The sequence below is a fragment of the Phoenix dactylifera genome, chromosome 1 (assembly GCF_009389715.1).
Source record: "Phoenix dactylifera cultivar Barhee BC4 chromosome 1, palm_55x_up_171113_PBpolish2nd_filt_p, whole genome shotgun sequence".
NCBI classification, from domain to species: domain Eukaryota; kingdom Viridiplantae; phylum Streptophyta; class Magnoliopsida; order Arecales; family Arecaceae; genus Phoenix; species Phoenix dactylifera.
The window spans coordinates 37,980,059-38,239,768 of record NC_052392.1 but is presented as its reverse complement, the minus strand read 5'-3'; the positions used below and the strand labels follow the sequence as shown (position 1 = coordinate 38,239,768).

The following is a 259,710-nucleotide window of genomic DNA, read 5'->3' as shown; positions in this document are numbered from 1 at the left end:
TTTACTTTTCCGTTGACCACACTTTTTTCCGTTCTTTTCCTGCAAACCAAACAAGCCCTATAGTTTTGTAATAATATTTTTTTTCAACATTTATTTATGTTTAATTTTAGAAATTGAAAGAGGAGATGATGGAAGGGATTCAACTGGGGCTTAGGAATCATGGAGCTGCACAAGAGATAATGATCATGTTTCTATGGGGCCGCTTAGTTTGGTCCTTCAAATGGATTGCTTAATGGAGTAAAATCCATGTTCTTTAGGTGGAACATCAAGTTTGAGTAGGTTTTCTAAGCGTCCTTCTCCTTGTAGCCTTGGTTAATAAGTAGGGGTGCTTATGAGGTCCTTTGTGATGTTTCTTTAGCCATATATGACAAATTTACATCCCTTAAAGTTTAAAAGTCTTAGATTACCTCAAAGATCTCTGGATCAGTCGCTGTCACCATGTCATTCTTAGTAGAGTAGAAGTATTCATCTTATGCATTAAATTTGGTAAGTACTCCTGGAATAACTTTAATTTGCTACAACTCATGCTTTCTTATTGAGTAATTCTGTAAATTGGCAACCACATTGCATATGCTCTATGTTGCTTGATGAAAATATGTTTGTTGGTTTTGTTGCTTGTAACGCAAGGCTGTTTTCATTTATGCTGAATGAGTAGGCATTTCCACTAGCTAAAGAATTATTTTTCTTTACTATTGGATCAACAAATATTTCATTGGATATATACATTCATTGAAAAGAAAGAAGTCAGACCCTAGTTTATAATTACAATTATCAATGAAGACTGAATTAAGAACCATCTGATATCCGAACTTTAGCAATTGTTACAAAACCAAATAAACATGTAAGCATGCAGATATTTCTCCTGCATCTGCAATCACTGGAAAATTTCTTTGGAAACAATGTTCCATAGTTCTGCTGTAGCCAATGCCCAAGGGAACATCTATCATCACAAATATTATATGTCTGTAAACTATGTTTGATCTTTTTCCTTCACTTTACCTAGACATAATTTATCTCAGCAAAATTATGACCATCATCATACAACCTAATATATGGATCTTGCATGCCCTATATATTCACAGTCATCGTTGGCATGTGCTCATTTTGAATATTTTACGCCATTCACAATTCACAGCTTTTCTATACTTCAAAACAGATATCATCCTCTCTCTCTCTCTCTCTCTCTCTCTCTCTCTCTCTCTCTATCTCTATCTATTTTAGATTTTATGTGTTTTTATTTTTGAACAAAGAAAAAAAGAGTGTAGGATATGTTTTTTGATCTCCATTTGGAGCTTTCAAGTAATGGACTACTTATTTCAGATGCATTTTCTCAAGAGTCTATTTAGAAGGATCCAAACTCACTTTAAAGGTACTGCATGATTGTAATGCAGCTTCTAGTTGAAAGCACTCTCTGTGTCTTTGAAAGCCTTTCCTCAAATATGATCTCTTGGTGTACTTGATTATGATTTTTCTGTATCGTAAAGCTGCACTGTGACTGCTAATACTTTCACACTGGAGAAAACGGAAAAGAAATGAAATTTTTTTCATCTCTTTCTTTTAATACCTTTTAGTTGTTGGAACCCCTGCATGTACCTGCAGACCTCTCTATGAATGTTTTAGTTTTGCAGTGAATATGGCCTTTCATACAATTGCTAAGTAGCATCTAATGTATCGTCTAAGATACAGTGCAATATAAACCTTATAAAACCATAGGGATCTTTCTGGTTGGCACAGCTGCAAAAGTTTAAACTAAGAAAACGTATTGCCAAATATTCGATATCATAAGAGATTGTTAGCCTTGTTGTAGTGTGCCATGAACATCCCTTTATGCCGTCTGTTTGGTCGTGGACACCAGCACATCCATCACCTCCATTGCCAGTTCCATTGCTTCCACCACCACCACCACTCACTCAATCAGTCCCACATCAAGAAATAACAAACATTTGCTGCCATTTGGTCGGTACTAGTCTTAGAATTAGTGTAGCCAACTTTTCCTTTTTAATCTCCTTTGAGATCACTAGCATGCTATACTGTGTTCTTTGGTTTAAAAAAATATAGAAAGATCAGAAAAACAGGGTTCTGCACATGCTTTAACATGCTATTAAAAATTAAGAGCTTCAGATCAAATAGGCATTCTAGTTTGAAGAAATTGTGGCATCATATCTAAAAGTGAATTAATCAACAAAGATGAATAATATGAACTTTAAATAAGGGCAACTTCATAGGAACTTATCGAATGTTTGAACCATAAACAGCAGTAAAGCAACAGCTTAGCTTTAGCAATGACCAACTAAATGACACGACTTTAACTCCACTTCACAACCATGTGATAGATTGTCGTGGGTAAGCAGTCTATTGAATTATAGTTCAATTTTGAAGAGTTCGACATGATTGAGATGCTGAATGATGTCTGCGATTGATCCAATGATGGCAACTACGGTAACAAGCAGACTGAGTATGCTTATGATCTGCAACATTACCCACTTTAGCTGTCCCCTCTTGATTTTCGCTTGGCTTATATACATTGACACAGGATAATATACCGTCAATGGCCAGAATCCCAGAGAACCAAGCAAGCTTACAACTGCATTAAAGAATGGCACCAGCATTGCTACCACTGTTGTAAAAACTACCATGAGTGTTCGCAGGAGAAGTTTGCAGAGTGTGAATTTTAGAGTTACTGATTTGGTAAAAGGCACTCCTATTGTGTAATCCCTGTGAAAGAAGCCTACATTGGGCCATCTTGTAGCTAGCCACTGCTCATAGAAGGCGAAGAATGGTTGTGCAAATATCTGAAACAAGATAAGATAATCATATGTCAAGTTTAGGGCCTAAGTTCTCAACTAGGGATGGTGAATTTGAGGAACTTGAAGAAAATATCAGCATTATTTGAATATACATGGTATACCTAAACCTTCTGAGCTCTTTTAATTTGGCAAGGTCAGCACATTGCTGCATTCTTTACAAAATAATTTATATGTATATCTTGCACTAATGAGTCTCTTTTGCAATAATGTGGGTTATTTTATTATTTCTGTTGTCATTTGTTCCTAGGGGGATCTAAAGTTTCTAATGCGACCAAATATTCCCAGTCCTTTCTCATGACTTTCATATTATGCCCCTCCATCATTTTATTTTATTTTTTTAATACGCATCTGTCTACATGCACAAATATATCAAAAAACATACATACATATATATGCATTATGTGTATAAGATACCTGATATGCTCCAACAAGATGGATGAGGACAGCAACATTTGCAATGTCGATAAGCCAGAATGGTTCATAAAATCCGGTAAGAATGTTCCCAGGTGCATCATTTCCAAAGGCTGCATATCCCACACAACCGAGGGAGATGTAGAACAATGTAGTTGCTCCAATGCCATATGCACTTGCTTTATTGATCGTTTTGTTTTCAGGTGGTGGTGCTCTCAGAGTATCCTTGGAACCATACAGTCATTAGTGATTTGGTTGAGTAGATAAATAGTCATATATGCATGCAATTCTTAGTATGAGAGTAGTCTAAAACAAGTACATTTATAATATATTTAGAATGATAAGTTATTCTAGGGGACAATTTGAAAATAATATTAAGATTGAATTAGAGAAGGGATTTGTTTTATCTAAGCAGACCATAGAACAACATAAAATGATTCAGATATAAGCATACTGTGCAACATAGATAAAGATTACATTTGTTACCTCGATCTCTATTAGAAGCATGGCAAAAGTGTATGCAAAAGCAATGTTGCCAAGTGCTTGAAAAGAACGCCAAATCTTTGTAGATAATGTGATATGTCCACTCCCTATCTCAACTCCAAATAAAGTTCCTCTGATCTCAGGGTGGGAAGAAAACTCCAACGAGCACAAGCATAACCCAGTAAAGGAGTATGCAACCGACATTGCTGCTGCAATGTATGAAACAAACGAAATCTTCTCTAAATTTGGGAGTTGAGATAATACAATTTCCATTATACCAAAGATTACAGCATATAAGGTTCCAGAAACTTCGCATTTAGCATCGTGACCCTTCTCATGGAAGCAACCTGATCGCTTAATGGCCCTTACACAAAGTTAGACCAAATAGTTAGAGGGTAAACTTCTACTAAGACTAAGATATAAATATGAAATGAATTGAAATGAAGCACTGGCAAATGAAAACTACATGAAGAAAATCGCTCACATCATACTCATAGCACCAGTGATTGTATATCCCACCATAGTTCCCCATAGTATAGCATACTGGGTGATTCCGCATATTAATACATCTTTCTCACCTGAAAAAGAAACCGGATACAACAATACAACTATAATTTGGTACTGTGTTTTTGTTTCAATAGTTATTTAGAATTTATTATTAGTTGATGAAATTAAATCTACACATGGTCATTATTGATTATGATGTACCTGTATGTATGGACTGAGTGAAATGTTTGCTTATTTACACCCATGATAACAAGTTCATTTTCACTCTGGACATTCAGTAATGTGTTGCTACTCGGATCATTCAGTAAATTGCCCCTAATTATTTGAGTTACTCTGGTTATTAATGAATACCAAATATCTTCTATGGACATGCATGAGATGCTTGTTGTTTTTTTTTAATGTTTGTAGTAATATTTATTGTTTGAATTGTTTGACCTTAATGACTTATCATTGCTTATCGTTTTTCTGCATGATATTAAATGCTTTTCATCTTTCTCAATTTAATTTTTTTTGGAAAATTTTCTGTGACTCCTTACAGTCTTTGTTCTAGCCAAATTTTCCTGAAACTGAGCATGCATTTTCTATCACTCAGAAAGATTCATTAAACAGTTGTTAGGAAATAGATGCTCAAGTATTATAGATGAGTTTTAGGTCAAAATCAAGAAATTTTTTTTTCCATATGGGCTATAAATTCCAAGTCAGAATGCTAACCTCGAAATGCTTTTATCACATTCATATATGTGTAGTTTCGTCTTCCACTGATTGGGTCAGGAGATCGGTAACAGTCTGCTAGGAGAATGGCAGTGTAATAGGTAACGAATGCAAAGAAAACTAGAACAAAGGGACCCAATACCCAGCCTAGTTGAGCAAGACTCCATGGCAGTGTCAGTACACCAGATCCCACAAGTGCTGTAATTACATGTGCTGTAGCTGTCCACACATCCCCTACATGGTCAAGTCAAAACAAGTAAAAATGATTAGTGTGCTATTAATAAAAGAGACATGATTGCGAAAAAGAAAAAAAACACATTGCAAAATCTCATAAATTTGTACTTATTTTGATAAGTGGTTCTTTACTTGTTTGTATTTTTTCCATAAAATGAAAACCTTGCAATATTTCTTTAAGTCCAGCCAAGTGAAGCCTTAAAACTTGCTTAATCTGATGTTTATCTAAAAGTTATTTTGCAAGTAGTAATTCCAGGTTCTGAATGTAAGCAGTCACCTTCTGTGAAGCTTCTCCCTAGAAAGTGGGTTAAACTGGATAAGTAGAGATTTTTGGATCAAACACATGCACATGAACATGCATGTGCATGCAGACACACACAGAGACACACATGCACATGCATACCCATGCACATGCACACATGCATGCATGCACACAATTTTCAAACTTAGGGAAGGGCTAGTATTTTATGCCACTGCGTACAGACGACAAGATCTTAATTGGAGACAATCCTAGGAGGAGAAAAGTAATGGTGGCAGGTGTTATGCGTCTCAGGGATGGTGAAACATCAGCATTTTCACTCCTAATACATCTGGCATCTAGGACATTCTAGTAAGGCATCAAAAGCCTTCTTGGCCTGAAGGAAACTTGAATTGCCTTGATCAGACTGGAGGTCAGAGATGTGGTTGGAGTCTTTTCATTATTGTTTCTACTCTGACATTTTTCTTTTACTGTTTTTCTTTTTTTCGTACCTCATCGAACTGAATGATGCTTGCATGCAAATTTTTAAGAATTAATTTTCGGAGTTTTTAAGTAGAGAAATGCCTTATGCATATTGTATTGTTAACTAGATCTATTAAGTTGTAAAGTGATGAATTACACAATTTAGAGAATGCTAAGAAAAATTTGGGCATGCAATTTGTGATGTGATTGAATTGGATGACTCAAAACAAGTTTTTCAAGGGAAAAAGGTTTGAAATGAAAGACTCTAGCTACATCCTGCTAAAATTGCATGAACTGAATGGATTGTTCGAACAATTTGAAGTAAAACTAAGTGTCAGTACTTGGTAAAATTCATATTGTTATTAGTTATTATTTTCATCCCTTTGAAGGAAAACTCTGCTCTGTAAGTGTTAAGCTATTCCATCTTCTTCAGTGGACAATGGACAATTGAAATCCCAGGGTAGTATAAGAAACTGATTGCTCTGTAACACAAATGTTGGTGCAGGATGAAGGCTCTGATTGTTGGCTGAATAGGAACTATCGAGGGAATGTTGGGATAACAGGAGCACATAATATTGAGACCTCTGAAGGAGGAATGGTAGTTTCAGTCTTTTACTTTGTGATGCTTCTGTGCTCTTGCTTGTTGTGTCCCTATCTATGCAGTGTTTTATCCTTCCAGACAAAGCTTGTTACGTTTCTGTTAGGCTTTTCTATCCATCCTTGACTGTATTTATATAATCAGTTGCAGGGTTGTTGCTTTTGTTCATGTCATCTTTAATAATGCCATGTTATAATTAATTAAACGTCTTGTGGGGGCTTCCATCTTTGCCAAAGAAAGACTAACATTGTGTTGAATGATCAAAAATCTCTTTTAACTTTCCATGTGTTGTCAGTTTGTTAATATGAAAATGTTGTGAAGCCACCTATAATAAGTTGATCTCGAACTGATCTCCAAAGATTTCACAACACTGCTTGAGTGTCAGCTTGGTTACAATTATCGGAAATCAGGAATGCCTAATGGATGGCCAGGGGTGTGAAAGCCCATGATAAAAATAGTATGATCATCTTATGCATGCATAAATACACAACCAATCATTATTCCATGGTGTGTTTCTCACATTCGATTTGTTAGTGAGTTTAGCTGCAGACAGGTGCATTTTGAAGGGGAAAAAGATACCTAAGAAAAATTCTACAATGAAGGAAGATGGCGCTAAATGAAGGTCTAAAATTAAAATGTAGACATCATCATCTTTTAATCTATATCGAAATAATGCCCATTTTCTCATAAATATTATCTATACTCTCCTAGCTAGCATCAGTAGAAATGAAGTGCTTGATTTAGCAAAGACAGCATACGAAATCTTTTAAATAAAGGTGCACTTCAAAATGGTAACACTTGTTATCTCATGATTAGATTATGGTTATAACCATCAAGCCTTGTGCAGACTATTTTAGTTGTTACATAATTCCCAAGTAGGAATACTTGGCCAAAAGGAACAAAACTTATAGGCTTTCATGCTTTCATGTAATAATCAGTTACCTTTGGTGCTTCAGCTAGATGCATTGAGCCATTCATACATGCAGAGGCTAAAGTAACCTTTCCTCTTCATTACAAAACCAAAAAAAAAAATAAAAATAAAAAACAGAGAAAGGAGAAGAACAAGATTTCCATTCTTTTTGTGTGTGTGTGTGTGTGGAATTTTCCATGCTTTTCAATTGCTTTTTCTTTATGCATAGTAAAGAAATGATGGCGGGTCCTCTAAACATTTGCATTATGCACCAATGATTTGAAAAATAAAGAGGAAAGTGAACTAGCATCAGCACTTCAAAAGGTGGACACCCACCAAAAAAATTATATTTTTAGCACCTCTATTATGAAAATTTTAAAGGTGTTTAAGGCCAAGTAGACTACCTGTTCTAATGCGGTCATCATCTCCACCCTGCTGCATCTCCATCTTTGTGTGCACTTGAGAATGAGAGAGTTGAGGGGAAGATGACATCTAATAAAAAGCCATCTCCACCCTCTCTTATCCTGCAAGGCAGCGGCAGGCGCGGCCGTCATTTGTTGACTATTCACAGGCAGGGAGTGACACTTGTCAGCTTAGAGATTTCGATCCTCGAGAGAATAAATGCGAAGGAGATGAACAACCTTTTGTGGTTAGCGACGTGGTTTCGTTAGAAGAGAAGGTGGCAGATTTTTAGCATCATCCGTCCGTCTTCATTGGGATTTTATTCAGACTGCATGCAACACCTTTTTCTTATCCCTATTTATAAATTGATCCATCGGAAATCATTTTTCTTTGCAAGAAAGTCCTTCTGTTAGTCTCGCATCGCCTTGAATAACTATCTATGGTCCCTGATTTAAGTTAACCAAGGATAGGGAACGACTATCTTATCCCTGTTATCCTAATTCAGGTGTTCATCATGGATTCGCCTGTTTTATTCCTGTTCTACATCTAGTTGTGGCCATCACAATATCCACCAGTCGAAGGTTTGACTGGGTAGATGCAGTGGTCAGTATTTCTGTTGCACCAATAAATGGAGGCTGTGGAAAAGGTCTGACAGTAGGGACATCAAGCTTGTTAACAACTAGAATTCAGGAAACACATCATTCTTTCTAAATTTGCATGCACATCCATTAAGAGTGCATTTTAGACAATTCCAAGTTGTATATCTAATTCGACCTTGAGTGGGTATGCGACCGATCGTGAGAGTCAAAAAAAGAAAAATAAAATCTAGAATAAATTCATAGGTCTGTTATTTCCTTTACAAATTAGGTGGTTAACACATCACTTCTGCTCAAAAGAAAAAATAAAAAAGAAGAAAAATCATCTAGATATATTTATCTTTTTTCATTTAAAATTACCATCTTCTGCGGTCTAGATACTGATCGAAATTGCCGAGCCTACACCAGCACTTTCTTACAACCAGAGTCCTCATACAAACTCCAGTGAAATTGAGATCCATGACTTAGTATATTCAGCATAATGCCACCTACAACTCGGCCTTAAACAATGTTACATGCTTGAGACGTTGAGCAATGTCTGCGACCGACCCGACGGCGGCGAGGAGCGAGACAAGGAGTGCAACCATGCTCATGCACTGGAGCACCACCCACTTCAGTTCTCCTCGCTTGATCTTGGCTTGAGCCATGTAACAAGTCGCCGGGTAGTACACTGTCAGTGGCCAGAAGGAAATTGCACCAAGCAGTCCAACAATTGCATTGAAGAAGGGCAGCATCAGTGCTATCAACGTTGTTAACACGACAAAGCCCGATCGAAGGACGAGCTTGCACGGTGTGAACCGAAAGGTCCAGCCTTTGGAGAAGGATAGAGGTATTGTGTACACATTGTGGAAGAAGGCTGATTCTGGCCATTTCTTCGCAAGCCATTCCTCATACTTGGCAAAGATCGGTTGCCCATACACCTGAAACGATCAACCAGAACTCATCACTATTTGTTTTATCTAGATAGCATTCACTTATATAGAGAAGATTACAAAAGGAGGCTTAAGATGTGAATGACCTGATAGGCTCCAACTAGATGAATGACGACTGCAATGTTGCCAATGTCCACCAGCCAAAAGGGCTCATAGAATCCAGTGAGGATGTTTCCAGGAGTGCCATTGCCTAAGGCTGCATACCCTATGCAACCAAGTGAAATATATAAGGCTGCCGTCACTCCAATTGCGTACAAGCTTGCTCTCCTCATTGTCTGGTTCTCAGGTGGGGGAGATTTCACAGTGTCCTTCACAAAGAGCAACAAGTCTGGACTGAATGCATCTATTAAATCAACTTAGAAAAAACAAAATACAAGGAGAGAAAATAATACACATGCATATAACCAGTGCTATAAAATTTAGTTGTACTGACAATTCAATTCCACATTGTGATTGTTTTCTTAATGGTCAATTATAAACAATGAAAAAGAATTCTCGTGTTCGAGTATGCGTTAAGAGAGAAGTTTGATACAGGAAACACACTTCAATTTTGCATGTTAGTGTTGGACTTCTATCATTTTAATAAATTTCTACCTAATGAAAATTGGTGAAGGATTATTCACAAGCTGACAAAGTAGATATGTGATAACAGTTGCTAGTGTAACCCAGAATTGAGGTACCTGGATTTCTACAAGAAGCATGGCGTAAGTGTATGCGAAAGCTATATTTCCAAGAGCTTGTAATGAGTCCCATGTCTTGGTTGTTGCAGAGACACCATCAATCCCAACCTTAACTCCCAAAATCGTACCTCCAACTGAACCGTGAGAAGCAAGCTTTGATATGCATAAGAACAACCCGATAAACAAGTATGCAAACGACATTATGGCGGCGACCACCGAAATTAAGGTAATCTTCTCCAAGTTTGGGAATTGGGATAGCACAATTTCAACCGAGCCAAATACGATCATATATGAGGTTCCTGATGCATGGCAACTTGCATCATGCCCCTTGCGATGGAAGCAGTTTGAACGCGCAACAGCTCTGTCTTGTTCAGATCATAGTCAGTGCAGATGAATTAGTTAAGGGAAAAAGCTTGGAATAACGTAAGAGAAATCTAGTGTAACATCTCATTGCAGATATAAATAGCTCAGCCTCAGATATAACAAAGATTGTAAAGTTCTCAGAATGATCTACAAGATACTCTCCATTGTTGAATTATTCATAAGAATAGTTGAAAGTTGAAGGGAACAAACTTTCAACGAAAGAATGAAGATAAGTTTTGCTAGGATTCAGAGTGTGCAAGTATAATATCCAGGAAAGTAGAAGAAAACTACTAGAGACAGCACATAGTAAGTTAGCTAAAACTTAAGTCCTCTGAAAGAAACATACATTGCTAGTGAATGAAATGACTCACACTATGCTCATTGCAGAAATTATTGTGTACCCAATCATAGTTCCCCAAAGCATCGCATACTGCGCAAGACCACATATAAATACATCTCTGGGCCCTAAACAGCAGAGTTCAGTAAAATTAGATAGTACGAAACAAACCAGTGGAACAGTAACTAAATGTTTGGTGATACCATATAAAGGAGGCTCTATACAAATCAATTACCGAGGCATGATCGCACGACATCCATGTATGTGTAGTTTCTCCTTCCATGGACTGGATCAGGAGCTCGATAGCAGTCACAAAGTAGAATGGCAGTGTAGTAAGTCACATAGGCACAAGCAATGAGAGCAAGAGGGCCAATGATCCAGCCCAGTTGTGCTACACTCCATGGCAACGCCAGTACACCTGATCCTATGACAGCAGTAATTGCATGCGTTGTTGCTGTCCACACAGTTCCTGCATGATTTCTTGAGAGATTAGTGAGGGGAAAAGGCTATGACGTGAGAGTGTCATGTGAGACCCCATATTTTCAGAAACATGCCAAAGTTTTCAATTGTTTTCGCTCAAAGATGGATCACTTCTTGTCAGATAAGAAACTGAAATATTAACATTTTGTATTTCTTATGTTGCTTTCAAATATACTTCAGAAAAGCCTCGACAGAATTAGGAAGCGTGGAGATATTTGATCTTTTCAACCGAAAATAAAATCTCTAATCTATGCATTTGATTGATTCATTCTGCATCATTAATAAGTTAGGTTCAAATGTGTATCAAGTTTCCTACTCAAAAGAGAACGAGAAAGTATATCAAGCTGAACAACTGAAGTATTAATCCTCGGCATATTGATCTCTACGTACCCATAGCATGGTGATCCAAATAGACTTTTACCAAGTATTAACAATTTCAATATTTCTCCTCTTATCAACAACTCCTGCCCAAATAAGACCAAATCAGACTCCAAAAACTTGGCTAATGCACAACGTAGCTTTAATTTGTTAGGTGGCATTGTTGGATTGCATCATGTGGCCTGTGCCTGGTCCACTTCAGGAGACCAATCCAAGTTCAACACCAATTCCATGGCCTGTGAGGAAATGCTAAAGGTATACAAGATTAAAAGCATGATGTGAGCCTAATAGTGTCACACCTGCCCGGTAACTACTAATGCCTTTAGAATTAATGTGTCACCAGACTTTGATAGAGAAATCATATATTGATTTTAGAGTTACAGAAGCCGAGTGAAAAGTTAAAGGTATGCATAATAAAGCACACTTTAATAGCCTATTGGACTATAAATCTATAAAGTACCCATAGCATGGTGATCCCCAAAGTGACACTTGACCACAGTCAATTCATATAACCAATCATCAAGCCAAGATAAGGTAGCAATATAAAATCCACTCAGAACACATCAGTTCTTCAGAACTGTTTCTTATTAAATGGTAGACCGACTGATGGATAACCATAAGATCAAAAAAGGCAGCTGATGTATCCACTAGGCTGCCATATACATCATGTTGGATGGTAGTCCAAAAAAAGGACTCCATTTTAAAACCAAAAAGGTTCCTCAAACGAGGTGGAGAGTCCACCTTATACTATGGAGAACATACTATCCCGCCTACTTTAATATATGAGACACTTGTGCCTGGTGGTAATCAATGAACAGCTCCCCATTTTTTCGAATGCTTGGTATCCTCTCACCATTAAGGTAGATTAAACACAGGCTACAATGGCTTCATGAACTAAAGCAGTGTAAAGTTTGATCTTGACAACCCAATGAGAGCAATAATGGTTCTACAATATATGAGGATATATACATTGAGTGTTTGCCAACTCACATAGTATGGGATTGGTGATGATGGAATAGGATGTGCAGTTCGTTCCACTAAATGGTGCTTGGACGGCCCCTCAACTTTAATTGTACACTCCCAGTGGCATGTAATGGCATATATATATATATATATATATATATATATATATATATATATATATATATATATATATATATACATGGAATGGTGTGTCTCATAGATAAAGGTTGCACACAGCATATTTAAGCACACAGCCATAAACATATGTGAAAAAGGAAAACTTAAAAAACAAACTTGGAAAAAAGGCCTTTATGTTATCCTATGCAACTTAAATTAAAATTGTTATGAGAAACTAAGAATATGGTCGCGACACATTGGCAATTTGGCATGCATGGATGAAGCATGCAAGCACCACATATACAGATACATATCTATACACATGAGTTCGGATAACCAAGGAGAAGAGAGATAAAGAGAGAGATGATGATGATGATGACAACAACGATGATCCATTGCACATCTAGATGGTGCAGAAGGTTATAGCAACTAATTATGTATTTATGGACTCATGTATATATATGATAACATATCAACTCCACTGAGATTTACTTTTATTCTAAGGAAAACAGATCATGATATATATTTTCTTATGATGAAGAAAATAAATAATGGGAAACAAATCATGACATATATCTTCTTATAATGAAGGAAGCAAATAATGGCATATAAGAAAATAAATCATGGTGTATATCTTCTTATGATGTTGTATAGCTGACCAATTTTTGTAATTATAGTATATTTTCACTATATCACTATAAGTGTACCTATAATTGCGTAACCGGTATCTTGGTCTCTGGTAAAACTTTTATATAATGTATAATATATCTCACTTCACAACGGGTGGTGGGTGCCTTTAGCATATCACAATCTCTTCATTCTGATACCTTAAGCTCTTCTTTTTCTCAACCCAATGTTATTGCTTTTCATGGTATCCGAGCCAATGGCAGTCTCTTTTATTAAGCTCTAAATTTTCTTAGACCACAGTTATTTATTCTCATGGTATCCAAGCCGGCCAATGGCATCCTCGGGCTCCACCACCGCTATTGTTTTGTCAACCTAGTGTAAATGGGCGATACGTTATCATTACATATAACAAATGATACCCAAAGAACACTTTTGATATGAAATAATTTAGAATTAGAACGTGAGTCAACCTAGAATGGAGCTAGCATTTCCAACATCTAAGGTTCGACACATCTCAATCATCTGGCTGACAACTCAAATGAATCAAAATATCAGTTGAAGATGGATAAGCCATCAATATGTATATATATATATGTATGAGAGTTAAGATAACAAGCAAGATAGCAAAAATCAGCTAATATAATTAAACTAGTATTAGCTACCTTTCTATGAACTTTATGTTCTGTTCTTGACAAGCCCAAAAAAAAAAAACATCTAGAGCGATGTATTACATCATATGGGCTGATAGCTTGAAATATCTTATACCAGTTCTGTATATCCGCCGAGATAACGAGAGCAAGCTGGTAGACACCAATATTATCGGGAGGCTCGATTTTGGATTAGATGGAAACCATGACCGGCATCTAATATCTGGCTAGATTTTGTTAGAGGTTTGGAGAAAATACCTGTTCTTATGCGGCCATCATCATTCACCGACTCCATATTCGCTCTTCTTCTAGCTCCGGATCAACCCCCCTCCTCTCTCTTCTGTGCTTGTGTGTGTCTCGTCGCTATGGGCAGGAAAGGAACTCTGGAAGTTGAGCTCTTTATATCTTTCAGCCACCTCAAGAGAAGTTTGTACCTATCCAGTTAAGCACACCATATTCGTCCATAGGAAAGGTGTAACAGGATCCCATCGAAAATTGAGAGTTTAAATTCACTTAAATCTAACCATATGCACTATGATAAATTCATGATCAGCCTTTATTAATTTGTGGTTCAGTATCTTCTAGTTCACATAGTCTATAAGTCAAGTTCGTTCTGATATTATTTGTAATAATTTAGGATCTCATCTAAAATAACTAGCGAGAAATTACTAATGGAAGAAGGGGCCACGGGGCGAAGCTGTGGGCACGTAATAAAGGTGGCTGGTTTAGAGCGGACAAGGAATTGGCTAGTTTTCTCTCCTTTCTATTTTTGCTTTTGCGGAAAACGAGGCTATGGGAATTGCTAGTGGAACCCAAGAAAGAGAGGGACAGCTTGCGTGGCATCGCAATTGCTCGCTGCCATATTTGTTCGATTAATTTGACGGCGCAAAGCAAAAATCTTTCTTCTCCCCCCTCCTCATCTCCGTTTTGGGTTCGATTCGTGAAAAACCAAAATGAAATCTATAATTCCATTAAAATTCTTCATTCAAAACTCCTGGGGGCAAAAAAAAAAATCATGTTCCATTGTAGCTCACCACCAGCTAAAAGCTGTCTGTTTCCCTAGGCCATCATTGGGAGCCAACCGACCGCTCATAGGCTTTCATAAAAAGGAGGGATCTGAAATATTTCCGTGTAAGCTTTCACTTCTTCCCTTCTTTTCCCTTATTTTCCTCTCACCTTTCTCTTTTTTCCGTCTCATTTCCAGGCTTCTTTCTCATATTTACCAAATTAAAAAAAAAATCCTCTTATTTTTAGTCCCCCTTTTTTCCTTCTCATTGTGTTCTCCTGTTTATTCCTTTTTCTATCTATATCTTCTCCCTCTCTTCTTAATTTACATCGTCAGCTATAATGTTTTATTTGACCTTAGATAGATAATAAAATATATTATTTAAATATTATGTTTTATTCTTGGATTTTTATGATTCTTATTTATTTTTTTTAGAGGTGGGTTGTTACGTGCCGATCAAACCGCCCATCTCGGTGCAAGGGACACGTTTCTAGGGCTCTTTCTACATGGTAAGTACAAATAAGGAAGCCTTGTTTCTCTATCAAAGTCCAAGATAATCCCCAGTGGCTCCCAACAGAGGATTCCCACTCATAGGGCCCCTTTTGCCACTTTGATATATTGCTCATGGCATTAGCTTACGTTGCTCTCCAGAACATATTCTGAAATGACCTTTCCGAATCGTGATACTTTGTCAAAAAGGGTATGCTTAGGTCTTATTAGTAACAATGTTTAGTTGCCCATAGCTATCAGTTCCACCGGTTGGATGGCAATTGCTCAAAAAACCAAAAACTAGTTAAAATAGGAGGCAGGGAGAGGCAAGATCCATAGTATCCACCAGGATGACAAAAGTCTAAAAATTTTATACATAAAACAAATGTCTTTTAAAACTCGTTACCCATGATCTAGAGCAGCAAGAAGCATACATATTTCTTTGCTTTTTCTAGATCAAAATCCTTTTTTTCTGGATCCCTGTGAAAGTAAGTCAAAGTTACACTATTTCCAAAACAATTAATTCAACTTCAAATTTTTATAACAGTGAATGCATATTTTTATCAAATGTTAAGTGAAAATATTTTTATATACCAGAAGCCGCAGATGAAAGGATCTAAACATTTGAAAAATGAACCATTTATGCCAAAAAAACAAAAGTAACCTGAATCTGCAAAGACAGAGGAATGGAGGCTTCTTTTGCAAAATTACCAATAAAACATAAAAAGTAAAAATCATTTGTAGTTAACCTAGTCCTTGCGTCGAGAATGGAACATGCTCATAATGGAGGCCAGAAAACCCCACTACAGTAAATTACAGATATGCAATCTGATTGGAAAAGAAAAATATGTTAAAAATGTGAAAAAGAATCTATGTCAGACACTGTTACGACATCATTCTCTTGCGGTAGATTGATGCATCATTCTCCATATCCAAGATACAATACAAATAACATGTAAAAATTTTTGCCTCAATGACCGAGCACATACTGTCTTATATGAATGAGTACACAAGCCCCAGGGGTCAAAACTTTATGGTTTCATGAATGTTGCCAATGCAGCGTGGATGGGGCTATCTCGTACCGAAACATGTCGCCGGGTTAAAGAATGGGGTCCATTCCATGCAGACCTAACGTTGCTCGGAAAAAGGCTCCTGCATAACCACAAGATTGAATGGTTTTCTTCTTGCACAATATTCTCTTGCATCTTGATCAGCTGATTCCTCACTGAAGGTTCCTGCAGCCAATCAGTGCTAATATCAAAACACATGCAATATCCACCGACTCGTATACATTCAGAGGCACATCCCCCCCCCTACCAAAAAAAAAAAAAAAAAGTTCATGCATGATGGCATTCAGAAGTACATGCCCCCTGTGTTCATTTGTGATGCATGGGTATACCGGCAAGCTTGTTAATGTGATCCACGCAATTGTTTTTAAATCTTAAAAAAAGAGAGAGAGGAGGTGGGAGGGGGAGCAAAAGCATTCAAAACTTACCCCTGGTTTCTTTTGCGCCTCCTCTGGATGATGATGGGCAACTGCTGCTTCCTTCTGCCGCACAACTGTGTCAACCGTCTGGTCTCCAGGTTGCGTTGCCTCCATTTCTTCTTGAGACAGTGGATTAGAATCCTCTGTTCCATTTTCAATTGGCAATGAATGGTGAGGTCCGGTTCTGCCACTTGGGTCGTGATCTAGTTCCATTTCACTTTCTACTGTCTCCTTTTCTTGAATGTCCATCAGCTCAGGGGTCTCAATCGTCAGTTCATTTTCAACGTCTTCCATATCCACATTGGCATCAGTCTCTGGAGAGCGGTCCAAGCTCGAGGTAGCATCCTCACTGCAAGGGTTATCTACAGGAGAGGCTTCCTGCAACGTATGATAAATCAAATTGGCATGCAGATATCAAGCAAAACAAGAAACATAATAAGGCCTTGAAGATTAAACTAAGACATTTCTATTACACTCCATGGATAAATGGTAATGTTATTGATTTCAGCATTTTGAAACATGAGAATTCTGATTATTTTTCGTAATGTGGTTACTTATAACCACATTAAGCATTTAGGAAGTAAAATAGATCGAGCAACATCAGGAGAAAATCACACTATTAATAGAAACTAAAAGCAGCATATGAAACAAGAATTCTCACCATTAACAGAAAACTTTAAGGGCCTGTTTGGTTAAAACCCAGCAGGATAGGCCAGGATCAGAGAGCCCTGTGAAGGGAGGGAGCGAGTGTGAGAGGAAGTGACAACGTCGATGCCAGTGCCTCCCTCACAACAGTATTTGAAAAAAAAAAAAAAGACCTCCCTAGGTTTTTATTATTCCCACTGGAAGTGGGCCATAAGACCCCCAGGCTCTTTTCCTCTCCCACTCTCTGGTTTTCTCCCTCCCTGCCCACACATTCCATTCCTGGGCTATCCTGCCAGATCATGCGAAGAGCTCCCAAACAGGCCCTAAAAGTGCTTTTTGATTGGCCTGCATCAAGATTCACATTATAACCCAACTACAAAGTCGTGTCAAACAAATTGAGAAATTAAAAATTTAGACTGTGCTGTTTCCGAGCTTGTCACAGGTTTGGTGAGATAAGACTCCTTTCCCTATATTTTCAGCATGAGGACCAAAATTTCCTTCCACCTTTACCTTCAAAAAAAAAAAAAGAGAGGGCCAAAATTTCCTTAAAAATCCATATGGTCCACAATTACAGAATATATCCTGACAAACATCATTTAATCCCACAATTACAAATTTGACATCCTGACCATACACTGGCAGCCATGATATAAGGCTGTTTGTGGGTCAGTTTAGGGTGGTAACTGGCTTGGTCAGCTAATAATAATGTAGTTGCTAAAATTCAATGGTTCACATTCTAGATCTTACGATCAGGAATGTGAGGCCCAATAGTCCCACATCGGAAAGACTCGTTCCAGAGCCTGGGCATATGAGGCGGGTGTCTCGTAATCCTGCAGACGCGTTTTGGGTGGAAAACAAAACCGGGGAGGGGTGAAGGACGCTTGCGTGAAGCCCCAGAACCGGACAATATCTGGCAGGAGAGCCCCGTGTTCCCCTCGGGTGAAGAACGCTTGCGTGAAGCCCCGGAACCGGACAATATCTGGCAGGGGAGCCCCGCGGTCCCCCCTCATGTGGCCCCCACGTGGGCACTGGGTGCCTCACGTGCTCCGCAGAAGCGGGGGCATGACATTTGGTATCAGAGCCGAGGACGGCTCTTGTCCGATGGTGGGAAGGGTGTGAGGCCCAATAGTCCCACATCGGAAAGACTCGTTCCAGAGCCTGGGCATATAAGGCGGGTGTCTCCTAATCCTGCAGACGCGTTTTGGGTGGAAAATAAAACCGGAGAGGGGTGAAGGACGCTTGCGTGAAGCCCCGGAACCGGACAATATCTGGCAGGGGAGCCCCGCGGTCCCCCCTCATGTGGCCCCCACGTGGGCACTGGGTGCCTCACGTGCTCCGCAGAAGCGGGGGCGTGACAAGGAAAGAGGCCCAAAAAATAAGGATCTCATCCTTAAATCAGGATTAGTTAGGAACATACGATTTAGATCCATCTTATAAAACTATACAAGCCCTTAGACTATAGGACTTAATTTTTTTGACAAAATATTATAATATGTGATATATGGCTTCCAACTAATAAGCATTGCTTATGTAAAGTTAGCAAGCCTATTATTTCAGGTTCATGGAGTTAAATGCAAGAGGCTGTTTTTATTTGGAACAACCATATAATAAAATTGTTATTTTTCAAAATATTCTATGTAAAATGATAATTGAATGATAGGCTGCAAATAGATACCTTGACTAATTCGGTACGACCTTAGCCTCATTGGACATGCTACATATGGATTTATCATGCGGAAACTGAACTCATATTATCCATTCATCTACCCTATAGTTGACTTATTTTTTTCAAATTTCAAATTCTTTTACATTTCTTAAATTTTAAAAGAATCAAAATAACTTTCAATCCACAATTTGGTCCACAATGCGATCCAAGATAACCCCTCTACATTTTATGACAATCCCAATCACGACAACATTGAGTGTTCCAGTGCAGTTTGTGAATATTTTTCTTTCATTTGACCAAAATGCATGGCAGAAAGATTCATAAAGCCAGACTGGTATAATTACAAGAAAGCTTGTCTATTATAACCAAGGTTATAATTTATGACTCATGTCTTTTCGCTATGCAATGTCATGGGATTGTGGCCAACTCTTCTGACTTATATGGCAACTTTTCTTCGTTTTCTGGTACCAGATGGTTGCTTTCAAACATATGTGCTAAGTCATACTTTGTCATAAACAAGAACATGCATCTGAACCTCCAAAAGTACGTTTCTGACACTTCATATTAAAGAATAGAAACTCACATAAGTTTTGAAAATGATAAACTAGCATCTCCTTCCAAGATAATGGATCCTTCTTTAAAATTCAGAGCCTACAACAAAAGGGCTTCAACTCTTCTATTTTCCAATGAGATAATCCATTAATCTTCCACAAAATAAGGTCAGCATACTATTCAAAAGATGAAAGGGTAAAGCCTATCTGCCAGCGCCATCAAAATAACTGGATACTGCTCTTCTCCCTACACTAATACTAGAACAAACTGCAACCATTTATAGATCTTTGAAAAAAAAATCAAGTTCATGCTAACAAATGAGAAAAATGCACATTAAAATCTGGTCTCTGGCCAAGACCAGAAAAATTTCCTTGAAAACTTGATTACTTTAGTAGCCTTAAAAGCAAACCAAACAAATTGTAGTATACCTTAAGGTATGTTTAACCAGACAAAATTTCAAAAGTTATTTTCTGATAGACGTTAGAAGAGAGCTTAACTTTTAGCATCTCTCACCATGTATCTGATACTAAAAGGACTTGACTGGATATTAATGTAAAGTCCATGATATATATAAGGAGAAAAAAATTTGGAAGTTAACCCATTTATCAAGATAAGCTTAACAACACCTCCATGAAGATGACTTCCTATTGATACCTATTTGTTATTTAAAACAATATCCAAACAACATAAGACATATTAAAATTTCTTTCTCTGTATTTAATACTTCACAAAAGCTCTATAAATTTGTCATAATATGAGATTTATAACTAAGTTAATTCTTGACAGAAACTATACTGTTATATCTTTCTAGGTTCTTTCATCTATTAATGAGTTCTAAAGGGCATCTAAAGCTCTGAATATAATTTCATATTAACACAAATAATTATTATGAAATCCATCAAATGCTAGATTATGAACAAATGTCAGGAAGCAGTATGTACCAACCTCAATCCTGAACTCTTGGGGAAGATTAGGATTGCTTATTGCCATTTGGCTCTCCAGAACTGCTGAACTTTCTTCACGTTCCTTCCTACGACGCCTAACAACACAGACAGCACATAGGCAGTCGCTTTTGTGGCGATCAATCCTGCATTAGAAAAACTTATTCAGTTTTAAAATTGAAATTTCTGCGATTCTATATACAATTACATAAAGAACCACAAAGAGAAGAACCTTGAAACCTCTGATCCTTGGACCTTTTAATTTGAAAAAACAATAAATTTCCACAATCTTAATCATATCATATGTTTGACCAAGAGAGTAAAAAATCCTCTGGAAATAACTACTGATGAGAGAGAGAGAGAGAGAGAGAGAATTGCTCTCATGAAGCAGTCAGTAGAAGATTTACATGTTGCGAATAGCGAATCAAGATTTGCCAATTTGAAATTCATCCTCCAGCAGAAGGCAAGGTAAAAACTTTCTTGATTATTTTAAAACAACATAATGATGGTATTACTGTTGTTACTAGTCTCCATCCTCTTGGTGTCAATTTCTCTATGTAATACTAATCTATTTGTTATGAAGGTTGGGATGCTTTGCAGAGGAACTTTCGTTAACACCCTGTAGTATAATCTGGGAGAAGCTCCTACAAAGGTGTCTCAGGCCCTCCATTAAAATCAAGGCCTCTAAAAGGGTCACCGAGAGATAAATCAAAGATGTTACAGCCTTTTGAACTTGCAATTATTTGTCAATTAGGCTGCTTGTTGAAAAATTGATATACTCAGGAAATGTAAATATGGATGGTGGAGGGCTAAGACTAGGTTTCTTTGTACATAAAGCTCTATGGAAATTACAATTTTGTAATATAAAAATTCATCATTGAATACAAAATGTTTTCCTTTGCAGTTGGTTACATTCTTTTTTATCTCATCATTGCCATCAGTCATTTCTTCTTCTTTCACATTTCACCCTCAATTTCAACTTGCCCACTTTACTTTCTTCCTCTTCTTCATTTCTTACTGGAAAAAAGTAAGAAGAAGAAGAAGATAAATAAGACTAAAACAATGATAACCTTACTTGCTCTAGGGTTCATTGACAATCTTGATTATGCCCAATAGTGTTAGAGATCGCTTGATCATTCTATTCTTAAAAGATCGGACTAATCAAGGGGTAGCCATAATCCTCCTAGCAGAATTAATGAATGACCGAATTAAAATGTCTCCTCTCATTAAAGCTGGACAAGCAACTTACCCATAACGTCGACGCTTATGCTTTGTCTTGCTTTTTGGATGCAACTTTTCCTGACCTGAACATGTAACATCCTCAATCTGAGTACTTTCAGTGGCACCTAAAAGAAAAAAGAAATCATATCATTGTTTGATTTTTTAGAAGAAAGACTTTTTACTCTACTACATTATTACAAAAGACTATATTAATGCATTATTATAGAAGTAGATAAGATGTTCACAAGCTTCATAATTAAAATTTAAGAGCCAACTGCAAATATTTATACACAACAATTCTGAAAACAAAAAGGTCGACCAACCAGCTGCCTCTGCAGTCAAGCTAATATGGGTGACAATGCCCAAAAAAGGCATCAAAACGTAAACAATCAGATTACACAGCACAAACCCCAACATTTAACCGAATAACAAGATTTTGATCAGAGTATATTATTGCAGATATCTTTAGATTTTTCTCTACCATGATTGTTCAGCAATTTACACCACACCGTTTCTCAAATTCCAAAATAATAAAGACAAAATGCAGTACAATGTTAATTCAACAGTTCATTACCAGCTAACATGCGCATCAAATGGTCCTAATCAGTCAGCATCTTCCAAGGACCCAGTTTTAACCCAAGATTCATTTGCTTGCATAAAAGAAGCACATAATATACCTAGAGAGAAACCTATTTTACTCGGCTTGGTAGTAAAGAAGAAACTAAAGCCCCTCCACAAGGAAAAGGCATGGAGAAAACAGCGAGTATCACATCTCTAGACTTTCAGAAGGTAAAATTAGGAGCATGGATATAAATCGAAATAAAGTTATGCAAAGGAGAAAAACATTAGCCTTCAGTATTTCTATTTCAAAAGACTCTCCAACTTTAAGAAGCCACCATCAAGTCCATCATTGTTGTCACCACCGTCATCACTACCACTTCTACTGCCATTTTAGCCATCATCCCACAACATCCATCACCACCATTACTGTTGCAGACTTCACTTTGTCTCATATCCTCTTCTAGCTTAATGTGACCAAACAACATAAAATTCAGAATTACCTTCTCTTTGCTCTTTGCTATTTCCAAGTATTTCTTTCTACTCTTCTCACGCAAACAAACAAAGCCCCTAGCTCCCTGAGATCTGATTTACAAATTCATTTTGGCCCTATCAGAAATACATCAATTTTGGTCACAAAGTATGGAGAAACTGAAAAGGAAAATGTTCAACATTAAAGAAAAATTGGAAAGTATGAAAGAACGGGGAGATAATTTTAGGCAAAACCTCTTAATTTGAGGTTCTAGAGCACGCTAGCAATTTCTTTTCCGCATGTGGTAAATATCTCTCTATGTCATGTTTCAGTCATTATTTTGATTGAACATGTAACTATCATGTATGAGATCCACTGTACTATATATGGGTTATCACTTGAGAATATGATAAATATTATGAAAAAGATTTGCAAGCATTTATTCTGCCTTTATCATAGGAACTCAAAACATGGGAAAAAATTGGGTGATGACTGAGCTTTCTAGAAACAGCTTTCTAGCTTATGAACGATTTTCATACCATTTTTGTTGCTTGAGAATGAGAAATGCTGAAACTTCAAAGATCTTTTATTTATCTTGCCTTCATACACATGAGGTCCTGTTAGTCAAAAATAATTTCCTCCATATGCATGGACAGCCACCACTTCCTTTCTCATTTAACTTCTAATCTTTGATTAGAGGTTAATCTACTAATGTTTGCTCTTGGTTCCTATTCATTGAACATTGAGAGGACCATTTGTCATTCAAAACCTTAAAAGATATGACCATGTTTAACACACAACGTACTCAATCCTTTAACTGAATTTGCATCTGTTGAGAAGACTATCTATATTTAAGCAACTCCATTGTTCCATTCAATGTTAAATAGCTTCAATTGAGAGAGAGGTGGGGGGACAAAAACTCACACATAAAATTAAGCCAAAGTCATAGAAGCCCAACTGCTATCATGAATGATTGAATACAAAAATAGAACTATTAAACTACAATTAAAATTGTTATAAGTAATAAAGGAGGAAAGCCATTTTCATATACAATAACAACAGATAGTGAGTATTATTATTAGCCAAAATTCATGTCTCATACTCACCACTACTTGGCATATCAGAATACAACCCAGCTGCCAACCAGTACTTCATGAAATTCTTTTTCACCCGTTTCATAAGGTCCAAAATATAATCACCCTTGTTGTTGTACTTATAGCAGTTTTCCCATATATATTGCACATCTTTATAAACATCCTCTGAGTTCAAGTATTTATGGCCACGTTCTAGCTCATGACAAATAGTGCCAAAATCCATTGGAGTGTCTATAATATCAAAATAATCCTGAAACAGATAAGTTAGCATTGGTTAATTCAATTAAAGAGTATAAAAAGATATCTATTATATATGTATACATGCATGCAAGAATGCATCTGGCGAGGCAAATGGTCTGGTAGGGTTCAAGTCTAGCATGCACATTTCAAATCCGCTAATTAAACAGAAACATCAATTAGAGGTAATTGAGAGAACTATTGTTACTCAATAGCTAATCAGACTGAAATTTCCAAGGTCCAGAGCCCGAAACTATTAGTTAAGAGATTCGGCCAGGGCAACTTCAAACATCGAGCTGATAGACTTGAGAAATAAAATTTTGAAATGAATATGGCAAAATGTGATGTTGCAGACTTGCAGAGATCTGCAACCATGGCGTGAATGGAACCATGAAATTTAGGGCAATATATTCTTGAATGAGAAAGACTGATTGTCATTAGACAAATTGCACTAGCAACAGTAGCTGCAAGATAAAGTGAAGGAGAACACAAAGAAATGGTTCGAAGTGCCCCTAATAGCCTCCCAAAAACCCCGTCCCCAATTCTTTCTTCTTTATGCATCTCGAAAGAGGATACATCCTCCATATCTGAAGTATCTGATAATACTTACAGGTATCCCCAGAGCATCAGGATTGACAGGGGCATTGAAGGGCACAGCTGCTTCCATTTTCATGACTTTTTTAATCACCTGAAACATAACAAAAAAAGAACCAAAATAAATCGCATAGGTCTTTGATAATTTCAGAAATTCAAACAAACATTCTACATACCACCAGTGCAGCATTCAACTCTTTCGCCTTGTAACGAGGGTCCCTAGAAGGCAGTGTTATTTCCCCTTGTTTCAAATTCCTGGGCATTGATGGACCCACATGTTTTTCATCATCTGCAAGAACCAAATTTCTCTGACCCAGTATCTGTGGACCATTTAGCTTATTGACATTTTTGTCTGGCATGATTTCATTCGACAGACCTAAGCCCCTTGAAGATTTAATCTTGATGCTGCCACTTTTTCTTGGTAATTGTTCTGAAACAGCATTCTGCTTTTCTGATGTCTGTCCATCAGAATAAGTACTATCCTCCTTTTCCAAGGCCACTCGTGGATTACTCTTATCTGTATTACTTGGTGTTTGTGCATCCGAATAACTTCGATGAGGTTCCAATACTCTCGAGGATCTGAGTTTTACCTTAACCCGACTGGGCCCTGTTTTACCCGTTGATTTGTCATTTGGCATATCAGCACCAATACTTGACATGGTGCTAAGCTTATCCGATCCAAGGGAAGGTGATTCATTATCCATTTCAGAATTAAGCTGACCATCATCAGCCTGATTCAAAATATCATCTTCTGTGTTTACACGTACTGGAGACAAGGTTGGATTATTCACCAAACTCTTCTTTTTCCCTTTCTTATGACCTGCTCTAGGTCTGCGCTTGCGTTTCATGTCTTTCCTATAATTTGTAGGAATATTCTCTTCAGATGATGATGCTAAGCCAGTAAATGCAGCATCTTGGAGCAGTAGACCAGAAGTTCCTCTGTCTGGAGCACTATCAGTAGCTATTCTTGTACCCAAAGCCTTTAGCTTGATTTTCAGCACACGCTTCTCCATAACCCAGCAAAAATCACAATGAATGATGTTCCCATGATAATCACACCTTTTAGAGAGCAACATGCAACTAGTCAACAGAGCAGTACAGCAACCAGGTAATTAAATAGCATTAGAAGACAGAAATCTGCTTAATGACATTATTCCTCAACAAGAAAGGCTAAAGCAATTACAACATAGTAACTTGAATCCTGGATATGCCTCAGATCTCTCATGTGATCATGCATTTTTCTCACTTGAGGCCTTTTTTAACATAAAGACATGTTCTTTTGGTGATAGGTTTCCTAAATCTAAAACATGGAAGAATCTCATGATATTTCAAGCAACCTTCTCTGAAACATTTATCAAATTATGACAACTTTTCTATTGTTCCACATTTATCTAACTGATGGAAAAAGTTGTCGAAGAACCATCTCAACCAATCGATATGCATCAGCCAAAATTTGCAAAATATACTTTAAGTCTCCATTTGGTTGTGGAATAAAGGAGGGTTAAGTGGAACAAACAAAGGCCCCATTACTCTATTTATTCCACTTTATCGCACCAAATGCTAGAAAACTACAAAAACAACTAATTCATTCTGAGGGTAAAGTGGGTATATTGCCAAACTGGTAGAGCTACTTTTCTACCTAATGATAAGTGAACTATTCTACCATGCAGGTTGAAGACTTGAAGTAGTTTATTCCAGAGAAAAGTGGGTTAGGAGTAAACCAACCCATTTACACCAAGTTAACATATTCTACAACCAAACGCAGCCTAAGAGCTGTGTATTACAGACTTTATCAAATACAATAAACTTGACTTTGAACACTGATCAATGTCTGATCACACTGCTGCAACCTAAAGTATCATGTTAACAAAAACAACTCCCTATACTCAGATGATTAGTTTGGATAAAAATCTAAAACAGTAAATGAATTTGAAACAATCTCATAGAGGAACCCACCAAACAGTGCACCTGCAATGCATGCCCCAAGTTTCAGGGAGCTAATAAACACATTCCCCTAATTTCATTCCTACACTCCTCTCGAGCTTTTAAAAAAAAATCAGGAAATACAGACTTATGATGAATGCAACTGCTAAGAAAGGGTGAACTGATCATTCCACAAATATGATGATAAACAACTCCCAAATTACCGAAGGATGTGGCAAGCTACAGCTGCAGAGCGACAGATAGATGTTTGTAGTATATACTAACGAAATAATGAAATGAATACATCAGAAAGTCTAAAGAGACAAGCAAATTAGACAAAATATGAGGTCTTAAAATAGTAGACGACTTCTGCCGACATATAAATTGATAACTTGTTTTTGTTGCAGCACATCCCTGCACAGATTAATGGTAAATCATGCTGTAGAAAACGCAACACTTCGCTGTGAAAGTGGATTGATATACAAGGTGATCAGCAAAAATACTATGTTAGCCAACCCAACAAATACAAAAATTTTCAATTTAAAAAAAAAAAAAAAGAATCTAGCTTTGATATTCTAGATAATTTTCTGATAGATAATCATATAATTTCTATCAAAAATCCGAGCAAGTTAAAAACACACAAGATCACTTCCAGGATTCAACCAACATATGATCAAAGACCAACCAACCATTCTGTATCATGTAACAAGCCCATAACAGTTATATGCCACTCTAAAAGAAGAAAATTACATAATTGAACGACCTAATTGGTACTTGAAGAACCAAAACACCAATTAAAACAAAAATCAGATCTCTAAAACAGCGACCAGATGGTTCATATCAACAGCTTAACCTCCAAAACCAAAACTTTCACCGCATGCATCGACAGTCGGAATGACCTCGAGACAATTGAGAACTAATCCCACGAATTTCTTATCAGACGCACCTGACTTCTTGAAAATAGTCATGTTAAAACTACCATTACATGACACCCAGTCTAAGAAAAGGAAACAATAACTATTCTAAAGTTCAAGAATCGATCAAACTCCACCCCGCAGTTGGCAGGGCTATCGATCGGAACAAGAAAACCTAACCATGGATCCATGGTTCTACGCGAAAAAAAAAGAGTAGGGTTTCAATCTGTTTTAGAAAGAAGAAGAGAAGAGGAGAAGAGATGTCACCCAAGTTCCCCTGGATTGCGGGAGACTACCGCGGTGAAAGGAAGAGATCGAGGCGGCGGCGCGAGGTGGGAGAGGGGGTGAAGGGGATTCGGTCCGGTCGGGCCCGGGACGAGCCGAGCCGATTGGAGATTACGATTTGGGAATTTGGGAGTCGGTTCCCTGGAATATAGTTTATTAAATATATACAAGAGGTGTCACGTGCACTGCACGTGATAGTAAAATTGTGGGCCAAGTCAGACTCGAATCAAAATTCAAGGATTTTGCATGTTGATATGAAAATTAGGCCCTAGGGGCTAAGTTTTAGGTTCGGTGGCATTATCCCTCTCAAAACCTCATTCTTCCGAGGAAGACTAGTCCGAGTTTAGATACTTTATTCCTCTTGACCTAGTCTTCTTTGTATATAGTACAACGGCTGCTCATCCTATTCTAGCATAAGTGTAGCCAGCAGAGTCAAGAGCTACAATCTGGCACAACTACAAGGAAGGGCCTCCTGGTGTGGCTAAAGGACCTCTTCGAAGTGTTGCGCAGCATGAAAAGCGACCCAGTCTGCAGCCTTTTGAAAGCCTATTTTGATTTTTGATCAAATTATGCTGTGTCATACTAATACCACTTTTCCATGAGGTACATTAATCAGATTTGCTTTCTCTTATTAGTCTTCCAATGAAGTTGTTTTGGGACAAAGTACACCAAACATATTTTGCCAGATTTTTTTCTTTTTTGATGGTTTTCTTTCAAGCTATGCTTGGAACCAAGAAGCTTGTAAATGGTTACTTGCCTTTGTCATTCTCAGGCTACACCGAGCTGCTCTTTGTGTTCAATGGAGTAGAAGTAGTATATATGAATTTTTCTGATCGTCTTGTTATAAACATAAACTGTTGACTCTTGTTGTGTATTCGCTGATCTGACCAATAGCTTTCCGGAATCTTGAGATAGATATTATACCTGTTGTCTTTCGAAAGGCCTGGTGCCTTGCACTTCCTCAATCAATTTCAACAACCTAGTATTTGTTGATTGTTTCTTTATGTTTTGTCATCGAACTATACAATAATTGATCATGGGATCAATGTCGAGCCTTGGCTTGCATTTTTAATGGACAAATTATTTGCTGAGGTTGTGATTAACTATGTTAATCATGTTAACCAAGTTAAATATAAACAAGTTAAGCATATGACTTAAAATAGTTTAAGCAAGTCAAGTGGGATTAACCGCTTATTAAACAAATTGGTCCATATTTCAAAATCCTAATCTATCTAATAGATAGGTCAGATTCAAAGTTACGATTTTTATAACGCTATCCATATCTAACCTGACTCATATTCGATGCAGTCCGGCTCGATTGCCGCCTGTATATAGAAGAAATATTTTGAAGATAAGGCGCATGGAAGAATTTTATTTTTACTTCAAAAAAATTATTGTTATGTTCTTTTAAGGGATGATGGGAAAAAGTTAAAATTAAAGTATGCAAAGCCTTTGGGTTTATAATAATGTCTGGTGTTTGTATTAGAAAAAAAATTATATATATATATATAATAGCTTTTTTTAATTTATTTACTGAACTCGGCTGATAATGGGTTTGAACTTTTTTGTTAAAAAAAAAGGCTTTGCTTTTCTCTCAGCTTACAGCAAGAACGGCACTTAAACCTATTGGTACATTGAAGGAAAAGACAATAATTCATAATTTTTTAGTTTTTTCCCGATGCCACCTCATTTATATGTTTTGGTCTTAATTCGACCCTTGGCATGACCTTTTAGTCAAGAAAAGGCCCAAATTAAACCAATATATATATATAACAACCTAAAACCTGATGATCACCCAATTATTTTTGGATCCATTAAAATTGTGAGATTGGATTCTAAGTGTAACACATAATTTGGATCCAGAGATGCATAACCTGAAGACAACTTGTTGCCACCCCAATTGATGCATGTGTCCTGATTTTAAATCAATTCAAAATCAGATAACATAAAAATGATGTACATGTTATTTCTCAAAAATATATTGTATTCTGAGTAGTGGCCAGTTTTATCCAACTTAGTAACGTTATTTTCTTGTAATATTAAGACAAACAAACTATCTTAGCTAAGTAATAACTAACACCAATCTAAGCTAAACTTATACTACCCAACATGACTCAAGTAAATTTCAAATAGACAACATTGAAATAGGAGCTTGCTTCAAGTAAATATTATTCCAACCTAAAGCTTTTTGACAAACTATAACTCGAGTATTTAGAACTTTGGAAAATCAACTAGCAACTGATCTTAAATATAAATGTTCATTATTTCTTTTTTTAAAAAAAAGAACTTTTTTTATTAAAAAAAAAAAAGAAGATCTAGAAACCATATTAACTTCCAAAACATTAGCTCATGGTTCTTTTAGTTACTCTACATTGAAGAAGCCATATAAATTACACTGCCATGACATAAGAAAATATCTTACATCAACATCACATTCAATTGTAAACTCTATTTATCACTGTTCTCTTGTAATCAACCACCCTAGAGGTAGGAAGGATGCAACATCTCCTTATCAACTAATTCCATAAGCAACTTCTCTCCCTGGTCTCTTTGATCAGACAAGTCATCCCCTCTTTAGTTGTTTTCTCCAGAAGGTTCAAATGTACTCGACCTGCACAACAATCACCCCTATATCAATTAATGATAAAAAGGAAGCTTAATTAGAGATGTGCATGATTGTGAAGTTACAATTTTAAAATTCTATCTTGCTTGAAGTTTGTAGGGAAAGAATAGTATTAACATACCACATTTTTGTGTCCTAGGATCTTGTGCAATATATAGCCTTTTCACTGTATTGATGAACATCCTGCAAAATTTTTAACATTAGATTTTATATGGATAACAAACATATCCCTATGAAACAAAAATGTATGATGTTTTTTTTTTTCGAAAATTGCACGAAAACTTGAAAAATGGATGCAAAAGACATACTCCCAAGGTACATCGCCCACAAGCATTCGATCTCCTTCATTGTCCTCATAAAGAAGAATATAACTAGGAGTAACAATCTCTTCTTCTCCATCTTCCTTTGATTTCTTCGAGTAATCAGCTGGATAGAAAATAAAACCAGCTTTATTAGCCTATTGCCTATTCACAATGGAGATTTAATAGGCTTTAAAGCTAGAGCACCACAAGAGATATCATTTGCATAGGATCAATGCTTATGCATTAACAAAATCATCAGAACAAGACTAGAGATTGGAACAATTAATGTGATGAAACAACATGCCTAAATGTTTTTAACAGAACAAATGTAGAAAGATCAAAGATGAATCTATCAAACAAAAGAAACACCAAAAAAAAAAAATGCATTTGCATTATTGCAATTTAGTATTAATCAACAAGCAGTGAGAGGATGCAACATTGGCAAAAATTTAAAAATTTGACTTGGATTAGAACTCACTAACCCATCAAAAAGTTATGAAACATTTTCTGAAGGGCTTGAGAGAGCGATTCATAGCTATCATGAACCTTTAAGTCAATTTTTCTTCCAACTGCATAGCCTTCCATATTCACCTTCACAAACATTGTTTGCCTTGCTACAGGCTCGTTGCTCGTGTTCTCTCCCTCCACTGGTTTCATTTTCTTGGTATCCTTTTCTGAATCCATAGCAGACTTTGATGCTTGTGGAAGCCCCAAATTCCTCCTAAATGCGCGAATTGGAGGCCAGCCTACAACTGATGGTGAAGGATTTGTAGCCCTAATTACATTTAACAAGTATAATCATCAGAATCATGATAGAACTCAGTAGAAAAACCCCAACTAACATTGTTTAGCATAAAAGACTAAAAGATGGAGAAGATGCAGCTGCTACAAAATGTTATGGTTCATAATTTGTATATGGCGAGGGGCTACATGGTCCAAGTAGTAAATTGGCTGGGCTCAATTTGAACCCTTAAAACGGCTAAGCCCAAGATATACTAAAAAAGGCATCCCAATATATGGGGCTTCTACTAGTTTGGGGTCTAGAGAGAGCCAGATATAAGCAGCCTTATCTCTATGTACGGAGAGGTTGTTTCCATATTTCAAACTCGTGACATATTAGTTGCAGTAGAACAACCTTATTGTTATACCAAGATATGGTCTCGACCCAAGATAGATAGGAAACACAAAAATTTTGGGCTATCTCTGAGCTCATTTTAGACCTAAATCGGGATCAACTTGGAACAATGATAACCCTCTTCTAGTTTGGGCTCTAGTATTGTGGCCTTATATTTTTGTAGTACAATCCAGGCAAGCTTATCACACTTAAAATATAATATATATATATATAGAAGTTTTGGGCTATTGTTGTCTTATATAGGATCTGTTTGGATGATTAAGCTGAAAATTCTATGAAATTCGTGAGTTAGGCCAGTACAACAAGCAAAATCATAAAATTATAGGCTGTATTAGACCTATATTCATAAATACTAGTAGATCTTTTTATTCGAGTCGGCTCATTCAAAAGCTATTTTTGGGTATTTATGAATGCAGCCTTGCTCCATCTATAATTCTATATTTTGCTGGTTGTATTGGCCGAACCGACGAATTTCATATGATATTCAGTCCGATTATCCAAACAAATTTTTAGAAAAGAGGTCAAAAATAAAAAGACGAGGAGAAGAAAGACGGCAACGCGTGGCTCATATACTGTCTGCTGGACCCACCACATGACAAGGACTATTCGTCACATTTCAAAAACGTACCCCACCATTCCCTGCAGCCGATACTTTTTCATTATCATGCACATATTGTCACAATCCTCTCATGAAAATCCCATGGATGCCATCGAAATCTCTCCTAGGTAGCAAATGGATTTGCTCACATGCCCAAGTATATTCTTGTTGTTATAGCCATCGAAAGGAACAAATATAAAAGAAACTTATGGTATGGCTGCTGTGCCTGAGGCAACAATGATTCTCCCAACAAGACTCTAATGTATTAGAAATATCCTGTTTTCTTTAAAGAAAAAACAAAAAATAAAACCTCTTCTTCCATATTTAGGAGAAAACTATAGTTTAGAGCTAGAGCATGTAGTTACAAAAAAAAAAAAAAGCTCGAATCTCGAGATAAAACAAAGAGTTGGAGGTGTATCTAGCGGAAAAAAAAAAAGATTAATATTTTTTTTGCCCAAATCTATCGGTGGATCACTTAATAATTATTTTAAAATTTATACAGACAGATAAATAAAAAAATTTGGAGTGTTTCGAGATCTACACATGGTACAATCTAACCGTTTATACTGAAAAAAAAAAAATGATCATTTTTTCGTGCGAAAGATACAAGCCGGACCCTAAAACAAAAAGGCACTTGAGATTCGAGGGATTTTTTTTTTTTAGATTGTTGAATCAGGATGCTAAGCTAAGATTGGTTGGTGAGATATGAAGGAAAAGTATATGAAAAAACAAAAACTTTCAGAAAGTATATATATGTCCAAGGACATCTATGATCACAGGTCGCCAAGGACAGAAGAGAGAGGGAGGGAGGGAGAGAGAGAGAGAGAGAGAGAGAGAGAGAGGTCAAACCTTAGGACACTAGTCTTTTTATGGGCTTGCTCGAGAGCTGCCTTCTCTTGCCGGGCTGCCAGACTCCAAGGGTGGACAAAACCACTAGTAGTCTCGGAGAAACATCTCTTGGAACCTCCAATCCCCATACCACTCCTCTGGTGTGTGCCATGTCCATCTTGAGGGGCTCGGAACGTTGTGCTTCGGCCTCCACCACCACCACCACCTTCCCCTTCACCAGGCTCAAACCCATTGTTCAAGGAGAAACCAAGCCTTAGCTCCAAGTGGCTTTGGAATCCATTAGCTGTTTCCTTAGCTCTATCTTCATGAACCCTTTCTCCCCCTCCCCCTTCACCACCTTCCTCCTCTTTGGGTGGTGATTTCTCAAGCAGTGTAGCCTTCATGGGCTTTGCTTCTTGTTGAGATGGAAAAGAGAGAGCTTTGGTTAGAGTGTGAGGAGGGAAGGAGAGGGTGCAGGACTTCTCTTTTATGGAGGGTCGCGGCCTTTTTAGGGGTGAGGAAAATGTGGGGGAATAAAGGGTGGGCGTAGATGAAAAGGAGGGAGGCTTTGTGGGGACTGTAGACTGTGGAGGCCACTGAAGTGGAGTGGTGGGACCAAGAGTGTGGGAACTGTGAAGGGCAGGGCTTGCTTTGTGGGGACTTGGAGAGAAGCCACACCTTCTTATCTTTTTTTTTACTTCTAATCCACACCCTTATCCTTTTGAGTTATCAAAAAAAAAAAAAAAAAAAATCTAAGTGGAGGTTGCCAAAGTTGTTTCCTTCCAACTTTATACAACCAATCTTATTGGTGTAATGGTGTACTTAACTACCCTGCACCTACCTAGGCATGATTCAAATCATCTCCCAACATAAAGGTAGTCATTTTGCACAGCGTTTTGGAGAAAATCTAAATGGACAGTTAAATAACCAATTGGTGATTGATATAATATAATAGTATATGGAACTTATCGCTGGAGGAAGTTGGGAAAAGATGTGCACTCAACTCATTTGCAATGGGACCAGAGTTACTGAGGTTGCCCAGTCAGAGTCATCAAACTCTGTCTCTCTCACTCTCTCTCTCTCTGTCATAGGAGGGAGTCCCAGCGCTACCTAATTACTGGCGCAGTCTTCTATGAGTATTGCTTGGGATGAAATTTTGAGAGATAAATGCCCTCCTATTTGTAAATGGAAGGGGGTTATGACTACTGAAGTAACACTTAGGTCATAATTGCCAAATCTATTGGAAAGAATCCATTCGTCGTTACGATCATATATACATAACATCTACGTAAATATGTACGTATATTCTTATAGAGTTGGGAAGAAAGCCAATAATTTCAGCAAGGCTCTTTCTTTTTAACCCTAACAGTCAGGTACTAAATAAGTTAGTTGTTTGCCTGTCATTGGTCGACTTGAATGTTTATCCCCCTCTAGTCCTAGAATCATTGCCTCTTTAAACCTCTAGCCTCATGTCATGATTTGTCCGACAAAAATACACTATAGTATATGAGTAAGAACAACACATTGGTCCTATCACACTATAATCACAAGAATGGGAGTTATGACAATTACCAAGAGCTAGCTAAGAAGTAATATTTTTTTATTTAATCTCCGGCTGACTTTCTTGCTGATGGTGAAGATGTTTATACACAAACATGACATTTTACTCACTACAAAAGCTAGCTCCAAAGTTGGTTCAAAAGTTCATCTGCCTTCTTCTAGATTAATAAAGCCTGTTTACTTTATAAGCAAAGCTACCCCAATGTATAACAACCCAGCCAACTGAGGCAATCCATGCTTACTCTGTAATTGTACTAAAAAGTATCACCAGACCACATGATTAAATGATGTCAGTGTATTACTACCAAGTTATGGTATCATACTCTATATAAGCGATTCGTGGCTACTGGTCTTCATCCAATTTCCTATTTTATAAGCCTTGATCTCTTTAGATATTATGGATTGCTTTACTTAGATTTGCGGCTCCTGGTAGGAATGCTATCATCATTCCTTCATGGTGTCCTCTGATACAAAGAATCTCTGCTTTACATGAAGGCCTTTTTTTAAAAGAAAAGCAGACATGTCATTCCATGAAAAAGAACATCTTTTGATCAATCAGGCGTTATAATTCAGTTGCTTATGGTCAACTTTATCCTGAACATCAATTATGGATGGATTAAGGATTTGTTAATGCCATGGAATGTATACCTATAATCCTAACCTAAGTTCGATGTTCTACCATTACGACAAGTGTGCTCATTAGAGTGTGAAAGAAATCACAATTCAGAGTATACAACCAAAGCAAATCTTTAGCACTCTATTAAGTAATGCATCTCATGAATTTTAAATGGCTAGTTTAGCCCAAAGTTTGTTCCTTTTAGTTGTGATTTTTATTAATTGTCTCATTGTAACAATCCACGACTTCACCCAAAATGGCTAGCCGGAAAGTATTATTAGGGTTCCTTAATCCTTTATAAGTATCCAATATCTACCCAGCGAATAACCGATGTGGAACTAGATACACGTCCGCACGAATCCTTACACTCATAGTTAATGGCAGATCATATTTAGCGTAATTACTATGGAGTGCTTGTTGAGAATCTGACACCCCTTGCCTGCCCCAGCAAGGAGGTGGGGGTTTAGTTAGAGTCAGCCCTTGAGAGGGTGGGATGGGAGAGTTTTATTTTCAAACTAACATCTTCTCTTCTTATCCGTTGGAAATAGTTTTATTTTGAAACATAAATCATTTGATTTCTTAACCAAGAGGAAGTTAGAAACTTTAACCGGCCACATTTTTTTATGAAGAGTCACTTCTTTCCAGTTTTATAAATACAATGTACTTTGGGAGATCTAAATAACTTTTCCTTCTCTTCATTATTACAATTATACTCTTTCTCTCCCTTACAACCATACTCTCTCTTATAGATTAACAAGTGTGGATATCAGTATGCTATACTTTGGGGCGAAGCCTGAAGTGTAGAAAGTGTGCGGACCTAGGGATAATAATTTCCACAAAGTCTACCTGTACAGTGGAAAAATAATTATCCTTAAGAAAGTAAGCCTACCCAAATTTACTTACATATATCATTTTTTGCAAGTTTTCTTGATTTGTGTGCATGAAATCCACAACAGTAGCCCCTCCTAATCTCGTAAAATATGTGAGGTAATCACAACATATTTATCGTTTAATTAAGGAGGGCGAGCTCATGGTGATGTATGACCAGGTCTCATCAAGCATGGTATGAATTAATCAGATGGTATGACACAAGCAATTATGGATTCCCAGTTAAGAAATTCATGAAGGAGTACTTAATCATCAAATAGAGCATCAAACCTAGCTTCCATTCATGGCCAGAGATTACAAAATCAGAAGCATTTACCCTAAGCAAACGTTTCAACAAGAAGTCATCTCGCTAATTACTTTGACGGAATAGGCAATTCCAATTTAAATCATTTGATCCTTAATTTAAAGTCTCAAGTCATCTCACTAATCGCCGAGCTGATGTGTTGCAATCCTTTTACTTCCTTTGAAATGGCATTGTTATTTGTGCTATAGAATGGAGCAAAGTGGAAGGTGCAAGACACTTGAGTGGCTATCTTTGAGAGATTTTTCTGTCAATCTAGCATTGCTCTAGTATATAAAATGCTAGATTAGATGTGGAACAATAAGGCCCCATTAAATTGCAGTAGCATACTCATTTGATTTATCTTGGAATTTATACAACAGAGCAGAGAGATATAAAGACATCGAATAGTGTTAGAGATGCAATTCAATGTGATTGATGCAGGACTTGGGACGGAAAAAATGATTGGAATTACAGAGTGATGGTGTTAGAGATGCAATCAACTCAGTAGAATATCTGCCTCCTGTGAATCACATCCAATCCTGCATCATTTCCAGTTACTGTCAGGTGTCTGAGAAAGCTTAAGAAACTAGTTGCTTGTCTCCCTTCTGGATCATTGGAGACACATGCCAGCTTCAGGGTTGATAAATAGACAACAAACTGTGGTTCATGAAAGGTAGCATCATAATGTCGATGCATACTATTGAAGCAAATATTGATTCGACGACGATTGAATAGTCCTGAAAGATGAATTACAATCTTGGTCCTCTAGTTGACTTGGTTGACTAAGTTGGCCAGCCAGTATTTCTGAAGTATGAAGGAGAACATTTAGACTTTGGATACAGATTCCAATTCAGTTACTGCTGCTGCAGAGCTATATGGTTAATGTAACAAATGAGAACTCATCTTGCTATGGGGATCTTCTCATTGTCTATCTCTGGTCTGACTTTAGAGACCCAACCTCACAAGTCTCCGCAGGGATTGATTAAATGGCAGACCTAATGGCAGGGATAGAATTGCATGTGAAAGCAAAGCTCTTCAAAGATTTTGTCTTCCTTCCACTTACATAGATCACCCAATTCTACTTTGTGCTCTCTTTCTCTCTCTCTCTACAACTCACACACAAATAGCCATATCTGGTAGTGAAAGAGGAGAAAAAAACAAAGAAATGCAAATTATTTGTTTCTTGGAAGCCCATTTGGTTGACAAAAGAGATACCATGAGTTCCACTCTGGATGGCTACTATAGATTAAAAGACATTCCAAAAGGCTAAGTGGCAGCCATCAAGTAGTAGCCTTGTCATATGGCCCAGAGCAAAGTGGTAAGGTTCAGACAAGGAATAAATAGACTTTGCTCCATACGCCCCTCACAGGTGTAAGAGTGCCAAACTTTTCCTTCGGCTTTCTTACCTAGATTGAAAGGCCCTCTGAAAAAACAAGAATCACTTTTAAGTTGAAAGAAGCCTTCTTGGTGGATAATAAAGGTGAGATGATATGATGGAAATGCTAAAGTGCAAAGGTGAGTCATGATGGCATATAGGTAGGATGCATCTGAACCACCCTACAACAATCATCACGGATCAAGTGTGGATCCTCATCCAGTTTTCAAAGATGATGCCCACCTTTGTTTCCTCACAAGCCAACTTCTAAGACAACAATGCAACTTCTAAGAAAAATACTCTTTTTGCAGTATGGAAAGGTCTGCTGCTCAACACTCTTGAGGGCATGCAACATCCTGATATTCTCTTTCTTTGTTTTTTTTTTTTTTTTTTTGTTTTTTTTTTCTGGTGGGCAGAGAAAAAAGTTGAATCAAATTGATTTGCCTTAAAAGGGACCAATAAGAGAGGCAGGTTACATATAGAAGACTTGAAGAAAATTAATCTGGAATCAACCATATAGATTTCATATACTTATTGGTTTCTCATTTTGTGCTGCATTCACTTTTACTAGATCCAAATAAACATCATTGGCCTCTCAGTTTGATATTGTCGAGAGTCGGAAAAATATGAAGCATATGAGATTCACCAAATCTAAGTTCAGTCTCAAATGAAAGAGAATCTTTTCGGGAAGCTGGAAGACCAGAGACTGGCAGACCAAGCAATGGAAGGTCGTCCTTCCTGAACTGCCACTGGATTGAGCCCAAACCGTGCTCATCTGCACCTGAACACTCTTGAGCAAGTAACAGGTCCTGAACCATAGAATTGCAAATGAGTCAAGTCTGGATCGCGCTTTATAGTGCCAGTTATGCTTGCCAATTAAGATGGCATGCTCTTCAAGAACATTAAGCCATAATCAACTTACATATATCTAAGACCCTCATACAAATTATTTATAGAACTACATACTACTATGGAACCACCCACTCCATCTTCATTTCACTTGGGTGCTTCCTTCTGTTTCATGCAACATATGTGGTTCTTAGTAACTAGGAACCACTGAGAAACCAAGCCCCCAACCTCAGGGCAATATGCAGTGAACTATCACCTGTGGGGGATCTCAGTAAAAAATGATTGAAGTACTTTGTCATGGACCCACATTCACCAAAGGAGAGACCAAGCTTGGGGCGTGAAGCTAGATCCTGCTTGATGGGAAATCTTAGTGTCACCCCAATGGGAAGAGCACAAGAGTGGGCAAGAGCCTGTTGCCAAGAAAGAGCCATCATTTCAGCCAACATAAAAGGAGAAAAGATATGCACTTTTGGCTCGTGCAAGGTCTTCATCAAAGGCACTATGGCACCCCTCTTGGCACAAATGATGGGCTTTTCTTGTCTATCCTTGACTTGTGGGGGAGGCTTATCTTCTGCTTTATTGTGTTCTTCTCCCTTGGTCTCTTCACAGTGCAGCCTTCTCTTTCAACTCATACCGCATTTCAGCTTATGACAATATAAAGTCGAAGAATTAGAAGTCATTCAAAAAAAAAAAAAGTAAGAAGAAAAATGAAGAACAGAACCATATGTAGATGTAGAATGCAGACACTCTTTGGCTCTATGGGGAAGGAATGATAAATTGAGCTTGTAATTGGAAAGAGATGGAAGAACAAGCTAAATTTCCTCATCATACATTACCACTGATCTAGTTGTACTGCTTCTGCTACAAAATTTTCTATGAGACTGTATTTCCTTCCCCTTTTTCTTTTTTCGAGAAAAGATTGTAACAACATTCATTCTTTCTTTTTTTTTTTATTTTTTTTAGAACTGAAGCGACATTCTTTTGAGGTAGTTAAAATATACATAAAACGAAAGCAATGCACTCCAGTGTTGAGATCATGAACATTGACTTGATAGGTACAGTGCTCCAAAATCTTCTGCAAACTCAAAAGTCTTCTTTGGGAGACAGTGGGTTGACTTCCATAATGGAAGCCCTCCAAGTTGCTGTCATCATTTCCATCTAGTACAGAATTTCTACAACTTCTCAATTGTTGATAGAAAAGCCTAGTCGACAACTGACATGCATGAATTGATTGGCATGTGATAAGCCAGGGGTAACAAAAGAGTAGCTGGTCAACTAACTTGCCAATCATCTTGAGTCACCAAAGATCATCACAAAAAACTGGCAATTACATTGCAGTACATGGAAATCTCTGCTATGTACCTATGAGTCTATAACACACATGAGAACTGAGCATGTTAAAGATTAAAGTCTAAACTTGAGATAAGTCTAGCACAAGATCAAATTTATCTAGGCTCCATAACAAAAAATTAAAAGGATGCTCTGGTATCATTAGCATCCCACAACAGAAAAATTAAAAATACTGTGAGAAAAGAACGGGGCCAAAAATTTTCCTCAAGAAAAAAAAAAGGGAGAGGAAGATGAAGAGAAAGGAAAGAAAATAAGGCCAGTAATAAATGGATGCATAATTTTGACTATGAAGGTCTCTGCAATCAGGGATGATAACTCAAATGTTGAACTAGGAGCATTAATGTTTTTCTTGATTATTTTAATGAAGTTGGGTATCTAATAATAATAATAATAATAAACTGAAGTTGGGTAGGTTCCCTTTCCTTTTTCTCAAAAATAAAAAGAATAAGGAGCATATTTTCTATTCAATTGTAGGAATGCTTGGACGGCTTGAAGAATAAAGCCACACATTTTTAACACGCAAATCTCGACAATTTTTCACGCTCTGATTTTGAATGTCTTCCAAATTTCACCATGGAGCTGCATAAAATAATTTAAAAAAAACTGCGCTTCTACAGATTATAAAGCTAAAATACCATTTTATTGAGGGCTTTTCTTCTTTTTTCTCTGATATGTGTGTGAGTGTGAGTTGTTTCTATCATTTGCAAAGTAGTAAGGCATGCTTCATGAAGAAAGGAGCAGTGACATAAAAAAAAAGAAGCTGCGCAGCGGTTCGAGACACGGATCAAAAATAAAGAAGCTTAGCCAAAAAGAAAGGTGAAGGGATTCAATCCACATGTTAAAAGGCTCCAAATATAAAAGAAGCTTGTCTCTCAATCATGGCAATCCACATATTGTGTGATGGCCATAATTGAGAGGGCCTCGCAAAATGTAATTGCTGGACATAACTTTCTTTTTTGTTATTAAGTGATGAAGAAGATCACATTTTGATGATGACAACAAAAAAACACGTGAGGCATGGATCAAGGCTCTCTTTGTCACAACCCAGAATCTTACCCAAAAAAACTAGCCGGAAGATATTTTTTAGGTTTCTTAGTCCTGTATAAATATCCAAAATCTTCTCGACGAATAACCTATGTGGGAGTAAACACACGCCTGCATGGGTCTTCATACTCTTAGCTATGTATCTTATGAATATGATCTAATACTAGTGTCCCCCTGGAGTGTAAGTCTAAGCCTTTCTAGACTTGTGTTAAGCTGTTAGGTTCATTTTCCACTATGTTCTATCTTGATCTTCTGTTATTTAAGAAGTTGGGATTTTCTGTTGTCTTGAAATGGATGAATCCCTTTATGCATCCCTAATTATTATGCCACGAGCATCACTCTATGGATAATTATCACTGCGAACCTTTTCTTCGTGCATTAGATAATGAAAGAGAGATTCTAAAGCGTCATACTCTACTTAAAACATGGAATGATTTCAGAAGTCAGTTGGAGGCAAAGAAACACCAACATATTCGTGTCAGCTCAGGATGATCAACATAAACACATCATGCAAATGCAAAGCAACATCTAGATTCCATCACAAATGTTAAATTCTCTTCATTGAGGCATGCAAAAATCCCACACTGCCACACTTGATAACACTTTCAAAAAAGTTTTAGCAGCAAACAGAATCAACCCCATAGGCTAACTAGTTAGTCCAGGTTTATCCCTTTCGATCGAAAGAATAATACGTTGTTAAATTGCATTACTAGGAGCGCTAATCTTAAAAAGCTGATCGAAAAAGGAAAAAAGAACCACCAGTCAAATTCCTCTGAATTGCTTAGCATATCAATGCATCTACTTGTCTTGAGAATTCTAACAGCTGCAACAGAATCATGCTAATTTACATCATCTCAAACCCATAATTATCTCAGCATGCAGTAATTTTCTTCAGTCTTTCCAAGATTTCCTGATATCATATAGTATCCTGCCTGTCATAAATATTCATGATCAAGCAGTAAGAAACTAGTTTAAAATTAATCCGAGCTCGGCCGTTCCTGCAGAACTAAAAGTTAGTCATTTCAGCAGCCTCATTAATCTGATGTAATTTAGCACGGCATCAATAACAAATTTATTGCCTTCTCTAAAAATCTTCTAATTTAACTAAATGTCTTTTCTTTTGCCCTCAAGAGTTTCAGACATCAGGATCTCAATAATGACTGCCCAGATCGAAGTGGGTGGCCTCAAACCTCCCTTATTATCATAAAAAGAAGAAGAAGAAGAAAATAATGACACTGTTGCACTGTGCTCCAGTGATCTAAAAATCTTTCATGAACAAAAATAAATGTTCCAACCGATGAAACATTATGGAAGTTCATAAATAATATTTCCAAGGTAGAGACCAAAATCAAAAAGCTCAGGACCATTGAGTACTCAGAGTCTGTGCCTTGAGTTTCAACTGCATCACTATTAAAGTACTGATGAGATGAAGTTGGATGAAATATATGCGAAAGTGAATCCAATTTTTATAAGAAGTATGCGCAAGGTATGGAGATGGAAGTTAAAGACATGACCAACATTGCTTAGCTCTCTGGTCCTAGCAGATTGAAGAACACTAACAAGCTGTGTTAGCCTACAGATCATCGACATCCGCAGTTTGATGGGCTCTAAAAAAAATAAAAATAAAGAAGCAGAAGGCCACGACGATAGCAACAGCAACAAAAAAAAAAAAATCATCTGCACTAGTCTATGACCTAAAAACACTACGTGTACCATACGGCAGTGCACAATACTAATTATTTTCTATGATTTGATGAATGAAGGCTATAGAAATGAGCGTTTGTGATTGGTATGGTGCACCATGATATAGTGCATGCGGTGTTGGATATAATTTTTGCGAGCGAACCCAGCCCGGGTCCTATTGAACTAAAAGGTATAAGAGATCCAGCTACCTTCTCGCATGGCCCCATCTCGACGCCTGTAGGCCGAGGTAGGCCCTGAACGGACATCCACCTAGCGCTGATCATGGGGAGCATTAAAAAATGTTAAATTTAAGTAAGCCTGGCCCAAAGCCCGACATAAAATGGGTATTGAATAGAATTCCACCCCTATGTTGGGCCCAAATCAGTCTGGGTGCCGTGTTCTCCTCATGGGCCGGTGACGGGATCCCGGCTCCCGCCTGCCCTTGATTCCTCACCGTCGGATCCGAGGCCCCATGAAGGGCCCGAGAGCGAGCGAGAGAGAGAGAGAGAGAGAGGGGCGATGGGTTCGTTGGGTCTCGCCTTGTCGTCTATGGCGGCGGCGAGGCCAACGCCATCGCTGGCCTCTTTTCCTTCCGTTCCTCTCTCCAACAACAAGTATTCTGCCTCTCTCCACTCTTCTGACTCTTTGGAGACTTCAAGGGCTTCTTTCTGTCTTGAAATCAGCTGTCATCGCCGTTTACCCGCCGAATTGCGGTGGAAGATGTCGGCCGCCACCCGTTCAGGCCCGGTTAGTGTTCCGGATTTCGATGTTTTTGTCTCCATTCCTTAGATTTGGTTGGAGTTTATTCTTTTTGATGGCTATATCAGTTTTAATTTCATAAATTTTGCTTTTTCTAATTGAAAGATAGTGTGGGTTTTTTGAAATTGGAATTTTGTCTGCGGGTGCTTGGTTTGCTCATGAGCTTGATTCCAACTAAAAATTAGATTTGTTCTCTCTATCTGGACGAGTACTTTGGAGCAGAAAGAAGAAAGGCAGTCTTGGAATTGATAAGGGGGGCCAATACTTTGGAAAAAGAAGAAAAACAGTCTTTTTAACATCAGTTTCTCTCTAGCTGTTGTTAGTTCTTGACTCTGTTTGTGTGTGTGTGTGTGTTTGCAAATTTTAGGTTGTAGCAGTTGCGAAACCAGAGCCCCTGAAGATTATCATTTCAGGGGCTCCTGCATCTGGCAAGGGAACACAATGTGAGCTCATCAAAAAGAAAGTAAGTTAAATATTTAATATTGCGCTATTAAGTTTGTGCTCCTGCTTGAATCTGTTCTTCTGCACACAATAACTCATCGACGAGTAAAACACTTACTCATTGTAATCATACTTGTGCTTGTGCATTATGAACTGAAATCTTTTAACAAGTGTGATCGAGTAAATTAATTTTGGTCACTCCAATTCTGTAATTCTTTTTCTTGGGCATGTTTCAGTTTAATATGTATTAAAAAGCATTTACTGCCGCAATTCATCTGCTTTAGGTAGTCAATACTATCTGAAAAGTTTTTTTTTCTTTTATCAGAATTTCTATTTCAAGTTTGATTATTTCATTGCTGATCAAAAAATCATCTTCATAAGTTTATGAAGTTCCTGTTTGTTCTAGATACCCATTGTCCAAGTAATATTTGGTGATAATAATGGTATTTGTTTTGAATTGTTGTGTTATCACCATATTTTGTGGTAGATGTAATTTATAACTCATTTGCACATGATTAATTCCACATGCTCGAATTTCCCCTTGGGAAAGACAGATTGAATCAAATGGTGCTGATATATGCAGTATGGGCTGGTTCATATTGCTGCTGGAGATTTGCTAAGAGCAGAAATTGCAGCTGCAACTGAGAACGGGAAGCGTGCCAAAGAATATATGGAGAAGGGAATGTTGGTTCCTGATGAAATTGTTGTCACGGTATATTGATCTCCTGATCTGATGCTTTCTCCTCCTTTCCCTATTATCATGGCTCTTACTGGAGTGTTGTGACTTGTGAATATCAGATGGTAAAGGAACGTCTTCTGCAACCAGACGCTCAAGAAAATGGCTGGCTTTTAGATGGATACCCAAGAAGCTTATCTCAGGCAACTGCTTTAGAAGATCTGGGAATCCGACCTGACCTTTTCATTCTCCTGGATGTGAGCTCTTCATTTTACTAAAATTATTACTTTGTCAAACTGATGTCACATTTGATGCATGCTCTTAGTGATAGCATAATACTACTGATTTATTCTTATTTTCTATAGGTTGTTTGTTTCTCTTTACATCCTAAATTCTTACTCCAATCAGTTCAGTCTCACTCTATGGATTAAGATTTATCACTGTCTAAGAACATTTATATATCAACCTACTAATGAATTGAATTCTTAGCCAACATAAATATGTGAAATAAATATTAAGAAACGTACCTCATTGTTACCCAATTCAGGCTTGTGCACCCAAAGAAAACTATGCGACAAGGTTGGCAGAACCATCCTGAACCTGGCGGTTCTCGTTGATCTGTGCAAACTTCACTTAAAAATCGCAAAATTTTTTAAGCCTCGACCGGACCTTTGTTTCGTTCGAAATAAGAGAACCGGCCGCGGCCTCCGCCACCCTCCCTCTCTCCCCATTCTCTCTCTCTTTTCCTCTCTCCCACGGTACCGTGCCCTCGCCTGTCAGTATGGGCCCGGCACGTCCCATACCGGCTTATGCCGCCGGAGAACTGGTACGGTGCCCGGTACCGGTTCCTCCGACCTTGCTATGTAATGTTCCATTGGACTAATCAAGATTCTAGACAAAGAGGAAAGAAAGCAAAAATTGATGCAAGAAACAAAATATACCCACATATGCACCACCAAGATTCAAATTATAAGCTAAAAAGACAATTTGCAACACAAATCACATTGCTTTCCCATACCCAAATGACTTAATTCTAGTATCTCTACTAAAATTAGTCAACATAGTTACAAGCATGCTGTTCGTTCCTCCTTCCTTGCCTGGTCTTGAACATATCTGCTGTTTTGATCTAACAAAGAACAGGGGATAAAATTTGTAACTTATGTAAAGCATGCCTCTTAAAGGAAAGATTAACTTTTCTACCTTTATTTCCTCGTTAAGCTTTTAGCATCAACTTCTGTTGAAAGCATCATATAATTGCAATGTAATGCCAATTTCTATAGATCAAGAGACTAGATGAGAAGTTTTATTGTCCTTATAACTAATTTCTTTTGCAGGTTTCTGAAGGGATACTTATTGAGAGAGTGGTTGGTAGAAGGCTTGATCCTCTTACTGGAAAAATATACCATTTGAAGTACTCTCCTCCTGAGAATGACGAAATTGCTGCAAGACTTATCCAACGGTTTGATGACACGGAAGAAAAGGTACCCCTTATGCCAGGTCATTGACTTAATTTCCCTCTTTGATTGTTCAAACTCTGATTGAGCCACCTGAACCATTTGCTTCCATGCATCATTATATACAGATAGATAACCAGAAGAACAAAAGAAATGTTCACTTCAGAGGCATCTCTAACATGCGACATTTTGCCATTTTTCTCTTTTCCTTTCTGAAGGTAAAGTTGCGATTGAAGACTCACCATCAGAATGTTGAAGCTGTCCTTTCAATATATAAAGATGTCATGCTCAAGGTATGTGACATCTCTCTCTCTCTCTCTCTCTCTCTCTCTCTCTCAGATACACACATATACACAGACACACGAACTCACTCACCCTGAAGATCAAATGAAAATTTATATGCGGAAATACTGATAAATACTACAGGCAATGCAATTCATATATCTGTCGAACATCACATGGCCCTTTTGATGGAACAGAAAAGGCAGGCCTTGTGTGCAGATCTATTTTTTTCCTCTTTACTGATGGTCACTTGAATATTTGTGGGTATATATAATATATCATAGATAATGCAATTTATAGTGGTAAGGTTATTATTGCAGTTCGTATAGTGCTGCCTATCCTCTCTGCAGGTGGGTGTAAGGCTGCTTAAGTCTATCCCTCCCTAGACCCTGCAGTAGCGGGAGCCTCGTGTACTAAGCCACCCTTTTTATGGTGCTGCCTATGAAATTTAGAAGGACAACTCTATTTGTGAACCCTGCTTCGCTTATATCTGCTTGATCACAACAAGCAAAATAGATCATGTGGTGTGTGGTAAAGAAGAGAGGAGATTTCATGGGCCGCCAAAAATTAAGAACCGAAAGTGGAGAGTAATGCAATGGTTTGAAGACCTATGACCTTGCATGTGCATCCAATTAGAAAATGTCAAAAAAGGGTAAATTTCTTTAACTTTGATATTTTTAATCAAGTGAAGAAGGATTCAAACGGAAGCCAAGTAGTGGGTGCAAGGCTTGTTGCTTGTGGTTAGGGAACATTTGCAACTTCCTTTGTTATCAATTTATTCTATTGGTATATGAATACAAGAAAGATTTCCTCCTCTATTTAGTATCACTAACAAGGAATAAAGAAAGAGCAGGAAGAGCACTAGTTCTTGGTGACTACAATCAAAAGCAAAAGCATTAAAAGATGCTCTAAGAAAGTTAAAAACAAAGTAGAATTTGGCTAAACTAAGTTTCTGACTTGTCCAGAACAAATCTCTGGAGGGATGTAGTTAAACACAGGAGCATGCTTCTTTATAATCCAACTACAGATCGTAGGCTGGTCTGGTGTTAAGAAAAGCCATCCCTATGCCACAAATGCTTGGCTTATATTTGGGAGAGAAGTTAAAAAAGAAGGTGGTAAGGAGACCCATATTTGGTGTGTAGGGGATTGGAGTTTGGCATAATGGAAATGCTGTCTGAACTGTAAAGCTTGGGTTGCAAGGGAATTCTCGATTTTTACCACACCTTATACATGCTATCTCGTAACGGAAACCTATATACAAATTCAGACACATGACCCTAAGCAAGCATGCCAAAAACCCAGTAGTTTTAGATGCACACTCTAAGGTGCTTCACCCTCTCAGACAACCCCTTCTCAACAATCCTGCTTAGAATGGAAATTTTAACGTTCCTCTAATATCTACTGGAGTATTGGAGTAGGTTCAATTTGGGTCTTACTGGAAAGGTTTTGATTCGTCTGTTCTTGACCGACTTTAGGTTGCTAGAAAATTGCTCCTAATGAAGCAGTGCAATGTCAAAATCCTGACCTCAGTAATTTGCAGTGCCAACATCTATAGGTAATATGAGACTTAGCATTTCATATTTTTTTAGTAAACAGGGACTCTAACACTTGCCCTTATTTATTTATTTATTTATATATCTTGTATTTCTGTATGTTACGGTACAAGAGAATTGTTTATCTATTCCAGGTGTCCAGAAAAGTTGAACTTTTGCCCTACTATTCAAATAGTCAAAATGACTTGGTGCTTTTTAACTATACTTTGCAAGGTTTGCTTTACAGTGCATACCACCATCTACTGAGCATACCGTACCATACAGCTGCTGAATTGAGAGTTGGTACGCTGAACTGATCCCCATATTGGGCGTACCGATACTCTGTCAGCATGATACCATTATGGGATCAAGTATCAAGATTGTGAATATATGTTCCTTGTCTTATAACCATCTCGATGGATGACAATTTGACCTTTGGAATAAATTGTCGTTCTCTGACTCCTCATGCAAATGTAAGGAAATATGTACTGAGTCAAACTGCAGAACTTCTTACACAACGATCACCATGAGGTCAAATTTGTTATCTTATTTTGAGCAGCTTGAGTTTTTTCACGTTCAATGTACTCTTTTAACTATTCATTTCAGGTCAATGGGGATGCCCCTATTGAAGATGTATTTGCTGAAATAGACAAAGCATTATCTTCAATTCTTGAGAAGAAATCAAAAACAGATTCATCATCCATGGCTGCTGGTATGACTCATTAGATTTTTTTCTAGCACCCAGTCATTATGGATAGGACAGAATGATTGGCATGACATCACAGTGCGTTTTGATTTATTTGGTGCATGCATGAAGGTCCCATTCTACATTGCTGTTGATTACAATCAAAGAAAATCTTTAACAGCTCTATGCATGTAAAGCTCATGTTGTTTTGTTTAAAGAAGACTTCAATTTTTCCATAGTTGTACATTTTGAGTTTTAGAATCTTTTCTTATATGACGCTTAATGTAAATGTAACAATTTTATTCAATCACATACAGGAGCACCTCTTAAAATGAATGTATTCAAAGGTGGTACAATTCTTTATCTAGCAGTCTCAAGATCAGTCTATTAGTCATGCTTGCTTTGGTTTTGGAACTGTTAGTCTGCTTGTGATGAATCTGTTGGTCTCTTTTTGGCCAGAAAGTGTTTTTTCCTGGTGTAATTGGCCCTGGAGCTGGCCCTAGAGTACCTTGAACGTTCCCTGCAAATGGTGGTCTTTTATGCATGGCTTTCGTTGCAGCCGAGATAATGGCTGGAAATCAGTTTCTATAATGTCAGGACTTAAGAACTAGCCTCCCCTTGGAATCTCCTTGCACCAGAATCTTCCCTACCCCAAGTTCCTTAGCCAGTTGCAGCTCCTTCTAGCTAATGCTAAGGCCTGGCATATAAACTCCTCTGGTAGCCCAGTGGAGATGAGAAGTGGGAGAATTTTTGGCCAAGACTAGGAGTGCCTTGAATGAGAATGAGATGTGGGAACTCTGTGCTCCAGATCTAAAGAGATCAACATGTAAATGGGTTTACAAGGTGTTGAAAGGGCCAGACAGGACAATTTATCCTTGGTGCCTTTGGTGAGCAAACCATCTACATTTAACTAAAGAGCTGCATAAAAAAGAAAGCTGACCACAAGACAGAGCGATAATAGCAGCAGGTTCATCATCAAATTGAAAACTTGCCTTTGTTTTCTCTCTTCATTGTCACAGCACCCTGCCCCGGGACAGTGGAGGAATATGCGGAAGAATAGATAAGAGAGACTCTTTCTAAGCAGTTACGAGATTATATTTAAAATAGTGACTTCGATGGGATCGTTTCATGAAGCCAAACTATTATGTCTACTAGTCAATGAAGCTATGTCTGTAAGCAGTGGAACAAAATCTTTGGCTGAACGGATATGGGAAGCCTTTTTGTCCACTGACTGAATGCAAGGCATTCCAACCAATGGACAGGAGTCAACTTGTATTCCATTCCCATAAGAGGCAGTAGCAACCAGCTAGAGTTTTTGAGTCGGTAATAAATTTAGTATATCGTTCGCAGCCCTGTATTCTGCATGGTTGCCTTTTCCATCTTCCCTTCTATCAAATATATTCTGGTGCTTTATTTACCACTAGATGTGCAAATCTTAGCATCAGAGGAAGTGATAAAAAATCTTTTAAATAAGTTACATGAGATGGTCAATGAGATGATAAAATCTCCATTGCTTTAAAGAAAGGAATTTACTGACATTCAGATGCATCGGATCAGAGAATTTGGAAATCACTCGCCTTGTCTCAATATAATTATCTTGTCAACATTCTGAACAGATCACATTACATGATGAATACCTTAGCTCTACCCCTTGCCTTCAAGTTCATTTTATTTTGTAAATTTGATTGCAGGATCATAATGTAAGGTTTACAAAAGCTTCCTGTAACTAGCAGTCGGAGTCCAGCTTCCATCAGGTGTGCTACATGTTCAAGTCCATCTCTGTGACTGATGTGCTCCCTGGAATGCCTGTTTTCTTCTTGTGGAGAGGAACGGATAATAAAAATATTGCACAGGTGCAGAAAACTATATTGGTCTTAACATTAGAAGGTAGTTGATCCAAAACAACAATTAGTGACTCGCATATTTCGTGATGTAACCTTCATCTTAATGACTTTCCCATCAACTTGTAATTCTTAAGATGTCACCTTGAAGATGCTAGCTTATTTCTGGTCACCCATATTTGGTAAGAAGTTACAAATCTCTTTGCCTATGGGATTAAAAAAATTGTTCGGCATTGTTCGATTCCATAATCTGATAATACATTTTTGTAGCAGATCTGAAACGCATTGCAATTTATCTCCATGTTTTTTCTGACTTCATATATTTCTGAAGTCCCATGGTGTTCATGTCAGCCAACAAGAACTTGTTATCCATGAGTCATCTTTTCGTCCATCATCTTGTATAAACAAGCAATGAAACAAGGTCACCTTGTAGCTCCTTAAACTGACATGGCCCTGGTGAGACACCTTGTAGTTTCTTGGTGCCTGTTAGATAAGTTGTTTTCCTGGTTGTGTCAACTATTTACATGGTTTTTGGTTTGTTCAATGCGATGCTTGACATGCATACAGCTACATGCCTGGCCAAAAAAACAAGTTAATGGAATTTCGCAACGTTGTCAATTTTTACCGACTATACAAATCTATTTTTGGTATGATGATTAGTTTTGGGACAGTGAACTAAGACAGGGTCACACTGAATCTCACCATATGGTTGTGAACAAATTGGAGGATCTAAATCCTTATATTCTAGCCACGGTTTTACTACAATGGAGATAAAGTCCCATTGCAATTGAACCCTAATGCAATTATACATACATCAACCAAAATCCATATATTTTAAGTATGCTTTTGGTATTAAAATATATTTCATTGCACCATCATGCAATTATAATAAGAAAAATGCTCTGCAAAGAAACAGAATCAGTGTTGTAAACTTCACATGCTAAATTCAAATGCCAAAGACTATGGGTCTTGTTCTGCTGAAACTCTTATATCCTTTTGCTTGTTTCACCTTAGTTTTACTGTTTTTCCTTTTTTTCCTTTTTCTTCTTTCCTTCTGTTTGTAAATTCTTTCTTTAATAAATCGGGTGGGCTAGTGCTCCCCTTTCATCCCCCCACCCCCACCCCCCCCCCCCCCCCCCCCCCCAAAAAAAAAAAGAAAAAAAAAAAAGCTTGCATGCTAAATTCCTTCCAATTTTACCAATCTAAATGCTTCCTAGCAGAGATCCATTAATAGCCTCTTAAAATTAAAATCAGCATTGTTTATCATGATCCGCAATACATAAAATAGCTATAAACCAACAAATCGAGAATTTTTGAGTTCTCTTACTCATGCATCAAATGAAAACAAAATTGACAGTTTCAAACTTTGAGTAGATTTCAAGCTTTCATGCAGTAATCCTGAATTGAATATCACCGCTATGCCCGGGGAAACTATGACACTGCATGCTACTTGAATGCATTTGTTTTGTATCCTAAAGCCAAGACTAGATATGAGCTCTCTTGGTATCTTTGGCAGCATGAGGATCGATTTTGCACAGTAGTAGTCACAATAACTTGAAAAACTGTCTCACACCTCCTCTTACAGATTAATCATCCAAAACAGCAACAATAATGAGATGAATCTATTCTATCCAGTACAAGCTAACTCCATCACAAGTGTACCACAAACTCATACATGAAGCGAAACAAACATCAAAAGGGAATATATAGAGCTTCAATTGAACCGATGAAACATAGAATTACTAGTAACCATAATCCAACTTGAACATAAGAAGAGAGGTATACCCAGCCCTGGCTTCTCTTACTAGTCTTGTGCAGCTTCTAAACATTATACTGAAGTTGTAAATCGATAAGACGCATACGAGATTGTGCAGTTGGTCCAGCTATGATGGATTAACTCAGCCCTGGCCGTCTCACCTGCAGCACCCAGAGCTACATGTAAAGGGTAGAAGTGGTCTGGCCAAGGGTGTGCCATCTTTCCACAAGGTGACTTCTCCTCGTAGTGGTTCACGTCATCGTATCTATCGCAACAAGGAATTATACAACAAGATGAACCATCGACCAATGCAACTCATGGTTGTTCGACAATGTTAAGATAAATACTTAAACAACTACAAGCAACCCTTGAAGTAACAAAGTGATGGATAATGGTAAGGTACCTTCCATCTAGGAGTGAGTCCTTAAGCCATGTGTCGAAGTCCAGGGCCCACTTGACTATAGGTCCACCATCACGGCCAATTGTCCTCAAGTTATGTGTAGCATTCCCTGAACCAAGTATAAGGATCCCTTCATCTCTGAGAGGGGCCAATGCTTTCCCAATGTTATAGTGGTAAGTTCCATCCCTCTCTGTCTGAACAGAGAGTTGACAGACAGGGATGCTAGCCTCTGGGTACATCAGCATGAGTGGAACCCAAGCACCATGGTCGAGGCCGCGGGTTTTGTCCTCTTTTACACGGCCGAAACCAGCTTGTTCCAGCAGCTCTTTCACTCTCTTCGCTAAATTTGGTGCACCTGGTGCAGGATACTTGAGCTGGCACAACAACAATGATTTAGTTAGTTAGATGCAGCCATAGATTTGTTTTGAGGAGGACATCCTTAAGAGCAGTTTGACCACTCAGCAACATTAGTAGTAATATAGAGCTGTAACTACTTTACCTTTATACCAGAAGAAGAGTATTTGAGCAGCCATATTTATAAAGACTGAAAGAATTAAACACTTCTGACTGCTGTTCGATCTCCATGTTAAAAAAAAGGCAGGGGGGATAAGTTTTTATCATTTGACATCACACGTGCTGAATGCCGAAAGATTTGGGTGCCTCTAGTGTGGAAACATTTGTGAAAAAACACCAGCTAAAGAAGCCCAACACATACACAACTATCCATCAAAGTATAGCCTCATGCATGCGTAATGATATAAAGACCAATCCGATGAATAAACAGGCACCTTGATGAGTGAGGTTTTCACTTTTCGGTTACCTAGCAACTAAAAGATGACCATTTGCTGCAAATAATTAAAACTACTAGAAAATTCCACCTTTAAGATATACTTAGCTTGTTCTAAGTTTAACGGCAAGTTGCAGTGCAGATATGACCACAATAAAAAGGAAGATATCAGCAATAACCATCCATTTGCTTATGCATGGTTCAATGCTTTAATTTGCTTTGAGATGGAGTCTCTTAATTCCTTATAATTTATTGATTTATCTTAGTCAAGTACTAAAAATGAATACCACCACAAAAAGAAGAGTAATTCTCTTCTTCTGACATGCTCCATCAATAAATACTAAATCACCATTCATCATGACTCTGACAAGTAACTTCCTTGAACAATCAAAGATCCTTGTGGATTGTGTGCCTAAGTTTCCATCAAATGCAAATGCATAGTTATTCCTTATCATAGATCTCAGGGATTGCCAAATTACTCCCAAATTACTCCTTCGATAGCATAGATCCAAGAGACATCTTATACATGCTTAACTCCATAAATGAAAGTTCCAAAGTGATTTGAAAACATAATTCAAGTTTGTTATGTCATTTAACTTGATAGTTCAAGACAGAATAATGGGGGATTCTGAGGAAAAACTCAATAAGCATCTACCAGTGTTTCGGATAACTCACCCAATCAAACCCATGAATCTCTCTTTGACAGCAGCTGGTGCATCAATTCATAGACTCCCCACCTATCTCTTCCAACTAATTCCTTCATATGAAGTCGGCGGAACCATCCCGAACCGCCTGGTTCGGAGCATCCCGAGCCATACCGGCGGCTTACCGGGACAGTTCCAGCAACCAAATCGAGATATCGTCGCCGGAGGGAAAAAAGGAGAAGAAAAAAGAGGAGAGAGAGAGAGAGAGAGAGAGAGAGAGAGAGAGAGAGAGAGAGAGAGAGAGAGAGAGAGAGAGAGCAGGGGAGGGAGGGAGAGGGAGAGGGAGAGGAAGAGAGGCTAGCCTGAGGCCAGCCAATGGAGGCCGGGGAGCCTCCGCGCGGAGGAGGAGGAGGGTAGGAAAGTGGAGGCAGGGCTTTGTCTCCAGTCCCCTATTTCTTTCAAAACAGGTGCCCGGAGGGGGGCCCTTTTATTTTTGCACATTTTAAGTTGAAGTTTGCCGACTTCACTTAATTTTTTTAAAAATATTTTTTTTTGAATTTTGTAATATTTAAGTGAAATCGACAAATCGTTTGCCTCGCAAAAAAATTTAGCGATTGGACCCTATTTCGAACGAAATAAGAACCCGGCCGCGGCCCTCCGCCTCCTGCCCGGGTGCCAGCCCTCCGCCTCCCGCCACTGGCGGGCACCAAGATTCTCTTATTTGGAATGAGGCCCATAGCTTTAATCAATTATCAAGGGTTTTTTTTTAATATCCAGATCAGGAAATGGAAATTTCAGCAAGTACCCTAATTTTATATATTGTCTCTTGTACAAAGCAGTCGAAAGTGTGAGTTATTTTTCCAAAAGATACAATCTAAGTTCCTAAAAATCATTTTACTTGACCTTCAACACTATCAAACTGAGCAATGATCTTCCAACTCAAAACCAACCAACCAGGCAAGATCAAATTTTTATAACCAAAACAAAACATCCGGACCAACCCTTTCCTCTCTAGCCCCAAAAGATTCAATCTTGATGAGTTCTTTTTCTTTTTCCGCAACGATCACGATGCAACAACAATAAGAGAAAGGAATGTGGGTGGGTGGGGGTGGGTTTCACCTGGTACATAGGCTTGGGGAAGCCATAGAAGTCATAGATGGTGTCGTTGGTGCCCTTGATGACGTTCACCGTCGGAACCGCCGTCTCCCAGTGGCCGGAGACGACGAGGATGGCTCTGGGGACGGCCTGCAGCACCTTGGACTGCCACGACCTCAGGAACGGCCTCGCCGGCAAGCTCTCGTCAATGGACAGCGTCGGAGATCCATGTGACAAGAAGAAGGTATCCATAACCACAACTCGATCCCCCAGATCGAAGCCCCAAAAGCGAAGGAAATCAAAGCCCGGATTAGAGAAAGGGGAAGACGAGAAGATAAAAGTCCTCTTTTTTTATTTCTCTCTCGCGCGCGCGGTTGGTAAGACGTCGAAGGCCTCGGTGCGTGCCGGAGGAGGGGTTGGTTTGAGAATTTTATGGGAAGCAAACATTTGGTCACTGCTGACGTCGAACATACGTGGACTGGTAATGCCGTATTTACGCGCCTAAGAATGAGTCTTTTTTGATGGCCGGCATGAAGAGCCGACAAGAATCTAATCAAAACCCCCCAAAAAAACCATGACACCTGTGATGCTCTGTCATTTTTTTAATTAGAAATAAAATTTAGATAAATAAATAATAAACAAATGCTAAAAAAAGAGAGTCGAATCTTTGGTGTTTATTTTATTTTGTAATAAATATTTATATAAATAATAAAAAATATATGTAGAAAGAGAACTTGAATCTTTGATGCATGGGTAAAATGAGAAAAAAGGGATGGGACAAAATTGGCATTTTGCTCATAAATTAAAATCTTATTTTCTTTCCTATGGCACTAGAAATATTGGACTTTGATTGTCACCATGATTTTTTTATTGAAAATGTCCTCTTTCCAATCCTCTAATCCTATGGTTATATTGTCCTTTGGAGGATGTTGGACATCAAACTTCCTTAATTCTTTTCTTCCCATTTATCCTTAGAAATAATAATCATGAAAATTTTTATATCAGTCAAAATCTGCTGGCGTAACCTTCCATATTTGTCCCAAAAAACCTTCTACAATATGGCACATATAATATGCCAAAATTCAATACGGTACACCCTGCAAAATTTTCTATTATCTAATTTCCCTCCATGCTTGAACATCTCATTCCACTAAATATCTTCTTAAAAATCTAGATCTCCAAAGTACATAAATTTTATGAAAAAGGATGAGATCACTATCTTGTAACTAAGAGCCTAGAGATAAAGCATCATTTTTTGTTTTATACAACAACAAATGAGTTTTTGCATCTTTTTGTGTGTCTCTCTCTCTCTATATACATATATAGATTCATGTACTTTTGTTTGGAATGCATTGCACGTACCTCTTTGTTAGTTTTTAGACTAATACTACTCTCTTAACTGTTCCATTCAAGAGCACCTAGGTCCAACGTAATCATGATCTCATTCAAGCTCGACATGCTTTAATAAATGAGTCAATTTCAAACTCCAATTTTAGGCATGGTTAATAGATGCCAAATTGTGGAAATGAAATTCCAATGCGGGCTCAGCATGCAACTTTAGCTTTGAGTGGCTCACAAGCCAAAGTTTGAGCCAGGCGAGCTTGGATTGAGCTTAAATTTGCTGCTCGCATGACCAAGTGGAGCTCAACTACAATATTACCTTGGTTTTGGCAGGCGCATGGCCTTAACAATAGCAGTTCCATAACTCGTTTCTTGCTCTGTTAATGTGACTTGGCCTCAACAATAAGCAACAAAAACTACTGATGTTCTCAGGAAAGGAAATCAAAGCAGCTTGTATTGAAGTTCACCAGAACTTCTCCATTGGCTGCTCCTGCTTCAATTTCCAGCACCGTGCATGATTTGGCATCCCAAAATTTTTGATATTCTCAGGAAATGAAATTAGAGCAGCTGATATTCTCTTGATAAGGAATTTTAGAAATAAAGTTCTTCAAAGCTTCTCCCATGAGCTGTGCAATATATCCTTTTAAGATGCTATATGACTTTCACCATTAACTAGCCATAATTAGTTTCAACTTCCTATGTCCAGGACAGCAACATGTCCTTTTCCTTGAGAGCATACCATGTAATCATCCACTGAAAAAATTATAATAATATCAAGGCAAGTAGCTCCAATAAAATTTTTTTTTGAGTTGCAGATTTGCTACCTCTTCCACATAAAAAGAATAAAAACTGAAGAGCACACCTGCTTGCCAAAGCATGAAGTCGACAAACAGCTATGTGCATGTCTTCTTCAGCCTTGCAGGAGGCCAAATAAACATCATCGTCCAAAAGAATGATCAAGACATCAGAGAACGGCTTGAGCTTTTTTTCCTATATTACCTAGCTTTTTGGCTCTTTCAATTTTCTTTTCTTCCTTTTAGAATATCTGGAAGCATATGCTCTTAACCTTACAAGTATTGTCCTCTCGCTCACCCGCAACACCAGCGAGTGATACAACTTCCTCTCCTTTGTATGACAGCAACTCCTCAACCTGTTTTTATCATCCTCCAAGGAATTTGAACCGTAGAGGCTCTCTCTCAAATCAGCTAGCGAGACAAGTGCAGAGCAAACATTCTCTGTCAGCATTAACTCCTTAACATCCTCTGGTGCTTCATGACACAGATTGTTCCCAGGTGTTTTACTGCATTTGCTTTTCGTGATCTTAATCAAATTAGTGATGTTTGAAGATTCATCAGCACCCTCAAAAGAATCTATTAAATATCTCAGTTTCTCATAAGCATCCTCTGCTAAGAAAATGATGTAGAGAAGAACTAGAAGCTCTAGCTGCGGTTCCCCATTAAATGAAATTTCAAAGTATTCAGAGTTCTGGCTGGTGCAACCTGAATACTTTAGTTGCCTCCACAAAGATAGCCTTGATCTAGCATAGCGATTGGAGAAGCAGGCGGCACACCATTTAATGACCAAGCCTAGATCAATGTTAACGATGTCGTATGGATTGTCAGGTTCTGTAAAACCATATCTGTGAAGAAGTGCAGCATTACCCATAGAGCCATAAGTATTGAAAACCTGGAAGAAAATGATTACATTTTAGGTAAAATGAACAGTGGCTCCAAAGAAAGCAAAATAGAAAATGAGAAAATATGAAATGCAAATCTGATGTTTAACCTATCAACCAGACACTTGAAGGATGAGGCAGAGAGACGGAAAAAAAAAGTTGCATGATTTTTTTCTGAGGCTACAACAATTTTTGATTCAAGATGATAGGAGGGATTTTGCTGTAAAGACATGGAACATATAACAAGGATACGTGCAATAGCAACATATTAGACTATGCAAGTAACTTGAACTGATACTAGTCAGGCTTGAAAGCTAGCATGAACTGACTATACCAACCAAACTAAAATACCAAGGCATTGAAAGCAACCAGCAAATTTGGAAAGCTTAATGGCAACAACTCCCAATTCTTGTACATATATAAGTACAAACTTAATCACAAAAATTGTTCCATATATGCATTTAACACAGCTTTCTCAGACATTGGACAGTGACATTCATGCCCAGTTGATGGTAAAAGTCTCGGTATCATATTGTATGATAATTTCCTTCTACGCCTGATAGAAGACTTTCATTGCTAAATGTCTGCAAGGATTTTGAAAACACATGGCTGGTGAACTTCATCATGAACCTATATATTGTTGCTTAAACTCGATCTAAGGTGTAAATCATTATGCAATGGAACCACAAAAAGTGAAATTTCGCTTTTCTTGGTATAGATATGGAGATAACTTATCTCAAAGAATAAGAATGGAGATAATATGTGCATAATAACCTGTCCTAATATTGTAGATTATCCAATTATTTGAATGCAAAGATTGTTCAAGTAGTAAGTCATATGCACCATTCCATGCCCAATGCAGCCGGGACACCCCATCAGTTCCCTCACATCAGCTGTTCACAATTTTATTTTCATGTGAAAGATAAATGTTCATTCACAAATCAGCAATACCAAGGTAAGTATGGATGATTTGAGTTTGTCTTAGCTAAGTGCTAAGGGCGTTATATAATTACAACCTTATTTCACATACTTTCCTCTTTTTTCTCTTGTGTTTTTTTTTTAAGAACAATTAAGCAGAGCATAATCGTTTTCATTGAGCAAATGAGCAAACTTATTTCACATACTAAGTTACAAACAAATATGATCCCCACTTTCGAAGTCCTCCAAAACAAATGCTCCAACCAACTTGGTCAATGTAGTTGAAGCTAGGGAAAACCAGGCAATCCTAAGTCACCCTAACCAGCCTAATTATCTTATCAAGCTTCAAGGAAGAACAGGTCCTCATATTATGCAAGTACTGAGTAAAGCATATAATCATTTTATAATTTATGTATGAAAGAAAAATCAGTTGGAACTGAATACTAGCCTCTGACCCTGCCTCAACATCTCTCACAATAATAATTTCTAGGACTGTAGGATCCTCCCCTGATCAAGAGAAAGCAAGAAAGTTAAGTTTTTTTCCAAGTTAAAAGCTCAATTCCTTGGGATGGGATAGAGTTCATATGGTAACCTGAAGATCTAGTACTTAAATCCACATCCGATGACTTATCATCAGCAGATGCATCACAAGTTCCCCCATTGCTTTCATCATCTGAGCCAGAGGGAGCCGATATGCATGTAAAGTGAACATTCTCAGCTCCAGTCTTGTGATTGAAGCTGAAACATATAATAAATTAATTATACACCTACAATACGAAAGAAAAATAAAATTCTCATGAAGAATATATTACATGTACAAGCTTACAAGAAAAATAAAGTTCACATATCATAAAAAAAAATCCAACAACGACGATTACTTACAGATCAGCTAAAGGCACCATTCCAAAGCCATGATAACCATCTATCTCAAAGGATCTTGATGAGACAAGACTCTTTGCAGAAAAATATTGCTCAACACCAAAACTATCCAGGTCAAGCTTTAAAGGTCCCGATAGAATAAGGGGCTCAATAGATTCTTTCCAGTCCTCATATAAAAAACACTTGTCTTGCTTTACTATCTGTCTAGATATTCACCAGGACAAAGAGAAAATAAAAGATGAGAATTCAAGGCCTTCATATAGGCTCTTAAATATCAGGACATATGAAAAATTGGACACAATGAAATAATGTGATCTGAAATTGATTAAGAAAATGCCTCAAATAATTAAATAGTTACATTCTGAAATAAACGATAAAAGAAACATTACAAAATTATCTGAGAAGAATCCAAATGCAATTTGAGATTTTTTAACAGTCCAAATCATTGGACTGAAATTACGGTAGATAAAAAAAAATGCATTATAACTTTGTTATGCTACATTGGTCTAACTCTTATAAAAAGAAACCAATAGTGCAAAAGGTATAACAGATAAAATCAAAGTCAGACCCTTCAGGTGAATACCACATAGCTATTCAATTCTTTTTTCTTAAATATAAAATTATGTTTGTTCTTTGAGACAAACTGCTGAGCTAAACTTAAATGTGCGCGAACGATTTCTCCACTTCCAGAGCAAGGTCTGCAATTAAAACTTCAAACTTAGATACATGTAATGCAGCTACGAAACATGTTTAAAATCAGGGACTGTTGGGTTCTGATAGAAAATTATACTAATTCATCTTATAGCAAAATTTTGCTCATATATATGTAAAATATATTCTGCAATAATAGAACCAATCCTCCAGTACTGTATAATTAACCATTAGAAACATAAAGAAACTTCCAATGAGAAAATAGTGCAATCAAATATTTAAGAAATCTGCACCACTGGCTCCTTTGAGGTTAAGTCTACATTAAACCCTACCACCTGACTGATGTGAACCAAAAGGCAACCATTTTCTCTAAACCCAGATGATCCAATTACATGTCAGCATGAAAAATGCCCCATGGTGCTAAAAAATAACTTAACTTGTTCAATTAAGCACAACTGCAACCTTGTGGCGCTCCATACATCATCCCAGAGAGAAGGCCTATCTAGCTTAGATAAGAAGTTAGCAATACAGAACTTTACCTTTTAACTGGCAAAATAATTGAAAAAATGTCCCATCTTTCCCTGATAACTCGGACGATCTTATTTCCATGGCAACATCAAAACTCCCTCGTTCTACTTAAAAAAGAACTTAACTTGTTCAAACAAGCACCATTTAAACCTTGTCAAGCTTAGACTAAAAGTCTACTTTCTGACCGGCAATACTCTTGAAAATCCCATCTTTATATCAATCCAGATGAACTTTCTGCCATTACAGCACCAGAATTCGGACCGGGGTCTCAAAGGCACCATTTTTACCTTGTGGAGCTCCGTCCCGACGAGAAGGGAATCGACCTCCTCCAAGCTCCATACGAGAGGCACGCACTCCCTCTCCGGCAGCAGCTGGAGGTATCCGTCCCACGGAGACTCGGGCCCCAGGCTCCTCTCGTACATGAGTGCCACGGTGAGTCCGAGGAAGCCCACGAGGCCGGCGCCCTCGATCATGTCGCGCGACCTGGAGGTACGGATGGTGAGGCAAGCAAGCTTGGGTATGGTGGACACGAGGTCCCCCTCCCTCAGGTCGCAGAGGGCCCGAACCGAGACGCCCTCGACGGCGGAGTCGGCGAGCTCCAAGGCGTCGCTCCAGTCGATCCCCTGGGACCTCATCCATCGCTTGAATGCTCTCAATCGCCTACCAATGCCAAGGATTACGCCATGGATGCAGCTCGATAGAAAGGGAGTGTGTGTGAGAGAGAGAGAGAGAGAGAGAGAGAGAGAGAGAGAGAGAGAGAGAGATTACCGGGTCATTGGGGTGGCAGAGAGGGAGGAGCGGCGGCGGCGGCGGCGGCGGCGGCGGCGGCGGCGGCGGCGGCGGCGGCGGCGGCGGCGGCGGTGGCGCGAGCGAAGAACCTGTTTCTTTACGATAGGGCAAGAAAGAATAAGATTGATATAATGGATTGGACCGGGAATGGTGGTTTTATGGTTTAGGATTTTCAGAGTTTCGTGGAGTCTAAAATAGTCGGTTTGGCTCAATCACTTTTTTTATTATCTTCCTTATTTATTCACTATAATTATCATAAAATTGAGAACTAATTAGCAGAGCAAATGGCATATACTTCTCTCACCTTAGCAAGAAATCAAAACTATTATCCATGTAAATCCTTATTTTCTTACCCACTTTAAACGTGATGCCAATTAGATTTGTCACTTTATACACTTCCTCTTAGTTTGTAACCTTTGTTTGCTTAGAGAACCAATTATGAGATATTGGAGAAGTTGAAATGGGAAAAGACACAGAGTATGAGCATGCCTTCTGCATGTGGGTTCGACCAAGAGTTTGCAATTTGGCATTGTGACTTTTAATTGACGGCGGCAATAGATTAGTGTTGGTCGAATATCAACCTGCTCGATTGAAGACATAGTTTTAGAGCAAACATATCAACCTGAATATGATCCGTTTATCAATTGGTCAGAAATTCAGAATAGATTACAGCCTCTTTATTGATCGAGTAATCTTACCCAATTATGTAACCTATTTAATAAACAAACAAGATCGTATTAGGTCTATGATAACAAGTTAAGTAGATTTTAAATAGGTTGAATAATTTTTAAAATTCTAAAAGGGTTTAGTTACAGTGTATTAGCCTAATCTAATCGTTACGTGGCTTGGACGAGGTTATATGAGTCAAAAACTTTATTTTTGAATCCAGTCCACTCAGTAAATAGATCAACGCTATAGCTAAAAGGGAAGAGAGGCAGCAATTGAGAAAAAATGGATGGTAGTAACAGCAAGCAATGAAGTATCAAGCTCTCCATCCCTACACATCTCTTCTCTCAACCAAACTAAACTAAGCAAATGATGAGAAGGTAGAATATCGTGGCTACGATGAACAATAGCTTAATGCCCTAACACCATCTCCATACCACTTTACTCCCTTGCCTTTTTTCCAATGAACTAAGATGCAGAACAACCATTGAAAAAGTTTGTAGTCCATGAAATGTTAGTTTTCTTCTAATACTAATAATTCATGTTTCTTTTTCTTAATTGTATGTATCCATGGATGAGATCTGGAGGTATCAGCATTATTTTCTTTTTTTTATAGGAAAAAAAGTATAAGCATTCTTAATAAACCATCTACTCAACCAAAAGATGTTTAAGAAGGGTGTAAATTTGCTTTTCTAGATGGAATGCTAATTGCCAAGGGCAAAATTAACAATTCATCCTTTCAAATGAGCTGAACCCTTTTTAACAGCTTGCAACAAGCATCATATTTACACCAAGGGATATTGATGGATCAACTATAAATCAACTATTATATATCCTAGATGGTGTTTTTAAATCAAGCCTATTCAAAGTTCTATTAGTGTCTTTTGCTAGATCAAGCTAACCGGCATCTCCTGCTTACCCTTTTTTTTTTTTTTTTCAATTTTAGCTTATTTAGAGTACCAAGCTACCAGGAATGATCTTAATATCTATTCCAACTAGAGTTCCACATTTTTCTAAGATCAAGAACATCATTATTATATTTAGATAACAATATTAAATCTTCAATTACCATCACACCCAAAGGACCACTTCTCACGTGCTTCTCACGTGCCAAGCCGTGGTGGCAGAGAAAACGGGAAAGAAACTACCAGCTGTCATGCGCTTATTTGTTGCCTTCGTTGCCGCATGCGTGCGTAATCCCCTAAACTACTGTCGCTTTCTCGTGCATGCCTCTCTTTTCTGCTCTCAAACCCTCTCCTGTAGCGAATCCACGGCCCTTCCTCCCTCTTCGCCGCCCTCCACTTGAACGCCATTTTTTCTTCTCTAAGGTAATCATCTCTCTCGCTTATTAATTTCACCATAATAGAGTTCTCGACGCTACGAGAGTAGCTAGTGACTCCGTTTCTTGGTTTTCTTGCATAAATGACGCAGATTGTACTTGTAGTAAATTCTTACCAGATTGAATTTTTGCATGGTTTTCGGCCAAAACACTCAGCTTCTCAGGATTGTTTTTTTAATTTCTATTTGTTTCTTTTCTCTGGTAATTTATATGCAGTACTCCTTGTGTTCTTGACGATGATTTCATCGTGTGATTGTCGCAACGCCATTTTTTCTAAAAGAGATTAAATTTACGCAAGATGAGTGTGAGGGTAAGGGCCGGTAGGGGTATCGGCGTAGAAGAATCAAGACTAGGACTTAGATGTGGCATTGCATAGGTGATGATGGGGGTGAACAAAGTGGTGACTGAGATGCTAATATAATATTAATTACCTTATGCTGATATAACATCACCTTTCTTTATTTAAAGCTCGAGTTTGAGGCTATCAGACTTGTTGAAAGTTTTTTTTTTTTTTTTTTTTGAGCATAAATCCAGTATCAGACTATCAGATTAGAGGATTGATGTCCAGTTCGGAACTGGCCATGGAACATTCTTGTTTGACTGGATTGTAAATTGATGTAGATGGGTTGAGGCTTTTGGTTAAAGGTTAAGGTCGAGGAATCTGTTGCAATCACTATTGGAATGATACTGCTAAGTATTGGGCTATGTTAGCGGAGGAGGAACAAGGAGAAGAATAAGGGAATTGGACACAAATAGGACACAAATAGATATAAGATCATCATCTTGCACAAGCTATGACATGCTGCTCTGTCCATGGAACCAATGTCTCCTGCAGCTCGGTGAGACAGAAGTGACATCGGGCCTCACATCTTGAACTCGGTTCAACTGAATACTCGAATCCTGTTAAGATAAATAAAATAAATCATAGACACATCCCATGTCACACGTCGATATGTCCGAGTGGTTAAGGAGACAGACTCGAAATCTGTTGGGCTCTGCCTGCGCAGGTTCGAATCCTGCTGTCGACGGCTTTGGTTTTTTTTTTTTTTTTTGCGATCGAACGGTCTGCTTCCATGGTTGGGCATCAAAAATCGTACAATATGACCACATAAAACTAAGCCTGTGCTAAAACTCGCACTAATTTTTTTCCGAAGGCCTGTTTCTTGGATGCCCTCCCCGCAAAGGTAAAAGGAAACCAAAGCGAGACGGAAGAGGAGCGGCCGAAAAGGAATAATAAAGAGGCTGAACGCCGAAGCCCGAAGGAAGGTCTAATCGATCGGCAATGGCGGCAGAAAAGAAGCAGGCCGCGATCCCCCCTCGCTACGACCTCGATGCCAAGTGGGACGCCTGCCTCGATCTCACCATCCGCCGCTTCTTCTACTCCTCCCTCGCCGGCGCCTTCAGCGGTCTCCTCCTCTTCCGTGAGAGCCCTCCCCTTTTTTCTCCTTTTTTTTTTCCTTTAATCCGATTCGATCGTGAGACCTAGTTCGATGCTTGTTGATGGGTTTTGAGGGAATTTTGGAATTTTTTTGTGATTTTGTTGATACTTATTGACCCTTATTGTTGCGTTTTCGTTTTTCTTTTTCCTTTTTTTTAGAGGGGGGTGGATATCTTCAGATGGTTATGTATTCTTCTTGTTCTTTAAGAATGTTTTTTAGTAATTTTTTAAATCTTTTTTGTATGGACGTGTTGAGATTGATTAATGATTTATGCTTGTAGCTTTGCTGTTGGATTCTTTGATTATTTAGGGTTTCTAATGTTGGTTAGGCCAATGGTGATTTAGGTACCAAGTTATAATTTTGGTAGCTTTATCGATGTTCCCTTCTTCTTGTTGGCTAGGTTTTTGGGGGGATTAGGTTCTGAAAGTGAGAGGGTAATGGGGTAAGATATCATTGAAATTGATGCTGTTATCATTGGTGGACCTGTTCATGAAGAATGTGAGTGAAATGATGGAATTAAGGATCAAAATAGACAGAAGCTATCTTCAATATGTGAGTTTTTTGAAAGATGAGGTGGGCATCAAGGCCCACCCTTGATTTCATTAAGTATTTGAAATCAAAGGTACAGACAAGGGAAAGGGAAGTGGAAGAGGGAGGAGTGAATAAAATACAAGAGCAGTAATAAAGTTATAGATCAGCTCCCTGATGAAGCAAAATGATGATTAGCTAGTTGCTGCCGAAGTGGATCTATTTTCTTCTCCTTCTTCTCTTTAATAGAAGAGGTCCAGCTTAAGAAGAGGCCAATGATTTTGAGTATGGCGCACATTGCAATATCTTGTTTTGTCTTTATATTGTCTGTCTGCTTTTCGAGTGGATGTCGCTCTATACCTTTTCTTTCTTCAGTCACATACTTGTATATGTTCCTCATCAAATGAAGCTTTTTCCATAAACTGCAAGAAAATAAGAAGTATGCAGATTACCATGGAATTAACAGGAAATCACACCCTCAAGTTTGTTATTAATGGATTCATCACATAAGATCATAACTTGCTATATGTATGGAGGTCCAAAAACTCTCTCTTTGGTTACCATTGGTACTCCAGAGGTACTTTAAAAAAACAAACTTAGGCATTCATTTTGCCTTACAGTGACTGCTGGTAGCTAAAGGAAATGCAACTCATGTCTGCCCCCGTCCTTTATTCAGTTTATTTCTACCCAAGGATAAGCTATGAGGTTGATTTTGTCTTATGCTTTGCTTGTTGAAATGGGACCAATCAGATTCCAAATTCATTTGTTGGAGGTACCATTTAGGATAAAACAGAATTTGGTTTTACCCACTTTATTACACTTTGCACAATTATCTTCAAATCGACCATGTTGAAAAAGGTTATCCATGTACAAATAAGGATTCTCTTTAAGACAAGTACCTGAGTGAAGTATGACTTTCTAAGGGATTTTCGGTTTCCAATAAAATGACTTGTACATTCAATAACTAAGGTCACTTTAGATGTGAAGGACATGATTTTACCAAAAAGAACCATTGGCCTCCACCTGCATCATATCTCTGAAAGGAAGAGTTCGATCAAAGTTGGATTGGTCAAGAAGGATCCTTCAATATAATGTAATTATTTCAGAACAAACATAGATACGGTAATATGTGACTCAGGCTAGTTTTTATCAATATACCAACTAATGTTATTACAGAGATATAAATGGTTTGTACTTTGTAGCCAAAGTTCAAGTTCAATTGTTCCCTTTGGTGGGTGAAGCAAAAAGGTTTTGTAACGCTTCTTACTTTGTTGATTAGCTTGAATTTTCTTTTTCCTTCTTTCTTCTTTTTATAAGATTAGAACCTTGCAGATGCCTGGGGCATTATTGAAAATGAAAAAGAAAGAGAGTCAAATACTCAGGGTTTATTTGCATTTATAGTAGATGTTTATCTTTGCCTTGGTCCACCCCTTCTCATATTCTTGAGGAGATTTTCCAATGATTGAGTCATCTGTATATGATATTAATGAGTGGTTAGTAATGCTAACAAAAAAAGAAAGAAGAAAAAGAAAAAAAAAGAAAAGAAAAAGTTTCAGAGTACAAATGTTTACCACTTTGCCAATTTTCTAATGTGCATATTTGCTCTCAGCTATGATCAGTGCATTGGAGAAGTCAATACTGTAAACTTGGTTTTTGTCTAATCTTTAAATTTCTCATTGAACTGGTCATATCATGCATATGAGGTTATCAATATGGCATGCAATGGATTTAATACAAATTTTAAAGGGATGATCAAATCGAGCATATGTAAATGTAATCTGAAAATGTAAATGTGGAAGAAACAAATACCTTATTCACTTCAGATTTGATTTTGTCTAGGACTCTAGATTGATTTGGAAACCTAACCCTGCTGTTCCACCAAAAAGAAAAGGGAAAAAAGGAACCCCCACCCTTCCTCTAGTTGTAAAGTCTTGAAATTTAACAAGTTGCCATGTTTTTGTTGGTGCAATGCTTATCTTCAGATACAGCAATTTGTCTTGGTTACTTGTTTTCCATTAAAATATATTTTTTTTCTTGTAGCTTTCTTTCCATTCCAACACTCTCTTCTTCATTCTTAGTGCATGTTGCATGTGCCTGGAGGCTATTATCTGTGTGCCCATATTATTGTAATGCAAAGAAGATAATGTTTACTGAAAGAGAGAAATATATACAAATATTACAAGAAGTTAACCTACATGCCGAGGGAAGTGTAAATGGAGATCAACTAAGGAAAAAGCTATAAAGTTTTAACTCTCAACTTCCAAATTGATATAATGAAAGTAAAGCTGGCAATAGGTTGGGCCAGGTCTGGTTTGGAACAAGTTAAAACAAATTTTCCTGCAAGCAATACTCAACCCGACCCAACAGTGAGTCAGGACTACTTGACCTGGTTGACCAAGTGAACATCATCTAGGACGGTGCTAGATAAGCTGTATTTGCCTACCTCACTGAACTAATCCTAGCTGGATCCAACCCAGTATGATCCAACCTGACCCATTAGTGCTAAAATTCCTTAACCAAAGAAAGGAAAATCATTCTTTTAAAATGTATTGCACATTGCCGCACATGGGCCTGCATGTTCATATACGATCACTTGACTGCACAACATTGCCTATGTACAGTTATTATATGTGGTCATACTGCAAATGGACTGAAAAGGCGGTCCATGTAGCATCTTGCGGCTGCATATATATGGCTAATATGTGAGCTTGCTTAGCATTCTGAAGTCACATATACAACCCATTCTTACGTGGGCCCGAGTAGGGGAAGCGGGTTTTAGCTGATGGTGAGGTTTCATGTGGGTTCCAAGTGGGCCTAATATGATTATTGGTAATATTAGAATGTTTTTATAATTATTGGTATTAGATATTAGGTAGTAAGCAATAGGCAAAATTGTTAGTTATTATTGTTGCTAACATTGTTATTATCCATCCAAAAATAATTGCTATTATTGTTATTATACTTAATGTAATGTGTTTTTATACAGTTAAAAAATAATAACCGCATATGCGCTATCTGGTCCTTTTCATTTCACTGCTCGCATGCTAGAATTTCCTTTTAAAACACTGGGAAAAACTAATGAATTGACTCAATTTTATTAGGTCTAAAGACACAGGTGTTGGGCCCTTGTAATTGATGCATGGAAGGTTATGATCACATGATAGGAAGTCCCCTCCCTCAAATTTGATAAATGTACTCCTGCTTTTAGTTGGTGCAATTTTCTTGTTCCCCTTGAGCAAGAGTTGAACTAATGGGGTGCATTTTTATTGTACAGAGTGCCTCAAGGATGAAGGCTTAAGACCTTGGATGAATTATTGGAGTAATTCGTCTTATAATATCAAAGACATTATAAACTCTGTTCTTGATAAGAATAAAATTACAAACAGAAATGCATGTTCTGCTTAGAAATGTGAATAAAACATGTCACTGGAAAACTCCTTTTTGTTCTTTTCGGAAATCTTAGTTGTGTTTTATTATCATGGAAATGCTATGATCACCTAGCATCGACTTTTGTTGGTTATTGATTTTCAGGCTACTTTTGTAACATTTGAAGTAGGTGTCGCTTGTATCTTTTGAATAATTACTTGTTTTCCATATATTATACTCTTTGCGGGCATTTTGCTTTAGTTAAAATGTCTATATCTTGCTTGTTTTGTTTGCTTAGGGAGTCCAACAACTCGATGGGCATCTGTAGCTTTTGGTGCTGGAGTGGGGATTGGAACAGCATATACTGAATGCTCTTACATATTTGATGGTTCACCTCCAAAGTTGTCTCCAAAGGTTTCAGCTGTTCCTTCTGGTTCTACACAAGTAAATTATTTTTCATTTCTCTATAAATGCTTAATTTAGTGCTATAACTATGCACTATTTCTACATTTTGTTTAAGCTTTTTTGGTAGGAAGAAGACAACAATCTGTTCATAATTGTGGCAAAGTGACATTATTCTCAAACTTATTAAGTTCTTGAAATCTTGAATTTAATATTGGGAAAATGAGTTTCCTAATTATTATGAGGTAATCAATTTAACTAAAAATGATACAATACTAGATGAATTCAACAATTTATTCACAAATTATAGACAAAGCAGTTGTTTTGAGAAATTCACGAATTATGAGCTAATGGTGCTATATGTTGCTGGTGATAGGTGTGTTTACGTTATTGCTTCTCTTTCCCCTCTCTCCCATATTTGTCTCAACATGAATAAGCATTTAATGTCATATACATTCTTTATTTTTATTTTTGTTTTTCTACAGTTATAGTTATCTGTATTCTTTTTGGGATCTTGGTGGATATTGTTGTATTATTTTTCAAATCAGGATCTTTGCCTCTAAATATGTTTTTTTCTGAATGCCATGGTTTTGAATATCATATGGTAAGATAACATAGTTGTTGATATAATGGGTCATAGATTAAGACTGTACCAGAGCTGTATTATTAGAACATGAATTTCATTTTTTACAATCCCTTCTGCTATCACTTACAACTTCTCATCACGAAGCTAATGTTTGGAAATGTTCAAGAAAATGCTTTCAGAAAGGAGCTGGAGTTTCTACCAACAACGTAATAATTCTTTTCAGAGTATTGGTAGTGTGGTGCTTGCTTTTCTTTCACTCTCTCAGTTGTGTTACCCTGAACTAACAATTAGGAGCCTTAACCTCAAGCATGGCCTCAGTGCTTGAGGGTAAGGCTCATTCTTGTTCATAAAGGGATATATGACATCCCAAGTTATCATTTTATTTCTTTTATTGGCAATTTAGTTTCCTGTTGCCTCTCCTCTGGCTTGACTCAGTTTATCCATTTCTAGAGAAGCAAAGTTGAATCTGTTGCTTAAAACTTCTTCCAACAAAGTCTGCTTGGGCGAGGATGTGTTTTCCCTGTAACTTTGATTGTTATACCCATAATATGGTAGGAAAATTTGTCCTTTTTGTTTCTCCTGCTCTAATTTTTTCTTTCTGCTGGGTGCTTTACCCTTTTATTTGCATTTGATAATGGTTTTGAGGGCTTTCTGTACGTAATGGAAGATGTTTGTTCCTGTGACATATGCAAGGATTTACACTTTGACTGTGAACTGATTCAAGAATAAATAAACATAAGGACTCTAGATCATTCAAAAAAATAGAAGAATGAATTTTTTTTCATAGGCAAAGGAAAATTACAAGATAAATATATAGATAGATACGAAGCACGAAACTGCTGACTTTTTTATCAAATTGATATGAGAGAGTATATCAAGTAAAAAGGAACATAGAATGAAAAAGAACAAATCTACTAAAAATTAGAATTTTGAAGAAGTGTTCAAATGATGAATTATGTATTCATACAAACTTCTAAAAGATAGATTATTGTTTAGATTTTATTTAAGGATAGACTTGGGTGTCTTGCTGTTTTGAAAGGAAAGGTAGAAGCCTGTGGCCTTTAAAGATTTGAGCATACATCATCAAATCTAAGTGAGAAGTTGTGGAATCTAGGAACTAAGGTTTAGGCTGTGAGAAATGATGAAAAGTAGTGAGTTGTTAAGAAAACTTCCAGCCTGCTGGCCAAAACAGGAATATTAAGGTTCTGATATTTGGGTTCGTTGTGAAATCATGGAAAGCTATCTTCTTTTTGTGGTGTTGCCTTTCTTTATCAGTGGATAATCATCCATGTAAAATATGCAGCAGAAGCCCAAACAAGAAAATCAGGCCAACCATTATTATGACCCAGTCCAACAGTTCCAATATAGATATGATATAAAGCAGCTAATCTCTATTCTGATTATGTTAGAAGGCACATGCTAAAACTCTAGGGCATCTAAATTTCCAAATAACTCACCACATGATCTGCAGTGGGTACCTCAACAACACTGACAGTCAATAGGTGATGCTTCCAAGAAAAATTAATCAACTTAAAAGTTGCAGAGATGGCGAAAGAAATGGATGGTCAGATGGTTGATATCATTTATGCAGTTGGTATTACTCGAGCAAAAACGGGTAGTCTTTACTGAAAGGTGTGATTAGAATTTGTAGATTATCTGGGGACTAAGTAATGCTTATCTGAGTTGTGGATAGAGATGCAAGGTTAAATTGGCTACTATCATGATCAAAACTTGAATTGTATTTGAGTGGGTTCAAAATGTGAACCTACGCCTGATCCACTTCAACTTGGATCATGTTGATCTTCACAGTTTTATTAATGACCCATTGATTTTTCCTAGTTCAATCAGGTCAAAGAAATCCAAACACAAGCCATGAGGAACATGTATAAATTTTAGCATATTAAATTATATTCTACAAATATTGTGCATGAAAAGAACAGATATAACAAATGTACACACTAAAAAAAGATTAATTCAGAAAAAACATTTGTTTTCTTTCTTTTTTTCAAGAAATGTGGTGGAGGTGCCGGAATCCTAGTTCTTTGCTGATGAGAGGGGCGCCAGCTAGCTGAGGCAAGTCAGATTGGCAACAAAGCTGAGTTATTATTAACAACGTAAACTGATGATTAACTACAGAAAGTTATGGATAGTAGCATTCTAGGTTTTTAGAATCCCATAAGGTTCAGGGTGGGCAAGAAAAGATATTGTATTAGTTTTCGGTCTGTTCAGGTTTAGATCAGCTTTCTTATGATAATATCCCATCCAAATTTGAAATGGGTCCTTTTGGATCCAAGCTTGATGTAGATGTCATTGGTTTGGAATGGAACAAGTGATTTTCAGGTTGATCCCAGAGTGGAAATGGGTCAATCTGATCCATTTACAACACCGGTTGTGGAGCTGTGAAAAGAATGCAATTTGACTACGAACTGGTTGGTTAGGATGTCAAGGAGTTAAGATGTAGCTGATGGATGGATAGAAGAAAGTAACAATGTAGCAAGGCTTGGGAAAATGGATGTCAATAAATTGGGACATCAGAACAAGGTGGCCTAGAAGATTTAATTCCTTGCACCTTGAAGATGATAGCTCTGTTATTGTGCCTTTCCACATAAATGGGAAAGTTTGATAGGCCTTTGGAGGTTAAATAAGTGGACCAAACATCATGGAGTACTCCAATACATGATTACTTGCTTGTAATGTTGCTTTGTTATCAAATGAGCATTGTTTAGCTTCTTCTTGAATACCGGGCACATTATGCATTTTGTGCTTGCCCATAGATGTAGCAGCTTGCTTCGATGTAGCATGACTCTTATGTACTATGATCACTGATAACCTCAACAAAATTATAAAATGCACATATTAACTTCAATCTGCTAATTTTCATTGCTGTTCATTTGGTCACAAAATAGATTATCTATTTTTGTGAATGCATAAGCTTATAAACCATGTGAATCCGATAAACTTCAGCAATTGATTTGCCTGACTGCCTTCTTTGTTGTCCTAGGAGGAAAAGAAGTGAAAGCATGCCAATGGAATGCGAGAACCATAGGATGGAGAAATTGGTTGGCATTAAAGAGCTTGCTGTTGCTTTCTTTTTGTTTCTCGTGTATCTGCAGCATTTTTCTATGGTTCCAATACATGTGATACTCTTTTTGCTGATTCTACAAGAATACTGTAACAGTTGTGACTTTGGTTGATTATGGAGAGCAGATAATAAATGCCTCCCATGTAACCTGGTTACTGGTGGTACCTATCTCTGCAGAGAATATTTTTGAATATTTATGCCACATAATCACAACTCTACAATCTTTTTTCTTTCTTTTTTTAAATAGAGAAAAAAGTCATTTCCTCAATTTCTGATGGGAATATCAGATGGAAATTTCTTTAGTGGTGGATAAAATACCCATTGAAGGCAATTAAAATCTGGAACCTGGTGATCAATTTTTTTGATCAGCGCCAGTAGAGGATCTCATACCTTGAATTCCTTGTAAACTTGCAAATTTGGGTGCATCAACCTTCAGCAACAATTATCCTCTCAAGGAGATAAACTCCTTTCTCCATTTTTAGTGATGATCATGTGCAGAAAAAAGCCACATTGGAAATCTATCCAGTGATTTAACCTATGAAAAAATCAGCCCGTTTTCTGGTGCGGGGGAGCTTATGTTATGGTAATACAGACGCTCAACTTGGCATTACCTGAGACTTGTGACTGATGAGCACTAGTAGGCCTCACTGACCTGACACTTGCGAGAGCTTATCTCAAGGAGATTTTTCTTTAGCTCAAATAAATCTGACCCCCTGTGGACCCAACCTGGTTGGATTTTGGTTCGGTGTCTTGTTGGTCGGGCTAGATTGATCATGTCGGATCAATTGATTCAGATCCACACCAAAAGCAGGAGTAGATGTATCAAATAATATAAATGATAACAAATCTTCAATTAAACTGGAGATCGCATTCATTCTTTTCTTTTTCATGCACTACACATGCCAAAATTTGGTATCGCATTAGTTCTGTCCCTGCTATTTTTTAAGTTTCAACACCTCTGATTCTCTTGGGCCAAGTTCATTATGTTTTCCTCGGAGTAATCCTTCTTGAGATTCTAATAAATGAATTTTCTATGGAAATTTCCTAATGGTATATTCTTCTGAGATTGGATGAATAGAAGAAAAAGGCAAAACTCGAGCAAACGAGAATATAAGAGCACAATAGGCTTGCCCATTATCACTACAACAATGGCTTAATTGGAAGAGCAGACAGATTGCTGGCTGAAGAAAACCCATAAGTTCGCAACATGAGATGTCCAAAGCAACAGTAAAAATAATTTATAGGCGACCACTTTCAAGGAACTAAGAAGGGCTGTTTGTGTTCAATATTCTGACAAATGAAGGAGGGAATATTTAATCCAATTGCCAGGTATGTGAAGGGTTATCTGAATCTAACCTTGCTCTTTGATGAAAATTCTAAGACAGAGAAGCCACTTATCTTAAGGAAAACATGTGATAATGTGAGGCTTCATGACATGGCTTTTTAGGATTTGGCCCAAGTTTAAAACCAGTTCAGCAATTTCACAATTTACAAATTGCAAAATGAGAAATGCAAAAAACCCAGGCAGGCTAACATCTCTTTGTATTCTAAAGACAGGAGTATAGCATTATGTACTTTGTCATTGCAATCAGTTCTCTCTCCAATGTCACTCCTAAAGCATTTTCTGCACTTCAAATTTGCTTATGTGCAACCAATCCAAAAAAGAAGATAACAACATCCCATTCAAATAACAAAAACTTAAAATGATCTAAATCAGTTTATCTGGTTAGATAATTAAGTTCCTTCACCACCAGCTACCATTCACTTCCAATTTTAATTCATCAATGCTATGGATCGTGTCCGGGTAAAGATAGAAATGCCAATTTTTGTCAATGAACCAGAGAAAGGGCTAGTCCAGTCTTTACATGTGCCATTTTGTTCTGGTTGTTATTTGCAGAAAAAGACTGTGTGCAGAATATAAGAGAACCTACAACAATTTATGAATATAGAAACCATTACTATCCATCATTTTAAACAGTTCAAGTATTCATGAAAGTTAAGGCTTTCAAAAGTTAAGTAGATTAGTGATCATGAAAAAAAAAATAAAGGTTTAAAGAAACTCAAATTATGATAATAAAGATTGAACCAACTTCTGTGTTTTTACCTCTTAGCTGATGCCCTTCAACTGAAAGCTACCAACAAACCTGTCTCATGGACCAAAAATTCCGTGGTTCCTAATGGAATAGGTAACAAAGCGATTTGCTGCCTACTGCTCCTAACACACCCCCCTCCCCCCAAGTTAAGCTGGTACTTGTTGTTGCACCAGGAGCTGTTACCCCAGGTGCCGAGAGCAATGAACTCAAACACCTCTTGCAACATGAAAGGCTTCTTTCTGTGCCCAAAACACATGCATATCAAGAATGATACATGTCTGGAAAGGTCTGCATGTACAGAGTTATAGCTTTGACATGAATTTATGCATATAATATCAAACTTTGACACCAAAAAGAATTTTATCTCATCAATTGTGAATTTGGCATCTTAATAAATAGGCATTTACTCCATTACAGCAACACCGCCAGCTGCCTTTATCTTCTCTATGATGTCATTGGCCTCCTCCTTGGTGACACCTTGCTTCAACAAAACTGGTACCTTTTCTACTAAATCCTTGGCCTCCTTCAACCCGAGACTGGTGAATGTCCTAACCTCTTTGATCACCTTGATCTTTGCAGAAGCATCAAACTTCTCCAATTTGACATCAAATGCTGTCTTCTCTGCTTTCTTCTCCTCCGCCTTGTCTGAAGAAGCCCCCACCTGCGGGCCAAAATTAAAACCTGCAGAAGATATTGGTTGTGGCTTGGGTTGCTTCAGCCTGTCCAAGAGAGTAGGCCCAATCTGTTTCAGCTCTTCCATTGGGAGGGCAACAATGCGATCAGCAAGCTGCAGAATTTTGTCAGATGGAGGGGGTCTAGGTCCATATGGATCATAGACTGCTGGGTATTTGTAGCTTTTGGACTTTAAGTCCCCTGATGCAACATTGGCACTGAAGAGGCGATGTTGTAATACTATAATTCTCTTGGACGAGGCAGCAGAAACATGGAGACCTTTTAAGGTATTAATGAGCTTCATCCTATCACTATTCCCTAAATATGAAAACCAATCAAGAAGAAACAGGAAGAGTGATATAATCTGCCTGAACAGGCTATTTACAATGTCAATAACCTTTGAAGATTTAGATTCTCTGCCACTACAGATCACCACTTGAATAGTGAATTATCTGTGAGAAAACGCAAATTATTAACTGCTTGAATTAAGTAGAAGGCATATACCTTTCGTATCAAAAAAAAACAAAGGAGAGATCTATGCAATTTGTACTTTGTACAGAGAGGGATTCAATGAAGAGAAACCATACAATTATAGATAAACCATATAAATTAAAACAAATTCAATTTGTATTTGTCCAGTGATGGATACATGCAGGGGATATTAGGACATTCGATTCAAAGAGAATCAGCTTAGATCAATTATACGAATCTCTTATATCAAAAGCAATTTGAATCTTAGTAAATAAAATGTAATTTAACAGAAAAACTTCACAGCAACTATATTAGGTATCCCTTTTGTGGCTTAGGATCAAGTCCATACATGTAAAACCATCCCTCATAGCAGAAGTCTATAGACTTGTGTCCAGTGAAATCAGATCTCATCGATTACCTACCTACCTACAAAAATGCAATTCACTGAAAATGATCCATAAATGATTTCAAAAACAAACAAATTAAGGCTTCAACGTTTCGTGAATTCGGTAGCGCGACAGTGAACTACTTCTAGAAACTGAATGCACTGAGTGGATTTTTGAACAAGGAAATTGTTTCTTTCAATTGTAGCCCTGCCATGTCTGCTTTGCATCAGAGTTAACATTAAACATGCACCAATATTTTTATTAGAAAAATGCTTCGCCGCACCACTCTTGTCCCCAAGCAAAGTGATTGGAGAGATGGTACATGGGGCCTGCCGATCACCCACACGAGCCCCATGTACCGTGCCAATACCCAACTTCCATGGGGAACTGGAAGCTACCGGTGCTCCAAGAAGGAAACGGATTGGTGCGAAGCGGCGCTCTTCTAATTAGAATCATAAAGCAGAAACATTGATTCCTAACATTACAGAGAGAATCATTCAATTTAACTTTTGCTACCAGAGATCGAAGCAGGCCAAGCAGAGTTAGGCACAAATAGGGGTTAAAGCTGTAAGGTGTTGAGTGCTTATACCCAATTAGAACCTACCCACAACTTAGGGATTGGTACTTGGAGCTCCAAGAATTAAACCATCAATGTCTTAAATTCCCAACAAATCCAGAACATGAAAACATAAAACTCTAATTTCAGGCCAATGGTTTCAGAAATATTTATTCCACTAAATACACCAAGTATTCATTCTGATATAAATTATTGCTGAATCCAGGTACCAGAAAGCGTCCACAGCAGCACTAGTCAACGACCACTAAAATCTAAAACTTTCATACGAATAGAAACTAGTAACAACAAGAATAGTTAGTTAGGCATTTCCCCGAACGGTGAGAATGCATGGTACGCTCCTTAAAGAAAAGATTGCCGATATCTTGTGGTTAGAGAGACGGTAATGCGATGTTTGATTAAGATTGAGCAAAAACGAAACAGAGATGATTTGGACGTAGAAACGGGGGGGAATCATTGCGAGGAACGGCCGGACAAATTGGAGTAAAAAAAGTGAGAAAAAGGCCGCTGCGGTCTTACCAGGATCAGGAGGAGGCTTTTGACGACGTTCAGGGAGGCCCAAGACGGCTATGTCCTGCTCTGCGCCACGGAAAGGAGATGAGAAGATTCGGTTAGGGATCGGCCGGGTTTAAGTCTCTTTGTTTGAGCAAGGCTTATGCTGAATTGGAAGGATAAAATTGGAATAAGAAAAATGTTGGGAGATAGAACTATCACGGTGGTAGTACATACATCATATATTATTTCAAACTTGTGATTGGGCATGTGCAACCTACATGGACGGCTGTGATTTCGTGAGATGGAGCAGTCGTTTGCTATGATCTAATATGGAATGAAAACCTAGAATAACTCATGATATAACTATTCCAAATAGGTTAGGATGGATCTAGGGATGGAGATGGATCGATTTTGGACAAGCTCGAGTTGAGATATAGGTACTTGAGAATCAAAACTGAATTGTTTACTTAGAAAATGTTTAGATATTTGTATAAGATTGAGCTGAAAATTTTGTAGAAATCGGACCTACAGTTGTTGGCTTAAAGAATAAATGAATGCATTTTTTAGCTGTTACTCTTGTTTCTGAGAGACAGAAATAAGTTAAGTACCTGGCAAAACAAAAAAAAGCAACCGCACATTTTTTACTCTCCACTTATTTTTTTTATCAAAATCCAATTTCCGTTTATATTGAGCCCCACCACCCACCCTCCCGAAAACCCTTCCAAAAAGTAAAGCGTCTGCCAACCACTATTTTGAATACGCCTGCTGGGGTAATTTCATTCAATCCTCTTTTACCAAACAATACGTATCATTTGTATCATTATTTTTTTTATTTTGTTATTTTCTCTATATTTTTCTACATACATACATACACACACACACACATATATATATATATATTATCTTCTGCCTTTTTTTGTTGTTTGGTTTCTTTTTGTTTTTATGTTTATTTCAAAACATAAATCTTCTTGTGTATTCTGTCTTTTTTATACATTTTGCTTTGTGTTTTCTTTGTGATATTATTTTTTTAATAGTTTATAATATTCTCTTTTGTATGCTTACTGTTTTGTACTCTTGTTGTTAGGTTAGTTAGTTTTTCAATATTCAGTTTTTCTTTTCTATTCATTTTTTTACTATTTATTTTATAATCTAGCTAACATTTTTGGTTTTTATATTTATATTCCATTTTTTTTATTTTTGGAAAACCTAGTTTGATATTTTCTTTCTTGTATGATTTATTTTCCATCATATTAATGTTCACTTTCATAAATTTAGTTTTGTATTTATTTTGTTTTATTTATATTATATTTTATATATTTGGCCTTTAATTTAATTTTAGTTTATTTATACTATACATTTTACATATTTGTTTGTGAAACGAGTCATCCAATGGCCCACCCTGCAAACCTTTATGACTAGAAAGTTTCTAAAGGAGCTTCCACAAGGGCTACAGTCCCATCTCCTTAGTGTCTGAGTTGAAGACTTGTTAAGAGCATCACTTTTAGGTCCACAAGTTGTCCGAAAATCAGGAGATTTTAACAAGCTGCAAGGCTGGATCTCCATTCATTGTTGGATCAACTACTTGGTTTTGTGCAGTCTTTTGACGAAATTTGATGTCACCAAAAGAGGACATAGAACACAATGTTAAATCTAGAATGAAGGCTGAGTAGGCCACAACATTGACACTGATGCAGGGAATAAATTTTGTTTTTACCAACTAATGGCCAATGTTGTGAAATCAAACAATACATATAGTTCTGCAGTGTTCATCTATTAGACACCAGGTTAAAGAACAGAACATAAAACACTCATGCGAACAATGACAACAACTTAGGAGAGAACTTGAGGAAGGCAATTGGGTTTCTATGGTTCTGTTAGGACCGTAGGCGCTGCCATCTCACTAAAACCCGCGGGTTATAGTGAAGGCTTAACCATGGTTTTTAAACCGACCATCCCAAGCGCCCCTCCGGCATTCGATTGCGACTTGGCCTACACCGACCTCCGCCACGGGCGAGCCTTGCTGACTTGACCCACACCGGCCTCCGCCAACAATCTCCCCCCAGCAAGCGAGCCGTGCTGACTTGGCCCACACCGGCCTCCGCCAACAATCCTCTCCCCCCGGCAAGGGAGTTTTTTTTTTTATTATTGCTTATCCTGAGAATCGAACCCGTGCCGCTGGCTCTGATACCACTGTTAGGATCGTAAGCGCTGCCATCTCACTAAAACCCGCAGGTGATAGTGAAGACTTAACCATGGTCTTCAAACCGACCATCCCAAGTGCCCCTCGGCGTTCGATTGCGATTTGCCCCACACCGACCTCCGCCGCAGGCGAGCCTTGCTGGCTTAGCCCACATGGGCCTCCGCCAGCAGGTTCTACCTATTTCAAGCTAGGCACCTGAGATATACCATCCAGCCTGAGGCTTGATTATGGTATTATAAGCTATAGGTATTAACTTTTCACCCACGTCGACACCCACATTCAAACACGAACACAAGGGGACAGCCGGTAGGAATAGGATGAAGCGCAAGTCTTCTTGTGCTTTTCGTTGCGGAGAATCTTGATAGAGAAAAAATTAAAGTCTCTCTCTTTCTTCACTCAGACTCCCTGGGAGCAGTTCGGCTTTGACCTCCAACGAGACATCGATGGAGGAGACCAAGACAAAGAAGAGAAAAGAGGAGTGCTAGGAGGGGGCAAAGAAGTAGGGAAGAAAGGGGAAGAAGATGGCAATGATGGCTTTTTCTTCACCCAGACAGCCGAGAAATTTCTCGAACAGGATCTCCTTCGTGTTATAAATGGAGAAACCTAGGCCAAAAAAGCCAAGAAGAAAGAAGCGAAAGAAGCGGAGGATGAAGACAATCTGGAGGAGCGTTGCAACTGGATGTTGGGACGGGAGCCTATGAAACAGGTCAGGCTGCATTCTTCTTGAATGATGGAGTTCCTAGTTTGCTTCTTTTTTATGTTCTTGTGATCCTTATATATGTTAGATAAAACACCGTATGAGGGGCTAATGAGTTTGGTTTTTATTGATTTATTCTTGCACCCCTCGCTTTCCTTTTTTTTTTTGGATGCAGCATTAATTCTCTTGAGATACCAGTGCTCCTATATTGGATAGTTTCTTAACCCCCTACCCCCACCCGCACCCCAACATTTCTGTTCCTGCGCTGACATCATTCTAGTGTGATTGGTGCTGTGGCTAATCAATGAGCTAAAACGGATGCTGATGGGTGGACCCATAATAATATTGGTGCAGGGATTACAATAATAAAAATCACGTAGGATGTTGCCGCATGCATGTATATAGTTAGATATATAACAAGGGATCGAATACTCCTTATACTATATATGATTTTGTATTAGAAACATAAACAATCGAAATACTTCCAACTAGTTTTCAACTAATTATATAACAAATTAATGCATAACTAAAATCTGCACAATCTAAAATCTAAATATGCAGACAAATTACATGCATATATCTATCGATCAGATAAATGCACTTGAAATCATCAGCCACACTGATCAAGGTCAAAATAGAGCCGATAATTGAGACCACGAAGATCATATCCAATAGTCCTATTCATCTGAAAGTAGGTCCCAATCATGTTGACGCCATCAGTCGGTGCGATGAGTAGGCAGGTCCTTCCATGACCCACCTCGGCATATATTTGAGACTTTACCAAGCCTAGCGCCAATTCACCATCAAAAGAGACTGCCAGCGTCGGCACCAACTCCACCACATCTGGAAAGGTCCCGTTGAAGCACAAATCTCAAGGGTCATTTGGCCGGCGCGGCGCCTCCGGCAGGCGAGCATGTTCCCTGACCTTGGACACGACCAGATCGAACAGCGGCTTCCTCAAGAAGGTGAGAGGCGTCGACGAGACGAAGACCGTCGAACATTCGCCTCCCACTAACTCTTCTGTGAGGTTCAGATTCTCCGGGCCAACGCCCATCCCTCTCAAGGTGGGCGAGAAGAACTGCGACGCCTTGCCCACAGGGCACCTGGCCAGGGGGCTCGACGTCCTGCCGTTCAACCTCGCATCCTTCCCGAGGTGCAGATCGCTGGAGCTGTTCGCGAAGGGGTTATCCCAATCCTTCATAAAGCAGTGGGAGAAGGTAAACTCTTGGGAACTAAATCTGAACACGAGCAAGAACATTTCGCTCCCGGTGAGGCCCACCATTGCCGGAACTAGTCTCGTATAAAAGGAGTCGTCGCTGCTGCAGCCAAAAGGCATGTGAGTGTAGGTCACGTCGTTGATCGTGAACACGTCGGGGGTGAGCACGCCGCTGGTCGGGACGTCGTTCGCGTAGGACTGGATGTACTCGCAATTATCGTCGCCACTGCATTTATTCCTCTCGAGACTACGGCATTCGTTCGACGAGCAAGAAAAGGTGCTGTGTGTGGAGGACTTGGAGGGGTCGTAGAGCGGGCCCGGAGACGGGCTGCAGCCGGGACACGGCACGCACTGTGTTCCGATGAAGTCCCCCGCTACATCTACCATCCCTGTCACCCGCACCGGAGGGGTGCCAATGGTGAATTCCATCAGGTATTCTCCACCGACCTGATCGAAGCCGGCCTCCTCATCTTCTACAGCCAACAGAGTCAGCGACTTGCGGCGGCCCTCCAGGGCTGCTTGGAAGTGGTCACGGTAGGCAACCGAGCGCCGGTGGTTCCTCCGCCAGTACTTCTCGGCCGTGGTGGTACTGCTCGAGTCGAAAAGAGGCGACTCAGGGGAATCACGGTGAATGAGGCGGATGCGCTGCTGGTGGGAGAGACATGGGAGTACAACGAGGAAGAGGAGCAAGAGGAACGACTTCGTTGAAGGCGGAAGCGGAGCAAAGGCCATTGGGGGACTTCGAACGTTTACTTCGCTGCACAAGATATGCAATGGTTGCTCTGCTTAGTTTCGATGTGGGGGAGTACAATTGTATTGCTTCTTTTTTATAGCATCCGATGTTACCATAATCGGATCGCCATCTGGATAAGGATTATGCTGATGCGTCAAAGTGAGTTGGATTTTAATTTCTATATGCATCATCGTAGGGGTTATTCAGGTGAGTTGGCCTTTGCTCTTAATTCATACATGTGTAAAACTGAGTCATCATTGTTAGCCCATTAAGTTGGTTTTTAATTTCATTATATGACATCATAACTATTTCTAGTAGATTGGATTTTAATTTTAATTTTAATCCATTAATTTTAAGGCCCTGTGACTTTTTCCAGCCCTAAGGACCGATTAATAAATACTATACTAAGCAGGAGCTTCGTGGTCAAGAGATTTTAAAGGTGGCAACCAGCGGCTTTATGCACCACTATATAAGTAGCATATAGAGCACAACATTTTGCTCGGGTTTGGATCGTTCTTTCGTAAGAAAGAATGAATGATCCTTTTCTGCAATGCCATCCATTAGATTATACCCCACACAGATCTTAAAGCATTTAAAACTCCATTCATCCACCTACACAGATCCCCAGCGGTGATTCGTGTAAGCGAAGGTAAATCCTTCTTTTATACAAAATATACAATACAACTCCTATCCTTCTGTTAGAGGTCACCAATTTAGAAAACTCCTCGGTTTAGCATTTTGTTTTTTTTGTTTTTAAAACAACATTTTGTACTCTCTATCTCATCACTAGATTTTCTTTTTCTTTGTTTTTTTTTTCATTTCATAACTACCACTAATATTATGATCCTCAGTAGTGTAAACACGAACCCATCATGGTTAATCACAATTCTAATTCTTCAGCCTAATCCATTTCATGGTTAAATCCTACCTTTTCTGCCTCTTCCTTAATCCAGCAAGCGTCGCACGACTCACATCTACTCTATTTCCATCAGAACATGTTTCATATGGTGTTTGCTCTTGATCGTCAGCTAGACTTTTGAGAGACAGTATAAACACAAGTATGTTGTGTAATAACAAATAAAATGAGTGTATCAATTTGAGCAATATAAGTATTGCCCAAAAACAAGGTCATAGGAATTTGTATGAATCTTTTGATAGGCAGAGGGTGGGTGAATATGAGAAAGACACCCCAGAAAGGCATGTGGGTTCGCTATACATTGTGTATTTCATATATTAAAATGAGTTGGCTCCATTTGATACCTCCCACAATTATCTTAGAGAAAACAAATGTCATGCAAGAAAATGCAGCTTAGGCATGGCTGACTTTTAGTAACAGACTATTCCTGTACACCCTCGTTCCATGTCCCTCGTCTTCTGTAACAAGCAAGTTCATGGACATACGTACCAGAAACATTTATCAAAGCATATTTTTTCTCCAAGTACCATCAACTCATGTCATCAATAGCTTTCTCGAACTCGCAGGAAATGTTAGAGGAATGCTGCACAGACAAGACAAGTTTCGCATGCGCAAAGAACCAACTCAGCATGCACCGTATTGAAGCCAAAGTCATTAACAAATGAAGTCATCTACAAGAAGTCCCCTTTTACAGAAAGAACCATCGTGGAAGAGAGATTTCTCTAAAGAGAAAAGAATGAAGAGGTCAAATACTTCAGAATTTTTCTTTAGTACTTGCCTCTTGCGAAAACCACAAGAATTACATATAATTTATAGGACTCCTAGGTACATATAGAAAACCCAAATACATGAACCGCCTAAATGCACATTGAAAACCCAAATGAATATACGTTGAATATCCAAATACAAGAATCTCTTAAATGCACATTGAAAACCAAAATACACGAACCACTACTCTCAAGATGATCTTTCATATATTCATGAACCTCGGCAAGTTATTGTCTTCACGGGCTCACCTATATATTAAGAAAAAGGAAACAAAATAAAACCTGAACCACAGGTTAGGAATCCAGGCTAGTTTGCTATCCAGTTTGAATTTAAAGCTTTTTAACATATGGAAAGCTTATTCCAAGTCTTATCCTTGCTTTATCCGAGGGCCAAATTACTACTCAAGGATCAAAGGGGACAAATCAGTACCATGGTAGGAAAGAGATGGAGGGCAGAAAGCATGGTTTCATCAATTCGATATCTAGCCCTTCATTTGGTAAAGTTTACACAATTACTAGTAATATTGACCGGTGCTACTCTCCTCCATGTCACTGATTGAGGACAGTGAAGCTAGCAAATTTCTGCCCTCCATCTCTTTCCTCCATGTCACTGATCATCATCATCATCATCATCATCATCAATTTGTCATACACTGTATAAAGTTAGTTGATATATTAAACGCAATAATTCATTTATTGGGAGGTGAGCAAAAAATGCATGATTGCTTTAAACAACCAAAGTCATGTAATATTTCCTAGACTATGTAATGGAATAGCTATCCCAACAAAAAGATTGCAAAGCATTCCATGGGATGCCCTTTGCATCAACTTGAGTTTATCTGAGTCCTGGGTGTGAAATGGCTTGTCAACTATATTCCAAAGCTTGGAGAATTTCTGTGCATGCATATGCAACTTTTGCCAAAGGCAACCAGCCCCTTTATTCTACCATCATTTAAAAACAGGATCTTACATAGTTAAACATTTTATGTTTAATCATTGAAACTCAGATGGACATATTTTTATGCACAATATACTATGCTTAATTGTATTATACTGCTCAGTTTGTGCACAAACTAGGACAATTGAAACTAATGATTGGGAATAAAATGGTGAATCAACAGAGACTAGTGGATGTAAAATGGCAATTAGTCCAAGGATGAGAGAATAATGCCTCACTTTAAAGAGAATGGAATGTATTGATCGAAGTGTGGAGCCAATGGGAGTCCCTCGTGGAAATGGAGATAGTATAATAAGTAAATACATTTACTAGTATAATCCATAAAATCCATTTACTCCAAATTCCTATTCTGATGCATCTCTTCTTACATTGTTATCCCAATCAGGTTGCACCAGTTGCCCCACTTCTTAACAAAAGAAAACAACCTGCATACTCAAACTTAAGAGCAACATGGAATAGTAAAGTTTCCTACGTAGCATGGATTAAGAACACCTGAACTATTAGCTTATTTTTTTTCTAAAAAAAATAGATTAATTCATACCTTACAAATATTGTCGGAGAGATGCAATCTAGAATTAGTTTATAATGATAAAATATTGATACACAAAAATCTCAAGCTTTTTAATTGATGTAGAGCAAAAAAACTCGGGCTTGTGGTATTAAGGAGCCTTATTTAGTACTTCATCCCATGCTTTTTCATAGGTTGGGCAGGCTTGGTTTCTCTGGGCACCTTACAGTCTCAGACAACAAGTTAATTATAACTAAATTGAGTCACACTGTTCGAACTATTTCATAAAAACCTTAGGAATTTTCATCAACAATGTGGTGTCTAAATATGACTCATGATATTGGTAACTCACAGCTAGTTTTGCAAGCCATTGGAGGATCATCAAGTTGAAAATTTTGTTTGTATGCATGTGCTGGCATGAATGTGCCACTTCTCCTTCTTGACAATAATAAGTATTTACTGAGCAAAATTGACATCAAATGATGTTGTTGCCACATACTGATTTTCTTGGAAGCAAAGAATCAGAATTTTTGCAAAAATAGCTATGATTGAGGTCATTCCAAAACTTCGCATTCATATAGTCCTAAATGCTCGGAAGCACATACTTTTTGTAAGCATTAGATTACCATAATCACTCTTGTGCATAGATACGCAGACCAAAATTACATATCTTTGTAAAAAGATTTGACAAAAGACTGAAACTTTGAACAGAGAGGGGAGAAGAATAGATGGAGGAAGACTAACTTTATTTCTTACCGGAAGTTCATTTATTACATCATGAATATATCTATTTATGAGTAAGTCTGAAACTAACTTAACTAGTACAACTGGATTCAACTGAATTCAGTTATCAGTTGAACTGATTAAATGAATTTGGTTAGTAGTTAAGCTTCCTCCTCAGCTCCAGCTCAGCTCCATCTCTTCACACCAATCCTCATCAGCATGTGAGTCAGCGTATCGGTGGCGTATCAGTCAGCATATCAGTGAAATCAATGAAGCTTTGGTGGAGTTTTATCTCAGCCCAGGTTGAGTTCAGCAGCCGTATCAGAGGCGTATCAGCAGCTGTGTTTCAAGAAGATTTAAGGAGTTTGCAATAAGAATCAACAAAAAACTAATTAGAATACAGAGATATAAAACATAATACTAAAAACAAAACCTAACACCTCGTAAGCTGAGGATGAATAGATTCTTAAAGTTATTCAGGTCATATAGGATACAAAGGTCCATCTTGGTTGGCAATATCTGAAAGGCGGCATCAGGAAATTAAACTTCAAATATGGAGGAGGCCTGTAATTGGCTCTCTCCCAGAATTTGACTCCTTGTGTTTTAAAAAGAGATTGGCAAATTGTATTTCAAGGTCTCTACTATTGCTCTGACTGTGGGTAGGTGGAGCTGGTGGTTGCTGCTGGTGCTGCTGCTGATGATGATGCAATGCTCGAAGACGAGCAATCTCTCGCTCCAACATCTCCTGTTGGACTGCATCAACCAAAGGCATATCTACACCATTTCAGACTTGCAAGAAGATCAAGACCAGCAGTTTGACAAGCTTAACTAATGGTGATTTTGAGGCATATTGCTAGATTAATCTCTTTTCATAAAGAAAATGAAGAAGAATGAGAAAGATTAGGAATCATAATCCTATCCTAGTTAGATAGAGCTACTCCAACAACAAAATTTCAAATTCTGAAATTTTAAAAAAAAAATGTAGGATATTAATAACAGGAGAAAGCTTGAGGTAAGAAAATAACATGTAGCTAGCATTTAGTACTATTTCTAAGCACTAAATGACTTCGAAACACAAAAGGATTTGAATATGAACATGCAGAATACTTCTGGTTCTCTAAACCCCTCTATTCTTTCTCACACTCCCCTGATGTTCGAGTCTAATGAACAGTGAAGTTGACCAGTGGAGATGTTCATGTCATACTCTATCACTGAATGATATCACAGGATCTTGTTCCTGAAGTTAGATTTCATGTGCCTTGGTTAGGGCCCAAGCTTTTTTCCCCTCAAAATTAGTGACTTCAGGCATGCGCCATGAACAGGTCAATACTTCATCCATATCAAGAACTTCAAAAGTAATGGATGAAGGGTGAGTTGTGAGCTTGGATGAAGGATAGGGATTTAAAAAGTAAGGCATGCCCATGTTGAGCTAGTGAAAGAGGTTGGCCAGATTGCATTTATGTACCTGAATATTAAATATTTGTCACTGAACTGTAAGATTCACAATGGCATGCAGAAAACAAGGCATGCAATGCCTTTTAAAAACGGATATGTGTGTGGATTATATCTTATATACTTTATTGCGGAAGCATTATTCCTTTTGTATTCTAACTCTCTACATTCCTTTAGCAGCCTCCCCCTCCAACCACATGCACGGTTCTAGAAATGATTATAGTGATAATTTAGAGAAGATATTATATAGAAGAAACTATAGTCACTGTTTGATCTTATGACTTATAACAGAACAAAGTTCTATGTTTTGTTATGTCAACATCTTGATAAGAACAGAAGTTATCAAAATAAAAAAATAATACTATGGTTTATAGACTATAATATTATTAAGTGATGCATTTTTAAAACTATTATATTATATTTAGTATACATACATACATGCATGCATAATTCAAAATTCAAATACAATTAAACAAACTATATGTAGTATATATAGATATAGGAATATAAAGAGAGTTTGTTACATGACTTGTGTTAGCTCCTTTTCTTCATGTTTGCATTTATTTTTTTTCTCGTGCATATTTTTCTTAACTCTTTCTCACTGTCATTTCAATTCCAAAATCCCCAGCGACTTTGATTTTGATTAAGTTTCGATAAACTAAATATAAATAGAAATTTAATTCTATTTCGAAAGTGATTATATTTTTTAAAGAAAACCAAGCATCCACTTCCCATGTCATGTTACTTTCCTAACACAATTTACCATAACTTCACTATATAGAGAGGATTATTTTGATAAAAGTTAGCATATACCAATGACATATATGGAATGCTCATGGAGGTATAGTTGAGATCCAAGAATCGATTACTTACGACATTTCACAAGATGTTCCTGTGACAGACCATCTAGATGTTGCTTCAAGGCCTTGTTCTCCAAGCTCAATATAAATTTTTGCTGATCCAAGAATTCTAGTTCAGCTGAAACTCCCATTCCTTCTATCTGCAAAGTAATATACATAAAATAGGATAATTTTATTGTATTAGAAATGTTTCTATATAAAATCTTTTCTTATCTCATAGGATATATGATCATTGGGGCCAATGTTATCTTGCCTGTAATGCTTGGATATGTCTCTCTAACTCGGTATTGTATTGGAGTTTTCGAACTCGAGATCGTTGGGCAAATGAAGGGATCATATATATCAAATATGAATTAGTTGGTATTTTCTAAAAAAAATTATTTTTCCAAACACAAATTCTCTTTGGGCCATTCACTAAATTGATTATTGGTATTATTTGAAGTGTTAGAATTGCACTAAATATAGTGAGAATTGAGGTAAATAGAGCTTAAAAAATACAACTCTACCAATATCAATGGTGATATTAGCACAATTAGAAATTTACAATATGACACGCTACAAAACATAATATGGTGTTTATGCTTTCTGCATCTCAAAGTTTTGATTCATTATGTGAGAGAAAAAAGCAAGTATCTACATCCACAATAAATTATATATACGTGTATGTGTATGTATACATGATATATAAGCTTGTTTATTCAAATACTTGGTTATTTTTTATTTAATTGGGCTTGGTCCAACCTAATTTCTTAGTCTCATGGATACTTCGAAATATAGCTAGTAAAAATGACAAAGCATAGAGCATGGATTTACATTTAAGTAAATTAAATAAATCCTCATTTCCCAAGTCCTAATATAAGCAAATTTAGGATGAGCTAAATAATCCATGTACAAAAACAATTATCATAGTCAAATAAGCATCACAACAACGAAAGTTACTAAAATTGTCTAAAGAGCTAGGGAATAAATCACAAAAAAACTTACTATTTAGCTCGTTTTGCTTCCATCTCAGATTGAGTAAGCTTTATCCAAGAACCTTCCCTTTGCTTAGTGGAGCCTTTTAGAGAAGAATCCTCCTTTGATAGCTTTTCAATATCACTAGAAGCCAAAATATCAGGTTCCCTTGTAGCAGATGATGATCCTAATTATTCAGTCTCATTTCTTGTTAAAGTCAGATTATTATTTGAATTAAACACATTATTCATTGTAGAATCCCATCCATTTTTTTGAGGTTTTTCAATTGAATTTGCCTCTGTATAATAAGATGGGCGCTGCACATTTGTAAAAAAATCTAATTCTTTTTGTTCCCACGAAGCTGATGGATAAGTAATATTTGTAGCAATCGAGAACTAAATTATCAATGTTCAAAGAGATATTAGATGCATTTAAGTAGGCAAAAGAGTCACTTGATAAGCGTCGATAAGCTCTTTTTCTTAATGGTATCTCTGGCTCATTAAGGAGGTCATCAAGCCAAGAAGGCTGGTCCTCAATGAAAAGACACTCAGTAGAAATAGAATTTTTGATAGAGAGAGATGATTGTTTTCCGGTATACAATGGACTTGAAAAAATGGAAGTTCCTTTGGAGTTCGGCATGAGTCTAATAAAACCCAAATCTGTTAAGATAATAGATGTTTTATAAGTTATAGAAAAGAAAGAATTAGAGGACATGAATAATTGCTACATGTGACAAAGAAAAATAAAATAAGGGAAACAACCAAAGCCTCAAAATAAAATTTGATGGATAACTAAATGCATATTAAGATTATATATATATATATATATATATATATATATATATATATATATATATATAATTTTATCTTTCTTGAATTATTATGAAAAGTTATTTTATAGTTGGATTGTTATTATTTGTGTGCAAGATCTTGATCATATTATCATAGAATTCATGCATTATTCAGATTGAAGCATGATAAAAGAGAGAAATTAAAATAAAATATTAAAAAGAAATTGAATCAAGATCTCTAAGATGATTAGATGATTGCAACGTTCAAATATAAAGCATGCATCGATCTCATATGGATTTCTTAAGTATGCAGTAAAAAAACAATATAATGAAATAAAACATCTCAACTTTGAAATTGGAATGAATGCAAATCAATTAAGGGTTAAAAAAAGTGCATACCAAAGAACAAGCAAGGTCTCTAATGCTCTTCTTTCATCCCTTAGAATGCAACTTTAGACTTTTTCTTCTTGTTTTTGCTTTATAGGATTTGAAGGAAGAAAAGGAGATCGGAGAGAGGAAACAAGGAAAAGAGAGGTGTGGAGAGGAACGTTGGGGAATGGAGGGGAGAAAAGTAAACAAATGCAAAATCCTTTATAAATTGGGGAAGTACATGAATATAGCTATTAATCGGATGGACATGGATTTAATGGACCACATGCTTGCAGTCTACCAAATCTAGCAAATAAAAAGTTGTCATGTCAACTTCTTTTCATGTTAGCAAATTGATAGGGGAGACAAATATTCTGAGCCTTCCAATTTTGATGGAAAAAATTGATAAAACTCTTATGTTCCCTAAAATAAAGAAAGTAGATGAGCAAACCCGAATTTTGATGTTATTCTTATGGGTCCATCTATAAATGATCTAGAGGATCCCGCTAATAATGCTTTTCATCAAAAGACTATCTTTTTTTAAATTCTTTTTGTCAATGAACCCATTGCTATTTCCAATGAATTAGAGGAATCAATAAAGAACTTTGATACTGAACAAATCCTATGTTAAAGGGCAATAGCACAAATTGTTTCTTTAAATATAATATTTATTAATTCTTAGGTTTGTTACATTTATTTATTCCATTACCTACAACTTTGTGCATACTTATCCTCAAGCTCCTAGCAGATTGGAATAATAATGTCCGCTAAAGTTGATCATGACTGTAATATAGATGCCACTCTATAGTAATTCTTACCATTATCAATTGTACTTTCATTGAAAGAGCAATATAAGATGACACTCTTTTGTTTATAAATATATCCAACGCTAAGTTTCATAAATGGCTATATTTGTCCCCACCTTAAAGGCAAAAAAAAAAAAAATGCATTACATATCAACCTTAACGTAAAATATATTTCATCCCATAGCTAATATTGCAATGGTCCAATCTAACAACTAATTGAAACTAGTGCCAAGTATTTACTTTTCTCTCTACTATGAATGTTGGTGTCCATGATGGTAACATCAACCTTGAGATACTTTATTTCATCAATAACGAGCTTTCTTCATCTCTACACATGAGTAATAATACGGGGCCTAAACTTGATATCGTGAAAAGCTCTCCATAACCGAGGCACCAAGGGACAAAAATGGATCTTCCTCTCTGCTCCTTCTTATCTAATCATCAAAATCTCTTTATTTTAATTCACTTTAAACCAATCTTTAGTTTCAATTCAAAATCAATTCTGCTTCAAGCTAAATCATGAATGTTATTAAGCCAATTTGTCACCACATTTTAGTTGTTTATCAATAATTTGTTTTCCTAATGACATTGGAACTCCTTTGAAACATCGGCAATAATATTTTTGTTCGTTCCATGCACTGAAATTGATACTAAATACAATAAATTTTACTTTTATATAATTAATCAAAATTACACAGACATATTTACTCATATAGTAAAGCTTTAACAAATATTATTTAAACAAATTATTGGGTTCGATCGTCTTATTTTGATCTCACCTTTATCTTGATTGGTCTCGATTTGCGATCTACGCTCCACATCAGAAGGGGGAGATGGGTGATACTCAAAACTTTTGAAATCTAATGGTTAGTTAACAAAACCCTTTTGAAACTATGACAATTTTTCTAGCTTCAATTTTTTTTCCCCATCACAGATTTTTGTGCAGAGCTTCTAGCCTGATGAACTTTAATCAATAGGAGATCCAATGGCATGTAACATGTTCGAATCTTGAAGTCCTGTGTGTCACAATCATCCCTGCAGTAGAGATGGAGTCGGCTATTTATATATTAACCGCTGGGAAACGTAGTCGCGTTTCACTTATCGGGAAAGCCCGCTCCACGAAAACATTCCGGTTCCCATCCGGGATCCGGACGCCGGGGATGAATGAGCCTATGCAGGCTACCAGCATGAACGTAATGACTAAATTACACCTATACAATACGATTAATACCAACAATCAGTTAATTTCTTTACTCCATGCGGCTTTCTTGAACGGGGGCAATTTAGTCATAGAATAATAGCACAATTGAAGCCTTTCTTTGTCGGTACCCTCTCTCGGATTCCACGTCCGTCTGTTTAAATCCTCGTCTCTCACGTCTTCGCTCCATTCCATCGCTTCGCCCCCATTGCGATTCTTGGCGGAGCTAGGGTTTCTTCCGATCGAATTCCTAGCCCCTCCGGCTTTGGGATTCTTCGAAGAGCAAGCAAGAACTCGATCGAGTCAAGAAGGTAAGATCCCCAATCCAACCTTCGTTCTCGTTTCTTGCTAGATTCTTTTTCTCTTCGATTCAAATGCGGAAAATCCTATGTTTCTTGGTCGATTTTCTCGAATCTTTGCAGGAGTATTAGGTGGAAACAATGGCGGACAACCAACCGGCGCCGGCGGCCGATGCCGTCAACCTCTTCGGCCTCTCATCGCGATGGTGGAGCGGTCCGGAGTGGAAGAGGGCGAAGGAGCCAGCCGAGGAGCAGGAACCGTCGCACCTCAACACGTTCAACAGCTCCGGCATGTTCCTTTACATGTCGCCGGACAAGCTGTCGGTCCGCTACTTGGGCATTGCCCAGCACGGGCACGACGTCGGCGCCGTGCAGGCTAACTGCCCCGCCCCGACCAGGAGGACCGTGTACTACTTCGAGATGAAGGTCGAGAACGCTGGTCAGCATGGCAGGATCGCCATCGGATTCACCCCTAAAGAATACGACTTGCGGCGCCAGCCAGGGTGAGATAACTCCATTCCCGTCGAGTTTTGATTTCAATGTTGTTTAATTTGTTTGTGCAATGAGTATGCTAAATTTTGTGTCAGCATTATTGTTTCTGCCATAATCCATGGTGTTTTCTTGACTGCGTCATTTGTTTCAAAGAAAGAAAACAAAAAAGAAAATAAAGATTAGAACGGGAAATTTTAATTTGATGGATTTAGAAACTCGAAATCTCATCCTGATATCTGCACTTGAAGATGGAAACAAAATGAATAGGGTTTTATTTTTAAAACATTTGCATAAAAGTATCAGGAGTTTCGCTTGTTAGAAACCTGTAGAGATACTGAGAAGTTGTCTTTTGAGGAACTATACTGCAATCAAAACAATGCTTTATTACCTGTCATCGGATTCGCCCTTAGGTATTTGAATTTGCAATAATCTTTTATTTAATTTATTTACATAATCTTTAGGCCAATGTTGAAGTTATCATTGATGTTGTTGCAGTGCTTTCTGTCATGTTTTCTTGATTCTTGCTCCATTAAAAGAAATAAATGGACAAGAATTAGAATTTTTTCTGCCGATCAATGTAAGAGTATTAATATTTTTTGGAATATCAGAACATATAGCTCGGGATCTGATCTTTATACTTGTGCTCTGACTAAAAGATGGAGAAGTTTCAGCAGAGTCCCTGCAGTTGAAAGACCTATGTAAAAAATTTGAAGAGTGCCATTTAATCATGAGAATTATCTTTGAAGGCACTATTACTTTATTTTTTTTTTGAATTAGACATGATTCTTTCCTTGCTTTTATCGACTTCACCAAATAAATATATTGATGTTGGCTTTGACATCTCATAAGGGACTGAAGAAGATGGATCTTTATTTGTTGTATAACAGGATTACTTCTGTGATTCGTACATGTTCTTGGATGCACCATTCGATTTTTTCCACCAACAAGGATCCTACTTGCTAGTACTTATAGTACTTATGTTCTTGGATGTAGTTATAGTCCTGATGGATATTCACTGTTCATTGTTTGATGCCATATTCGATTCTTGTCATATTACTTGGTCTATGCACTCATAAAATAGGAGTGGGATACATGTATGGACATTCAATAAATAATTTGTTTATGTTATTTAGGCATGCTAACAGTTTTTAATGAAATCCAATAAATCTTAGCGCACAAATTGGTTCTGTTGTGTGGGTTATATGCATATTTTGTGGAAATGATTAGTTTATGTACATATAAGCATGTCCCCTAATGCTCTTTTCTGAGATTAAACTTAAAAAGACCAAATTGATGCCCGACAACTATAGTGCCTTCCATATAAAGTGTTATCTATCTTCTGGTACCTGAGCAGTATGTTCCCAATACTTAAGTTCAGCAAGACTGCGGAAAAACATAAAAGAAGAAATCGTGCAAGAGCATACTCCATGTTGATTTCGATGCTTTAATTTATTTTTGTTTGTTCAAAAAGGTGATTACCACCTCATGTTTTCCTGTTAGAAGCTTTGATTTCATAGATAGGATCACTGCTCCAAAAGGGACTTGTGGTAAGTATGCTGTTTGGGGAATACATAGCACACAGGTGGAAATTTGGTGCATAAGGAGACTTGTACAAAAAGTTTGAAAAGTAGAACTAGAACTTATGAAAAAATAAAAAGAACATTCTTAAATTATAAGACACTGATGGGGGAAGAGTACATAAATGAAATGCTTCTATAAATAATCAAAAACAAATTTTGAGTAGCGAAAGTACAAATCATTCCCACAGATTTTAATATAGCAATCAACCAACCAGAGAGAAAATAATTTTTAAGTGAGTTGTGCAATAAGCAACTCTGCCAAATTATGAATATTTAATGCAAAGTTAGAAACAGGCAAGTAATCAAGAGTCAGGCAACTAGGGAGCTCTGACTAAGTTCTGGACATCAACGAGAAGGGCAAGGGGTTAATCTGCTCTCTCTACATGCCTAATTTCCTGATTCATGTAAAGCTGCACAAAAAGGTCTTAGGTGACTGGCTTGCACATAGGGGTCTCTTTTGTCATCATGCACTAAGCATGGATGTGAGTTTGCCTAATCCTACAAGGTCCATGTGTCTGCTTTCTGAAACAGGGCTAGAAGGTAAAAATATGATTAGCGTTTCCTAAACAATTTTTTTTGATAGAGAACATTGTTTGCAACATGGCTTCTTGGCTCATTTTGTATACTATACATCTATGGTATTTTTAGGTACTTCATGTGGTGGTTTGTTGGTCCATGCTCTTATTTCCTCAACCATCTGGGACAAATTATCTTTTTTTTTGATCTATATAATTTTGTTGCATATGAATTCACATGATTAGAATATCTAAAACTTGTTTCCTCCTTATTGAAAACTACTGTCTCCTTCTCTGTCTCTCTCTCTGAGTTTTGTTCACAGAATGATGCCATGATAAATATGAGGCGATTATTTTTATATTTTCCTTTAGATGACTCTATTTGATAGATTCGGTGTGTTTTTTTTTTTGCAGTTGGGAACCAAATAGCTGTGGGTATCATGGGGACGATGGGTATCTTTACCATGGGTGGGGGAAAAGATATCCCTTTGGTCCCACATTTACATCTGGTGATACTGTAGGTGCTGGGATTAATTATGCCTCTCAACAGTTCTTTTTCACGTAAGTTGGTTGGTATTTTGAATGAAAACTTTTATGGAGAATCATTAGCTACTTGGGTTTCATTGTAATGTCTCTAATAACTTGTTGTTCTGGTTGACACATCCTGCCTTCTGTTGTGGGCAGAACAACATTACACCAGCACGCAGTTTTCAGAAGCTTTTCTCAAGATGGAGATCGTTTTTTCAAATATCTCGTCTTTATTCCTTCGAGTCATTGAACAATAGTCTGTGCAGTGAAACCAGTAGCTAATAATTAATATGGTCGATGTGTTATTTTCAAAGTTCAATATCCAAGGTTTCAACTTGTTCAGGTAGGTTTTAAGGCTTATTTGGCATTGTTTAAAAAAGCACTTCTATGGCTTTGAAGTAAAATAGGAAAATAATGTTTTTGGTGATGTTCCATATAAAAAGCTTCTTATATAATCATAATTATTAAGTCCCTTATCCCAACTATTTGGTGGGGTGAGCTTTATGTATCCTCATTCACCAGGTATTCCTATTTAGGGTTATCTTTGCGGTTATTTCATGTTTCTCCATATCCTAAAGTGTTTCTTATATAACCATAATAAAAAAATGTGTTTGTGGGGAAAAAACTATAAAATCCAACCTTTAGCTTATATGAAACAACTATTTTATTTTCATAAAATAACCAATTCATGTTGCTTAAGAGTAGAATTTTGGTGATGCACATGAATTAGGTAAATTTACTTTTAATCGACTCACTATTGGTTCAACCCATAGCCAACTTACGATAGGTCATTTTAATAACCTTAAACTAGATAAAAGTCCCTAAAATATTAGATTGAGTCTAGCAGAATCATGGTATCAGGTGCTGGCCCATTTTGGATGGTATGTACTATATGATGGGCCACTACTGGCACCTAGCATGGGTCAGTGTGACACTACTAACAATTTTTTGAAATGTTTTTAATAAAGTAGGCTGAAATTTAAATTTTATTTTGTTTTTTATTTCAGTACAGCATGGTGCACGTCCCAGCACAAACCATGCCACCGGTGTTAAATCCTTGATCAGAATAATTGAAACCAAATACATTTTAAAAAGACTTCCACTTTTTGTTACCAAAGGCCAAACAATCAAAGAAATGCTTATCTGTAAAGTACTTATACTGAAATGATTGAAAAGAAAAAAAGCCCTGTGGAAAAAGCAGAAGCAATATCAAACATGCCCTTAGTCTAGATTTCTCTCTTGCAACATGTCATTTAATTTGTCAAGTTGAATGCTTGTGTCTGTATAAAATGATCATGAATATTTCAGTGTGATTTTTTGTTAATGTCTAAGGTCAAGCTTCAATTTTAAACTTATTCAAGGCTAGGATTGAGTCTGGTAATATGGAGTTTAATTTGTCAAGTTGGTGGATGCTTTCTTTGTACTAAAATAACCACTCAAACTTTTCTATATATTACATTAGTTTCTATATTCAAATTTGAATTTTAACTATGTTATGTCATTCTAATGGTTTGGGAAGTTTACTATTTATGCATTTTGATGTGCAGGAAAAATGGAGAACTTGTAGGAAATGTTGTCAAGGATATAAAAGGTCCCCTGTATCCTACTACTGCTCTTCACAGTCAGAACGAAGAGTATGCTATACCCCCATTCATATTCAATTCTTGCGATGTTCTGCAACTAGAGTCTTAAATTTTGTCTTCATTATGCTATTAAATTGTTACATGACTTTATTCTGGCAATCATTGACAACAAATCACCTGACATGTAATTCTTGCCTTCTAATGTCCGGCAAGGATGATAAATTGGTGTTTTTCACATGGTCGAATAACTCAAAATTGGAAATTTGGGTTTGAAATATATCGTAGCTGTTTTATTATAACAAATATACTTTCTAGTGGAGAAAGTCTACCTTTTTACCAACCTTTGATTTTAACAAGTTGGTGTAAATTTGTTGAAACTGGCTTGTAAGTATAATGACTAAAAGGTTATGGTCAAGGGAGGAGGGTGAGCTTTGGCGCAATAGTAAGGTTGCTTCATGGTGACTTAAGGTCATAAGTTCGAAACAAAGAAACAACCTTTCTACATGTGGGGATATGGATACTTATATTTGACCCTCTCAGACCTCTCAGGAAAGTCATGCATTGAGCCACCTTTTTTTTTTATTGGTCAAGGTGCCAAAGAGAAAATTCGGCGTCTTATGGAATATATACATACACATAGAGAGAAATTATATATAGAAGCAATCCCATTTGTTTTGAGAAATGCTTCTGAGAAGAGGAGATGGTTATTGGAAATCATGTTGTGTCTAGATGGTTTAAATTTTTCACTTTATATCAGGATTATTTGGAGTCCATGGTGATGCACCTATGGCATTTTGAGTTTTGATGTTATTATAATCTAGAGGGCCTTAAGTTGGTGGATTAGGTCTTTCGCTATTTGTGTATTTAGTGGCGGATACGAGATCTCTTGCATGGCTGCCTCTAGTGGTAGATACCAATTCTCCTAAATGGCTGCCTCTATATGCGGAAGTACTTAGGTGGATGAGGTTACTATGATACCAAATCTCCTGAAAGGCTGCCTCTAGTATGTGGAAGTACTTAGGTGGATGATGTTACTATGATATGGTGCTTTGTTGCATACTTAAAATTTAAAATTTACAAATGGCAACTAATGACTGCATTTACCAAATGCTAGGTTAGAGGAAGCATGATTTTCAGTGATGGACTTTGAGAAGCTCTATATGATGACCGCTACCACCACCTCCACATCTTATCTCATCAAGATTAGGTTGGTTATAGGGTACAAATCTAAAACAAGAAGGGTTCCCAAATTATCAAAACATAGCTGGTATAAATTGAAAGCTAGATCCAAATATGAGACTTTATTTTAAATTTTTTGGTGTCATTTGGTTGGTTACCCATGCTTCTTTTTAAAGGGCGCAAGCTAGCTCTAGATGGCACAGGAAGGAACCTTTCATCTACTTTTTGATATTATTGTGAATGGAAGTTGTGACTGCGAAACCAGATAAAGAGCAAACAAGAAATTGAAGGGAGCAGATAAAGGATGAGTAGTCCATTTTCATGGATGTAGCATGGAAGTAGAGTTTTACGGTCGATGTTGGCAAGTCCATCCTTACAATAATTTGTTTCCCAGTATGTACCATGGAGTAATTTCAAGTTAATCATCCAATCTTCCTTTGGGAATATGATACTCTTTGTTATCTGATTTGGATATATTGGTTGAGAGATTTAGTAGAAGTTTTGCTGGGTGAAAAGAGAATCATCTTTCTTTGATTGTAGGACTACTTTGACTACTTTGTAAAATATTCCTATTTAGTTTCATATTTTTACATGTCTTTAGCAAAAGCTGTCATCGAATTGCAACAAGGAGAGACTTTAGTTTTGGAATGAAATTCAGTTTCTCTGTCCTGTTGAACTGTTATGGGTTGTGAAAAGGTAATTGTTTTGCTTTGTGCTGCATGAAACCAGTTATATATCTCCCAAAAATGCATCTATTAGTTCTATTCATGATTACAGTTGTTCATCAATTAGTTTTCTTTTCATTTCACTAACTTTTGCTTACATTTCAATGTACGAATGCATGTGTGTGTATGTGTGCATGTGTGCCTGTGTGCCTGTGTATAAACATAAACACATTTGTTCCTTGAAAACCCACATTTTGGACAGCTTATGCTGAAAAGTTCCTTCCATATTTTGCTTTCTACTTTTATAAGTTATCATATTTACAACTTGCATGCAGTTTAGATTATTATTTTGTTTGTCTTCTTTTGATTGAAATGATCTGACCAAAAATAAGAAAGCTAAAAATTTTTAACCTATGATTAGATGATCATGTGTTTCTAAAAAATTGCATAGAAGATTGTAGAAAAGGTGAAAGGATGAGTATCACTCTGTGAGATTAGAGATTGTATGTAGAGTTAGGAGGGAAGGTATGCCTTGCATGACTGGGCTTAATTTTTTGAGTCTTGTATGCAAGGTAGCAGAATTTGGAATTTCTGTTTCTTGTCCATAAGGAGGTGTGGGGGTTGGATTATATCTTTTATCATCAAGGATTTAGACATTGAAGTATAGACCCGTATTAGTTGACCTTTATAGGATGTACCAAAATATGCTGGTGGCACAAATCTAGTACCGCCACTCGCAAATAAATGAAAAAAATAAAGTTGCACTAAGTGATGTGGGGTCAATATACCTTGATATGGTCTATCATGGGTGGTACACCTTGATATGGGGCTTCGACCTTGGCTTGCTAAAATTGGGGCATACCAAGGTTCCTTTACTAGCCCCTCGTCAATACAGTATATAGTGGCCAATATAACTCTAGTATGTGCAGAGTACAATTTCTTAAAAAAATTTAAAATCCAGTCCTTTAGGGCGTTAGGTATGGGTGATGACCTTAAGATTAAGGGTGATGTGGGTGGGGGTGACGAGATCACCATGTTTGGTTCATCTACGTGATCTTATGTGGCAGTGATCCCAAATTAGCGTTACTTCTAAAATCACCACTCAACCTAGTGATCTTAAAAGTTTCCAAGATTACCCCATGGCAGTGATCTTAGGCTGAAATTTTGGGACAAAAATACCCCTCAATCCAGTAAAAAAATTGATATATCAATATATTATTAATATATTATATCAATATTATTATTATATTGATATTACATATATAGTATTCATGACATATATTATATTATGATATACCATTAGCTATATTATAATCATATTATTATTCAATTATATTTTTACAATTATAATAGCAACATAATATTGTATTTTATATTTATATTATGAAATTTTTTATACATTAATTCTATTTGCCTTATCTTCCTTATCAAAATAAATATTTTAAAATAATAATATAATATAAGTATAAATAAAAATATTAGAACTATAATAATAATTAATATATTTTTATAGGATCAGTAATTTTACTGTCAAAATAACAATTGGTCTATCGAAACAATTCTACATATGAATTGCATACAACTACTGCGGGCTATTCATGCATGTTTTCCTATGATTTATTTAAGAATTTCGTTTTGTAGTTGCAAAATATATGGAATATACCAGGTGTAGTTTTTATGTTATATGGTCAGTGATTTTGGATTTTCATGACATACCAAACAGGTTATTTATGGATAAGTGTGGTTCTTTAATCACTGGAATATAGCATACCAAACACAATGATTTTAGATCATCGAAAATCAGATTACCTCGGGATGGGGATCACTAGTGGTCTAAGATCACCATAGTGATTCCATTTGGATCGCCAAATGCCACCATAGCATAAGGCTTAGTCTACACTTATGCCTGTTTTGCACACACCTGATTCTACACACCTATATTCGTTTTGCATGCATTTATGTGTTAAGTGTATACGTGGTCAGGGACAACTTTAATTAGCCTTTGGAATCAAGGGTGGAATAAAGCTTTCAATCAACATGCTCTAAATATCAAATGCGAATATTATCCCTTTTTCAATCATTGCAATTGATAGATAGTGTTTCTCTCATTTGGACAGTGGAAATGTCTATACCATGTTATTCACATGGAAGATGAGTATGGTGAAGAAAAATTGTTGACTATAGTGTAAGCCAAACTGCAAACATGGAGGTTGCTTTTTCTACATCAACCTTGAGAGAGGTGCCTTTATGTAGACTTTTGCTTTGAGTTGTTAGATTGAGGCGATTTGTCATCCCTATAAAGGAATATAAAGAAGGATGATATTAGGAACTCATTTTTGGCTTGCAATCATGTGAGGATAAATTTTCTTCTGAAGGTTCAGCAAATGAGGATTCAAGGGTTACTTCTCTAAGTATTTCAGTTCTTCTCTTTTGACAAAAATTTTCTTTAATATTTGGAAGTCAATTTGAAAGTCCAATTTTGGAAAGTTAAGCATGGGCATGCTAAGTTCTCAGGTGATATTACTTGCACATCGTGATAATTTTCTTAAAAGAGGGGAGTTGGATGAAGTTTTTAAGATTTCTGCTGAAAAATATCAGAAGCTCCCCTTAGTTTTTCCCTTTCACCTTCTTCAAGGGGTTTCATTGCCAACTCCCATGGCCATACTTTGACAATGCATTAACTATTAATGGCTATCATGAGTTTTCCATCTTATCTAAGAGGTCAAAATGGGCAAATTTCTGATAAAAGTACGGTGATTTAGGGAGGGTGAGAACAATTTTGTTTTGGTTCCATTTTTTTTGCAGGTTATGGGAGTTTTTAAGTGACAAAGATTTTTCTCTTATTGTACTTTTGTTCAATTTTTGTTTTGTTAAGCACTTTTTGTTCTTCCTTTTTTTCTTGTGCATAACATAAATAAACTTTTATATATATATATATATATATATGTGTATGTATGTATGTATGTACATATACACATGTATCTTTATTATGATTGGATAAGATAAAAATACTTAGGACTTAGGAGATACCTTCATAAAATGGGTCTTATTTCATCAGTATAGGGTTTGCTTTATTGATAAAGGATCCACATTAATTAAAGAATGCCATATTACATGGTCTTCAACTAGATATTAACTTTCTATGAATTGATTCCAACCTTTTGGGCAAGAGAAATTTGGGAAGAAGATATGTCTATCATGGAACCTAAAAGGCTAGTTCATGGGTTGGGAGGCTTCTGTCAAACATGCAGTACCAAATCTCATGAGTTGGAAGACTCGCATCAAAATATTTAATTAAATATATATAAGAAGATGTTGCAGGCCTTGTTTTATTCATAGGGTTTTTGCATACATACCCTCATAAATATTGGAATTTGCATGAATATCATTTTAAAATTGATATTTGCATGTATAACCTCATCAAACACTTGTTTTGTATGTATACCCTTCTTTTTCTTTTTTTTTTTGTATGTACCCATACCCATGGTATGCTGAACCGGCCCGTACCGGCCGGTTCAGCATGTACCATCCGGTATCGGGTTAACCGGTACAGTTTAGCCGTGAAAAACGGTTTCCGCTGTGTACCGGTGCAAATTGGACCGGTTTGCACTGGTACATTCGGGGTAGCGCGCCCCCGCACGCGAGGAAGAAAGAAGAGGAAGAAAGAAGAGGAAGAAGAAGAGGAAGAAGAAGAGGACTTAGGCCCTGTTTGGGGGAGCTTTTGGAGGGCCAAAAAGCACTTTTTGACCCTCCAAAAATACTTTTAGATAAAAAATGGTGTTTGGTAAAATTTTCGAAAAGCTGTTTCAGCTTTTGCGGGAAGCTGAAAAACAGCTTTTGGGGGGAGCTCCAATTTGGAGCTTTCCGAAAATTTTATTTTCAGCTTTGTCAGAAAGCTGTATTTTTGACAAAAATGCTCATATTAAAATATAATAATTACATAGTTTGTTTCTTTATAAACCTAAAAATCTGCTGGAGCCAAGAATCCTAGCCGTCAGACTTCCTTCCGTAAGAAAAATTGTTAGAGAGATAAATGGTCATTCGGAGGATGACAAATTAATTTACACTATAATTAAAATATTTTATACCTTTATTATTGTATTATACTATAAATATTATATTATATTACATTACATCATAATACAATAATATGTTATTTTAAATAATTTAATATTATGTTATATTATGAAAAATTAATTTATACTAATAATTATAATATTTTATATCTTTATTATTGTATTATACTATAAATATAATATTATGATACGTTATATCATAATACATTAATATGTTATGTTAAATAATTTAATATTATGTTATATTATGAAAAATTAATTTATACTAATAATTATAATATTTTATACCTTTATTATTGTATTATACTATAAATATTATATTATATTACATTACATCATAATACGTTAATATGTTATTTTAAATAATTTAATATTATGTTATATTATGAAAAATTAATTTATACTAATAATTATATTATTTTATACATTTATTATTGTATTATACTATAAATATAATATTATAATACGTTACATCATAATACATTAATATGTTATGTTAAATAATTTAATATTATGTTATATTATGAGAAATTAATTTATACTAATAATTATAATATTTTATACCTTTATTATTGTATTATACTATAAATATTATAGTATATTACATTACATCATAATACATTAATATGTTATTTTAAATAATTTAATATTATGTTATATTATGAAAAATTAATTTATACTAATAATTATAATATTTTATACCTTTATTATTGTATTATATATAAATATAATATCATAATACGTTATATAATAATACATTAATATGTTATGTTATGGATAATTAATTTATACTAATAATTATAATATTATACCTTTATTATTGTATTATACTATAAATATTATATTATATTACATTACATCATAATATATTAATATGTTATTTTAAATAATTTAATATTATGTTATATTATGAAAAATTAATTTATACTAATAATTATAGTATTTTATACTTTTATTATTGTATTATACTATAAATATAATATATATTACATTATATCATAATACATTAATATGTTATGTTAAATAATTTAATATTATATTATATTATCAAAAATTAATTTACTCTAATAATTATATTACTATTATGCTATATTATAATAATATTATTTTATATTACAATAATATTATACTATATCATATATTTATGTATTAATATATGTTATGTTTTATTATTTTCTGTGGTATAATACTATGCAATGTCCTTTATGGTAATTTTGTTATACAAAAGTACTTTCTCAGTTTGTTTATCAAACATATGTTAAAATGTCACAACACTTTACAAATGTAGTTACTAAACAGCAAATAGCTTTTTATAACAGCTCTACTTCAGACAGCTCTACTTCTAACAACTCTACTTCAAACAGCTCTACTGTTCATAACTCTCCCAAACAGGGCCTTACTGGTACCGGGCCTCATCGGGGTGATTCTCGTTGGCGTGCTCGCCCTTCCTTGCTCGCGGGAGAAGGGAAAAGAGAAGAGAAGGGAAGAGAGGAGGAGAGGAGAAGAAAGGAGAAGGAGAAGGAAGGAGAAAAAGGAAGAAGTGAAGGAAAAGAAAAAGAAAAAGACGCGGCCGCGCGCGTCTTGCGTGGGGGAACACATCTCATGCGTGAGGCCTTGCCCGTGGAAATGCGGGGGAAACGCACCCCGCGCACGCGGGGTAGCGCGCCCGGGCGCGCTCCTGCGCGGCAAACTGGGTCGTTACCGATTCGGTATGGCCCGAATCGGTATCGACTCGGTCCAGGTCGACATCGGTATGCCGATCGGTACCAGTTTGGCGTACCTTGCCCATTCCATCTAATGCCATTTTGAAGTTAGCGGTTTAAAATTAAAATGACGAAAATACCATTAACAAGTAATCATAGCAAAAAAAATCTTTATAAGGGTATACATACAACTAGCAATTTTGGAGGGTATTCATGCAATTTCATATCTTTAGGATGGTCTATGCGCAAAAAATTCTTAGATTTTTACATGAATGCCCTCCAAATTAATATTTACGTACATTTTCTCACAAAACACTTTTTGTATGAATACTTTTGATATAGCAATTCAGCTAACGTGTTTAGCCAAAATCATATTCATTTAAATTAAAAATTAATTAAATTTATGAAAGTATCTTTTTATTTCTGAAGTAGGTAACAGGTTAATAGGTCTCACTGGAACTAATATCTCTACCTTCTTTGAGAAATTTTTCGATCTCTCTTGACCCTCTCTTTCACTTCTTCGTCTGGAATCAAAACCATTTTCTCGACTTCCTTCTCCACTATAGACAATCCTTCGTTAGATCCTTTTTTTATAGGAAGATGGTTAGAACCTGCTTTTAGCTTTATGAATTATTTAAAGAAATGTGTTGCGAGAGATTTGCAACATTTATCTTTTACCGTATGAGATTTGCAATGCATCTTTTAGAGTTGAAAAATTTCTCATGTGTAGGCTGGTGGCTGATTTAAAATTACTGTGACAAGATGGGTCCCATACACTAGATATTTTCTTCTCTATAAAATTGAAGCTCCAAAAAAAGTAGCTTAAGGTACACAACGTAAGGGGTGGCTTTCTACCATATGGCTGTGGATGTTAATAAGTCTAAAGAAGTCTTTCAATGATTATGCTTGGGGATGATTGATGTTCTTCCACCCATGAGTATAGTAGTAGCAAGAAAGCTTGATCATTGCATTCTATCGTATGCCTTTAAGAGATTCTATTTTTTTTATATTCTAATACATGTCCTCGTATATGCATCTATAGCAATAAATATTATAAGCTATGTTTCGATGAAATAAGATATAGCGGTTGTTATAAATGAAGAAAAATAAAGTAGAATAATTCCATGATTAGTGAAAGAACTTCCATAACTCTTTTTGTTATCTAATTGTCAAATCAGTATTTTTCTTAACTAATATTTTTACGGAAAACATTGAGAAGTAGGTACCAGACAAATCCGAGTGTTAAAACATGTTGAAATAGGAAAAAAATAAAATTAGATTTTTTTGCATGTAAACCCTCATAAATATGTGAAATTGTATGAATACCCTCGCAAAGTGTTATTTGCATATATACCCTTATAAATGTTTCTTTTTGCATATCTATCCATTAAGGGCATTTCAGTCATTTTTAATTTTTAACCATTAATTTCTTAGCGACGTTAGATGGTGGGGGCATATATGCAAGTAAAAAGGCAAATAAAGGGTATACACAGAAAACAAGTACTTTATAAGGGTATACATGAAAATATCAATTTTGGAATGGTACTCTTGCAAATTTTAATATTAAGGAGGATATGTACGCAAAAAAACCCTTTAATCATCACTAAAGTGTATGTTTTGAATTATGAAATTTTCCTCCATTTTGTTTGGTTACACTTGCCTTTTGTCATGAAAACATCATTATGAATGCAAAGTTGCAAACCATAAGATTGATGTCCTATAGTCAAATGATATCAAGCTACTTCAAATGAATGAATTTCTAATATAGAGTTTTTCTTCTCTAGATTATTGATAGCTTGCTAATGAATCCATAAAAGAACTATGTTTAATTCATTCGATTGTGAAAGCAGATGCAGAATATTGTTCTTCACAGAAATGTGAGGCTATTGATATGTAAATACACTTCTGTTGATCTAAACACTATGCATATTCGCATTCTTCACCTTCAAGGATTCTGGAATTTTGAATGTTTTGTTTTTAATGCATCAGGGTGACAGTAAACTTTGGGAAGCAACCATTCCTTTTTGACATTAAGGTATACAGCATCTCTTCCAGTGTTCTGTTAATGTTTTGGTGATGCTTGGCTTTGTAACCACATTTCCTTTTCAGCTGTATGAAATTTGGCATTTATGGATTAACATGCAAGGCAATATGCTATTAGTTTGCTAGTCACTGTTGCTGCTTTTTTTTTTTCCTTAATAAAATGTGTCCATTCTTTGTAATTAATGTTTTTCAAATAAAAATATGCACCATAGTCATTATTATCAATCCAATCATATACTAATGTTATACATACTTGGTAGTCATAATCATTGAATTACAGAATTGTGTCAGTCAATTATTCTTTTATCATATTTTTGGAATTAGTAATTACACTTCTACTTTGGTGATCTAGCTGGATGGTTTACTATTTGTGAAGCTAACGTGATGTGTTTCTTGATAGGCTGTATCAGATTCAGCTAATTTGGCTAGATCTTGTCAAGAAACTAAACTTGTTGAATGTGCATGACTATAATATCTATTAAATCTCTTGTTAACAATTTATAGACTATAGTAGTTTTCTCCTTGGATGAATACATCTGTTTCCTTTTCTCCTCTTTTTGATACACATGCTTGTGATCCTCAAAAAGTTTTTTCATCAATTATTATATATTGGCCAGGCTCTTGAGTTGGAAGAAAGGTGGAAAGAGCATGTGTTGATCGAAAAAGAATATTTGACACCTACTGTTAGTTTTCGGTATGAGCCTGGAACTATGTCAAATTTCAAATTATCTCTTATCAGATTTAGTAAAAGTGTACTGGCATGCCTGAATGTGATTTTGTAATGGTATTTTATGTGATGATTGATGTTAGGCAGTAACAGCTGGTTATGCCCTCTTCTGTGAATATGGTTGTTCCATTTGCCTTGAGCCCTTAATTATTTTAACCTAATTCCTGACTACATGCATGATCCTGCCATTAAGAATCTTTATTTTTCTGTTATTTTATTTGTCCATTGTTGTCATTTTTCTATGCTAATTCTTTTACTTTAATGAGTAATTCCACCTTGCTTAATATATATTTTGATTATTCATTGTTTTTGCTACTATATGACCATGACAAAGAAGTTTGAGATGGTTATTTCATTCTAAATGTGTGATATCTGATTATGAAACATGATTTTTGATTAGATAAACTACTATTTTGTCTATATAATATTATAATGCCTGCTCCCTTTTTGGCGGGAATAGACTGATAAATCAGCTGTCTGTTGAAAGTCATAGTTACAAAATTGTATATCATTGTTTCAAACATTCTATTTCATAAGCTTAACATTTTAGCGAGGCAAGTATCTATTTGTCTGAAAGTGGAGTTGTTCGAAGATGTATGCACAGCTTCAACAATTCCATGGAACTGAAAAAATAAGCTAGACCAAGTAGGATGTGAACTACTAGGTTTCTTCTCTTCCATGTGAAAGTTAGAGACTACAAATATAAACGAAGATCTTCTAGAGGAAGTTAGGCTTGTGGTTGTGGGTCGTTATGGTGATTTTGTGTGTATTTGTAGGTGTAGCTAGTTTGAGGCTACATAAAGTTTGCATTAACTGTTGAAAGCTCGAGTTGGTTTTATTAATAGTGGTGGAATTCCAAGTGGATTATAATCAGGGATGACATTGTCGGTCTATCTTAGACCTAAAATTAGAAATATCTAAATTGTCCGGTCAATTTGGAAACATCTCGGACCGAATTCTTTATGATTTTTTTTGACCATTAGTTCACCTAGCTCCAAATCATGCATTTGATTTACCGTAAGCAACTATATCTTCCTGCTAGACTTGAAAATCTCACTCATGATTGAACTATTGAGATTTTGGAGTATTGATGGTATAATTTAACATGAGAAACTTTTTTTTTTGAAAAAACTAAGGAAGTGCTTTACTTGCTTAACAAACCAATAATAGCAAGGTATGCTATGCTGGTACCAGGATCCGTATTGGTTGCGCGATAGTATGGTTCGGTATGGTACCATGCCGTTCCGTGTCAGGCCTGGATTGACACAGCAGCGGTAGCGAGGGATGGGGAGAAGGATAAGGAAAGACATTAAAAAAGAGAGAGGGAGGGAGAGGGAGTCAGGGAGGGGGAGAGAGAGAGACGGAGGGGGAGAGAAAGAGGCCGAGGGAGGTGGTTATGGAAACAGGAAAACAGGAGCCGGGGGCCCCTTTTTTCGGAAGCATTAAGTGAAGTTGGCAATGCTTCGAAAAATAACAAGGGATCCCTGTCCCTTGTTTTGTTCGAAATAGGAAAGTTGAAGGGCACCCTCAGCCTCCATCTGCTTATCTCTCTCTTCGCCTCCCTCTTTATCTCTCTCCCTCCCTTCCACCCTCTCATTCTCATTCCCCTTGCTCTCTATCTCTCTCTTTTCCTCTCTTTTCTTCTTCCCACCTCCCTCGCTAGTTTTTTGAATCGAGGGGCGGAATCGTCCCGGTCTGCTTCTGGTACGACTCAAATACACCCTGAACTTAGAGGGTTGAGGTAGTGCAACAAACCATGAATGATAGGCCTATTAAATGGACAAGAGAGAAACACCCCATCCCAAAATTCAGAGAGAGGTGAAGGGAGTAGGAGAAAATAGGAGAAAAAACTGTCATTCATTTGACTCGAGCCCAACTCCCTTTATTTCTTTGCTTTATACTAGCGAAGAAAAATTCAAACAAAAGCAAAATAAGGTAGAAGAAAAAGTTATGGTTCCTTTTAGTCAAATCCAAGCCTTCTCTTAATAGGGAATTGATGATTTTGTGTGGGTAAGATCTAACGAAGCCCAACTTGACCAATAGAATACACAATTGTCCAATACCTGTCCTAGCGATAAAGTTAATTTAATGAACTTTAAATTGAAGTCAAATCCAAAATCTTTATGTATATTAGCCTATTGAGCCCAAACCAACACTTTCGAAATCTGCTAACCTCATGATCGCAACCCAATCTAATTTAACTTAACAATTAATCTTATCAATGGAACTATAAGTTAACGCCTTTTGTTCTCTTATTTAAACTTTACCTTGCTTTAATTTTCTATATGTCAATAATTGATATCTCTCTTTTTCAATAGTCTATATTTTTCTATGTTTTATTACTCAATTATTTAACATCCCTCCCGTGTCAAGTGGGTATCTTGCTTTTGATCTAACCTAACCTCACAATAAACTCTACTGACTAGATTTTGTACAATACATATCCCTAATCTAATTTGACGTAATAATTAATTTGACTAATGAAACCATAACATAATACTTTTGCTGTTATTTGTATGAACTTTCTTTTACTCTAATTTAGCAATAATTTCTTTTATATACGTCAATAGTTCAAATCTTTCTTTTTGTCCAAATTTTATTTCTATATTAATGCTTATTTTTTTATTTCCTTCCCATGTCGCAGGGATATTTTGTTTGTATTTATTCAAGGGGTGCAGTTTAGGTCCTCTACTATGTGGAAACATAAATCTCCTCTTCACATATCGATATGACATGTGGGATTTAGGATTCCCAACTTTGATAGAATGTAGTGGGATTTTGATCGTATTACATCATGAAAGTCTTGATTCCTATTCCTCATCGCGTAGTCTTTGCTGTTAACCATGCCACCCCACGATCCCCAATTACCTCCTTCAACTCTCCCCATCCCTTAGAGAGTCAGTCCCCTGGCTTAGGCAGCGATGGAGTATTGCTAGTGGTGACTAGTTCTCAAGTGGAGGCACAGTAGTGGCGAGATCCCACTGCACAGCAAAGTATGTTATAGTTGGAGCTCATGTTGTTGGCGAGGTAGATGGCCCTGGCGGAAATACCAGTGATGAGAGCAGGGGAGCAAGGGCCCAAGGTGCTAGTGAGTGGAACTGGATGGAAAAAAAGGGGGTGGGCTAGTTTTTTTTTTTTTTTTTGTGGTGGGGGGGGGGGGAAGGCAATGAGAGGGACAAGGTGGCTAGAAGGGGAGACTGCAAGCCATAAATGAAGAGAGGCAGAGGTGGCTGAGATCAGTGGACAAGTGGGATTGGGAGCAGGGATGCGACGAGGACAAGGAATTGAGAGTTTCATGAAGTAATGGGGTTAAAAACCCTTATTCTCTTGTTAGATTCCATCAAAGTTGGGAATCCTAAAGCCCACATGTCATATCGATATGTGAAGTGGAAACTTGTGTTTCCATTTTGTTGAGGATCTAAACCGCATCCTTATTTAAGCTGATATCAGAAGTTATCTATCATTCTTAAAATCTCACCCTAAGGCTATAAGTCATTGGCATCCAGTAAGAAGATCATAGATCATACTAAAAAAATTCATGGGAAACTGACTGAAATCAATTCAAAACCTTTATAAAAATTTATCTGAAGTAGAAGCACTGGATTGGACATTTTGAAGCCCATATCTTTAAGTCAATGTTCAGTCAAGTAGTATTTGTAAGGTATTTAATAACTGGTGGTCAGGCATTAAATGTGTGTTCATGATTGTGGGACATGACTTGTAGAATTTTTATGCCTCATTACTTAATGGTTCATGCATGTGTCCTAGAGTTCAGGAATGTAGTTATTTTTGGTCTTTTAGAAGGTTCTGATTTATTAATGTAAAAAATATGAAGAGTCATATATTGCCTGCATAAAACATATTGCAGAGAAAGAAAGCAATGAAGTATTGATATGAAATTTGTGTTAGTTTTTATCTGGAACTAGTGGTTGATTCCACTCAAGATCATCCTTCTACTTTCTTCTTTTCTTTTTGATTCTCTTCTTCCTTTTGATTGAATGCCCCCACAGCTTCGTTACCAATTGACACAAGTTTAGGTGCTTAACAATAACAGGCATAAGAAATTGAGATAGAGAAGAAGAAAGCTGGAGAAGGATTTTATCTAAGTTCTGTGATTGCAGGAGGTTGTTTCTTACTACTGATATCTAGATCTAAGGTTGGCCAAAACAAAATCAAGATTATTCTTGGATCAAAGAGACTCTGCAGAACAAGAAAAGGTTGAACTTGGGTCTCTAATATTCTATAACATGGGTTGTTTGTTGCAGTATCAAGGTCAATCTTGGACTTGTATTTTCTAGGTACTCTATGATTAACTTCAAAGTTAGCTTGAAATCAGGATTGAATTTATAATATTTAAGCTTTAAGATTATGTTCCTAGAAAGCATCTTAACCTGTCTTTAGAATTGAGGTCTTAAAACCTGATTATTGATTGAATTGGAAAAATGACGGTGCTAGGGGTTACTAATTTGGCTGTCATGCAAGAAATGAATCACGATGCAATCATTATGTGATAGGTTAACTAACGACATATTAATTGTAAACAAATTATAGATGTTTTATATATAATGAGGAAAGTTTTATGACAACTCTCAGCACTTTTTATGATAATTAATCACAAACAGCATCACAATGATCATGCGTAATAAGACGTGGTTGCTAATATAAAGACTAGTATTAACCGTGTGTAATGCTCAATAGCCCATTTGTAAATATTGCTTGATTTTGCTTGATTTCTACAGAGTTCAAATTAGATAGAGCATTTGTCCTCGAGGGAGAAAAAGGAGCTTAGTGAAATTGATTGAATGGGTTCTACATGGTCCTTTTGATTAGCCAAGAGTACCCATACCTAACACTTAAACATGGTTATTGATATGCCACTCAAACAGGCTCTGTAGGAGGAAATTCTTAGATATTAAACTGATCCGACAATTAGACACATTACTGTACCTTACACACTAACCTAAGTCCATGTAACAAAAATGGGGAGTAAGAAGCTGAGAGGAAAGGAGGAAGAAGAGAGCATCTAAAGATTCTAAAATCCATACCAATTGTTCTTAATTCTTTCATGGAACATTTAACTAAATACAAAGCCTAAGTGCCCGAGGCATGCAGAATATATTTCTTTAACAAGTGCAAAATCAAATGCAGACAAGGTAAGCCATAAAAAGTTGTATACTACCTAGTTTCCTTCGGCATACTACCTTGTTTCCTTCTTTTCTCCCTTGTGTTTTCTTCTAAAAGAATATGGAAATAGGAAACTACAAGAAATGAGACCGAAAGTGAACGAGGGAATATGAGGTCTTGGGAAGAACTTAAAGGAGGAGAGAGAGGTCTGCAATCGATTGACCATTGCTAGAGGTTGTACGAGAGAGGAGTTAACCTGTCGTTTCTGGAGGCCACATGTCCACTACCTGAGCCATCAATGGCTGTTGTGGAGCATCCATGCTGTGGAGAATGAGAGAGGAATCACCATGGAGCGACTAAGATCATGCCTAACCCCAATTCATTATGCTATTTTAAATAAATTAAAATCAGTCTGTTAACTGAAATTGTCAACAGTTTGAAGAAATTGCTAGTTTATCACTGATTGAGATGGGTTTACTAAAATATGTTAGAATTTATGTGAAGCAGCAGGGTTTATCCTGATCATTGACTCACCTTTGTTGATGATTCAACCAGTTCAACTTGCTGGCCTGGTCCAGTTTGGTAAAATCATATTTAATATCAGCATTAAATGTCAGCTAAGCTACCATGTCCTTAGAATGGGCTGACTCAGTGTGTTACTTTAGTAGGCATGACCTTGATGCTATGTTTGGTTTGGGAACGAGATAGAAGCCTTTTAGCCCATTTATTCCATCTTATTCTGCCAAACGCCCACTTCAACACCTGGTTAAATCATCTTGTCGGGAGGGTAGAATAGTTATCTTTTGAAAAATTAGTATACAATAAATGCTCTACTTCCTCTCCTGACCCATTTAATCTAGTTAACCTGAGAACAATTTACTCCCATAAAATGTTGGAATAGTTTAACCCTCCTTCCCTCCCTCCAGCTTCTTGTATTTAACCAAGTTAGTCCGGATCTTTTCTTCTCAAACCAAACCCAGTTTAAGTCCTTAAATTTGACTTCAAGCCTGTCACTTCCTGTCCTCTTACATTTATGGGTGTTCTGCAAATAAATGTATTAAGTTCTCCAATCAAAGGAGCATAAATCCTTGTAGAACTAAATTACATATCGTGCCTGTGCTGTTTATCAGACAGCAAGACATGTGTTATCTGAATTCCCTCTTGTCTCACTCTTCTTCAGGCAATCTCGTCTTTATCTCGATGCCTGAAATTATATAGGCTTGTTGGCCATGTTTCTAAGTTTTGGAGTGGTCGATTTTGCCTGTAGAATATCATACTTATGGCAGAATATTACAAATTCATCGACATGTGAACATGCTAGACTACTGGAAGGCTTTTGATATCCATTGACTGCCAGCAGTAGTCCTGCATATTCAAAGATTGACAGGTTTTAATTCTGACATCATAAAGTCTGATCTAGTATATGCTTGACAATTCTTAAGCCTTAGTATATTTGAGACTCAAGCATATAATGCTTCCTGTTTCATTTTTCCATCAAGGTCAAACTTTTATATATTTTCTGGTAACCAGTCAGTGGATTTTAGAATTTCCAAATTTTTATCTGTTGTTGGTTTGTTATCATCTTCTTCTGCAGTTTCCATCTTCAGCTAACATAATTCTGAAGGTTAATCAGTATACAAGTTTGTATCTCTTCAGGATTATTCGTTCCTATTTGCTTCATTATGGGTATCAGGATACTCTGGAGTCGTTTGACGCTGAAAGTGAAAGTATATATCCAGGAGTAACTCAAGAAAATGGCATTGAAGAACAGGAACGTGCTTATGCACTTAAGCATAGAAAGATATTGCGTCAGGTCAGAGGGTGCTGAATATTTGATGCATTTCATCATTACTTATACGAAACTTTTATCTCCTTTCGCTCTCCTTGTTTGCATATATACTAGGGCTTGTCACAGTTCGTTTCGCCTTGTTGCACCGTCCTACAGGTGGGTTAAACAGTAATAGGAAGAATTAGGTGACGAGATTGCCCGCTAAAGTTCAAATCGACCATATGGCCATCAGGAAAGATATTGGAGTGGTATAAATGAAAAAACTACATAAATGAACCACAATGTTATTTCTCATATTCATATTACATAATATAATAAACATAAATAATACTATGTTATATAATATTCTATAAAATATTAGAGTTATATATTATTAATATATTATATTTTAAATACTTTTATTAATAATATCTATGGCATATGGTAGGTAGTTTAATATTATGTAATGTTGTGTAATATAACATGTCATGATATAATAGAATAGAAAAAATGCTTTTATAAAATCTAGAACTAAAAAAATGTATTATAAATAAAATAAATACATGTGGTTATTTAGGATGGTTTGTAAGAACATGGTAAGTTTTTGATGTCATTGGTCCTAAATTTATCTTCAGGGATAGCTCTTCAAGAAACATTGGTATTAAGGCTATGTATGCAGACATCACTTTTTGAAGGGTAAATCTGCAAAAGCCGAATGTGCGGGCAGACACACACATGAACAAAAAACCCTAAAATATGTATCAAGTCTGACTTACGTTGTTATATAGTGTTTGACGTTCAAAGAAAAGTATATTCTTTCCATAAGAAAAAGTCAAATGGAGAAAATAAAAGAAAATGAAATATTTACACTAGAATATTAAAAATAATAATAGTTTCTCTTTCAGCTGTTGGACTTCAGTAGCCAGAAACTGTTACTTAGTGTGATCTACCTGCATTAGGAACTTGTTGCTAGGGATGTTAACTGGGCAGATTCGGTGCGGTTAGTGGAAAAACCGGAACCGAACTCCACTATTGCCCCTGAAACTGAAACCGAAACAATTGGTTTTAGAAATAAAAGCTATAACTGCCGCTGAAAAAACTGCAAATTTGAAATCGAAGCTGAAAAGTGAAAATTGTTTAACTTTTTTATTCATTTCTAAATTTTCACATATAAATAACCAAATTAAGGATATCATCCATAACTTTTATAATATAATCCATAATCTATTTGATTTCATAATATAATATTTTGGATTTACATAAAACAGACAGGGTATTAAGGGTATCAAATATCGGGCATGTTTGGTTTTGGTTTCGGTTTCGGGTTAGGGAATCATCAAAACTGTAGCTGAAGTCGAAATCGGATGGTTTTTAATTTTAAAACCCATCACCAAAACCATTCCCATTTAATTTTGGTTAAAACTGCTCTATTTAGCTTGGGGACGGGTAAAATATTTAGGTATCTATCCCTATTTCCCTATTCGCTGCCACCCACTTATTAAGCATTTTCTCCTCCTTATCCCTTTATTTTTTTGTTTTGAGAGACCTGCTTTCCTGTACCTACTCTTGAATCCACTCTCCCACCCGCTCCTGCTGAGGGCAACCATGTTTAAGACAATCTTGTGTATGACCGTAACATATCAAGGTGATTGAGATAGTATATACTATATGGTTTCTATTATCAAAAGGTGATTCCATAGGCTGGCAACTGCATAAACAAGTTGGAGGCCAACAACGAACAAATTGAAGTGTTATTGGAGTTACGAGGTACCAAATGGCCTATTTGACTTGGATGAGGTGTTTCAGAAGGATCCTATAGTAATTTATAAGCAATATTATGCAAGGGCAGGACCCATTGTTGGAAGAAATCTCATATAAATTGCACACTAGTCTGAAGTTTAATGTGATATGTTCTTGGTATTTAGGACTTTCATTTGGAATGTGGGTGCTTGGTTTGGATAATTTTTCTGCAGTGTTTTTAGCTCTTCGCTCTTTGGATACTTATCAATAAGGTGTCAGACCTGGCCTATCTAACTGTGCTATCCCTCTTGAAGACTATATAGAGAGGACAGCAACTAGCTTAGGAGGTACAGCATCCACGAGGCCAAATGATTCTCTGTGAGAGATCTACTTGGTTTTTTTGGGACTTTGGTAAGGATTTGTTCAGAAGCATGTTTGATTTCTTCTGGTCTGGATATCTTCTCCAGGCCAATACCATATATGTATTTCTTGCATTTAATAAAAAAGTAGGCATTCTTTTCTTCTGCTTTGTCATTGTATGCTTGTTCTATCTGAAAACATTTGTTGAACTCTGTGTTATTTCTGTGAATTTCAACTTGTCATGTCACCATGTGAGTTCCAGAAAGTGTTACATTATTTTTTAAGGATGGGATTATGAGAGGTTTTTCATGGAGATTAATGAAAGCGCCTCTGTGTTGCCTAGCGGGCAAGGGATGATCATGTCTTTTTGCATTTGCTTGGGTTATACTGCTCATTTTAAGGATCCAGCCTCTCTGAGTGAGGCAGTGCAAGCCTTCAGTTGGCCTTGTAAAGAACAGATGATTCTGTATTGGGGCTTAAGTGTGAATTCTGATTTTAAATCCACTGATATACAAGTATAGTGTGAAAAAGGAGAAAAAAAGATTTTTTTTTCATTGCTATTTTTTATATAATATGTTCAGGCTTTTATGTTTATCAGAAATATGTTTGAGTTAAACTGCGATCCTAAAGTTCTAGTTTTCACTTGTGTAACTTGCTATAGCAAAAGCTAGTCAAACAGTACCATTAATAAACTATTTTTGTCTCTTTGAAATGCCGTGTCATGTATCCTGATCAATTTTTTTTATCAATGCAGCTTGTCCAGAATGGAGATATTGATTCTGTATTTCAGAAAATTAAAGAATGGTATCCTCAAATTCTGCAGGTAGACTTAATGGCATATCCCATGTACAGAAAGGAACTATTATGATCAGTGTATTGTCTTATTCACTATATACTTTCTTCTTCTAGCAGTTGTCTGCGTGTGTATGGATTCATATAAAGGAGAATGCATTGTAAAAGATATATGCATAAAATTGAAGGAATTAGTGATTATATATCATCAATTATTATGCAGTTAAAATTTTAAACTAGGAATGACTAAGTGAAGTTCTGAGAATCCTAGTCTGCAAAGTGTAATTTAGCTGTGATCAAGAAATCAATAATGCACCATCCACTTAATATACATAAAAGAGCCCCCTAATATGCAGTGAACAATTATCTTGTGTGAAATGCCTGGATGATTAATGGAATTTGTAAAGAAATTTAATGATACAACATCTAAGACCATATGAGTAAATCCTATCATTGTTGTTAAAACCTTATGATCCGTGATCGTAATCAAAATCGCTGTAAACAATCCAGATCTTATCCTTGGTCAGGATCAGTTAGTATTGTGAGTTAGGTCTATATTAAGCATCAAACAATCCCTTGAATCACAATTATGAACTCGATCATGTTATCTACATATTACATCTTTGCCCTGAGTTGAACTTTTTTGTCACACCCTAGATCGTGCTTAGCTTGAGAGTTCTGTACTGACTGATTAATTGTAATGACATTTAGATCGAATGTAGACTCTTATATGTGTAGCCTTTTCTTCTTCACTAATCTACTTAGACTGACTCATTTTTTAATTTTAGCATTTTTATATTTTAAAAAATTTTGAAAAAAAAATCTTATGATTCACCATCCAATCCATGATTCTATCCAATCTAACCTCTTTACAATTTATGAGTCGATCCCAATCTTAAAAACATTGTGTCCTAGAGTCTGCAAAATATTCAGTCTTTTAGATGCTTGGGTTTCTAATAGATGTCAGAATTATAGTACCAAACAGTGGAAACAAAAGAAAAAAAATCTATGCTATTTTAGGAAGGATACTGGAGGAAGATATAGATAAGTTGGTTATGCCTGTATTTCGAAGGAATTGCACCAGTCGACTGGTTGGCAGAACAGAAATAATTACAGGAAGCAGCTGCCATTGAGATTTAGAATCGATCAATTTTGGTCTTGTAGCATAGTTAGGTATCTTTACAACCTCTCTTCCCTTCAGCTACACACATAAAAAGAAACTAATAATAGTAAAAGTAAAGATCCAGCGGAAATAGCATTTCCACCACAAAGAAGTTTGCTTAGTAAGCTAAATGTGTACATGCATGCATACACACAATCTCAAATTACACATGTTTTTGACATTAACATATAATTCCTACCCTGCTGTATGCTATTATCTATTATTCGGTGAAGAGAAGTCTCTCTTTAAGTGCTTGCTTTAAGGATTTCATTCTGTTTCCTGCATCTAGATTTAATAAGTGCTATTTACTGCAGTCCTAGAATTCTGTCATGTTGTTTATTGCTCTTTCAATTATCTTATTGCAAGGCTTTAATAGTTTGCGACTTTGCGTGCTTTTGAAAAATTGTTATTAGATGTAATTGTGGGCTAATAATTTTCAGTTGTATCACCTGCTGTTTTTTTCCTAGGATTGTTATTAATTTTTTTACAAATTGCATATTATGCATATATGGCTGTATTTAGTTTCTTGGTCAAGAACTCATCAATTCTCTTGCTATCTGCAGAAAGACATATCAGCCATTTCTTTCTTACTTCATGTCCAAAGGTTTATTGAATATCTTCGGGTAATTTTCTACTTATGCAATAATTATTTAATGTGAGATAATGTTTTGCTGTGCTGGTGTATCATTAGCTCTTCTCATTTTCTAGCTTTAAAGTTTATAAATGGATAAGTTACTCTATTAGCTTGTCAACACTGTTCTTACCTATACTTGTTGTGCTATGTATTTTCACAAGGTGCCTGCAATATAATTTTGTTGCATCTGTCATTCACTGAGTATTTAGTGCCATATTGAATATGCAATACAAGCCCATAACACTTGCATTTCTTGATTCATTTATGTGCAATAAGATGGGGAAATAAGAAGCCTGATTCTTAGAATGGAGGATTTGTTTTTGGATATGAAACAAGATTGGGGGAATGAGCTTCTACAAACATTTGCTAGATGGATCACTTGTTACTTGATCAAAGCAGTAGTTGCTTCTTCAAGTTATGTGTGCTCAACCTGGATGTTAGCTGTCTCATTTGCTATCATTATGTATGAAAATCATTAACTAATTGAAAGATTGGATGTTATCCATTTTCTAACATGTTAAAACCTGTAGACTGGTAAAAAGGATTGCATCAGTTGTGGCGTTCGTTGATATGGAGAATATATACTTTGCATTTTAATTAGAAAATGAAGAAAAAATTTTCCTCGCCTATCTCTGGCTGCTTGTGAGGATGCTTCTGTTGGACCTATTTAACCCCATGCCCGTTTGCCTTTCTCCCAGTGCTGATTTCTGCTTCTTGTTCAAGTGAGGAATTTTAGGGTTGGAAGATTTGATTGATGATGAAGGTAGAAGATGGAGAGAAAGGCTCTTAGTTTTTCAATAAGCTGAATGTCACTTTCGTAGGTTTGTGGGGAGGCATCCCCTTCCAAAATATGTAGATTGTCCATTATAATCTGGGTTCTGGGGTAATTTTTGTGGATGTTAGTTGGGTTAATTGTTTATTAGAATAAGGAATATCCTAGAACTAGTCAATTGAGTGCTGAAGTCAGTTGGGTTAATTAGATTATTTATCTAATTTCTGCGCCACTCTTATTTAATATTCAAAGTACGGTAGTTTGTAGTCTATCAATAGGTACACTAAGATAAAAAGTGACATGCTAATGTAAAGTTAATAGTCATGGTTCAGTTTACCAGCCTGTACAGGCTTCTATCTGGCATATACATTATCATACCAGTGGTGGACTGATACTTGGCACGGGAGGCATACAGAGTATCAGTACCACAAACTGACCAGTATCAACAATGTGCCGGAATGGTACAGGTATGGGTACCAAAACTGGTACTGCGAACTTTGCTAATAGTTATTGGCTGCAAGCTTTGAGCATTGTATGTTTGTTGTAGGATTTACATTTTCATGTAAATGTAAATGTTGCTGACCCAGCTAGTTTGGGATAAAGGCTTAGTTGAGTTGAGTTATATGTTTGTTGTAAGATTTACAATTTTCTTGCTTTTTATGATATTCTCTACTTTAAGAGTGTAAATATCATTTTACAAGTGTTTTTAAAATGCTCAAAGAAACAACACATATATGAGAAGAATAATCATGTGTCTAAAATGATTAAGAATGAAACATGTATCGTAAAGGTTCAGATCATGTCTGTTCATCATTGCAGTGTTACTAAAAATAGTTTATGCTAGAAAAATGTGTATATGTATCTTTAAATACTGATGGATCTACCGTCAAATTTTCTGTGAGGATGCAACTTGTCTCAATACAGTATGACAGTATATGTACAATCCCAACGACTGATAAATTGAGCATAATAATATGTGAAACTTTACAATCTTGCTCTGATTAGCTGAAGGAACACTATTTCGAGTAAGTGCAGTAGCATGCCAGTGAGATCTTTTACTTTTTGTGTTTATCTAGGAATATAGAGGTTGAGTTTATGAAGTAATATCACATTGCCATTCAAGGAAATGTGTATCTTACAGTATTTTGAATGCTATAGCGTTAACTAATTTGGAAATAGAGAAGGGTAGGGTGAAAAAGTGCTACATTACCATTACCCAAATGGGAGCAAATAAAACAGAGGGAAATAATGAGGGTGGAGTAGACATTTTATGAAATCTATCAACTTTGAGGGTAAAGATGAAATCTTAAATCACCTTTTCTTCTTTTACCCAGTTATGGTAAATAATATAATTTAGCAAGTTGTGGTTGAGGGTCTTTGAAGAATTAATTTATTGGGCTTAGCTGGGTGTACTTTTGTGCTTTATCTCCTCCTTGACTAAGGAAATTGTATATTTGTGCTTTGGTTGTGGCATACTAACCTCAGGAGGTTTATGTTAAAAAAAAAACAGAAAACCCTTGCCTGGAGTGATAGAATCCTTTATTTCAGCCATTATTTACTGGCCTAGTCTTCGTATTGTCATGTGCATAACAAAGAACTTATCAAACCATAACAGGAAATTTAAATCTTGGGTACACCTATTAACTACCTACTTAAAATGAACTTATTGGAGAAATGCTGCATCACAAAGAAAAACAGAACTAGAGTGGAATTTTCTTGTTCAGGATCTAGGACGAATAGTCTGCTTCAGATTTAATTTTTAATTTCTGATATTTCTGATGCACAGAATCAGGAGCTGGTGGAAGCTGTGGATTATGCTCGTGCTGAACTGAACAGATTCTTCCCAATTAAGTCTTATGTAGATCTTCTTGAGGTACTGTTTAGCAGTTGGTTTCTGTTCTGTTCTAGAGCTGAACATTTTATCCTCTCATATGCTCTTTTGGATTGCTATTATTATTTAAATCTTATTAAGTTTTGGTGGCAACACTTTTTTTTAACTATTTTGCTGATATTTAAACTTTAAAGCACATAAGATAGTCATAGAAGCAAGGTCCGCCGTACCGGTACCGGTCGGCGTACCGGTGGCGGTCCGGATCGGTACATACCGATTTCATACTGGTTCTGTACCGGTCCGTACCGGTTTCATACCGGTTCTCTAATGATAAACTACCGGTACCGGATTCCACGTTGATCCGGTACCGATCCCAGGTACGTACCGGCCGGTGCGGACTGGTACGACAGACCAAGCATAGAAGGCTTTATAAATTTAGCAGTTAAAGCTCATAGTGTGATAGTCAAAATTTCAATAATCTTGGAGGTCCATAACATGAAGTTCCATATAAACTGAATCTTTAAAATTCGGCCAGAAAGTTTCATGGCATTGGTTTCCTAGCTGTCCAAAGCAGGGAATTTCAGCATTCTTTATTTTAGCCCACTGATCGGATTTTATGCATTTGGACTTGCTTTGCTTTTATGTGCATGCATTTATACACAACAAATTGGATATTATCCGTAAGGAATTCAGCAAGATTACCCCTTTCATACTGCTGATAGATGCTATAATTTGACATTCTTATTATAATCTGGGGCATATATCCATTTTAAATGTCTCTAGGAATGCGATTTATGATGATGATTTAAAAACAATATATTGGAGGTTGTTTCTGGCGGCATAGCTTTGCTTTTGAAATTATATGGAAGTATTTCCATGAATGTGAAATAATGTCTCTAGGCCCTCTTATTGTTGTAATTTGAGATGGATCTTCTTTTTATAGTTCTTTTAACCTTTTTGCAGGAGACCATGTCATTGCTGGCGTATGATGATCCTCAGAAATCATGTGTTGGATATCTTCTTGAGGATTCCCATCGGGAATTTGTTGCAGATGCTGTAAATGCAGTTGTTCTATCAACAAACCCAAAGATGTCAGATCCCAGGAACCATATGTACTCTTGCCTTGAGAAGTTACTAAGGCAGCTGATTGCTTGCTGCTCAGAAAGAAGGGCATTGAATAACAACCAAGGGCAGGAATTTAGACTCCCAGTGGAACTAGAAATCAGTCATGGAGGTAGCTAAGTGTATACAATTTTGAAATTTCTCTGCAACCAGTTCAATCCTGACTGCCTTCAGGCTGTTCTTCTGATGACTTTACTGCACAGTTTCCTTCTAAATTCTTTTCTGTAAAGCTTTATTTACTGCTGCTGTCAGCCCTCTCAACATGTAAAGGTGCACTTTTTGCTCCATGACTGAAGTACTGAATTTGGAAATGAGGCTTAGGGAGAGCAGACTGCTACTGAATTATCCCAGTTCATTTCATTTAGCTTCATGGTGCTCATTTGTGATGTGGGGCTAAAAACCTTGTTTCAAGAAATTATGTATACTTGGTGTTTAAGATATAGTTGCTGCTACTGATATTAGTGCAAGATTAGATGGGTGCTATCTGTGGACATTCTTGTCAATTTCGCGCTTGTGAAACTTATGGGGAGGGAGGGCATTTCACGGGGAACTATTGCTTGGATTACTGTTCTTATGATGTTTTAAAGCTACGCTGGGAAACCGCAATCATATTATGGTGATCAGAGACAAGAGAATGACCCACCCCGATGATGTACAAAATCCGCTAGATTACCCGCGCACGTTTCATCTCCGACCTCGTCTTAAAAAATGCTGTCTGATAATGTGCTTATTGCTCAGGAGTTTATGTTTGATCTTCGTAGGGCATCGAGTAGGAGGAGTTTGATGGGGATCAAACTTGATATGGAGAGGGCCTATGATAGGATGAGATGGGACTTTGTACAGCAGTCTTTGCAGGATTTTGGCTTTCATGAGACATGGATTAGATGGGTGATGGGGTGTGTCAGAGCTCCTTCCTTTGCCATCTTGGTGAATGGAACACCTTCCCGATTTTTCGAGTCTTCCGGGGGATTACGTCAGGGTTGTCCTCTATCTCCTTTACTCTTTATCATATGTGCAGATGCTCTCTCTAGAGCTCTCAGGCAGGCAGTGAGCACCCAGGAGCTGGATGTTTATAGGCCCGTGCCGGACGCTTCACCGACCTCCCATCTGCTTTTTGTCGATGATTGTCTACTTCTAGCTCAGGCTACGAGGCAGGATGCATGGGTCATTCAGAGGATTCTCCGGGACTATTGTTCTGTATCTGGTCAACGGGTCAACTTATCCAAATCAGCAATATGCTTTAGCCCGAAGATCAGAGTGGCGGTGAAGACTTCTATATTGGAGATTTTGGGAGTGGGGGAGCAGGAGGGCATGCTGAGGTACTTGGGTGTGCCGCTCTCTGGTCAGCGGTTACGCAGCAGGGATTGTTCCTCTCTCGAGCTCGGTATTAGGCACAGATTGGAGGGGTGGCAGATACATTCACTATTCATGATGGGCAGGGTTACCTTGGTGCGGTCAGTTCTCTCTTCGATCCCTATTTACTTACTATCCAATTCTCTCATCCCAGTAGCGACTGTGCGGAATCTTGAGCGGATCTTCAGGAATTTTATCTGGGGAAGGAATGGAGGTAGAGGGGGTATTCATTTGATGGCGTGGGAGGTTGTATGTCAGCCGACCAGGTGTGGAGGGTTAGGGGTTCAGTCCCTAGTGATGAGACGGAAGGTTTTGTTGGCTCGACAGGCTGCTAGAGTAGTGCTAGAGCCGGATGGTATGTGGTCTGCTTTGATGAGGGCCAAGTACGGTGCTCTAGCGCCTGGGATTCGTGGCGGCCGCCGCCACTCACCGATATGGAGGGAGATTTGTGCCAGAGCAGGGATGGTGCTACCGGCGATCAGGTGGGCCATTGGGGATGGGCGGTCCATAGATGTGCTGGAGGACAGCTGGGTGACAGAGCAGCCGATTAGTAGGTTGCCGGTGATGGTGGACACGGCGAGGATAGCTGGTCTCAGGGTCAGAGACCTGATGGAGCTGGAGGGTGGTCGATGGAGAGAGGAGTTGATTCAGGAGGTGTTTGGGGTGCAGCTGGCAGAGATGGTCCTGGCCCTACCAGTTCCTGTCAGGGAGAGGCCAGACAGACTAGTCTGGGTGCCGACAGGGAGGTCTCAGGTGCGTGCCAGGGATATTCATCAGCTGATGTGCAGTGAGCCAGGCCGGCAGATAGAGGGGGGATGGATTTGGAGGATGCGGACTCATCCGCGGGTGGCGCTTTTTATCTGGAAGGTGGCATGGGGCTGCTTACTGACCAGGAGTTTATTAGCACGGCGTGGGATGAGGATCACTCAGGGGTGCGAGGTGTGCATAGATACGGAGGAGACTATTGATCACGTTTTACTGCAATGTCCCAGAGCCAGGGAGATTTGGAGGAGGTTACCGGACCTATTGCCCCACTCAGTTAAGTCGGTACAGGATTTGATTCATTGGTTGAGGGTTTCCATGCGGAGGCCTAGTACTGTTGATGCGGGGATTCGCTGGGCATACCTGGCTTATCATATTTGGTTGGACAGGAATTCTGGCTTGTTTGAAGGCAGAAGATTACCGCCGAGGATGGTGGTGGACAGAGCGATTCGTCATGCGAGGGAGATCACCACAGCTACCGCGAGGTTCTCTTCTGGGATGGCCGTGGACATCTGGGGTACTTCTTCCGCTGTCACAGCGCCCAGGTTCGTCCTTGTTTCTTGGGTACCCCCACCCCCTGGTTATCTCAAAATGAATTTCGATGGTAGTATGTCGGTGGACGGAGTGGCTGGAGGCATCGGTTTTGTGATCAGGGATCATCTCGGGAGGATGATAGCAGCTGGTGGTCGTCGTACGCCCGGACTTACTGCTGTTGGCACGGAGTTGCGGGCAGCTTGGGAAGGGATATCCTTTGCCAGGCAGATACTAGGTGCTGATCGGCTATGCCTTGAGGGGGACTCCTCTGTGGTGATTGACTGGGCTCGAGGATTGGATAGATATGGTGATGGCCATCCTCTTATCCGTGATATTCGTAGGTTGGCTCAGGAGTTGAGCGATTTTCAGGCTCTACACGTTTTTCGGGAGGCAAACAGTGCAGCTGATTGGGTGGCCTCCTATGTAGCCCGACACTCCGGAGAGATCCTTTGGACATCGGTAGGAGGGATACCCCCTACTCTGTACTCTTTTTTCGCTTCCGATATGGCTGGATGTACTCAAGTTAGAGCTATATGAAATGCCGTTTTTATCAAAAAAAAAAAAAAAAAAAGGTAAGTGGGCTCCAAAGAGTACTTTGTTATTGCTGCATAGAATGCTCTCTCCTCCTGCAATACGAGGAAGATAATTTTTCATTTACCGAAAGATCCAGAGGAGAATTTCTGAAGAAAATTCGAGGTAAATGGGATGTTAACTTTGGTGATAGATAGTCCACAAATAATGAAAAGCAGGATGAAACCCAGCTCAAGGGATGCTGGTGCCTGTTTTGGGAGCAAAATCCGAAGGCATGGAAAGGGACGCTGTTATGTCAGCAATAGAAGCTCAAGCTTCTAGCAGTCAAAAATGATGGAGATTTCATGTCCATTTCCAACCATAATTCAAACTTTCTGCAATTCGATATTGAATGTAAAAAAATTCATGATCATTGATCATCAGGTTAAGATCGATGTTAGCCAACTTCTTCCATTCTAGATTTCTATATATACATATGACATGCAAACTATTGAACAATTTAACAGGAGCACGAGAGCCAATAAGAAATGCCATGAAATCTCCTGTTCTTAGAGACTGTCTTCCCAATTTTTCCTCCTATAAAACCATATTTGATGCCAGCTTTTGATCATCTGGAAACATGATGAGTTGGAGAACCAGCATTTCTGAGATACGAAAGGACATACTTGATTTGCTAATAATTGGATTAATTAATTAAGTTGCTAAACAATGAAGTCGTGATCAGTGTATATTAAATAAATATAAAACTATAGAACAAGTGCCCGTTCTGTGACCTCTCCAACATAGTGGTTGGCAAATCAAGTATTTTGATTTGGAATTAAGAAGGTCGCGGTTCAACTCCCACCATGGTCAGTCTTTTGATTGTTTTTTTTATTTTCTTGGCTTTTGTTTTAGCTGTAGATTTTATCTTGCTTTTGTTTTAACTGAAAATTATTAAAGCTAACGTATGATTTCATGCCTTTGACTTTTCTTTAAGCTGCAAACCATCATATGATTATTTTTGCTTGGCAAAACATGCACCAACGTTGCTTTGTGCTTTTGATTTTTTGTTTTAACTGGAAGTCATTGGTTTTTTGGATTGAAATCATTATAGGAAATTATTGTTTTTCAGCTTGAAACTGTTATATGATAATTTTTTGGCTTTGCTTTAGCTGGAAATTATTGAGCTTTTTTCTTGGCTTTTGTTTTAAATGAAAATTATTAAATTAATGCATGGTTATTTTTGCTTTCTAACTTTTTTAAGCTGCACTTGACAAAACGAGCACCTATGTCGCTTTGTGCTTTTGATTTTTTTTTTTCAACTGAAAATTATTTATTTTTTGGCTTGAAATTGCCAACTTTTTGTCTTGGTCTATTATATGTTTTTTTTTTTTTTGCTTTTATTTCAGCCGAAACTAATGTAGGACCTTTATTTTTGGCTCTTCTTTTAAGTGAAAATTAGTGAAATTATGATATAATTACTTTTTCTTTCTTCCAACTTTTTTTTTTAAACTAAAAGTTCTTACATTATTATTTTTTGGGGTTTTTGTTTAGTTGAAAATTGTTGAAAGACTTTTTTGGGCTATTGTTTTAGCTGAAAATTATTGAAGTTAATGTATGTTTTTTTTTTTTTTTTGCATTTTTTGGCTTTTGACTAAGAATACATTTATTTAAAATTTTCTAGCGAAAACAGACATCAACGTTGTTTTAGCCAAGTGGTTAAGGTGTGTGCCTGCTAAGTATATTTCTGGTGCTTTTACTATAATAAGACGCATGCTACATGTTCGAGGCACTCGTGTATAGAAAGAGATGATCCTCACAAAAATAATTTTGAAAAAAATCCTAATTTACTTAGAATTTTATAATTTAAAATTTTCTTAAAAATCTCCTTCTAACTTTCTATAGCCCAAGGTTTTGGTAATTCTAACTTTTCCTCAATAATAGTGCATCATGCATAAATCCAATGAATGATGGAATTCAGAGTGCTTTGAGATCTATGCGGTGGGTGATCTAATGGTGGATTCGTGTGATTGAAGATGAATCTTTTTTCTTACAAATGATACAACTGCAAGGAGGTATGCCTTCCTCTCTCTCTCTCTCTCTCTCTCTCTCTCACGCTCTCCCTTTCTATCATTGAGAGTCTAATCTTGCTTATTTTTTCATGCTCACCCCATCTTACCTAGGCTAGCTCGCAGGCCTCGCCCTTGCTAATCTAGGATTGAAGTAATGACCAACATTATTCGGAATCAAATTCCCAACCTTTGCTCAAATGCAGAGAGGCAATATCAAGTGAGCAAGGGGTGGGTGATAGGAGGGAAGGAGTATGCCTGGTAAGCAAAACTTGCCAAATTAGAATGAATGCCGTGTTGAATATTTTTAAAACAAAAGAAATAAAGTTTTATCTTAAATCAAAAGCATCCAACTATTGTCGTGTTTGGTAGCGTAGCGTATCTTTGTGAAAAGATGTGTTCTTCTGCTGTATTTTTGAAGGAAAATACCCATTTGTATTCGACAGGAAGACACATGTTTTTGGAGAAATTTTTATTTCCGCATCTCTTCATAAAAGAAAGTGTCTATTTGAAAAAGGTACGTATTAGTATGATAAACAAAGAATTCTAAAGGGAGAGAGAAAAAAATAGAGGAGCCTCTTGGAAACAAAGAATTCCTAAAGGCACGAGCACTTGGGATGATGCTATATATAAGAAAATATAAAATATATAAATAAATCTATCTCATCCTAATAGATTAAGTTTTTAAGATAAGTAGTGATTTTAATATGATATCAGAGCAGAGATCCTGAGTTCGAACCTATTCTTGTATTCTTTAACTTTATTATTAAAAATTTTATATATTGGGCTCATGGATTAAAAAAATCTGACCATATATGGGAGTATAAAAAAATATAAAATATATAGCTTTTCATAACTGATGAAAAGAGTTGCGTGCACACAACACCAGATACCGTGCGCAAACGACTCACACGGTTTTGGCCGATAAAAGTTCCCGCCATTTAAATCGGCGAAGCAACCGCTTTGACCCTCTCTTCCTCCTTGGCGATGCAACGGTCTTCTGGCCTCTCCAGCCTCATGGGTAGGTCTGAGCCTCCCATACCTTTTTTTTTTCTTTTTTTGTTGTTTTCGTTGGGAACTCTAATCCGCCATTCTGTCTTTCCTCTTCCATTTCAGTCCTCTCTCCTTTGCTCGGCCAGCTCCTCCATCGATTCCTAAGGTACCCCGTCTCAACCCCTTTTTCCCTTCAAAAAAAAACAAAGAAGTTCGTGCAATCCTAGTTCATAATGACAAAGTAACGATTTTTGGTCCATTTATAACTGGATGAATTATGATTTGGAGCAATACAAAAATCGAGCCTCAGACTGTTTCGATTCATCCGCATTTCATATTGCCGTTGCCGCTGCATGGATTTATTTTTGTGTGGGTATAAAAAGACAGTCTTTGCAATAAAAAGCACTTTCCCCCTTTTTTTGTTTGTGTAATCTCTGCCTCTCTCTCTTTTTTTGTTTTGATGATAAGGGAGGCTGAAATTCAAGATAATCTTTGTAATGTTCATTTAACAATTTCTATGGTTTAAGGACATAATTTGGCATTATTCTAAGATCTTTCACCTCCTTGAGTTATAAATGGTTCGCAAATCAGTCATGTTCTTATGCGTCTTGTATCTAACTGTGTTTCTGTTTCCGTCTATTAATTTTGCCTCAAGTGATTTGTCTGTTTACGGATGAGATATATGATGGTGTAGGACGGCTGCTTTTGGTTAATAATCATGCATTCTTAGCTTCTTAGACACCGTTTTATTTTTTACCCTTTTCTTGTTAATTGGTAGCAAATATTATCCTTTTAAATTTCGTATTTCTTTTCATGCACAAAAACCTTGAGGACATCTAGTTTACATCTCTTGCACTTTGCGGTTTATCTTGTTTCAGGCTTTCAGCTGCCGGCGTCGGGAGTGCTGGTTGTGCGAAGTTGGAGATTGTTGCTTAGATGTCCCATTCCGGTTTAACACAGTATTTGCTAAAGTTAGAGATATTTAGTTCTAAAAAGTTTGTTTCTTCAGAGAGTAGCTCGACTCAGTGAACTGTCTATTGAGGTATTTGGTATCTTGAAACTGATTAATTGCAATATCTTAGACTTCTATGGAGGTTGCTTGGTGGTAAATTTTGGGCTGATCTAAGGAGAAGGAGGCCATCTCTGTTATGTTTTAACATACAGAAGTTGAAAAGGAAAAGAAAAGAAGAAGAAATTTGTGAAGAGCATCTGCGCTCACATTCCTAATTTTCACATTCTGATTGCATGGGCATTGATATCTCTCTGCTAAATTACAGAAAGTAAATAAAGTTGTCAGTCTTTAAGCTTGAGGATTAAAAGGTATGAGAGATGGGGTAACTTTACTTCTGCCCTTTGCCAAGTGACTTTTTTGAAGGAAGGAATATATGGTGTTACCCCTTATCAATGTACAGCGGATCAGTTCAACACTCAGAGAGTATGGGAAAAGGGTCGACTGAGGTTGAGAATGTCAAGTTCTTGCACGGTGACTTGGACATATGGATCTTGGAAGCTAGATCACTTCCAAATATGGATATATTTACAGACAGGATGATAAAATGTTTCACTATCTATGGAACCTGCACAACGCCCTGCGGGAAAACAGATAAGCTCAAAGATAAGCAAAAAGATAGGCATAAAAGTATGCGCAAGATTATAACCAGCGATCCCTATGTTTCTGTTTGTGTTGCTGGAGCAACAATAGCTCAAACTCGAGTAATTCCAAACTGTGAGAATCCCAAATGGGAAGAACACTTCTGTGTTCCTGTAGCTCACCCAGTTTCAAAAATTGAGTTTCAAGTTAAGGATAATGATGTCTTTGGAGCACAACTTATAGGGGTAGCTGCAATAGCTGTAGACAAAATTCTGCCTGGTGTTACAGTAAGTGGTTGGTTCCCGGTAGTCGGTCCATATGGAAATCCTATGAAACCTTATCCTGAACTGCACTTATCTTTGAAGTTTAGGCCTATGGAAGACAACCCTTTATATAAAGATGGAGTAGGAGCTGGTTCAGAATACTTGGGTGTCCCTAATGCATACTTTCCCCTTCGTACAGGAGGGAATGTCACCCTTTATCAGGATGCTCATGTTCCTGACAACATGCTGCCTGCTATCCAATTAGATGGGGGAAAGACTTATGGGCACAACAAATGTTGGGAAGACATTTGTCATGCAATTCTGGAAGCCCATCACCTCATCTATGTCATCGGCTGGTCAATCTATCACCCAGTGAAGCTTGTGAGGGAGCCAACAAGGACATTGCCTAATGGAGGGGAGCTATCTCTTGGGGAGCTGTTGAAGTACAAGACGCAAGAAGGAGTACGTGTTGTCATGTTGATTTGGGATGATAAAACCTCACATGACAAATTCTACTTGAAAACGGTAGTTGTTATCTCATCGATCATTGCATGAGATTTTTGTTTGATAATTGATTATCGTTGCCAGTGAGTGATCTCATAAATATGAGTCACATATAGAAAGAGAAGAAATTGAGACAGAAATTTCATGTCAAGTCTTATACTTTGTTGTTCCACATGTCCTTCCTTTTCAAGTTCTTTCTCAGAAAAAAAAGCTTATTTATATGTCAGATTGGAAGAACCATAATAATCAATCCATGCATATGGACTAGTCAACATTGTTCACAAATTTTACAAAAGAAAGACCCTCATTTTCCTATTTTCTATTGCTTAACTTTATTGTCAACCGTCTCCTTGGAAGAGAACAAGGATTATTACCTGTTGATTCACTTTGGATAGCAATGACAGAAATTTTTAATCATTCAATTCTCTGTTTTCATGTTAATTTTCAAAATTTTTAACTTGTATCAGTAATAATGAGATTGCTATCATGATATAAGAATTTTAATGCATTTTTTGCCTGTGTTTTTTTTTCTTCCAATGATTCTTATCGTTTCTCATTTTCTAGATATTGTTAGACATGAAATTTGTTCCATTTGAGCTTACAGCTGTCTAATTTGAGACAAGTTGCTGCTTTTTATGTGCTTTACCTTTTTTGCTTCATCCAAATGAAAAATGGTGTGATTGAATAAAGCTTAGGCTGAATGCAGGATGGTGTCATGCACACACATGATGAAGAAACCCGAAAATTTTTTAAGCACTCAAGTGTTCATTGTGTGCTGGCTCCTCGTTACGCCAGCAACAAACTAAGCATTTTCAAGCAACAGGTGAGTCTGATGTCTTTCTATATGTAACTGAATAAGATATGAACTTACGAGTAGTTTTCAATGGTATACTTGTCATATACTATACTAGCCTGATCAAGTGTTATTATTGTCAAATATACATGCTTTGTTCTATCTTAATTGTCATTTCTACATGAATCTTCTAACATTTAGCATTTTGCTAAAAATTTTATATAGTACATTGAAAGAAATATCCAACATAGAAAATATGGAACAGAATGTTACTAAAAATTTTAAAATATAATTGTATAGATACATACATATACATATATATTTAGATAGCATTTGGTTCTTATGCTTCCCCATGAAAATTAATAATGGACCTCCCAAATTGAAAATCCATTAAATTGATCATTATCTACAATGTAAAGAATATTGTAAGAAACTAAAAATCATTTAGTTTGGAGGTCACTTGATCATGTATTAAGCAAGCATATCTCTATATGTGTGTATGCACATATCTACAGAATATATATGTGTGTGTGGACACAGACACATATAAACAAACCAGCATTCGTACATATATCTATATCTATATCTATCTATATATATATATACATGTATATATGTACAAGTATGTATGTATATATGTTTGTTATGTGTTCATGTCATTTATCTTGTGCTAAAATGCATCTTTACATTATGAAGGTTAGTAAATATCAAGTTGATAATGAATAAAACAAAGCTTTCCTTTATTAATTATAGACTTGAGAAATGATATGTTGCTGCCACTAATACAATTTTTTTTGTTTCAGGTTGTAGGAACTTTATTTACCCATCATCAAAAGTGTGTTCTTGTTGACACTCAAGCTGGTGGAAATAATCGGAAAATCACTGCTTTCATTGGTGGTCTGGATTTATGCGATGGTAGATATGACACACCTGAACACCAGCTCTTCCAAAATCTTGATAGTGTTTTTGTGAAAGATTTTCATAATCCTACATTCCCAGTAAGTATGTATTTCAATTTTTACCAACCCTTGAAAATTCTACGAATTTGTGTGCAATGTAATGCTGATTTATAATTTTTATAAAACCTGATGTTGATAAAGAGACCAAATTTTTGTTTTTCTTTTAGGTGATTTGATGAGATTGCTATCTATTATCAGAGCAATACATGCATGTAAACTGACATGGACTCGGATTAATTTCTCTAATTTCCATATGGAACTTTTTTTTTGGTTGATAGAACACTTGTAACTTCTTTGAATCTGAATTGCAATAGTTTGGATGATTGATCCTCCAATAATCATCAATTCTACATGATTTTTGGTAAATTCTAATTCTGAGTCTCTAGTCCTAAGATCATTTGATTTTTTCTAAGGGCAGTTTGAGAACTGATCTAATGCAGTTTCTTGATCCTCGTCTTTATAATGACTAGTAAAAATGATCCATGCAGGAGGGAATTTTTGTTAAGTATGAAATGCAGCAAAAGAACAACAAAATTCTCAAGTTTTGGGCTGAGTTATTGTTCTTATAGCTTTGCTTTGTGAACCCTGATTCCTATCCTATGAACTAGCTTCCAACCTTTGTCTGTCTTAACTATTTAACTATAAGTGTATATTTTTCATTGTATCCATTATTTCATGGAGCAATATCATTAGAAACTGAAATTTCTGACTTAGTGAAAGCAAATATATGATAGCACCAAAATAAAATGACAGCTAACCTTTCCTATCCTCTGCTATTATTATCCTCTTGTTTTTATTCTTATAAGGTCTATTACTGCATGCATCTTAAATTATAGTTAGTTCATGTTGATAAATAATGCACAATGTAGCTTTAAACATGGTGTGTTTGCTTCGCACATGCACAAGAGAAACTATGTTTATGTTGAAAAATAAATACAAGTATAATTCTTGAACTTCGCTAAATCTCCATGCAGATGTCTGAAACTTCCTCCATGCAACTTGTATCTCATAGTTCCCTGGGTTCTGTGTGGTCCCACACAAAGTGTCAGATGGAACCCAGTCAGCAAGGGCACTTTTGTGATGCATGGTGCATGCAGGTTCCTTGTACCTACAACAGTGTGTACTTTCTATATCCCTTGCAAATCCTGCAACCTAAAATATCATAGCTTCTCATTTCCCAAGACTTCACCCTTGATATCTTTTCTGCTCATTTGAAACTAATTTTTATGTCCAACATTCATGCGTTCCCACCATTGAGCTATCCCTGCTACATTTGAACTTAAATGTAAATTTACGTTCCACAAATGTGAAGATATGCAGAGTGTTATAATGCACATGTTGCAGCTTCAATAATGAGCATGTGGGTTCTATTATGGTGCTACACCAGCTGTTTTTCATGCAAGATTTATGCTACTTGAACCTTATAAAGTTTTCAAGTGTGCCTATAGCCTATAAGCCAGCTAACATGAAGTATATTATTGTTTTTTCAGAAGAGAACACTTAAGGGAATGAGTGATACTTGCATACTTGATGCACCTTACGGAAATGCCATTTGCTAGGTTCTTTCTAGCAACTACATTTGACTATATTCTTCGTCATTGTTACCTTGAAAATACTATCTTTATCTCCCCTATCCCACAACCTTCTGCATGCTCACTAACTGGCATGCATATGCATGCTCACATAATAATGCATTTGAATTCTTAATCCATTCTCCGTTACGAGTAGCCTTAAATTTTATTTCAGACACCATATGATTTTCTAATACTTGAAGTCAAGTCATGAAGGCCTAAGATAACAATTTGACACAATCATTGTATGCTTAAGATCACCTATGTCCTAATAAACAATCACCAAGTTCACTGCCATGGCAACTGCTGTAGTGAACTATTGCACAAATCGAACAATGTATCTTTCTTATTGTGTAATATGGCTTGTTCATGTTGCTTATCAAATGCAAGGCACATTAAAGAGTCATTTGGACTTTGTTGAGCATTTAAGCAAGAGGATAGGAAGGCCTAGAATTTATTGGTTGAAGATGTAAGGATTTGAAAAGTTACTGGTGTCAAGGGAATGGAAGAATTATAAGGCTATTTCAAATGACTGGAATAAGACATTTTCTTCCAATGATACTATTTCCAATGAGTCAATTTGCAGAAATTCCTGCTACACTTTAATATTGGTCTTACACTTTGCTTTACATCTATTTTTCTCTAATGTACTTTGCTGATTTGCTTTGCAAGTTTTTACTTAGCCTTAGCAACCTGATAAACTTGATAAAATTATCCCAGTTCGAATTGTGGTAATGTTGAGGTTGTTGTCTAAAGGGGCTTATTTATCTCTTACATTGTCTTAGGGCACATTGGTGAGGCTTTATATTGTTAAGAGTAACATATCAAAAGGTTCATGTGAGCTCTGTACCCCTTTGGATTATGCCTTGTATTCGTATTTCTGCGATCAAATAAGCAAAAAGTGGAAACCTTTTTATATTTCTTCATAACAATATATGTATACTAAAATTACAACCTTAGGTATGGTAAGGTGTTCATGCTATTTGGCATGTGGAAGATTTTATCAATATTAGGTTCTGCAGTCAAGTCCATAAATAACATCTGCAACCCTTACATAGAAAGTGCCAAATGGCTCAGTTGTTAAGGTTACTTGGTGTTGGATACCACTAACCTGGGTTTGAACCTTTGCCTCACCCTGATTTCTGCAATCTTCCTCGTATCCTATATATATAGATGGACTTTACTCCTCTTGAGAGGAGATGGATCTACTCTTTTCGACTCCAAAATTAGTAATGGGCATCTAAATCAAAGATTCACACCATTGATCATGGTTTATACCACCAAAAATATCTAGAAATGCAACATCATGCAATTGATGGTGAGATACTATTAAATTTTTACATTCATTTGTTAGGATATGCTCTATGGAAGAAAAGGGAGAGATGTGAAGATATATGTCCTACAACTAGAGCTAAAGGGATGTGGGGGAGGAATGCCAATAATATATTATGTGATTGATGCATTTTACATTGGCGAGTTGAGAAAAAAGTTATATTGTAACAATAAGGTCTATTATAGTATCTTAGAATACAGGAGAATTAAGGGGCTCCAAGAAAGCAAATTAGTACCAAAAATGAGAATGTTGAGAAATTTAACATGAATGTTTTTGGTTGAATTCTTTTCATTTTTCAGCCACCACTGCCACTGTTTTCTTTCGATGAGCCCTTAACGTCCAAAACAAAGAAGATTCTCATTCCCCAATTAGTAAGTAGTATAAGCAATCCTTATACTACTTACTAATTTTCGAATTTGTAAGTATTCTTTACACTCCCTACTAGTTTTTGAACTTGTCAATAATCCAAACACTCCTTACTTTTTTCAACTGTCGGTTATTTTACCATGATAAAAATGATTCTGTGTTTTTCTTAAAATAAAGGATCAGGCATTTGTGCTATACAGATTATGCTTTATTATGAAAAGTGGTTCCATGAATGTTTTAATGAAAATAATTAGTTTATGAAATATGAATATTATCATGCCATTTAGTTTTTTTCCACCTACTATATCTGTATATTTTAAGAAAAAAAATAAATATTTTAAAGGCTCTCAAATAACTATGACAAACTCATTGAAGTGATGTCGGTCAATACTCTGGAGCTAGTATCCAACGAAAATGGCCCTCTACCAATGGGTATGAACTATAAAGTTAGTAAAGAATACGAAATATGATACTTTGTCAGCTACAATGATGACCTTGTCATGGGTACAAAGTGACCACAATATTGAAAGTCTGTGAGCAATGTTTTGCATTATAAATTGGCTAAATGACTTATGATTTATGTTATACACTTGGAACTATATATATGAAATGTTCATGATTTCTACATGCATGATTGGACTTATAACTTACTTTGTATATTACTATTATGAAATGTTTTATTTTCCAATGAAAGTTATTTTCTCTAAATAATGCATTAATTCATGTAAAAACTTATGCTCAATCTGGTAAGGTAGTATAAGGTTTACTTTCTAAGCTATGTAGCTCGTATCTCTTTTATTTTCTTTTCAGATGAATAGGACTACTAGGAATGAAGAATGGTTCATGCTTGGAGTTCATACTAAGAGGCTTTGTAGTTAATAATTTTATGGATTTTTGAAATATAAATTTTGAATATATAAGAATCTTAGGTTTAGAAGCTCTGTACCAGTAATCTGATTCTTATCTAATTGATAGAAGACTCTAGACCAAGGTCCGCCGTACCGGTACCGGTCGGCGTACCAGTGGCGGGCCGGACCGGTACGGTACCGGTCCGGTCCGGTACGTACCGGCCGGTATCGGTACAGTACCGGCCGGTACCGCGAGCCAAAAACCACAGCGCCTCGCGTTGTGGTTCATAAAAAAAAAAAAAATTCGTACCGGTGCGAACCGGCCACCGGCCCGAGGCCGGTACCAAGCGGTACCGGCCGGTACCGACCGGTACGGTCTCCGTACTGGCCGGTACGCACAAGAAAACCGGAGATACCGGTTTTCTTATGGTTCCGGTACCGGTCTAGGACCGGACCGGTACGTACGGGCCGGTACGGCACGGTACGTACGGGCCGGTACGGCACGGTACGTACGGGCCGGTACGGCATTCCATGCTCTAGACCATTATTATTATGTTTTGTATGAGTTGAATTTTCATACAAGATGCTATGATTGGCTTTATCTTATCGTGGGAAATACCCTAAGGTAGCATAGCTGTGTTATATCCCGGATTTGGGGCGTGACAGGAGGTACTTTAATCTTTGTAAAAAGATTTAGGAAGAGGAGGGAAGGTCTAAAAGACTATGGATAGAAACTACGATAAAGACATGGAAAGTTTATGATAGCATTTAGGATGTGCTCAGCAGGATTTATGGCAAGCAAAAACAACATAGCCTATGCAAATAGCTGGGATAGGGCTTGATGATTATAATTGTAATAGCTTGTTCCGCTCAAGGAAGTAATTCTTACTTTTCAACTTTTATTGGACATGCTGTTTCAGTGATACCCTTATAGTATATGATTTTTTATTCAGTTTATGAGATTTTATTTTTATTTAAAGTAATGTAACTTTAGAATAAGTGAAGAATCAAATTCTGCAGTTCATATTTCTATTGAGGCTATACATTATCATGGAGTTCTGTAGATTTGCTTTCTCCTAACATTATTTTTAAAGTTCCTCATACTATGTTAAAAATTTTTCTTGTCTGATTACATATGCAGGTTAACAGCTATGGCCCGAGACAACCATGGCATGATTTACATTGCAAAATTGAGGGTCCTGCTGCACATGATATACTAACAAATTTTGAACAAAGATGGAGAAAAGCTACAAAATGGCGAGATTTCAGACTTAGCAAAGTCGCACATTGGCATGACGATGCCTTGATAAAGATCGAAAGAATTTCATGGATTATTACACCCGTCTCTGACAAGTCTAACACCAATGTTTCGGATGAACAGAACCCAGAAAACTGGCATGTGCAGGTCAGCTACAATACAACTTTACTGTGTCATAGTAGGGTCTAATATTTTGGTCTGACATCTACACAACTCCTGCTTGCTAGATCTTCCGGTCAATTGATTCAGGATCAGTCAAAGGTTTCCCAAAAGTTGTTCAAGAGGCAGAGTCAAAGGTTAAGATGAAGAAACTCTATGATTTTCTTATGCAAAGGCTTCTATTACATATAAATTTTGGAATCTAGCAGCTACTATCAGAAGTCATTAATTAACTGCATGTGCAGTTATAATTTGTTTATAACTGTAGTGGTGATGTTGTACTTATGTTGTGCTAAGATATTCTTTTTTCTGCAGAACCTCGTCTGTGCGAAGAATTTGAAAATAGACAAGAGCATACATAGTGCATATGTAAAAGCAATAAGATCAGCACAGCATTTTATATATGTAGAAAATCAGTATTTTATTGGATCTTCTTACTGTTGGCCATCATATAAAAATGCGGGTATGTATACTCTAGTTAGCATATCTTTTTCAATTCGTTCTGCATATTCAGATGGAACATGTTAGGCTTGTTTTTGTATTAATATTTGCACCAAAGTCTTTCGATGCAGTTTATCACTGGCAAATTCTTGTATAGATTTGCAGATGACCTACACATTATCTATTAGAAATATTTTCAAAATTTTGGAACTGTTTTCCCATGAAAACATTTTTTACACTCAAATTAGTTTGTTTTACATATTTCCAACTATTTTTCTATCGACGGAAACAGCTGTGGTCTTGTTAATTTTCAGTAAACACTTATTGTGTTAGATGCCATTGGCAACTTTAACTAGTGGAAATCGAGATCCACCCCTTTGCCCTCCATTCTAGTTTTGTCCCTGTTGACTGAATTGTTATGCCTGATCCTTGGTTTTGTTGGTGATTTTTTGTTTAATCCCCAGGCCATGTGTAATCATGTACAAAAACAGATATAAAGCACTAACAGCATAAAGGAAAAAATGTAAAATGGTAGTCAAACTAATCTAGTGAATTCTTTTATACTGTATGTTTGAGAGCTTAAGAGCTTATGAAAGCAATCATAAACTCCAATATGTTCACTCCTACCAGAAGATTTTAGCAGACCGAAACATATTTGAATTTTCTTATACCTTTGCCTGAAGTTTTGAATGATATGATATCATAGGCCTTATCATCATTCTACAAGTTTTCCATAAAGTTGCCAAAGACTGCAGTGTCGTACAACATCCTAGATGTATAATCATGAATTCATGCTCATTAGTCTCTTCATTCTTTCATATAGAGTAAAGAAACAGAAATAACAGTGCGTGGTATTATGTTCATCAACTTCTGTTGCAGCTTCATTTTCTTTTTTGATCCCATCGAAACTGCAACTGCATATTCTCTTTCGGTCTATTGGTTCTTATTCGCTTATCGTCTAGTGTTCCTCCATAATTTCAGTTTAGTTTTAAGCTTGTTCTCTTCACATCATTTACTTCTGTATATTTGCAAATAATACAGATCAGTTAACATCATACTTAAAATCATCTCAGTAATAGTCCTTACTGTTCACTTGCCTCGCCACAACTACGAACCCTTGTCACTACTTCCACATAGATGTCCTCAATGAACCTAATAAATTATTTGTGCACAGCTTTCTTCCTTGATGACCATTAACTCTAAATAAATAAATAGATTCATAGAGTTACATAATTATCTGTAATAAATTAGAAAATCTGGATCTTGGATTTTTTTATCTTTCTTCCAACTACATGATTTGCAGCTATTATTGCATTATTTGTGAGAAATAAGAGGAACAAACCTCCCTATGAGCAACCAAAATTCCATATGTGATATGAATCTATGGACCTTTCTTTTAGATCTTATGTTCAACATGAGATTCTTATCCATAAATGTGAAAACACATAACTAAGCTTTGTTAAGTACCTTTATTCGCCACATAATGGATAATGCATACACCAAAAGTAACCATTTGTTAACTATTGTACGCAATCTATATTTAGTTACAATGTTCAATATGCATTTTTTTCCTTTTTCTGAGATTGGGGGGGGGGGGGGGGGGGGGGGGGGGGGTGGGCTAACCCCCACCTTTTTAGGCTATACCCACGTCACTCCTGGGGGTCTGACTCCAACCAGAATTGAACTCCCATCCCCTTGCCCAAGTGGCAAGAGGAGATAGAATGATACCATCTGAGCAAGTGCTTGGTGGTATGCTCAATATGCAAGTTATATATGTTTTTGACATTGCCAATGGTTAAGCACATCATAACTTTTCTTTTACAAAATTCCTTAAGCTGTTCTGTTCTATGATTATTCACATACTGTTGCATATTCTTACATACTGTATGTATCTATGTGTATGCTCTAAGTATTTATTTTTTGGTTATTTTCTAAAAATAATTAATTTGAGATTCCTTTTCTGAAAATATACGATCACTTTCCTGATTTACCAATTTTATGCCAGCAACTAGCCTGTATATGTTGCAGATTTTAATATGACCACACTTAAAAATTAAAATTGCTAACCCCACTATTAGGTTTCAGTCTTATGTAATCTACACTCCTTAATACAATATTGGTTCTGTTTCTTATAAATATTATTGTTATATGCTAATCCAGACTTACTGTAATTATTATGTTAATTGGACATTTTGGAAGTTATGTTGTTTACATTTGTCTGAAGCAGGTGCAGATAACTTGATACCCATGGAGTTGGCTTTGAAGATTGTGAGCAAGATCAAGGCAAGAGAACGTTTTTCAGTGTATATTGTAATACCAATGTGGCCTGAAGGAATTCCAACTGCTGCTGCCATGCAGGAAATCCTCTTTTGGCAGGTTAAATTATTCTTATTGTAAATTTGTTTTTGCCATCATGATTCTCTTTCCGAAACCAAGTAGTTGAAGTTTATATTAAAACCTGAAAAATAAAAATGCAATATATTAGAGAGAAGGACATTGTATCTTTCTTGGGAACCTCTAACTATATCGAGTTTTGCAAGCTTGAAACATCTCTATAGATAGACTTATGACATTATGTTGTAGCTATAACCTGTATGTAAGGGCAAGAGAAGCTTGTCTACATTCTTTCCAATGTCTCTCACTCTCTCCAATGATGGGTGAAAGAAAAGACCTTGCACTGGGCTTCATGAACACAATCATGCCATGTATAGCTTCCAGAAGAAGGTTTCTTAAGAACTAATCTTGCAGAGTTCCAGTCTTTGCCAGAAGTTCATAGTCAAATTCTAAATTCTTGGCTATTTTTCTTTGTTTTTGTATTCAATTTAGCAAAATGATTTGAAAATCATCTTCAATTTAGCAAAATGATTTGAAAATCAGAGTCTATGTCTTGCACTTCTTCAAAGTACAGAAACTGATACTAAACAAAATGGGAAAACATTTCTTTTCTGATTGCACTGTTTTTTAGAAATTGTCACAACTCACGAGGCATATTCTAGTTAGTAAATTAATGTACATGATGGATGACAAAATCTTAGCCTACAAAACAAGGTTAGCCTAATAGTCAACAGCCTATTATTATAAGCAAAAATCTGAAATTGCCTCACCAACTGAATTGGCTCTCTATCCATTCAACTGTTCATTTTATTAAAAAATTTTCAAGGATCAATAAGATATAGATTTCTTATTGGATGAGTTAAATAATTTTGACCCTCTTGCCAAGTCAATCAGGTTCAGATTAGCATATTTAAATTCTATTATCTGCATAAATAAAAAGGCTCATTAATTGTCTAACCGATTGGCAATTCCTATTAAATGACCACATTCATATTCTCTTATGAAAAGAATTGTTTACTGAATAATTATCAAGGGAGGGAAAAAATCTTTTTCCTTCAAGTTGGAGATGTCAGCACATCAATAAAGACAATTAAAACCTAGGCCGAATGAGCTTCCTTACCAAGATGAATCCTCTTGTGTGGTTGAGTTTCTGCATACCAGCTTCTGAAAATTCAGTTGTACTAAAGAAAAAGATACTTTGTTCCCTAAATTCCAAAAAAATTGGCAAAATTTGCAGCAGTTGGCAATTTTCTGGTTTGCTGGGCTTTTGACAATATTCCAATAATGTAAGTGGCAACAACATGAGAATTAAGTAAAGAATGCATTTGTTAAATTCAAATATGGAGTTTGGCTACAGATGTTCCAAATTTCCAATCTTCTGAAATTTTCTTCTAAATCTCATGGAAAGCTCAAGGTGAACCAGATATTAATACCAAATTAAAAGATCCTGAAAGTGTAGCAAGTAAATCTGATATGATGTAGAATGGTATGTGTCTAACAACACTGAGGTCAATGATTAATATCTGACATTTCATTCTATTAATCTATTAATTTTCATAAATATGTGAACTTCTCATATTTATGAGAGTCATGAAATCTGGAGACTTGCATAATATATTATCTTGCATTTGTAAATTTGCAATCAGATAATCAAAATTATATTCCTTTTAAGTAGATGAAATGAAACAAGTGACACTGAGCTGCATTTTGGTATCTTAGTTAATGATAGTGATTCTCTACTATAACAATATATCTTCTAGTAAGCTTCGAGGAAGGCACTTTGTCCTGTTGCATTTAAGTTACATGATCAACTCTACCTTGTTTGCTTCTTTTTCCTATCCTCAATATTTATTTGAATAGAGTATTCAAGGCACTCCTTGCACTCTGTGCCCTAATGCAAGCTTTACTTCTCCTTTCTAGTATCTCAGAGCATATGCCATTACTCTATTTGCTTTCTCTGAAGACCAATGATAAGCTGGAAATACATAACCTCATGTTTGATCATTTACTGACAGGGACAAACAATGGCTATGATGTATAAATTTGTTGGTGAGGCTCTCCAGGAAGAAAGTCTTTCTGACAAGTATCATCCACAGGATTATTTGAACTTTTATTGTCTTGGAAGGCGTGAGCCCATACCAAAGGAAAAAGCATCTTCACCGAAAATTTCTAGTGATAATACTGCACTGGTATGTTTTTTCCTACTCTTTTCAGCTTTGTGCTTGAAATTTGTTTCTCAGTTATATCTTGCCAAAAATATGTATCTTATTTTGAAAAGCCCGAATGATATGATCAAGATTTTTCTATGGATAAGACTAACTACTACAGAAGAACCAGTTTAAAAGTCCACTGATATATTTTCATTGTTCCAGCACTATGCATGTATATGCAGCTTATGTTTTGATGAACAACAGAATAGAGCTGTTATGTTGCTGTAAAGTGTTTTCTGAAACCCAAAATGTAGCAACATTAAATATGTGGGAGGTCATTGTGAGGACTTGTGCCGGCATGTGTTTAGTCTCACATTGGTTACTCGTCGAAAAGATCTTGGATACTTATACAGGACTAAGGAACCCAAAAAAGTGTCTTCCGGCTAGCTATTTTGGGTGAGGTCTTGGGTTATGACAAATAGTATCAGAACGAACTCGGCCTATAGCCTATGTGGACTAGGAGACACTGTAGTACGGGTTCAAGGAAGCTGACCACAGGCCGATCGTGGTGCTTATAATTAGATTAGATTGAATTTGAACCTTTTAGCCTGATAAGGACATCGGTGCCTGAACGAGGAGAGTATGTGAGAACCGTGCAGGCATGTGTTTAGTTCCACATCGGTTATTCGCCGAAAAGAGCTTGGGTACTTATATAGGACTAAGGAACCTAAAAAATAGCTTCTGACTAGCTATTTTGGGTGAGGTCTTAGGCTATGACAGCCATAGTCATGTTTATGTAACCTGACTTTTCATCAATTTAGCTTAAATATATTTGCGCAGTATAGTATTCTTGAAGTATTATATGTTGATTTGGTTGATATTTACCAAATTTCTTATGACTTTTTGCCTAACGACTCTTGGTATGGTATGCTAATGTCTGTAGTATACTTTACTCTTATTCACTAAAAAGGATATTGTAACATTCTGGGACCTAACCCAAAAAGGCTAGCCATAGGATATTTTTTGGTTCTCTGGCCCTGTATAAGTACTTTAGATTTATCCAATGTATAGCCAATGTGGGACTAACCATATTCCTATACGAGTCATCACACCACCCCTTTCGTTTAAGCCCAGGCATCCTAGCTAGGTTAAAGGTCCAAATCTAATCAAATCCAATCATAAATATCAAGATCGGCCTATTGAGCCCCAAAAAGGTCTTTGCTGAAGTATCTCCTAGTTCACATGGGTTATGGATCAGGTCCATTTTGGTACTATTTATAATGATCTAGGACCTAATCCAAAAAGGCTAGCCAAGAAAGTATTGTTTGGATTCTTTAACCCTATATGAGTAGCTAAGATCTTCGTAGCACACAACCAGTCTGAGATTAAACGTACGTCAATACGAGCTCTCATAGATGTAAGTGCTGAAAAGAGAATACTATGCTTACTGACCTACTTTAAACTATCTCAACTTCTTGCATTTTTTTCCTATGAATTTAAGCCCTTGATCTATTTCTAAAGGTATATATCTCATTTATGTATTATTCACATCACACGTAACTTTTTTAGTTGACTATTTGTCTATATCATTTTAATTTAAATTAGTCTCTCAAATCACATAGGCACCAAAATAAAGATCACTTTGGATATACATTATATAGACATAAGAATATTTAGCTAGTTTTTTTTCTTTCTTTTGGTTTTACAAGTTCTGTTGTCTCCATATCATTACTTTGTCTTGTGAAGTTTGGCAACAGAAATACAATTTCTGTTTTTTTGTGTTTATATATTTGTAGGAAATGGACTTTTAAGCAAGAAATGGTAATCTTTTGTATCCCATTTCATTTACTTAATGAAATGAGAGGTGCCTGTTGACACCATCTTCTCAAAAGAAAAGGAAAAGAAAAAAAATGTTATGAGCTCCGGTATTAGCTTAAGTCTATTTTAGGGTTCTTGACATGATAGAAGGCTTTAAGATATGTTGTTTTTAGATATTACATGATTAGTTATTGTATAGAGGAAACATAGTGTGCTACAGTTGGATAGATATTTGTCCAAGATAAGATTTGTTAGTACAGGTTGTTAGGTTATTTGGACTAATCTAAAAGACATAAAAAGAAACTATTTGGATTTTGGGCATTGATCTTCATCAACCATTCCATGTCTAAACTTTAAGAATGATAATATACTGATGATTCTTAATTATTTCAAAGAAGATGTATCCTATTATCTATGATATTTGATTTAACTACATATAGATCTGAATCATGTATTTCACTTAAATGTTATTTTCGACTGCATTCTTTTTTTGTTGGAAGTTAATTACTATCGGTAGATATTTTAAAAATTTCATGGAACAGAATTCTAATATACTTTTACAGTTTTACTTACATATTTCCCATAAAGTACTAAAATCAAATGGAATTGGTAGAAACCAAGGAAACCTTGTTTTACAACCAGATCAAAGATTGCAATCCTCTTGTATAGATTCAGTATGAAACTGGACCTGGAAAATAGAAATATATGATATTGCTTATTGACAATAAACCTTAACCTCAACTAACAAACTCGTTCTTTTAGAGGGATTAGGAGATCTATCAGCAACAGTCACTAAAGTTCAAACTATTCTGTAACTAGCTTTCCACCTAACATCAATGGCTAGTTCGGTCAGCTTTTTGGCTAATGCAACTTTGGGCAGGAGAGAGATTCTCATGAAATAACAGAGCTGGTTACAGCATACCAAATTTAAGTTAGTGGCTATGCAAGTTAGGCTCTTCCATATAAGAGCTACCCTCTATTGTATGCCTTGGACTATGAAAAGGTCTGAATGAAGAGGGAAGAAGGCCAGATTCAACATTAAAAACATGTTCATCTTTAAGGCACAAACTTGACATCAACAAGGCACAGCAAAATACAAGCCCACTATTGCACTATCAATATAATAATAATCCCAAGATAATTCTGCAATTTGCTCTTATCTAATGTCAGCCCTCTACATGTCAAGCTCCTCCACATGGCAACTTTTGGAGAAGAGAGAGAGAGCACCATCAAATCTTCATTCCAACTGGTTGGTAGGGAGATTTACTTTGTTCCATTACATAGTTATAACTCAAACAACTAGAGCGGAACCAATATTGCCCAGGCTCTCCAAATTCATGGTTTCTGAACATGTCAATCTTGAACAAGTGAGAAACTTCATTCCACTCGTTGATACTAAAATCATCCAATTATGATGTCTTCACCATAACATATCTACTTTCAGAATTTCCACCTAAAGTTGTTAATTCTGATATAATATTTAGCTTATTGATTTAGAGAAATTAAGTAGCAACTCGTCAGATTGTTATTCATGACATCAATAACATGCAAATGCATTTGTAAAATAGCGACAATTTCATGTCAAATTGCTTAAAGGTCCTTATGGCAGATTCATTCAGACACCTGGACATGGACACCCTTGTCATGTGTTGAAGTACTGTTGTGGAACCCTCCAAGCATTGCTTAAACTCAACAAATGTAAACATGAAGAGGAAACAAGGCAATGCTTCATTTAAACCACTGCATTATTCTCTCAGTCATGTATTAAGAATCACACGGAACTTCTATCACCACATTGCGCTATTGACAATATCAAGAATTTCATAATTTTTTTTCAAAAGAACTTTAAAATTGATATTTTTTTGAGAGAACTTCTGGTCATGCGTTAAAAATCAGGGAGAACTTCTATCAGCATATTGCATTATCAAGAAAATAGCATTTGCATGTTTTGAGTGCTTTTGGAAGGCTCAACACTTTCTTCAAGCTACATGCCTTGGAGCTTGAGAAGGCAAATTGGGTAGAATTTTGTTATCTTGTGATCTATTTCTCTTTTGTTTTCTCACCATAAATATATATTAAATTCCCTTGTTCTTGAACCATTATCAATCCTCCATCCAATCATAGCAGAGTTGGATCTTAACTGTCAGAGTAACTTGTGCTTTCTCTCAGTGCAGCATATGATTTTCTATTTGAAAATTTACTATCAGTTATGTGATGCATAGATTGGTTCAGACTTGGAACTCTCTTATCTGGAATTTCTTTGGCTGAATCTTCTGTGCTTATTTTAAGTGTAATGACATTATAATTCAATCAACAAAGAATAGTTTTTGCATAGTTCCTTTCAAGTGAATTTGATGAACCAATGCATCCTTCTCCGCAGCGCTCAGCTCAGAAGTCACGTAGATTTATGATATACGTGCACTCTAAGGGGATGATTGTCGATGATGAATATGTGATCATTGGTTCTGCCAATATTAACCAGAGATCTATGGAAGGTTCAAGGGACACTGAAATTGCAATGGGTGCTTATCAACCACACCATAAATGGGCTGGAAAGGGCACTCATCCACATGGACAGGTATAAACATTTTTTGCTTTTTTTCAGAAAAGAATACACTGTACTAAACTTGCACCTGCAACACTAACTTGTGTTAATAAGGGTTCCTTAACTTCTCTGGTCTAGTTGTGATTATTTACTTGCAAGACTAACATTTGACGAAGGAAAGAAAACCCATTTCTGGCTTGTATCTGAATCCCTAGATCATTAATTCTGGTTAAGGATCTGGAAATCATGCCCTTGCAAATCTCAAATAGATGTGTCAACTGAGTAAGATCATAGAAACTGGCCATCTTTTCAATAAGAAGCATTCTCTAATTGTCCAAAAGCATGCAGTTTTTTTTTTTTTTTTTTGGTTGAAGTTAATTTCATCCATTAGTTTGCTGAAACAGAATTCTGTAATACAAATCTCCAGGTTATATTGAAGAAAATATAAACAAAGAATAATTCTGGGAAAACAACCAACAAATTACAATTTGAATTGGATTGCACGAGCTTTTCCTTAATCATTCAATTGTGTTTATGCATGCCAGTAGCATCTCCTTCTATTCGGACGATTCCAAATGACTCTAGAAGAAATAAAATTTACTTTTAAATTCTAAAATTACTTGAGGTGCGTATTTCATTATCACTTGGTTTATTTTCATGTTTTAAAAATCTTTAAGTTACATATGGTAGTTTCAAATAAATCCTTAAGATTTTTCATGGCATCATGTCTCTCATCTCAGGTTAGTTTCCCATGCCAGTTTTAGATTAACTATGAAAATGCTCCAAATTTCTATACAGGTTTATGGGTACCGAATGTCTCTTTGGGCTGAACATTTAGGCATGGTTGAAGATTGTTTTCATGGACCACAAAGCCTTGAATGCATCAGATGTGTGAACAAACTAGCAGAAGATAACTGGAACTCTTATGTAGACCCAGAGATTAAGGAGATGAAGGGACACCTAATGAGATACCCAATTAAGGTAGAGAGGAATGGAAAAATTGGCCCTTTGCCTGGGCATGAATGCTTTCCTGATGTTGGTGGCAAGGTTCTTGGTGCGCACTCTACTCTTCCTGATGTTTTGACGACATAGTTGTGATAAAGAGTGATATAAATGAGATTTTATGTAAGTGCAAAAGACCATCCCAAGCTCGCTTATAGGATTGAATCAGTGTATATGCCCATGCTCAAGGATTTTGCCACACCCAAGAAACTGTTTCAATGGTGGAAGAAAGGCAAAGTTTTAAGTTCAAACAGGATGCAGTTGCCACTATATGCAACGTGTATTATTCCACTAACAACTCAAAATATCATTGCTGGTTCTTGTATTCATCAATTATTGAACTGTAAACTTACAATCATGATGTCCCAAAGTCATGTTCGAAATTCTCTTATCACATTGAGCTGGCATCTCCCCAGAAAAAGAAAAAAGGGAAAGGAAGAGGGAAGGGGGAAAAAGAAAAGCAACGGATTTTTTTTTTCCCCGAGGGAAAAAGGGCAGCAGATTGAAAATCTAAACTGATGTGCTGTGAGGAAGATATGTTGTTATGGTTGAATTGTAATAGTTGCAGCCTTATTTTTTTTTTAAAAAAAATAAATACAGATTATGTACATGCAAAAATTGAAAAGTAAATAGTTCTCTTGTTGGATAGGCCTTGAATTCAAATTAAAGATAAACAACCTATTTTATTGAAATCTTTATTTATAAATATATATGTATAGACTATGTATATGAGTAAAAGTGAAAAATACAGAGTTTCTCTCATTTGATCAGCATTAGATTCAAATTTAAGTATTTTCGTCTCTTCCACATGCTCTAGACAACCACTCCTGATGCTATCTCTCTCTCTCTCTCTCTCTCTCTCTCTCCCACACACACACACACACAATCTTATCTTTTTCAAATTTGATCTATCAAAATTGATCAAATCAGTTCATATTATTGATAATCCATCCATTTTGTAAGTGATAAATAAAAAATTCGCACTCACTTCACTTTTGCTCTTCCTTTACATGTCTATAGGGATCAGAATTTAGAAGTCAAACCCAATTTTCTTGTAATCCATATTAGCTCCATCAGTTGGCACCTTTATCAGATAACAAATCAAATTAACATTTCACGCGTGCAAAAGAACATGTTTCATGGATATTATGATTTGATTATCTTGGTCATTTTTTAAGTGATAAAAATAAACTATAATACTCACATTTTATTAATTACCCTTCTCTTTTAAGCTTTTCTATAGAAAGAGATGATAATAGGCATCCATTAGTTTTTCAAGTTTTATAATTTTTTGTCCCACATTAAGAGCCCATTTTTTTGGATAAATATCATGAAAAATTTAATCAACTTTTTATTGACTAATATATTCATAGGTAAGTTATTATTTAGTTTTTATCCATAAAAGAAAAGTTTTGCCAAGCTCGTTTTATTTTATTTACCCATGATAGAAAATATCGAAACATCTTGACAACTTATCCCAAAGCCATTTTCCACCATATAAAAAGCAGCGCTCAATTGAGATTCTAAATAAAATATTTTTCAACAGACTCTTCCCCAATACCAGAAATAAAAAAATATTTAAATCGTGTTTTGGTAGGGGTGCGCCAGGCCCATGCAGCAGTGCAACGCATGGGCGACGCGCGAGGGCCCCAGTGGCAAGCCACCGTGGCGGGCCCTCCCCCACGAAAAATTAATTTAATATCATAGTGGGCCGATGGCCCACGTATCAGATATTAAACTGATAAGAACAGATACTACACTTGATCTTAGCCAAAAGGCCGAGAAAGGTATGAGCTTCATCGTGTCCCGTGCCGCTTCTTTTGTAGCCGCTGCTCGGTCTTCCCCTTTCACGCGCAGCCGATGTGGGACAAAACTCCCTCCTTGTTCGCTCGCCGCCGCTTGCAAGGCGAACCTCCCTTCATTTGGGGTGGTTCTATATACACCCCCCCTATTGCTCAGGACACCCCCCAAAAATTAAAAAAAAATTAAATACTCTCTACACCCCCCCCCCCCCCCCCCCCCCCCATTTGCTAAGGACACCCCTAAAAAATTAAAAATTCCTAAATTACCCCCACCCTCCCCACCCCCTCACCTAAATTGCTCTCTACACCCCCCAAACCCCCCCCCACCCCGCTCTTCCCCTCCAAAACACCCGCCGGCTTCTCCCTTCCGCCCAAAAAACCTCGCCTCAAGCACCTCGCCGGCGGCCAAACCCCCTCCGTCTCCCTTTGAACTGTTCCGCCCAAAGCACCTCGCCAACGCCCAAAACCCCCCCGTTCCCCCTTCTCCCTCTCGTCGCCGGCATTCTGTTCGGCTGCACAGTGCCGGACAGAAGCCTTCTGTTCGGCACTGTGCAGCCGAACAGAAGAGTTCGGTTGAGGGTTGCCGAACAGAAGGCTTCTGTTCGGCACTGTTCAGCCGAACAGAAGCCTTTTGTTCGGCGATCCAGTGCCGAACGGAGCACGAACCGTGAAAAAAAAAATTTCGAAACAAGGTGGAACACGTACCTTTGCGGCCGATTCTTCGTCCTAAATCACTAGTTGCTTGTCCATGCTTCGAATGGGGCTTAAATCTCCTTCAAAGATCGCCTAAACGATGTAAATGGATCGAGGGGTTTAAGGGGGGTTTGAGGGGTGTTTTTTTTTTTCTTTTCAAAACGAAACGGAGGAGGAGGAAGGGGGGGTGTACTGAGAAAATTTCAAGGGCAATATGGTAATTACACTAAAGGTTAGTTTGGGTATTTTTTTTTGGTTTTTGGGAGGTGTCCTGAGCAATAGGGGGGGTGTATATAGAACTACCCCTTCATTTGCCTTCATATGCCAAGTCGAATTCCATATATATCCTTGAAAAAAATTAATATTTAATTTATATCGGAAAAAATATATTTTTATATAAAATTTTCAAGGATATTATTGTAAAAGAAAATAAGGCTACTTTGAACTTAAAAATTATTTAGTAGTACATTAGTTAAAAATGTAATAAAAAAATTTGTGTAAATACAGGACATTTTAAGTACATATATATATATATATATAAAATAATTTCTAAAGAATAAATATAGAAATTATTTTTGTAAGGATATATGTTCCGTTCCGAAACTCGAAGCTTTCAAACCCAGACCCCAGCAAATGTTCATTTTGATCCAAATTTCACCACCACAGCCGAGGTCAAGCCCCAGAGCGGCAGAGCCTCGAAGACTCCCTCCCTCCTTCCCGCCAGAGCAAGCACTCCCGCCACAATTTAATTTTGGCCTGCCCTTGGGGCCTTCACAAGTTCAACTGCATCATATTTTTTTATTGTTAAATGATATGGGGAAGTATTCTTCATCTCACATATAGTCTTTGCTCGCAGCAAGATGTTTTTTTGAGCTAAACATATAACAACCTAAGACCTTACCAAAATGGATCCAAAATTTTCTCGCTAAATAACTGATGCGGAATTAAACACATACCCACACGGTCCTCACATACACCTCTCGTTCAAGCATTAACATATTTATCAAGCTAAGAGTTTAAATCCATTCAAATCTAATAAAAAGCACTACAACCGGCCTATGGTCAACTTCTATGAACCTGTACTATAGTGTTTCCTAATCTACATAAGCTATGGGCCGAGTTCGCTCTGATATCAATTGTAACAATTTAGGACCTTATCCAAAATAGCTAGGCGGATGGAGGTACGCGAGGCAGGGCAGAGTTTGTTATACGGGACCCTCACTCCAAGGTAGTGGTAGTGGGCGGCTGCTAGTTGTTCGACATATCAGTTCCGAGGGCGGAGTTGCGAGCGGCCTGGGCCGGTCTTCGCCATGTGCGGCAAGTGTTGCGGGCCGGCTTGATCATCCTGGAGGGCGATTCGGCTACGGTCATTGGGTGGATTTAGAGGGGTCCGAGTGGTGAGAGCACAGACCACCTCCTAATCCGGGATATTGAGGTGATGGTAAGGGATGGTGTGGCCTTCGAGGCCAAGCATGTACTCAGAGAGGCCAACGGGGCGGCTGACTAGGTGGCTGCCTACGCGGCCCACCACTCAGGATACGCCCTGTGGTCAAGAGTGGGTGCAGGACTAAACACATGCTCTTATAGGTCCTCACATAACATATAGCTTGCCTGTTTAATATTCTTGTAAATCAAATATCTGTGACAGATGGCAAATTCTCGCCTGCCACATGCTAACAACTCAGATTGAAGATTTGGATGGATCTCATTGTCAAATAACTATCCTCTCGTTGAGTTATTTTTCTCACATCATGGCTCTTGCACTGTTCTCATTCTTCATTTACCATAATTTCATTCCTTTTTGTTATGTCTTGGATTCACATCACATTCCATCTTTCACCTGAATCTTTGGAAGGAAACCTTGTGCTTGGTATATCTCCCTCTAAAAGGGTAACCCTTAACTGTGGCTTGGGATGCATTTATCACATTCTGTTAATCCAATGACAAACACAACAGATTTTTTATCTTTATGTATGGCTTATTCTGCTTCTGAACCCTCACAACCCAAATTTTGACCATTGGAATAACAATTTGAGTTGGCTATTATCTTATAATAAGGGCCCGTTTAGACGTATCCATGTGTCATGTTCCCATGATGGTGAGAGGGTAACCAGCTCGGCTGCAATTGGTTGTCAATCCCCAAGAGCTAGAAGCTGCGATTACAAAAATCCAGCAAAAGCGTGCTCTTCCACATTCCTAATGGATCAAGATACTGCAATCGGCGGCTCCTTAGATTCCCCAGATTTCCTTGGTCCATTCCCTCTCTTCCGAGTCTTCCCATGCATACATTGTTACGCACAGGTTGGTTAATGAAGCACCAAAACAGTTTTAAGAGAATCTACCGTGGATCCTTCTACGGCTATTGCCAATTGCCATCCACAACCACTCCCACGTATTTGCTGTTTCTCTGACGAGAATGATAAATAAACTGATATTTTGCAATATCGCCATTGTTAACTTATGCCAGCGACTTAAAGACCCATCGTATATGCATTTGGTAAGACTAAATGCATAACCAAATGCATACTTGGTGATGGCGACATTGCATCCAACACCACAATTAATAGCATGCAGTAAACTAGCGTACACTCTCAGGATTTCATATGACCGTGCTTCATTTTGTCGCGACCACAATCATATCACCTGAACCAAGCAACAGTATCCATTGGATCCCTTGACCCATCCATTGTCTCTCTTGAGTAAGAAACTTAGACCCAAATCCAGATTCAGCTACAAATCAACATGCCATCTATTATTCTATTCAGTGTCATGAAGCTTTGGAGTTCATTTTACATCATGAAACCAGTCCTGCAGCAAGCCTCAAAAATGAGGTCAGGTACTGAGAGACACGAGTAATGAGATTTTTTCCCCTTTATCTATAAACACCACTCCTTCAATCCCACTAGCTCAAACCAGTGAAAATTGAGCAAGACTAAAAACAAAAACATCAGCCTGAACAACAATAAACAGGTCTAACCTCAAGAGTAAAACAAATTTAAAGAAGAAGAAAAGAGTTAGACACCAAATATATCTGAGAAGATAGCCTCTCACATGGTCCTCCAGCTGCTGTTAATATCCATCTCAGAAACCAAAAATATCTCATTCACTAAAATCAGTGCTGCCACTCTGAGAGCTACTACCAGTACAGCTGTGCAGCGATAACCCTCTCATATGACCTGTTAAACCCGAACCATCCATCTTTTCCTTGAAGAATCTCTCCCTCTCCAAGTGCTTGGCGGGTGGAGGTGGTATGGAGACTGCTGGCGGTGTAGTCTCGGGATCTGATTGTATGCATACAGGTCTTGGCTTATTGTCAGGATCAGATGGCTGTATGCAGAGTGGCCGTATAAGTGGTCTCTGCATCTTTTCCTTTGGAATAGATCTGAAAGAGCCAATGGAGCCATCTGAATGGTCCTCAGCGCATGCTTTTCCTTTTCGTATTCTGTGCATTTAGTAGACAAATAGTACATTATATGGAAAAATCAGCATAAACCTCAAGCATATCAATACTTTTGAATCCATGAATCCAAATGGACCCCCCATATCTATACTCTCTGCAAAATAGCCTTTTCAGCTAGCAGTATAAAGCCTTGTTGCATTGCTCAGAGAATGTGCATCCAGCAGTGAGAAGTAAATGCCCACACATTTAAATAAAATTAATTAAGAAATTGGAGCAATGCATAAATGCATAACTCCATTCACACGTATACACGTCTTGATGCACATCCACATGCACACCCATGCCAGCACCGCATGCAGGCAAGCATTATTCATTCCTAGATGTTGCATTGCCTTTTTTACTTTAGGATTGCAGCTCCTCTTATCATAGTTGGCCCAACTAGAGAACTTGTTTGAGTGTTTTCTAATTTAAAGCTATGAATATTGCTGGAATATTGCACATGCGCATGATCGATGAAAGGAGTGCTTGGGGGGGTGGGTGGTGGTGTTGTTTAGAACTAGGGTGACTCTGAAAGGATTTGGCTCCATATTGTGTGAACGGCCAAATGCTCTACAACATGCACCGGAGTCTAAATGTTAGCAGAAGTTACTGCCATTCCGCTATTTAATTAAAATAAACACAATCCATCAAATCCTCTATCTTGAGATGCTGACTCATGCCCCACAACCAAAAGAATGTTGATGAATGAAACAAATAAATTCGATCAACACTACAGTACCCCACTTCTCTAATTCATACCCATTTAGATTTTCTGCTGCTTCAACCACTAGAATCTCCAAGTTTGAGATGGCAGGGGCATGCTTCTCTACTACATTATGGCAGTAGGATCCAAATGGTGGAGCACCATAAGAAGGGGTTACCAGTGGTAAAGCTCCAACTTGCCAACTTGGTGGGTTGACCATGGACTGTGTTATATGGGTTCAAGTATAGGAGTTGGGTGTACCCAGGAGGGGGATCCATCTTATCCCCCAATCTTAGGATATGTAGACTTATGGGCACGGATACATGGACACACTGTACATCACCTGATCTTGTAGGGACCTATTATATTTCATTTTAGTCCTCTGTACACACTAGTGCCTTCTTTATATACATTTGTATGCATATTATATATGCACCTATGCTTGTTTTATGCATACCTGTTCTTTGTCTTTCTACATAGGGCAAGGACTAAAAATTAAAATGGCCATCATCAATATTGGTTTCAATGAAATTTTTTTTGATTAATAGGCCCTTATGATGGGATCATAACCATCCATCAAACAGACACAAACAAACATATGCATGCCTGAAGCAATTGAATGGTCTTCTGTCTACCACCAATATCCTCTACCCAACGTAAAGGTGCAGGTGCTATCCACCCAACCCAGTCCACCTCCACTGTGACAACCCATTCCTTGCACCTCTCTCTCTCTCTCTCTAATTTCTTTCAATTCCACTACTCCCTTCTCTACCTTCCCATACCAGCTTCTCAGATTCTCTAAGTGTCATGTCCAAAAGCTCAGCAACATGTCAGACTTAGATCCACACCTGTACCCATGTTGTGTTGACATTGGTACAATGGAGTAAACCAGTAAGTGTCAATGCTCTATGGGGACATTATCAGCTTCATCAATTATTGTTGTCGAATAGTTTAGTCATGCTAGTTGCCAGAATTTGAAGTGAGAGAGAGGTGGTGGGACATGAGGGAGCAAGAAGAGGGCTGTCAATGAAGGAATAGTGAGAGAGGATTTGGTTGGGCAAACCATGGTACCGCATTGAGAATACAAGGGTGGGGGAGAGCTGCAGGTGGAAAAGGATGCTTTTAAGTGCATCTCTAGGGCAAATCATCCTACATCTGATCCCCAAATTCTCTTAAAAGAAGTCTTATCCAGCTTTACATTAATATATACTGAATAGACACATGCCCCAATTTATTGAAGGTCCACATTTTGTAAAGAGCAAGCCATAAAACATCTTCAGACTTTGGTGTACTAAACAAGATTTATTAATCTAACCTCAATAGGTTAAATAAGGCTTACTGATTGAAGTATTAAATATTCATCTTATCCGCAATATAGACAATTGCAGCATCATGCACTTGCAGTCTTGCATGAGAATGGATGCAAAAATTTGGTTATCCAATGAACTGCTATGAACCTAAAGGGCTATCCGTGCTTGCAATAATTTAATCCAAAATGTGCAAATCATGTGCTCTACTAAACAGGTTTTTGTTCAAGCAATAATGTGCCGACTCCAAAGCACCTGAAACACACATCAAGTATGATCACAATCAAGGTCTGCCGAACCGGGCCGAACCGCTCGGTTCAAGCAGTACCGAGTCGACCTAATGCGAAACTAGGTCGATTCGCCATTTTAATATGGTTCCGGCTCGTAGCCGACCCAGTGCGAAACTAGGTTGGTTCGCCATTTCAATTCGGTTCCGGCCCGTAGCCGACCAGGTGCGAAACTGGATGGGCCGTAGGGGCCGAAACCACAAAGGGACTGGCCGGAATCGGTCCTTTTCGAACCGAAACTGGCCAGAACCGGCTGGTTTGATGCCGACTCGGTGTGAACCGAGTTTCCACCGAGTCAACCTGGTTTCGAACCGAGTTGACTGTGGGCCCAGTGTTGTACCGGTTCCAGTTTGGTACTAAACCGTACTGACCGCCAACCGCTAAAGGTTTTAGTATCGGTTCGGCGGTCCTTGATTACAATAGGCGAACATTAAAATGAGAATACATAATTCAACTAATGATTCAAAATTTTGGCCAAAATGTGTTGGACTTTTAATGAGTCAAATATTATTGAGCATCTATCTACCAAGTAATTTAGGTTGTTTAACAATGTTTGAATTGCGCTAAAGGTTCATAAACTCCATTTTCATTTCAGCTTTTCAACTGAACCAAATAAGATTTGGTTTAGGTAGTTTGTCAGCATCGGTAGTTTCAATACTGCTTTCAACATTTTCATTATTTGAAAACTATGAAGGGCCTAAAAAGGTAATTAATACAGAAAATATCAAAAAAATGTGATATGTTTTAGATGGCATTTAAGATAATTATATTATTTCAGAGCTTCAGCATTCGGTTCTAGTCTTTTCACAATGAAACATTAAAAAAATAGAAGAGAAAACCACAGTTCAAGTGCAATATATTATTTTGCTATTTCATGGATATCAGAAACACAGGACAACAGAAACAAGTATGACATGATTTGCTATTTCAGCTCCATGAATTTGCTATTTCAGCTCTATGATAACCAAATTCACATGATTTGGTTTTCCATGAATTTGCTATTTCAGCTCCATGAATTTATAGCTAGAATGCTTCCAATCTTCTTAAAAATTGCAAAATCTAAGTTTTTAGAGAAAATGTTTCCTGAAAATCAAAGAAATGAACAAACAGGAAACAATGATGGCATTAAAAACACATACACACAATAACTTTGGCTCCATGAGCTGAATTCAGATGAAACTCTGAAATCAATTCTATTTCCAGGTTATCTGCGTGCCCAAATCAGAAATGTATTGGTCTCAATTTGAAGTCCCGGACGAACTTCAAACCATGATCATATTGCTGAAGTTCTTTTCACTAAATATAATTCTCATATTGCATGCTACAAGCTTTTTTCTTCCAGATCTCTTGTTTCAATCATTTTGATACATTGTTTATGTTCCCCATAAAAAAACTATTCAATCATATTATCGATATGTTTTAGTTTAAATCTAGTTAGAACAAGGGTAAAAATCAACGAGAACTCTGCCTTTGTCTAATTTGACAGCAGATCTTGGCAACTTAAAGGGTTGCAAGGACATGTTAAAAGTTAATCATGTTATCTTAAAAGGCTGTAGCTTGGCTTGCACTAACAACATTTATTAGTGCCTCCAGCTGATTAGCCTGTTGGTTGAGGCACCAACACCCCATTCCCCTGGGGAGAATGAAGACGGTCAGATCCTCTGGACAGGCGGTACAGCAATGGCTGTGTCAGCAGAACTCTAGCATTTGTACTATCTACTCAATCCATGAGGCACTTCTTAATCATGATATGGAAGAGATAATTATAACCTTAATGGATGGGTTTACACATTGTGAAATTACTTATCACAAGGCCAAAATCAACCAAGAGATATGAGGGGTCTAGCCTGAAATTGCCATTGTGAAATTGCCTGAAATTGCGGTTGGTTCAGCATACCTTGGTTTGTGTGCACCATAATACGTTAGTTATAAGCTCAAACAAGTGACTGTAATTTATGCTTCATGAGCAGTTTCTAACAAGTCATTCTTGATCTAGTTACAGAACCCAGAATAAATATTCAGGTGGTAAAGATTTTGTGTGTGAAAACGTCATATTTGCAATGACAAAAAAATATATAATTAATGAGCTCTATTCTTTGATTTTGAGGTCAATAATTATGAAACAAAAACATGACCATACCTCCGATAAAGACGTTCCACATCCTCTTCCTCTTTGGCTTCTTCATTGACACAGGGAGCTGCAGCAGAAGTAGCACGAACTGAAAGGAGTGTATCATGCTGAGAAAGCACCTTATGAAGCTGCTCATTCAGTTCAATGGCTTGAGTGACCACTTTCTCATCCCTGAGGAAAATAAAAGATTTTTTGATAGAGGCAGCAACTTCTTTTCCATGATGACTGGCAAAGTTCTATTTAAATGATAAGAGATAACACTATTGGGGATCTAAGGGTCAAAGAGAACAGCAAAGGAAAATAAGCGGCTCCACACTACTTTGGCAGGGTAATCTGCTAACTCATATGTATTTTCAAGGACATATGAGAAGATTTGTGGCAGCAAGTGCCAATATATATGGAGAAGAAACAAGCTCATCTCCCTTAATTTTCGGCGACTGCAGTTATGAGTCTATTCAATATAAAATTCCCTAATGATTTGCAGCATGCTGCAAAGAATCAAAAGCATAAGTTACACAATTCTTTTTAAAGAAACAGCCATTTTCTGCATTTTTCTTTTTTCAATAAAGTGGGAAAAAAGAAGACAAAAAAGGATTCCTCCCAATTAAGGTACGAAAAGTTGCATTTTACCAACTTTGGTCAAGATAATCAGTACATAATGTAATCAATTCATCAGCGAAGAAAAGCCTAGCTCCTCAATCAAAGCTATCCCATGTAGGTCCCATTCCCATGGGAGCTAATCAGCTAATGGAAACTCATATCTATCTCTCATCTGATCCCAACACCTAGATTTTTGGAAGCTCACCTATTCCTCCCTCCATCGTTCCCATCAATGGATCAATCCCATGCCCCCCAACTGTGACAAGTGGTGACCATCGAACCAAAGAAAGTGAGTCAAGAACGATCTCATTCCTTGCTCAGTCAATAGCCGGTCCAAAGGGATCAAGTAGATCGATTGATGTAGCTGGTTATAGACATGGAAGGAAAATAGGAACTTCCTCACCTTCCTCAACTGCACGTGCTTGGATCATCGCATCTCTCAACCGGGTGGAGAGCCTAGGAGCCAGGAATCAGACTGAATCTGAGAAAAGAAATACATTGTTGGCCTCAGATAGATTAGCTTGGATTGAGTCGTCTCTATCCCTATCAATTGGGTGCTAATGCCCTCAGCCAGTATGGCGCCAACCCAGCTCCCCCGTCCCCTCGAGTGAGTTTTGCTAGTCAAAAAGAGAGGGAAAGAAGGGAATAAGTTAACATTTCATGAATTTATGATTGTTTGAGGCAAGAAAGGGAATGGATAAATGAACCGAAAAGGATTGGGGTAGATAGGTGGCATCGACCGAAAAGGATTGGGGTAGATAGGTGGCGTCGGCCTATCCAACTACTTTTCGACCAGCCCAGCTGCTAGTCACATGGTGAGGCTCGACCAGTTGCTTCAATGACTTTTACAACCTTATTTCTTTGAATCCAATATGACAGACGAAATATCAAAGAAAAAGATACTCTTAAAGAAAAATATAGAAAAGATAACTTGGTTGTGTAAAGCTTAAAAAGAAACAGCTCTAGACCTCCTACACAAAAGCCACAAACCACAAAATAATTCCCTGCAAATAATATAGCTTCCATATATACCTTTTACGTATGTATGCTGCCCTTGGTTTCTATGATAGTATTCATCAAGGTTGACAACACTACTCAAAAATATTTGTCAAAGCAAATTTTCCTATTTTTAAGAGAATAACTGGTTCACAAAGATTTCGTGAATGAGTGAATCCATTTGCAAACATCCAATCAATGATAAATGCCATCATGGATGCAATCCTAATCAGCATTCCCTGATTCATAAAATATGTAAGTTACAGCCTCCAAACGTTAACAGATATTGTGGTCGATCTCCTATCACTTCTACAAGCACCTGAGAGCAGAAGATTCTTTTTTGTATGTGTGAGTGAGTTCTGCAGAATCTTTCCTATATTTGCAAAGATTATCTGATTTTAACAAGAAGTAATTTACAAGATTATTCACTGCCCAAGGACCAAATGCACCTCATAAATTAGCAGATTAAGTAGAAGAGTCCACAAACAACATTGTCTGGCCAAAATAGAGATCAAAGTGAATCTCCACCATTTCCATGTTTCAAGTTTTCAAGCTGTTCATCTTAAAAAATATGCCCAGAACAACAGATATTTATTGAGAGGTTAACAATAAATAACATGACAAAATGATAGTAAAGTTCACAGGATACCAATTAGATGACATATTTTCAAATGTAAATGATAATACACTCCTAGCATAATTTATTAATGTTGTTCTCAGAGGATCGTGACAACAGGCAGCATGATTAACAAATCTATAAAAAATAAACAGAAGAAAGGATCAACATATTTGACCATTAAGCTATCTTAAAAGTGACCCATCTGTTGAATCATCAAGTAAAAATGCACAAAGGGTACTGGATTTTATGCAACAGATCCAGAGTAATAACATCCAAAAATTAAAAAGAAATATAAAATATTTTCAAATATCTGAATAGGAAAAAGTATAGCTAGGGCCATGGCAGCAAAATGAAACTGAAAAAATGCCCTCTGAGAGAAGGGACGAAGGAAATAGAAGATATAAAATATCTTACCGGGAGGTCATTACCAGGTGCATGACTCGCTGTTTTTGAAATGAACACTGTTCTACAAGATCCAATACAAACTCATCAGCTGATCCCTGCAATAGTAAAACTAATGCTTGTAAAAATGAGTTCATATACCATAAAAGCTCGCCCTTTATAAGTTTTAAGCTTTCTGATAAGTTAAGAAGAAAGCATATCATGGACGCATATTCTACCTTTGCTTGCTAACACTTGATTATATATTTAAAAGTTATAATTTTCCAACATCAACTGTTTCATAAAAGAAATACAGCTAATATCAACAAAAATGAGCAGAGAACTTTGTAGCCAACATCCTGAAGATGTTATTTATTATCATTCATTTGAGAAGATAAAACGAAGAAACCAATTTCATTTCAACCATACCTCTGGATGTTTAGGATCCAAAGCACTTAGCACATCCCTCAGAACCTCTAAGACACTAGTTGCTTTATGAATTACACTGAAATAATACAAACATATTAAATACAAAATGAGCATAAGATGATGATGAAGATGTAAACTTGTCAGCATTCAGAACAAATAATAATATCCTTTTTGGTTACATTAGCAACACCTTCTAAAGACTAAACACAAGTGCCAAGTTTCTCCAAGTTTGTGGTGCTACCGCCTCAATAACCAAAAATAGAGGAAACTTCTTAACAGAATTTATTATAATTAATTATCAAAAAAAGTGCTGGCATCACAACTGAATTACATGGATGAAAGTACAGCCTTAAATAAGAACATATTTTAGAAAAGATCTAACCAACAAATGCCCTGTATCGATCATGTACATTTTCACAGATTTTATGAAAACTTCTCTCTCTGTTATATATCTATGCTTTTGCAGGTAATGTCATGTATTAGATCCAGGAGCAGATACAAATGCTTGAAGCCTTGAAAAACAAGAGGAAAACACTCAATATGAAGGCATGCACAAAAGGTATAATTTTAACTACAGTTAGCAGATAATACACATTGATGTTTTTCATCATCAATATAAATTTGATGACGTGTTGAGTCCTAACCTGTTTGTCATTTTTTTATAAAAAACCTATTCATCATTTATTAGTACCAATTGTCAGTACTAATCCAATTGTCATTTAATAATACCAATGTCACTATTAATTCAATTGTTCAATGATTCTGACTCATTCCCCATGCACTTTGAAAGCTGTAATGTCAATAGTAAATTGGGTATAGATCTTACACATGGTAATAAGTATAAACCACAATATTTAAGATTGTCTATTTCCTATATTTGATACAATGACAGATTGGTGAGAATGATGGAATATATACGCATGTGTGTGTATACATGTCCATATACATAGAAAGGTACTTCGCATATTATCTATAATGACTTCAAAAAAACTAACAGGTTAATATATATATATATATATATATATATATATATATATATATATAGTGCAGTTAACAAAATACTTGTTCACTAATACTGCAGTTATCAAAATACTTATTCCTTGTCAAAACTTCAAAATTAGCCCAATCACATTTGCAGAAGTCTTTGGCAGCATCATCCTTGAGTAAACTCCAAAAAGGCAAGCATAATTAAACTCATTTTCTAAGTTCCAACATCATAATGGTATCAAGATGGTATATATAGTACATATAATGCATATACTAGGAGACCATTACCAAATATATCTACTATGTCTTAGCTTAGATATTGCCTCCCCCTTGCCTAATCCATCAAGCATCCTACTTATCTACTAATAAATAATGGGAAAAGCCCGAGGCCTTCTTTATGTCTCCGGTCTCAGAACCTGAAGCTCTGCAACTCCCAATTCATGCACCCCAACCCCCCCCCCCCCCCCCCCCAAAAAAAAAAAAAGAAAAAATCACATGCTCCCTGATGGGTCCAATCAAAAACCAAAAAGAAAAAAGAAAATGGTGCTCCCTGTTCTCTTACCAAAAAGATGTGCCCCAGCCCCACTACTCACATGAAAAAAATAATTTATTTCCTTCACTGCATAGAACTCTTATAGATTCAAAACACCTCAACTAACATGAATCCTATGTAACTCGGAGGTCTTTAAATAAAAATAGCATCATTATTAAAAAAGTATTATCCTATGTATTAAAAAAAAAATTGCAGCCACCACATGCAAATTGGATGTGCAGGGCTCTAGTCTCATATAAATTGAAGTATGCTATTTTCATGTTATGATGCTTGCTTATGTTTTAGTGGATACCAGCTATTGGTCATCACATATGGTATGTGACTTTAAACCGAAATCCGTGTTACATCGTCGTGGATAGAAGTCAACCTAGAGGCTTGTTTTTGGAAATTTCATTATCTTTATATCATTCAAGTGTTGAGACAGAATCCAAAATTAAAAACTTTTCTTACTTGTCTGGTGATTGAGCCAAGTATCTAAGTATCAGTACTAGTACCTGTATCAATGCCCGTCTAGTAGTGTGACTACGATATGCAGTTCGGTACCTAGTGTTGTCTGGAGGCATACCGAGTACCAGTTTCCTGCCAACCCAATTTGGTAAACCTGACAGAACATGGACCAGTACGGTATAGTACTTAGAACCATGCATTGAGCTAAGGATGGTGGTAATCAATGATGATGATGCTGATGATAATCTGTTTGTTCTCGCACAAGAACTCTTTGAACTTTTCAGTCAACCAGTTTAAATACTGTGACCATAAAATAGCAATAATGACATTTTTCTTTATTACTTGATATGATGGATTGAATTGATTCAACAAAATTAATTTGTTTGGTTATTCTTACTATATTCACCACAGACATGCATGCTACCACAGCATATTGAAATGTCAAGATTTTAGTTAATTTATGAGGCATAAGAACTATCTGGCAAGCAACAACAGAATGTTTGTTTCCCACATCATGGCAATTACTAACATCTAAAGACAGTTCAGAGGCTCGTCCTGTGCCTACAATTCAATACTACCACTCATTCTGATCCACCTCAATTTGCTCACATACAACTGAATGTGCAGCAGAATAAACAAATGCTATTTAAGGGGTAGGTTAAGATGATCTAGCTCTTAATATTCCAAGCTAGTATATTTTGTTTTGTCAGTACAAAAGCCTTCAGGCAGGCTGAAAACCTACTCAATAGAGGAAAACTAAAAAGGATTATGGAATCTGCTTTAAGTCTTGGCAAACAAATAAAATCAACTCCTGGTATGGGTGTACTTTATCATTGATATGCAAGCACAGTCAAAAATGTCTCATGTAAAAAATTTAGGCACCCTCTAGCAAAATAAAATATTTAGGCACAAGCTGGACTTCTGCAACCAGCATCTGAAATCTTTCACTTAGGCTCACCAAGTGTAAATTGTGCAAAATCTAGCTTCCTCCCTCAAACCTGCTAGTGATACTTCCACCACAGCTTGAAGCATCCTTATTGTTTCAATAATGAACTTGCTTTGTGAAACCTATATTATACTATCTTGGTATGCAATAACCAACCGATCAGGTCTTTTAAGCTAGATATTTTCAAAAACAATTGCTTCCCCACTTTAACATCTGATCCAGGTGACTGGCATGTGAGTATTGATAAGCCAAATTATGAACAACTTACAAAATTCTTTAGATCATACGTCTTAAACAAATCAATCATGCAAATAAAGAATGGCTTTTTTCCCATCTCATTCTTATCAAAGTCAACCTTGAATCATAATTTCTTGATGAATAAAAAATGACCAGCTTAAAGTACCTCGAGTCAGGCATTATCTGGGTATTTGTTTGTTTTACACCATTTTCATATTTTTGAGGTAGAGATTCTTGAGAAGATAAATTTTTTGCTTGGACCTTTGAAGCAGGTTGTTCGGCTGGTCTAACACGAGGGCGTTGTGGAAACTGTACCCCAGCAGACTGGCATAAATAATATATTTCAGTAGAATTCAGTTTTCACTAAAGAAATATACTTTTAAATAGAAAAATGATGACTGCTTAAAATTAAACATGTAGCAAATGTGGCATGGTATACAAAAGATAGTAGCTTATGGAAGTGTGTGGCTCAAATGTCTCGTGTTAGGCTACATAAAGCATTTTGGGCTAATTTTTCTAGCTACTCATGGTCTACTGGTGGGGTCTACAGGCTGTGTCAACACATGAAAAAGAGCACACGGCAGAACCACACATGGCTTCTGTCTCTTTTCTCTGCCAGTAAGGGCTGACAAATTGGCTCAGAATGTTGCATACTGTATTCTATCTCACAAGATATGTAAGCTGTGTCCTTTATAATAAGCATGAAAATTTGCATCACCATGTGTCATGAAAACTTGAAAGATCGCACCCCAGTTAAATCTTCTATATGTTGTCTAGAAATTTTAAGTCAGAATACAGTGCCAAGGAAATGGTTGCAATGCTTGAGAATATCCTTGAAAAAAAAATAAAAGGAAAAAAAAAGAATGTGATATTCTTTGTATACATGAAGTCATAACAAATTATAAGTATAACACATTGATCTAGATCAAGACAACATAAAGCATGCACATATATATGGATGCATGTGTGTGTGTATATGTATACATGCGTGTATAAAGTTTGTGTGTGTTTACATGTATACATACAGAGAGAGTGTATGTGAGGGAGATTGCATTCCATAAATAATTATTTTGGTAAATCATTCCATGGATAACTTTGGTCAAACCTGTTCCTCCTTGCATCCTCTAATAAGAATTATAGATCTTAATTAATAAAGGATTTCTTTTAAAAAAAAGAGAGACCAGCCCACTCAATATAGACTGCAGAGTTCATTTCTTGTCGGCAGCAAATCTCTAATAGGGTAATGCTCAGAATTTAAAACTTTCACCTGCAGCAAACTGGAATATCTTGCTTAGTGGCCCTTACTTTTTCCACTTGGAGACCCAGTTAGCAACTGCTTCAGAGAAAAGGATGAGCAATGCCCAAAGCAGCTTAGATTTAGATAGATCCAGGTCAAAACAAGAAGAAACTAGTAGAGGATACATGTTTCAATAACCAATTTTGGAACAAATGTTTGGAATCCCAAGCCTTGAACACTATAAAATGGAAACCTAACATTTGGCAGTAGTCCTTGATTTAGGGTAACAACAAAGTAGAATAGGGGAGAAATTTTGCAGGCTTGACCACAGGAACTCCTATTACAATTCAAAAGTTTCTAACATTCCACTCCCAACAAACTCTGCAACCGGTACAGAAACAGCAACAGCCACCCAATTAATTTGCCATGTTTTCGGTGTGATTCAAGTAAAAGGAAACTAACTCATTGACTTGCGCAAAACAAAAGAGACCACAGAAACCAAACAACGTCTCCTTCAAATTATTCTTAAAAGGCCAAACTAATTTCCGACTGATATGATAGCTACTGTAAATAGTTAAAGGCTCTTCTTCTGCCTCACTTACCAGGTGAAGGTGGGGGTGGCGGGTATTTGGTTCCAAATGAGTTTGATTAAATCAGTAGATGAGATAAAGCAAATGTGCAGAGAAGACTAAGAACAAATAGATGGAAAAACTCAGTTCCTTCCATGTTACTAGACCTCTTTTAAAGATATTAGACCCCCAGCACAAAATCCAATTTATAGATCATGGGGCTTCATCTGTCACAGAACTTCTCTCCAGTGGATCCCAAAGTCATGGAAGCAGAGGAAAACCCCAAGCCTCCATCCAACTGTAAACCACAGAAGGAGATGAACAAGAACATTACAATATTTATTCTAAAACATCTCAAGTGTACAATTAAGTTTTCACAAAAAAAACTTTTCATTGGACAGTACAATTCAACAGATAATAGCCACAATGGAAATGGAGGTTAAGGATGAACCACCATAATAAGCATAGATCACATGGGATAGAAGGTACTCCTAACTTTATGTAGTATTATATCAGAACCTACCACCAGGTCATAGTATGCAGTGTAATACTGAGGGAACTTTCCAGAAGCTCCGCCAAGGGCTGTCTGTGTAGCATCCAGAAGAAGGAATATTCTTTCTCGGACTGGCAAATCTGTCTGTAACAGAGTACAGCATGCTTTTTGAAAATTTCAAGCATCTCTAATATGGAACTAAATAGGGAAGAGTTTCCAGTTAAATAGATGGTGATTAGATGCCCAGCAAATGGGGACTAACCTTTTTCTTCACTATCTTCACTAGTATCGGAAGAAGTCCATTATCTATCACATGTCTATGAATATGCTCTCCACAGTTATTCATAAGCATTTCTAGCAACTGCAACATAAATAGAACTACTTAGTCAGGAAACTGCAGATGTGCATTAACCTCAAAAGAACCATGGCAACCATGGCAAGAAAGTTCAATTTCTTTGTTAACAAAAGAGTTGTTTTTGATCCAAATGGTTGACATGTTAAAATGGGGAAGCAAAAGGCTAAAATAAATAGTAATCAAGTCAAAATAATATTATTCGAAAGTGTAATTATTTCTCAAACTATTATAACAATTAAATGACAAACTTCTAAAAATTGTTCTAAGGACAAAAAACACATTTCAGGAACTTAATATAATTTATTTTCTCATTACAAAGACAAGATAAAGGGCTAATCAAACGATCTTTACTTATAAAGATATAATAAAATTGAAGACAGTTTACTGGAATCTCTCTTGAACATCCCAAAAAAATATAGGAGAAAGGACATGATTCTTGCCACCTGTGCCATGGTCAGAAGATCCACTGATTCATTTCCTAAAACAACAAAAAGAAGCACTAAGTGTATCTTCTAATGCCCAGTTATGATGGATGTGGTAAGGCAAATCAAATTCCTGTTATAAATAGGTATCGAGTGTTGGTGTTGAGTTCATTTCTCCTCGCAATGGTCACAAATGACCTTCCTGATAATAACTAAAAAGGTTTTATGTTACATATATTGTTTCCACATTATAATCATTGACGATAAAGATTAAGAAACCTTAAAGTGCTAACATGGAATTGGATGAATGAAAAGGAAGTACATGAAATGCTATATTGGGACCCATTTGGGATTGTTTTTGGAGCGTCCATTTATGTGTGTGTGTGCCTGTGCATGTGCGTGTGCTCTTTACTTTCTTGCTTTACTTTATTTTCACTACTGTGACTAAAATAAACTTATTTTATGTAAATTAGAAGTGCAAAAAAACATAAACTATTTTCACTCCATCCCCCAACTTTCCGGACACAACACCTCTCTCACCTCTCGCTGGCACCAATATGTTGCAGACAACTGTTTGACTGCCCAAAGGCCCCCAAAAGTTTTTTTGTCTATTTTTCAATAATTACAATTTTCCTTTTTCTTCTTCCTCTTCTCTTCTCATGCTATTCCTCTTCTTCTACCCCTTTTCATTTGAAAAGTCATTTCTTCCTCTCTTCTTGCTCTTTTGTTCTTCTTTTCAAGTCTTTTTTTTTATATTTCTTCACTATTTTCCACCTTCCTGCAATCTATTATTTCTTTTTATATGCAAATATGGTAATACAATTACAGCTTACGTGCTTTATATTTTTCTTCAAGGCTTGTCAAATTTGTATTTTTCAGATTTAAATTCAACAATTTACATTTGGTAACACCTATCACTCTTACACTTGACTTGGTCAATCAATACATGATAAAACCATGCATGGTTTTTAGTAATATTAACTCCTATAGTGATATAATGGTGTATTTGGTTATTTATACATATGACTTGAAAAAAAATGAGGTTAATTGTGTTATGTTTAGACCTTTTGCGTATTGTTTTGCCCCAAAGATAGATTACCTAAGTCACTAGTCAGTCCACCTAGGCACCTCAACAGTGCCTGGACAGTTAGGATCCCTACCAACTCAGGGCCACACAGCTGCCTTGACAACTTTGAGTTATCTTCTTGAGATGGGGTTAGCCTGCATCTCACTTTAATCATAGTTTTATGAAAATAATGACTAGGCAACATGAGACCTGCATAACGAGAAAGATTAAAGGTGTTTTACTTGTGAACAAATATGGTGAATGTTATGCAAGTTGCCAATATATCAAACTAGTTTTGGTGTCTAACAAAACCAATGGCAATAATCTAATTACAGTCACTAAAAAACTTAAGCAGCAACTTATTTGGTTATCCAGAGCTTTAGTGTATAAACCATAACTCCCTAAATTTAGGTTCCCATTTACTTCGCTTAAAAGTTTAAATGCTTGCTAACAATTGAATGACCATTTAAAGTATAATAGTTAATGTACAATATCCATTATACTATCAGACATGATCATCTAATTATAATGTCATATGTCATTACATAGAGGGCAAAAGGCATGTGTAGCAAGATAGAAGCATAGATAAAAGGTGTGAATAAATTTTGATTCACAAGATAAAGAGAGAGCATAAAAGTTTCCTGTTTATTAGCGAACATTAAATAAAATCTTACTGGATTTTGTGGGTAGCAAAAAGAGGATTGCTTGCTCAGATTTAAGGATCCAAAGAGATACTATATGAGTAACAGCACTGCTATCATGATTTGCAAAGCCAGTCGATCATCTTAATTTTGCTGTTAGAGCTATATCCACAAAGGTAACGAACTACCACACATTTAGAAGATCTTATACACAAGATTTAAAAAGGTTCGCGTCCAACTTCTAGTTTATCAAAAATGTATGGACAACCATGATATTCTAAGTAAGATAAAAAGCCCAAAAGCTTGGCACTCACCATGGCAGCAAAAAGTTGGGTATTGGCATTTTTGTTCCCCAGTCGTTTTTTGATAGATTTGATGACGTCTTTGGCTTTCCTAGTAATCCAAAAGAAATAAAATTTGTCACAAAATGGAAGTAGAAATGTTCTATGCATGACGATTGATGACTTTTTTTTCCTTTTTCTTTTGTTTTTTTTTTCCTTTTTTTTGGGAACAGTTGGGGTGGGGGGCGGGGGGCACCAAGGATTAGGTCATGTCAGTGTGATGCTAGCCTGTAACTGGCCATTCTTGGCTAGCAGCTGACACTATGACAATGTGTCATGCCAGTAATGCACTAGCATGGTACTTCTAGAACCTTTCATGCCATTTCACCATGTAGAGCAGCACCTCACCCCATGGATAAACATAGGGCAGAGAGACAGTTGTTTGATTGATTTAACAAGTTCTTTAAAATACTGTAGGTGGTAGATGGGTGGCCAAGGGCATGCATGGTTCCTACGCACTAGAGAGAGCCTACGCAAGCACCCAGAAGTCAAGGCACCCCAAAAAATTAAATTCCAAAAAAAACTATAATGAAAAATCTAAAAAGAAGTTATAAGCAAAATCGAATCATAACATACAAATAAGATGTTGTAAGTCAATGGGCAGTACCAACTTCACAGCAACCAATATTAATTCAAAAGTCCATCTCAACTTCCATATTCAAGCATGATGCAAAACATTAAGGGAGGTGCACAGGTAACTGTTTTATATAACATGAACTAAATGAGAAATGAAGACAGACTAAGAAAGCTTTCAGCATAGAGTAAGGGATCCATAAAAGAAAAGTTGCATGGAGTAATCAGAAATATATTTGAACAATAGAGCACAATGAGCATCGGCAACATACCCTGGATCACGTGCGACAAGTTCACAAATTTCAATGTTTTTCATCCAGTCCATATCTTTTAGTTTATCACTTGTTGCCACTTTGACCATCTCAGCAGCCATTGGCCCTCCCATGAACCCTCAAAACAACACCCAACCTATGAAGACAAATCAGTTTCAAGCCAAGAAGCACTATTTCCTGCAAAAGTCACAAACACGAAAAAAACTGTAATAAAAAAAAAGCATGCAAATCGCATACTATGACAACGATCAAGATATTCAAAGACCTCAGAGCAGTATAATTCCAAGAGTTCATGAAGACAGAATCATATCGAAAGCAAGTCTACGAATGAAGAGGAAAACACAATAAATTCATCCTCAAAACTTCAATAATTTGAAAAGGTGACAAATTCGCTTCTTGATAGCACATAAAACAGCCAAACTATAACCAGGAAAAAGAAGATTTTCCACCACACGCTGAGCAACGCGAAGAAACACGATTGAAAATGAGTGATAGATTTTAAGCTTGCCTCTGATCGCAAACCAGAATTCAAAAGAAACAAATCGGATCAGCTGAAAATTTTAGCAAGGATCGCCAAAGAATACAGCCTGATAAAACTCAATTAGCCACTCCAAACTACAATTTCCAAAAGTATAAAAATTTAAGCATCTCGAAGAGATCTAAGCTCTAGTTGATCCCAACACCAACAAGGAACAAAAGAAGAAACGAATTTATCGAAATCTAGCAAAAAAATACACAACCCATGGCCCTCCAAAATCGCACCATTCTAGCAAGAACAACACCACTAATCTCCAAACACAACGAAAAAAGAGAAAAATGAAGGAGATCGCTATCTCCAACAGGATACGACCCCGAAGAATTGCGATCCCCCGGATCAACGACCAAAAGGATCAAGAGATTAGTAAAGGGCCCCGAACTAACCCGAAAAGCTTTCGCATTCCCTCCGCTAGGGTTCCGCACGCTCACTCCTCGCTCCCTTCCTCCCTCGGCCAGAGATCGACGAGTTTCGAACAACTAGGGTTTTAATTCGAGCCTCGCTTTTTTTTTTCCGGAGAGACAGAAGGATCGAAGGGGGACGCAACACCGCCACAGCCCCACAAGAAGAAGAGAGAGAGAGAACAGTGAGAGTGAGAACGAAATAAAAAGAGAGACGGCGACAGCTATTGGACAGGGTGTTCCCGGATGTTTCGCGCCCCGCTGGGGGATGCTGCCGCCGCGGTCCACCGGACGCGCCCGTAGTCTCGCGCATTCCTGGCCGTCCGATCCGGGATTCCTCTCCGGAACTGGATTATAGCCGTTGGATCGATGGACGGAGCGGCGGGGCCGGACATGGGGGAGTGGGGAGTTGCACATGGGTCGGCCACTTGGTCGGGGTCCACGTGTCGAGCTGGTCTGGATAGGCCCAGATTGGTATGGGGAAGGCCGGGGAAGGTGCCTCATTATTCGTGCTGATTGGGGAAATGAGATCATGGCATTATGGAAGTGGATTTGTTAGCGTTTCGAAGGGCTTGGGTGCACACAAAAATAAAAGTTTGGGTGCATATTTTTTTTTTTAAGCAGGCAGTTAGAGTGAGAGAGATAGATGTGGATGTATCTTTCTTCTGTCACTTAGATTTGCTTGGCTGGATAGAAGTGGATCGAAATCATGAAATTATTTTGGTTTAGTGTTTGAGAGGGATTCGCTGTGGTGAAACTAGTGTCCTATTTTGCCGTTCATCAAGAACCACGACAGTAGCATGGACGAAGGAGAAAACTACGGAGGTGTAAAATTCGTCATCAGGAACCATGATGCCAGACTGGTGGCAGTGGGAGGCAGCAAATTTTCGACATGATCTGTTGTGTGCGTCGAGCTCAGAGCTGCATATGAGGATATTACGTATGCGAGATAGGTGTTGGGCACGAACTGTATCCTCCTCGAGAAAGACTCAACTACAGTGATTTAGTGGGTCCGGGGTCGAAAGTGTACTACTGAGGAGAGACCGCTACTCCATGACATCCGCAGACTACTGGGGGAGTGGCTTCTACTAGGCCACGCATGTTTATAGGGAGGCAAACTGTGTCGCTGTCTAAGTTGCCTCTTTTGCTGCTCATCACTTCGAAGAGTTTATCTGGACGGATCACATGTCTGCACTGGAGCCCCTATGTAGCCTTTTGTTTTCTGATTTTATTAGCCGTATTCACACCCATCAAGTGTGAGCCGCCTTGTACCAAAAAAAAGAAAAAAAAAAGTATCCTATTTGCATCAAATTTATATTAAACAAATATTGAGCCGGGTGTCAAGTCCTAAGTGGATGTCCGGGTTTCGTGAGCTCCTTTACCTATATGCCCTCTAAACAATTCATTAATGGTATAGCCTGAGAGTGTAATTTAACTTTTAATACAAAATTGAAGGATGTTAAGAGTAAATATATGTTATATGTGGGGTAGATTATCAATCTCGAGTCCATCTGAGTTCAAATAGAGTTGGGTTAGTAAAAGTAAGCCATTTAGTCCCAATATGTATCACATGACCGGGATTGGATGGTACCCAAAATCTTTGGACCCATCCTAACCAATAGGTCCACTACTATTCCATACCAAACCGGTCTGCAGGAATCCTATTTAACCATCTCTCCTTCTTTTTTTTTCTTGGGTACATATCTAACCACTCATCTTTGATTCATGTGAAATACAAGAATAATGGCCGCGATATCGCTAATATATTATGATGGGCGAAAAAACTAAATAGGAGAAACTCTAAACTCGCTTCAATATTATATACATACATACATGCATACATACATACGTATATGTATGCATGAGTGATCTAAGCGGATCATCGAATTTGATGTGAACCATTTAAACCACTACAAGTAGGAATGGATAGAATTGAGGAGCAAGATTTACCATATTGAAAAGCCAAATTACATGTCAAACTTTTGGAGGTCATAACTTAGCAATACAATGCTTAATTGTGATGATCATTTTTTTTAATCGAATAACTTTCTGATTCTATGATGTGACGCTATCTTGCAAAGGGTACGACTACTGATCAAGGCTAAATTCTATCTTTTGGGCTCCGAAATAAGTCAATTAAAATGAAGATTTTCTTTTAAAGAAAGGTTTTGATTGAGCATATCTTCCAATGTAGGAAGAATTAAGCAGAGTAACTGCAGGCAAAGTTTATGTACGAGTCGAGATCTACATCCCATAAGATTTAACTTTTTTATATTTATTTCTACTGATCATCTCTATTATGTGAAAGCTGGTTTTATTCAAACTAAGATAGAAATCCAACCTGAATTGTGCAATGACGGATGTTCCTACTATAAATAGAGATTATGCATCTTAGTTCTTGAATCATTAATGAAAGAAAAAAAAACCTAAACACTACTTTAACCAAATTTTCTACTTATTCCAAAATATTTCTGAGATATTTATGTTGAGCTGGTTGAGAGAATTTTGTCTCTCCTCAATTGGACCAGTACATATATACAAACTGCCACACTTCTGACATGAGATCACGAGCCAAAGATCGTGGCAACCACCATATACTCATAAAAAACTTTTCCTACAAGCATACAAGGCATCTCATCATGAGATCTAGCAATAAACATAGATCAACATGAGAGCATGATTCACCAACCGGCTTCAAATCAGCTGCCAAAAGTGCCATTAACAACAGAAAGGAAGGATTTCAATTTGGCCCACATCTTTCCAAAAGCACAAAGCTCCTTTTGATCACAGAAGATAGACTAGTCATTCAAAAGATGGATAATTTTGTGAACAAAGGCTGCTATAGAGGTGCTCCGATCGAGAAAGATTCGAACATTTCGCACCTGCCAGCAAATCCACACAACAGTCGCAATCACCATGAAGGCCGTTTGATGCAAATCCTCAGGGAATTGAGATTTTCTCCACCTTGTACAGATATCCCATAGATCTCCCACAAGGGTTGTAACATCAAGCGAACAAGAGATAGCACTCCAAATTTCAGTGGAGAAGGGCAAGAGGTAGAGATGTGATTTTCAGATTCCACAGTGCAATCTCATAGACAGCACCCTCCTAAATACTTACCTAAATTCTTTGATAATACCTCACTAGCACTCAATTTGTTGAACAAGCCACAAGCAACACTTTGAATTTTGAAGGGGCCTTGACAAGCATTAGAGCTTCTGACAAGCACCTCTGCCACCTTATCTCAATTATTTATGCAACCTCAATTGCACCCACAAGTATTGCTTTGTCACAAGAACAATGAATGGATGTCTATGATCTCCTCCACTGCTACTAATCAGCTACTCACAGAATGAATCGAACTTACCACATCAGAAGAAACTCAAACTGATCTCTTTTGTCACTATACCATGTGAAACATTATTCTTATTGGAATTCAAGTGGAGTTTTTTCCACTATTTACCAATGAGTTGTCAAATCAACTAAAGATAATCCAAAATACATTTGCCTGCATGCCACCATGGTCACCCTCCTAAGTGGGCTTGCAGTGTCCCACTAATCAACCACCTTCATAATTCTAAGTATAATCCAAAAGATAGCCATGTTTTCCTGTCTGTCTTTTAGAATGTACACTTATATTCCTTACTCGGAGAGGATAACATCTCCGTATTTGGAGGACAAAATACTTGGGAAGAGATAGGCTTCATGATGAGGAAGGGGTAGTCAAAAGAAGGATAATTCATGAGGGATGGAAAATGGGAAAGCCCTCAATTCTCAGGCATTCAGCTATCTCCTTGAAGGGAACATATCAAATTCATGACATAGATTTTCCTATCATAGATTGGTTATTTAACTTCTTATATGTTCTGCTCCCTTAAAATGAAAACCGTAACAGCAAAATCATATGATGAGTATTGTAAATTTCTCATGCTGTTTCAGTTACATGTTACAATATCTACATCATTTATAGAATTTATTACACACAGACTAATTACTCTTAACGCAAGAATAATGAACCATTTTGTTGCTGTAATTTAGTTGACTTGCATGATCATGGTACTATGTCTGAACTCTGAAAGTGTACATCGAACTTGTATCCATGCTGAATAACGCCGTTAGGAGACCAGCATTGTTCTGTATGTTGACTACAGATGTGCTTGCATTTACATGAAATAGTATATAAACCCCATATTCCTTATCTAATCCATGATAACATGCAGTACTTGCGTTTTCCACGATACTATACATGCATTTATTTATTAAGTAAATTAGATTTTTGATTGTACTTATGTTTCAACCTAACATGTATGATCTGATTTTTCAGAAGTGATTACTTTGCAGAACTAGTAAAGGTGGGAAGTGGAAACTTTTCCTGGCTTCATCATGATAAAAAGCACCTATGTGATCCTTCAGGGCTCCAAAGATAGGTACTAAGTTAAGGGCAGCTCCTTCCTCTCTGCTTTTTTTCATGTGCATGCCATGTATCCTTTTCAACACCAAAGGATACGGCGTTTCCCAACTTTTCAGAATTGTTTCATTTACCTCCTTTAGATTCAATATTTTTCGACTATTAAAATGAATATTTGAAGTAGATCAGCTGCTGCGCCGACAATAACTTAATTGGTGCAGGCAAACCAAAGCCTGACAACTGCTTGTCTTCAGGTAAAGCCTGTAGAAATTATGCATGGGTATGGTATTACAGTGAAGAACTGCAATATGCCCATGTTTTGCATCCAACCTAAAACAAAGTTTGAACTTCGAAAAAAAAAAGAGACCTTTTTGTTTTAATGTTTATGTCCATGTCCCAAGACTTATCCTGAACCTACCTTGTACCTATTCTTCCTGCACAAATACGTTTAACATGTTTTGAAATCTTATTTGCAGAACACTAACCAGATATATGCAAATGCGTACATCACAGACATCGCGCACATCCAAAGCAGTAGTTATCAAAAACTCAGAAGAAACCAATGCGATGAAAAATGAGGGAAAGCGAAAGAAAGTATGGCTGCTTAGGAAAGATTGCATAATTGTGAAACTCTCAAGGAACAACTTATATCTTTTCCTCACTTTGAAGGCCATGCATAAGGAAATAGCAACATCACCAGGCACAGTTTATTCCCTATCCTAAGAGCATCCAATGAGCACAAGACAACCACACAACTTGCGCTTCGGTCTCTCCATCAAAGTGGTAGGAATTCAAATAGTATGTAGATACTTATAAGGATCTCATTGCCAATAATTCCAACAAGAAAATGCGATGATGGCCATTATAGGGCTGGACCACAATTTTAATTAGCTTGAATTCGGTGTTTGGATTTGACCTTCAGTAAATATACTGAAAGGCTGAACCCATTTCAAACTCAGGAAAGATTTAGCAGAGGAAGAAGGGGTAGACTGCTTTGATTCGGTATGCCGACATATCCAATTCTCCTCGGCATCACATTGCTGTCAATCTCATCCTTTCTTCTTCCCACCTCTGGTCTAAACCATGAAGGCCTTGCCCTCCTCTCATGGCTTTCAACCTTCAACTCTTCTCCTTCCTCCTCTTTGTTCTCTACATGGAATCAAATCCACCAAACCCCATGCAGATGGGCTTTCATCACATGCTCCAGAAGTGGTTTAGTTTCAGAAATCAATATCAAATCCATCAACCTTCCCACCACCTTCCCCACTCAACTCCTCTTGCTCAATTCCCTCACCACAGTAGTCCTATATGATACAAATATCACTGGAGAGATTCCGGCAATGGTCTCTAACCTGACTTCTTTGGTCACTCTAGACCTCAGCTACAACCATCTAAATGGAAGCATACCACCTGAGATTGGAAAGCTTTTGAAATTGCGCTCTCTCTACCTGAACTCGAACTCATTAAAAGGCCGAATCCCACCAGAGATCAGCAATTGCTCACAGCTCAGACGGTTGGAGCTAGTCGACAACCAGCTGACCGGGACGATTCCAGCAGAGCTTGGCAAGCTTTCGCTTCTCGAAACTTTTCGGGCAGGAGGAAACGCAGGACTCTTTGGAGAAATTCCAGTCAACATTTCTCAGTGCCAAGGACTAGTCTTTCTGGGTCTAGCAGACACTGCAGTCTCTGGCCATATTCCGTCCAGCTTTGGAGAACTGAAGAATCTAAGGACTCTTTCTATATACACAGCTAATCTCTCTGGAACCATTCCGCCACAAATTGCGAATTGCTCGGCCCTTGAGAACATTTTTCTTTACCAGAATCAGCTTACAGGTGAGATCCCAGCTGAGTTAGGCCTTCTGAGAAATCTAAAGAGAGTGTTGCTTTGGAAGAACAGCTTCAATGGTAATATTCCAGGATCACTTGGTAATTGTAGTGGTTTGACTGTTATGGATTTCTCCTTGAATTCCCTGACCGGCGAAATCCCAGCATCCTTCTCAAATTTGCTGTCACTAGAGGTGTTCCTACTGTCTTACAACAATATCTCCGGCAAGATTCCACCTTTCATTGGAAATCTTTCCAGTCTGAAGCAGCTAGAATTGGATAACAATAGGCTCTCAGGTGAAATCCCGGCTGGTATCGGGCAGCTGACGGAGCTGAGTCAGTTCTTTGCATGGCAGAATCAGATACGTGGGAGCATACCTTTTGAGATAGGCTACTGCAAAAATCTCCAATCCATGGATCTTTCGTATAACCTCCTCTCTGGTTCGCTACCAGATTCTCTATTCAGCATCAAAAGCTTGAGCGAACTCATGCTGATCTCTAATGGGCTTTCTGGTGATCTCCCATCACACATTGGCAACTGCACCAGCTTGACCCGGCTCCGGCTTGGATTCAATCGGTTTTCAGGCAGAATACCACCGGAAATCGGGCTCCTGCACAGTCTGAGCTTCCTCGAGTTGTCTGAAAACCAGCTCTCTGGTGAAGTCCCGCCTGAACTCGGCAACTGCATCCAGCTTGAAATGGTTGATTTGCACGAGAACAGGCTCCAAGGCATGATTCCTAGTTCCTTCGAATCTCTTCAGCTTCTCAATGTCCTAGACCTTTCACGGAATAGAATCTCAGGAGCAGTTCCTGAGTTGTTGAGTAAGCTCAGATTTCTAAGTAAGCTTGCATTAAATGGGAACTGCATCACTGGTTTGATACCCAAGTCCTTGGGTCTTTGCAAGGATTTGCAGTCCTTGGATATAAGCAGCAACAGACTCTCTGGCCCAATCCCTGACGAGATTGGTCGGTTGCAGGGACTTGATATAGTGCTGAATTTGAGTTGGAACTATGTCTCAGGCCCTATTCCTCAAGGAGTTTCAAATCTTTCAAAGCTGGCCAGCCTAGATCTTTCGCATAACATGCTGACAGGATCATTAGCCATATTGGCTGACCTTGGAAATTTGGTTTTTCTCGACGTTTCATACAATAATTTCTCGGGCTATCTCCCTGATACTCTGTTCTTCCGACAGCTTCCAATGACATTTTTTTCTGGTAATCAACAGTTATGTACAGTCCATAACGACTGTTTTCATAGATACCAAAGAAGTCATCCTTCAAGGAGGGTCATCCTTCTCCTCGTTATTGGTCTTGCTTTGACTGTTGTTGTAATGATATTGGGAACGTTGCTGATGCTAAGGGCTCAGAAGCCGGCCGCAAATAATTTGAAGAAAGACGAGGAAATGCAAGAATGGCACTTTACACCCTTTCAGAAGTTGGATTTCTCTATAGATGATGTTGTAAAGGGGTTATCGGATTCTAACATCATTGGAAACGGTTCTTCTGGTGCGGTCTATAGGGTTGAGACCAGAACTGGGCTTATGGTTGCTGTGAAGAAACTATGGCCAGAAAGGATTGGGGAGTTCCCAGGAAGGGATCCTTTCACTGCGGAAGTGAAGACTCTTGGGTCCATCAGACATAAGAACATAGTAAGGCTTCTGGGCTGCTGCTCTAAGAGAAATGGAAGTCCTCAATTGCTCTTATTTGACTATATCAGCAATGGAAGTTTGGATAACTTGCTTCATAGAAGCAGTAAGGTCATTCTAGAGTGGGATTCCAGGTATAAGATTGCACTAGGTGCAGCTGAGGGCTTGGCCTATCTCCACCATGACTGCAATCCTCCGATCATCCACAGGGATATCAAGGCCAACAACATATTAATTGGTCCACAGTTTGAAGCCTATCTTGCAGATTTCGGACTTGCAAAGCTCATGGATGATTCAGGTTACAGAAGACCTTGTAGCATGGTCCTTGGTTCTTGTGGTTACATTGCTCCCGGTAAGCAAACGATTCTAACTTCCTGAAACTTCTTCTATATGTCTAAATTCCAGCAGCTTATCATCTCTCATCATGTATTCAGACTATCACTAGTTTTTTTGTTTGTTTGTTTTGTTTTTTGGTGTATAGAATACAGTTACAGTATAAAGATCACAGAGAAGAGTGATGTTTATAGCTATGGCGTTGTTCTCTTGGAGATCTTAACTGGGATGCAACCAGCTGATGATAGGATTCCAGGAGGATACCACATCGCCGAATGGGTCCGGAGGGAGTTGAGAAGACCTACTGCTAAGGCTGCTGACTTACTTGATGAGGGGTTAAGGAATCAAACAGATTTGATTGTACAGGAAATGGTTCAAGTGCTTGGTGTGGGTCTCCTTTGTGTGAATGCAGTGCCGAAGGAGCGTCCCTCCATGAGAGATGTGGTGGCTTTGCTCAAGGAAATTAGGGTTGAGTATCAAAATCTCATGGATGCTGATGGAGCTTATAAGGGTGCTGAAGACAGTGCCAGAGCAGCAGCCTGCAGTAGCTTTTCTAGATCCTCGGAGCCTCTGAAAAACTCCTATTGATGCCAGTCATTAACAATTTTGGCTTCCTAAGGCCATGTATAGTTAAATTTACAGGGTCCTTTTCGATTAAAGAACAAAAAACAAGGGCATGTATAGTTTATGCATCATAGTTCCACTTACTTTGTTATATATATTTTCTGCATCATGAGGGGCTCTTTATGGATGTCTTGTGTTTGACTTCTTTTGTAAAGCCAAGAGTGCTTGAGCTGATATTGCTTCAAAATTTTAGCAATTTCTCTGGATGTTGGTTTTGTGGAAAGTAAATCGAAATTTAAGGGATAGCGCAAGACAAGTAGCTTTCAAGGTTGCTTCTAGTTGATCAAGGGTTAAAATTAGGCTTTCTTTGATTTTATAGTAAAAATATAATTTAGGAGCCTTAAATTTAAGCTTTGTTGTGGATTCTGGAATACACTCTCCTTCACCTGCTAATCTTTTTCTTCCTTTCCCCTATAATTTCATTGGGTATCCATTTTCCAGACCCTACGAAATACCATGCTGCTGTCCCATAACATAAGCCTATCATTTTGAGATTGCTAAATTATGTTAAACTCCATGTACCTCATGTCACGCCCAAGGTCCGAAGCATTAGTCGTGCTACCGTAGGATATTGCCCACAGTAACACGAAGCTCACAATAAAAATTTATATAGCACGATAAAATTAGTCTAATTTTATTTACTAAACAAAAAGAAGCAGGTAAAGGGCATCTAAATCTGACATTTAAATATTCTTGAATACATAACCGAAACTTTATAGACATAACTACACCACTGAGCCCTTATCCAGACATAAATAATAAACCCATAATTCTTAATATTCAAAAAATCATTAACTACAAATTCATGGTTAATTAAAATACTACAATTCTACTATAAAATCGTCAAGCTTGCTAGCATGAACTCCAAGTCTGGACCATCCTTTATTCCTATTGACCTTATTCATCTGGAAAGAGAAAAATAAAAAATAGAAGTATATGAGCGACAAACCCAGTAAGTAAACCTTTCACTACCTTACCGGATCAAGCATAAGATTTTTCATGTCAATGCATCATTTAAGAAAAATAACAGTTCTTGCAAAAATAAAGTATTTCATAGTACAATATATCAAAACAAATTATAAATCAAATCATGCATGAACAAATCATCCATATTTCATAAACATGATTCCATGTGCATAAACAAAATCATAAATCGTGCTAATTTTACAAAGTCATAAATCATTTGTGATTTTGCAATATCATAATTTATAATAATTCTTTTGGACTAAATACTAAGGTCATCTTATAACCATAATAGGGTCATAATCAATATCATGCCAACTACTATAACCTGCTGACAGGGTCGTATGCCAAGCTACTATAATCTGCTAGCGAGGGTCGTATGCCAAACTATTATAACCCGCCAACCAAGGCCATATGCCAAGCTACTATAACCCATTGGCGAAGTCTATATGATAAGCTACTATAACCCGCCAGCAAGGGCTGTATGCCAAGCTACTATAATCCGCCGGCAAGGGTCGTATGTTAAACTACTATAACCCGCCGGCAAGGGCTGTATGCCAAGCTACTATAATCCGCCGGCGAGGGTCGTATGTTAAGCTACTATAACCCGCCGACGAGAGCCGTATGCCAAGTTACTATAACCCGTCGGCGAGGGTCGTATGCTAAGCTATTATAACCCACCGGCAGAAGGCCGTACATGGCTATGGCTATTTTAGAGCCCATAGTCATTTTTTAAAACAAATTTTCTTAAGTAATATTTTTTTAAATCATACATGAATAAATCGCTAAAAGACTATAAAGAGTCTGTAGTCTATAATTAAACCTTTAATAGTAGAATAATTATGAAATTATTCTTTTCATAACAAAATACAAATTTCATAAATATAGAGTTCCTAGTTCATAAATAGTGCTTAATGGTAAAATGATCATGGAACCATTATTTCACAATAAATCAAGAGTTTCATAATATCATATGCTCGATCATTGATTTTAAGAAAATATAATATCATCAATATTTAATATTATTTTTATATTTTTATAATATCAAAAAATAAGCAAAAATTTGAAAACTAATAAGAAGTGCCAGAGTTACTTACATCTTGTCTTGGATTGTCAAACTTCGCTAGGCAACAACTAAACCTATTTAAAATATTAAAAGTATAATTAATTTCTATTTGATGATTTTAATCGAATTAATAAAATAAAAAAAGAAGACAGGTGGTTGGGTGATAGTGTTTAGCGGCTTCAGACAGGTCAGGTCTAAGCAACTTAATCAATAAATTATGAGGTATGGATTCGATCAGGGCAAAGATCATTTGACATGATTCATCATCAGTGGGTTCTAGGGGCACTTAATAGGGCCAAGGTGATCAGTCTAGTAAGCAGCCCGAACACTATGGCAGTTTACGGCCTCTTTTCAAGAGTCAACTTGAGTTTATAGTAGGCACTGGAGACATGAGATGGAGGGCAGTCGGCGATGGCCAGCCGACCAAAATCAAACCAAAAAACAGCGCCGAGAAGAGAAATTTTTTGGCTTGGTGTACTCGGATCTTAGCCCGCTCGCCAACTAGTGGAGATCTGGCGCCGACTCGGGGCCGATGCAAGGAAGGGGCCAAAGCATTCGACGACGAATGCCGATGCCGATGATGGTTGGAAAGAGAGAAAAACAACGAAAACAAGAGACATGAACAAAAGACTTTTAATCAATTTTTGGTCGATTCTTAGATCGGTGATGGTGCTTTTGGACCATGGAAAGAAAAGGAAGCTAAGAGAAGAAAGATCGGAGCTTTACCTCAGCTTCGACGGCGTCTCCAGCTTCGATCTTCGGTGGGCATAAGAACGGAAAACTGTGGACTCGATGAGAGAAAAGAGGAAAGAGAAGTGGTGGCACTCGACGAAGGTGGGGGCTCTCTCTTATAGGGAAAAACCGGCTCAAACATGGAAGGATTTGGCCTTCTTCCGTCTCTACCTCTTGGCAGAATCGGGGAAGAAGAGGACTCTGTTCGGAGTCTGACTTCTCTCTCTCCCACGCACGGGGCGTGTGAGCCCTCGCTCATATGGGCCTGCAGCCCAATTCATGTGCGGGCCAGTCAATGGACCGGGCCCTCACAGATACAATAATTGTTGCCTTAGTTTCTTTCTTCTTGCTTCCCTATTTACAATTTCTCTATTGCAAATTCCCATCATATCTTTGGTCTCCCGTCCACTCATCTCCATCTGTGGCTTCTTGGTAGGGTTCCTCTGCCACAGAGTTCTTAATGAAAAAAGTTGGCCAACCAAGGGACCATGGTGTCATCATTCACTGGATCTTGGTTGTCAAGGGCCACAGAGAACAGCGACGGCCGGGAAAAGAACAGATAACAGCTTGGGTCCTCGTCCCCAGCCGGTGATGCTTATGGACTCTAAAGCGAGAGCTCATGGAGTCTCATGTGCCATGTCCTACTCCTTAGTTTGTCACTCTCCTTTGTGGTCCTATTTACTTGCCATGCTCTTACTTTACAGTTGGCTGGCCGGACCCGGCCAAGCCGCCGGCCGGATTCAGGTACACAAAAATTGACACACACGAAAAAAAATACATGCTGTATCTTGAATAGTATTAGTTGCTGCAAAAAATCTTGAATTGTATTGATCACTGCACAATTTTTTTTTCCTTTTTGTTTTTGTTTTAATTTTTCTGAATGTGGAAACTGAATACAAGTTATGGTGACCTCCATAAAATGTGATTGCTGTTCAGTTTCCAAATCTTTGGATAGTTTTTGTGTTTTATTTTCTGAGTGATTGCAGCAGAATCTTTATCCATTGAAAGCTTAACTCTTGTGAGGGTGGTAGACTACTAGACTGGTAGGAGGGGAGGTGGGGCTTTTGTCACCAGGGCCTGGACTTGAGAGTAGTTGCTGCTGGAGGGTATCAGATTTTCGAGGTCTTGGTCCCAGAGGCTGAGCTGAGGGTGGCTTAGTCAAGAATGGGCCATGCCCGATGTATCCTGGGTGCTAGAACAGTACTCCTTGAGGAGGACTCAGCTACAGTGATCAGCTGGATTACGGGAAGCACCAGCGGTGTGCACGGGTGCCACCCCCTATTGTGCGATATCTGGGACATGGCTGAGGGCGTAGAGTTCCAAGCCAGGCATGCTTTTACAAATGCGAATGGAGCCGCGGACTGGATGGCCTCGTATGTAGCCGACCACTCTAGAAGTACCCTATGGAGTGGGGAAAGAGAATTGCCTATGGCACTTCGCGATTTGCTGTTTTTTGATTTTGTTGGATCCATTCGTACTAGGTCTGTATGAATCATCCGGTTAATAAATTAAAAAAAAAAGAAGAGAGAGAAGAAGCTAAACTCTTGCAAGAACTTCATCATTCCACTCCTGCATCCTACTACTAGCGATCTTGTTGGCCTTACAAACCTAACACATCTCATTGTTGTCGACTCTGTTAATCATACTTGGAGATGATGGTACTGGGTTTTAAATTATTAACTACTGGTGTTTCGCGCATGCCATGCACATGAAGGTGGAGTCCAGGGAGTTGCAACCTTGGGGTGGTGATGTGCTTCCCATAGATTCCATTATAATGGTAGAGAGTGATACATATTTTTGAGGCAAAAATAAAAATTTATATCACAATGTAATCTAGACTCTGGGAAAACTTCCAAATGCAGCATCCATCAGGACGTAATGCTCCTTTTTCATGTCAAGGTTGATAGTTTATGAGCTTGTTAAATTGATGGTATTATCCATTAATTCAGGTGAAATAATTAAATGAAAACCACCTTATTGTGTGTCATGCACTTTACTTCTACAATAATGATAGAAAGTTTTTTGGTAATGACCTTGATATGCTCTCTTGTGGTGCCAATCAGTTGCTATGAAAAACTAATCAACTTCTTGCGAAAAAAATATACTCAATAATTCCTATAGATAACTTGTCAATCTGGGATTGATGATAAAACATGCGGTCACCGTATGATGTTTCATGAATTATTATGTTCCAAATCTTGTAGATGTGTAATTTGAGCACGCTACAGAGAAATCTTTATTATCATGCTGAAAATAGTTGGCAAATTTCTACTTGCAATCTATTACTTATCTGCCATATATCGCATTCTTAGGCTAAAAAAGAAGTGAATGCTACCATAGGCATGTCGAGTAATTATAAATGCTTGCATTTGAATTAGTGCATAATTCTCTCAGTATTAGTGCATATAATACCAGAACTAGTGAATTTATTTTTGATGATCCGACCACAACTAGTGGATATACAGCTAGCATTAATCCTTATGATAGCAGAGTGATGCATAGGGACCTTTTTGGGGGGATATTTCATAAGAATTGTAAGCTTAAACTGCAATGATAGAAAAGGTCAAAAAAATTCTGTAATAAAAAAAGTAGAAATGACCATGCAAAAATCCCTTTAAGCAGACACCAGATGACCAAAAGAAACCAACCAGATCCGACCAAAAGGGTAAAGAGATCCAACATAACCCTCTTTCGAGGGATGCCACCATATCTATGTCAGCCTAAAATATATCCAAGGAAAAGAACATGATCAAGCATACCTAGTCTTGACTTGTACATGGTTAGGGTTTCAGCCCAAACACAAAACCATTCTTCTCATCTGTGGCTATGCACCCCATGTTGTCTTACAACAATTCGGCCACACCTGAGTTTTCATGATGCTGCTCTCCATCATATAGATTTTTCCAAGTTCCAATCAAGGCATTCCAATCAAGGTTTATATGCTATCGAAAGTATCTGTGTAAATCTAACTAAAATCTGAGAGAGCTTATAGGTTCCTCTCTGGAATGAAAGGCCCTCCGACTAGAAGAATAAAGCTCAACAAAGTGATGAGACTGCTGACAGTGGTTAATATTTTACTCTTCATAGTTGGAGCAGGGCTTTTCAAGCATTCCTAATCCAATATACAACAGATGAATGAATGAATCATCACAATCAGCACCCAATAACTTTTGCTTATCAAGGCCCACTGTCTAGGCATGCAGCTGTAATTCTTCATGGATATTCTTCTGCTAACATGTTAGTTTAGCAATTATGTTTCTTTTCCTCTTGAAATCAGAAGTAAGAGCATTGGTCTGAAGTCTGAATAAACAGTTTCAAAACAATCAGGAATTCCATGATCAAATACACACACCAAGGCCCAAAATCCTTAAAATACCAGTGATGCAGGCATTTTAGGTTCCACTGCTCAAACTGAGTCATCAACTACACTCATGGATATGTTATTAAGATATGGATATCATGCTGTGGTACATGTTTAACACAATGAGACGGAACAGTCCAAAAGAACCTCAACATTAATCATAGAGCATGTTTGCCATGCACTTAACCACAGCAGAGCTATATATATATATATATATATATATATATATATATATATATATATATATATATATATATATATATATATCAAAAGACAAGAATTAGCAGTGCCACACTACAGGCCACCTAGTAGCAAGAATAAAAGATAGGATGTTGTTAATGATAGTCGAGACTCGAGAATCTTATGCCCTTATTTTGTTCACCAATAAAAGAAGTGGCTTTTAAACATGGGAAGACATAAAACAGCAAGAAAAGATCAAATTTGTAGTTACATGAACCTGATTAGCATTTACATTCATGTATTCAGTTGATGCAGCAATTGGCTTGAAGATTAAATGTGCACCGCCTTGGTATTTTGATGTCTTCAGGGGAATCCTGCACCATGATCATCCTCCTATCAGCATAAGTCTGCCAGAACAAAGGAATAAAAAGGAGAACTGATAGGGTGAAGGAAGGAAATGCTGAAAATAACTAATAATATGCTGAGTAACTAACAAGATATCAAAGGAGCAAAAAGATCAAAGAGAAAGCAGCCATGTCCGTGGGATAAAAAGAAAATAGGAAGCTGCAGTATATATAATTAACTGAACAGCATAATATTTTCTTCCGTGTGTTTGCATTGGGCATTGGGCATTGAGCACAACAAAAATAGTTTTTTCCAAGTTTCCATCTCAGGGATAACATTTACAAGACACTGACAGAAGAAGGTCAAAGAACTAAAGATTATAGCTTTTCTGCATGTCGTTTTAAAAATTAATTTCAGAGAACTTTTCCACAAAAAAGGAAAATACAATGAGAAGAATTGTCCAATATCCAAATACAAAAATTAATTCGATACTCACCTCAATATATATGTTCAACATCATATATTACGGGACATATTGTAAAGAATCACAGGCTTTTTCCTGGATGCCATTTTATGCTGCATCCAACACTTATGGCAGAAAACAGAGTGAAGCAGTTGAGTACATAAATAAAATAGACCAACAGGTGTAAAGGAAATAGTGAAAATACAGTGAGAAAATGCTACCTAGGCTTTTGCACTGATGACAACCGTTGGCCGCTAAGAGCACAGTCTATTGCAAGACTCAAGTCCCTACATAGATCAAACCAAATTAATGAGGAATCATATTTTTTGAAGAAGAAAATTCGATCTAGATTTCAGAAAGATACCTTCCAGTTATGGGCACATTATTTGATGGTCGTGAGTCATCAAACTGCCCATGGTAGAGCAGCTCAAATGGCCTTCTCCCATCCTATTTCAAGAAGTACTGTGAGACAATTCAGCTAGCTACAAGTTTCCAATTTCTCAGAAATAATTTTTTTCTATCCACCTTTTTTCCATATTTCTCATATTTGCTATTAACAAAAAAAAGGATATATTATCTGAATTTCTAATAGATCGCAGAAACTAGATTGCAGTTGTACATGAAAATCAAAGGGCCAAAAGTTCATAGCATCGTCAAACAAAAATAATCAACCAAGTCCTGAGTTAATATTTTTACACATAATTAGCAATAACAACCAACATCCTATAGGCACCCCCCACATGATGAGTGTAGATTGAGGAATCATGAGAACAAAAGGAGTCATGGGCATGGTAATGCAACAAAATTGCTGACTACTAGTTGCATTCTTTGAGCATCATCCCAGCTCATCTTTTTGACTCAACATCAGGGCTCACAAGTTTATAGTCTCGATCATCATACCTCAAGTTGAAGCAATTACCTTTTTAAAAAGGAAGAACTCTGGCGTGCAGACCGCTCCAAAAGCCCGTGCAACATCTTGTGACTGCATGAAGATGCTTACTAATGAAGAATCAAGTTTCATGCAAATATCACTTGGAGCTTAACAGTGATAATCCAAAAGAAAATTGCTATTTTCTAATGGAATTTCTTGCTTTAAGCATTCTTTTCTATGCTATTCTAGAAGAATGATGTCTATTCATATTTTAGGTTACATGGTGTCCTCTAGACTTCAAAAACAGATAAATGATTGGATGAATCATAACAGATGGATATGCATGAATTATAAGGTCCTTGTTTTTTTTATTATGATGCAAATCCGTGAGATCAGCTAGTTGTCCACTTGCAATGAATAAATGAAAAAATAGTATCTATAAAACTATCATTTTTCATAAGTCACATAGAAAAAAAAATAAATGAGCATTAAATTCTATTGAAGCCAGCTATAGTATCGGAGGCTCTTCTTTAACAGCAACCATTATATTTACTTGATTTGGGATATTCCATACAGAAAAATATCCTAACATTGTGAACCCAGAAAATTTGTAACATATAGGCGCAGTTGAATACCTAATTTTCCACTTGTTGTCATGTGTAGGTAAATGGAAAGAAACAGGTGCTAGAAGAACCATCTAAATACATACTCCATAAGTTAGATACATGTGCTTGCAATGCACCTAAGCCTCCATCTGCATCCTTTCCTGCTTATTCATACTTTCCAAAATGACTTTGAGATACAGAAAAATAACTGCAAGGAGGGGTGGGGGATGAAAGTGATTTTATTTGAATAAAAGGTTCTTAAGATGGATTATAATCAGAATCAGGGTTACAAATAGAGGTGTCAGTCCCCAACATTGGCGGCATCAGATATTTGCGAAGACTTTTCCATTGAAGAGAGCTTCCTTACCTCATCAAATAGATATGGGAAGGGGTAGTTAAACAATTTAGCTTCTTCTGCCATAAATTGCGGCCCATCCTGCATATTTTGGAATAACTGTTAACACATTAATCTAACAAGCAAAACAAGGGACTAATATATTATAATTTTTATTATGAGGCTGCAGTTGTTTGTTATATACTTCAATAAGGGGCATCACAAAAGTTGACAAATATTTTCCAGAATAAAACTTTTTAATAAGACTTAATATATAAAAAGATTGTCACTTCCCTTTTGAGATGAAAAGATCAACCCAATCCTTACTGTTTGAACACCCACATATGTTAAGGTATTAGAAGACTTAAAACAAGTTGCCAAATATTTTCCAGAATAAAAACTTTTTTAATGTGGAATAAAGATTGTTGCTTGTGATTCTGATATGCATCAATGCAAGCAAAATTTTTCATATTGAGGAACCAATTTTTGCCTGTAAGAAATTATCCACAGGAAATAGTGATAGCATCATAACCTGTGGGTGTGTAACTGTGGAATTTGAAGAGATTGCAACAACTGCCAGCCCCTTCTGCAGCACATTTAAAGAACACATGGTAGGAATATTGTTCATCAACTGAAGAATGATTGACCGATAAAAAACTTCCTACCCCCATATAGAAATTTGTAAGCTTCACGATATTCTTTTTCAAGTGTTTAACAAATGGACAGTGATTGCAGATGAACATCACCTGCAAAATCATATAAACGCTTAAAGGCATGCATCAAATTATACAATATCTAAACAAATGTTGACAATAACAGAATGAAGATTGATTCAATAAAAGTCACAAGATATTTTCAACATATAACAACAAACTCGAAATAAACAGTTTGGAAGTAGCAGCGCTTGTAATCTAAATGTCAAATATTGTAGGGCTGGATTTTATACTCAGAAGACTCCACGATTAGAGATGCACATACACCTCTAATAGATTCATGAATCTCAATTTCTTGGTGGCAGATAGCTTGAATTCAATTGACAGAAGACCATTTACTAACTTGCATGACCAAAGAAAGGTTGTAATCCGTCTTGTATGCTAAAGACAGTAGAGTATAATCAGTTATCTCCTAATTAGTCTGCCTCCCTTTAGGTTCTGTATATAGTCCAATTTCAGAATCTAATACAATATTGTTAAAACCATAATTAAAAAGAACAATAATCATAACCATTCCCTGGCATAACTAGGCATGGAAGAACAAATAAAGTTTGAAATTCTAGTGGAATTCTATTTTAGCTCTATTTCCAGTCAAGATTTTGAGCATATATGGGCAAAATCAAGTATTTAAAAGTTGGAACTCAAAAAGTAGCCATAAACTCCATTATAGATGGGCATGATGAAAGACTTATAACTCAATACAATGGAGCAAGTTTAACTCAATATCCCGACAAACACGTGATTCCCAACTCTTGGACAATGTGAAGAGGTGGCAAGCTCTAGTGCATGTCTGAGATGATAGAAATTGTAATCAAAGTTCAAGATGAACGACCAACTATCAGAAGCATGATTTCAGATTTTAGTTAGAGCAAATGTTTCATCTGAAATAACAAAAAATTCTGGCAAACCAACTGAAATCAGATACTGGAACAGTGAGATGCATCTTTCAGACCCATTTTGGCATCTATCAGGTGAACTGTTTAGTTTTGAGTTGTACTAAATGTAGCTTGATATCCTTTTCTAATCAACGTCTAAAAACACAAGCACATATGGTTTTTAAAATATCATCATTATGTATGATATTGTTATTTTTAGACAGAATAGGGCTACTTGAATCAAAATTACTTCCTTAAAATGTGGATCGCAAAGCTGCATATGCACCCGTATATGCATATGTGGCCTAGTGACTGCATAGCACTGGGCCAATGTGGTTCTTGTGCATGGCTAAGCTGCATGGTGGGACATTAGGCACTTATATAGGCATAAGAAGCCTGCCTATGTGGCTCAGGTCCTATGCTATTAAAGGCATTTTCTTCTCCCCTCTCTCCTCTTCATTTGATTATCCATAGATTTGCTTATCGCAATATTGTATTTGAAATTTGAGAATAGTGAGTAGGAGGTACAATTAATATTCTTATTTAGCATCATAGTATTCTTAAATATATTTATACTTTTCTTTATTTTTTGAAAGTTTGTTTATTTATTTCTAATTCTACACTTATTCTTATATATATAGACGCTTATTATTTATTTTTTTAATATTTCTAAAATAACATCAATTGATGATAAATTGAGAGAAAGATGACTTAGACTGTTCGGACAAGTAAAATGCCGGCTGAGGGACACATCAGTACAAAGGAGTGGCTTCAGAAGTAAGGAGGGGTAGAGGTAAGCCGAAAATCACATAGGATGAAATAGTAAGGAAAAACATGATATCACTATATTCTGTAAGACTTCATGTTTCTAGAGAAAGTAGAAGTCTAGGAAGCCAAAAGACTATTTTCGAATATGAAAGGGTGTCTTGTTCTAACATGAAGGCCTCTGGTGTTCTATTCCTGCCTCATCCACAACCATATTTCCAACAATATGCATCTCTCTTCCATTTGCAGGAGGTTCCATACTCGAACCTTATCAGGTCAGGTGTTTCCACAGGTGTGTGAAATGGGTAATTGATTCCATCATTTCTACAAAACAATTGGAGGCACTCCCACATTATTTTCATAACCAAACAAAATGCATCTGCTGAACCCTGTGCTTAATTTGGGACTTAATTTGATAAAACTGTTACTATTGAAACAATCAAGGAAAAAGCAAAGGAAAAACATATCAAAAATAAAAATGATACATAATTGAGCAAATTGGTAAATACCAACAAGGCAGGATAAGGCTCGAAGTCATCCAATTTCCACACCTTCCCCGTCAAGGGCTCCGGAAGCTGCCCAAAAAACGACATAAAAAACATTATAAAAAAATCCGTGATAAAGAGGTCGCTCTTTCGAAGGAGGGAAAAGGTAAAATAAAATGGTTACTGAGAAGACCTCGAAATAGGGAGCTCTGAAGCCAAGTGAGACGCTACCGGAGTCGGTTCTCGCCGCTCGGACTTGGAATTTGGGACCCGGCGGCCTAATTGGTCTCGAAGAAGGGAGGGAATGGATCAGGGGAGAAGGGGTTTTGAAGGATACGATGCTCCGAGGAGGCAGCAAATGAGCGGCGGCCACCGAGCACAGAACGGCTGCGGGGGAGAGTTTTCCGACCGAGGCGGCCATGGCCTTTAAGCCGGATGCCGCTCCTGGTGGTGCCGCGGAGAGTTAGCACCTCGTTTCGTTTCGGTATTGGATTTGTAAGCCCGCTAGGCTTAGGTCCGCAATCTCACATATTTAAGTCTTGGGCCTTGGCTAAGATTTTAGTTGTGGATATTGCCTATTTGGCCCATAGAGGGCCCATTAGTTGGAGATGTAGGTTTTTTTTTTCCTGCTACAACAGATGCAATGCTAGAATGAATATATTCAAAAAAGTCAAAAAGACAACAAGTCTTGCATTGCTCTAGGCTCCTCCCTCTTTCCAACCTGCAGGATTCTTCCAGAGCAGTCAGCTATATACGAGACCACCCAATCCGTTGCTCCATTAGCCTCTCTATAAACATACTTGGCCTGGAAGACGATGTCGCTACTTGTCATAGCCTGAATATTCCGAAACAAGGAATGGTACCCACCCACACCACTGGTGCCTCCTACATCCAGCCGATCACCGTAGCCGAATCACCTTCGAGCGTGACTGCTCTGGCCAATATAAGTTGTTTAGGCCCATTTCATCATGTAAAAAGAATTCTGCAGCTCAAGCCAACTCAATAGAATGCGCTCTAGCTTGATCAAGTTTATCTAGCCATGCTAAAATTCTATTTATTTTTGAAAGCATAAGGTGTTCAAGCTCTGCTTGTTTACTGGTTGAACCAAAGCTCAAATGAGCATGTTATTGAGCCGATCCTGGGATGTTCTTGAACAATTTTTCTCCTTTTGCAGCCCTATTTGTGTAAATCTTGTAAGCCATCTGTCTCTTAAGAGAAATACCCTATCCAAAGTTTAGGTTTTCTACTTCATATCACTTGATGTTGGAATTAATAAGAATGGATGGATTGCATCAATCATATGGGACAAATCTCCTTCCAGAGCTTGTCGACCCTCATCTTTTGTTTCCCCCCTTACATTTATAGCTCTCAAATGAATAATGACCAGAATTAGAATCAGAATGGAAATTGGAATGGATTGAAATAAGAATCAAAATAGCAATATCCTCCAACATGTTTGGTTCGTGACAGAAATCGAAATAGGATTTGAATACTAAAAGAAAGTAGGGATTAAATTTTGAGAATTAGGGATTCTAGATCCTCCTTGAATTAAAATGGAAATGGAACTCTCTTCAACCAAATGGCCGGACTAGGTGTCCCTCATTCATATTCCCATTCCAAAGTAAACTATCTCCCAACCAAACATACTCCTGGGTTACGTAATCCACTAGCATTTTTTTTTTGCATAATAGATGGACCATTACCAAGTTAGAAAATAATATAATGCTAGAAACCAAAATCTATTTTTTTTTTAATCTTGAAAATGCTGTTTTCCCTTCTGATTGGCTAGGGAGGACATCCATGAGATGATAGCAATGGCTAGGCATCCAAGATGAATACCATGTTAAATGTGAACACATTATATGCCGATGTGACCCAATGCCTCTGGCTTGCGTATTAGTATTTAGAAATCTTTATTCAAGAGAAACTGTGTGTTCTGATTGGCCAAATGTGCGCGTCACATTGTTTCCCTTGTACTCTAGCCCAACCAAAGGGCATGCCTTTCCCTCTCTGCCGATATCTTTACACACTATCCAGCATCTTAGTATAATAAAATAATTCTAAAATAAAAATCCGGAAATCTAATAGGACACAACCTGATGGTAGTTTCTTGTATTTTTTTTTTTTTCTCATTTTGACCCAGCTGTTTCCGAATCTAATTTAGTTAGTAACTATGTATATCGAAGTTCGTCGTCTCAGTATTCGACTTTGTTCATTTTTTTGACGTATCAAATATCGGTATGCCACCTGTACCGAATACCGGTACCGAACTAATATGGTACGGTACACCTCATATCGTCTAGTTAGGCCGGTACAGCATACCATGATGTATATGAACCTTTGATTCAAGCTCTCTAGACTCTTTTGATATAGAGAAAATCAATTAAAACCCTACCTAGAAAGATTTCCTAAAGATCTGCCCAGGAGTAAGTACATAAAAGAGAGGAAAGCCTAGCAAAGAAAAACTATTTCATGGAATGAAATGATTACAGTTATATCTAGACACTGTTCCTTTTTTCTTATGTAGATGAAGAATGCAGAAAGATAAGATGAAATCTTATAGAAGAATCTATTTTTTTAAATTCTGTATGTTATCAATGATAGAAAGTCAATTACAATCAGTTGCAAACATATTTTATCTACCTTGATGCTTACTGATGCAAGTTGGTAATTGTTGATCATAGCAAAGCATATAAATATTTCTCCCAAAAAAAACAATAATTTGCCTCTAATATTAGTATAATTAGCTTATCGTCATCTCTGTCATCACCTGCTTCCAATTGTATAGTCGACAAGGCGTTCATTTCAGATCCTTGAGTAATTAACTTGTGGAACATTGGAGGATATCTTTAACTAATTACTTGAGTAATCTGAGAGTGACAAAAGTGTTGATAACTTCAACATGATGTCGATGACGCCTGAGTTTGTTGGTTTCCCCCAGTGCTTGAGCCGAGGAAAGGTTTTGAGTGCAACCAGAGGTGGTCTTACTCTAACCTTCTTTAATCTTTTCCTCTTCCTCTTCCCCCTAAATAGAATACAGGATATAAGTAACTATAAATATGAGATGGCTAGAAGTCTGGCTTTCTAAGTAACCAATTTATCTACTATCAAGTAAATTTGAGAGGGTTACAGCCCTTGGTTGAACTAACAAAACAAAACTATCATAACTGCTTTAATTATGTTCCTCAAAGAAACATTAGCCTTACTTTTATCTTGTATTATATAATACATGACAGTGTTGGTATTTAGGAATCTAATCACTGGACAGCTGTATTGTTTGGGTGATACCAGCATCGCCATGTTCCATTTTTGTTGTCTCCAAAGATTGGGCATGTTTTCTTTATTAAAAAAAAAAGGAAGAAGAAGGAACATGAACATGAACATGATGGTCCCGCAGAGACATGCTTTAAAAATTCCATGATATCATGAAGCCAGATTCGTGACATCAGGTTTTTGAGAAAATATAGCCATAATTAATCCAATGATAAGCAGAATGACCAATGGAGAATGAGCTTTTTTTTTAAAAAAAAAAGAAAAAAAGATGAGATATTGGCATTCGATGTATATATAACTTAATACCAAAAAAAAGAATAGGAAATGAATAGGTTGTCCTTGTTATTCTGGTAATTAGTTATGTAATTTAATACCAGTGATTCTTTTCTTCTTATTTTTGTTCCCATTTTCAACTTGTTTTCCTTCTTCCAGTAACTGCAGCACCTGTAAGATGAGGCAGTATCCACCAAAGAAAGCCTGAGAGTTTAAAGTGTTTGGCTTAGTTACCAAATAGTTTGTATTGCATCAATATTTATAGAATTGTACAAGCACTGAATCTCAGAAAGAGCAGGAGCTTAATCAGGACTCTAAGATATATTACTAATAGAAAACAAACTATACATTCAAATATTCAAATATGTGAGACTTCTTCGAAGACAGTTGTGGAACTCCTCAAGACTCGGTCAGCTTCACCGGAATTGACTCTAACACCAACATGCATCTGAAAAAAATCATGCAAAGCTGAAATTGGAGGATGAAAAAAAATTTCACAGAATTACATCAAAAAAAGAAAAATTCATGGAGACTTTTTTGCATTTAAAATAATAATGTTATCAATGGTTTACGGTGAATTTTGGTCTTTGATCTCATTCAATTTCCTAATGGATCCAAAGTGAATGCGTCTATTATGGTGATTAAAACATATAATAGTTGTGTGTTAATGTTCGTATGAGGATCTAGTGGTTTGCTGATCTCAATCATTTTGAAGGTTGATTGGTTGCTGCCAAAAACTGTTATTAGTGCAGTTGGCATCTCACACCTAAGGGTTTGTCTTTTAGGAGGTCCAGGCTCAAATCTTTGGTGTTGCTTAAAAAAACCGATGGTTGATTTATGACTTCATAAGAAATGGTTTAAAGCCCCTGCTCAAAACAAAATGCAATAGCATTCTTTTTTGCAAATAAATTCAACATAGAGCCAAGATTTCAATTCATCTGCCCTTGGAGTGTGAGACCATTTTTTAACCTTTGTTTCACTTCAACTCTTTGGCACATAAGGACTTCCAAAGGCTTTATATAGGTCTATCTAGATGGTTGGACAACTCGAGCAACAAAAATGAAGCTTAAAATTAAAATATGTAACTGCTATTTTTGTAACATCAAAACTTTCTATATATTAATGATCTAGTTTAATTTGAAAGAAGATTTGATTTCTTTTTTTTATATGCATAGAGCATATATATAGTGCTATCACTCCAACCAAAAAATTTGGTAATTAACTCCAACAAGATCTGACCCCCGACCAAACCCAACCATTGAGTTGGATGTAGAATCAAAATCAAATCCATTGAAGCTTTAGGACTGAGTTTAGGTTTGAATTTTTTACTCAACCTGACCCAAACTTGCTTTCATCATCTAGTTTATTATATACGTACATATATATACATATATACAGACACTCGTATAAATACACATATAATATTAGTTTTATTTATATAATAAAAAAATAAAAGTTAATGATATGTCAACATGTGTTTGGGTACTTATATTTGTCTTAGTCCATTATTAGTATATAATTAACTAATATGCAATAAGATTTAATTTCTATAGTATGCATTAGATGTTTATATGAACAGCAAATCTCTGAACGTGATGACCTATTATGTTCCATGAATCAAGATAAGCCGTTCCTTTGGGCACTCGGATGGAGGATGAACAAGAAAAAAGAGTACGAGGACAGCCCTTTATCAAGTCAAGCACAAATCTCCACGTTCCGTATACATTTCATGTCGGCGGTTTCCACTTTCTAACGGCATAAGCCACCAAACACTCTATGCTAAAAATAGACATCCCACGGTACTTCAAATACTATTCAAATAATAGAGATTATGGGACCTACCATGCACCAAAAACTAGCATCTAACCACATGAAGTTGTTTTTTTTTTTAAATCCGTATTAAGAAGCATAGAAGAAATTTCCTGAAGTTTTGGAGACCTACCTTCATTATTCCAAGGCGGACCATCCTTAATTAGTATCACTCATAGAAGAAGTTCCAACTCTATTCCTGCTTGCCAGTCCCAAGAGCAAAAATTATATGTAGCGGACATCAAAGAAAGTAATATGGGCAAACTTCTAATTTTACCGTATTTCTCCTAGTAACATCTTAAAAAATAAATTTAAAAGTCAAAAACTACTCTTACTAATAGAGTCGTCAGTTCCGTAATTTTTTTTAGAAAAAATGACATCATTTTTTTTTTCTTATTTTTAGAACGTGCTTTTTATCGGTACATACTATATGGACAGATGATACATATTAAGCAAATTAATTAACTACTAAGTCGATACACATATATAGATAAATCGATATGTAGTTTTTAGAACATAATACTCATCAATACATAGTACATAGTTAGATGATACACACTTAGCTAATTAGACAAAGCTAGAAAATTATGTACTGTGTACAAGTACTGATGAACATCATGTTATGAAAATTATATATTGATTTACTTAAATATATGTATTAGCTTATTAGCCGATTAATTTACGTAGTTATATAGTATGTATTGATAAGAAGCATGTTAGAAAAATTGTGTATCGATTTACGTGGCGGTGGGAATTTGATCAATATTAGGTGTGTATCAGAGAGGCTTACAATATACATCAAAAGTCAATGCATATATATCACCCAGTCTTGTAATATATACTAGTGAATATGATATTTTGGAAACTATGTATCAATTTGTTTAACAATATATATCGTATACTATATATTAGTAAACCCTATATTTTAGAAACTATATATCGATTTATATAAAAATATGTATTAACTTGCTATATGATTACTTCTTGTGTATCATTTGGCCATATAGCGTGCACCAATAAAAATATATTATTTTTATAATCAAGAGATTGATGGTTTTGTTAGGAAGAAAAGTTTTTAAATTTTTTTGATGGATAAAAAATTGGTAAAATAGAAAACCGCCTTATATATTTTTTTTCCGGTGACCGGCCCAAATGATTTTTATTCCCATCCTGTGGGCTTCGAATTATATAATATTTGCTGGATAAACTTGGAAATGATGTCATGTGAACGGTTGCGCACCGTTTCCTGGGCGAATAAAAAACACAAACTCCAAACTCTCGAAGTCATAAGTAATAATTCAGGCATGTAAAGACAAAGTTTGGAGACCCATGGTATATAATTATATTGCTATCTTTATTTTAATCCATATAGACATCGGCAAGAGAGCGGCCTTGTGATGACGGCCATGGCGATGGGAGGAATGGGTCGGTATCCATTCTCGTTGACCTCACCGTCCCTTCCTTCCCTCCCTCCAATGGGGTGGGAGTATGGGAGAGTCATATATAGCCTCTTCTCGCCCAAAACACCGCCAGATATGAAGAGAAGGCCCACTGTCCTTTAACGAAGGAAGAAAGAGTGAGGCATGAAGAAAGGAGAGGGAGAAGAGATGGAGAAGAAGTGGTCCGACATAAGGTTGGCAACTGAGGAGCTCTCTTTGGTGAAGCCTGAGGAGAAGAACATCTCCACCTTGGCCTTCTTAGGTGTCTCCAACCTACTACTTCAAGTCCTTGGTTTGCTCTCTTTTCCGAAAACCTCTCTCTCTCTCTCTCTCTCTCTCTCTCTCTCTCTCTCTCTCTCTCATGGGTCTTCCCTTTTGTAATCATTTAGAGTCCTGTAAAAGCTCAACTGCTCTAGTCTAACTATCAAGGATGAAGACCCTCTCCATATCCAGTTTCAAGTTTCTACTGATCATCATGCCATGTGGAACTCGCTATCCCTCTATACCAAGAGACACACACCCACATGTGGATATCTATCTCCTCTCTTTTTTTGATGTAGGGATATCTATCTACTTTCTCTCATAAACATTCACAAAAGGACTCCTTCAAATTGTTGGAAAAAGAAAGCATTCATAAATAAGACAATAAACATACATGTGCTGAGGACTCAGGAGAGATCTAGTGGGCATGATATTTTTTACAGCTTTACTTTATAGATTGTAAAGTAAGCTTTCGACCATGGGCTCCATGTCTATGACAAGCAATATTGGGATCACCTTGGACTACTACCTTGAACTATAACAGTGGGGCCAGGACTGTGCTTTGGTCCCTCGGCAACAAGGGCTAGTTTTGTTAGTTTGTGAAAGAACTTTTAAAGAAGGTTATAATTTGTACGATTCAATGTGCTTGGGAGTTTTTTTACAACTTTCTTGATTTTAAACAGTTTAATTGAAGTTATGGTCTAATGGACAAGGGTTATTGGATGTTTACATTAACAAAGTTCAAAGAAAGATAAAGCACAATGAGAATTTCTGCATAGTTAAATGGGGCTTCCAACAATGACTAGTTTCTCCTTGTGTTCATTTTAAATGCCTCAACTCCAGAAATCCAACTCCACAAACATGGAACTCAAAGCATTTATAACCAGAATATTCATTTCAGAAGCATCTAAAGATCGATCAGTCTAGTGATGGGGTCTTTTCATACTTGTACCATTTCCCCGAGAGTTAAATCTTATTTTAATTTCATGATCCTTTAAAATCACTTTTCAGAACTCTTTCAAATAATCTGTTCACATCTGCCACATGAATTGCCATACTCAAAACATTCTTATTTATTTGTTTATTTCATCAAACTTTTTCTGTAACAAAAGTAGATGGCGGTTTGGGACAATGTGGAAGATGTATCTGCTGCACATATTGTTCCATGTGGTCCATCAGGACCTAAGCTTGGATCAGGATCCATCTATATGGCTGAAATAAGACATGAAGGTCAGGGTCAGTTTACCAGTGTAAGTAGATTATAGTCATCAATGGCAAATAGTACACCCATTTGCACCTTCAGTGTCATTGACCTGCTCTGTTGCCTTGTTAATGAGCATGGATTTGGGCATTATCAGAAGTTGGCAAACTAAGCATAGCTCTGTCAGCATATAACTATTTCTTTCTCATATATTGGTTTTGGTTGGTGCAGATAAGATTGGACCTACAATGTCAGTCTTGAGGCAGGACATACAGCGGAATATCCAGGTAATGTATCGCTATTATTGTTTTATTATCAGATAATATTTCCTTCCTAGAAACCTCGATACATCGATATGTTTTATAGTTAAGAGAGATTAATTTCTCTTTTGATCTCTCCTTATTTCTTCTTTGTCCATACAATTTCTTTCTTTTGAAAACATTTCACCTTTTTTGTAAAGCTTGAAATGGGATCAACCTCATGGGTTTTGCATTTAGTATGTTGCAAACATTTCTGTAGTAAGATCCCTGAAATTATGTTTGAAACTTATGACAAATATTTTAGTTTTAAGAAACAATCTCTGACCAGATTTTTCTGATGTGTGCCTGGACATAATATTAGCCTTCAATGGCAACAAAAAATAATAGGTAGTTATCTTGTGTAACATGAACTCATGCCTTGGTAACTTAATCTAACTTGAGATTTTGAATGAGCCTGTATAGAGTTCTTTGATAGAAAGCTTATTAGATGTACAAGGTTAGTAGCATCATTCTGTTTCACCTGCCTCTTGTGCCATTTGTATTCAAACACACCTAGATGCTTGATAGGCTGATATATCTCTCTGCAAGCTGGCTGCTGCTAGAAATGGAACATGCATCTGTGCTGTGACAAACACAGTTCTTGTGGATCAAGTAGTTGGAAGCAGCACGATGCTGCATCGCTATTCACAAGTAGGCAATCCATTTTTAGTTGTTCCCATTCTCTGTTAATCCATTATAAAGGTGCCATCGGTTAGAAGTTGTAAACATTATATGGTTTCACATAGAAACTATGCTTGATCCCATATCCTGCACTACATCATCGTGCTTGATGTGTGTGATCTTGGATCTCTTTTATTCTCACTGCATGAGTGCCTTGTTTTTTGATACAATTGGAACTAGGCTCTTGAAGTGCATACTGTCATTTTACTGCTACATTTGTAACTGAACGAGGCTAACATACGAGTTTTTCTCTGATTGTAGAGAGTGGAAGAGCTATATTTATCAGACCCAACAGTTTATTCAAGCTTGGTAGGGATATTGAAGAAGGAGGAGGTGGAAGGGAGTACAAGAAAGGCTGAAAGCAGTTCCAAAGCTGTCGTATGGCTTACCAGGTCCATAAAACATTCGAATTCACAAAAAGAACTCAAAATTAATTTCTAATGATAATTTAGGTTTTCACAGCATGCTGGCCTTAACCGAGTTAAATGGGAGCTTGGGCACTTGGCTCCGTCAAACTATTATGATTTTATTCCTATGTCCCCTTGTTCTTATTTATAAGACTACTTGGTGGCATCAGGTCCATTGATTTCGGAGTAACTTTGTTGGGAAAATTGGAGAAGGATCCTAACTCGAGTTTTGAACAAGTAGTAGAAGAAGCATACAAGAACACATTAAAGCCATGGCATGGTTGGATATCATCTGCAGCTTACAGAGTATTCTATCTCACTCAATTGTTGCTGCTTTCTTAATATGAATGGTTGGTTAAGAACAAAAAGTAAGTATTATACAAGATATTCTCATAAAGGACAGCACTGTACAACACATAATTTGCGTCCATCACTTGTTGATTCCATGTACATTCATCTACACTACTAGATTAGCTCTAGGGATATGAGGAAAACAAATGGCATACTTCAGCATCATTGTGTCATCAAACTTTGACAAAGAGACTTCTTACCTAATTTGGTGGTGCTCCATCCAACTATGTCAAGTGTTTCAAGGTCTTCATTTCTGCAATTACTGTTTCCTAGTCTCTCTTATTTTTAATGAAAACATTTTTATCCCATGATTTGCATATTTATAAACATAAATCCAAATTGAGCTTGCACATGTAGTTGTTCAGTGTCTCTATGTTGTCAAATTTCAGTTGTCATTGGTGCATTGCATGATTATGGGTCGAGACCTCATAAATGCTTAATTTGACAATTCCAGTTGGTTAAGAACTTTAAGATTCATGTTTGAGATTGTTTGCTGCTTAACTGTTTCCAGCAGCTCTTCGAATTTGGCATCTTTTGACATTTTGTTTGTTTGCTCCTAACAGCCTAACCTCTCTCCATTCAATGTCATCAGTTGCATCAAAATACAAAAAAAAAAAAAAGAAAAAAAAATCTGTTTATAATCTATGCTGAACAATAAGAAACTATTGTTTGGTCTGAAACTGGCAGTAGCTTAGTCATGGAAACGGTTTGGCTATGTGATCAAATCATTTGATATCACTCAAAGAGAAGACTGGACTAACTAATTCGAGTTCAAAGATTTGTAGCAGAAAACTCGTCTCAGATGCTGCACCTGACCTTAAAATCTCTTAAGGAAACTTGCTAGCATGCTCACTTCCTAAGTTCTATTCATCCGAAATCACTCTTTCATCAACTCGAACTTCATGTTATTAGGGTTTAAGGTCTTATTTTCCCCTTGAATTGCATTTAGAAAATTGTTTTTAGCATTCATAACATGTCCAATGTGGACACACAGTCTGGACTCTGTTGAGGAAAACATATGATGAATGAAAGACTACGATCAAATGTTGAATTTTCAGAAGACATTGGATACTGTAATTGGTCTTCAGGATGTAGTGTCCAGTAGTTATTTCTTGATGATGATCTCCTCAACCAAAGTTGCAAATGAACAGGTAGCCTTGAAGCTCGTTCCAGAGAGGGAATTCTTCATCAGCTTGCTGATGGGCGAAGGGCAAGACTATGATGCTCTGAAAGAAGATATCATGAACTTGGTAAAAATGCTTCAGCCTCTTCTAGATGAAATATACACCCTTCTGGTGAGTATGGGATCTTTTCTGTTTCTTCTTCTTTCTTTTTTTTTTCTCTTTTTTGGTTTCTTTTCATTATGGTAACACTTTACACTTCAATTTGTGTTTCTTCTTTGTATTTCTGCAACTGTTACAGAGGACTTATCGGGTGGACAGATTGAAGTCTACATGAAAGTGTTTCCCTCAAAAAAGAAGTCTGCCTAAGGGTTGAATCATACCATCTTGTATGCATGTATGTAGTCTAACTTCATCTTGTAAACAATAGTAACCCAATTGTCCTTAGACCTTCCATAATTATGTAAATTAAATGCTTTCTATTTTTACTTGTAATATACTCTTGAACAAGTTTTGAGATGTTAAATATATAATGGAAGAGGCTGTAAATCAATTAATTGTTCCTAACAAGATATAACTTTCTTACATCTAGCAGCGCATATTGATATTATCAAATTCTATTACAAATGTATATGAAATCCTCCCAATATTTTCTCCTTTCTGGATATCAATCTCCTGTAACATTATTTTGCTTGTCATTGACTTTTCTCAAGGATCACAATTTTTTTCCTCGGGCTTTGAAAGTTATTAACTTTGATCGATCAAGCTCAATCAACGATTGGAAGTAGTATACCTTCATATCAAAACAGAAGTACCTGTGACGATTTTAATCAACGATTTTTCACTGTCCCAGTGCTAGTATAAGTAGTGCCGGAGGGATGGGAGATCAATGAAGCTAAGAAAATTCAGTGGTAGAAGGATTTTTGCTTTACACACACACACACATTTATATATACCTTGATGGTGACCTAACTTGTATCTAGACTGGGTTTTTGCTGGATTACTAGGAGCAAATCAAAACCTCAAAGGAGTAGCCTACTCCGATTTGGTGTACAAAATCCAGTTTGTTATTCATTTTAGATGAGGGTGGGAGAAACCCAAGTCATTGAGACCAACCTACAATTACTTTACCAACTGAACTTGTTGGGACAAATTTTCCCATATTGGGATTACCTTTAGTATGCCTTTCCAAATTTATATTATATAGATTACGCTCATGATCAATTTGGAAAACATATAGTTCTTCTACTAGACGAGATCGGCATTCAAAATTCTTGTGGTAAATCTCTCTCCTAAATGTCTCACGATTTGCTTCTCTTACGTAACCTTTGTATCTTGTATATCAGTTTGTCTCTTATGCGCTAGGATTGGACCTTATTGTTCAGGACTCTAATTGGATGACTATTCAAATGAGAAAGCTACTCTAAAATCCTGCATACTTGCTAATATTTCTCTATCTCTCTCTCTAAACACCATTTAATACCAAGGTATAACCTATTAGAAACCCTCAACCTCTCTTTCCCAATTCGTTTCATTAGATGTTTTCCTACTTATTCCTTAGTTGACTCCCAACTAGCCATGCTATGGACACTAAAAAAGTGTATGGCCATGCTGGTGCACACTACCAATTGCTCAGGTGTATTGGTGTGAGGCAATTACCGAGATTAGTGCGGGATGAATGGAACCTACACTAATACATTTCGATGATTCGTAGCGTACACCAATATGGCTATGCATGAAGTGCATTTAGTAATTTCTCATTGGGTACCAGCCACTAGCTGGCAGCCACATCTTTACCCACTCTTTATATCTCTCTCTTGTTATTCATGATTTAATCACAAAATGGGATTCACTAAAAAACCTACAATCTCCCTAATCCACTCCCTCTCATATAATATCCCTCTCTTTCTCACATATAAAACACATTCCCATTCGTCCACTCCCACTCACTTCACCCTATGTTGACACTTGGGAGATATCATTAAGCAATCAAATTGAATGATTTTTCATAAACAGACAACTCTATATCTTTTGAAAAAAAAATAAAAACATTTATGCTACATCATAAATCCTTCAAAAAACTATACATGCCAATAAGAACTTAGATGTATCTATTTTTTGATTTATCCAAAGTAACATTAAAACTTAAGAATAATTTATGCCTTAGCTTTCGTATCTATGTTATAAAACTATATTTTTCTCTCCTGAAAATTTCTCGACAAGGGTGTAAAAAACCTGGCCTTTTTGGGAATTAACACATGCAATATTAACGTTAGGTCTCCAAGTAACAACTTAACTCCTCGTGTGTCGCATTGAGAATTGGGTTTACACTTTTTCAATGAAGATGTGGGATTAACTTAGCATTATCTGTATAAAGGAATTCTTGACTTATGAATAGAAATTGTTAATTTGGAAACTATTTTTTAATACAATTTCATATTTTTTTGTTCAATAATTAACCATGGACTGGACTCAATTATTATTGAATTTGAGGGTGCAACTAGTTGGATCAATATGAATGGTGGATACTCTTTGAAAACAAAACAAAAAGAATAACTTGCATATGGGATCAATATGCATGATGGAATACTCTTTGAAAAAAAAAAACTTACATTTTTAAACATAACTCTTACAATATTTGTTTTGAAAAAAAGTTTGCAATTCTTAAAATGCTTGCAATCAAAATTTAATTATTCCAAAAGTCTTTTGGTTTTGCACCAAGGAACTCCAAAATGGATAGTACCAATAGAGTTGTGGAGATATGTAGGTTGGCATATGAAGAATTTTGTTTGTTACTTATGATTACTTTTGGTTTGGACATCTTAATATACACATAAAGTCCAAAACCAATTATTTCCAACAGAATCTCTCAAATAAAGTAAAAAATAAAAGTTCTCTTTGAAGTAGCATAAGATGCACCAACCTCCAAACCTCCAAAACAGTTGACTTGTAATATTTGCAAGCAATATATATTACGGTCGTTTTATGGCGCCTATTTTAACGAGGTCGTTGTAGTATAGTGGTGAGTATTCCCGCCTGTCACGCGGGTGACCCGGGTTCGATCCCCGGCAACGGCGATATTTTTGACAATTTCGGTTTTTACTCGATAAAGTCGCTTAAGCTGTTTTGCAACTTCCACTTATACTTGAAAAAGGCCAATACAAAAAATAGAATGGAATTGCATCAAACCAGCTCAATTTTTTTTAGGTATCAGAGTTGGGCTTCTAAGTATTTGTCAGATATAGGATGGACCGATGAGTTGACTAATAGTTTTGGTAATGTATTTAGTATCTGTCATTCATGTAGTTTATGAACATGGTCAAGGTGTTGACAAGCTTGCATGTTAACTTGGTTTATGAACAATGAGCTAGCAAGGTGTTGACAAGCTTGCATGTTAACTTGGTTTATGAACAATGAGCAAGGTGTTGACAAGCTTGTTAACTTGGCGAGGATGGCTTAGCACTGATGTGGTGCAATAATTTCTCTAGGGTGGCATACCACTGATGTGGTCATCTCTATTTCACTTTAAGCATCGAGCCCGTAATGTTATTCCAAAGTGTTTGCACAGCTAAAATGTTCTTCTTATCATTGTCTTGCCGACCAAAAAAAGCCATGGCATGAAAAAGATCCACGAATTTTGGCATATTTTAGTTGTACCGACAATAATATATCTATAACCGACAATTTTTCTTGGAGGGAAAATCTATAATCGATCCACACATTGCGTCCTATAATCAAGCGCAACATTATGTCATACCATTTAATTGACAACTCTGTATCAACTTAATGCGCACACAAGGGACATCTAAAAAGATTTGCATAGATATTTATTTTTGAATCTCTCCATCAATTCTGGCCAAATTTTATCATGTTTGATTCATCACTTTCTCTTGAGACATTAAATAAGGAAGGAGGAGGTGGAGATGCCAATCGATAAGAATCTCTATGAGCACTCCCTTGCATTAATATCAATCGATAAGAAGCCATTTACCCAAGCTTTATTCACTCCCTTGCATAAACTCTTCAGCGAATGCGAGCCGGCAAGTGGATAGCAAATCAACAGTGCAAGCTCAGTAATGCAGCACGTAAAGATTGTACTCCACGACTGAATCCCCACTTGTTGTGTTAAAAGAGAAAGTCTTGGCGATAGCATATCCCCGGGCCATCCGGAATCTCCCACTGCCTCCAACCACAGGCATTTCCCTCGTCGTCTGCAAGGGAGGATTCCTCCCCAGTATCGTTAGCGTGCTCCCCTTGTACTTCCCTGCTGCGAACACGAGATTCATGGCCAGTGCAAGTGCAGGATGCCGAGCCTGCTGCGATGCAAAAGCGCAGAATCCCTGAGCCCGTCCGAGCAGCTTCGACGTCGGGCTCGGTCCTGCCGTCAGCGGGTCGTCGAGCACAATAAGGTCCCCGAAGCTGGGCGGGAGTGATGCATTTGCCGTCACAGCCCTCACGGTTGTGAAGTTGCCCCCGGCGACGATGTCGTGGAGGTACAGGTGCAGATGGGTCTTCTTCTCGCTGGGGTGCTTGAACTCCTCGAAGAGATCGGCGGTCGACACCGAGACCGCCATTGAACAAAAGAGGATGAAAGAGATGGTGGAGAAGGGGAGAGAAAGGCCCCTAGGAAACCAAGCCATAGCTGGGAGGTCTCAAAGGGCGCAAGCTGTTGTTAGAAGCGTGGAAGGGGAGAACCGATATTGTTAGAAGCGCATCCCAAATTCAAAGCGTAATAGACACAGCATCTCCTCTGCGGACCATGCAAAGCTACAGATTAAGCCATAATAATCTTAAAACAATAATAATAAAAATTCTTCGATCCTCGAAAATTGATTTAATCAAGATCTAAGCAAAATTATTCTAATAATCAATTGTTCCAAAGTAACAAAAGTCAAAATATGCTAATTAAGTCAAATCAAATAAATTGTTCTAACTAAACTAGAACTGCAATAATTGCAAATATCTTAAGAAGATCTAGCCCACTTCTCCCAAAAAAAAAAAAGAATAATGAGCAATACGAGTCCAGTAAGCAATATAACACTAAAAAGTAGAGTCTAAACATGCTAAATAAATAAGTAATTAAAGAGCGTGATACTGACCGAAAAAAAATCAATGTTTGAATAATACATATATCTCTCTTAAAATTTAATATTATTTTCATAAACTAATATTAGAAATCCAACATCAATCAGATAACCTAGTGGCATAGGCCAGATATAGAATGCACAAAATGCCAAATACCACTATTCTATACAGTGTCTAAATACTACTATTCTACTTACCGGTGATTTGGTGTCGAAATCAGTTTATTAGATTACAAGTCAACAGGGCCAACGAATAATCTTCATTAAGGGGGCCAAATCATAGCCATGCTAAACATACATATATATAAAATAAATTTCATAATTTGCCCGGTCATGTTTTCAAATTTCATAATATAACACATAACATAATTTAAAATAATTACGATCATAACAATAACATGTTTGACCCATTTAACCAAGTATAAAACAAATATTATAATCAAATTTAATAAACTAATTATTATTTTACTAAGAATTTGAAAAATACACTTTGAAGCATTAGATTACTTACTTCTTCTCGCTTCAAAAATCCCACTTTAATTAGATGGGTCGGGTTTACCTGTTTTAATATCATTAGAGTATTATTTATTTTATCATTATCTTAGAAGCCAAATAAAGTTAAAAATTAAGATACTATTAGAGATACTTACCTGTTTTAATATCATTAGAGTATTATTAATTTTATCATTAACTTAAAAGCCAAATAAAATTAAAAATTAAGATACTATTGGGGATACGACCTAATGCCCAAATCAGGATGGATGAATGGCAATGTCAATTAGACAGTAGTACCCGATTGCATGAGTTGGTCTGAACAAAGTGAACTGAATTGGTCAAAATCAGACATGATTTAAGTGATTCAATAAAGATCAAGGATAACCATATTCTAGGGATACTTGACAGGGCTAGGGTATCGGGCTGATAATACCGCTCGAGTACCGAGATGATTCAAGGCCTCCTAATAGGAGCCAACTTGGACCCGAACAATGGAAAGACAAGGCTTCATGCTTGATAAGGATGAAGAAGGATAGGACTAATCGAGCAGTAAAGCCCAGCAATCCGATCGGTCCGGTCAAGTTCATTCTATCCAATCAAAGATCAAATTAAGATACATGTTACTTATAGCGATCGAAGATGGCCAAATCTAGTGGAATCCAATAACGACCAGGATGCCAATAAAAGTTGGGTAAAAGTCAACATATTGAAAGATCACAACTAAACCAGTCCAGAACCTCCTATTTGGGCCAATTTGGAGTCTACAAAGTAAAGACCCAGGACCCTCTACTGAGCCCCAAATCATGTAGATAGATAAATAGAGAGAGAATGGACAGAAAAGAGAAAGAAATAAGAGAGAGAAAGAAAAGTTCTTTCTAACTAAGAAAGAGGAAGGAAGAGTATGGCTGTGGGTGGTGCCCGAGGTCAAGGACCCAAAGCCGACCAAAAAGAGGCTGACAACGGTGGCGACTGGCAACCGGCGGTGCCAAAAATAGTCAAAAATAAGGGTTCAAATCTCTAAAGTCATGAAACAGGACAAATCCGGCAGCTGGATCTCCGGCCATAACCATAGGCCACTGCGAAGGAACGGAGGGAGATCTCAGTTACAAGAATTAGTGACAGAATCTGCCGGAATTGAAAGAAAAAGGGGCTAGTTTCCAAAAACAGGGAAACAAAGCATATCCTTTTTCTGTCAAAAATTCAGCAATCTCTTATCGGAATTAGGCTTCTAAGGGTTACTGAAGGGGGAAAAGAAGGTAGATCTAATGATTTCGAGTCCTTACCTAGCATTCGATGATGATTTTCTGCGGTTATGGTGCTAGTAGCAGTCGATGCATGGGGAAGAAGAAAAAAAAAAATCTGATGACAACTTCGATAAATGTGGATGGGATATTACAGATGTCCTCCAAGTTTATAGAACATGGGAGATGGCCTTTGGAGAGAGAGAGAGAGAGAGAGGGAGGGAGAGAGAGGATCCACCGTTGACTTGAATTTGCATGGGCCCCACATTCCAGATTAATAGCTAGCGGGGAGTATAATATGTGGCGCGTCTGGATAAGGGGGAGTTGACTTTTACTTTATTTCGGTTGGAATATATTATATTATTTGCTTTATTTTATGGCAATTGAGGAGCAACCAAAAAGAATACGTAAGGTGGTTCATATATATATATATATATATATATATATATATATATATATATATATATATATATATATATGTTTCTTATTTTTATGAGAAATAAAAATATGCTTTTCTGAATAAGGTGCAATTTTTAAAAAAAGCCCATGCCTCTACCTCCCTCGGAACCCATGTTGCTTTTTTTTTTGGGGGCTTTGGTTTTTGGGTAGATATAAAACTTTAAGCCACGTTTGGTTGATGCGTCAACCATACATCGAGCGTGGATCATGTCCAAATTTGAGTATTAAACGGATCCACAATTAAAATAAAATAACAATAAGAGAAAGATATTGGTGTAGGAAACTAAAGAATTATTGATATATTTTATTATAAAAATTTTAAATATATATAGTCTAGGTTGCGCTTGAGTGCATTTAATCTTAAATGCTCCCTACAAGAAATCAATAATAGACTTTTGAAAATAAAAATTAGTACCATGAACATGATTTATGGTATCATTGAAAATTAGTACTATGCACTTAGCATCCTAGTTTCTCTCTCTAACCAAGAAAGAGAAAAAAAGAGGGTGGTTGTGGGAGGTGCCTGGGGTCAGAGACCCAAAGCCGACCAATAGGTGGCCGACAGCGCCAAAAATATTCAAAAACAAGGGTTCCAATCTCTCAAGTCATGAAACAAGATAAATCCAACGGCCAGATCTCTGGCCATGATGCGGAGGAATGGAGGGAGGCCTCAGTGACAAAAACTGGTGACGAAACCTGTTGGAATCGGAAGAAAAAAAGGTTGGATTTTAAAAATAGGGAAAACATAGCATCCCCCCCTTTTGCCAAAAGTTCGGCGATCACTGGCCGAATTGGACTTCCAAAGATCACTGAAGGAGGAGAAAAAGATAGATCTAATAATTTCGAGTCGTTACCTGGCTTATGATGATGATTTACATCGGTTATGGTGCCGGTAGCAGCCGACGAATGGGGAAAAAGAACAAAAAAAATCCGGCAGCAACTCCGATAAGGGGCTGGGGTGTTGCAGATATCCACCAAGTTTATAGAACATGGGAGATGGCCTTTGGAGAGAGGATCCACCGCTGACTTGGATTTGTATGGCCCCACAATCCAGATTAATGGCTAACGTGGAATATAATATATGGTGCGTCTGGATGCGGAGGAGTTGACTTGTACTTTTTTTTTGGTTGGGATATATTATATTATTTGCTTTATTTTATGGCAAATTGAAGAGCAACTAAAAGGTATACGCAAGGTGGTTCATATATATATATATATATATATATATATATATATATATATATATATATATATATATATATATATATATATATATATATTATTTTTATGAGAAATAAAAATATGCTTTTCTGAATAAGGTGTAATTATATGGTGCCATCGGGTCTGGACATCATCCAATATGTTCCAGCCATGCATCGCTTGGTTTTTGGGCTTTGGTTTTTGGGTTGATGGGTCACCCTACATCGAGCATGGATCGGGTCCAAATTTGAGGATTAAATGGATCCACAATTTTTAAAAAAACAATAAGAGAAAGATATTGGTGTAGGAAGCTAAAGATTTATTGGTACATTTGATTATAAAAATTTTAAACATATATAGGCTGGGATGCGCTTCAGTGTATTTAATCTTAAATGCTCTCTACTATAAATCAATGATAGACTTTTCAAAATGAAAATTAGTACCACGAACATGATTTATGGTACCATGCACTTGAGTGCATCCTAGCTCCCCCTTCTCTCTCTCTCTCTCTCTCTCTCTCTCTCTCTCTCTCTATATATATATATATATATATATATATATATATATATGTGTGTGTGTGTGTGTGTGTGTGTGTGTGGAAATTCCAAAACCAGGCCTCACTCGTTTATTAAAGATAGCTAAGTTGACCAGAATAACTTGTATAATTGGAGGTTAAACAAGTTTTAAATATATCAAATGGGTTTTAAATGATCTGAATGGGTTAAACAAGTGTCTCATACAGCTTGAATCATCACCATGTCAACTTGACGTAACTATTGAATGAGTCAAAATAAGTAAAATGGATTAGAATTCTGATCTGAAACTGTTCTATTTAATGAACTAGTCAAATTAGGTGGACCTATGACTTGAATCTATTTACGCTAAAACTAAACCCTCTTAGAGATCAGGCCATAAATTGTGACCTAGGGGACTGGATTTTTTTTTTTTTTTTTTGGTGCATGCTGACTCAAACCATTTCTTGAATTCATTCTTATTTCTAGGTTATCACAAATAAACTATACATGAACGTCCCGAGCAGCACTACTGCCATCAGTAGTATAAGCCAGCAAGCACCTTGGGAACTTTTGCCTCGCAATCACAGTCAAATAATAAAATGACTCGGTGAAGGGGGATTTTCGAGTTGTATCACCTTATATCATATTCCTCTATAGGTGATGCAGCAGTTGAGTTGACTAGTAATCACTCAAGGAGGGTAAGGCTCCGTTTACTTCTGAATTTTTAAGAAACTAATGCCTTTCCACTCTTCCCGTTGGGAGACCCGGCCAGTCATTTTGGGTCTGAGAAGGAACATTTTCCAGATGATAAAATGGTCAACACCTACTTGGCATTCACACATCATTCAGAAAAAACAAGAACTCTGTCCAAAGTAAGATGGATTGTGATATAATGGATCATGCTATCGTCTGTAGGTGTTGTTAGAAATTAACTTATATGTAAGTTGCCAAATCTGCCACCGTAAAATTTTTACACACACACACACACACACACACACATATATATATATATATGTGCTCATAAATATACAAAACTGCATGGATGCCGTAATGTTACTGTTTACATGCATATATACTCTCGTGAAACATTATTATTCATGTTTATCCTTCATATTTTTTTTTGTATATGTACATATACTGTCTAATTTCATTGGAAAAAAAACGGCTTAAAATTAAATAACTAAAATATTTTAAATAGGTGGACATGCAAATATATATATATATATATATATATATATATATATATATATATATATATATATATATATATATATATATACATGCAGATAATAATTTTATGAGCATATTCATGTAATTTTATTATTTATAAATTTCTAAAGAGCGCTTATTATGGACTATATCAATACTTTTTTTATCTTATGATTAATTTAATTACTAAAAAAGCTTCTTTTAATACAGCAAAACAATGGGAACGCCTCCTCGCATTTCATTTGGACAATGGTAAATGATGCTTGGCATCAACACACAGCAGGGTAGCTTACTCCTGTTACACTGAAAACAGATCCAAAATAAAACTTATATCCCTAGCTATTACTTGCCAGCCACAGGCAGGAGCCAAATTTTAAAGGTGAAAAGGAAATAAGGGGGCAAACAGCAGGCATCTGCAAATGTTTCATTCAGTAATGAAACACATACATGTCGACCTCCTCAACTGCTGATATGCCGGTGGCCTTGACGATCTTGCCGAGCATAAAGCCTCGTGCCATCCGGAACTGCCCGCTGCCGCCGATGATGGTCCGATCCGCCGAGCCCCTCACTGCAGCCCTGCCGAGCACTGTGAGCGAGCTCCCACTGTACTTCCCCTCTGTAAACACGAAATCGGTGGCCGTCAGCGCCGACCGAGCTGCCAGGGATGCAATGACATCTAAGCTCTCAGCCTGGCCGACAAGCTTCGATCCTGGGTCCGGCCCCTCTGTAAGAGGGTTGTCGGATACGATGACGTCCCCGAATGTGGATGAGTCATTGTTGAGGCTGGCCACGATGAAGGAGGTCGCTGCGGGACCGGTTAGTGTGACGTGCACGTAGAAGTGCAGATGAGTCTGCTTCTCTTCACCTGCATGGAGTTTGGAACCGGTTGCGAGTGTATTAATGGAGGTTAAGAGGAAGAAGAGGAAGAGGTATGGAGAGTTGGATAATGGAGATGAAGCCATGGGATTCGGGGGAGTGAAAGAGGCGGCAGTCGAAGGGTAGGAGGGTTTTGGTTGGGGTGAGGAGCCTGGCCATATGGTGTATGATATTATATAGGAGGTTGGTTGCTCGCTACTTGATCTTGCTAAGGAGGAAAGGTCTTGAAACTAGAGCTAAATTCTGGACGGCTTGGTACGTGTTGGGATTTTGTGAGGATGATTCCGAGGAAGAATGTGGATGGCTGGTGATCATTTGGACCGGACATCTTCACTCGAAACGCAAACGGATCCAAACTGAAAAATGACAAGGAAATAAGGTGGTCGGATTTCGCAGGGAGATAAATTCTAGATTTCCGGGGACTTAAAAAATAATTTGTTTAAGCAGCAATGAGGTTAAATTTCATAAAACTACTCGAAAACTGTCAGCATAATTTTAAGGAACATGTAATATCTTGTATCTATCCATATTATTTTTTTTATTAGTGTAATCCTGTACCAATTAGTATTATTTTTTTTATTAGCATGATCTTATTAGCAATATTATCAGCCTATATTATTATTTTTGTATGGAATCTATATACAAATATTTATAACTCCTGAATTATACCAAATATGGTCATAAAATAGAGAAATAATTTTTTTTATTTTTTTTTCTACTGTAACTATTTTAACAAAAACTGGTGCAGATAATTTCTGCTCGAAGGAAGGAAAAAATGGAGGCAATTTTTATAAGAAATTTTGGAGCTCAAATTTCACAAGAAGGTGGCGATGTGGAGTCCCGGTAGCGATGTGCCGGCCAGTGCGCCTGCTGTTGCTGGAGTTTGTGGTCGTTGAGGCTTCCGCCTGGTCCGGAGTGATGCTGGTTGTTTTTTGTGGGTATTCTGAGAGTCTGTTGGTTGTTTTTCGATTCTATTTGGATATAGTTTTCTCCATTTGTGTCCGGGACAAGGAAGTGGATCAAAACTTGATAATGTCGGGAGCTCCATCTCTGTTTTCTTCTGATTTTATCTCTAGGGCTGGCTGTTAAAGCCTGGCCTCCTTTTGTCCTTTCCCAGTTTGAGATGGACTCCACCATTTTGCATGCTCACAGAAATAATAATAATAATAATAGTAATGATGATGATGACGATAAAGTAAGCAGATAATTATGTAGAAATACAGACATTTGCCAACAAATGAATACGTATCAAGGGATCCATCGCTTGACTGTGGAACATTCTTTCCAAAGACGATTTATGAGACAATTCAGCAGGTTAAGGTTCTGAGGCTCAATTTTTAAAAATTTGATTGTGCTAAAAGAACTGTCTTAATCCTTGTGGTTAGATGGGATGAAGAGCAGTGAACGAAGGGGATGGTGGCTTTCAATCGAAGTGATAGAGGGCATATATTCAATAAAATAAATGACGGAGAATTAATATGTATATCTCAAAAAAAATATAATAATAATAAGAGTAATAAAACCTATTTAATAAATAAGTTATATTTGGATAGACAAGAAGAGTTAATGTTTAATACCAATTGCCACTTCTTGTTGAAAGCGCAAGTACAAGAAGAAATATTTATGATGTTTGACAATGTATGCCATGCTTTACCAAGACATCATATGATTCCTTGCAACTAACACAGATAGAATTAAGTGAATTTGCAGAAAACTGTAATTGGGAATAGCAAACATATAGAATTAATTTGGTTGGATCATGTGAGGAAGTGTTCACACCCTTGTAGTGAGGTAGCAAGCCTATCCCTTCTTGCATGCATTACCATTTCCAATCTGAATATATTTTCACAATAAAAATAAATGTACATCAAAATGAAAAGAATGATGATTTATGTAATAACTATGATATCAATTTTACATAGAAAAAAGAATTAATTTTTTTTAGACATTTTCTCGAACAATGGATAAGCATGGTTAATGAGGTTGAGAGGGTGAGAGAACTGTCAACAAAGGAGGATGGGACTGTTGCAGATGCGAACGATGCCGGAAAACGTAAACACATAGCTTACCTTCGAGGAAGAAGATAACATGTAATTATGTGCGTGTGCGTGTGCGTGCGTGCGTGTGTGTGTGTGTTTGTGTGTGTGTGTGTATTAATAAAGATGGGGGCTTGAATTAGGTTGAAGGTCCGTTGGAACCTAGCCATAATATTGTCGGGGCCGCAAAGTTTAGATTCCAGTTTGAGCAGAAGTCGATCTAGTCCGACAAGCCACAAGTTGGCCCAGATCCATTGGCATCTCTAGATCGAGTTAAAAGGAGTTGAAAGATAAGGGAAACAGTAGAAATGTTTTGTTCAATTAATATTGGTTGATTATTTTAACCATCCATCAATTTTGAAGGTACACTAATACTATTTTATGTTTTCAATCATCTATTAAATTTATTAAAACATGTAATTATTTGTATGAAGCATAAAGTTTATTTATTTATTTACTTAGTTACTTATTTATTAGGTTAGATTGGGTTTATTTCGATTAAAGTTGGATTTGGTTAGATTTCCGTTCAACTAAAAGTGCCAGTCCCGTCTAAATTTGTAAAAGCTTCTCTGACCTACACGACTAGCGTGGATTGGATTCCGACTGAAGCCAACCTAAGTTGCGCCTCAGTGAGACCAAGGCAAGGCCAAATGAATACCAAATCACCCAAATTCTCGTGAGGACAAGATCATCTCTCATCCTAACGCCAATTACCCTCAATTCCTTGCTGCCACGGTAGACCGGTGAAGTGGGTGGTGAATGGATGGATAATCAACAGCCCACATCACCACTAGGTCGGTAGTGAACTGCAGATCGAGTGCCAGTATCACCAAGAGCACAAACTCGGGGTTGGCCGCCATTAAGAGATAAACGGTCATCAAACAAAACAACTCATGAGCACATCATATACAGTGCACGATATTTGATGACTGTCCATATCTTTTAATAATAGCCTTTCAAGAATACATAGTAGTCTGCAGTGCGCGGGCCACACCCACTATAGAGAAAATGGTAATTTTCAACTTTGATATGCCGATGCTAGATAGAAGTATGATAATTTGGCTCGTAGGCTAAAATTTGCTGACCCTTTTTAGTAGCATCAATATGTTTCCAACTTTTGCGATGATTTTGAAAGCATCGAAAATAGAACCATCGACACTTTTTTCCATCTAAAAAGTCGGCCTGATTTTTCACCACATATCATCTTGGTTGTACGTCAATGATTGCTTGGCTTCTATGATTGGAAGGACCCTATGTATCATGTAAGGCTACGTGGAGGCGTGGAGCCCATCCAATCATAGATGGCATGATTAGCTAACAAAACAAAGACGCTGACTATATTACAGAGAGCCAAATGAGCAAAAACATGCTTTTTTTTTTATTTTTTTTCGGGTAGATAACAAAATAATTTCACTAACAGCAGCATCCACAACCAGCAACCATGGGAAATTCAAGAACTACGTACAGAACTTGTGCAGCAACATGACATGCTCCAAGTACGATTAACAAGCGAACGGCAGAAAGAAATTTAAAACTAGCAGCGAATACAGCGACCTCGCAGACCGAAGGAATCAGCAAACAGCAGCTCTTCAATGGTGCAAGACGTAGACGTCATACTCCACCACCGCATTCCCGGTGAGCATCTCCAACGTGTGGGTCTTGGCGAGGGCGTAGCCCCTGGCGAACCGGAACTTGCCGCTCCCGCCGACGACCGGCATCTCTCTCACGTCGTCGAACACCGAGTTGCGCCCCATCACCGTGATCGTGCTACCGTTGAACTCGCCATCCACGAAGGCGAGGTTCATGGCCATGAGCAGGTGGCCGAGCTCGTCGAGGGACGCCGTGGCATACATCCCCTGTGCATGGCCGACGAGCTTCGAGTCGGCCTCCGGACCCTCCGTCAGAGGGTCGTCCATCATCATCACCGCCCCGAACCCCGTCGGCGACGTGTTTGTGATTGTGGATTCTGCGACCCTCATCGCGGTCGGCCTCGGCCCGGTCACGATGTCATGAAAGAAGAAGTGCAGGTGTGTCTTGATCTCCTCGCCCATCTCAAAGCCATCCTCGGCAATGGATGGAGTGAGGAGGAGGAGGAGGAGGAGGAGGACGATGGGGAGCGAGGGAGAGAAGTTTGGAGAGAATGAGGCCATGGGGGAGAGGCCAAGGAGTGTGGATTATTGGAAGGAGTATGGGGATGAGACAGTATGGAAGGAGTATTTAACTAAATAAGTTGGTTTGGTTGGTTTTTGGGTAGAGGCCAGCAGGTAGGAAATAGCTTCTCGAGGACACATAAGAGGGAGGTGCTCAGTGACCAAATTCACCAAGAACTATGACCAGATGGCAATTGCTAGCGGCTGCAGGATGGGCCTTAATTATTCTAAAAAGAAGAATAAATATTGGAGAGGAGACAAAAAATTGGAGTCAGAGAGCAACTCCATAACTCTTAATTTACTGTGCTTTATTTTTCTTTTTTTTTTTCTATCAATCTTGCATATTATTATGATACCATTTGGAGCGACTCGTCTCTATTTGCTAACCGCATGCTGTTATACCGACCAGTTATGCTCGGCCTTTTCTACAAGTTGGTAAAGATACCATTTGTAGGATAAGTGTAGAGATATCATCAGAGTGGTAGTCCGGAGTGTAACTAAGGGGGTTCAGAATCGATTGCCCACCACTTGTCCTTGTACGCGCTATAAGATATAGGCTTTCTATGAAAGCGAACTTCACTCATTTGTTTGCCCGAAGTCTGCATCTTCTATTACATCGCAGCTACCCGACGGCCGAGATGTGCGTTCGTACTAAGTACCCCCGACACATAAGATCAAATCCGAAATGACCTCTCGGTTCTCTGTGTTAAGACCTTCCAATGCTATTAGCCATACTCTGAATTTACAGTCAAATTAACAAGTCAGCTTGAAAGAAGATATATAGATTGTCACGCTCTCGATCCGAGTTCATGAACCGAGAGTCGCGTCAACCACCGCATACTCATAGAAAACTCTTCCCACAATTTAACTAATAATATGCAAACTTTATTTCATTAACTAACTCAACTCACAATCTCTCATAATTCTAATATTAGTCTAAGATAAAACATCAATTTAGATAAACTCTAATCTAAGATAATTTGTGTCACAATTTTTTTAGTCGTTATCCTATATTGAAAATCTCGGTAGGCTAGTTCTCTGAAATCTGGAAAAAAAAAAAATCGTATAATAAGCTAAACAGCCCAATAAGTAATGATCACTTTAGCTAAATAAATCAGAAAATAAATAATAATCGGCTATTACTGTAGAAAATGATGTTTCTACAGGTTGGTAAACATACCATTTGCAGGCTGCAGAGATATCATCATCCTCTGAATTTACAGGCAAAACAGTAAGTCATCTTGAAAGAAGATATATAGGTAGCTCTGAACTAGTAAATTTACAAATACTATACTTTATTGATTAAATATATAGCAGAATTTAAGCCAAAATATCACGAATATATATAGGATAACAAATGCCGGTAACAACAGTCAAATCAGTCAGTCAGTTGATAATTAAGCAAGCTTATGTATGCCTTGGGAATCACAAAAGGGGAAGTTTCTGGGAATGATAGAAGTTTTTATCGTGTTAATGGGTGATGTTCAGATAACAATTAAGGACATCGGCTCCTTTACGTCCATGGGGATGAGTACTCTTCTGATCTTTAGCTACAGCAGAAAAATTAATACATAAATATTAAAAATAAAAAATTAATTAGTAAAATGAGTTCACTGAATATGGTCTGCAGACCTCTGGCTGTAAATTAATGAGACATATTAACAGCATTTAGTAGTATTAGGCAGGGGCTTGCCCAGGTGATCACCCAGCAACTAGAGATTTGGGTTCGAATCTTTGATGGTACACTCCGTATACTCTATCCTGAGTAATTATAGTGCAGACGGTTACGGTCACAAAAAACAATAATAATAATTATATTAAAGGTGGATCTTCCTTTCTTCCTCTCAAAAAAAAAAAAAGTTTAAAATTTATGGTTACGCTTGTGGTTTGAAATATAATTTTAAGTACTAAATTTAAGCATATCCTAAATTTATTATGATGTTTCTTATATTTAGAAGACATATATAACGGTACAGGATCTTTTCTCAGGTCTTCAACCCTTTGAATTTTTAAAGGTGTTTGTAAACTTTCTCCAATCATTACTGCCCAAAGATATAATTTATAGACCATAGAATGTTTTGTATATAATTCTTGTATATTATTTGCTTGGTTCTTTTGAGAGATTTTTTTTATTTTTACAAATCAAAATTTAGATTCTTAGCATAATAGGTACATAGAAACTCTTGATAACCAATAAAAGCTAAAAATTGCTTTTCTTACTGCGTGCCTCTCCCAACAAATATTGTACTTGTCGTTGAGGTGCTCTTTGTGATGTATGAATTATCGAGGCAAACTCGAACCAAAAAAGATATAATTGCATCATTGTTCATGTCGATCAACGATGCTTAAGCAAACAAAAATATAAGTTATTTAGGCAAAATTATGCATAATGTGTGAAATTAATTTGTCTATTCTTAGCAGTATTTACTTTGTAGAGGGCATACTCTAATTATACCCTTGTTGCAGCCCTTGGGACTAAATTGAAATCACAAACATAGGTGGATGGACTAATACCAGTTTGTGATTTTCCACAGAATAAGGTAAAATGCTTGCTGTGCATCTGTCCAAAATAGATAATTGAATGATTCTCACACGACAAAAAAAAAAAAAAAAAAAGAATAGGAGCTTCGAATAGGACTTTCTTATGCATGAGTTCAATTTAAATGGCAGATCAATTGCACTTGTGACAACCGATCTTATGGCAGGGGAATAAGATATAAAAAAACAAAGTGGGTTTGGAGGTCCGTGATCCATCGTCGCCATATAGAAAGAAAGAACTGACCTCATCTGCAGTCCACGGATGTGCTTATTTAAGGAGGGCAATCCTTTAATTGTCTTGTATCATCAAAGTTCAAAGAAAAAGCCAATAGGCCAGATCGGGGAGATCAACGAACCAATCCTTATATGCTATTTTTTTTTTGGTTGGTGTTAGGTCACCGACAAATAATTAAGACCCCATCAATAATTTTTTGTCCCCCCGAGAGAGAGAAGAATCAACTTTATGGGAATGAAAAGGAAGCAATCAAGAATTTATTATCGTTTTTAGTAAAATAAAAGTCTTTATTACTGAAGCTACTTCGGCTACCAAACCAAATATTTAGAGCGGGGAACCGATTCCGAGAAGAAGAAAATCACAACCAGCTCAACTTGAATTTTCTAATAATATTTTTTTAAAATAAAAAAAATAAAAAAATAGAATTTATATTCTCTTTTTCTTTATTAATCAACTGATAATTCAATTGATAAAAATACATATCCTCTATTTATAATGATAAATTTTATTTTTGAATAATGTAAGTTAGATTCTTCTTTTAGTTTAAATAGCACTAGTTTTTCAAAAAAATAGATATAACTAATAAAATAAGCATGAAAAATCTAAAATTCTACATAAAATAAATCGCAACTCCTACATCAACTTTACTTTCAATCTCTCCATCTAAATTTTTCTGAACTAAGAGTTAAACTAGGCAAATCTTTCAAAAATAATAATAAAAAAAATTGTTTGATCAGCCTATATCAAGCCCTAATAATGAACTTTAGATCAATTTACGAGAGGCACAATTTATTTTAGGAGTAGTGCCATATTATAAATCTATTTTTTTAAAAAAAATCGTCTCAATCAAATATTATGATCAAATTATAACCTCCAAAAATTTAAACCTTCTTGACATAATTGATCTCATCTTAAATATAGTAAATCTCACTTATAAACCCTAACCAACACTATCCATAGTAGCCAAAATGATCAATATCGGATCAGGTGGCTCATCTGGACCAAGCGATTAGTCGATATATGGTTGTACTATAAATTTGATCCCATAACTTAGATGGTTGATAGCTATATCTGTAGATAGAAAGAGAGAAATATTGTAATAAACCTAGCTTACTCATATTTAAATAAAAAACAAAAAAAAGAGGAAAGTGGGATATGGATAAGTGTCTATTACAAAATGGAAAAGCATAACTATATTTTTTTATTTAGCATTTATTAAAAAAACTAAGATTAGAGACGGTCCAACTAGGATCAAGATGAGCGCAAGGGTATCTAAGTAATTAGCATTCAAGACCTACTAGCTTCTTTTATTTTTTGGGTAAAAGCAGCATTTCATATAGGTCAAATGTGAATATATCCTGCCAAATCAAAAAAAAAATAAAAAGTACAAGAGAAGAAAAATGTCCTCAGTGGATGTCCATATAATCTCTCCAGAATGCCGGGCAACAAATGAGGCGACCCAGTCTGCAGCACTATTCTCCTCCCGAAACACATGCAGTGCCTGAAAAGAGCTCAGCTCCTGGACCAGTCTGCGAGTATCACGGATTAGAGGGTGACCATCATTAGATCTATCCACCCCCCCCCAACCAAGTCAATCACCACTGAATAATTCCCCTCGAGACATACGCGCTTAGCACCAAGTACCCATCTCGCAAAGGAGATACCCTCGCAAGCTGCTCGTAGCTCCGCCCCAACTGCAATAAGACCGGATGTACACTGGCCACCCGCCGCTATCATCCTGCCGAGGTGATCTCTGCTTACAAATCCGACCCCTCCCGACGTCCGATTCACCGACATACTACCGTCAAAATTCAACTTGGGATGACCAAGGAGTGGGGACACCTAGAAAACAAGGGCAAATGTGGGCGCTGAGACAGCAGATCGAGTGCCCCTGACCATCTCAGAAGTGAACACGGCGATAACCGAGAAGACCTCTCTCGCATGAAGCACAGCTCTATCCACCACCATTCTCGAGGGTAACCTCCTGCTCTCAAACAGGCCGGCATTCCTATCCAACCATATGTAATAAACCAACTATGCTAATAGTATCCGCGTCTCCAATGTCTTAGGACTCCGCATAGAAGCTCTCAGTCGATGAATCAAATCCTGTGCATACTCCACCGAATAGGAAAGAGAAACAGGTGACCTGCACAATATGTCTCTGGCCTTAGGACACCGCAAGAGGACGTGATCAATAATCTCCTCGGTATCAATACACACCTCGCAGCACTGAATGATCCCCCCCCCCCCCCGAACTAACAAAAACTTACTTGATAGGCAACCCCATGCCACCTTCCAAAGAAAAAACGCAACACGCGAATGAAACTCACTACTAGCTTTCGGGTGAATAGTTTTTCATTCTTAAAATCTCTCTCTTGATTCAAAATGGTGGTGCAATATGCGCCACATTTTGTTGTAGTCATAAAATGAACAAGATAAATCAAAAAATAATTATTTCTTCAAAAATAAAATCTTAATGGAACCATACTACCCCATTTATCCTTTACAAACATATCACATCTCCCCTTTATAAATACATAATTTTTCACCCTTTTTTATTTATAAAAAAGGCTTGAGCCCATCACATTGATTTTGTAAATGTATAATTATCTTGAATAAAACAACTAATATTGTTTTCTAATCACCTCAAAGGGACGAAAGAAGCATGATAATTTTTATTCCAAAAACTTAATTTTAGTGATCTCTTAATAGGCTTGAACCTTAATGAAGTTTTGACCATCTATTTATGCAAAAAGAAAAAAAAGAATGATCTCCTAAGATAAATAAGAAATTCTATGATTTCTTTTGAGAAGCATACGACTATTTATCTACTTCTCAAATTCCATAAATAGTCAGAACATTGAGGAAGACCCAATAAGTCAACCATTATATCACACTAATTAAGAAAAAGACAAAAAAAAAACATGACTAGGGTAGCCAATGTGGCATTAGAGAGAGAGAGAGCGCGCGCAAAGGCTTAGGCATGGGCTGCAAATGTTCAATACAGGATGCTGGTATCAGTGACACAGACATCAATGTGCACAGATGTCATATAAATTATCACTTCCGGGAACCGATTCATGTGTTTGATACATCACATCTTGGTTTTTGATGAATGCTGTTCGCTGATGCCCGTTTTATATGAACAATAACGCCCCTGGACTTTCCACCTTGAGGTATCCAGGAAGTGGAGCTTTCTATCTTAGAATTCCTAATAGCATGATAGTTTGACCAGATAAAGCATGACCAGGTTTCCTTCTACATAACAAAACGAGTATGTAATCATGTTACATTTTGCACCCAAAGGAAGAGCCTTTCGTATTTATCTTGCCAAATTCTACAAAAAAATACACTTATAACACAGATAAATACATGTATATTACAGCAGAATTTTTAGATGAGACACCGCCAATGATACAGGGCAAGAAAACTAAACATTTGAAAAACCTGGAAACGAGAAGAGTATTATCTAGCATCCAACTTGTAACTTTCCAAAAGTCTCCAAAGATTCAAAACACCTATTTAAACGCATTGTTTGTAATGAGAAAATTAGACTTGGATAATCCTACAGTAGACATGCCTGTTATCAGTGACTAGAAGTGTCCTGTTCATGGATGCCCCTCCAGCTATGCATAAAGGAGGCCAAGCAGGAAAAAAGTAAAAAAGAAAAGGCACAGTAGATTCTTAACCTGGACTCAGAATTTAAAAAATAAAACTTAAGTAACAGAACAATGTATGAACAATCTAGTCCTGCAAGGAAATAATGTAACATATGCACATTCAAGAATAACAGAGTATAAGAGAGGAAGAATAGGAATAGTTAGAAGCATAAATCCTGAAGAGGAGGAAAAAAGGAAAAACGAGGAAGGTACTGGAAAAAACACAGCAGAAGGATAACAAAAGTGTCAAATTTAGAAGAACTGGAGGCTCCAAGTTTGCTCATTTTCATACACTGAGAAGGGTCTCTAACAGGCTGCAACGTTGCCTGCAAAACAGCAAGCCATCCAATCTTGCCACACAAGTTAGAGCAAGGCAAACTAGCAGTCATTATGCACGATGTCCATGGCAAATTCAAAACATGTGAAAAAATATAACAGTACTGAAAAAGCACAAGAAAAGAACAAAAAGATAACAAAAGAGTGTCAATCATAGGAAGAATCAGAGGCTCAGCTTTGCCTATTTTCATACACTGAGAAGGGTCTAACAGGCTGCAATTGGTTGCCTGCAAAAAATAGCAAGCCATCCAAATTTGCTACACCAGTTAGAGTAAGGCAAAATGGTAGTCAGCATGCAAGATGTGCATGGCTAATTCAACCGATGTGGATTCACATACACAAACACACATACGTATGAATTTATGTATGTATGTATGTATGCATGTATGTCCATATATATGTATATGTGTATGTATATATATATATATATATATATAGAGAGAGAGAGAGAGAGAGAGAGAGAGAGAATCTAGGTGCTCTTGCAGATGTAAGCATACAATTTCAGCACTTGAAGCATCATGGAGATGCAAAGGCAAATCATCACAGCCTCTGACCGCAGACAAGAAGAGGAAGGAGCAAAAATGGATGAATGAATGAAGCAGCAGAAGGAAAAATGTTGGGGGACCCACTGGCTGGAAAGAGGAGGCAATCCTTCTCGGCAAAAAGGATATAACAAATTACATACCACAAGAAGCCTTGCCAGAATAAAGGATGTTTGAGAATATACATTTCCTTAACAAATCAACACGGTATCAAGTATCAACTCTGGCAACATTGAAAGTTACAAATCATGATATCAATGCAATCCTGCACATTTGTGTAAAGAAAATAAAAGTTATCCAAAAAGAGGTTAAATGAATAGTTAAGAACACCAAAACCATTACCAAAGAGAAGACTGGTTCCTCCAGGCCTCAAAATAACAAAGCCAAGTTTCAATATCCAAGCTTAGCCATGCTGCTGAAAATAGAACAGAAATGGTTTAATGATTAGGGGTGCAAACAAGTCAACCTCAAGTGAGCCAAGCCTAACTCTAGCTCAGCTCATTTTGCAACCAACCTAAGTTCAAGCTAGCCCATTTAATTTCCAGCCAAACTTGAGCTGCTCACAAACAGTTTGTTCAACAGATTTAGAAAGACTGTAAGTCCTTTTAAGGCTTTCATATAGTTCTTTTAGCTAATCTCCACCATCATATCTCAGTATTATAGAAGAAATTACATTCTTTTTCATTAAACTATGTTAGCCTTCAACAAACAAATACGAAAATAAGATTTTCATATAAATAATAAATAATATCCAGTAATAACTTGTTTTTCCCCATACCAAGCGGAGCTCGAGTGAGCCAAGTCAAGCTCTAGCTTACCTCGCTTACCTTGTTACAAAGTGAGTGAGACAAATTGAACCCAAAATTTCAAGTCAAATACAAGCTGCTCACAAATAGATCAATTGTCTCACAGACCTATTACTAACACAGGAATCTTAAAAATTAAAAAAAAAAAACGAAACAAAGCTAAGAAGAAGAAACATATTGACTAGCAGGACCTAGAAAGCAAACCAAGAATACTGTGAGTTGGTAAAAGAGGCCCAGTTTTGCTCATTTGTTTGCCATCATCTGGGGAAGTGCAATCAAGCAGGCCGAATATTAAGCTGAGATTTAAAGTATTTATAGCTCAAACTCATGCTTATTTTGATATGAGCTGCAGAAAACTGGCATGCTTATTTAACAAGTCTAATGTGAATTATGTAATAGCTGCACCCAAGGATAGCCGTCTTGGTAATGGACTCCACACATGTACCATCTCAAGTATCCGTACATGGTACAGTATAAGACAACTAGTGTCTGTATGGTACGAGACTACATATCGGCTCGGTACCAGTATGGTACCGATCGGTACGGTAAATCTTGGTTGCACATGATTGCTAGTCCAACAACACAACATCCAATTTAGACATGCCAACATGAGTAAAAATGAATCTTGCAACTCAATTCCTCCTTGCAAAACTACATTACATCTCAAGGATCCAGCCAAAGACTGAATTGATTGAAATTCAAAGAAATAAAAATCTGCCATGAATCCTGATCATTGGAATTTCCTACATCTGAGGCTTTAGAGCATTCACACTCTGGACATTGCAACCATCTAGGGGCATGCAAAGAAAGTTCAGCAACAAAGAACACTGTCCTCATTCAGAATGCCTCTGCTTACCCTGACATTACATGGAATTTTCCAGGTAATGAGTTTTGTACATGCCTCCAGGAATTGAATATGAAATCTTCTTAGGTCTCCAATCTCTCATCTATGACTGGTTTTCCCCTTTAAAGCCAAAACATATGACCAAAATTGCACTAGTGTGTCTGGCTTTGCTGTCTCTCATCTTAAAGCTATTTGTCTCCATTATCCTATAACTTAAGCTTCTTGAGAATATATTTGCATCTACGCTAAAACAGTTGACTTCAAAAAATCAGAGAAGCTACTCTGTTTATTCTTTCTCCATATGAATCTCCAAGGCCTGGGTATAGATTACATGCTTATTGTCATAAATTTATAATCCTTAACTTCATTTCAATTTCTATAAACATAAATCAATAACATTATAATTAAATGTATTAAATAATCAGAACAGGAAGAAATGTGATAAGCTAGCTTTACATATATACTAGTGTGCATACATACACACACACACACATATACATCATACACACATGCATACACCCACATATACATGCATGTATTTATCCTTCTTGACATGTGCAGTATTTCCTTTTCCTTCTTGTCTCTACATTTGCAATTAAACATTACTACATGGCTGAAAGAGTTTAAAACATAGATACATACATGATTAACTCCAACTCAATCCTAACATGTTCAAGAGTTTAAAACTAGATTCTAACTTCTATTAACAACTTGATAACAACACAAGAAAAGCCTCGTTGCCATGTGTCAAAAAGGCATTGATACTTTATAGCACACCCCACCATGTATCTCGCCAACACTATGAACTGAAACAACCATCATATGGCAAATGATCCAACAGTGCAGTCCATTCACTTTGCTTCATGGTGCGGTAGGCACTACATGATGCCAATTCAAAGGGACCAATGAGGATAAAACACACCAGTTAAGTGACTTTTTGATTTACATTATTGAGTTACAAAAACATTTCCAATTTCTTTTTTGTTACCAAGGTCAAGCCCTGTAGTGTTATTTCTATCAAAAAGTTTCTCTGCACTGCTAATAAGCCACATGGCATGAGGGTTTGGTCCTTTAAACCAAAACCCTTTGACATTGCACCAAGCCAAACCAGCTATCAAACTAGTTTCAATCTGATCTGCTCAATGTCACGCCCCATCAATGGCCTAGCCCTTCTCTAAAAAGCTAACAAAGACACAATAAACGAAACATGACCTAAGGAAAGAAGGCAGCCTCTAAATCCTCCCAACCTCTACCACAAGCCTCATTAAGCATGTGCTTGCTCTTCGATGTTGCTTCTAGTTTGTAAAAAGAGATGAAGAAACCAAAAGTTCAGCCTTCTAGCTTCTTCTATATGTGTTTTTTGACTTTATCTTCTCATGAAAGCACTTTCCATATAATGTTATCAAATACTTCTGTTTTCCTTTATGAAGTGCTTTTTTGCTCCAAAAATCACAAATCCTTTTTTTTTTAAAAAGCAATACCAACTATTTCATAAGTGGCATAGGAGAATTTTTTCCTAAAAAAAAGGCTCAGATCTGTCCATGTTGCTGAACAATGCGTGATTAAGAAAGCAAGGTTTTCATCTCAGCCAAGATCTCAGACTGCATAAATATCGGGCACCCCTTGATACAATGTACTAGCCACCGGACACATCCAATGCATCTTAAAGGGAAGAGAGAAGAGACCAAGTGATAGAATCCAATCAATTCACCAGTGGGATAATTAACGTATTTTTTTAAATAATTAGACGTTTCCAAGTATAAAATGTGACAAGAAATCAAGAGGATATTCTCTGATTTTCAAAACTATCATTTCTACATATAGTATAGATATAAAAAACTCGCCCTGGTGATATAAACTGATAAAATATCAGATATCAGCTGATACGATACATTCATATTCGCTGATATTTTTCGGTCATCTTTTTACTTCCCTAAATAGGCTTTTTTAACTAGTGAAATTAGAAATCGATGCTTAAGTATAGTTTTTAATTTCATATTTCCCATATCGGCTGACAATTCAATATCTCAGTCTAAAAATGTCAGCTGAGATCTTGGAAAATCTTCATTCTCTTCCGATGTCCCCACTTACCATATTGGCTAAAAGATAAACCGAGACCTCAGTTCATCTCGGTCTCAACCACTCACCATCACAACTGATATATCAAGACTTAAAGACCTTATAAGAAAGCAACAAGTGCCTCAAAATAACAGATCTAATAAAATGGCTGCCATGGTTGCCTGCAAAACAGCAGAGCATCTCATTCTTCCCTGCCTATTCCAACAAACCTGCAAAAATGAATCGAGCTGAACTCAAGCAAACCAAGCTTAGTTCCAGCTCAAGCTCAGCTGAACATGAGCTGCTTACGAACAGCTTGCTCAATCTAACAGTCATAGACAAAAGCCCCTTAAAAATCTCGGACTCCATGAATTGCATCCAGCGACATTTGAAGTTTTCCATTTCAACACCGCAGAAGACCTAAATCGAAGCTATTTACATCACGTATGCCCGGCGTCAGTAATCATGGAGAGGATAAGGTACCATATGCACAGCAAAATGCCGTGTATCCCTAAAAATGCATCTGGAAAGGGCTTAAGCCCTAGTCCCCTGGTAAAATCATCATAGCCCTCTTGCTTTCTGTTCTTGTTTTCAGAAACCCAAGAACAAAACTACATGGACTTAAACAACATCTATGATGAAACCCTTTTGTGTCTTCAAATTGTATTGTTCGTAGAATCTTTAGAGCTCTTGGTAAAAAATGAATATAGAAGCAAGGAATAGCAAAAAAAAATGTCATAAATCGAAGGAAATTGAGAAAATGAACGAGAACTTATCTCGGATGAAGAAAGAAGAGTGAGACATCCTCAGAGTCGCAGATCCAACCTTCCATCAAAATAAATAAATAAACAGAAAGGAATCTATGGTTCTGAGATCCAAGCTGCCCTGCCACCGATGCAAAGAATAAAAGAAAGAGTTATGCTACCGGACCCAACCACGGTACCCGAAAAAAACCTAGAGAGAGGAGGAGGGAGAAGAGGAGGAGAACGACAAGAAGAGCGAAGAGCAAGGAAGGCAGAAGAGATACAAGAAGAGGAAGTGAGGGTGAGAAAAAAGAATCGATCGGCGCCCAAAGTAGAGCAGAAGGGCCCCCGACCCTTCAACTTCTCTCCCAAGCCTCGTACTAGGGCTGGAATTGGGCCCGGGCCCGGGCCGGACCGGGTCAGGTTATGAGCTAAGCTAGAAAGAAATGATATTGTTGTGGCCCGGCTCAGATGGATCGTTACCCGGAAGGCCTAAAACAGAGCCCGAACTCGAATCCAGACACAATCCAAAATGGAGCCCAAACTTAGATACTTATTTATAAACTACTTAAAAAATAGAAAAGCTGTTTTCAGTTATGTTATCAATTTATTTTTCTATTAAATATATCTCTAATTAACAGATAGTTGCTAACGTGAAGCTATAGAATTTTATCTAAAAAAATATAAAACTACAGTATGAAAGATTGAAAGATTAAGCTTCAGTCGGTTTCAGGCCGGCCCAATTTTTAGTCCAAATGAATAATTCGGGCTGACCCAACTAGATTTGAGTTAGGCTCGGGCTTGATCTCGGGTCGGGCTCAAGATGGAATTTTCAAAAGTTTTCGAGCTTAAGACTGACCCAAATCCCAAAAAAAAATCCAGGCCGGGTTTACGTGGGGGAGTGGTCCAGCCCAGCCTGGCCCATTTCCAACCCAACTCATATATGCAAGCTAATTGGTAAAGTTGGCGGGGTTCATAAGGAAGGTGGTGAGTTTTCTTTTCTATTTATTCAAAAAAATTAATGCTAATACAACTTTTTTATTTTATTTTTGCGATGGGGGTGTGCATCTTTGAAAGAAGAAATTATATCCTATATGGCATGCACCATGTCGTAGTGCATGCTGCCAATCATAGCCACTCATTTTTAAAGTGGTGCGTCGAAATAAACACTTGATGAATGAGGCTTACAAAAATGAAAGGCTATGATTGGTGACGTGCAAGGCTGCGTGATGTATGCAGAATATAATTTCTCCTTTGGTAGGGTCTTAAGCTCTTCATTAGAAAGAGTGACCCTAGACATCAGCAAGCTATGTGCCAAAAACTCTCAATTTGAATGATCCTCGATGCCTTCTCTTAGTATTTGAGCAACCTTGCGGAAGGAGATTGAAGTAGAGAAATATCAAAACTCCAACAACAAAGAATAACGAGGTACTTGGCCTTTTGCAGTGATCCAGGAAATAATTCCACCCATAAATTAGAAGTCTAGAAATATTTATTGCACTTTGAATGTCTTCTAAGAGGTACCCTGAAAGCTCTGCCACTATGTAATGAGCATATAAAAATTCCTCTATTAAGTATAAAGATGGCTCATGTTTGGATAGAAATTTAGCATGACATCCACTCTCTTGAAGAAAAAAAAAAAAAAAAAGGGAGGGAGTGGAAGAGGGAAAGCGGTTTCGGGCTTGATCTTTTAAGGTTCGTTTGGTTGGGATATATGAGACTATCAAGTAATATGACAACTTCTAAAAATTATTTATCTAAAAAAATAATTACGAAAAAAAATAAATTTTACCATATTTACTTGGTAGAAAGTTTACTCCACAAAATGGCATCAAAAAAAATTACTATATTCAATTGGAGGTAATTTTATATAGATATATTGCTAACTTTCCAATATTGCTCTTAAATGAACATTCAAATAATAGTATTTTTTCTTCAGTTCATTTGTTGACCATTTATGGTCTACTAACATAAACACTATCAAGATTAGCTTTTTTAAATTTTAAAATATATTTGCATAAGTCCATAAATATTTTTAATTAATTATATATATATTAGAAAATACATTTATTATTACAAATAAATTTTAGTATGTCTTGGTATATAAATAAATATATTAATTATTAATAAATCCTATATTATATTTATTGATTATTAATAAATATTGTTAATTATTTATTAATAAATATATTAATATACTAAATAAATATAGGTAATCGATATATTAATATACTTATTATATAATAATATATACTAATGTAATATATATTAATACAATTAATACAATATTAACGTAATATAAGTGAGGATATTATTATTAAGAAATAATATCTATAATCCATCATGACAAAATAAATATCATCCTCTAATGATATTTGTTCTACATTCTCTCTTAAGAAAATAGATATAGGACCTACTATTTATATACCAAAAAAAAGCACTTTAATAAGATGCTAATTACTTACTTAGGGCAATGATACCATAGAGCATACCCGAACATATAGCAAAGTGTCTCTCAATGGGCCAAATTTATGATGTCGAGATCACCTTGAGCAATAAGGTTGCAGGCAAATTTTTTTGACCCTTTTTGAGGCAACTGAGACAGGACTATGATGAAGTTTTGCTAACCAGGAATGGTGAGACATTACCAAAAGATTTTCCTACTTGCAGTACAACAAAACGGTGCATGAGCAAGAAACAATGTAAAAATACTGAAACAAAAAACAACACAAAATTAAAACACTATGCACCAAAAAAAAGCATAAAGTCGACGTATTTAACCTGTCAACTCTCAATCAACTCAAGGGGGCAGCCTCACCCCTAGACAAACTGCTTAATTAGCCAACCAAACTGTTGATAGCCTCCCTAACCCTTCTAAAATGGAACCTGCTGATGAAGTCATCCTTTTAGTAACCTTTCCTCATCAGTCAGGACAAGGGAAGTCATAAGCACATCAAAAAGCAATTCAGCAGAAAAATCCTGTTGAGCTGACCAAAAACCCTAAAATGATTGAGTCTTCCAGGTTAGCAAAGAATATGAAACAAATCTTACCAAAACGAATCTTAAATATTACAAATATTTACAGTATAGCAAGAAAAAAAAAAAGGTGACAAAAGAACTAAAGAATGGTACTTAAATTGCATAGATGGAGTGTGAGTACCCATGCAGGCGTGTGTTTAGTTCCACATCGATTATTCGCTGGACAAATCTTGGATACTTATATAGGATCAAAAAATTCAAATAATATCTTTCAGTTAGTCTTTTTTTATAAGATCTTGAGTTGTGACAAATAGTATCAGAGAGGATCCAGCCCATACTTATGTAGGCTAGAAGACACTGCAGCACGAATTCATTAATTATTAGTGTAAATTAATTTTTCATCCTTCTAATGACCCTTTATCTCTCTAACAAATTTTCTAGCTAGGTGATAAAATTGGTTAAATAATTAATAAATTAATTAATTATTTATTTATTTAGATCAGATTATTTGCCACTCACTCATTATTTTTTATTATTTTATTTAGTTATTTATTTATTTATTTATTTATTATTTTATTTTATTGAAATATAGAAGGGTTGCCGGCCATGGGTGGTGGCCGACATGGTGGCTGCCACCGTGGAAAAATTTACCAAACACAGTTTTTCATCTAAAAATACTTTTGGAGGGCCAGAAAGTGCTTTCTGGCCCTCCAAAAGCTCCTCCAAACAGGGCCTTAGTCCTACATCGATTATTTGATAGGTAGATCTTACGTACTTATACAAAATCAAAGAACTCAAATAATACCTTTCAACTAGTTTTTTTTGGGTAATATCTTAGGTTGTGGCATAAAGATGTGGAAATAGTGAATCATAGACTTTGTGAGGGTGTAAAAAAAGAGAGCTGCACCTTGAAGGTCACTGGTGGGGTTGGATCAAGCACGGACCAACCTACGATATATCCTAGGCTTGTTCATATCCTTCTGTGTATCTTATGAATGCTGAATTTTTTTTTGAAAAGAAAAATGTATTCAAATACATGAGGCTCCCACCATTGCAAGATCTAGAAAGAGTCATGTATACATTGTCTTACCTGACCTGCATGCAGAGAGTACTTCTGTATTTCAAATCCGTGACACGTAAGTCATATGATTGAACAACCTTATCATTATACCAAAGTATTCCTCCTACCATCAATGTCCCTCCAATTCAAAACTCCTAGGTTCCATTCATTTGTCAAATCCTGATTAGCTAAACCCTCATTTATATATGTATAACTAATAGATCCAATCTTTCAAAATGAGGGGAGAAATTCTCCTTCTTCACATAATTATTTCTAGACATTTAAAAATCCAATAAACTCCTAACCATGTTCCATTGGGCGGTTCAAAATTTGGTTTTGAATGAGTAGGGATTGTCTTTAGGAAGGCAAAACATGGACGAAAGATGGAACCCACTTATTTAGTGATTCCATGCATGATTGCACATTACAGGGGGTATTAAGATTAAAAACACTTAATCCGCTAGCATCATTAGAGTATATGCGTCTCATTTTGATTTTACACCTAGCCACTGCCGACATTACCTTGTAGTATAAGAAACTAGTACTTTCAAATATGTAATTCAATCCACTTGGAAGCAATCTTTGTCAAAGTATGTAATCCAATAAAAGATTGGCCCCTACTTCTGCAATGTCCTCATCTCCCACCAAGGATAAGTTATAGTTGAGAACCCATCAATCACCACTTTAAAACCAACATGATGAACATGAATTCTGCCACAAAGATAATGAATTGTTGCATGAATCAATTCTTTTTCACTTCTTCCATGCATGCAGACCAGATTAACAATATTTTTGATTTGATGCTTAAGTGTAGATCAGCACTCTAATATGTAGTTTTTTAGGCCAAATTCTACTCCATAGTTTAAAACTAGTACCTTTAACAAACCTAATCTTCTACTCCTAGACAAAAGCAAAGACAGTACTTGGTTTGGGCCACCCTGTTTATCTCCTGAACTGGACCACCAATTAGAACAATGTTAGCCTCCCAAATGATGAAACTCTGATCTATTGCACGGATCAGGATGGTTAATGGGAAAGGGATACGGGCACATCAATTGTGAGGCCCACCAACTTCAAATGGCAGTCTAGTAATTTACACTATATCAGTGTGGTTTGCACACCAGCAACATTTACATTCATTGCTAGGGACAAGGCTAGCCCTTTTTTCCGATGAATAAAGCCTCCTGTCACTTTTTATGCTTACCCCTTTCTTTGATACCAATCTTAGGGTAAAAATGGATCCAATATTATCCGTCCAAATTTATTTTTTATCCAAATATATTTAAATACAAAAAAAATTTAAATATTCGATTAATATCTATTCGTATCCATATCTAAAAAAGATAATTATAGATAAATAAATATCCGATCCGTATCCGAATATTCTATTTAATTTGTAATCTTATTTAATTCTATATGGCACTCATAAATTTTTAAGAAAAATAGATAATTAGATTAGCATGCTTGATTTATTATCCATTTAGTAGTATCTTTGATTATGTAACGATAAAATTTAATTATCTAATTTATATCTGTATTTATATTTTAGGTATTCGATCTATATCTATTTAAAATAAATATGGATATGAATTTTTGCATCCAACTAATATTTATATCTGTATTTATAGCCATCAAATAAAATAAATATATTAGTATTTCACTGTATTGGATCCCATTTGAGCCCTATTTGAGGCTTCTACTGCACAGAACCTGGGGAAAAGAGGAACAAGAAACTCAATTAGCAACTTTTGGTGGGCCTATCAATTATAGATAAAACCAAACAGTCAAAAGGATCCATCTCTGCTCTCTATAGGGACACTAGTGAGGGACTGGGGAAGAGAGAGAGGTGGGCTGAACAAAGGAGGACAAATCCTTGCTCCTTGGTGAAGTATGTTAATTGCTAATCAATAGACATTGTAGATGGAGCACGGACTTGACAAATGCTGAATCCTTAGTGAAGTATGTTAATTGCTAATCAATAGACATATAGATGGAGCATGGACTTGGAAATGGGGAGATAGTCCAAAGCAATTAAATTCAAGAAGCATAGGGTCCTCACTCTATGATAACAACATTAATTAGCAATCAATGGACATGTACGCCGACTATCGACTACAAAGGACAATCAAGAAAGCCAAAAAGAATTAACTTGAATTAACTGCAAGTTAATGTTAAGGTTCATTTCTCTCTTTTATCCTCCATCAAGAAGTGCAGCAGGATTACAGTTTACATCATTTCTTTGCTTTTGCAAGCAAAAGAGGTCAATGGAGAAACGATGGGCTTTTAACATTTGAAGCCCAACGGTAGAACGACATTTCTTCTGTTTACAAAAGAAAAGTTAACTAGCAATCTCAAAACCCTCAACAAATCTGACTATTTGCATTTATAACCATATTGATAACGATCAGTAGCTTTCATCAATAAGCATTTGATTCATAATTCAGTGCCAGCGAAATGTTTTGAATGCTGTATTTTAGAAATTTTTGAACTGAACTTTGAACTTGGATTGTTGAAAAAGGATTTATACACCTCTCTATTTAAGATGTAGGTGGTAACAAATCTAAAACTCAAAACTTTTCCTTATGGCATCACACTAGTAGAATCATACTACAAACTCTTTGTAGAGTTGGATGCAGCAAGTATAGACTTTGTTTGCTGACATTTATCTAACATCATATGCTAATCACAAGGGACACATGTTAGCAACTGGAGCTATGAGAAGAAATGGCTAGCTGCTATATGGTGAGTGGCATGTATCCAATGCCATACCTTAGTTTAGCACAACAAAGGAAGGAAGGAAAGAGACTAGAAGAGAAGGATGCCTCTGGATATTCCCTTCCTGCTTTGCTTCACATCCCACTGTATCTGTATATAAATCCCATCAGTCCACTTCACTCCCTCGCCCTCTCTCTCTCTCTCTCTCTGAAGCGCCTCTTCCCTCTGTTGACATCAGTTGCCATCACATAAGTGGAATTTTCTCGCCACCCAAGAAGTTTTAAGTAACCCCAATGCACCATTTATTTATATATATTGATATCCATTTGATTTTGTAAGTTCTCTTTCTTTGGTTTTCCTGCGAATCTGAGGGCGAAGGGGAGAAGGGGGAAAAGGGGAGGAGAATGGGTAGCTCGGAAGAAGAGAGGCTGGTCCAAATGGTCCAAGACTTCATTGAATCAGACGCACCATCAATGCCCAACCCCATTCCATCCTCCTCGCAGGCCATTTCGCTCCACCAGCACACATGCCTCCTCCTAGAGGTTTGTTTAGCATGGAGCTCTTTAACTTCAATCTCTCCAACTCTCTAAGTTAGTTCCTTTTTCTTTTTTCCTCTCTCTATTGTTTTGTAGGAAAACAAGTTTATTCATGCATTGGTTTGTTTTCTTGGCAACATAGTTACATGCATCCAAGTGAACGATTTGCTTCTTTTATTGTGTTTTCTTTTTTGTCTTAATTTTCTTTTTTTTGTTGTGTGGGTTGAAGAGGATACTTGGGAGTGCTACAGATGCTGAGATGGAGATTTTTGATAAGGCCTTAAAATATGTGAGAAAGATGGGAGATGAGAAGAAGCAGAGTAGTGTAAAGAAGAGGCTAATGATGAAATTGAGGATGGATGGTTATCAGGCTTCCCTATGTAGATCTTCTTGGGTTTCAACCTTGGAGTGTCCTGGAGGTGATGCTTCTTTCCTTGACTTTTTTCCCTCTTTCGTGCCTAAATTTTCCTTTGGTGATGTTATAGAGAAGATTTCATGTTAGTCTCTCTTTGAAGAGCTAGTCTTCCTGCTTTCTTTGTTATATCCACAAATTGAAACAGTTTGTGAATTTTATGAAGCCTTCTTTTCCTTGTATACTACTAACCAAATCTGCTTTTGGGTTTGTGCAATGAATTCTCTCAAAAGTTCTACTTGTGATTCTTCTTTTTTCCCCAATGTTTTGGAGCAGGGGATTATGAGTATATAGACATTGTGATGGCAGAGGAGAATGGTGCCTCATGCAGGCTAATAGTAGACATAGATTTCAGGTCCCAGTTTGAACTGGCCAGACCCACCTCAGCCTACATCCAGCTCTCCAACATCCTCCCCCCAATCTTCGTTGCCAAAGAAGAGAAGCTTAAGAAGGTGGTCTCCCTCCTATGCTCAGCTGCACAGCAGTCTCTCAAAGAAAGGGGCCTCCACATCCCTCCATGGAGGAAGTCAAGCTACATGCATTCCAAATGGCTCTCTTGCTGCCACAAAGCCTCCACCATCCCCTTCCCCAACGCTTTATCACCCACCAAGAAGGATTTGATCCAGAAAGGAAGGGATGCCTCCTCCCAAGCCAACGACGACAGGGGCAGCAGGCCTAAAGGAACACAGGGGTCTGGCCTCTCAAGCCAGTTCTCTGAACTCAGTATAAATTGTTGCTGACTTTGATGTCATGGAGTGGTAGATTTTTGGTGAGGAGCCTCAGAGTTTTGGCTTTTTTGGTTGCTTCTCTTTGCACTGAGGCCCTTGACAAGGAGGAACATCTTTATATCTAGTTTTTGCTCATCTATATTAAAAAGAAAGGGCAGTTTCTTAATTTTGCAATGTGGGGCCACCTTCTGGAGAAGAGAGAAAGAGAAGGTTTTGACAGCCACTGTAAGTACACAGTGCCATCTTTGGGCTCGTTTCTATGGGAGCATGTTTTTCTCCATGGATTTGTAGCATTTTGAGTCCATGGGAGGCACCACCTCCTAATCTCCTATTGGCATGGCTTTTCTTGAACTGTTGCACTCCAATAGTGGCAGTTCAGAAGAGTCAGCCAAAGTGAATTACTCTCTCTTCTCTCTCTCTCTCTCTCTCTCTCTCTCTCTTTGTGTGTGTGTGTGTGTGTGTGTGTGAAATACTGGTGGGAGTTGGAATCTTGCTGAAAAGAGTGTGAGTGGAGGAGTGGAAAAGCAAGGCATAGTCATTGTTTGATGGATTGAGGCAACCTTTGGCTCCAACAACTGAAAGCAAATAAATAAAAGTAAAAGAAGACAGAGGAAGGGTGCAGTGGCAGCACACAAGAGATTAATTGCGTCATAGCAAGTGATGATATCAAGTTCTGTCCTGTGACTACATGGAGCTGTCCTTTCTCCAATGAATAACTGCGAATAGGACATGTACCCAAAACAAGTGCGAATAGGACAAAAGCCCAACATGGTTTCCAAAGGGCGCCTATTGCACCAAAGGCTCGTGCTTTGGGTTCCTTCAGTGAAAGTGCTGCATGGGATTTCCTCTTTGTCCTCATTCAGGTCTCGAGTGGTTTCAAGGCCCCAAATTGTTATAATTACATTGCTAGTACGCATATGAGAAACCCCTTTCTTGTGATATTTGATAGATAGGAAACCAAGGAAAGGTGACGGTAATAAACAGTAGGAGTGATTAAATGTGTGTGTGTGTGTGTGTGTGTGTGTGTGAGAGAGAGAGAGAGAGAGAGAGAGAGAGGTGATGGAGGAGGAATTGCTCGTAGAATGCCATTAACTGAGTCTCCAGAAAAAGTTAAAAGGCTGACTCTGAACACCAGGAGACTTATTGTGGTTGTCCAGAATGAAGGGATAGACGTGGAGAAGAAGAATTAAGAAGTGGAACCCTCAGTCAGAGGAGGCTGGCTATGTCTTCTATGGTTAATTTTGCTGGCTTCTATCTGAGGGAGCTTTAATGGCCCACGAGAGATTTTGCAACGTATAGAAATGAGTCAAAATTATTCTAAAATTCTTCTAACATTTATCTACAACTTTTAACATATATTCGCTCACCTTGGGCTCGTCCATTTAAATAATTTCTCCATGGAGAACAACTAAGATAAAAAATGGGTATATGCGTGCTGCTATGTAATGGAGATAGGGAAAATGTTCTTTCGGCCAGCATTTGTATGGTTTCCTAAAGAGCAAGACAAACTAAAACAGGTGTTTTGTTATAGGAGTGTTTATTTAAGATGAAGCATGGTTTGTGCAGTTGTTGAGTTAATGTGTAGGATGTCACCTATATAGTTGTAAGCCATGATTGATATAATTCGAAAGAAGAAATTTTTTTTTCAACCTGCCCGACTTGAACCTTTGAGAAGATAAGAAGAAGATAGAAAAATTTTGAAACTAGAAGCTTAAGTTTCTTTCTCTTTTATTAATAATTAAAAAATTGAGGTATTTAATCTTTATTCATAATATAAGATTTGTCTTTACATAATTTAGGTCGGATTCATCTTCTTAATTTTAGTAGGACTATTTTTTCTAGAATAGACATATCTATTACAAATCTTCTATAAAAAGCTAAAATTTAGAGGAGATAGATCTCGACTTGCATATCAACTCTGCCTTCTGTCGCTACACCGGATTTTTATCGGATAGAAAGCTGTGCCTGGTCAAAATCTAAATTTGAAAAGAAAATTTTTGATTTTACTAGTCCGTTTCTGGCCCCAAATAATAGAATTTGGGCTCGATCGCTAGGGAATATCATGACGTAGATCTCGAAAAACTATCCACTTTTTTTTAAAAAAAATATCATTTCAATCATATGTCATATGACCAAGTTATGACCTCCGAAAGTTTAGCCCAGGATTGGGCTTTCTGATGTAGCAGAACTTGCTCCTAGATTTTGTCCAATCCTGTTCGTAGTGGCAAAAATGGTTCACTTCGATCTAAGAATCCTCCTGAATCAATGACAAAAATTTGGTATTACAAATAGAAGATAGATGCAAAGAACCTCAAGTTTGGGAGTTGCACCATTGTATGAAGAAGCTCCATGTAGTGCACCTCATAAAATTTATAATGTTTTTTATTATAAGTTTTTGAGCAGCAAGATAATCTTTCTTTCCTGTAAGATAACGGTGGGGGTATGATGTATTAGATTTATTTAGATCAAACACCAAAGAAACAACACAAAATTTGAACCTATATTTTACTCTCCAACAGGGGACATAACCACGTATGCAAAATCTTATTCTATTTCATTTAGTATTTTTTGTTATTTGAAAAATAAGATTGTTGGGAATTAAATACATAATTGGAGTAAGAAAGGGAGCTACTCCATGCCTCCTGTATCAAGAGATTCAAGACTTATTTTCTTTTCCTTTTAGTTGGAGTAAATATTTGTTTATGGAAGATAAAGCTTCTCCCTTTTCAGACTTTCCTTTTTCAAAGAAATGACGGAATTTAGGAACATTAATAGAACATTTTTTAAGAGAATTGATTAAATTTCTTATGTGATAGTTCACTAATTACTAGTCTTTCTTTAAGAAATACGATAGTTATTTACTGCTACAAGTTGGTAGTATTATTATAAAGAAGATCCGTGAACATCGTGATTCGCAGGGATGATGGTATATCCTCCTTATAAGTCATGGTCGAGTTTTGGAGGTGCATTTTTCTGTTTGGTAGAGCTGTTGGCAGTAGAACTTTCGAAACTAGAGCCTTTTTGAAGTAGAGTTTTTATAAAAAGCTATTTACTGTTTGGTAACTATATTTTTAAAGTGTTGTGGAACTTTAATATACGTTTGGTAAACAAACTGAAAAAAATACTTTTAGTATGATAAAATGATCAAAAAAACATAACATAGTATTATACAACTGAGCATAATAAAATATAATATATATTAATACATAAATATATGATATAGTATAATATTACTATAATGTAATATAATATTATTATAACATAGTAATATAATATTATATACTATAATATAATAATATAACATAATTTGATATTATATAATATAATATATCAATATATTGTGATATAATATAATAATAATGGTATAAAAAATTATAATTATTATCATTATATATTAATATTAATATTATTATTATTATTATTTATAATTATAATATTTTATTATGGTTATTTAGGTCTAAAAAGGAAAAAATATTATAAATCAAAACAACTGTCTAATACATGCTAAAAGCACTTTTCCAAAAAAAAGCTTTATTTTGGAGCTCCTCCTAAAAAGTTGTTTTAGCTTTCTTACAAAGCTAAAATAGTTTTTCGATTTTTTTATTAAATATATTTATTTTATTCAAAAGTACTTTTGGAGGGTCAGAAAGTGCTTTCTGGTCCGCTAAAAGCTTTGCCAAATGGAACCTAAGAAGTGCCAATTTTTTCTACAAAACTCCAAAGGGCTTTTTAGTCCTTTTCACCTTTGCAAATTTCTAGCCATCCAATGTAATTTGGAGGGCTCTGATTCACCCATCGGAAACTAGTCAGTGTTACGTGTGGTGTAGTGGTGTGAAGAGCCGGTGTACCAAAAAAAAAAAGAAAAAGTGAAAACGATGGCACGTACAGTAAATTCTTTGAACTTCATATGTGTTTTGGAAGCCATTTCTCCCATCTTAGCTTCGATGCTTTGCAGTGGATGGCGGCGTCGGCGGCCCTGGAAAAGGAGTGGAGGAGGTAGCGGAGGAGGAGGGAGCGAGAAGGAGGACCTTCTCGGGAGGGAGAGCCACCTGGAGCCATGCCATCCCAACCGGACCACCGCCGTCGCCGCCTCCTCATCATAGTCACCATGGTGATCGCGGAGGCTGCACTCATCTTCCTCGCCTATGCTACTATTGTGCTGGTCCTGTATCGCTGCCTCACCCGCAGTGGCGTCAGTTCCACCGCTCCCGCCGATCTAAACGAAAGAGTATATAAAAATCCGTACATAAATATATTTAGTTTTACATCGATTATTCGTTGGATAGATTTTGAATACAACTAGCTTTTTTTTGGGTTACTATTCTTTATCTTATCGATGGTTAGAATCTTTGCTTATTCTTTTATAAAAAATAATAGAAGAGAACGCTAGCACGTCTTCTCTCTCTAACAAGAAGGAAGAAGTAAACACTATCTAGGGAAAGGTGTTTGATCCACCTTGGCCATTAGTCTCATATCAAATTCATGGCATGCGCTGTATTACAGTATTGTCAAAGATAACTTATGTCCTTAGAAATTTTAGGAGTAAGAGATCGACAACCTCTTTATTTTGTTATTGTTCCTTTTTTCTGATACATCGATCGTTCACATTGCTCTCACATAAGCACAATCAGCTACATTACTAGCAAGAAGACTATACAAAGCAGAAGCAACATATTCTCATGTCCCTTTACTACCTCTTGCCAACTACCAAATTAAAGATTCTCATGTTTTGTTATTTGTCTTAAGAGTTCTAATTAACAGAGGCAGTTTAACATCATTTTAGCTCATCAAGATATCATCAATGTGGAATCTTCATCATTCAATTCAGACTTCTTTGTAGAGTGACACCAAGTACAACTAGAACTTGATCCATTAAGTAGATATGAGATTTATGTAATATAATATAATTACTTGCAGCAATAAATTTTTTGCTTTAATGAAATGGGTAAATAGGTCATAGCATGAGAACAAAGCAACGCTATAACAGGCCCCAAGGGACGCAATGATTTTAAGAACCTGGATCGATTCCAGAAGACTCTCACCACTGCCCAAGGCAAAGTAACAACGCCTATCCTACGTCAGTTCAGAAATGCAGCACCATCCCATGCTTTGATAGCTCTTGCTCTAAACAATTACGAAGCAGAGTAAATTACCAGTCCAAACTTTATTAGGCATTTACTTTAGTATTTAACTTGGCTTTTGGACGCGTCTCTTTTATAGCTGCTGCTGCTGCAAATTGATAGGCATACGTACCCGTGCAGTGATTGAAGCGCGCCATAAGTGGACACCGTCCAGACTTTGGGACGAAGTTTAAAGTGCTATAAGATCTATACAGAATACGATCCAACGATTAACTTTTTTTTAATATAAAAAATACAAAATAAATCCAATGCTCATCCATACATCAATTTTTGATTCAATTACCATCATATCACTATTATTCTATTTTTTAAAAAAAAGCATGCACGCTAGTTAGCTCTTTTTTTTTTTTTTATGGGCCAATCACCGAAATAGATGGAAAATAAATAAAATCCACAAAAAAAGTGGTGAGATGATTTATATGGTGTATGGTAATGTTGAAATATTTGAAAAAGAAAAAAAATAAAAGGAAGAGAGAGAAAAATGTGATTTTATTTCTTAGTTCCCCGTCCACTATATCCAGTACGATTCAGAAGTTATATATACTCGTATATAGACTTCATACAGAAAAAATAATATAAGTGATACAGATTGTCATATGATTTCTAAAAGTATTCTAATAAGATTATATTAATAAAGAAATCTAATATAGATTGATACAAAATCATACTAATAAAAAAATATTGTTCTAACAAGTATGTATGGTGCGCGTGGTGTAAGATATAATTATTTAAAAAATCGAAAGATAGTGGTGGTGCTGAGAATTGGAACTTTTTTTATGATAACTATATATATATATATATATATATATATATATATATATATATATATATATTCCTGCAGGATGGTTAGACAAAAATGATAAAATAGAAATTCCTTCCCAAAAAATTGGAAATCGGAAAGAACGAGCGCTTAGAATTCTGTGGTATTTCAAGTACAAATCGTGCACCAGATGCCCGGATGTTGTGCGCCGGGGTGTTGGCCGACATGGTCTGTCGGTTAAATTTACGTGGCTGGTGAGGGAGTACCAACGTGATACAGCATGACCTCAAGAGTTAAACGGCACATGAAGGACAAGTAAATGTCAGATCCTCGGTGTCTCAGATTGATGGAGCAGAGTTGCATGCGGCCTGGACAGATCTGTGCCACGCAGCGAGTGCTTTAGATCGGCTCAATCATACTGAAGGATGACTAAACTACCGTAATCGGCTAGATCCAAAAAGGCCTATGTAGTGGTGGGGGGATATCTTTTGCTTCGAGACATTTGGACGATGATTGAAGATAAAGTGGTCTTTCAAGCTCAGCAACATGTGTACTGAAAAGCCAACAGAGCGGTGGACTGGATAGCTGCATATGTGGCTAGCCACTTAGGAGACACTCTATGGACTGAAGAGAGGAAGTTGCTTAGACCACTTTAAAATATGTTGTTTATTGATTTCATTAAATTTATTCGTACTCATCATGTATGAAATATCTATCAAAAAAAAGTGCATATGACGGGCCCGGCCTCTTCTTACATTGGACAAGGTGACGCAGGAGTTAAACGGGTCCAAGTTTTGCGTGCCTCTTTTGGGACGAGCAACAAAAAGCTCATCCCAATTAATTCATTTTGCGAAATAATCTCCAGTACCAAGGTGATAGCACAGATGGAACGGAGTTTTGTTTCCACCGAGGTGGTCCAGATTCGAAATGCGCGGATGTCGATTAAATTTGAAAAACGGATGCTCCACGATTGGATGCTTTCGGTGGAAGCTCTACTAATCCGCTGGTACCAAGATGGCGTTGGGATGACGTACTCACACGTAGGTGAGGAACCCAGTGGAGGGAACCCACGGGTCGGAGAGGATACGCGGAAAATTTGCGGTCTACATTGAACATTTCCTGGTGGCAGGAAAGCCCAACAGGGGTTGCTACGCATGTGAGGTTTTCCTCTTTTTCCTTTTTTTTTTTTTTTTTTTTTTTACCAAAAAAACAATCAATCTGTTTGTATAACAAAAAATTTAAATGTTATTATTTATTTTGTCAGAAAAACTTTTTATGATTTGTCCTGTGAATGGTAATTTTTAACTCCCTCCGGTCAACTTGTAGGGTGGGACCTTCGTTCATCGATATAGGAACATGAAGGACAAGTAAGTGCATATAACGCACGCATGGGTCCGCTATTTGCAACCTAGCTGGTCTAGGGTGACAATTTATGCTACCCCAATATGATACCCAACCCATCCTGATCCTAATAAGATGAGTTTTACCTAGCCTATTTAGAATTAGGGGTGAGGATAGATTTTGATTTTAAATTATGCAGCGGATCCGAAACGGATGCAGATTAATAGGGGGCAAAATGGATCGTCCTGCTCATTACAGTAGGGCCGCCCAATTTTAGCCAAATGAACTCCAGCACTGGTTGAGCCGGGCTCTGCTAAGAGTCACCGTTTTCTGATGCTCATAACAAGGCACCCTTTGTGGGACAAAATCGTGAGGAAAAAATTGCCGTGCACGAGCTGCGCACGATGTAAAGCACGTGCGTACTCCCCTAAAGTGAACAATACTTTGCTCTCTGCTGAGCTGCTCTAGTACTCTCCGTAAACAACGCGCCCTGGTCAAGCCCAGGGCGCTCCTATATTCACTGACGCACCCCGACCTCCGAGCTCGAGGCGCTTTATGGAGCATACCTCGGAATCAGAGATGCTAGGCCGACCTCAACGCCCGACAAGCTGACCTTGTCAAACACATGATGCGACCTCACCGAGCTCGGCCTCGCCTACGACCACATCCACGAGCCTGCCTACGTCCGCCTACGTGGCCGTACATTACGATGTTTCCGCGACAGGTTTCGCTTGCTGGCCAACGACAGTTAAGGGCAACACCATACTGCTCCAGCCATACCTTGCTACGACAATTAATGCCTTCCCATTCATAAGAACGAACTACACTGTGCGCCTCCAGCAAGCTTCAGCTACGCGCCATCTGGCTTAAAGTCATCCCCTCTCATGATGAGGACTGGCCATACCTCCGCCATCTGGACACCTCTACAGGAACTATAAATAGCCCCGTCAGGTAATATAAGGCGGGACTTTTGAATCTATCTAAAATCTACTCTAACTTGGGCATCGAAGGGCCCTCACCAGAACTACCGGTGAGGCTTTGTGCAGGTCCACGATCGCGCAGGAGGCGGCTCGCCTTCTTCCTTGACATTCCGACAGCTTCCTCGGCTCCTCCGGCGTGGTCGCCCTCAGGCCAAATTTGAACCACAACACACATGATAGTGATGCTTGTCCCAAATACAACTCAATTTTATTTAAGCTGAACCTTTCACTAAATTCCCTTCCTCGTCCAATCTTTTTTTCCGGTTGCTCGTCCAGTCGTCCACCATGCCTCTATTTCCAATTCCAAACCTTAGACACAGTTCCGCACCCCCTCTCCTCCCCAAAATCTTGATTCAATATCCTATTAAGTTGGCTCGGCTGCTCATCCCCTCTCTTCCCAAACTTTAGCTGCACCTCCTCTCCTTATCCTAAAGAACAATATTTCTTTTATTATATTTCTAATATTGTTAAATTTTTGGTTTATTAAATTTTACTTCGTTAACTCTTATTTTGTCTAATATCATATGAAGCACAAAAATTTACTTTTATATTCCTTTTGATTATTTGATTTGATATAAAAAAATAGTTTTTGCAATTTTGCCCTCCCCAATCCATCACAAACCGTCTTACCTAATTCTACCTGACCTGATCCACATTGAGACAAGTATACGTATGTAGTTTCCAATTACAAGGTAAGTACAGATATTAACCTACTTGACCTATACTGCCCCGTTATGGCTATCTCTTGGCCATCTTTCAAGATGCACATGATAAATTTACTATGGAAGTACTTAGCACATGCCATATTGATCAAGGCACCAAGGAGTATGGTGTAAGAAATCATTTTTGTAACTTTACCTGCCCTAACTCGCCACAACCTATCTCACCTAACTCTACCCAAACCAATCCACCTCCGGACAGGTATAGGTACTCTTGCCGCTGGGAACCAGTACGACCTAAGCACAGAGTTGGTGGGGGTCGTTGCAGATTTTGGCTCATTCACTGATCGAGTCAGAAATATCAGATGGAATCGTTGCATATCGTTGCAATGATGTCCAAGTGGCCATTGAGCTCGATTAGTAGTGATCCGATATTAAGTACTCACGAGTCGGCATTGGACGATGGAACATCGAGCACCCACGAGTCGGTGTTGGACAATGGAACATCGAGCGCCCATGGGTCGGCGTTGGACAATGAAAGAACGGCTTCAGGCAGTGCTCCAATCTAAAACAATAAAATCAAAGAAGTCCACATATTGAAATGTGTCTAGCGAGGGCCCCTCCGATGCCTAAGTTAGACACAACTTTCAAAGAACTAAACGAGGCCCAAAAAGGGCAAAGAAGCAGTGCAAGAAAGTCGAAAGAGAACTTATCTGAAGAGCCTACGGTAACATAATACATAGGCGAGGGTCGAAGCATGTCGTCGAGTAGTTTAGGGCTATACACTGGTTGTTGAGGTAACAAACTGCTTATCTCAGCCCCCATTCTTGATCACGGAATTTGTTCGGGTATCGTGTTTGTTAGAAAATAGTTAGCAATCACAATCGAGCTGTTGCTGGCTATGGGAAAGTCTAAAATACAGAGAACTCTCCACAATCCTTTTGGGTTGGCCACGTGACAAGCTTTGAATGGTCAACCAGTGGTTAGGTAGCGAGTTTTCATTGATTAGTTCGTCTAAAGAAAGCTACTTTCTTTGATCGCGCCAATCAGGTTACCTCGACGTTGGAAGTGGAGGGCAAGTGATACACTTTGTACTGACCTCTACTAACAAGGCAAATTAACTAATAAAAGTTTGCTACCTAGTTGCAGGCTAACCATTTAAAGCTTGCCATATAACCGACCAAAAAGGCATGCGAAGAATTTTTTGTATTTCAAACTTTTTCCACAATTGGCAACAACTCGATCGTGATCTCTAACTATTTCTTAATGAATGCAATACCAGAGCAAATTCCAAAATACGAGTGAGATTTACGAACAAAATACGCAGTTTGTTACTTTATCAACTAGCATGTAGCCCTAAACTACTCGGCGATGGGCTTCAACCATCGTCTATTTATTGCATTTTCGGAGGCCCTCTAGGTAAGTTCTTTTTCGATTATCTTGGCAGCCTCTTTTTCCTTCTCAGACCTCCTCTTGTTTTCTAAAAGTTGTCTTATTTAGACATCGGAGGGTCCCTGTTGAGCACGCTACGATAAATGGACTTCTTTGCTTTTCTTGTTTCAGGTCAGAGCCAGCATCAAAGCACCACCCAAAATTATTCCTTCATCATCCAACGCCGGCTCGTGGGTCCTCGATGTCAGGATCACTGCCGATCGAGCATAGTGGCTATTGGAACATTGCTGTAGGGGTATGCAACGATCCAATTCAATCTCTCCGATTTGAAGAGCATACGAACCAAGAGCTTCAGCAACCCTCACCAATGTCTGAATTAGGCTAATTTATAAATTATAGCGGCAATAGATAAGTATTTTCCAATTGTAAGATAGATACTAATAACAGCATACTCGACCCATGCTGCCCTGGCCATCTTCCGGCCATGTTTCAAGATGCACATGACATAATTTTTTTGCATCCTTTCTCCTCGGTCCCTCCCCTCAAAGGGAGCCAGTTTTCGTCACCATATACTGCTATGACAATATATGGTGGACGATTGATTGGGAGCACTGTCTCATCCAACGCCTATCCCAAGTCCCATGGCGGTAGAAGAGTTTGCTGTTATTTAAATTGACAAAAAGATGAGTAAAAAGGAACGAAGAAGGTGACCTGTGCAATTCCCATCACTTCTCATGGATTTCTCATAACATTCTAATTCTTTTCAGCTTTCACATCCAATGTGACATGGGAAGCTGTATTCCTTTTCCGGGGTGGTGCAGTAAATGTAAAACTTACTACAAAGAGTACCCACCCAGGACACTTGTGGGGCGGATGTGATGGGACACCTACCCTGCCGACCCCATCACATCTTTCAATCACGCTCCAACCGTCCAGAAAGTGATGATGACACAGCTGCCGTCCATCACTCGCGAGACCCCCAGAGAATCTCACCCCACTTCAGAGCGCCGGGAGAACAGGGAAGGATGGGCGTCGCATCAGGTATCGATGACGACGACGGGCGCGTGATGATGGCGGTGCGTCTGAATTGACGACGGGGCGGATGTGACGCGGCTAACACCGCGTTAAGCGGGGCAGGGGCAGATTCCAACGTGTAAAAATCGTTTGATTATAGGACGGCGGGTGCCGATGGCTAGCTGAGGACAATACGGCTACCATTATAAAATGGATCCTGAAAAATTCGAGGGTGTTAAAATAAAATCATCTCTGAAACATTTAGACCATCCAAGAAATCTTCGGTACGCTGTGGATGCTGAAAAAGCGCTATCTATAGCTCTTCGCGATATTTTTTTACAGATTTTATTGAATATATTCATATTCATGTACTATATATAAGGTGCCTGTCTACGCAAATAAAAAAAAATCATTTGATTACGCCAATCAAATTGATATTCTAACTATGATTACAGTAATGAAAATAATCATATGCTATCATATGCCGCAACAAAATAATCATATGCTATCATATGCCGCAACATAGCAAAAATAGGTGATTGTTGAAGATAACTGCCTCAAGAAACTGATTCGAGAAAAATATATATTAAGAAAAATGAAAATGCATTCTATACCATTTGAGATCATCAATGAATTGGTTGATCTCGGAACTTCAACAAACAAGAACTTTTATGACCGAGTTTTTAAACTTAATGTTATATATCAAAAGTTTACACTAAAGCAATGTCCATGTCTTAATCAGCCAGCAAAAGGGAAAAGAAAAGTAAAACATCATGTACTGAAGATTCTTATTCAGTCATCCATCTCCATCTTTGTGTCAACTAATTATATCCTAGGTATAACCAAATCTCTATACCAATTAAACAGATAAGAGAATGAAAACTCAATCTCTCTTTGAAATTCACGAAAATTCAAAGAAAAATCCTAGAAATTCATGTAAAATATCCAAAATACTAAAAAAATAAATCTATTTTTTAAATATATTATATCCGTATACCAACTAAATGGGTTATGACTAAATCACCACGCAGAAGGAAAAAAACATGAGAAAAAAATTATTTTCATTATAAGATAGTATTTTTAAAATATTATTTTCTACTAAAAGTTATTTTCTTTTAAAAAAAGTATGGATTCAATAATAATTATTTTGTAATGTTACCTAAATCATGAACATTCTATTTTTGTTCCAAAGCCTGATACGCTGCGGAAATCCCATTTCTATTTCTATTTTTGTTTTCCGAGTTGAACCTAAATTCATAAGCAAAGATCTACGATGACGAGAAATTAAGATAGAGAACTGTGTTTCACGTTGACGTTGGGATACTTAATGTTATTCTTTAGATGGGCTCTGCTTTCTAATGTTTTAAAACCTCATTAACATCCGCCATTTACCCTATCCTTAGAGTCAGGGATTAATCTCAAGATGAAACAAGTACGACAAATAAAACGTTTGAGAATTTGTACCCCAAAAAAAAAACCTTGGACAAATAAAACGTTTGTGAGTTGTTAGGCTTAGTTTTCCCCATTATGGGCTGGTTGGTTTCATTAAGCCGATACACGGATCGTTTATCAAAGTATTGCACTTGCTATGGTCGACACTTCAAGCAAAGTAACGACCCGATGCTTTTTTGCACTAATCCCATTGCATTGAGACCAACAATTCCGTTTTATCATATGCACACGTCCTCAATCAATTAGTAGTTTTTAAATAAACTTTTTAATTTTAGAGGGCTAACTTGTACTTTCCTCTTTTTTTTCCCCTTTTATTCTCCATTTCAGAGATGTAATTATATTTATGATTATTCTCGATTTATTAGAAAGGACGGGATCTTGTTCAACAAGCCCACAAAGGGGAGTGACCATTGCTTTTTTGGGAAGATTTGAGTTACATTTTATTGTTTTCAGAGTTTAATAATTGGTCATGGTTATCATGGCTTGAGTTTTCAATAAAGAATACGTGCTTTCTTTTTTTTTTCCTCCTGAGTTGAAAGTTCTCAACGTCTAGAGAAGTACGAGGTCAAAGAGGATGATCGAGGAGGGAAACTTGGAAAAGGTGAAATACGCTGATCGCGCGGAGGCCGAGGCCGAAGATGCCGATGAAAATCCTCAACCAGAAGTACATGCAATCTCTCAAGATCAACAACTGGTACGGATTTTTTGAAGTAGCTGGTATTGGGAGAAATTTTTGGATTTTTAAATCTTCAAACTTCTCTATTATTAATGAAGACTGCGTCATTCCTGGACCATACCAAGTATTATTTATTTTTTTAGTACAAAAGTATTATTTATTCAGTACGCCGCATACTTGATAAGATATAATGTCCTACACCATATTTTATTTTTCAAATATTTTTATCATTGTTTATTTTTATCTCCCACACATCGCGGGGGGTACTTTGCTTGTGTGATACCAAGACACCGCAGCCACCCAAACCTAACGTTAAATGATGCGTTTCATCCAAGATTCAAACGAAACACCGCCGACTACTAAGTGGAGGGGTGAGGCTGCTGGGACAAATCGAAATATATATCAATACTCGGGCTAATATGCATATAACAAATACTTAACGTGCAGATCTTAATGTCCTAATATAGATACAGGAACTGGAACGCGCCCTAACACGAGAAGTAATACAAGATCTCATTTAATAGGCTGTACATTTTTCTGGTTATGTCAATTTGACTTCTATGATTGCACAAGGGTACTAATGATTGGCTGCCTTCATCACAACAAAACAAAATTACATGCTTCAGCAACAGGCCTCTTTTCCGAAATACGAAATAACACGAAATTTTTTTTTGCATAAATATTTTTCTAAAATTGATATTTATATATATATTATTGTAAAACTTTGTTATTGTACAAACGCCATTAGATAGCATAGGTACACATGTAAAAAAAAAAAAAAAAAAACGTAAAATAGCAAAACAAGTATTTTACAAGAGTATACATGTAAATATCAATTTAGAAAAGGTATTCATACAAAATCTGATATTTAGGAGGGTATTCATGGAAAAAAAACAAACACGAAACTAGCAAGCAATCCAAGAAATAAGTAGCATTAGCACGAAGAATGAGATAGCAGCAAAATGTTGCTTCTTGCAAAATAGATATTCAAAAAAATGATATGAACTTTTGTCTAATTAAGTAATTTAGGATAAAAGAGAGAGAAACTAAGCAGGTAAGGAATGAAACCAGACATTGAAATATATGCTACTTATTTAGAAAAGGTATTCATACAAAATCTGATATTTAGGAGGGTATTCATACAAAAAAACAAACACGAAACTAGCAAGCAATCCAAGAAATAAGTAGCATTAGCACGAAGAATGAGATAGCAGCAAAATGGTGCTTCTTGCAAAATAGATATTCAAAAAAATGATATGAACTTTTGTCTAATCAAGTAATTTAGGATAAAAGAGAGAGAAACTAAGCAGGTAAGGAATGAAACTAGACATTGAAATTCACAGTGCTGTACATTAACAACATATGTGCAATATATGCATGGTACTTACTGATATATAATATGATAAGCAGTTGAAACATGGAAATACAAGTGGGCAATGTGCTTCCATGAAACTAGGATCACATGACAGTTTAATGATGCCCTACGAATAATATTCCTGATATGCATTATTTCATTGCTGAAATACTATTCAGAAAGCAAAAAACCATTGAGGAATGCTACTGCTACTCCTTTTTCTTAAAAAGGAAAAACCATAAAAGATTTAGCATTATTCATGATGTCAATATAAAGTATTTAATAAAACTCGAGTAACCTACATCTGAAGTAGAAAATGTCACTCAAACACAAATAAGCATTCAGGCACTTCATTGGGAAAAAACAAAAGCTGTAGTTCAATATCACTTCCATTATAAGGTAATCACCAACTCAATAAATAGTTAAACGCAATAAGGTGACAGCAAGGGATCAGACATGAACTTAAAAAAGAATATAAATAATTTATATGTAGGTCCCTGCAATAAGATTCCAAGTTCACTGATTTAGCAGTAATGAAAACAGAAATTGCTGGCAACAATGTAAGATGCATCTAATATCCATACCATCTCGACCATCCAAGGCATCATTAACTTGGTCAAACCAAATTTCAAGTTCTATGCCCCTGGAAGGCAAAGTACTTAAACAAAAAGTAATATGCAGCAAGCTCATGGAAACATAGTTCTTTCTTCATTTATTTTTTCTTTTCTTTTCTTGTCAAGAATAGTAGTGGCATTGCCACCTTTAGTCGAACTCAGAAACTCTCCCCAGCACAAGTGCTGAGAGAGGTGCCACCTAGAGATTATGGGCACCCAAACCATGCATTGGATATAGCCTTAAACTTGCATTACCCCTTCATGCCATTTCTACAATCCAAGCAATCTGCAGTGCCGTCCTGCAGGGTTGATATGCTTTAATTAGAGTTTGGTCCATAACCCTATTATCTGAATCATAAAAAGACCATTAAACTATTTTTTGATTTTGTTCTTGATCAAATCATTCTTTCAAGTTATACTTCATAAAAAAATAAGTTAACCCAAAAATTTTCTCAACTCTATTTGAATATATAATTTATTCACAGGTTGATCGTGACTAATTTAAGAAATGTTTTACATTACAAAGTAATAGCCTTACCAACCCATATGTCATGATATTGCTTTCTATCATTCATTTTTTCTGTTCCCCTTATATTCACTTTTACATAAAAAACAAATATATTTCCAAAAATTAATCCATTTTTTTCTGAATTTTAGTAGATTACTTTCAAAATTCAGAAACTTTGGTCTAGCAAAATTATTCTGGAACTGTGAACTTGGGACTACAGTCTGACCCAAGAGCCCCTGGGTCCTAAATAGGTCACACAGTTTTAACAGGCATCCAAAAGAATTTGCCATGAGGATTTGGTCAGTCACGGTGCCAGAAATCAGTTAAAGTAATTTATGATGAGGCAACTAAGATGCTGCCTTAATGCTTCCTTTATCTGATATCAGTAACATATCTACTAACCACGACGCTATAGATTTCACCATACAGAAAGACAGACTTTAGGAGGCAATAACCATGAGAGCTAATTGAGCAAAGTCCCCGCAGCATAGTCTCAGAAAGTTAAATACCAGTTAGCCAAAAACCTATGGACAGTTTTTGTCCTTAAACTATGAAGCGGTAACCGATGGGCCTGAATTACTACAGCCTTGTGAAATACTCAATATTTTTGCTATTCTGTAATGCCAAAGGCATCTGCATTGGAGACACTAGACAACATAAAAGTGCACCATATGTGTCAAGTAAGTTGCCCACACAGTCACTGTACCCAAAATACACCAATATAAAAGAGTCAAAAAAAATTACTGACCGGACAAAACACTGATTAGCAATAAACAAACACTAAATTACAAATAAACTACCTACATATCCCAATCACAAAAACCTTAAGAAATACATTAGGAGGCAATAATCGTGAGACTTAATTGAGCAAAGTCCCCGCGGCATAGTCTCGGAAAAGTAAATACCAGTTGGCTGAAAATAATGAACAGTTTTGTCCTGAAAATATGAGTACACTGGTAACAATGAATTTCTACAGCCTTGTCAAATGCTCAACATTTTGCTATTCTGTAATGCCAAAGGCATCTCTGCTTTGGAGACACTATAGACAAAATAAAAGTCCACTGATGCGTCAAGTAGTCACCTACACAGTCGGTGTACCCCATACGCACCAATATAAAACAGAGAGATGAGACTGGAACGGTTAAAGGATCAATTTTGAAAACACCAATAATTATGACAAGATGCACAACACTGTCACTCCCAATAGAAAATGGCATAATAACAAAATAAGAAAGAGATCTGGTTAACATGCCAAATGTGATACCACACCTATATAAAAAAAAATTCATGAAAAAAGATGATTTTCATTACATACAAGTTGGCCAGCACCTTGCTAAACCTACCTCATGCTTCAGTTGGGATTAAGAATATCAAGAAGCACTGGTTTTCCACAAGGTTTGCCTCAAATGGACAGCACCGCTATTTGATTGAAAATCTTCTTTCTATTAATTAGTCTTAAGCAATGTTGCTTGTCCTACAATATTCTCATGTGATAATTACAATCTTACATAACTAAGATCCGCCAAAATTCACTTCTAAATATTTGCCTCAAAAAATTTAACTATTCATATTTAAATACATATTCATGTTGAATTGTTGATGCTTTTGAAATTGTCATGCTAAAGACTTTGAACAATTTGACAACAAAAGCATTGTATGAGAAGATGAAGAAAGACAAGAAAATGCAATGTAAGTTGTCTCGACCCAAACCGCTATGTTCAGGATGTACCAACCCATTTTGGACGAAAACAAGGTCAAGACAGGTTCGATTCGAAAAAAGCCTTAAACCAGCTTGAACCAATCAAAACTGTCGAGTAGTACTCGATTTAGTATGGTTTAGGTGGTTCACTGCCTTTACACCTCCCTCCCTCCGACTCAACCCTGAGTCACCATGCCTCCCAATCACTTTTTCGCTCTCGCGCTTAGCTAAGGTTAGCATTTCGACACCACCACAGCCTCCAACGATGACCATAGGTACGCACTCTAGCCTTCAATGACACTGCCACGGCCTCCAATGATGACCACTGGCACACACTTAGCCCTGTCTTTCCTCTCTCCGAAAGAGGATGATCTGACAGCTTTGCCCTCTCTCTCTCTCTTGAAGACAACAACTCCGATGGCTTCACCCCTCGTTCTCCTCTTTCTCTCTTAATCTCTCTCTCCTAAGGATGACGATGACCATGGCAGATTTGCCACCCCCCTCTCTCTCTTCCTCCCTACCCTCCTCTCCTTCTCCCTCCACTACTAGTTCTTGTATGCCTCAATATCATACCAAACTCGCTCTCTCTCTCTCTCTCTTCCTCCCTACCCTCCTCCCCCTCTCCTTCTCCCTCCACTACTAGTTCTTGTATGCCTCAATATCGTACTAAACCATTCACCGGCTGATACGACCCCCTAGGATCAGTTCGGTGAACCTTGGTAAGAAAAGTATTAGTCAAGCCCTATAACTTACATATAAACTAATCAATAGTGGTGCAACTCACACAAAACTACTTAATTAAATGATTTTAACCAAAAAGTTCTCATGGATGTCTTTATCTTGTTTATTCCAGATGATTGACATAAAACTAATCAACAACAATGCAACTAACACCAACCCACATAGTTAAATGACATTGATTAGAAAGTTCTCATGTAGATGATTTATCCTCCTCCTTTGCTATTGTGGAAGTAATCAAGAATGCTCCTTCTTAGGTTGGGGACATTTGGCACATAGACATAGTCCTTGTATAAGATCAACCCCTCCCTAAATTTGAAGTTGGCCACACCTTCAGATGAAGCTTCAATCTTTTCTATGATCTCCCTAGCCCGAGCATCAAGCTTGCTGGCCTCCTTGATTTGA

At 37.2% G+C, this 259,710-nt stretch overlaps 20 protein-coding genes, 2 long non-coding RNA genes and 3 other non-coding genes across 41 annotated transcripts; 9 read left to right on the top strand and 16 right to left on the bottom strand.

Moving 5' to 3' along the window:
* Positions 1-2,185: 2,185 nt before the first annotated feature.
* On the bottom strand, positions 2,186-7,961 carry LOC103716612 (amino acid permease 4-like). The gene is made up of 6 exons (XM_008804679.4): positions 7,787-7,961; positions 4,920-5,153; positions 4,186-4,279; positions 3,705-4,065; positions 3,222-3,443; positions 2,186-2,792 (listed from the first exon to the last, which is right to left on the bottom strand). The coding sequence occupies exons 1-6, from the start codon at positions 7,872-7,874 to the stop codon at positions 2,361-2,363; spliced, it is 1,431 nt and encodes a 476-aa protein (XP_008802901.2). The 5' UTR covers positions 7,875-7,961; the 3' UTR covers positions 2,186-2,360.
* Positions 7,962-8,610: 649 nt separating this feature from the next.
* On the bottom strand, positions 8,611-14,467 carry LOC103716611 (amino acid permease 8-like). The gene is made up of 6 exons (XM_008804676.3): positions 14,163-14,467; positions 10,928-11,161; positions 10,727-10,820; positions 9,993-10,353; positions 9,399-9,620; positions 8,611-9,300 (listed from the first exon to the last, which is right to left on the bottom strand). The coding sequence occupies exons 1-6, from the start codon at positions 14,197-14,199 to the stop codon at positions 8,869-8,871; spliced, it is 1,380 nt and encodes a 459-aa protein (XP_008802898.1). The 5' UTR covers positions 14,200-14,467; the 3' UTR covers positions 8,611-8,868.
* A 1,673-nt stretch (positions 14,468-16,140) lies between these two features.
* LOC103716610 (bromodomain-containing protein 3) lies at positions 16,141-28,123 on the bottom strand. The gene is made up of 8 exons (XM_008804675.4): positions 27,970-28,123; positions 25,042-25,924; positions 24,882-24,959; positions 24,047-24,284; positions 21,939-22,035; positions 20,694-20,835; positions 16,895-17,263; positions 16,141-16,634 (listed from the first exon to the last, which is right to left on the bottom strand). Exons 2-8 carry the CDS (start codon positions 25,876-25,878, stop codon positions 16,431-16,433), a joined length of 1,965 nt encoding a protein of 654 aa, XP_008802897.2. The 5' UTR covers positions 25,879-25,924; positions 27,970-28,123; the 3' UTR covers positions 16,141-16,430.
* A 2,178-nt stretch (positions 28,124-30,301) lies between these two features.
* LOC103716609 (auxin-responsive protein IAA25-like) lies at positions 30,302-33,967 on the bottom strand. The gene is made up of 5 exons (XM_008804674.4): positions 33,495-33,967; positions 31,395-31,687; positions 30,919-31,036; positions 30,732-30,793; positions 30,302-30,598 (listed from the first exon to the last, which is right to left on the bottom strand). The coding sequence occupies exons 1-5, from the start codon at positions 33,875-33,877 to the stop codon at positions 30,504-30,506; spliced, it is 951 nt and encodes a 316-aa protein (XP_008802896.2). The 5' UTR covers positions 33,878-33,967; the 3' UTR covers positions 30,302-30,503.
* A 9,633-nt stretch (positions 33,968-43,600) lies between these two features.
* On the top strand, positions 43,601-51,087 carry LOC103716608 (adenylate kinase, chloroplastic-like). Of its 9 annotated transcripts, XM_008804665.4 has the most exons (9): positions 43,601-43,868; positions 44,248-44,343; positions 44,905-45,033; positions 45,120-45,254; positions 46,332-46,478; positions 46,670-46,744; positions 48,872-48,977; positions 49,268-49,297; positions 49,410-50,608. In XM_008804665.4, exons 1-9 carry the CDS (start codon positions 43,641-43,643, stop codon positions 49,451-49,453), a joined length of 990 nt encoding a protein of 329 aa, XP_008802887.2. In that variant the 5' UTR covers positions 43,601-43,640; the 3' UTR covers positions 49,454-50,608. The 9 variants fall into 9 exon arrangements, 8 of the variants coding, with proteins under 8 accessions (XP_008802887.2, XP_008802894.2, XP_038989781.1 ...); XR_605557.4 differs by lacking the exons at positions 49,268-49,297; positions 49,410-50,608 and adding an exon at positions 50,642-51,087 and having other exon boundaries at positions 43,602-43,868; positions 46,332-46,494; XM_008804668.4 differs by lacking the exons at positions 49,268-49,297; positions 49,410-50,608 and adding an exon at positions 50,642-51,087 and having other exon boundaries at positions 43,603-43,868.
* Positions 51,088-52,319: 1,232 nt separating this feature from the next.
* On the bottom strand, positions 52,320-55,886 carry LOC103699520 (extradiol ring-cleavage dioxygenase-like). The gene is made up of 3 exons (XM_039133830.1): positions 55,498-55,886; positions 52,951-53,321; positions 52,320-52,812 (listed from the first exon to the last, which is right to left on the bottom strand). The coding sequence occupies exons 1-3, from the start codon at positions 55,723-55,725 to the stop codon at positions 52,620-52,622; spliced, it is 792 nt and encodes a 263-aa protein (XP_038989758.1). The 5' UTR covers positions 55,726-55,886; the 3' UTR covers positions 52,320-52,619.
* Positions 55,887-57,079: 1,193 nt separating this feature from the next.
* On the bottom strand, positions 57,080-62,392 carry LOC103716607 (N-lysine methyltransferase setd6). Its single transcript, XM_008804663.3, has 7 exons — positions 62,327-62,392; positions 62,234-62,290; positions 61,753-62,125; positions 60,290-60,486; positions 60,000-60,145; positions 59,856-59,914; positions 57,080-58,500 (listed from the first exon to the last, which is right to left on the bottom strand). The coding sequence occupies exons 2-7, from the start codon at positions 62,239-62,241 to the stop codon at positions 57,814-57,816; spliced, it is 1,470 nt and encodes a 489-aa protein (XP_008802885.1). The 5' UTR covers positions 62,242-62,290; positions 62,327-62,392; the 3' UTR covers positions 57,080-57,813.
* A 2,813-nt stretch (positions 62,393-65,205) lies between these two features.
* On the top strand, positions 65,206-65,287 carry TRNAS-CGA. Its single transcript has one exon. It is a non-coding gene; the product is annotated as a tRNA-Ser (tRNA).
* Positions 65,288-65,395: 108 nt separating this feature from the next.
* LOC103716606 lies at positions 65,396-73,892 on the top strand. 4 transcript variants are annotated; one of them, XM_039133816.1, is made up of 5 exons: positions 65,396-65,680; positions 69,891-70,006; positions 70,725-70,786; positions 71,031-71,131; positions 73,582-73,892. In XM_039133816.1, the coding sequence occupies exons 1-4, from the start codon at positions 65,542-65,544 to the stop codon at positions 71,104-71,106; spliced, it is 393 nt and encodes a 130-aa protein (XP_038989744.1). In that variant the 5' UTR covers positions 65,396-65,541; the 3' UTR covers positions 71,107-71,131; positions 73,582-73,892. The 4 variants fall into 4 exon arrangements, 3 of the variants coding, with proteins under 3 accessions (XP_038989744.1, XP_008802880.1, XP_008802882.1); XM_008804658.4 differs by having other exon boundaries at positions 69,891-70,036; XR_605551.4 differs by lacking the exon at positions 70,725-70,786 and having other exon boundaries at positions 69,891-70,036.
* A 2,080-nt stretch (positions 73,893-75,972) lies between these two features.
* LOC103716605 (50S ribosomal protein L7/L12) lies at positions 75,973-78,535 on the bottom strand. Its single transcript, XM_008804657.4, has 2 exons — positions 78,378-78,535; positions 75,973-76,879 (listed from the first exon to the last, which is right to left on the bottom strand). Exon 2 carries the CDS (start codon positions 76,729-76,731, stop codon positions 76,159-76,161), a length of 573 nt encoding a protein of 190 aa, XP_008802879.2. The 5' UTR covers positions 76,732-76,879; positions 78,378-78,535; the 3' UTR covers positions 75,973-76,158.
* Positions 78,536-82,121: 3,586 nt separating this feature from the next.
* On the bottom strand, positions 82,122-83,198 carry LOC103716634 (aspartic proteinase CDR1-like). The gene has a single exon (XM_008804715.3). The coding sequence runs from the start codon at positions 83,196-83,198 to the stop codon at positions 82,122-82,124; it is 1,077 nt and encodes a 358-aa protein (XP_008802937.3).
* A 3,879-nt stretch (positions 83,199-87,077) lies between these two features.
* LOC103716633 (basic leucine zipper 34) lies at positions 87,078-93,709 on the bottom strand. Its single transcript, XM_008804714.3, has 7 exons — positions 93,678-93,709; positions 93,401-93,513; positions 90,369-90,524; positions 89,637-89,713; positions 89,397-89,523; positions 87,512-87,824; positions 87,078-87,410 (listed from the first exon to the last, which is right to left on the bottom strand). Exons 1-6 carry the CDS (start codon positions 93,707-93,709, stop codon positions 87,619-87,621), a joined length of 711 nt encoding a protein of 236 aa, XP_008802936.1. The 3' UTR covers positions 87,078-87,410; positions 87,512-87,618.
* LOC103716604 (ran-binding protein M homolog) lies at positions 93,651-124,647 on the top strand. The gene is made up of 11 exons (XM_008804656.4): positions 93,651-93,811; positions 93,923-94,302; positions 96,801-96,947; positions 98,462-98,548; positions 108,110-108,155; positions 108,781-108,857; positions 115,671-115,827; positions 118,637-118,705; positions 120,400-120,459; positions 123,029-123,115; positions 124,037-124,647. Exons 2-11 carry the CDS (start codon positions 93,941-93,943, stop codon positions 124,313-124,315), a joined length of 1,371 nt encoding a protein of 456 aa, XP_008802878.2. The 5' UTR covers positions 93,651-93,811; positions 93,923-93,940; the 3' UTR covers positions 124,316-124,647.
* A 5,645-nt stretch (positions 124,648-130,292) lies between these two features.
* Positions 130,293-151,210, top strand: LOC103716603 (phospholipase D delta-like). Its single transcript, XM_008804655.3, has 12 exons — positions 130,293-130,444; positions 130,540-130,582; positions 131,295-132,795; positions 133,481-133,597; positions 134,371-134,565; positions 139,786-140,049; positions 140,130-140,198; positions 140,377-140,524; positions 142,730-142,878; positions 144,852-145,025; positions 149,185-149,382; positions 150,148-151,210. Exons 3-12 carry the CDS (start codon positions 131,821-131,823, stop codon positions 150,439-150,441), a joined length of 2,583 nt encoding a protein of 860 aa, XP_008802877.2. The 5' UTR covers positions 130,293-130,444; positions 130,540-130,582; positions 131,295-131,820; the 3' UTR covers positions 150,442-151,210.
* A 735-nt stretch (positions 151,211-151,945) lies between these two features.
* Positions 151,946-152,142, bottom strand: LOC113462057. The gene has a single exon (XR_003384287.1). It is a non-coding gene; the product is annotated as a U2 spliceosomal RNA (small nuclear RNA).
* A 3,429-nt stretch (positions 152,143-155,571) lies between these two features.
* On the bottom strand, positions 155,572-173,995 carry LOC103713758 (TOM1-like protein 5). 3 transcript variants are annotated; one of them, XM_039133781.1, is made up of 11 exons: positions 173,799-173,995; positions 172,878-173,054; positions 172,006-172,084; positions 171,725-171,853; positions 169,470-169,568; positions 169,238-169,351; positions 167,075-167,232; positions 163,739-163,814; positions 163,343-163,428; positions 160,723-160,884; positions 155,572-156,288 (listed from the first exon to the last, which is right to left on the bottom strand). In XM_039133781.1, exons 5-11 carry the CDS (start codon positions 169,557-169,559, stop codon positions 155,946-155,948), a joined length of 1,029 nt encoding a protein of 342 aa, XP_038989709.1. In that variant the 5' UTR covers positions 169,560-169,568; positions 171,725-171,853; positions 172,006-172,084; positions 172,878-173,054; positions 173,799-173,995; the 3' UTR covers positions 155,572-155,945. The 3 variants fall into 3 exon arrangements, with proteins under 3 accessions (XP_038989709.1, XP_038989706.1, XP_038989713.1); XM_039133778.1 differs by lacking the exon at positions 171,725-171,853; XM_039133785.1 differs by lacking the exons at positions 171,725-171,853; positions 172,006-172,084.
* Positions 173,996-178,945: 4,950 nt separating this feature from the next.
* Positions 178,946-182,822, top strand: LOC103713757 (receptor-like protein kinase 2). The gene is made up of 2 exons (XM_008800775.4): positions 178,946-182,043; positions 182,173-182,822. Exons 1-2 carry the CDS (start codon positions 179,226-179,228, stop codon positions 182,610-182,612), a joined length of 3,258 nt encoding a protein of 1,085 aa, XP_008798997.3. The 5' UTR covers positions 178,946-179,225; the 3' UTR covers positions 182,613-182,822.
* Positions 182,823-183,315: 493 nt separating this feature from the next.
* LOC103713756 lies at positions 183,316-186,389 on the bottom strand. Of its 2 annotated transcripts, XR_005514901.1 has the most exons (3): positions 185,404-186,389; positions 184,709-184,751; positions 183,342-183,553 (listed from the first exon to the last, which is right to left on the bottom strand). It is a non-coding gene; the product is annotated as an uncharacterized LOC103713756 (long non-coding RNA). The 2 variants fall into 2 exon arrangements; XR_003386906.2 differs by lacking the exon at positions 184,709-184,751 and having other exon boundaries at positions 183,316-183,553.
* A 2,687-nt stretch (positions 186,390-189,076) lies between these two features.
* On the bottom strand, positions 189,077-194,898 carry LOC103713753. Of its 2 annotated transcripts, none has more exons than XM_008800774.4 (10): positions 194,600-194,898; positions 194,431-194,496; positions 192,234-192,314; positions 192,101-192,154; positions 191,602-191,670; positions 190,678-190,740; positions 190,123-190,205; positions 189,980-190,045; positions 189,792-189,883; positions 189,077-189,324 (listed from the first exon to the last, which is right to left on the bottom strand). In XM_008800774.4, the coding sequence occupies exons 1-9, from the start codon at positions 194,825-194,827 to the stop codon at positions 189,841-189,843; spliced, it is 753 nt and encodes a 250-aa protein (XP_008798996.2). In that variant the 5' UTR covers positions 194,828-194,898; the 3' UTR covers positions 189,077-189,324; positions 189,792-189,840. The 2 variants fall into 2 exon arrangements, with proteins under 2 accessions (XP_008798996.2, XP_008798995.2); XM_008800773.4 differs by having other exon boundaries at positions 189,080-189,357.
* A 6,245-nt stretch (positions 194,899-201,143) lies between these two features.
* On the top strand, positions 201,144-206,074 carry LOC113463159 (glycolipid transfer protein 3-like). Its single transcript, XM_026807201.2, has 6 exons — positions 201,144-201,492; positions 202,894-202,949; positions 203,904-204,034; positions 204,220-204,355; positions 205,552-205,695; positions 205,823-206,074. The coding sequence occupies exons 1-6, from the start codon at positions 201,345-201,347 to the stop codon at positions 205,856-205,858; spliced, it is 651 nt and encodes a 216-aa protein (XP_026663002.1). The 5' UTR covers positions 201,144-201,344; the 3' UTR covers positions 205,859-206,074.
* Positions 206,075-208,526: 2,452 nt separating this feature from the next.
* Positions 208,527-208,598, top strand: TRNAD-GUC. Its single transcript has one exon. It is a non-coding gene; the product is annotated as a tRNA-Asp (tRNA).
* Positions 208,599-209,321: 723 nt separating this feature from the next.
* LOC103713796 (dirigent protein 21-like) lies at positions 209,322-212,460 on the bottom strand. The gene is made up of 2 exons (XM_039117843.1): positions 212,384-212,460; positions 209,322-210,271 (listed from the first exon to the last, which is right to left on the bottom strand). Exon 2 carries the CDS (start codon positions 210,159-210,161, stop codon positions 209,592-209,594), a length of 570 nt encoding a protein of 189 aa, XP_038973771.1. The 5' UTR covers positions 210,162-210,271; positions 212,384-212,460; the 3' UTR covers positions 209,322-209,591.
* A 7,531-nt stretch (positions 212,461-219,991) lies between these two features.
* On the bottom strand, positions 219,992-220,924 carry LOC103713793 (pterocarpan synthase 1-like). The gene has a single exon (XM_008800821.4). It carries the CDS (start codon positions 220,784-220,786, stop codon positions 220,226-220,228), a length of 561 nt encoding a protein of 186 aa, XP_008799043.2. The 5' UTR covers positions 220,787-220,924; the 3' UTR covers positions 219,992-220,225.
* Positions 220,925-226,334: 5,410 nt separating this feature from the next.
* LOC103713752 lies at positions 226,335-232,853 on the bottom strand. Of its 2 annotated transcripts, none has more exons than XR_605094.4 (2): positions 228,439-232,853; positions 226,335-226,817 (listed from the first exon to the last, which is right to left on the bottom strand). It is a non-coding gene; the product is annotated as an uncharacterized LOC103713752 (long non-coding RNA). The 2 variants fall into 2 exon arrangements; XR_005514894.1 differs by having other exon boundaries at positions 226,359-228,361.
* A 6,518-nt stretch (positions 232,854-239,371) lies between these two features.
* LOC103713792 lies at positions 239,372-241,219 on the top strand. Its single transcript, XM_039117811.1, has 3 exons — positions 239,372-239,843; positions 240,067-240,256; positions 240,526-241,219. Exons 1-3 carry the CDS (start codon positions 239,706-239,708, stop codon positions 240,987-240,989), a joined length of 792 nt encoding a protein of 263 aa, XP_038973739.1. The 5' UTR covers positions 239,372-239,705; the 3' UTR covers positions 240,990-241,219.
* Positions 241,220-259,710: the final 18,491 nt, after the last annotated feature.

Bases quoted from the DNA above. Each gene is read 5' to 3' on its own strand.
- LOC103716612 (XM_008804679.4), bottom strand. From the start codon at position 7,874: ATGTCATCTTCCCCTCAACTCTCTCATTCTCAAGTGCACACAAAGATG. The intron at 4,066-4,185 runs GTGAGCGATTTT...ACTTTGTGTAAG, and splicing joins ACTGGTGCTATGAGTATGAT to GGCCATTAAGCGATCAGGTT. The intron at 3,444-3,704 runs GTAACAAATGTA...TATGGTTCCAAG, and splicing joins TGCTTCTAATAGAGATCGAG to GATACTCTGAGAGCACCACC.
- LOC103716611 (XM_008804676.3), bottom strand. From the start codon at position 14,199: ATGGAGTCGGTGAATGATGATGGCCGCATAAGAACAG. The intron at 10,821-10,927 runs GTAATTGATTTG...TCTGCTGTTTAG, and splicing joins TGTCGTGCGATCATGCCTCG to GGCCCAGAGATGTATTTATA. The intron at 9,301-9,398 runs GTCATTCACATC...TGATCGTTTCAG, and splicing joins ATCTAGTTGGAGCCTATCAG to GTGTATGGGCAACCGATCTT.
- LOC103716610 (XM_008804675.4), bottom strand. From the start codon at position 25,878: ATGGAGAAGCGTGTGCTGAAAATCAAGCTAAAGGCTTTGGGTACAAGA. The intron at 22,036-24,046 runs GTGAGTATGAGA...TTTTTCTTTTAG, and splicing joins TTCTGATATGCCAAGTAGTG to GTGCCACTGAAAGTACTCAG. The intron at 17,264-20,693 runs GTTGGTACATAC...CATACGTTGCAG, and splicing joins CCCAAGAGTTCAGGATTGAG to GAAGCCTCTCCTGTAGATAA.
- LOC103716609 (XM_008804674.4), bottom strand. From the start codon at position 33,877: ATGAAGGCTACACTGCTTGAGAAATCACCACCCAAAGAGGAGGAAGGT. The intron at 31,688-33,494 runs GTTTGACCTCTC...AAATGTAATTAG, and splicing joins AAAAAGACTAGTGTCCTAAG to GGCTACAAATCCTTCACCAT. The intron at 31,037-31,394 runs GTTAGTGAGTTC...TTTTCTATCCAG, and splicing joins GTTTCATAACTTTTTGATGG to CTGATTACTCGAAGAAATCA.
- LOC103716608 (XM_008804665.4), top strand. From the start codon at position 43,641: ATGGGTTCGTTGGGTCTCGCCTTGTCGTCTATGGCGGCGGCGAGGCCA. The intron at 46,479-46,669 runs GTACCCCTTATG...TCCTTTCTGAAG, and splicing joins TTGATGACACGGAAGAAAAG to GTAAAGTTGCGATTGAAGAC. The intron at 46,745-48,871 runs GTATGTGACATC...TATTCATTTCAG, and splicing joins ATAAAGATGTCATGCTCAAG to GTCAATGGGGATGCCCCTAT.
- LOC103699520 (XM_039133830.1), bottom strand. From the start codon at position 55,725: ATGGATACCTTCTTCTTGTCACATGGATCTCCGACGCTGTCCATTGAC. The intron at 53,322-55,497 runs GTGAAACCCACC...TTGTTGTGCCAG, and splicing joins TCCCCAAGCCTATGTACCAG to CTCAAGTATCCTGCACCAGG. The intron at 52,813-52,950 runs GTACCTTACCAT...TTGTTGCGATAG, and splicing joins GACTCACTCCTAGATGGAAG to ATACGATGACGTGAACCACT.
- LOC103716607 (XM_008804663.3), bottom strand. The intron at 59,915-59,999 runs GTTACCATATGA...TCTCTTGATCAG, and splicing joins TTTAAGTACTAGATCTTCAG to GGGAGGATCCTACAGTCCTA. The intron at 58,501-59,855 runs GCTAGTATTCAG...ATTTTCTTCCAG, and splicing joins ATGTTGAGGCAGGGTCAGAG to GTTTTCAATACTTATGGCTC.
- LOC103716606 (XM_008804658.4), top strand. From the start codon at position 65,542: ATGGCGGCAGAAAAGAAGCAGGCCGCGATCCCCCCTCGCTACGACCTC. The intron at 65,681-69,890 runs GTGAGAGCCCTC...TTGTTTGCTTAG, and splicing joins CAGCGGTCTCCTCCTCTTCC to GGAGTCCAACAACTCGATGG. The intron at 70,787-71,030 runs GTAATAATTCTT...ATCCATTTCTAG, and splicing joins CTGGAGTTTCTACCAACAAC to AGAAGCAAAGTTGAATCTGT.
- LOC103716605 (XM_008804657.4), bottom strand. From the start codon at position 76,731: ATGAAGCTCATTAATACCTTAAAAGGTCTCCATGTTTCTGCTGCCTCG.
- LOC103716634 (XM_008804715.3), bottom strand. From the start codon at position 83,198: ATGGCCTTTGCTCCGCTTCCGCCTTCAACGAAGTCGTTCCTCTTGCTC.
- LOC103716633 (XM_008804714.3), bottom strand. From the start codon at position 93,709: ATGGGGGCGAAGCGATGGAATGGAGCGAAGAC. The intron at 93,514-93,677 runs GTGAGAGACGAG...CGTATTGTATAG, and splicing joins CGATGGAATGGAGCGAAGAC to GTGTAATTTAGTCATTACGT. The intron at 89,524-89,636 runs GCAAGATAACAT...ATTACTTTGCAG, and splicing joins GACATATCCAAGCATTACAG to ATAGAAGGAATGGGAGTTTC.
- LOC103716604 (XM_008804656.4), top strand. From the start codon at position 93,941: ATGGCGGACAACCAACCGGCGCCGGCGGCCGATGCCGTCAACCTCTTC. The intron at 115,828-118,636 runs GTCAGAGGGTGC...TTATCAATGCAG, and splicing joins ATAGAAAGATATTGCGTCAG to CTTGTCCAGAATGGAGATAT. The intron at 123,116-124,036 runs GTACTGTTTAGC...ACCTTTTTGCAG, and splicing joins CTTATGTAGATCTTCTTGAG to GAGACCATGTCATTGCTGGC.
- LOC103716603 (XM_008804655.3), top strand. From the start codon at position 131,821: ATGTACAGCGGATCAGTTCAACACTCAGAGAGTATGGGAAAAGGGTCG. The intron at 132,796-133,480 runs GTAGTTGTTATC...GGCTGAATGCAG, and splicing joins ACAAATTCTACTTGAAAACG to GATGGTGTCATGCACACACA. The intron at 145,026-149,184 runs GTATGTTTTTTC...CCTTCTCCGCAG, and splicing joins CTAGTGATAATACTGCACTG to CGCTCAGCTCAGAAGTCACG.
- LOC103713758 (XM_039133778.1), bottom strand. From the start codon at position 172,990: ATGGGAGGGCCAATGGCTGCTGAGATGGTCAAAGTGGCAACAAGTGAT. The intron at 167,233-169,237 runs GTAGGTTCTGAT...TATTTATGCCAG, and splicing joins CTGCATACTATGACCTGGTG to TCTGCTGGGGTACAGTTTCC. The intron at 156,289-160,722 runs GTATGGTCATGT...CTAAATGCACAG, and splicing joins GTGGAACGTCTTTATCGGAG to AATACGAAAAGGAAAAGCAT.
- LOC103713757 (XM_008800775.4), top strand. From the start codon at position 179,226: ATGCCGACATATCCAATTCTCCTCGGCATCACATTGCTGTCAATCTCA. The intron at 182,044-182,172 runs GTAAGCAAACGA...TTTGGTGTATAG, and splicing joins TTGTGGTTACATTGCTCCCG to AATACAGTTACAGTATAAAG.
- LOC103713753 (XM_008800774.4), bottom strand. From the start codon at position 194,827: ATGGCCGCCTCGGTCGGAAAACTCTCCCCCGCAGCCGTTCTGTGCTCG. The intron at 194,497-194,599 runs GTCTTCTCAGTA...TTTTTTGGGCAG, and splicing joins TCAGAGCTCCCTATTTCGAG to CTTCCGGAGCCCTTGACGGG. The intron at 192,155-192,233 runs GTAGGAAGTTTT...AATGTGCTGCAG, and splicing joins TTACAAATTTCTATATGGGG to AAGGGGCTGGCAGTTGTTGC.
- LOC113463159 (XM_026807201.2), top strand. From the start codon at position 201,345: ATGAAGAAAGGAGAGGGAGAAGAGATGGAGAAGAAGTGGTCCGACATA. The intron at 201,493-202,893 runs GTTTGCTCTCTT...TGGTTGGTGCAG, and splicing joins CCTACTACTTCAAGTCCTTG to ATAAGATTGGACCTACAATG. The intron at 202,950-203,903 runs GTAATGTATCGC...CTCTGATTGTAG, and splicing joins ACATACAGCGGAATATCCAG to AGAGTGGAAGAGCTATATTT.
- LOC103713796 (XM_039117843.1), bottom strand. From the start codon at position 210,161: ATGGCTTGGTTTCCTAGGGGCCTTTCTCTCCCCTTCTCCACCATCTCT.
- LOC103713793 (XM_008800821.4), bottom strand. From the start codon at position 220,786: ATGGCCTCATTCTCTCCAAACTTCTCTCCCTCGCTCCCCATCGTCCTC.
- LOC103713792 (XM_039117811.1), top strand. From the start codon at position 239,706: ATGGGTAGCTCGGAAGAAGAGAGGCTGGTCCAAATGGTCCAAGACTTC. The intron at 239,844-240,066 runs GTTTGTTTAGCA...TGTGGGTTGAAG, and splicing joins ACACATGCCTCCTCCTAGAG to AGGATACTTGGGAGTGCTAC. The intron at 240,257-240,525 runs GTGATGCTTCTT...GTTTTGGAGCAG, and splicing joins AACCTTGGAGTGTCCTGGAG to GGGATTATGAGTATATAGAC.